Source organism: Hippopotamus amphibius, chromosome 6 (assembly GCF_030028045.1).
Source record: "Hippopotamus amphibius kiboko isolate mHipAmp2 chromosome 6, mHipAmp2.hap2, whole genome shotgun sequence".
Taxonomy (NCBI): Eukaryota; Metazoa; Chordata; class Mammalia; order Artiodactyla; family Hippopotamidae; genus Hippopotamus; species Hippopotamus amphibius.
The window spans coordinates 128695573-128975500 of NC_080191.1; the positions used below are offsets into that span (position 1 = coordinate 128695573).

Sequence of the window (279928 nt, forward strand, 5' to 3'; positions counted from 1 at the left end):
GTGGCTTGGCCACAAAAAAAAAAAAAAAGAAGAAGAAGAAAAGAAATGTACCGTAAGTATAAAACACATACCAGATTTCAAAGAACTCGTACAAAAGAGGAACATAAAATATCTCATTAGTAATTTTTATATTGATTACCTATTGAAATGATAATATGTTGGATATGCTGAGTTAAGGAAAATATATTATTAGAATTAATTTCACTTTTTTGTAAACCTTTTTAGAGGTGTTACTAGAAATTTTAAATTATGTATATGGTTCACATTATATTTCAATTGGACAGTGTTGGTCTAGAGGTTCTTATAAGGGGGACTCTTCGATAAAGGGGAAAATTATCTCATTGATATTTTATAGTAACCTGGTTTTTCATGTACTCAGACTTGCCTAAAATGAGGACTGTTTGCATTTGTACTCAATTCTTGCGTCTGTAAACATTTGCCTGTTGAAATGTTCCAGGAATGATATCTAAAATCCTCCAGTCATCTCACACAGCAGGAACAACACAAGACAGGTTTCTCCTCTCACTACCAGCCAGTGGATGATGAAATCCTGAGTTGTTTTAGTTGAAGGGACCTTCTAGAACCAGCCACCCCTTTCTTTTGTTTACCACCCACTGGAAGCTGAAGCCAGGGAGGTGGAGCCTGGGTGACTGTGAGGAGGCTGGAACCCTGGTGTCCTCAGACTTCCACACTGCCTTTCTGGAAAAGTGATCTTTCTTTTCCATTACAACAATTTTTTTTTAATTTTTAAATTTATTTATTTATTGGCTGCATTGTGTCTTTGTTGTGGTGTGAGGGCTTCTCATTGCAGTGACTTCTCTTGTTGCAGAGCATGGGCTCTAGGCACGCCAGCTTCAGTAGTTGTGACTCACGGGCACCATAGCACAGGCTCAGTAGTTGTGCACGTGGGCTCATTTGCTCCGCAGCATGTGGAACCTTACCGGACCAGGGATCGAACCCGTGTCCCCTGCATTGGTAGGCAGATTCTTAACCACTGGGGAAGTCCTGATACTCTTCCATTCTTAATAATCAAGAGTTTCATGATTCCTGACTAATAATTAGAACTCAAGATCAGAAGGTCAAGTAAGTTAAAAGATATTTTTTCCTTATCTTCGCTTTATTTCTGTGAGAGAACCAGTGTCATTCACAGAGAAATTTGCAAATAACAGAATATCTGGTGCTAGTGGCAGTGTATTGTGTGTGGTCTGTGTGTCCATGTATGTGTGTGTATATTTGAAGAGGTGGCAGGTCCAAGACCCCAGTTATTTTTTTTTTTGAAGTGTAGTTGCTGTATAATGTTATATAATTTACAGGTGTGCAGTATAGTATTCAAAATTTTTTAAGTTTATACTCCATTTATAATTACTATAAAGTATTGGCTGTATTCCCCATGATGTCCAATATATCCTTGCAGCATATTTCACACCTAATAGTTTGTACTTCTTATCCTCCACCCCTATGTTGCCCCTTCGCCTGAGACCCCAGTTCTTAATCTAGCTCAGCCACCTGCTAGATTTGAGAAAGTCACAAGAACATGGGCTTTGGAACCAAACAGCCATGGAATGATTCTAGTCCCACCATTTTACTCTTTGTTTGACTTAGAGCAATTATCTTAATTTCTAGTAGTCTCAGTTTCCTGTCTGAAAAATGTAGATAATCACACCCACCTCACAGATTTGTTGCGAAGATTAAATGAGATAATACGTCCAAGGCTGTCACAGAATGAAGCTATTTTTATTATCTAGAAAGTGAGATGATTGTACTTGAAGACTTTTGAGGCATCTTTTTTGTGAAAATATAATTAGAAGAATATTTAACCATTTATTTAGTGGAAATTTTGGCTTTTGAAGACTTTTAAGCAATTTTAAGATGAGAGACCCTTCTTTCATAGAATCTGTTTTCCATTGACACAATCCAATCCATCCCAGGGACTGCATGTCAAAAATATTTCCAGACCACTCAGAGCCTCACTCTGAAAGGACAAGAAGTAAAACATTAGGGAAAACTGACCGGAGTGTAAGCTTTCAGCTGCTGTACTGGAACGTTCTGGCCATTCCTAGATTAATACCAGCTGTGTCTAACTAAACAGCAATTTGATTGGAGTATGGAGGTGGCTCAGAGACAGAGAACTAGCTAGATAAGCTCTCATTAAATTGGAGCAGCATCTCCCAAAGTGTGTTGTTGCAAGGACTCGTGGGAAAAAGTTATCCATTCCTATGAGATCAGAAAACTCTGCAAATTACCATATACACCTAATTAAAAGGCAAAACTTAATATGAAACCATCTCTTATTTCCCCAGAAAGAAGTTTTGAAAAAAAGTTCTTTGACTAACATTAATATATGCATAAATGTTCTGTGATATATGCATATTTTAAATCACATGTATGAAATATAAAATAATTTTAATATATTGACTTTGAAATATTACTCCCCCCCTCTCATTTATTTTAAAAATGCTTTCATGCTTCTTTGACATTAATGTCTTTGCTCCCAGTAAAGACAGCTTTGGAGCCATCAAGTTTCCAACAGTACACCTTTTCTTCCATTTAATGACATTTTTGTATCCATGTACAATGGTGTCAGTGGAAATTTCACTCAGTCATAAATATCAATTCAGATAAGACAAAGACAGTATTCAGACATCCTTCCTGCAGGTATGTAATAATGAACCCCACAATTGTAAACACTAAGCGTGCTCATATTAGAATGCCCTTTAAAAGGCTTCTTAACTATAATATTTAGTTATAGGAACTAGGAATTGTGAGGTCAACTTTCCTAGAATAATTAACAAATCTAGGTTAAGAAAAAATGTGTAAATAATTCTGTCATCCAACAATAGATGAATTGTTTCTGACTAATGTCTTTCCCACACAATACTTGGTTGTTCAAATTTGAGGAAATGTCCTATAACCTGATGAATGAAATAAGCGCACAGCTCTAAGGCAATTCCCTCACATCAGAAGGATAATTTAAGAGCTAATAATTTTCTTTATATTCCAGTATACATTGTATATCCCTTTCTTGGAGTTTCACACATATTAGCATATCACAAAGATTCTTAGAAGTACAACAGAATGAAACCTATTTAACTTTATATAATTCAGCAATTTCCAAAATTATTCAACAAGACATCCTTTGGAAATGAGACTGCCTGTTCTAACATGATAAATTGACCCAAATTTTCATTTACTTCTGACCTAAATTATATTCACAAATGTTCTTGATGGCAACAATGGGTTTAGGATACTGTAGGCATAAAAATTAAGGGGAAAAATCTAAATAATGAGTAACATGAAAACTTAGTCATTGAAAGCCTCCCAAAAGAAGTTATCCTGTGCCTTTGATAAGCTAGGAAGGAAAAAAAAAAAAAAAACATATAGTTGAAGGTAGGGGTGGAGCAATGTCCTAACTATCTTCAAATAACTCACTGCCCATGGCTTCAAGGACTTGTCCTCTGGTTGGTGAAGACAGACATAAACAGCTGTGTATTAGTGTGTTGTAGGTACTGTGCTGTAATGGGAGTGGATACGTTCTAGAGTCTTGGGGGTGGGAGATGTGAAGGAGGGAATGGTTGGTTCTACACAGGAAGTCATACATGGCGCATGGAGTCAGAGATCAGTTTTGGAGAGTTGCACCAAAAATACATTTATATATGACATGATATATGACATGAATATGATATGAAATGAAAATGATATGAAAATGGATATGAATTCCTGCTAAATAGATTATACAGATTCCAGTTGCCCAGGCACAATTAAATCCTCTCCACCCTCAAATCCCACCCTCAAACCTTCAAAAATATACTGTGACAAGATTGATAGTAATATAGGGAAGGGAAAAGAGGGAGTATCTCACCTTTAACTTAGGTTATCACATCTGATTTAGGTAGGTAGGCTTTATCATGCCCATTTTATAGATGAGAAAATAATACCCTAAGGATACATCCATTATGCAGAGTCATCACAGGGAAAAGTAGCAAAGCGGATATCTGAGCCTCGGTCTGCTGACTTTTAAACTCTTGTGCTCTGCACTATACTTTTGTGTCACCAGAGCAGAACAGGTGATACTTTTCCATGTCTATTTCCAAAATTATTAATGTTTCCATGCTACTCTCTAATTCCTGTTCAGAATGGCACTGCATCTCTAGACCTAATTTTTTTCATCTAAGAGGGAGTTAGCCTGGATAGGCTCCAGGATTGTTTCTGCCTTTTATATTCTATATTCTATCTTGATTTTATAATTTAAAAAAAAGATGCTAGTACAATCTATTTTTCACTAAGTAATCTCTGTCACATAAAAATATTTAAAAGAACTGGAATTGTTGAGCTTGTGTAACCTAAAGGAGCGAAAATTTTCAGAGGGTTAAAGGGGTGGAGAGATGTCAAATAGAAAATATTTTTCACGTAAGATATTTTAAAGGTTTCTACCTAGTGGAAGAGAGGTTGGACTTTATCTTTTTTGAACTCAAGGTATGTAACTAGGACTGACAAGGAGCAAGTCTAGATTTCTACTCTTTCTCATAAGCAGAACCTGCCGTCACATGAGGCCCCACTGTGACTTAACTTCAGCGAGATGATTGAACCAGAAAACTTAAGATCACTTCCCATTCTAAGATTCTTTGATTCTGTAATAGACTGGTCTTCCGCATTAGCCCTGTGAAGGACAGTCTGTTCTTAACAAGGTTAAAAACCCTGGTTCAAAGGTATCAAACCATAACCAGCACTTGAGTCATCATTGAATAGGTGAAAAAGATACGGGGATGGGAATGGGGGTGGAGAAGGGGACACGAGACACCAAAATTCTTTCTAGGAGACCCCACAGGCCCCATGTCCAGTAAAGACTGGCTCCTACCCCATATTCACCACATTCAACGACAGGACGCTTACGTGTGCTGCGTGTAATCTCTGGACACCTTAAGAACTTGGAGGTCTCTCTCTTTCTCTTTCAGATGTTCACTTCCACAATATTTGCTGTGATTGGAGTCTTGGGTGCCGGATACTCATTTATCATCTCAGCAGTCTCAATCAACAGGGGTCCGAAATGTCTCGTGGCCAAAAATGGCACGTGGAGCTACCCCTTCCAGGACGGGTAAGGTACACCCTGCAATACCCATGTGTCACCACAGGGGGCACCGGCAGGTAAAGGGCCCAAGGGGGACACGGCTCACGGTCCGCCATCTTCAGTTTACAAGCCTCAGGCATGTTGCTACTTTGAAGCAGAGCTGGAGCTGTGGGGTGAAGTTGCACAAGATCTCACCTCTAACGCTCTTTTGACAGACACCAGGAGAAATAATGGAAGAGGGCACCTCGGCTGTCCTGAGGGAAGGAGGTTGATGGTATTACCACTTGCATTCAAACATTTATTAGCATCAACACGAGGCAACTAATATTAATAAACAGTAGTGCCTTCCATTGAAAATCTTAGAAAACGAGAATGATTACTCATTCACAGAGCTCAAAGGCTTTTGCTAATACCCTGAATGATGGATAACTAAACAAATTTACAGAGCAAATTTTAACAAGCAAATTTACAGAAAACAACCTTGAAAACATGGTAGGTTCTTCATGAGAGTTAATGTTAATAGAACTCGTTAAAATAATGCTTCATATTTTCATGGTACTTTGTAGTTTATAAAGAACTTTTTAAAAAATAAACTTTTAATTTCCACAGCAACCTCAAGAGGTAGTGACTCCCCAGCAAGGCAGGCTGAATAAGTGTGATGTGCTCCAAGTCTCACAGTTAGTGTGGGGCAGAGACAGGGAGCAAACCTGTGTCTTCTGACTTCAGGTCTTATTTGTCTTTTTGTATTACGCATCCTTCTGCCCCAGACTGCACTGCTCAAGGCAGTAGACATTTGCCATGTGTGTCTACGTAAACTTAAATTCACATAAATGAAAGGAAGTTTAAAATTCCTCAGTCACACTAGCCATGTTTCAAGCGCTGGGTAGCCGCGCACAGCTGTGAGCGACTGGGTTGAGCATCATTAGATGGGGCTGCGCTAGACTCTAACTTCCCGGAGGGCTGGGACCATCTCTGCTTTGCTCCCCATTTCAGCCCCTCTGCCCAGCACAGGGGCTGACATACTAGGGGCTCAGGAATTAGAGTTGTTGGGCCCTCCTGTACACGGAGGATGGGGCCATGCCTCAAAAAATCTATAGGACACCAAGTCAGTAAATCAGACCTCTATTTATTAACATACAGTAAGAGGCTACAGACCCTCAGGAGCAGGCTTCAGCCGGAGGAGAGGGAGGGGGCTGGTTCTGTACGCCATGAGCTCTTGGTTTGTCTGCAAGTGTTTTACCTACAATATCATCCCCACCCTTCTCTGTAGTTAAACAGGAGTACAAGCCCTCGAATGTCCTCTGTCACATGCAGTGGTTGTCACGGGTGTTTATTTTACTGTGCAAAGCTTGAGCACAGCATCCAGACAGCATAAGGTCCCTCCCCCGATGGCTTCTTCTGCCCCAAGCAGGGGTGTGTCTACGAAGCTACAGGTTATGTCTTCTTTCAAGGACCCTCCTCCTAGTATTTCTATCGACAGCATCACTGCAGTATTCAACATGTTTTCTATTTTTTCTGTAATGTGAACACTACTCCCCTTGATGGGCTTAAAATCAATTAGAATAAATCTATGTCCAAAACAAAGGAGAGAGAAAGCAACACGAGAGGTGCCAAGTAACAACCCAGCACAATACAACAGCCATATTGTTCTGATGTGAGGGCCCCACACCCTCCCCTGGCACGCTCACACCCTGCTTGGGCTGGGCTGGACCCGATGCCCCAGGTCAGGACAGTGGACAGCTGCTCTGTGGGCCACCGCAGGAAATGCCAGCTTGGGGGAGGACAGGAAACCACTTTTCTTTTCTTTTTAATTTTTTTTTTTTTTTTTTTTTTTTTTTTTTTTTTTTTTGGCACACGGGCTTAGTTGCTCCGTGGCATGTGGGATCTTCCTGGAGCAGGGATCGAACCTGTGTCCCCTGCATTGGCAGGCAGATTCTTAACCACTGCGCCACCTAGGAAGCCCTCTTTTTAATTTTTTTTTAATTGAAGTATAGTTGATTTACAGTGTTGTGTTCATTTCTGCTGTACAGCAAAGTGATTCAGTTATACATACTTATACACTCTTTTTCATATTCTTTTCCATTATGGTTTATCACAGGATATTGTATATAATTACCTGTGCTCTACAGTAGGACCGTGTTGTTTATCCATTCTCTATGTACTACTTTGTATCTGCTAATCCCAAACTCCCAATCCAACCCTTCCCCTCCCAACCCTCCCCCTTGGCAACCACAAGTATGTTCTCTATGTCTGTGAGTCTGTTTCTGTTTTGTAGATATGTTCATCTGTCATATTTTAGATTCCACATGTAAGTGTTATAATATGATATTTATCTTTTTCTTTCTTTCTTTGCTTAGTATGATAATCTCTAGGTCTATCCATGTTGCTGCAAATGGTATTATTTTATTCCTTTTTTATGGCTGAGTAATATTCCATTGTATATATGTACCACATCTTTATCTGTTCATCTGTCAATGAATATTTAGGTTGAGGAGACCACTTTTCAAAGTCCTCTGCATCTGTCCTCCTGCTGAAGCAAGTTTGCATTCACTTCAGACCCATGGATCACACATTACTCTGTGATAGATGCTTTTGTATGTGTTGTTTTATCTACTCCTCACAGCAGCAACCAAGCCATCCATTAACAGGTATCAGATTAGAGCACTTTAATTAAAAAGTTTTGGGTACCTAGACATCCGCACAGTGGCTTCAAACTATAGTATGATCAAAAATCATTGTATATTACAAAATCATATATATTATACTTTCCAGGTGATTTATAAGATAAGACTAATTTTGACTAACTGTGCTCTTTCCCATCATGCCCTGACTCTAGAATTCAATCCCACATAAAATGCAAGTCTGCTCTTGGTGTGAAATATGCCGCAATTGCTACAGGAAGGGCTTTCAGGAGAATGGGTCCAGGCATGGTCTCTGCCACCTGGCAGGCTTTCCTCAGCATCCCATTGTCCCCTGCATCCCGTATCCTGCCTTCCTTTATGACCTTATCTCTCACTGCCAGCTCCAAACCGTCCCTCCAACTGCAGAGGCTCATCTCGAGTTTCTTATAACAATCCTTGCACCTTGTGTTGCTTGGTTTTTTCAGTTAACAAAGTGCTTTCACCCACAGTGCTTCATCTGATCCTCACAAAAAGCTCTCCTTTGGAGGTAAGATAGCAGAGGCCCAGAGAAGCAGAAGTAACTCACCCAAAAGCACACTGTTCTTAATAATGAAAGTTTGACGAATCCAAGTTTCTGACTTCAAGTCACAATGCTTTTTCTAGAACACAATTTGTATTGATTTGCACTATCTGATTTTTGTAGAGTCCATTTCAAAAACCTCAGGGGCCTCTGTCTCCAGTCTTTTTTACTGTCCCATGGACTCTTCTTATCCATCGGATCCCAGTATGTAAGCATCACAGGAGTTGTCTTTGTAGCTGCAAGTGTAACACACATACACAGCTACTTAGTGAGTGGAAAGGAACAATCACTGTATGAGACCAAAGAAAAGGACTCAGGACAGTTTCCCTCATCACTAAATAGCAGTGGCAGCATCTTCCCCTTCTCCTCCTCTTCCTCCTCCTCCAACTTCTCCTCTTCGTTTTTCTCCTCCTCTCCTTCTTTCTAATGATTAAGGGCTGAGTGTCTCTGTGTGCATTATCTCACTTAATCTTCCTAATAAATCTCAGATTTCTTATCCCTAGAGTAGAAAAATACAGTTCAAAAGATTAATTTGCCCAGAGCTCCACAGCTAGTGATTAAGAGGAGAATTTAAAAAAAAAAAAAAAGCTCTTCACAGGACCTTACTTTGTGCTGAAGCCTGTTCCCAACATGGAGCACAGAGGACAGACCTGGTCCCTGCCCCAGTGAGCACATGGTAAGTTAGGGTGACGACAGGGAACAGACCCTCACTTGCCAAAAGGGTGAAATGGAGGCGTGCAAGGGAAACTTCTCGGAGGAGGTGACATGGGCTGGTTTTGGAAGATGCACAGAAGTGTGCCTTTCAGAGAGGAGGGGAAGCATATTTCAGGCAGAGAGAAGAGAAAGTCCTGAAGCAACTACGAAAAGGCCCCATGGGCTCAGAGAATGTCAGTTCACTGGGTGGCAGGAAGCTACCAGCATTCACACCATTCCATTCATCCTCTACGATCTTGATCCTCACATGGAGGATGCATGAAAGGTCTCAGTAACTGAAAGAAGCAGCAAAGTAGGAGGTTGGAGTAACAATCCAGATAAGATCCTCAGCATCTCCAAGGCAGTGGAATTGGGGATCAAAAGGAGAGAAATTTCAGAGTCTGTCTGAGATGGAATCATCAGGATTAGGTGTAAGGAGAACGAAGGAAGGTTATCAAGGTGGACTCTGAGGTTTCAGTTTGGGGCACAAAATTCAGGGCTCCTCAAGCCCGTAGAATTTAGTTCTGTTTTCCTTAGAAATGTTTGTTGGCGATCATGTTAAAGGAACAAATGCAGTTAACTGTTTCTATCACAAGAACCATACTAAAGAAGCATCCTAGAAGGAAAAAGAAACCTGAGACATTTTGAGATATGCCCTGTTGGCTTGCTTTGAAGTAGGACCTCCTCCCATCCAAGGTCTTCCTTTCTGAGACAATTGGCCACCTCTACCTTGACCCTGAGCTGCTGAAAGGGAAGCAGCTGGCACAGGGCATGAGGACAGCTGTGGGAGGGGATGCAGGAGGTAAAGCCAAGGGCAATCAGCAGTTGCGGGGGAGACAAAGGACACAGCCAAGCACAGCACTGCTGAGTCAGGCTGCAGCCCTCCCTGTTCCCTGGGGAAGGAGCTCAGGGGTGAGGAGAGCGCTCTCCCACCAAGCACAGAATTGATACCGTTCAATGCTCTGCCTGGACTTTCAGTTAAGACCACCTGCAGCTGCTCTTCAATGATTACTTATTAGCAAGGGACCCCATACTGCTGCAAACACACTCCCCAGAGCTGAAAGCCACAAGGCTGGGGTGAGACAGGACTGCACCAACATGTTTTCATGTTTCATGAAGCAGAAAAGCCCCAGAGATGTTAAGATCCGGCTTCGCCCTTGGCCTGACTTGACTTAGGGTCCAGTCCCACCTCTGCCACATACCAGTGGTGTGATCTTGGGCAATGCAGTCACTTTTCAGCTCTTCCTCTGTGAAATGGGGTGACAGCAAGATCTACCTCACAGGCTCAGGCAAGAATGAAATAACATGATGTACATAATGTACCATTACTGCCATGTAGCACTTGTCAAACACAAACGTATTATTCATGTTTATGAATATAGCATTGCTATGAATGAAATTTATTACAATGCATTAGAACATTCTAAACGTTATTCTTTCATAATAATTTTGTGATTAATTTCAATATTTTCAACCATCTCATGAAGTTTCAAAGAGAATAATCTCTTTATTATGGTATAGAGAAGACTTGATTGACATACTACTGGAGATACTATACATACTATTAGAGATATATTGTGTAAATCAAATTTCATAAATAAATAATATTTTAATTATTCTAAAGGGATAAATTTACTCAAATAGAGGGAGTGTGTGTAATGATTAAGAGCAACGGCTTTGAAGTCAGACAGAAGGAAGATCAAATCCAGGCATTTACATTCCGTAGCCTCAACTTTTTTTTTGTATAATACTTTCTAAATATTTAATGTCTTTTTTAGTAGTTCATTTTTTGTAACTGAAGTATAGTTAATGTACAGTATTATATAAGTTGCAGCTGTACAATGTAGTGATTCACAATTTTTAAAGTTATACTCCATTTATAATATTATAAAATATTGGCTATAGTCGCCATGTTGTCCAATATATCCTGTAGCTTATTTTATGCCTAATTGTTTCTACCTCTTAACCCCCTCCCCCTATGTTGCCCCTCCCCCCCTAGACTTCTTAATCTGTGTGTATGTTCATTCAGACAGTGACTCTTTCTGGGAGCTTTTATATGCTAGGCATTGTTCAAGGAAAGTAGCACCTCCTAGTAGGATTGGGGGGGATGATGGACCGCAGCTAGCCCAGTGCCCCAAACATGGGCAGGACCCCATTCATCAAAGCTGCTCATTTATTGAACACTCCCTGTGCTGGAACCAGGGACAGAGATGAGGGACATGGTCTCTACACTTGTGGATGTATAGTCACAAAGAGAAAGACAAATGCACAGATGAGGACAGCTCAGGGTTCTGGGCGCTCTTTACCGGAGGGAACGCAGAGGACTGGGAAGCACAGAAGGGGGTACCACAGCCAGCTGCGGGCAGGAGGAGCGTCAAGGTGTCTGTCCCTGAGGAGGAGGTGGCCCCTGAGTTATCCAGGCAAAGCACTTGGGCTCCCCTGCTCCTTCCTGCAGCTGCCTTTGTCGGGGCAAGAAGTAAGGTGTATGAAATCCATAGCGTGCTACCCTGAGGCTGGAGGAATTACTGCAGCCCAGGGGGGAATGCCCTTCGCAGTGATGGAATTCAGTGGGTTTAAACCGCCTCAGCCCTCTTCGCTGCACAGAATGCGGAAGCGGGATTCGCCTCCGAATCTATGAAAAATTAGGGCCCCCTCTCACCGCGAGTTGGAGAGTTGCACGCAGCAATCATTGCCCGGGATCTGAGACTCTCAGAACCTGAGAGTTTGGGGGAGAAAAAAGAAGGGTCTGTGGAGCAGCTATCCGTGAGGGTGTGTAGGGCTGAGGCAGCATCTGGAACGAAACAGAAGAGGATTTCTCCACCCAAACTCAATCCTTGCTTCCAGCTCCCCCGGGAGCGTTTCGCCAATCTCACCACCAGGGGGTGCTGTCGTCCCGCCGCTGGACAAACTCCAGCAGAGGGCCCAAGCTCCGGATTGCCAATTACTTCATCTTAGGGTCTTCTTTACACAGTGTGCCCGGAAAATACTGGAAATTTTTATAACCTCATAATCATCAAGCTGAAAAACTGTAAAGATAGGAAGGACTACATGGAAAAAGGCAGAACAGAAAGTCGCGTGTTTTAAAAATAACATACTAAAAAGAAGTCTTATACAGCAATACAGAAGGTATATTATCTCAGTGAATTTTCACAATTGTAAGGTTATTCTCAGCCCATTTGATAAATGAATAAACTGATGGAAGGCCGGGGGCAGTGGGGTGGTAGGTGACTTGTGTGAGGAATACAGAGCTAGCACGAGGAATGCTTGGATTCAAACCCAGGTCCATCTGATTCCAAAATACCAGCCTTTTTCCTTTAGACCAGACTGCTCAGCTTAAGTAAAGTGATAACAACTTTAGGGTTTACTGAAAACTTATTATATGCTAGGCACTGTTCTAAGCACTTTACTAGTGTTAGCTCATTTAATCCTCAGTTTGATTTAATCCTTATTTAACCCTATGGTTTGATGATATTGTTATTCCCATTACACAGAGAGATACACAAGTCTCACAGCCAGTGAGCTGCTAGAGCCTGTGTTCTCATGGGAAGGTGAATCAATGAGATAAACAATGTTTTATTTTTAAATCAAGAGCCAAAGGCTCATTCTTTCCTTTATCTCTTCTGCTCTGCTAAACTCTCGGGCATCTTCCATCATTTCAAAGGTTTTTCGCAATCTTAATACAGAATGTATCTCACATAAATGCGTACTGATGCACTGGAGAAATCACCAGACACAGATTGTCAAAAAGTTCTAAAGACAATGAGGTGGATGTTACTTTTGTAGCCGGATGGAGAGTCTCCTATTGAGTCCTTGGAAGGAGAGAGGTTGCATAAAGAAAGAGGGAGAGACCAAGCTGCAGCTCTAAGAATGTGAGGAGAAATACAATAATGCATAGCTTTTACCTGCTTTACCTTCATTTTCCTCTTAAAGATAGCACACTTCACATTTCTCCTTCAAGGCACGATGCCCTTGACATGGCAGCAGACTCCTGATACATATATTTTATACAAATATTGCAGTTTCTCCTGTTTCAAAGCTTTTATAAGATGCGTATTAAGGCAGCAAATGATTTCTTCCTTTCAGTTAATTAAATCTTTTTGCAGGTGGAATCCCTACAATCTTCACAAGAATATAGCTGAGTCAGTTCACAATTTGGCTAGAAGTAGGCCTTAAAAGAATCAAGCTCTTGCCATTAACTGTATGACATGATTGTACTTTATATGGCCTCACACGGCCACTAGACGTGACAGATAAGTTGTCAGAAGTCCGGACGGTCCCTAAGGACAACAGTAGGCTAAAGGCCGTGAACATTTGTGAGATTCTGCTCCTGGAGTGTCTTCATTTTCATTGCCCCTTAATAGATATTAAACTTATCCATCCTCCTGGTTGGCTCGCAAAAATCGCTCTCTCACTCAGTAGCTGTGTGAGCTGGGTAGGTCACTTAACCTCTCTGTGTTTCAGTGTTCTCATTTGTGAAATGGAAGAAAAGAACCATAAAGAAATAAATGAGTGAATATGTGTAAAATGTTCAGAACAGGGTCCAGCACATAGTCTATACTCAATAAAAAGTTACGTATTGCTTTTAAAAGTGTTAATATTATGGGATTCTTTTTTTCTCATGGAGCTTCTGTCTTGGATAGATAGTACTCAAACAGAAAAATCGTTATGGTGACTTTCTGGCCTAGGGTATTGCATACTTTTTACCAATGTCTCCTTTCTCCCCAATGTCCCCAACAGAGATTACCTCGGGAACAATGACTTATGGACCCGCTGCCTAGAGCCTGTCGATGTGGTTCCCTGGCATCTGACCCTCTTCTCCATCCTGCTGATCATAGGAGCGGTTCAGATACTTATCTGTGCCATCCAGGTGATCAACGGCCTCCTGGGGACCCTGTGTGGAGACTGCCAGTGTTGTGGCTGCTGTCAGGTAACTGAGGTTTTTGTCCTTCCTTCTCAGAGTGCAGGAGGCCAAGTCAGGCCACCAGTGCTAATGGGACAAGGGGGTGGAAAGGGTGGCAGCTGCAGAAAACCAGAGCCAGGCTGTAAAGTCCAGGCAGCCCCTTTTCAGCTGAGGGAAGTTCTGCTCTCTGTGATGCTAACATATCCAGGCTGAAGCTGACCAAAGTTTTCAGTCTTACCCCAGTTGACAGTGGTCCTGAAGGCAAAGGACTCCATGTACATGTAGAAGTTTATGATAATGTTTACATGAAGATCCCCAGGAAGTGGACATCTGTTATAGGTACATGTTGTCAGGAATACGCACCACAGTCTGTGCCCAAGGGTTCTATTTCCTAAATAGATCTACACAAGGGTTAAAGTTGTTAAGTAATATATGGAATGGTGTTTTCTTTCCTTTGGAAAAGATATAGAAGAGAGAAATCATACTTAAGTGCAAAAATAAAAGGAAATCACTGGGAATTTGCTCTCCAACTATGACTGTAAATTATCAACAGTATGAAAAATAAAAATAAACCTATGGACCATAAGACAAGGTGATTATTTCAACTACTGAGCAAGCCAGATCAGTCAATTATTCATACACATAAAACTATTTTAAAACACAGATTGAAGTATGAGGGAAAAAAAATAGAACTCAAGAGTTGGGGACTTCCCTGGTGGTCCAGTGCTTCCAGTGCAGGGGGCATGGGTTCGATCCCTGGTCGAGGAACTAAGATCCCACATGCCACGCGGTGCAACAGCAAAAGAAAACAAGCATCCATGTCAATAACCAGAAGGCTCGGTACATTGTGCTGACTGTCATTTCCTTAAGAGGATGGAAATCATGTGGCAGCGTAGCTTCAAGACAGCAGCACAATCTCTGGGCTCCACCTCCCTGGGTTTTCTACTTATTAAGTCCTGGCTCCTTTACTTATCAACTGTGGCTTTAGATACAGCCGTTGAGCCCCTTGTGCCACTTATCAAAATTCATTTTAATAATGAAATGAAGCTTCCACACCTATAGTCCAAACACAAGTAAGTGACAGATTAAAGCTCTGAAACAAAGTCAGAGAAGTACAGAAAGCATTCAGTAGGTAACCAATAGGGGGCAGGCGTAATCAGGAATAAGATGTGTGATAAGGAGGGGGAAGGGCAAGGGGGAGAAAGAAAAACAATGATGTTGTAATAATTAACTTTTTCTACCTTCTAGGGAGATGGACCAGTCTAAACCTCCATGATGAGCTGCTCTAACTTGACGGCGTGTGAGAAGACACATTAAACTTATTCTTCTCTCCTTGGGGTTGCCAGTTTCTATCTGCTTCCTAAATGACAAAGCTTAGGGAGGCCAGAGTTATTCCTCCTCTTTTCCAACCAGCTCTGCTCAACCTAGAATTTTAGGTTAGTTTCAAATAAAAAATAGTTTGGCCACTTAAGTAATATTTATGAATCTTTCAAATTAACTTCCTTTTAGAATCAAAGAGCAGGTTCAAAGCAAATATTTCATAATTTTTCTTTAAGAGTGAAAACTATATAAGGTCGCACATACTGCCACACTGCTTCTTTGTATATAGAGGTGTTAATATCTTTGGATGTTTTACAGAAGTCAGAGGAGGCAAGCACATTAAAAATGAGAAGCTGAGACCAATTTTTAAGATCTGTGGGAAAAAAGAATGACTGATGTATCATAAATAATTTTTATTTGTTTTCTTTTGGGCTAACATGTTTGAATTACCTGTAATTAGTCTTTTGGGCCTGCCATCATTTGCTAGGTTTTCCTTATGTATATTAAATTAAAATCCGAATTCAGAGGTAATAAAGATTGTGTGCTTTTTGGGAGGTAGGAATGAATAGCACCTTCTTTTCATCTTTTCTATGCACTTTGATCAAACAAAAAAACAATGTTTTTAAAAAGTTGAGTTGGGTAATAATTTTATCAGCCTGTGGCTCAGGATTAAGGTAATGGGTATTACCAATTCTACGTGTCATATTAAGACATTAGCTTTGGTTTTATGAATCACGCACTAATATGGAGTCAAATCCATTTTGTTGATTTGCGTTCAAACCCCAACCACCCACATATGAGCTTGGGGATCCCGGAAAAGTTACTTTCTCAGTCCCAGTTCCTCCATCTGTAAAAGGACTATTGAAAAGCAACATATCATCCGAGAAATTTTGAAGTCCCCCAAGAGTGAAACAGAGGCCTGTAGGTTTGTCCATATGACTGATGTATAATAAGGAGGATCTCAGAGGGTGTTACAAGCTAGTCTCACTTCTGCAGCTTCCAAGCTGATGGGCTGCACTATGTAAGTTAAGCATACCAAAAACTGGGTTTCTCACAGTCACCAAAAAAGCAATTACTAATCATAGCGCTGGCCACCGGAAGCTGGGCGTTGAAGACATGAAGAGTTACACGCTTTTTGTCCTCACTAAAATGAGAACACTGATTATAATTATATATATCATATACATATTACATTATATATATTATAATGAGAGAGTGCATCTGGCACTTGCTAAGCGGAAGGAAGAAAGGCAAGCAGATAGCCAACTAAGATCTCATTGGGGGAACTATTAATACAAACATACACTGAGACACACACTGACACACTTACACACGTGTTTCAATTCAGCTTAGACCATTAGTTCTCCAACTTGGCTGATCATTAGAATCACCTAGGAAGTGTTCTAAAGTTATGATTCCTGAACCCCAGCTTAGACCTACCGCATCTGAAAATCTAGGCATGAGGCATGAAAGTTTGTCTTTTTTCCATTGTGTAGTGTTTAAAGCTCAGCAGGTGATGCTAAAATCCAGCCACTTTGAGCAACCATTGATTTAGACCACAGACTGGCAGGCACCAAGGACGACAGCGAGTCAGACCCCGTACCAGTCCATTGCGAGCTCACACTCTACTGATAAATAGTAACCAATGTAATACATGCTAAACCCTAAAGGTGACACAGGCAATGGTGTTCCAGAGATTCAGAGTCATCAGGGCGTTAGGACTGATTCACTACCAAAGTTCTTTGATGAGGAAATAAGAATGTGGGGAAGAAAAATTGATTCCTATTTTAGGGATTTTCATTGATTCAGAACTTTAGAAATGAAGGGATTGTAGTCATCCTCAACTGTAGTCTCATTATTTTATAAATAAAGAGCTAAAACAAGTCTTTAACATGTTTTCACACAAAAGGTTTCAAATCTAATTATTATGAAGTTAGGGAAAATAACTTACCATGGATAAGAGGACTTAAAGAGACAAGAAACACATGGTAAAGATGAATGGACCCCTCCCTTGGTACATCCTCCTATACACACATACACCTTTCAAGATTGGTCATCAGACTGTCCAGAAAATTTATTTTTTATTGAAATATACTTGACATAAAATTATGTTAGTTTCAGGTATACTACATAGTGATTTGGCATTTACATATACTATGAATGATCATCACAGTAAGTCCAGTAACCATCTGTCCCCACAAAAAGGTACTAGAGTTTTGTTGCTTTTGTTCCCTTTGCCTTAGGAGACAGGTCCCAAAAAAATTGCTCTGATTTATGTCAAAGAGTGTTCTGCCTTTGTTTCCTTCTAAGAGTTTTATGGTTTCCAGTCTCACATTTAGTTCTTTAATCCATTTTTAGTTTATTTTTGTATATGGTACGAGAAAATGTTCTAATTTTATTCTTTTACATGTAGCTGTCCAGTTTTCCCAGCACCACTTACTGACCTCTGGACTGGATCTCAGAGCATGTGAGTTTGTGCATGTGCCCTTTAAGAGTAGAGTCTCTGCTTCCTATAACTCCCCAGCTCTCCCAAACATAAGCCCTGCTGGTTTTCAGAGCCAGACATTCTGGGAGTTCATCTTCCTGGCGTAGGATCCCTAGGCTGGGGAGCCCAACGTGGGGCTCAGACCCCTGCCTCCGTGAAGAGGATCTCTACAACTGTGATAGTCCTCCTGCTTGTGGGTCCTGCCAACACTGGGGTGTGTCTCCACTCCTCCCACCGATCCTGTTGTAATTCTTTCTTTACGGCTTCAGTTGTAGATCTTTTCTGCTAGTGTTTAGGACTTTCTCATCAATAGCTGCTCTGTAAATAGTTGTAATTTTGCTGTGCCCACAGGAGGAGGTGAGTTCAGGGTCTTCCTACGCTGCTGTCTTGGTCAGCTCCCTCCAGAAACTTCTTTTATGGGAGTTACCAAGCTTGTGTTGCTTTCTTGAGTACATGACTTATATCTCTACACTGTGGATGACAAATTCTTTAAGGCAAGGGCTGTGTCTGATTCAAGTCTGCATCCTCAGTGCCTACCAGGGAACCTAGCACACAACAGGCAATCAGTAAATTTGTTGTGTCAGTGAAGGTGCCCAGGACCCATTTTTCTTTCTCCTAAACCCTCAGACTGAGGGAGGTAGAGCTCTTCATCCTGAAATAAACTGTGGGGAGACTTCAAAAAAAAGTAGGGGGACTTCGCTAGTGGTCAAGACTCTGTGCTCCCAATACAGGGGTCCTGGGTTCAATCCCTGGTCAGGGAACTAGATCCCGCATGCACAACTAAAAGATTCCGAATGCTGCAATGAAGATCCCATGTGCCTCAACTAAGACCCAGCACAGCCAAATAAATAAATAAATAAATTTTTTTTTAAAAAAAAAAAAAAGGAGGATGTGGGTATCTGTGTCACAAACTGAACAAGGGGTTGGAGTGATCCATGAGTATAAAAGTTAAAACTGATTTTCTGTAACTGCATTTGGTTTCTGACTCTGAGTGCCATTGGGCCAGGCTTTAACTCGGGTCGTTCTTGGGTCTTCCCTTCTGGGTCAGCATCCTAACTGGACCCATGAGCGCAGAGACCCACTTGAATGGGGGAAAGGAAAAGTGGGATACTAGGGAGGAAAAAATAAAACCTAAATTTTTTTCTCAAAATATTATCCAGCTACATACACATAATATGCTGATGAGCCTGGGCTATTAGTGATGATGGAGGAAAAGAGAGAAAAAGAATTTCCAAGTTTTACCCAAACACACAAGTCGCAAATACTATTGTAGGTAAGAAGTTATAACAAAGTGCTGAACAAAGTACATGTAAATAGCACCCAGCTTCTCCTCCCACTCTTCAAGCCCTAGAAGGAGTCTGCCCAAGAATTGATGGCAACTCTGCTCTGAGCAGCTTAAGGAAGACACAAGGTCTCTGGAGGATCTCCAGATGGAGACAAAAAAGAAAAACAACCCCCAAATCCCAAATTGTTAGATGGAATATCTCAAGACAGATATCATAATCCTTTAATCAGGGACCTACCTGGTGGCGCAGTGGTTAAGAATCCGCCTGCCAATGTAGGGGACACAGTTTCGGTCCCTAGTCCAGGAAGATCCCACATGCTGCGGAGCAACTAAGACTATGTGCCACAATTACTGAGCCTGCACTCTAGAGCCCGTGAGCCACAACTATTGAGCCCACGTGCTGCAACTACTGAAGCCCTCGTGCCTGGAACCCGTGCTCCACAACAAGAGAAGCCACCGCAATGAGCAGCCCACTCACCGCAATGAAGAGTAGACACCCCTCACCACAACTAGAGAAAGCCCGTGTGCAGCAACAAAGACCCAATGCAGCCAATAAATAAATTAATTAATTAATTAATTTTAAAAATGATGCTTCAATCAACAAAGACCCAGGTAGCAACAGGATATGACTGATGACTTTGGATGATTTCATGAAAAGGGTACATGAAGTACATTCATGTTTAGTCAACAAACTGTGGAATAACTATGTTGGCACACACCCGTGAAATGCAGAAGAGAAAATTCTAGGACATATTGTAATCTATGGGTGCTGATTGATGGAATATATTCATCCAAAAGGTGAAATAGGACAAATGAAAAAACAGAGAGAGAGAGAGAAGGGAAAAGGAAGAGGAGGAGAAAAAAGAAAAGAATAGGTCCAGGATTTAGAGCAATTCACTGGAGAGGACCATTGAGATTGTTCCCAGGGAGGAAATAAATATGCCTTTCTACAAAATTACTTTGCCCTATGTTAGAAATACTAATAGGCTGAGACTTCTGTGGCTGTCCAGTGGTTAAGACTCTGTGCTTCCAATGCAGGGGGCATGAGTTTGATCCCTGGTTGGGGAACTGAGGTCCCACATGCTGCATGGCATGGTCAAAAAAAAATTTTTTTTTAATTTTTAATTAAAAAAAAGAAATACTAATAGGCTGATGCTGACCTTAACCCAACATACCAGTCATGGTTCCATCAGAGATTAAAGATCTATGTGTGTATAAATTACAAGGATTTGCCCTTACTAATTGTGGGAGCTGGTTAAGCAGCCTCTGATAGGCTGTTGTCTTTCTGTCCAATGCTGGAGCTTGAAGTCCACAGGGGAGGCAATCAGCAAAGGAAGATGTATGTAAAGGGTGAGAGAGCGTGAACAAGCTGGAACCCACAGCATGAGCTAAAGCCCAGGAGGATGGATGGAAGCCTATGTCAGTTCTCGTTGCCCCTGGCTTCAATGGTATGGGTGTCCTGCAGAAGCTGGAACCCCTTACTATGGAGCTAAACACACACTAGGTGTGGCAGGCCCAGGGGTCAGAGAAGCTGAAAATCCTAGGGAAGGTGAGCAGTTGTAGACCCAGCTGCTGCCTTAAGGAGCTACAAGGTGCTGCTGCTTCCTGTCTGCCCTCCAGAGCTGGCAGGAATTGCTCTGGTGGTGCACCCTAACAGGAAACATAACTTTGGGAAATGCAGTTTGACCTAGCCAGGTTGACACGTTACGAAGCCACCATACTCAGTTTGGAGAAGGGAATGGTTTGGTTTTGTTGTTGTTGTTGTTGTTTTGGATTTTTTGTTTGGTTTTGTTTTGTTTTTTAGTTTCTTGACTGTACGTGTCCTGTTTCCTAGTGTAGATCAGGGCTTCTCAATCTCTTCACAGCTAACATCTGGGCAAAATAATTCTTTTTCGGGTGTAAGGAGAGCTGTCCAGTGCACTGCACGATGTCTAGCAGCATCCTTGGCTTCTACCAACTAGATGCCAGTATCAACCTCTCCTTTTCAGTTGTGACAACCAAAACTATCTCCAGATGTTGCCAAATGTCCCATGGGTTGGGGGAGGTGGCAAACTTACCCATGGTTGAGAGTCATTTGTCTAGAATGTGTGCTGCTTGAGGAAAAGAGCCATAGTTCTTTATCTTGGAAACCAACATAGTGTTTACACACAGAAAGTGCTCAGTAATTAGTCGAATGCACACATATGTGCATAAACAAATATGTGCCCATCACCAAAGGGACACACATACATTGAAAAGAGGGTACTCTGCTCCTTAAATGTTCTGACCTCAGAGCACTGCTTTTCTTGGTCTAAGTACGCTCCCAGGTGATCTTCACTGCTGTGGTTTCATGACTATGTTCGTGACCCCCACGTCTTCATCTCCAGCCCAGACCACTGCCCTGCCTGCTAAATGTCTGTTTCTGAATTTCTTATTGGCATCTCAAAGCAACATTTCTAAGCTGAACTCTCTCAGTCCCTCCATACGTGCTTGTCCTGAAATCCTTGTCTCAGGGAATGTCATCATCTGTATTAGGTAGACACAGAACCTCAGGAGTGAGCCAAGATGTGTCCTAAACACAAAACTTAGAGATTTCCCTCGTGGCGCAGTGGTTAAGAATCCACCCGCAGGCAACATGGGTTCAATCCCTGGTCGGGGAAGATCCCACAGGCTGCGGAGTAACTAAACCCATGCGCCACAACTACTGAACCTGCATGTCTAGAGCCTGTGCTCCACAACAAAAGAAGCCACTGCAATGAGAAGCCTGTGCACCGCAATGAAGACAGCCCCCGCTTGCTGCAGCTAGAGAAAGCCCACGTGCAGCAATGAAGATCCAATGCAGTCAATAGATAAATAAACACACAAATAAAATTTAAAACTTAGCATTCCCCTGCCCCTTTGATGGCTTCCATCACCCAGCCCCCACTGCTCTGCCTGGAACTCAGGGATCCAGTGACTACCTGTTGTCTTTCGCACCCCATACACTTTTTGAAATCCTGGCTGTGCATGTGCTATTCTACCTACTTTGGAACACTCTTTTCCTCTTATCCATTAGGGTAACTGCTTCTTCTCCTTCAAGACTCAGCTCAGTTCTCATCTCGCTCTTCCTTCATCATAGTGCCCCTGGCTAATTGACAACCCCTCCACATTCTCTCATGACATCCTATATATGTCAGAACAGTTGCCCCTTGCAGGTTGTATCACATAACACTTCCTCCTTTCCCTGTGGACTAAGAACTCCTTGTGCTCAGAAACTCCGTCTCATCGATGTTTGTACCTCTCCCCAGCACTGGGCCTGGAGCATAGTAAATGATCCTTGAAGAGACAGTTATCTTTGTTGTGGTGCTGTGATTAAATTATTCTGTTCAAGGGGAAGCAAAAGCTACTCTCAAGCACTTTAGGATCAAACATTTGTAATAAAAAAAAATAATTCGGCATTCACTGTTTATACCCAGAAATCTTGGTAAGTGACATACATGGAGAATTTCACTTAGCCCTCAAGACAACCAGCCAGGGGTTCACAGCTGTCCATACCTTACCTGTGTCTTTGTCTTGACCAAGCTCCTCTCCTCCTCACAGGACCCTGAACTCTGCTTGCTCCCAAGCCTGAGCAAGCACTAAAGCGTCCCTTTACCAGCTTATCCGGGGAATGGGCTGACCACAGTGAGGCATCGTTCCTGTCTGACCCCCGCTATCATGACCCCTTGCTCACCCACCTTCCTATTGCGGCAAGGGTCTGCTTACCGCTCCTATAAAAGAAAAGCCTTTTTTGTTTTTGAGATGCCTGCAGATTCCTGAGATTAGGTGCCTGTCCTGTTACAATAGTCCTTTTGAGTAAAGATTCCCATTTTCTAAGTCTGGGTTTGTTTCCATTTGATACAACTCTATGATAAAGAAACTATGATTAGCCCATTTTGTGTAAGACTAAAGTGAAGCTTAGAAAAGATAAATAAATTCCCCTGAACCTCATAAAAAGCAAGTGAGAAATCCAGGATCTAAACCCAGAGAGTAGAGAAAAAAAAGAAAAAGAAATAAATAAAAGGGAATTCCCTGGCGGTCCAGTGGCTAGGACTCAGCACCCACTGCAGGGGGCACGGTTTGATCCCCAGCTCGGGAACTAAGATCTCGAATCCCGAGAGGCACTGCCGGAAAATATAAATAAATAAAAAATAAAATGAATCAGAGAGTCGGGCTATTTGAGGGTGAGAGTCCACACTTTCAGCCACTGTGCTGTCTATCTCCCTAATTCTTCTAAAAGCATCTAGGAAGGGATACTTTCTTATGCTAATTTAAAGTTCCATTGTAAAACTAAAAATACTAAAATTTTGTTATTTTTTAAAATGCCAATTTATACTGTTCATTAATTCACGCTAACCTGAACTGGTTAAAATATCCATTAAAACTCGATAATCAAAATCTTTTTTTATATAATCTTTCAAAGCGCCTATACAAAGACACCCACACACAGAGTCCCCCTGGTTGCTCACTCCTATACGTTTTATTTCCCAATTATTTCTATTTAATGATTTTAGTATTTCTGTGTGGAAGAAGCTGGAATGCGGAAGCAGAATTCCATAACCCTCGGGGTTAAAAAAGAAGAAAAAAAAAAGCAAAAAGAAAAGGAAAGTGGGGGGGTGGGGGGTGGGGAAGAGAAGAGAAGAAAAAAGGAAAGGGAAAAGAAAAGAAAAAGAGTCGTTTCCGAAGCCATCTGCTCCCATGCTCGCCTCCGGCTGAGAGCCGACCCTTGCAGAGCGTGCGCTCTGATGCAGACCTCAGTCTTGACCAGCGTCAAACCCAAGTAATCACAGCTTGCGCCTCGGCGGTAATTATGCTATTATTACCACCCTTATATCAGAAGTGAGGAAACTGAGGCATGAGGAGGTTGAGCAAGAGGCCTAAGGTCGCAGAGAGAGTCGGTGGCAGAGCTGGCATTAAACCCAGGACAAGCCTGACCCTCCCTCTGACCCTATCAGTCCCTCCCGCCCGGTAACCCCCAGGGGTCCGCACCAAGACTGCCCCCTCCCCACACTACAGCTCCGCGGCTTTCCACCGGCCGGGCACAGGTTAAGCTCATCCTCAGGAAGGCGCCAGGAGCTGAGTTCAAGGCACATGCGCAGCAGGCACTGCACACAGGGGACCAACGGAGAGGAACCACTGGGAGCTGATGTGCACGATCCGCTTCAGAAAATGCCGAGATCTCGGCTGCTGCTGAACACGCGCGACGTCGCTGTCTGGGCTCCCTCAGGAGCGTGTCAGGTTCGCGGTTTCAGGGTGTGGCCTTTCCGGGATGGGAACGATGGAGAGCTGGATGGCGCCTCGGGCAGTCCATAACTGTGCGGCCTTGGGAAGGCTCCAGGCCTCAGTTTCCTCCCCGGTACACGAGAGCCATGAGTCAGGCCGTTCTGAATTCCTCTCTAGGAGGAATTAGTGTGCGCTAGTTTGATGTTGTCAGAAATAGCCTGGCTTATTAAAACCTGGGTGCACAGAGCTTAACTCCTTTGGATAGCTTTTTAAAATCCCACTGTCCAGAATAAGGATGCAGATGCAGGGAACGGCCTGGAGGACACGGGGTTGGGGGGGGGGGGGGGGGCGGGCGGGGGGGAGGGGAAGTTTGGAGGAAGTAAGAGAGTAGCATAGACATAGATACACTACCAACTGTAAAATAGATAGCTAGTGGGAAGTTGCTGTATGACAAAGGGAGATCAACTCGATGATGGGTGATGCCTTACAGGGCTGGGACGGGGGAGGGTGGGGGGGAGTCGCGGGAGGGAGGGGATATGGGGATATGTGTATACATACAGCTGATTCACTTTGATGTACCTCAAAAGCTGGTACAAGAGTGTAAAGCAATTATATCCCAATAAAGAGCTTAAAAAAAAAAAATCCTACTGTCCAGGCCTCACCTCCAGAGATGATACTGATTTAATTAAAGGAAATTGAAGCCCAGGCATCAGCGCTTTTTTTTTTTTTAAACTCACCAGGCAATTCTAATAAGGAGACAGCTTTGAGAACCACTACTCTGGAGTGTTTTCAAACTTGAACATTCACCAAAAATACCTGGTGGGCTTATTCCCGCCCCAAAGTTTCTCATTCAGTAGGCTTTGAGGGTGGAGTATTTCTAGTAAGTTCCCAGAAAACACTGATGCTGCTGGCTCAGAATCCACAGTCTGAGGACTCCAGACACTTGCACACCCTCTGAAATTGTGTGTGTGGTCAGATGAGTAATTTTTACCCCCATCCTGGAGAGAAAGTTCATAGGTTTCCTTCGATTCTCAAAGAGACCTTTGACCTCAGAAAGTAAAGAGCCAAGTTTAGGGTCTAATCATGAATTTAAAGCTTTTTGTGGGCAGAGTTTCATAGCAGATGATTCTGCACCTTGCTCAGTCTTAAAGTAGTCCCAGAGGGTGTGTGTGTGTGTGTGTGTGTGTGTGTGTGTGTGTGTGTGTGTCTGTGTGTGTAAGTATCTGGGTATTGCTGGGCTCTACGATGCCAACACACCAACCAGTCCACAGTCGGTTTCCCACCCAGAAGTTGTACTCAGGGCCTCAGGTTGGGGAATAGGGTGAATATGACAGCTCTCCCCAGCACCAAATGTGAATTTGGGGGAGAAGGAGAGAGAGAAAGAGAGAGAGAGAATTCCCAGTGGCTCTTTAGAGCAGAAATAAAACCTTTACAGAGAATCATGCTGCCTCACGCCCATTGGTGTTGGGGCCATAACCTTGAGCAAATGAATCTTGTGCCATCAAATCAGCCTGAAGATCAGATAAACAACATTTCATCAGCATGAATTATCCGTATCCTCTCGTCCAAAATGTGGTGTGGGAAGTTCACGTATAAAATTTAATGTGTATGTTTTTTCAGCCTTTCAAAATGTCTATTTATTGTGAAATGCTTTATAATGTACAAGATACATTAGGACATCATCTATGTATATAATTTATAAATAGAGAAATGAGCAGGCAAACATACATACCTTGGGGCTCCACAATAGAAAAGTTTGGAGACCGCTCATGAGGTGTGGTGGTCCTCAAACTCGAGAGTGTGCCAGAGTCACCTGGGAGTTTGCTAAATATATGCGGATTCCCAGCCCTCAGTCTCATTCAGATTCAGGCAGTCAAGGAAATTCACATTCTGTGCTGACATCTTAGGATAATCTGAGACATTGACTCCACTATGAACCTTACTCTGAGAATGCTTTTTTTTTTTTCCTCTATGTACTTAAACATAACTTTATTCTCACTCAAAAGCTATAGACCTTCCTGGCAAGGGATATATAGGTGAGTGCAAAGAAGGTGATAAAAATATCAGTATTCTGTATTTCCTGCCATTTCCGCCTCCCATGATGCCCCACTCTTCCCCAGCCTTGCCAGGCTGTCACCACACATGACAAAGCCCTCTGGTGCCCTCTAATGGCAGCTCGGCCACAGCCACTCACTCAGCAAATAATTTCTCAGCAGGCAAACGTGGCCATCTTTCTGAAGAATCCAATTTTTCTCTAACACCTCTCCGTTGAGGAATATTTTCCAGCAGTCTCTTTAACTTAAGACACAGAAGCGCAAGCAAACAAGTCAATCGAAGATGGTGCCGTCCACAGGAAGGGTTACAGCATGAAGGACGAGTTCTCATAAACATATTCTTCCACAGGTATTTTGAAAATATTTTTGAACAGTGTACCAGGCATTGTTCAAGATGCTGGATGCTAAAGAAACAAAAATCTCTGCTCTCACAGCACTTCCAGGCTAACGCGGGGAGACAATGACATCTTACTGTTAGATGGTGATAAGTGCTGTGGAGAAAAATGTAGCCTGGGAAGAAAAGAAGGAAAAACTCACCAAAAAAAAAAAACAAAAGAAAAAGGAAATGAACATTTATTGACCATCTTTGAATTACTGAGTGTTCTACATACGTCACTTCTCTTCATCTTCACCACTCTTTCATTGTAACCACCGCGCCCTTCTTTTTTTTATTATAATAGCCAATTTACGTGTAAAGAAACTGAAGTTCCACAATCCTGGAAACTTGGCCAAGACACTGACCTTCTTAACTGGTTGTAGGAACGAAACCCTGAGCAAATTTGTAAAGGAGACTGCCCACACCTGCCCTTCCTCAACTCCCACACCCACCTTCTCCAGGACCTGCAAGGCTGCATGGAATGTGCCGGAATCACCTTTCCCCATTAATCTTTCCCTGTTCTCATCCTCTAAAACTCTTATTTTACTCTATGCTAATTCTATAAATGGATTCTCTTTCTAGAGCGTGGGGGTTTAGTGACTGTTAATCTCTGCTAATCCCATAATTTTCTCCATTTATAGCCTACTCAGTCATGTCATCATTACCCAGATAAGATATTTGAGGGGGCCCTTTTCTGGAAATAGTCCATAATCTTAATAGTGGAAATATCAGGCCCTCTGGTTGGGCAGTAATGAACATGCTTGTTGAAATGGTGTTATTTATGGGGTTTAGAGTCATATTAAAATATCAGTTTCTCATCTTCCTGTCTGTTATAACTATTGGACTCTTGAAAATGCTGTAAGAGTGTGTCTTTGTGTACATGACACAAACCCATCGATCTCCTGTGAGATTTGAAAGATAGAGAACTTTCACTTCTTACTTTATACACGTTGGTATTTATAACACTTGCAACCATGAGCCCCTGTTACCTTAAAAGTGATGATGAAACATAGCTTTTAAGAAGATGCGTGAGACTTAGTAGACTCTCGACCGTCGCTAAGTTGTTTCCACCAGGATCTCTTCTTTCTGTTGTTTTGCTGACGGCTTCTGCTTAAAAACACTCTGCTACTAAGAGTGCCTCAACTCATAAGGTATCACCACACTGAGAATCAAGGGACTCAACAGACAGAGAAAATACACTGTCACAAGCCCACATTCAGAATGAATAGTGAGCTGTTTTTAGTTCTGACGAGAAGCCACAGCCTATTGTTAATAACAGGGGAACGACTGAGAATCCTATAGTTCTGTTGTCTCAGTCAAATCTGTGAGGATGTTGGAAGGACCGTGTGATCACATATATATATATATGTTAATGTCTCAGCGAGTTACTTCAAACAAAGTAGGAACCAGAATTCTGTGGATATTTAGAATATTGAAGACCAGGCATTTGAGCCAAAAAAATGTTTGCCTACAAAATTTTCTTTCATTGTCTGCCAGGAGGGTTACATAAGCCTATTTTCAGTACCACCCAAAGCCCTCGGTAAAAGGAACACACACAAATAATGACAAGATAAAGTCTCCAAGTGAAAATTCAGTTGTATTTATTTTTCTTATACAGAATCAGAGAAGTAAAAACCAGTACCAAACTCTAGGTAAAATGGTTTGATCTGACTGATTTTTCTGCATACTTTCCATATGCATAGCAATCTAAATTAAAAATAAACACACATATGTCATATTACAAAATGTAGAAATAATTTTTTAAAAAGTTAAAGTACTGACACATAAATGATGTAGTGTGTTAGGGAAACGGTCTCTGTCGATCGCCCATTTTCCCAATTAATCTACAATTTCCTGTTAACAGCTTTTATTTTTCATAAAGGTTGCACTTTCGGAAGTTACTTTCCAATTATGTCATGAGAACACAATTTGTCATTAACAAGACTCTCTCTCGCTCCAGATCACCGTCTCCTACAGAGAGCTTTTCTCCCAAGCTGGAGCCATCAGCACCCCCAGCACGCTAAATGTTTTACTCTGTTTTTTATGTATATTGTATAATCAGGGAAAGAAATGGTATTTCACATCCTAAATTCTATGGTGAAACACTAACAATTACTTAAATTTAACAGAACTGCAAAATAGGTTTTGACAATGTATTTACTTTAAGAAAATATGTTCTATCAGGGAAAAAAAAAATACCTTAAACGATCTCAGAGATTACTCTTCAATTTCAATTTTTAACCTGCCTTTTCTCTGGCAAAATTATTGGATGAAGTGTTGACATTTATTGATTGATTTAGGACTAAAAAGACAAGATATTCTGGCAGTTGTTTTATAACAAGAAATCGAGTATAAATAGCACCTTATTGTGAATTCTGCAGGGGTTTTAACACTTACAATAATGGGAAAGAGACTTGAAAAAGTTGTTCTTACTTTAGACTTCTAGCTTCAGTGTTCTTTAACAAAGGCCATATTTTATGGTCTTAAAAATAACAACAAAAGTTATATCTGGCTTCATTTACTAGGAAACACATAGTCGGGGCCCATATTTAATTCTGGAGAAATAATTGTTATGTTCATATTTAATAAATGTTCCAACTAATTCCACTAAAAAAAAAGTCTTCTAGTATTTTCTAATGCCACAAGCTTACTAGGAAATTACTTCTAAAAACTGATAATACGAATCATCGATGTTTTAACTACTTGAAAAAAAAAAGAGGGGTATCTGTTTCTTTTATGTTTAATAACCTGAAAATGAGTCTATAAAAATAGTTTTTAAAAATACAGTAACACTGCTCAGTTTTACTAGGTCCCTTGTTTTCGAGTCTTTTTTTTTTTTTTTTTTTGCTTTTTCTTAGAAAGAATGTACAAGGCTTTTTGCAATTACTGCTAACACAAGAGAAAAAGAAATAGTGCTCCCTTCAACTTCGTAGCAACAGAAATATCTGCCCCCATCTCTCTCAGAGCACTTTGAGAAACAGAAGGAATCAGGCGAACAGAAACCATGGGTCCTTCAGGGAAAAAAAGTCACTTCATTGTGTTAGAAGCCATGGTAGGTTTATGCTCTTGTCCGCCTACACACTTAACGCCAGCCCTGCCCCTCCTTCTCCCACATAAAGTGCACCGAAGCCTTCTCTTCTTCTACAACAGTCTTTTGGTACAAAGGTTGCAGGAGAAAATCATTGCTTTGTTCTTTGGGGGCACCTCATACCTCCTGCTCGACTTGCTTTTGGGATACTATAGCTTGTCTATTTCCACTTCACACCCAGTAGCCTTTCCACTATATTCCCTAACTTTACTACTTCACCTCTCTGACCTTTACACTTGCCTTCTTTCCAACAAGATAAGATGTATTCTGCCCATCCATCTTTTGACAGATCGAAAAGGATCTCAGATCCCCAGCGAATAAGCCCCTTGGGAATGGAAAGGTTCATCTCAGAGACCTGCATTATTAATGTCTCTCAAAAAAAAATTCATAGATTATAAATAATGTCAGTTCAAAATATTAAACAGTTGAGGACTTCATTGGCAATGCAGGCAAAGTGCATGCCAGGCGAACCCGATGCTCTCTCTCAGTCCTTAAAAGCTAATAAAAAATGGTTGTGGTTACATAAGAGGTATTGAGTACATATTTCATGCCTTTTTATACCAACTGTAGCAAACAGGGTTAGGATAATATACTTAGGAATCAACTTGAGTGACTTCAGAAACATGTCTCCACCATACACCCTCAGGGGCCATTTTTTTACAGTCAGAGATCTGCTTCATCCTTCAAACAGTTTCATAGATAAGATTACTTTAAACCCTTGAAATCTTGAAAGAAGCAAAACCGACAAGGTTTCGGAATTTTAAAAGCAACAGCTTACTGTGTGTGCCATCAGGTTGAAAGCTATGTGGTCCTGATGTTTTCAGAACAGTTTCAAAAGACAAAAATACAGTTGCCACTGATTTATCAAAAACATTTGGCTGCTCTTTGTCATCAGCTACAAAATGATAGTGCTTCAGAAAATAAGCTGCAATTTAAAAAAGAAAAATCCAACTTGTAATTTTAAAAACGTTTGTTTAATAAATGTTCATAATTAGTACCAAACTGGTCTCTTTCATAAGATCTTAGCGTAGGAACTGTGACTAATGCTGCTGTTACTCTCCTGCTGAAAGGACTAGTTGACTAGATGCTGTACAGTAAAATGAAGGATAAACTACAATAGGACTGTGTGTGCCTTTATGAATAGAGGGTAATAAGAACCATCAGAACCAGCACAGGTTCCAAACTATGTTGTATTCCAAACAGCAGAATTTTACTATCCATACAATGATTTTTAAAGCTCAAGTTAAATATTTTTTAAAGCATTTGGTACTAATGGCATCAATACAGTTTTTGAAACTGTAAATCAGGTCGAATTTTGCATACATTTCCTGGACCGAGCCGCCTGTCAGAAGTCAGCTTTTCATGGTTTATAATCAATTGATGTATAAATTTCAACGAACACCCATAAAGCTTAGTCATGGAAGAAAGCAGAGAAGCAATTCTACATAATCAGTTCTGCTGAAACAATTCTGCATAACCCATCACAGGAATGCAGACTTGCAGAAAATGAAAATAGACTGTTTATTTATGTTTAACTTAAGTTACTGTCAATCGAATCCAGGCAATGATTAAACTGGCCACAAGGAAAGGAGGGAGCATGCATCATGGAGGCAGTAAGCGGCACACCTGCAGACTTGCTCTGCTCCGTCGCTTTTTCCAAGAGGCCCAGGCAATGTCAGGTCACGGCTGCATCCAAGCTACAATGGTATTGATTACAGCCAGGTTAGAAAAGGCTCACTTTTGTTCAGAGCAGATTCTACCTCATTGAAGAGAGGGATCAGATCTTCAGACTCCAAAGTTCCTAGATCAACGTTTGTTCCCGGAAGGCAGTCAAGAAAATCAGGGAAACGGGTCTGCTGAGGGTTGATGTTCATGGGTGTCTGTCCTGCGTTTTCTCCTATAAGAGAATGAAGTAAAACCATTTTAATTCTTTTTAAAGCTCTTGAAAGAGGGACAAATTCAAGTGCCAGCGTAACTCTCATCTTCATTTCCATTTGTGCCTACATTCTACCACACGTCTAAAATATTTCATCTCTATGCAAAATTTCAACTACCACATTATTGAAACTGAACTGGTGATGCTCAGCTCCTAAGAGATGCAGAGGTGCCGGCTGAATCTGTAATTGCTCTGGGTAGACACTGTCCAGCATGGCTAAGTCCAGGGAGACAGAAAAAGGAGGAAGTGAGGGTACTGTGGATCTGACCTACAATCGATGACTTCCCATGACAATGGCATGAAGAGCTGATTTGAGTAGAGAGGCCCTGCCTGTCATAAAAACCTATCACAGAGCTATAATCCAACGATTTTTTATTGTAAACTCATATTTGCCCTTTTCTCGTTCAAAGATATTAGTGAGGCGTTTCTTTTAACCACGTTATTAAAAAGCTATCTTCATTGACGGCTCAAGGGATCATTTTCAAGGTATTTTAGAAAGTGGGTTCTGCAGGTCGCCCCCCTCATGCCACACACACATACACCCCATCACTATCTACCCTTCTCACAATGCACATGAGTCACAGTGCATGGGAGCATATGAAGGTTCTGAGAAGTCTTGTAGTAAGGAAATCTGTTTTATTTTGCTTAAGCCACTATTACCTAAAGCCATTTTATCATCGAATCCAATTTTGGCAGAATTTATGGTCTAATAGAACTAGAGTCTGCAGAACGAAGTTGGGAGAATGCTGTTCTAGAGGAAAGTTAAGTGTCTGGGATGTGACATGAAGAATACATGTTCTTTATGAATGACAGTATAGGGGAAAATGTGTATACTGTTCTGCCAGGAGATGGAGCTTTTTAGCTATGTGACCTTAGACACACTTCACTTGTCTGCAATAGGGATTATAGCACCTTCACAAATTGGAGTTAGATACCGTATAATACCTGCCACACGTCCGTGGCTCTGGGCTTCATACATACACACTTACACAAATACAAAAACACACTGCTTGTTGATTGTGCTGAGAGAAAGAGAAACCTAGGAACTCAATCACAGTTAATTACTGAATACCAGAACAACTGGCTCCTTCTAAGAGCCCCAATCAATTTTCTACAGGGATAAAATGTACCTCAAAGTCTGAGGTGCGTTGAAAACTATGGCCAGCTTTCACCATGGAAGCACTTTTAAGAAACTTGTTAAATTAGCTTTTGTGTCCTCTAAGTACAGTAGGCTTCCTGAAAAGCCTACATAGACATTTCACTGTTCTGAGCAAAACCAGAGAAAACTCATTTTAACCATATGCATTTTCCAAGGAGAAAAATTACATTTTTCTGAGTGATGAGGGAAAAATAATCAAACTTGCATTTTGGTGATGGTAAAACTTCATGGCTTTTCTGTAACTCATAAAATGACTCAGGACTATTTTATAGGATTTTCATTGCAAATGGCAATGAAAGGAATAATTTGAAAAATTAAATCGAGTTCAACATGACTTCAATGCTGTTGTGTTACTGACTTGAAAAACATTAGTTTAGAAAAGAAAATCCAAAAATAATTTTTTTCTACCCACTAGAGTGTAACAGATGGAAATGAGGCTTAAAAAATTATCTGCCTTGAAAAATTACCTGATCTAAAGTTCTGGATGTCTTTTTTTCTTCATTTCCAGTTAGAATTATTCATCTTTACTGATTTTCCATTTTAACTTTTTAATAACTCAAGAATTCATTTTTTAACCAAATAAAATCTGTTTTAAAGAATTCCTCTTATCCTTTCTCCTCAGACATGGAAAGCATGAGGAGACTAGTTAAGGTTCTTCATTAAGGTTAACAATCTTAAAATCCCTCTCTTTGGAGAGCAACTCTGTAACCTCATACTCATCTTTTTGGTATTTGCAGTTTTATCCACTTAAAAAGTGGGACATATTGTACAACATGGGGAATACAGCCAATATTTTACAATAACTATAAATGGAATATAACCTTCAAAAATTGTGAATCACTGTGTAACTTATATAATATTGTAAAATTGTAGATAGTTGTGAAAAGCTAATTTAACAACTATACTTCAATTAAAATATAAAGGATGCATATCTGCATTGGTAATAAAAATGAAAGAATGAATAAATGAAAAATGGGACAGACAAAAAAAGCAATTCTTAAAAGGGTGTGATTATTGCAGAATATTCTAGAAGGTGGATGACTTCCGGCCTTTACTCCTGTTATTCCCTCTACTCTATCCTCATACCATGTCCTGCTGTTGTTTCCATGTGTATTTTGCAAAGGGAGTGTTCAGCTGCCTGGTTCCCATCTAGCATGTGGTCCGCATGTGATCAGTGGGTCTACTAGACCTTTTCCAGCCACACTTGAGCTCTGCCCACCCCTCAGCTATTCCTCATCTTGTTCCTGTATAATTAATTACATTTCTCCCTTGAGGGGGTTTGTGCCCACTTCTTATAAAGACTTCACAGATGTGATCCTAAACTCAACGGGCTGATACTCACTAAACCAGGTTAACCTGGAGCTCTAACATTTAACAAGACCAACTTGTACATTACTTCATCCTTCTTAGAAGGAAGAGAAGAGAACTTTGTGCCAAGCTCTGTGATCTCATGACCCCTCACAACTCTACCTGGTGAGCACATTACTCCCACTTTATAGGTGAGAAATCTGAGGGCCCCGGGAGGTTATGTCACATATCCAAAGTCACTACTAAGAAGTAGAGAAACAAAGATTCAACTCAGTTTGCCTGTCTGCAAGGACTATGTTCTTTTCAGGACAGCACTTAATTCCACATTTTAGCTTCAAAAACCTTCTGTACTTATTCACTTGATGTCATTTTAAAAAGCCATAGAATAGAATCCATCTTTTTTTATTTTTAAATGTCAAGCTTAGATTTAGATCTCCTGTGTCTTCTCCTATTTAACTTTGCTTTTTATCTTCACTGGCTTCCCAGTGTTTAAAAGATGAAAGCAAACAATTATTAAACATAGGAAGGAGCCACTTCATTAGGCTGTTCCAAAGAAGGCAAGATAAATCTCACACCGAAAAATAGAGGGATGCAGAAAGAGAGGGAGGGAGGCAGGAAGGGAGGGAGAAGTCTGAAGTAATAAATTGAAGAATAACAAAACAAACAGTTCAAACTATTCCTGTGTGACTCCTCACAAGACAGTCTGTGCAGTTCTCTAAACACGTAGATGATGGGCTGCACGGAGAGCCCAAGACAGCTGCTCCGACCTTCTGGCTGAGTTTGACTCTTGCCTGACCAATCGTTTAGTTTTAGAGCACAAAACGCAGTCATCGAGGACCCGTGGGTAACAAACCGCTCTGGACAAGGGCACTGGGAAAAGCAATCATTTTCATCACAGAATGATTTTCTTTCATCAGTGATGATGGAGGAGAAACCTGCATAAACAGCTCTAAAGAGTGGATACGTCAGCTACTATTTAATTTTTTTAAGTCCATTTTCAGTTTTTTTTTAAATTGAAGTATAGTTGATTTACAATGTTATGTGAGTTTCAGGTATATAGCAAAGTGATTCAATTGAAGATTATATATATATATACGTGTGTATATATATCTTCAGATTCTTTTCCACTATAGGTTATTTCAAGATATTGACTATAGTTCCCTGTGCTATGCAGTAGGTCCTTATTGTTAGATGTCATTTAATTTTGGTTTTAGAATATCTTCTGGGCATTTAGGACTTTGATAATTAAGTCTAGACCAAATTTGGAGGCCTCGCTCCTGGAGAAATGGAGAAAGGGAGCTAACCAGCAAGCCAGCTGAGGCCTGGCCCAAAGGCAGGGCAGGCCAGGAGCTGTGTTAAATTTAATTGCTGAGGGAGGACACTGTTTTCCTGTTAGGACGCTGAGCTGACAATTTAGAATCCTCTGAGTTGCTGAACTTTCCAAATGCCCACTTCCAATTACTTCCCAAATGCAGTTAATGACATGAAAACATTTGCATACTGATGGCCTGTACATTATAACCAAAAGCTAGAAAAACAGAAATATTCCATTGTGGAAGAATGGCAAAGCAGACAGTGGGTATGTTAATGCAATTATGAGGAAAGGGGTATATGAAGCAAGGATAAGCAGAAGGATGGAAGAAAGGAAGGAAGGAAGGAAGGAAGGAAGGAAGGAAGGAAGGAAGGAAGGAAGGAAGGAAGGAAGGAAAGGAGGGAGGGGGAAAAAAAGCAGAAATTAAAATCCTGTGCCCATATACAAAACTACGTTTGTATAAACTATAGGGAAGGGGCTAGAGTTTATTAATAGTGCCTGGGTTCCAGTGGCTTTTCAGCTGTCCGTTTATGTTGTTGTTGAGGTAAAGTGTTTCTGGTTGGATTTGAGAATCAGTGGTTAAGACTTGGAGCTTCCACTGCAGGGGGTATGGGTTCCATTCCTGGTCAGGGGACTAAGATCCCACATTCAGCGGGGCACGGCCAAAAAAAAAGGGGGGGGGGGAATTGAGAGGACTAAAGAGACAATTTAAAAGTGCAAACTCACTGCAAGGCCTCGCAGGCTTGCCTCCTACCTGTGTCCATCTCATCCACGTTGCTGAGGAAGTCCTCCGGAGTCGTCGGGACACTGTAGCACCCCAGCCCCAGGCCGCTGTCAGTGCTCTGCTCCCTTGAGTGGTATGGCCCCCTGTAGAGCAGAAGATAGAAAGAAATTTCAAAATGAAAATACAGTCATGCATTTGTAGAGACATGAATGAACCTAGAGACTGTCATACAGAGTGAAGTAAGTCAGAAAGAGAAAATATCATATATTAACACATATATGCAGAATATAACATATCATATATTAACACATATATGCAGAATATAACAAAATGGTACAGATCAACCGGTTTGCAAGGCAGAAGTAGAGACACAGATGTAGGGAACAAACATGGACACCAACTGGGGAAAGCAGGGGGGTTGGGGTGGGATGAATTGGGAGACTGGGATTGCCATATATACATTACTAATAAGAAAAAATCAAATTGTACACTTTAAATATATGCAGTTTATTGTATGTCAATTATATCTCAATAAAATCTCTTTAAAAAAAAATACAGTCATGAAGACCCTCAGCGAATGTAGTCTGTCAACCTGCCCCATCTTCCAGACAACAAAGGGAGGTGGACTTTGCACTTCCTTTTATTCTTGAAACATATATCCCTGTGTCAGTGAAATTAATAAATTGTAAGTAAAAAAAAAATGGCCATTCATAGTAAATTTACACTGCCTTTTCATCTCAAAATAACAATTTGAACACTTCTACATACAGAGAATGATACCATTTTTTAAAAACCGAAAATGATGTTGAATATTGCTTCTTGCTACAGATAATAAGAAATATAAAAATATGTGGAATGGATACACATCAACTTCCAGATAGTGGCTACCACTAGGGAGGGAAGATGGGAAAGAAATGGATTTCAGTGGTGGTGGGGAAGAGTTTAAATATTAATTGTAATACTTACTTTTAAAAAATAAGATCTTTGGAAATATGCAAAATGTAGGTGTTGGGTACATGGGTAAATCTTAAGTTATTCTTTATACTTTTCTGTACATTTGCAGTAGTTTTAAATCAATCATTTAAAAACTCCTGTCTTTCCTTATTTCCGTTACTGTTTGTTTTCATCTCTCTATTTTTAATGACTTTCATAACTGTATTTGCTTGTTTGCCAGAAGCTTCTGCAAGGGCAGAAAAGACACAGGAAATAGAAAACTGCCCTTTATTTGGGTTTAAAAGGCTGTAATTAAGGTTGACTACTTTTACTCATGAAGATATTTCTGGTTCAATTAACTTTTCCTTCTGCTCATATATTTCATATATTAAAACACCTCTTTGTTTTAATTTTTTAATTGTGAAATAATTTTAGACTCGCATAGCAGATGTAAAAGGAGTGCAGAGTTCCTGTGCATCCTGTACACAGCTTCCCCAAGGACATGGCACATGACCACAGTACAGTGATCAAAACCAGGAACTGACAACACATAATACTACTAACTAAACTATAGACCTTATTCACATTTCACCACAAACATCACCTCTTAACTGTCTAGCTCCCTACTTGCCATATGACACGCTTTTACCCTCTGTTGGCTACATAAAATCACAAGATTCTCCTAAATATTAATAATTACTATACAACACTATCCCATTGAAATCATAAGTTCATCCCCATTTTCAAATTATTGACTAGGGGTTTACTCCATGCCATAGCACCGATTTTTGAATTTGAGATTTCAAAAAAAAAAAAAAAGGAGATGACGTCTTCCTCCACTTCTTTTTCTGCCACCTTCCTCCACATCCTCCCTCTATCCTCACCCCAACCTCCAAGTTCCCCACATTTTCCCAACATAAACCAAGATCCGTTATACTTTAAACCACATAATAAAGAAAGCAAAACTAAGTGGCCCTAAAATGTTTACTTACCCATTGAGGAAAGGATCCGAGCTATTATTAGAGATGGATCTCATGTCTGGGGTCATGGTGGGCGGGTTGACAGCAGCCTGAACCGTGGCTAGAGTCTCGGCTTCCATGGGGAGCTGTCTACAGAGGGCAGCTTCCTACAGAGAGATGACAGTCCGAGGGAGAAGCAACAGTGATTCATTTCATTGTCACAATGATCGGAGCAAAGGATGCTTCACATACAAACTTGTTGCCAAACACAAAAGCACTTTATGTTTATTCCTCATATGTCAAAATCATCAGGAAATCATTAGTGTTCTTTCTCTGAAGTTGTACAGGCATAAGTCACTTTCTCACATTCACAAAGTTAATGAGAAGCTCACGTAATATTTGTCCTCAAGGCACTTACATAGCAACTGTCTAACCCATCCAATTGCTTAAAATACCCAAATCATATAAAGGCTCTCAAAACACTTTCTCAGAGACAAGGCTATTTTTACCCCAGGTGCTCAGGCCACATCTAAGTCAAAATTAAAGCAACTGGACTCCTCTGGACGAGTAGGTACATCCTAGTCTTTGCCACTGACAGGCCAGTAAAGCAATGGGATTACAGAGTTTACACAACTGGCAGTTTTATACCAATAACCAGGAGAAAAGAACAACCAGTTTAAAAGTTTGTTAGTCAATCAGTTTTTCTATTTGACTAATTATTTTGTTGACTAAAAGACTGAAGGTTGGGAAACCAAGCTGCCCCAATCCAAATCCCACTGATGATTAACTATTTGATAGCATATGGATTTCATCAGTAAAAATTAAAACACTAGCATTTTTTTAAGCTAGCATTACTTTCCAGGGAGAGTCAATCCAAAAGGTTACAAATTTGACTACAATTACTTTCTCTAGATATAACCTCTAGGGAGTCTCTCCCATTTTGACAAACATAACCAGACACCAAATTCCTTTCAAATTTGCTGCTGTTTCCAGAGAATAATACTTCTGTATATTTATACGTGGGTCCAAAACCAAAGTTAAGTCCTCCCCATATTTATGCCTATCGGTTTCCCACTACTCAGGCTGAATCACTGGTCTCACCATCCCTCAAACCCCAAAACCATGGCTACAATGGCAAACAGAATATTTAGTCCATCTAAGTTGCAGTGTCTGTGTTAGATCCCTTCCAGCCCCATCACGCGATGATTTTAGAGAGTAACTGCTGTCTAGACAAGTCTAGTGAAGTCATCGGCCATAAAAACTTTCGGTTACTAGAGTTCATTGTGCTGTTCCTAAGAGTTATGTTAGCATGACTCTTATAAACCATGAAGACCTGATTAATAAGAAACTGCATTGTTACACTGAAATAAGTACCCTGTCTAGAAAGGGCTCTTGGTTCACTTCTGTTTGTTTGGGTTGCAAATAATCAAATACTTAACTAACAAATTTTATTCAGTAATCTATAAAAAGCAAACAAAAAAATGGAGATTTTTTAAAATTAATTTATTATTTTTGGGGGGTACACCAAGTTCAATCATCTGTTTTTGTACACATATCCCCATATTCCCTCCCTCCTTCGACTCCCCCCCCACCCTCCCTCGAGTCCCCCCCAGAGATTTTTTTTTAAGAGGCGATTTTAGTCTCATTCTTGGAAGTACCTTCTGACTAAATCTAGAAAAATTGAATTATTTCCTATGGTCGTTTTTATGTGATAGGAAGTGTGTATTAGAAACCTTACCTTCCAACCAAAGCCTACCTGGAGGCCTTACACACAAGAATAACAGGGATTGGACCTGATGTGAAAAGCACAGAGCCCATCAACCCCTCAAACAGACTCATACACACAAACCACAGTCTGAAACCAGCTAGTCAATGATATGCTTTCTAGTACTTTATAAACTGTAAATGCAAAGATCTTTTGGGCAATAACCTTCATCATCCAACAAAAATCAGCTTTAACTAGAATATTCCAATTCTTCAACCATTCTGAATAAATGCGGAGTTTACCCCTGAACGGATACCCTTTGAAACATACAACTTGAAGAGACTGCTGCATTTCTTTATATGTGATACAATTTTATTACCATATATCTTAAGAACATAGGTGAATTTGCAATTTCCAGGTGGTCTGAATTCAAATAATATAAGAATCATTTCTGGAACTTCATTGGGTAAAAAATATAGATACAATGTATATATGAATTACTTATCTCTAATGACATATAATATGAAAATAAAATGTTTAAACTATAAGAAAAATATCTAGTTTCTGATATTTTAAACTTTCCTCTTTATTTAAATTACTCTTGGAATAGATACTGTGCATTTCAAAAGAATGCTTGTGCGTGGCTAAATATAAAAATGAAATTCAAAAGAACTATTTATAATAACCAAAGCTGGAAGAACCCATACTATTATATATCAGGGAAAACAATTCACAGTGCCATTTCACATCTGTTTCCTCTATTTTAAATGAAAGATAACTGAAGTTCCATTCCCCAGCATGGATGTTTCCCTAACTACTTTGCAGACTTGACCCCCACATCATGGAAAGAGGCAATGTTCTGTTCTGCCTGTAGGGGACTCAGTATCATTTTCACCTTCAAATGACTAACACAGGAGAGAGAATACAGAAAAGGTGTTGAATACACCTGAAAACTAACTTTGAACTATAAATTAGGCCAGTGTGAGTTAGAAAGTTTTTCGAGGGGGCAACACGTTCTTCAAGATTATTCTTAAGTCACAGCAGCCACTGTGAAGGTTACATTGGCCCCTGGCTCTAAGCCCACCTGCTCCCTGTCCCACTTGGGCGGTAGCCCACAAAGCCTGCCTGACAGCCCTGTCCACGTCTCCTCCTTTGTCTTGGACGTGACCCCTTCACTCCCTCACTCCCTTCCCACTGCTCCTCCCACTTCCAGCATCTGCTCCAACTGTTCCTTCTGCTTCCCAAAGCTCACTCCCTCATTGATGTCTGCCACCTCTTCAGAGATTACATGAAACGTTCTTCATGGCAACTTATGTATTTACTGTCTGTCTTTCTCATTAGAATGTGAAGAGAGGAAAGGGATCTTATTTGTCATGTTCACTTCTGTATCCCCACTGTGTATAACAACCCAGGCATACAGCAGGCACTTGATAAACATTCACTCAATGAAGAAATGAAAAATGTTGCTGGAACTCAAATGGAAATATTTTAAATTATAATAATAAAAGAAAAAGTTAACTAACAACATTCAAGTCTCATCTTCAACCACAAGCATCAGTAAAACGACAGTCTACTATATACATCCCAGCTAGCCAGGCTCAGACTCCATCCTAATGAAATGATCCCACTGCGTTTTTCTTGTTCCCAACACAGAAGATGAGCAGGAGGGCAGAGTGGTCAGAAACAGGCATCCCAGGGCCAGATGCTTGGATTTGAAGCCTAGCTATGCCATCTCCCAGCCAGTTATCTAATTTCTTTGTTTCTCATTTGTAAAGTGAGGATAATAACAGCATCCACCCAATAGGGCAGCTGTGGTGATAAAAGGAGGGAGCACGTATAGGGTACTTAGAGCAGTGCTGGCACTCAAGATCACTTAATAAATGTTAACTATTACTATTATTATTATTATCATCATCTCATGTTCTGCATTCCAATCCCAGAAAACAAAACAAAAGCAAAAACAAAAATAAACAATCTTAAAAGTCACACTACCACATGGAATTGATTCACTTTGAGTGGTTTGACCTCTTCCTCGTCAACTTTCACCTTGGAAGGATTACACCAAATGTGAAATTCATCATAAGTCAGCAAGGCTAAGAATATAACTCGTTTTTTTTCTAAACAAGGAGAGGTTGTAAACCTTTTTGTATAACATAAAATTGATTTTTTTTTTTTTTTTTTTGGCACATGGGCTTAGTTGCTCCGTGGCATGTGGGATCTTCCTGGAGCTGGGATCGAACCCGTGACCTTTGCATTGGCAGGCGGATTCTTAACCACTGCGCCACCTAGGAAGCCCTTGATTTTTTATATAATGGAGAATGGTGAGAAGTTTCATTTCACTCAATTATATTCATTTCATTCCACATTTCGAGTTTTGTTTTGTTTTTTTTTCTTGCCACACTGTGTGGCATGTGGAACTTCCCCACAGGGATGGAACCTGCGCCCCCTGCAGTGGAAGTATGGCGTCTTAACCTCTGGACCACCAGGGAAGTCCCCATATTTAGAATTTTTAAATGTCTAGCCTTTTTTGAATGAAAGTAGTTTCCTATTTCTGTTCATAAATTGAAGAAGAGGAATACAAAATCTAAGGTTTGGAAATAAAAGAACTAACCTCACTAACATGTTCCCATCCAAACAAGGGAGGATTTTTACTTTAAAAAAGAAAAAAATTAAATTTAGGTATAAATTCAGCCCCAGACTCAGTATGATTTTGGCTGCCACATGACATCCGCTGCCCTTCCATGGGCAAAAATGAAAGGCAAACACTTGAATTTAGTTTGACCAAGATGTGGGAGTCAAGACGGATGGAGATGAAACAGCTGAAGCAAGACTAAAGTTGAGGGCACTGGACTAAGTGAACTGTCGTGGAAATGGGGGAACAGTTGAACAAGGCTGGTCTAGGATGTGACTCAGGCCTCTAACTCAGAGCTGGCAGTGCAGCTGCCCTAACTGCGTGCTCCCTCCCCAGGTCCCCCCAGTCCAGGCAGGATAAGAAACGCTAAGCTGGAGGCACATCTGAGCCCCTCGGTCTGTCTCATCTCCCACGTCCGCTCCAGCTCAGCAAGATCCTCTCCCAAGGTCCCTTCCATTCCCATCCACCCTGTCCACCCAAACAAGTCTTTAGTTTCCTGGGCTCCTCAGTACTTTGGGCCCCTCTTCATCAAGCCGCATCTCTCCCACTACCTTAGAGGTTCTGTTACACCACCTCACCCAGATGTCTTCCCTGACAACCACAGCAAACCACTACCCGCCCCTCTCCCAGCCCTGAAGTCCAAAATAACGTGTCCGGCTGGGGTCTGAAACTCCACATCTCACAGTACACTCCTCACCCAGCCCCAAAGCAGCTCTCCCTGCTAACTTCAAGCTTTCGCCTAATACCATCACCCCTTCTCCCAGCTCCAAACCTCGGTCAACTATCTCCCTCAGCCCCCACAACAGTTCACTCATTTGCACCTGTATTTATTTTTTAAAAATGCTATGGAGACTACTAGGTTCCAGGTACTGCTCTTGGCAGCAGGGATACAGCAATGAAAAATACAAACAGTGCCCTGCCTCCTCAAGGATTCTAGAGGGGGAGACAGACTCCAACAAAAAATGATGGAGAAGGGCTCAGCCTTGTGGGGTCCATCTCCCTGATACCTACATGCTCCAAACCTTCTTTTCAACTCAAGTCGTTGGCACTGCTTCTCTAGATCTACCAGCCTCCCCGTGCAAGGCTGCATCCAGGTCTCTGTTCTACACTTTGTTACGATCTTTACAAAGAGTGACCAGAGGAGAAAAATCAGGATGGGGAGAGGTCAGGGTGTCATGTCCCACAAAGAAGCAAGGGGACTGTTTAAGAGAGACTTGAGGGGCAACCAAAGCTCTCAAACTATTAATGGACTCTCACATGGAAGAAGGAAGATTCCCTCGATCCCAGATTGGAAACAGATCTGATGGAGGGCTTTGTAGTTAGTAGTCTGTTCAGTGGTAGAACAGGCTGCTTCTCAGTTCTCTGGGCTACTGGCCACTGGAATTTTCAAGCAGTTGTTAAGAGTTAAATGCTACTGCACATGACCAGGGCTTGGCACAGGAGAAAAAGTGTCCTTGGAATCAGAATGATGAAAGCTCAAATCCCAGCCCAGCTACTCCCTAGCTATAACATCTTGGACTACATTTTTAACCTTTCAGTTTGTTCATCTGAAAAAAAAAAAAAAAAAGACATAAGATTTATCTTGCTGGGCTGTTATAAAGATTAAAAAGCATATTTATCAAGAACCTGGCACACTGAAGCAGTTAATAGGATGAGCTACTTACGGATGGTGTTCAATGTTTTAGGAGGCAGAGATATGGGCTAATACTTGCATATCACTTAACTATTTGTGAAGCACTGTCCTAAGTGCTTTAACATACTATTTCATTTCATCCTCATGACACCCCAGCTGGCTCCATTTTATGGATGAGGACACTGAGGTACAGGAAGGCTAAGCAAGTTTCCCAGCATCTGGCCCTAGAGTCTATTCTCACAGCCACTACACAGACAGTGGCAGAGAGGGGAAAGCCAAGGGTTGAGGTTGGCAGACCTCAAATCTTCAGCCCTTTCACCTACTGGCTGTGGGACTTGAGCACATTATTTCATTTCTCTGAGCTTGTTTTCTCAGCTATAAAATGGAAATACCAACCCCCTTCCTTTAGGCAGTTTAGAGGATTTAATGAAGTGGTCTGTTTCCCTGTCCCGAACACACTTTCCCTCTCTGAATTGGAAAAGGGATTGAACTGGACATCGTCTCTGATCGGTTTCAACGTATACGGGTGAAGCTAGTGTCTTGGGAATTCACAAGCACATTCAGCAAAGTTATAAGTTCCGATTTTAAAGGCCAGTTTCAGAAAGATCTGGAAAGCTGCCCCTGGTAACCTCACCCCTACCCTCCTCCACCACAACTTTATTTTTTCTCTGCATCCAAGCGGGGGGTGGCAAGCCTGTTGCAAAATAGAGGCTTGAGAATCTCTTTCAGAGTTTGTGGTCTTGCATCTAGCTCCCTAAAATGAATAATTATATGTGGGTTTAAAAGCACCCTCTCCTAGGGGCTGGGGAAGGAGGTGGTGTGTAAAATAGCTGGAATGGTGAAGGGTGTGAAAGACAAATGCCGATTTGTAAGAGGAAGGTGTTTCTGGGAGCAAACGTCAAACCTCCTTTCCTTCCAGCTCCCCATTGGCCTGCAGCCTGCCTGTGGAATAAATCAACAGAGGAGGTAAGAAAGTAAACAGCAGCTGAAAGCATCCTGCAGTCCTGTCTGTCTTAGGCTAAGGCAGCGCCTCCCATCAGCCAACCCTGGCCCTCAGTGGAATGTACTTCAAAGAGAAACGAAAGACAATAACCTCTTCGGAGGGTGCTCTGCTTGATTTGAGTGTGTGTGGCCAGGGATACTACAAAAATGGAAGTTTGGATTGTTTTAATTATAAAGGGTGGAGTGAGCAGAAACAAATGAAGGGGAAAAAGACAATATTTTGAAATCCTAACATTAAAATAGTTATTCTGGTACAGAGAAGCTGCTGTCTCTGCCAAAACCCCAAGGGACTTCAGAGGCAGAATGCTGTATTATTTACCTTCTCTATAGGGAAAAAAAAAAATAACCATGCCTGATGTAAATTTCTTTTCAACTCTGTGCCAAGGGATTCTAGAAATTGATTGTCACATTTCCTGGAGCCTCCTTTTTGGAAATACCTTATCACACAGGCTCAGCTGCCAGACTTAGACTGTCACTAGGAAAAACAGTTGAAACTCTGTCACTTTGGGGAAGACATTTGTTGAGTCCATAATTATACCCATGTTCTTTTAATTCAGGATGTACATAACAATCTTGTGTTATTCCATAATCTCTGTAATCCTGTAGAATCACATTAAGGAAAACATTATATAATTTAGATATTCTTCTCTTCACTTAAAAAAATTTGCTGAATGGATTTCAAGATGGAATATTTCTTCATACCTCAGTGATCTTATCAAGATCAGAAATACGAAGTTGCTTTTCCTTTGTACAAACTTGGTGAACTTCCATTTTAAAAAATGTGTTTGTACTAATCAGCCATAAAAAAGGGAACAAAATTTTGCCATTTGCAGCAGCATAGATGGACTTGGAGGGCATTATGCTAAGTGAAACAAGCCAGACAGAGAAAAACAAATAATGTACAATATCACTTCTATGTGGAATCTTAAAAAATTCAACAAACTAGGGAACATAACAAAAAAAAGAAGCAGACTCACAGGTATAGAGAACAAAGCAGTGCTTACCAGTGCAGGGTTTCGGGGTAATATAGGGATGAGGAGTGGGAGGTACAAATTATTGGGTGTGAGACAGGCTCAAGGATGGACTGTACAACATGGGGAATATAGCCAATATTTTTTAATAACTGTAAATGAAAAAGAGCCTTTTTTTTAATTTTATTTTTATTTTTTTTAATTTTTTTAAAATTTTTTAAAAATTTTTTTAAAGAGCCTTTAAAAATTAATTTAAAAATTGTAAGAACCTACAACAGAAAAAAATCTGAAAAAGAACATATATATATGTATGTATAACTGAAACACTTTGCTGTACACCTGAAACTAATACAATGTTGACATCAACTATATTTCAACAAAAAATTTTTAAAACTGTATTAAAATAAATATTTAAAAATAAATAAAAATTTTAAATGTGTTCGATTTATAACATCTTTCAAAAGGGCCCTTTTTAAAAGAATTATTTTTTTTAGAAAATGAATCCATTTTCTAAATCCATTTAAATGAATCCATTTTAGAAATGAATCCATTCTAATCCATTTCCCTGACTCGTAGGCAAATAGAACATCGACAGCAGTTAGAATGGGAGCTCTATGAGGGTAGAGACCGGGGCTATTTGTTCACTGCTGTGTATTTCGTGCCCAGAACATGCTGAACAAATGAATGAATGAATGTCAACAGCCAGGCTACTCTAGAGGGCTCCAGACCCCGGAGAGACAAAATGACCTCTGATGTTCCCAGCCAACCCTGAAACTTAATTCTCTGAAATGCTTTTCTAAAAGGAAATAAAAGGAAATTACAACCCCATGTGCTGAAGGCAAGACTCTATGAAGCAGCCACTATTTATGCTATGATATGACACTTTTTAACCTCTCTAAATAGCTATTCTTCACATGACAAAAAACAGACCTCAGAACCTTCTCTGGACCAGCGCTGCTCACAGCCGGGTGTGTCCCTCCCCGGGGCCCTCGGTCAGGAATGGCTGCAAGAGGCCGGCCAGCTGGCCAGCCAGACCCGGCAGTGGCTGTCAAGCCCAACAGAAATCTGTGAGACCTGCCAAAAGAATTCCAAGGCCTCCCGCCCAAGCCCTCTCCCCTTGTCCCTGTTGCCCTGGCAACCAGAGGCCAGGCTTAGTCAGCATTTTTGTTTGACAAGCTGCTTTCTCCTGTCCACTGAGCCCAATTAAAGGAAGGATGGGGTAAAAGCAGTGCTGAATCTGCCCAGGAATAATAACGGTTTCCCAACAACACAGTCGGAGCAAAGTCTTCTCCACTTAAGACTCTTCCAGGCCCTGGGAGCTGACAGAAAGTCCTCGAAGTTAAAATCATCTTTGAAGCAGAAGGCCCCCTAGCTTCATATTTAAGTGACTAATACACTGAAATACTCTCCTCAGATAAAGCCAAGAGTCTGTTTTCATGGCAAGGAATTGTTCTTTCAGAAGGGTAAATAGGGACTGAGAAGCCTGTTTCTCAATTTCTTATCCGTTACTCAAATTTTCCATTTCATTGGGTAAAACTGTAAACATGCCCTTTATGATACTGAGCGAATATTGTGTTGGTTTTTAAGCTGTACGAGCAGAATAGTCTACAGTCTTGTGGGCATGTGAGGCTCATGGTATTTTAAAATTTATGTCTAGTCGTCTTCTAGAAGAGATTCCAGGCAGCTTAGAATTGACACATCGAAACTCACAGCACAACTTCCATGGCTGATACAGAATTGATAATATATTAAGAAAAAGAGATAATGGACGGTAGTATAATATACTACCAATTTTGTTTTGAAAAACAAATGACACATAGATACATACAAAGCCTGGAAAGAAATCACCAACATCTTCATGGCTGCTCTCTTTAGGTAAGAGTATAAGTGATAGCTATGTTCTTTTTTGGGTTTGATTATTTTAAACATTTTCTACAATGAATGTGTGTTTTGTCTTTTCTGTGTGATAATTTTACTTTATTATTATTCTTATTTACATATAGTCACATTTGCTCTTTGTGAATTGTACAGTTCTGAGTTTTGACAAATACGTAATACAGTTGTGAAACAGCCACCCCAACCAAGACACAGAACTGTGCTCTCAATCCCCAATTCCCTAGTGTTTCCCGCATGTAGGCAGTCCCTCCCCAAATCCTAACTCTGGCAACCACTCCTTTGTTCTCTATCCCTATAGTTTTGTTTTTCTCTAGGAATGTTATATAAATGGAATCATACATTATGAAGTCTTTTGAGCCTGGATTCCTTCAGTTAGCAAAATGCTTTCTCTTGTCTCAGTCAGAAAAAAAAAAACTTTTTGTTTTACTTTAAAAAAACTTCACAAACTGAATTCTAATTTTTTTTTTTAATATGAAGATAGCAGGAAGTACATCTTCAACTGAGAAATGCCTTTTTTTTTTTTTTTTTTTGCAGCGCAGGATCTTAGTTCCCCGACCAGGGATTGAACCCAGGCCCTTGGCAGTGAGAGTGCAGAGCCCTAACCACTGGACTGCCAGGGAATTCCCAAGAATTGCTTTCTTTTCTAGGGTTGCCATTTCTTTGATGAACTTGAAACCACCTCAGTTTTTTGGAAAATTTAGCAAAAATAAAACTCTCACTACCACGGACAATGGAGAATGTCTTTCATGAAAATTCACTCTCCATGATGTCTGTGAGAGATGCTGAAAGCAGAGAAAGTTCCACTTTCCTAATAAGGTCATGTAATGCAGACCTGGCTGGGATCCCTTTGGGCTCGTGGCACCCCTGCCCTTGGAGCACCCGCCACATTCCGAGATATTTCATCAATTATCAGATACAAGGAGTTCAACTCTTGCTACAGCAGCCAATGTTAAATTGTAGGAATCATTTTTAACAAAACTCTCCTACTTCAAAAGATTCCTAATCAGGGGAGATACCAAACCTCCTGGCCCTTTGATCCTAATTCTGCACTATTCAACAATTCAGTGGCCTGTGGGGCCGCTGAAAAGAAAGAAGCACCTTATGCTCCTTTTCAAGAACTCTTGGCTCTGTTCTGTCTGGTCTCTGCTCCAGTCGTGAAAGTCAAAGATGGCAGCCATTGGGATTCCACGAAGTAGGGAATGGTTTAAATTTATCCTTCTGGCCACCTGTTTGGATTGGATTTAATCATTTTGTCTCCCCTGCTAAAATGTAAGTTATCTGGAGGCAGTCATGTCCCATGTACCTTTTCATTATTTCTCACCACATAAATGTTGGATGAATAAACAAATGAGGAGATAAAGGAAGGAATGAAAAAAATAATTTCCATCCTGAAATCATGGAGGTTCACTTCAGATCTGTAATCAGACTTTCAGCAGATTCATTCTGTTAACACCTCTGACATGATTTCAGTGAAGAGTTAATATCTAAGGCCTTGGCATCGTGAGGTGTACATCAGATTGTGGAACAAGAACCGAGGAAATGTTTTCTCCACAGCACAGCATCAGACTATATGCTTAAAGGAACAATGGCATAGAAGGAGAAAAAAGAAGAAAAGGAAGGAGAAGGAGGAGGAGGAGAAGAGGAAGAAGAAGAGGAGGAGGTGGAGGAAGAAGGAGAAGGAGAAGGAGGAGAAGGAGAAGAAGAAGAAGGAGAAGAAGGAGAAGGAGAATATTTACATAGCATATAACTTATAAGGAGCTTTCACATTTATTGTATATTTAAGAATGATAAAAATATACAGAGTAGTGATGATTTCCCAAGAATTAGGGAATAAATTCATCTTACTTATTAAAATTTACCAAACTCCTTTCCTACCACAGAGATGGAGCCTAGGAAGGAGCCTCTCTCCCAGAAATTCTCCCTTGATACGAAGGTCAAGGCCTGTCTGCAGGGCAGGGACTCCAAGAAGACAGGCTGGACAGCTAGGGCCCTCCTGCAAACTAGAGGGATTGGCAGGGGGCGGGGGAGGGGGGCAGGGGAATTACAAAGTGCCCAGAAAGCAAAAGATATTCTGTTGACTATGCAGAACAGAGAGTGGGGCAGAAAGAACAAATGGAACAGACAATCTTCAGAGCTCATCTGGGCTACCATTGCCTCCATCCCTCTACCTTCCTACCAGGTGCCGGAAGGCAGCTAAACAGGTGAGCCCAGTATCACTTTTACTTCCAATCCATTTCTCTGCCCAACCCTGGCTTAAGTGCAAATAGTGAGGCTTAAGTGCAAAACACCAAAAGAAAGAAGTTAAAAAAAAAAAAACCACCAAGGTGATACCCATAATCCACATCTGAACAATCAGACACCTTGACAAATGCCCCAGAAAACTGTCATCAAACGTGCCAACACCATTACTGTATGGCTTTAAATCATATTTTTGAGCCTGAGAACCAAGCTGCTTCTGGATGGGGGAAAACGTTTTCCATGATTTAAAAACATCTCTTTACACCTTTTTTCTTGCATTCCATAATAAAGATAAAGAGACATCAAAACCATCCATTCCATCTTCTTCTCCTCCTCTAACTACGCGCATGTGCGCACACACATGTACACGCAGGCAAGCGCTCTTGCACGTTCAAAGCTGAACTATGTGAGCCTCTGTGAGCAAATCTGGACAGCGTTTTTCCCCATGGTCCTGTACAGTGGAATCAACACTGTGATGCAGCAAAATACTCCAAGTTCCACCGTCTCTAGGGATCAGCATTTAAGGAACTTGGTTGGTATTTCTGTAATATGAACCATCAATACTAACATTCTGGTTCAAAGGCACCTATGGCTGGAATAAAGGAAACAATTTGGGGCACTCTTCTCCACCCCTTTTCAGAAATACTTTCTGTGGGAAAGGAGGAGGTGGAGTAAGAGAAGAGAAACAGAACGAGGCAGAAACTGAGAAACGAGTCATTCTTTGCAGGATAGTCAGCTTTGTGGGGAAAAAAAAATTAAAACTTATAAATGCTACTATAATACTATTTACTCTATATTATAAAATAGATAAATTACTCCAAATAGAATTATTATCCAAAGACAGAAAACCATAATACAATCATTTCCTGCTAAGAAACATGATACTGGATATCTAAAAACAGTATAAACAACTGTTACCCTGAAATAACCATGAAAGTTCAGGCATAAATCCTCAGGGTAAAAAAGCACAACAATGGTTACATTACAAAGTTGTATTCCTCAAATTTAGAGGATAGTTCAACAGAACAACAAAGCACAACTTACATTCATTTCCCACATTTTCGAAGGTTATGTCTAAGGAATTCTTTTAATTCATCATGTTTTTTAAACTTCACACAGTAGAAGTGATTTGATGGGAAATACATTATTTACCTATGGCAGTCAATGTATATATTTTTTTAAATTTTATTTATTTATTTATTATTTTTGGGGGGGTACACCAAGTTCAATCATCTGTTTTTATACACATATCCCCGTATTCCCTCCCTTCCTTGACAGTCAATGTATATTTTTGAAAGTATCAGATATAACTAAAAGGATAGTGTTTACCCTAATACCCCCAAGCCCCTGCAAGAAAGCTTTCTGGAACAGTTAAAACTACTCATTTCCTTCAACATGGAAAGGAAGCTACCCATGCATCTTGCTTCATGTGAGTCATAAAGCAAAGTCTGAAGAATTAGAACAATAAACTGAAGCCTTCCTTCCAAAAATGCAGCCAGCAAAATTTATGAGACCTGAAAACATGCGCTACATTAGTTTAGCAACACAGAAGAGAATTCTGCTCTTGCACAGACCAAGCCACTGAAGCAGGGATAAAAATGGGCTCCTTCAGGGATTGTCTCTTATTTATTTTTTGAAGTGAGGCACTGAGCCTGACTCAGAGAACACACATTCTGTTGACTGACTGACTGAATGAGTAAATGAATGAACGGAGGATGGCACAAAGGTGCTCGATCAAAGCCCAGGCAATTTTGCAGACCACTCTCTCAAAGTCCATATGCAAAACGCTTTCCTTTCTCATACTTCCTCAATTTTCTTTTTTTCATGCTCCATCGTGGATCAAAGACAGTTGCAGATTCTTTGTCATTTCTTCCTGGAACATCCCCTCTGCCATCTGCTCTAATTTTGGGGGTGGGGGTGCGGGTGGGGGGTGGTGCTGTGACTGCTCTGACCAAGACAATACAGAAGAAGTGATTCTGTGGCAGTTTCCAGAGCCAGGTTCTAAGGCACTGACGGCTCTCAATTCCCATCTCCTAGAACATTGTCTCAGGGGGACCCAAGATGCTATGCAGTAGGTCCCACTGCTCTGAGATTGCCATGCTAGAGATGCCATGGGCAAATGCTCCAGGTTTTAGTCCAAGCTATGCCCAGTCTCTCAGCAGCCCTTTCCATGGTGCCACACAGTTGAGTAAACCCACCTTGGACCCTCCAGGCCAGCCCACCCAGCAGTCGAACACCACTAAGTGACATCAGTCTATACCATGTACAGCAGAAGAGCAGGTCAGCTGAGCCCTGCCCCAATTCCTGACCACAAAACTGTGTGATATAATAAAATGGCTATTGTTTTAAGCCACTAAGTTTTGGGATAATGTATTACCTAGTAATCAATAATTGGAATATATTCTTTCTCTCCTTTTAATGACTAGCAGTGAAAGCCAAAGGCAGCCGTGCTAATACAGCTGGTCTTTGTACTCATAAGTTTGGCTCTTAAGACAGTGCAAGTAGATGCTGGAAGGCTGAGGCAGAGCTTTGGGCCTTTAATGCTTCTAAAGAAAGATCAGTTTATTCTAATGGCAAGAAGCTACCTACGTATTAGCCTTGGCACCAAAGGCCACGAAGCCTCCACTGGGTACCACCAAAGTCCATACCTGCCTCATGAGCTCCTCTTGGCGCATCCTAATCCTCTCCCTCTCCATCTGGATCCTCTGAAGCCGAAGTTTCTGCTGCTGCTGCTGTTGGGTGGTCAGCGCATTAGGCATACTCATGAGCCCTGCTGGTGGGTTCTGAGGAGGGTGGTTCTGCTGGCTCAGGGAACTGGGTGCCATCTGCTGCTGGTGTTGGTGATTCATCACTACAGGAGGGAAGGACAGGGAGATTAATGACCAGGAACCACAGCACCTTATCAAACAGAGATCATCAGAATGCTTTGTGCTTTACAGTATAGATTCCTGAGATTCCTTCCAAAGTACTTTGCTGTTAATCATTACTGTTTAAGTAATTATTACCTTAATTCAATTCATGGAGGCTCAGATACTGGCCCCTCTCCTGACTTACCTAGTCTCGCCTTCTGTGCCGATTTCACACCTTGCCTGTGTCTAGAGTACATTTTAAACCTGTCATAGAACATAGTGGTCATAAGTGAATTCCACAAAGGTGGCTGCAACATAAAAGCTAATTTCACCAGGACGTCTGGGTGTCTGTATGCACGTCCTCAGACAACCGGCATGTCTGTGGCAGAGCTGAGGAGGACAGGTGATCATTGATAGGTGGTGGGTAGAAAATAATATTTAGGATGGATGAGGGAATTGACAAGTAACATGTAAAGCACAGCACCGAGATCAGGGACCTACACAAAAGCAGGACCCCATTCATGCTTTGTTAAAAGAGGGTGCCCCAAAGAAATAATTTAGTGAGAAATTATTAGTGAATAATTAGATAAGCATTTAGTGAGAATTATCACGAGCAGGAAATGATATAAAAATGTTAACAGAGTTTGTGATTGGATAAAGCCACAAGAAGTGTTTTAACCTTTTGAAGGATTTTCTATTTGTCTGTATTTACCAGCATTTAAAATTTTAGCGTGCAGTACTTCACATTACAAAAAAAATCTTTTTAGTCCTTTAATAAATTCTATAATTGGTGTTCCCCTCCCCCCTCCAAAAAAATGCATCTTTAAAAGTGCTAGCTTTCCTCAAAACAGTTTACCAGTCCGATTTGCTTAACTTCAGCCTGGGTATTACCCTATAGTAAAGAAAACCATGCTTTTCAGTCTATTTGCTCCTAGGTCAGGGCCAAAGGCAACAATGTGTGATTTTATATACTTCATTTCTGAGGAAAAAACTCTCAATTTTTGCTATATTTCATATCACTACCTTTAAAAGATAAAATTATTGGCATATTTTACTTAAAGTTCAAAGAGAAATATTTCAGATCTTCGGTTTGTCATGAATGTTACACGGGAACATATTTTATAACTAAATTTTCTTAGATGAATTTTAAAGTCACCTCATCAACTATGCATTAAATGAATGTGTAATACACACACACACATTGAAAAGAAAGTACAAAGGAACCCTCCTACACTGTTGGTGGAAATGTAAACTGGTACAACCACTATGCAGAACAGTATGGAGGTTCCTTAAAAAACTAAAAATAGAACTACTATAATATCCAGCAATCCCACTCCTGGACATATATCTGGAGAAAACCAGAACTTGAAAAGATATGTGCACTCCAATGTTCATTGCAGCACTGTTTACCATAGCCAAGACGTGGAAGCAAACTAAATATCTATGGACAGAGAAACGGATAAAGATGCAGTACATATATACAATGGAATATTACTCAGCCATAAAAAAGAACAAAATAATGCCATTTGCAGCAATATGGATGGACCTAGAGATTATCATACTAAGCAAAGTAAGTCAGACAGAGGAAGACAAATACCATATATCATCATTCATATGTGGAATCTAATTTTAAAAAATTATATAAATGAACTTATTTATAAAACGGAAACAGACTCACAGACCTAAAAAACAAAGTTATGCTTATGGCTACCAAAGGGGAAGCACAGAGGGGAGGGATAAATTAGGAGCTTGGGAATAACATACACACACTACTATATATAAAATAGAGAATCAACAAGGACCTACTGTGTAGCACAGGGAACTCTACTCAATATTCTATAATAACGTATAAGGGAGTAAATCAACTATACTCAAATAAAAGTTAAGAAAAGAAACAAGAAGAAAAGAAATGAAACAGAAAGAAAAGTACCAACACTGAAGATTTTCTGTAGAAGAACTGGTTTCCGTAAGGAAGAATTAATTCCATGATAGGAACTTCCTCTGGATGGGAGTAGAGGTGGGATAAAAATAATCTTTTTTTTTTTTTTTTTTTTTTGAAATTTACTTATAACTCACTCAGAGCTTTACTGCATTCCCACCATGTGCTGGGCACTGGGCTTGTAGTTAGATAAACAGCTCCTGCCCTCACAGGAACTAACAGACTATTTCAAGGAATGTGTGAAGAAAGCAGGTGGGTTTTTATGCTTGGCTGTAGAGCACTACAATGTTAGGCTTTGTAAGGATTCTTGGAGAGTATCTAGTCCAGCTTTTTATTTTGCGAAACCCAGGGAAGTGAGGGGCGGGCTCTGTTTAGAAACAGGTGGAACCAGGCCAAAGTTGAACCCCCAAACCCTGTCTACCTGCCCTTTCAACTGTCTTTGGCCACCGACAACAATTATTGAAACTCTACATACAGCTTGGCTTCAGTGGATTGCAAGGAAGTGCCACTTAAACAGCAGGCCCTCAAAACAGGGCCCTGGGCCCAAAGGTTGCTCAGGTTACAATTAGGAAGGGTTCAAGGAGGGTTTGGACAGATGGACAGCTCTGCTCAATCACAAGGAAGTCACTCAAGGCAACATAAGATACTGGAGTGTTCTTCCCAAACAGTTTGGGTTTCAAGCCCACCACCAAGAACTCTCACCTCCTGGCACCAGCCCCGGCACACAGGGAAGCTCAGTAAATGATGAGATGAATGAATGAAACCAGCTGGGCATTCCTTATATTCTTAGTTTGAGAGCAGAAAAAAAGCACAGTTGTGATCGATGCCAAAATAACTGAAATAAGTATTTCATTTCTACAGCTTGTCGGAGCATAATTACAATCTCCATTTGAAGGCCTGGGTGGGAAGGTCAGGGATTGGGCACACACTGTGTCATAGGGAAAAAGCTCTCTAAAATACCCATTCAAGTAAGACAAAGTCCAGATATCCAGAAGGGTTTAATTCATAAGATCTCTTTCAGGCCAGGAGACGGAAGCTTAGATGGAAGAATGGTGATTCTTTCCAGGCACAGTCGTTTCTGAACCTTCTGAAAAAAGTATGCTCCTATTTTTCTGATGTAACTACTATAGACAAAAAAAAAAAAAAAAAAAAAAAAAGCCCAATTTATCTATAAGAGAAATGTGTAAATTGAATATTTCCAATATCTGAAATCCCCAGGTTTAGGAAAAAAGAAGCTTTAAAATGTTAAAATTTTTGGTTAGCAGTTCAGAGGTTATGCTCATTTTTATAACTCAGATTCTCTGAAAAATATGAACACTGCCTCAGGTCTGGTACTTACTAACATAACAGATCAACTGGATCAAAACTCTCTTCCGTGACTTGGTAAGACAGTCCCCTCAGTCTACGCACACGGGGCTCTGCTGCTCCGCTCCACACACCATCTAGTGACTGCTCAGCAGGCTTTATGGACGTCTGCATCCTTATCTGGGGGAGGCTAAGCCTTGGAGAAGATCTCTTCCAAAACCACACCCTTGTGAGCCTTTGAAACAGCAGCCCTTACAGGGACCATCCATGGGGAGTCACGGTGGATATGCTGCTTTCTTCCGTTTGATTTAGATTTGACCATTCAGACTAAACTCAGACTAAACATCTCCAGCTATTAACTGTAGTGACTGGAAAAGAGTAGAACTTAGCCAATGGCTTTGTTCTCAAAGTCAAGTACACCCACCAACAGAGAAGTCTATATGAGATTATTCACCATAGTACTGTCCATAACAGCAAAAGACAGAAAAGTGTCCACCAATAAGAGCTCATGATCCATTCATTGAGAGGAATTCTGTGTGGCTATTCCAAATTATGAAGAAGCTCTGTAGGTACTTCTATGGAACAATCTCTAAGAAACAACGTTCAGAAGGGGGAAAAAACCCAGGGAACAGAAATGTATGTAAGAGCGTGCGACTCCTAATTAGAAACATGGGGGCAGTGGGGGGCAGGGGTGCATATGATATTAATACCTGTACAGCAAAGCTTTCTAGGAAAATACACAACAGTGGGTGCCTCTGGAAAGGAAACTGGGTGTCAGGGATGGGAGGAGATCCTCATTTTCCTCTTCTCTACTGTTTGAAGGTTTTCCGTGTGCATTTCTTGTTTATGTAAAACATAAAAATGTAAAAGTAAAAAACAGAAAACAAAAGCATGGTCATGTGTGCATCAAATATGCAAAATATTTTCTTAGTGGAGTGAAAGGAGGTAACCCCAAATTATTTGAAAAACAATGAATAAGACTTAAAAGAGAGTCAAGATCCTTAAAACCAAGAGCCTGCCTGGTGTAACTTCTCCTTGTGGAGGTTAGGAAACAGGACCCAGAGAAACAGTGAATTTGGTCAAGATCATAAAATGGTCCAGGGCCTAGAAGCCAGGTGTCCTGACTCAATCCAGGTGCCCATGATTCAACCTGTTGCTCTGCTCCCTCTAGTCGCTTCATGTCAGACTATTAGGTTGAATCTCATGAACTTCACCAGTGGCTGAGGTTCTTTAAAACCACTGCTTTTGTAGCAACTCAGAGACAAAGAGGCAGAAGGGGCCCAAGACAGATAAACAGAGAGGAGGTCCTCAGGAGATCACGTCTAGAAAACATCTAGGTTTGCAAAGAACATCCAAATGTGCAATGAACAAAACACTCCTTGGGATAATATTCCATAACATTTTAAGGAGGGAATATGTTCAGTTAAAAGAAAAAAGAAAAAGGCAGACTATCTCAGATGCAGTATCTGAGGCCAAACCAGTTAAGGGCAGACTGCCATTAAATGTCTCAAAAAGGCTAAAGACCTAGTCAGTTCTAGACTTTTGCCAGTCCCCACAGAAAGGAATAACCCAAACAGATGATTTCTCCATTGAAGCAGGAATGCATCAAAACTAAAGCAGAAACTTTTTTTTTTCCTTCCAAGAAAGTCAGAATTTAAATTTAAATCCACATTTATCTTTTTTACCCTTTTCATCTCCTTTTCCTTTTTCTTTCTTTCTTTCTTTTTTTTTCTTCTTCAATAATTGGCTTTCTCTTCTGTGCTTGGCAATCAAACATAACCAAGCTCTGCAGATATGCAACCAGATACAATTCACTGCTATTATTCAATATAAAAGAAAAACACCAAGAAAAACAAACTCTGCAGCATCTGAGACATGAACACTCTTGATTCAATGATTGTGTCCTTGGTGAAATAAACGAGCAACATGGGAATGGCGTGTGCAGAGGGGGTGACTACCCTTGACCCTCTGGTTAATTTTCCCCGGGACACTGACGCACCCCTTGACCTGCTCTACCAAACACACTCGGTCACGTCTACAAAGCCTCACCAATAGGCTGGAGGCCAGGAAGGTCCCTGGACTCAGTTCTAAGCCTGCACATCATCTGTATAAGAAGCAGATGGAAAAGGTAAAGGCTTCACTCCTGAACTTTTGCCTTTTGCAGCACCAGGAATAGAGAGCGACAGCTCACAGACAAAGTGTTTTGGCAGCGTCCCCGAGCCAGGAGCTGCAGACAAGGAGGGAGGCCAGGGAATCAGGCTGCCTAGCGTGCCTCCTGGAATGTTTGACAAATGTCTTTCTGGCCTCAGAGAGGTTCAGTGGCTTGCTTTTTTGTGTCCTGGGCTTACTTCCCTTGTTTTCAAAATAGGCTATGGTTACACACACACAAACAAAATGGCAAGTGAAGAAAACAAAACCATAAGATTAGGCTCAACTACAAAACCCGTCACGGGCCTGCATGGGGCTGACTCTGAGCAGATTATAGAAAGGACAACCAGTGTGCCAATGGCTAGAAGCCACACCTAGGCCCTAGAAAGACACAGAAATTACTTTATTCCCTTCAAATCCCTCTCCCTGACACACATGTGAGTCAGGGGTGGCAGGGCGCAAGAGAGGAATACCTGACGCTAGTTAGGCATTTTTCCTCTTATCCTCAGCCTCCTTTCTGCTCATGACAACAAACTTCTCAGCCAAGTTATCTCTATACATAGCTCTTGAGTTGAACTTTTAAAAATACGTGATTTTGCAAGTGAGTGAGAAAGACCTCCCTGGCCCTCCCAGCACCCACTCCCCAACTGTACTTCTCTCCCGTCAATAATGGAGCAAGTTTCACATGCTGTTGAATACGATGCATCAGTTTAATAGAAACATAATGCCCAGGAGTCCACTTCATATAAACAAATGATTGAATAAATAAATAAATGGCAGGAGAAGAGACAAATTTGTACAGAAGAATTCCAAATAATTTGATGTAGTTACACTGTTCTCAAGGAAGGGGAGAACACTCCCACTCCTGAAGCGTGGATTGTGCATAGGGACTGCCTCCCAAAGAGCACAGTAGCAGATGGGGTGGGGGCGCAGTAACTTTCCACGGCAGAAAGCTTATACATCAGTCAAGTGACCAAGGTCAGCATCAACAGTGATGAGTCAAGGGGATAAGGCGTGATGCTTGGTAAGATATGATGAGAATGGTACTTTACCTCTGTAGTCTTCTTCCCCAAAACCCATCACTCTAACCTAATCAGAGAAAAACATCAGATAAATTCCAACAGAGGGAAATCCTACAAAATTCCTAAGCAGTACTCCTCAAAATTATCAAGGTTGGGACTTCCCTGGCAGTCCAGTGGTTAAGACTCCGTACTTCCACGGCAGGGGGCACAGGTTCGATCCCTGGTCAGGAACTAAGATCCCGCATGCCTCACAGCCAAAAAAAAAAAAAAAAAAAAGTTAAGGTCATCAAAAACAGGAAAGTCTAAGAAACTGTCACAGCCAAGAACAGCTGAAGGAGACATGACAAGTAAAGGTAATGTGGTATACTACAGGTGACATCAAGTAAAAAACTAAAGAAATCTGGATAAAGTATGGATGTCAGTTAATAATAATGTATCATTATGGGTTCATTAATTATAACAAATGTAGCATACAATGTAAGATGTTAATACAGAAAGTTGGGTGGGGATATATGGGAATTCATCAATTTTTCTGAAAATCTAAAAGTTATAAGAAAAATGTGTGTCTATGTGTTTATGTGTATATATGTGTGTGTGTGTAGTAACCATGTCTTCAATAAATACCAGGAACTGCTGGGCACTGTCTCTTCAATACTCACCATTATTAGTTTCTATAGCATATATAAAAAATGAATAAATGCAATAGTGCATATTTAAAAAAATGGATAAATATTCAAAAGAAAACATGGTCTAAGTGCGTTCCCTGGGAACAAATAGATATTAAGCTTAAAAAAAACCCAAACAGCTGCTTCCAGTGTTCCATGGTCAAATAAGTTTGAGAAATACTGGACTAAGCAAAGTTAAAGATTTTATTTTATTGCAGGATTTCTCAGAGCCTTTAATATACTAACAGACAGTGAGATTTTCCAAGAGGGAAATATAAAATGCAGCACTTCTCAAAGTTGGAAGACTAGTGTTCTCCTGAGGAGGGATACCGTACTGGGAAATGCTGGTCCACTGCATCTTAGCAGATGTCTTGGCAGCATTGAATTATGAATTGAATTGAAAATGAATTAATATTTATTAAGCTCCTACTATGTACTAAGCTCTTCAAAGTCAACTAAGCAGCTGTGTAGGACGTGGAGCCAGAGAAGGGGACACCGCAGCCTGTGGATGTTAACGTGGTCTCATGCCTAGAATTATCCAATGTTGTTCAAGATACAAAGTAACAGAAAAACAAATCAAAGCAAAACACAGGGAAAGTGAGGGTTATAAGAGACTGCCAGAATATCTGCTGAAATTCTACATCAGCAAATGTTGATTTAACAGGAAAATCTCAAAGATGGTTTTAACTTGTATTTCAGTTTTCACAGATGGTAAGCAGACTCTTGCTAAATGAACTTCAGTGCCATATATTCAAAATAACCTTTTAGTTTAGTTTCAGGGTTTCTTTTCTTTTTTCTTTTTTTTTAAACAGGCTTCTATGATAAAACAACATCAAGCATACTAAAGAACCCTTCTAACATCAGCCCTTGAGTGTGGGAAGAGCTTCGAAGAGCTGACTTGTTGTGAAAACCTGGCTGTAGTTTGCTCAAAGTAAGTGAATAAGTAACATTCGAATGCTGCACACACCTTGGGTAATGCACTTGATTTGGGATGTGGGAAAACTTCCTCCTCCCAGATGGAACAGGTGTTCAGTTCAGTTTGAAGTTTGGGCTAATACGTTTATAGAAATTGCATTGGAAACACATTCCAGAAACCTAAACACCCATGAGAGAGCAACACAAGTTCTCCTGCATCATGGACTGCTACAACTGGAAGCTTAACAATCACTCCATTCTCTGGTCCTGCTCTACAAATGCTGAAACACTTCTGTCACAGGGAGTGACCAATTGTCCTGGTTTGACTAAGGAGCTTCCTGGGACATGGGACTTTCAGGGCTAAATCCAGGGAGAGTCCCAGGCAAATGGGGTGGTTGGTCACCCTAAGCCTGTGACTGTCCACATCCCCAGAGCTAACTCATGGCAATAGAATCCAAGTTTCCTATTTCCACCCTAACCTGTTCCCTTACAAAGAGAACCAGCGCCCATATGAAACAACCATTTGATATTTAGAATGACAGTCAGGCTGTTCAGATTAGCTCTCAGTGTGTCCTCCATGGTTACAACTAGCTGGCTGTCATTTTGTATCCATAGGATTTGGTAATCAGAGAAGGAATATGACTCCTGCACTTACTCTGTAACTTTTTAAGGAAATCAAGCACTATTTATGACATTGCATTGCATCACTCGTAAACATGTACTTGGTTAGGCCTGAAAGTCAGGAAATCTTTCCTGTTGGATTCTGGGTTGAGCCATATGCATAGAACAGAAGCTCTTTTAAGAAACACTGAACTGTTCTCTTCCTGTGACTTGAACTCTCACCTTCCTAAGGGCTGGATGTGTGCTCTTTATAAAAAAAGACCTAGGAAGGAGCCAAGTCTCCCCCTGCCCCGTGGAACCAACCGCAATGATACAGATCTTCCCTATAAGCATAGAACAAAAATAATTTAGTGCATTTCAAACCTGACCTGCTGATGCACACAGTAGGCACTAAATACATTCTCCCTGAACTAAACTTCAGGGTTTATGGGTCCGAAATTGGTGTAAGATATCACTTCATTTTTAAGAAGATGATCAGCATAGACTTTTTTCTAATTTAAAAGAAACATAATAAAGAAGAAAAATCAGAACAAACTGAAAATCCCTCCCCACCACACACACAGATACAACCCTTTCTCTTGAGGATGCATTTTAATCATTACTCCCATAACCTCATAAGTGAATAATGAATACTAGATCTTTGTTGCTGCTTTCTCTTTACTTCTAGAACACAGTTCCTGTTCAGGACCCACTGCATTTCGCTCTGTTTTATCATTAGTGGTCTACACACCCCACTATACTCATCACAGCGGGGGCCGTGTATTTACCCTCCTTTGAAGCATCCCCATAAAAGTTCAGGCTGGAAGGGGTTGAGTCCATTTTGAGCAGGGTTCTCAGCTCTTTTCTTAGCAGGAGGATCTCTCTCCCGAGCCTGATATGTGGCAGGAAGCAGAGACACCCCACATGTGCAGGGGTTCATTCATAGCACGCCTGGGGCCTGTGCTAGAGCCAGTGCACGCTTAGATGGCAGCTCTTTTGACTCTTCTCTCAGTTCTCTTGGTCTGGCTCTCACTCTGCTTTCCCTACAGGCGTTTCCCAACTCTTGTGTCAAAATATTAAAGTTTTAAAATATGTCGAACAGACACAGCTCTTGGAGACCGAATACTAACTAAGCTTAGCTTCTGCTCACATGCCCCTGAAACCCTGGCATGTGGCCTTGGGACACCATTTAAAACCAATGATTTAAGCCAATTCACTCATTTTTGAAATGAAGAAACTTGGAAGGTTAAGTGACTCAGCACAAATCACAGGCATAGACTGTGACAAACCTAGGAAGCCCAGGAAATATGTTGGAATGCATGGCTGGCGTCAGCTGCATTGACCACCAGTCACTGCCCTGTCCTGCAATCAAAAAATACTTACTGAGTTAAATTTGGTGACAAGGATCAAGAGGAGTTTCCTTCCCCTAGTTCATGAAAGGTCTAACGCAGACTAATTTAATTAACGTATTTACTTATAAAATGAAATTAACGCGGATCACATGTTATGATGACACCGTTTATGTGACCTGGTTTTACAGAAAATGGTATAGGGCTTTCTTCTTCAGTCCTTAAAAAAGGCAAAAGCAGATAACTTTGAAGAGTTACATTTCATAATTCAGGAAGGTTTAACCTTCCTGAATTATGCTGCCATCAGACACTACTAGCCCTTCTGGCCACAGTGGCTTCGGGGAACTAGTGATATGCAACAGATAGATGCCAAAACATACAGGTGTAAATCGTATCTGACATATGTGTGGATCCAGCCACACCAAGCTTCAAAAATATTCCAACATCAAGAGTGTCTGGGTGCAGCTGCAGGTCTTTTCCTCTCTGTTTATGGGCCGTACAAGGCTTAACTCATGTGAACTGGCCAATGTCAGGTGTCACACAGCCCTGTCTGATGGAAAACACATGTCTACGGAGGTAGAAAAGAAAAACCCAGCCTCAATCCAGCCTGGACTCAGTCACGATACAATGAAGGGGGAAAAGGACTGCAGACACGTCTCTCGCCCTTCTTGCGTCTCTCTCAGCTCCTGCCAACAATGAGTCGCTTGTTTCTCTTATTTCCCAGAAACAGTATTAGCCGTCCAACAAGGTCAGCAAAAAAAAAAAAAAAAAAAAAAAAAAAAAGCAGCTTTTCACTTCAGGGTGCATTCAGTTCCAAAAATCTGTAAAGTATTAAACCAAGAAGTTGCACTATCCCAACTTCACACTGAGCCCTTTATTCCAATTCTGGGTGAGAATAACTATAAGGAAATTTCTCAGCTGGCTCAGTTGATAAGGCACCGAGTTCTGGGAACCACGTGCATTCAGCCACACTTTCTCGGCTTCAAACCTTAAAATCACCTCCAGTGCCCCCAAAACTGAACAGGTGAATGTTAGGTTTTCCAGGTGCCCCCCAGCTTGTCTGGTTTTAGACTTATAACCCACACTGCATTTACTTCACAGGAAACCCTGAATTTTTAGCACGAGCAAATTATTTTTCTACTTGCTATCCTGTCTGCCCATCCAAACAGTAATCTAGACAACAAACCAGGGTGCAAGCACCCAGGCAACTCTGCCCTCTTAGGTGTAAAGATGGAAATGCCTATAACATGGGTTTTTACGTCTTCCTAGCAAAAGCATCATCTACAATGTATATTTTATTGGCATTTAAAGGATTTCAACATCAGTTTTCATCATTTTAATAGTTCCAGAACAAGCTAGAGGGAAAAAAAGAAAAAAAAGCACATCTTTCTGGCATGTTCATTCCTTCTGGGTCCTTCTGCTATAAATACACCATATTTCTTCCACCTAAAGCAGCACCAGAATGTGCTACCCAGATTCCATCTGATTTCTGGGATACCTCAAGATTTATCAAAAGTGGCCAGGCAGGAAGCACATCTATGAAGGCACTGAATTTAGGCAAATAATGACCTAACTCGGAAAAAAGAGGAAATTGGGTGCTTCACTGTGCCGCTTCACAAAGTTATCTTTGTGTCTTTGAATTTCATTCCATGGCCTGGTAACAGCAACAAAACCAAAACGTTTCTTGTTTTATTATCTTCAGACAATAGGTATTCTTTTATCCCAGCAGGAAATGGAAACTCTGATTCATACATTTATTTTCATTAGTCAGGAGAGAGTTTATTGTAGCTTTTTATTGGTTAGCTTTCCTGAATTATTATAAAACTACTCCAGGTGCAAAGTGTGGCAACCCAAGCTCAGTAATAGAAAATGAATCCACAGCTGTGTTCCACAAGAAGCGGGAAGAAGTTGCCAGTGTGGGCAGCTAGTTCTTAACCTGCTTTCTTTTTATTACGTGCCATTTTAGCAAACATCTTTATTATTGAAAGAGCTCATACGACAGACACTCCAACAGATAAGTCAGAGGATTTGAACGATTTATGAAAGGGAATATGTATTTATTTACTAATCAAACATGGAAAAATTATCAGCTTCACAAGGAATCATAGAAATGCAAATTAAAGAGCCATTCTTCAGCAATCAAATTAGCAGAAATAATACAGTAAGGTGATGCAGGTGCTTTGCAAGGGGCCATGAGTACTCAGGGAAAACACCGAACAAACAAGAATTTAACCAGGGGTAGCAGGACTAAGAAATCTGCTAAAATTAGTTGTCAAATTTTGAGACTTTGTGTTTATATGTATTTTGAGGACTGTACCCCTAGATCTTATAGGATTTCTAGTGACCCCAAAAGGTTAATTACCTTTGAAATGAAAATGTATCAAAATACTAATGGTGGTGGTGTTTGGCTGGTAAGCCTATGGAAGATTTTTTTCTTTCCACGTTTCATTTTAAATATTCACTCATCAAATATCTGCTGAGCCCCAAGCAGGTGCAAGGGCCTGTTTCTAGATGCGAGAGATACTGCTGAACAGGACGGAAACATCCTGGAGATTATAGTCCAGTGGGGAGACAAACAGCAAATATATAGTATAATTCTAGCGATAAGGGCTTTGAACAAACAAATGCAGAACTATTTCCAAGAGTCATTCCTTCTGTGCCTGATGAGGTAATGTGTGATCTAAAAACATCTGGATAAAATGCAGAAAGCAGGGTGGGGGACATTCTAGGCTTAGAGACAGTAAGTGCAAAGGTCCTGAGGTAGGAAGGTGCCTGACCTGTGGGCTTGGAGTACTTAAGCAAAACAGGGTGGCCCACGTGGCTGAGGGGCACAGGGGGAGGGGCAGAGACCAGGGCCTATGGGGCATCATGGCTGTGGTGAGCACTGGAGTTGGCCTCTATTCCAAAGTAATAGAAATCTTCAGGCTCACTGCTCTGACTACATGGGAAACTGCCAGAGTATTTCATACTTTATGCTAAAATAAGAAATTGTGAAGAAATCCAGAGATGGCGAAGTTCTTGGGGTACACTCACCTGATGTGGAGGAGAAACAAATTTTTTCTGTGTCTGTGGACTGTTCTCTCAACCCTGTAAGGTGGTTCAGAGTCATTTTAAGGAATAAAGGAATAAGCTTTGTGGTAGAGGTAAGGGGAGGTAGAAACCAAAGCAGCTCTGCTTTTAAGCACTTTCAAAAGGAGATTCTGGTCCCAAGCAAAGCAAAACAAAAACCAACACCTCTAAATTTCCTTTGGGAGGATATGCCAAGGGGGTTCTGTTCTTAAAAACAAAAAACAAAACAAAACACACAGCAACAACAAAGAGCTACAACTCTGGATTTTCTAAATTGTATCCCTGAGTGCAGCTGGGTATGCAGGGTAGCCCTGTGGTCTGCAGCCGTTCCTGGCTGGTGCTCTGAGATGATGCCACCACCCAGGGTCTGGGGAGGGCAGAGAAAACCTCTCTCTGAAAGTCCTGGTGTTGTTCACAGTTGGGAGATTTTTGAGGACTGTCTGCTAGAACACAGTGTCTAGATCACTTATGGGGAATTCATGGAGAACTCCCTCTTCTGCCTCGACACTTGTAAAACACTGGTTTCTCCTCCACACCAGGCAAGCCTTTCCCTCATGGCTGCTTTGACTCCTGTAACTGAACATCTCTCGCCCTCTCTGCACAAGCCCCTCAAGTCTCAGAATCAAATCTGTAGGCACCTCTAGCAACCACACGAGGCCTGCAGTACTCATTTTTCTCCTTGGCTTTATTATTTTCTCAGCCGCAGTCTTCTACCCCAACTTAAGTCAATTATTTATATGTGTACTTTTTTATTTTTTGGCTGTGCCACGCGGCATGTGGGATCTTAGTTCCCCCACCAGGGATCGAACGTGCGCCTCTTGCACTGGAAGAGCAGAGTCTTAACCACTGGATGGCCAGGGAAGTCCCTATATGTATACTTTGGAATTAAGTGTTTTGGAAGAGGCAAGAGTAGAATCAATGGATGGAAGCATCATAGTTTCATTTTAAAACTCTCTCTCTGTATATACAGCTATACCAATATAGTATTTTCTTTTAATTTTTATTTTTTATTGGAGTATAGTTGATTAACAATGTTGTGTTAGTTTCAGGTGTACAGCAAAGTGATTCAGTTATATATGTACGTATCATCCTTTTTCAAATTCTTTTCCCATTTAGGTTGTTACATAATACGGAGTAGGGTTCCCTGTGCTACAAGCAGATCTTTGTTGGTTATCTGTTTTATATACAGCAGTGTGTGCATGTCAATCCCAAACTCCTAATCTATCCCTCGCCCCACCCTGCTCCCCTGGTAACCATAAGTTTGTTCTCTAAGTCTGTGAGTTTGTTTCTACACCAGTATAGTATTATTTACGAATTAAATTGTATTCCATGAAGCTTAAGTGAGCGTGCTAGATACGGCATTTGCTCATCATCCAGAGGAAGGAAAAGAGTTTACATGACCTGAGGCCACATCTTACAGAGACCTGGTGGACGAGAAAGATTTTCCTCCTATTGCACTGTCTTTACGGAACACAGTCATGAGAGGAGTCAGCTGATCCAAACAAGCACTGCCCTCCTCCCACATCCCTTTCCAGGGCAAACTGACATCACATACCTGCTGACAGGATGCAGGGAAATGAATACTCCTGCCCAAAATGTATAACCTAAATCTAAATCAGGAGGAAACACCAGACAAATCCAAATTAAAATCAACCTTCAAAATAACTGACCTATACTCTTCAAACATGTCAAAGTCCAGAACACGAGGGCTGAGGAATCATACCAGCTAAAAAACTGATTAAGGGGGCAGGACAACTAAACGCAACGCACGACCTTCAATAGATCTTGGACCAGAAACCGAAACGGCCATAAAGGACATTATTGCGGCAAATGAAATTTTAAATATAGACCATAGATTAGACAACAGTATTATACAAACGTTAAATTTCCTGATTTTCATACTATAAGGCATACCTTGGAGATACTGAGGGTTCAGTTCCAGACCAGCACAAAAAAGCAAGTCATACAAATTTTTTGGTTTCCCAGTGCATATAAAAGTTATATTTATGTCTATGTTTTATATATATATGTCTATATTATATATATATAGTCTATATGTCTATATGTTTTATATATATAGTCTATTGTTTTGTATATATGTATATATATACATACACACACATAAATATAATACAATGGCATTATGTCTAAAAAAAGTACATGCCTTAATTAAAAGTTAGTTTATTGTTAAATTATAATATATACAGTATCTGTAAAGCACAATAAAGTGAAGTGCAGTAATATGAGGTCTGCCTGTACTGTGCTTACGTAAGAATAAGTCCTTTTAGAAAATACAATCTGGGACTTCCCTGGTGGCACAGTGGTTAAGAATCTGCCTGCCAATGCAGGGGACACGGGTTCGCGCCCTGCCCCAGGAAGATACCACATGCCACGGAGCAACTAAGCCCATGTGCCACAACTACTGAGCCTGCTCTCTAGAGCCCGTGAGCCACAACTACTGAGCCCATGTGCCACAACTACTGAAGCCCATGCACCTAGAGCCTGTGCTCCACAACAAGAGAAGCCACCACAATGAGGAGCCTGCACACCACAATGAAGAGTACTCCCTGCTCGCCGCAACTAGAGAAAGCCCGTGTGCAGCAATGAAGACCCAACACAGCCAATAAATAAATAAATAAATAAATGAAAATAAATGTAAAAAAGAAAAGAAAATACAATCTGAAGTATTTAGGGGTAAAAGTGCATAATGTCTCCAACTTAGTCCTGAAGAGTTCAGAAAATATATATATATAATACATCTTCATACAGAGAAAGAGAGAAGCAAATGAGGCAAATCATAAACAATTAACAAAGGCAAATCTGGGCAAATGGTATGTGGGAGTTCCTTGTACTATATTTGAAACTCTTCTGTAAGTTTTAGATTATTCCAAAATAAAAAGTGACATATTACAACAACAAAGAAAAAACTTCCCCTGAACACACACTAAACTCCCTGGAGAGTGAAAATTCGCAGTCTGGCAGAGTCCAGACAAACTGTGTTGTATACAGGCTATTGTGCTCCGATGTTATTCCTCTTCAAGGAAACTGCTACGGCTCAATGGTTTTGAGAACTGCCTGGGTTTGGAGGGGGAGAACCCTAATTATAACAGGTGCTACATGATTCTGACAGAGCCACGATTCTGAGTCTCACACTCACCGTTCCTACCAGCCTTGCCACCTCCAATGCCGACCCCAACTGTCGTGTGTGGACAAAAAAATCATTGCCTGCTATTTCAGTAAACAGAGTGTTGCCCAGCATCAAGCCATCAGCCACTGCAGCCAACCCCGAGCCCTGAGGAGCACTCAGGCTGGAGAAAAACAGGATACTGGTCCTGGATAATTAAGATGTAAATCAAAGGAGTAATTTCAATGAGTCCAGACTCTTGCATCTCCCCATACATAGAAAAGCACTAAAATCATTAACTTAAGATGTCCGTTTTTTGTGTTTAGCAGTAATCTTTTGATGTTCCACTATATATTTTTTTAAGCAAAAACTCCTATATGTCTCCTCCCTTACCTCTTCAGAATAGTTTCTCAGGGCTATCTGAGAGCCTGTCTCCTGGGCTATAGTCCTCAGTAATGTCCCTGAATAAAACACAATTCTCAGCTCTTAGGTTGTGCAATTTTTTTCAGTTGACACATCACACACACACACACAAAACACACATGTGTGGTGATGGATGTTAATTAGATTTATTGTCATGGTACTTCCCTGGCAGTCCAGTGGTTAAGACTCCAAGCTTCTAATGCAAGGGGCACAGGTTCAATCCCTGGTCGGGGAACTAAGATTCCACATGCTGCATGAGGTGGCCAAAAAAAATTAAGAAATTTTAAAGAAGATTTATTGTGATTACTGCACAACATATACACATATCAAATCACTATGCTGTAACACCTGAAACTAATATAATGTTTATATCAACTACACCTCAATTTTTTTAAAAAGAGGGAGAAAGAAATCTCATTTTTAAAAAATAGCCTGGAAAGACACAATAAAAGATGCTCTATGGAACTGGTCTTTCAGAAGAAACAGCTCTGGAAAACTGTACCTAACCACAAGACACTGAACTAAAGAATTACAAGTTTTCTTGGGAAGAACCTGGTCTCCAAGAGTTAGCTGACTATAAAGCTTGAGGCCCTGAGGTGAAAGGTCCTCACTTCCCAGGGTCAGGGCTGAAGAAACTGTTCCGTGCTGGCCTTCTAGACAAAAGGAAAACCGGACAAGCTAAGAAGGGCAGAGTTGAGGCTGGAGAAGGAACTTCCATTTGCAGCTGCTCTGAGCATTCATTTTGCTAGGATGGGATGATCCAATTCCATTTGGGGAGAAATGATAGCTCCATCCTAATTAATTCAGGCATTATGGCAATTGATAAGAATATGTTTCTTGATATTTAAAGTTTAAGCTTTGAGGCAGCTATATGAGAGTCTTGTGAGCCAGGACTAAATCAGCCACATTGATTTTCTTTTTTAACTTTATTTTTTTTTTCCATCTCTGCAAATATTTAACTCTTGGCAAAATTGAAAACTCACAACTCACTCCTCACTGGTGTCTGAGAAATATAATACTGGAAAGGAAAAGGACGAAAATAATATGGAATGAAATGCATGACATGTACTGGGAAGCAAACTTCAAATGAAACTTCCATTTATGGTTTAGTCAAAAACATATAGATATGCAAGCTGAAAACCAGAGCTAGTGGGAAAGCTAGGTGCCTGGCTAAAAATACACTTTTTGTAGCAACCTTAAATCACCTTTTTGTGAAAGAAAGTAGCACCCCAACAAATCCTCCCCACTCACACATTGGACCTGCAGACAATAACTTGTTTAGTTTGATAAAAGCAAACCATGTCAAAATTGTATTTTTGAGGCATCCCTGGTGGCACAGTGGTTAAGAACCCGCCTGCCAATGTAGGGGATGTGGGTTTGATCCCTGGGCCGGGAAGATCCCACATGCCACAGAGCAACTAAGCCCGTGCGCCACAACTACTGAGCCTGCACTCTAGAGCCAGCGAGCCACAACTACTGAGCCCATGCAACTATTGAAGCCTGAGAGCCTAGAGCCCGTGCTCCACAACAAGAGAGGCCACCACAATGAGGAGCCCACACACCATAACAAAGAGTAGCCCCCACTCGCCACAACTAGAGAAAGCCCGTGCATAGCAACGAAGACCCAATGCAGTCAAAAATAAAGTAAATCTTCAAAATAAATAAATAAATAAATCTTGTTTTTAAAAAGTTGTATTTTTTTAAAGGAATTCTCATACCTTCCTAACAAATTTAACAGTCCAAAGAAACTCAAAAAAATGAAGAAATTAAGGAAAACACAAAAACTTATGTACAAGAATATTTACTGCAATATCATTTATAATAATTAAAATAGAATCAATCTATATGTCTCTCAATAAAAGAACTGGTTAAATAAATTATGGTAGAGTCACACAATGGCAGTAATGGTGTACAGAAAGAAATATGCCCAAGTCCCGTTCATAACTTAAACATATATAAATGAAACAATGAGAATCTAGTTTGTAACTATCAGACTCTAAAAACTAAAAAGTTTGATAATGGACATTACTGGCTCAAGTAGGGGGAAAGAAACACTTTAATACATTGTTGGTAGGAGTGTAAGTTGGTATAACCTTTTTGGAGCGAAAATGCATATAACTTTTGACCCAGCAATTCCACCTCTGCAAAATTATCCTATACATAAACAGCACATGGCACAAGGCTTTACACACAGGGGTGCATACTGTGGCATTGTTTAATAACCACAAACAGTCAGCAAAGAACCTAAATATCCAGCATAGGGGACTGGTTGAATAAGCATGGTTCATCAGTAGAGTGGAATATTATTCAGTGCTAAAAAAGAATAAATACATCTCTAAGCGCTAATTTAGGAAGCTGTCTGAGATATGTTAAGTTTTTAAAAGGCATATACATCAAGCACAGCATATGTATATAGAGTATTTCTGGAATACAGACAGCCCTCTGTATCTACGGGTCCTGCATCCACGGATGCAACCAACTGTGGAGAGAAATTGAATCTGCAGGTGCAGAATCTCGGGTATGGACGGAGGATTGCACTGTACCATTTTATACAAGGCACTTGGGCATCCTCGCATTTTGGTATCTGCGTGGCTCCTGGAACCAATCACCTGTGGCAACCAGGGGATGAGGGAAGACTGCACTGAGGAAGCTGGTGTTAGTGGTTTCCCTGGGGAGGAGAGAAGGGCTGGGGGTCCTGGTGTGAAGGAGACTTACTTCTCTTGAAAACTCTTTAGAACTGTTTGAATATTTCGCTAATAAAATAGCTAATCAAAAAATATCTACTGAAACAGAAAGCTGCTCATGATGCATTATGTGAAAAAAGTAGGCTACAAAAAAGAACCTAGAGGATTCTCCAACCTCTTTTATTTACATTTGTACTGAAAAAAGACAAATAGGAGACACTGTTAGTGTGATTTTTGAATGGTCAGATTACAGTGTTTTTTTTTTTCTCTTTTTTTTTGGTGATCAGCATTGTCTACAGTGACCAAGTAGTAATTATATAATATGGGAGAAAATAGCTTTCTTGAATCTTGCTGCCTCAAATATGTTTTAGGATCTTATTTTTTCCTGCCTTTTTTTTTTGTTTTTTTTTTAAACCAGGGAGACAGGGTGATCTTCCTCTCTTCAGCACACTTAATGAGAAAAGACCATGAAGGCTTTTGTTTTCTGGGCTTCTCTTATGGTATTATTTTGCTGACTTCATCACAGAGAATTACCCAGAGTCAAGCATGGCAGAACAGCTGTTCCTGACCACCAGCAACTGCAAAACACCCCAGGAATAAATTTAGACTTCCAGAAAGGAAGGAGAAATCAATCTCGCAGTTGATATGGGGTAGGGGAGGTGATGATGACACACAGGCAGGGACACCACCACCAGGAGCCCCACAGAGGAGATCAAAGAAAAGCGTCCAAATGTCACTCGACACTCATCAATTTGGGACAAGTGGCCAAATGACAAACCATCCCAGAATCCCTCTGCCTAAAACTGTAACTGGGTGACATTCTGCACAGAAGGAAGCTCCTGGGGGCCAACTACTGGAAGTCAGCCAGCAGATAGTACTAAAACTGTCCCAATTATTTTTAAAACTCTCAAGAGAGGCCCGCAGTTTGGTGATGAGATTAGATTCCATTAAAAATAAGTAAATGAAGGTCGTGCCCACAAAGAAGGGACTAAGGAAAAGCTTAACCTGGCCTTTACCTCTTTCCTAAGAGGCTCTGTGCTTCTTTGGGGTATGGCATGCCCCTCTGGAATTTTTCAGGGCTTTAAGCCTGCAGAGGCCTGACTCTTTGGTCGGCTCTCAGCTAGCAAAGTTCAAGACGGGCTTATACACTGACCCTGTGAATTTAGACAATACACTTCAATAATCTGGATGCTAAACTGCAACGTCTCCCCTAGCTTTTGAAGTCTGCTTGGTATGACCAGGGTCAGAACTCTCTGGAAAGTGGCTTCAGCATTCATGTACCTAAAGCTCACGTATGCACTGACACCAAGTGCCAGAGCAGCAAATGCCAATGTCACCATAAATGTCTATTTCAGGCAAAAATCGCAGTTGGTAAAATGTCAGACAGAGAAAGATAAATATTGTATGTTACTTATACGTGGAATCTACAAAATAAAACAAACAAATGTATACAACAAAACAGAAACAGACTCACAGATACAGAGAAAAAACAGTGGGGAGAGGCAAGTGGATAGGGGCAAGATAGGGGTAGGGGATTAAGAGGTACAAACTACTATGTATACAATAAATAAGCAACAAAGATGTATTGGACAACACAGGGAATAGAGCCAATATTTTAAAATAACTATAAATGGAGTATAATCTTTAAAAATTGTTAACCACTGTGTTGTACACCTGAAACTTTTTATTGTACCTCAATTGAAAAAAAAAGAAGTTGGTGAACACACTCGGTGTTCTTTTCAGGTAATTCAAGTTAAAGACTGGATTTCTGAGTGGGTTTTTGCCAGTTGTTATGATGGCAGTCTCCAATCTCTGTGCATGCAGTTCTGTGGCTGTTCCTGCACTTGGCTAATGACCAGAGCATCTGAGCACTTGAAAACAGCGCCCATTCCCAGACCCCACCCTACATGGTCTGAGAAAGGATTTCCCAGGGGTGGGGTCCAGGCAGTGTTCCTCCCAGCTGCTGCCCATGACTGTTCTTTGGGGAGTAACCAGGCTACTAACGGACTCTGAAGATGCATGTCTAACAAATGCCCCATGGAATCTGACTGGTGCTAGACCTGGACGCCTACTTGAAGAAACATCGAACTCAAGAGACTAGGGAATGACTTGTTTGCCACAGGCACATCCAGTCAGCTGTGAAGCTTGATGATTCATGGTTTTGTCTACACTGCACACAGGGCCGAGAGCCTTCTTCCCTACACTCCATCCTCCTCTCCCAACATAAAAAAGTTCTCCTTTTTTTTTCTTTTGGCTATGATAAAACTAATATCACTATATTACAGAGAAAAATAAGGGGACCACCCCCAATACAAAAGCCTTACTATAATCACTATGAACACCTAGAAATACATAATTGATTTACTCAATACATTTATTCTACAACGTGGCGCACCTGTGATGCATAATGTACTTGGCCTTGGGCTAGAAACACACAGGTAGAGAGCAACATCTTATGGGAAAAGAAAATCTAAACAAAGTCTTTTTAAAAAAAACAAAATTATGGGGCTTCCTAGGTGGCACAGTGGTTAAGAATCCGCCTGCCAATGCAGAGGTCACGGGTTCGATCCCAGCTCCAGGAAGATCCCACATGCCACGGAGCAACTAAGCCCGTGTGCCAAAACAAAACAAAACAAAACAAAAAACAAAATTGTAATCATAGTATAAACAATTTTGCCTGCTTTATCAAATTAGATTGATATAATAAAGCTTTCCATGTGCCACATAGTCCTAGAACTACTATCAGTTACAAATATATTTACTTTCATGTTGCGGGCATTTAATGGGGGGCGCTATACTATAAATGATGCATCTTTGTGTACAGTTTTCCAAAGTGTTTATCTAGCAACTACTTGGAATTTTATCCTGGAGAATATTTTCTTAGGAAAATTGTGGCATCAAACATTTTTCACGGCTCTTGAGACATCTTATCAAAGAGGAGATTTTCTACCTAAATTTCTAAATTTTGCGTAATAAAAATCTACAAGTCTTCATCATGTAATCTTAATGCATGCAGATGAACAAATACTGATATAGATGAGAGATTCAAGAAAACACAAGGTTCATTTCTTTATATACCATTATGTCCCACTTTACCGCACAAAAATTGAATCAGTTGACCTCATTATTTGTTTTCAGCCCCCATTTCATATAATCTTTAAAAGCCTAAAAAGGAAGGAACTGTAATGAATCTCCTTTAGGAAACTCTAAAGAGCACTCTTCAATAATGTTGATTAAACAGTGTAAATTCTGACAATTGATGGATTCCTCCAAATCTAAGAAAATAATATTGATTTTCATTGTTTAGAAAACTGTTCTTTTTTTTTAATCAAGAAAAAAGAAAAAAGAAAAAAGTTATTCCCCTGGGCCCACCAGTCTTCGTTCCCTTCCATAAACACCCACTTTCCACCACAGCAATCTTACTAATGCCCCAACAGCCCCGCCCTCCCGCATAAGTGGGGAGGTTTTTCAGTTTGTCTTTGGGTTTATGTGTGTATGTGCTTGTGCGTGTTCGGCTAATTTATACTGCAGAAACCACAAAGTTCAAAAAGGAGTGAGAACATCAGAGCTGGAAAAATCACAGTAGCCAGATGTGTCTGCCATAAACTCACTCCATAAATTTGATTAGAAAAAAACTACTGGAAAAAGCCAAAAATAAGACAGGCCTACATATAAATCTAACTTTCAGCAAACTTTCAGGATACCTCTCTAGATGCTTTCAGCAACACTCGGCTGCGGTGTCCCTTAGCTATTTTATTTGCTTTTGATAAAATGTCTTTAAGTCCCTTTGTACACCTCCTAGAGGGACAAATGAGCCAACTTTGCAAACTGAGCAGAGACAAAATTTTCCATCTTGTCTTGAAAAGCATACCCTGCAAGAAGGGGAAAAAAGAAAGCAAGAAAACCACACATGTGTTTATAATTTGAAATACAGATCAAGAGAGACCTGGAGGACAGACTCTGGCCTGGTGGATGGCACATCTTCAAAGAGGGAGTGTGTGTGTGAGTGTGTGATCTTTTAAAAATTCCTATAGCATTAAAAATACACTCTGGCTGCACTTTACCAGAAGTTTCTGAACTGGCTAGGGCCGGCAGTCTGGTGAAGTTGTTATCCAGTCTTTATTTTTCCTGTCCTGTCTGGAAGGATGCTGGCACCCCGGGTCGGGGCCTCATTCCGACAAAGAGGTCCGTTAACGTGTGACAGGAGCCCAGCTCACCATGGCTGACAATCACTAGGATTATCACCAAAAAGTCAAAATTGCCTGTTACTTTCTCTCAGTCAAAACATTAGACAATATGGGGACATTTTCAGCTACTGCATGATTGCAGTCCTTGTGTGCTGAGAAATGGGGAAACCTTGACACCGTCACACTTGCAGAGGGAGAAGGTTCTTCACGTGGAGCTCGAAGTGAACCTAGAGCTCTCAGTGGACCTGCTCTTCGCCAGCTCCCTCTGCTCATGAAGGACCGGGGCTTGGGCGTGTGTGTGCCTCTTCATCTTCTCACAATTGCTGGCTGAGATTAAAGATTATATTCGTAACGTGTAAGCAAAAGTGTCCAAAAGATCAAAGCTGCAGGAACTGAGCTCGCGTTTTCTTGAAGGAGGAGCAGGAGGACGGCTTTCTATTACACACACCACAGGCTCTTCCTCTGACTACACAGGGCCCAGAAAAGTGAGGAAAAACCAGGCTACCAGCTCATAATAATAGTTATAACAATACATTTCTTGGGGGGGTGGGGGGGGGGTCGCCAGGCACCAAGGCATGGATCACCTAAACAGTCAAAACTTTTATGGGGAAGACACCATCATTATCACCATATTACAAATAAGGAAAATGAGACCCAGGTTAAATAACAAACGAAATTAGTAAATGTCTAACCCAAGAGAAACTCAGTTCTGACTCCAAGTCTTCCCATTAACCACGATACAAAAAAGGTCCCTGCCCTCCATCCCACCCCCATCACCACTCTAACAACTGAACTGATTTCCTTAGCAGGTTCCATTTTCCCCAAACCCATTGTTTTATATATTATAATATGGCCCGTGTAGAGTCCTTTTTTTTGTTTGTTTCATTTTTTCCCCTTCCTCAATAAAATTTAGTGGCTATTAATAGTAATTAATCATACGAACAACCCACTTGAAAGACATGAGATCCTACCTGGTTTGTGTCACGAAAAAAATCAACTTTCACATGGATAGTAATTTTCCCCCTTCACTGTGTTACATAAAAGTGAGGATTCCAAACAAGTTGTCGGCCCCCAAGTGACATGGCTTCCACCCAGTGGTAATCTCTCCTCTTCATTACCTAAAGTTCTCTAAGACCTTCCTTTCTTCTTCGACTCACTGGGTATCTCTGGGGACTCAGACACAAAGGCTCAGACAGAATCAGATTGGATAAAACCCAACAGGCAACCTGATTTGGTAAATACAAAAACAAAAATTTCAGCTAAAAATTAGACCGATTTGGAGAGGGCTATTTGAAATAACCCCTTGAGGGTCTATTTCGTTTTAGTTCGGCACTTGAAAAGAGAGTAAGTTTAGATACACAACAAATTGCCATCCTAGCGAGAGACAAATGCCTTTTCACTGGATTCTGAGGCAGCCTGACAAAAGTATGCTTACAAAGTCACTCACTCCAAGATGCCTTTAAATGATGGACCTCTTCTCTCCCAATTAAAATATGGCTTGCCTTACAACCCACGTTTCAGGAATAGATCTACTGAAAAAATAAGATATTCACTGACAAGAAGTTTCTTTGGCAGGGGGGTGGGACACCTGAAACATTTCCACCAGGGGGCACTATCCTCACTGAAAGTAAAAAAATACAGTGTTCCTAATTTAAAGCAATTTGCACACTACCCAGCCTAAAATAAATCTTTCTTTTGAGAGCTTTTAAGATGTACAATGAAATTGCCTTCAAATCTAGCATTCTATAATTAAATAAAACATAAAACAAAACTTTTCTTTCCAAAAAGAACAATGATGATAACATTTCATTACACGTCAGGCATAGACCCATGCACTTTACTTATCAACTCACATAAACTCCTCACACTATAAATATATTCCTCGTTTTGCATATAGAGAAACTGAGGCACAATTAAGTAACTTAACAGAGTCACCAATAGGCAGAACTGAGATTAAATTCTAACAGTCTGACTCCCAAGTCCATGTCTCTAACCCACAGAAAAACACGAAATCGAAATATGATTTATTGCTGAATGTATTTTGTATCAGTGCTACATCACTGATTATATCATAGCTCCAGAAATACATAAAGTTAGCTTATTAAAGGTGCTAATCCTATGACCTGACAGTAATGTTCATTGTATTTTTTTTTTTTTTTCTTTTTTGACACACGGGCTTAGTTGCTCCGTGGCATGTGGGATCTTCCTGGAGCAGGGATCGGACTCACGTCCTCTGCATTGGCAGGCGGATTCCCAACCACTGCGCCACCTAGGAAGCCCTGTTCATTGTATTTTGACATCATTTTCACATGTATATAAATACTTATCAGTGAAGGGAACATAGCACTTAAGTTCACTTATTTGTCAGATGTATGCCACTGAAAGGACAAAAATTCTAAATTTAAGAAGTAGGAAGAGGAGAAGTATATTTTCTGGTTAAAAGGTAAAAAGAAAAAAATGCAGTTGATGTAAAACTGACATAGAAATTTTGAATCATATTCAAAATATTGACTTTACATATATGTCTATATATATGCTAATATATGACATAGGTACAATATATGTGAACACAGATGTACACCAATTATTTCTAAAATAACAAAAATAAAATACCACATACTAAATCACACAAAAAAAGAAGGCTCTGCTCTATTTTTAAAGATTGATAAAAACAACAGGCAGAACTATAGCTTAAAATAAAATATTCTGAGTAAATCATTTATTATTAGGACCATATTGTGACTCTCTAAATCAGCCCCAGTGTTTGGAGCTTACTTTGCATTCCTCGTTATATTTCCATCCTTGGGACACATCTGTGATTCTCGAGTGGCTAGCAACACATTTTGCAATGGGCAAATACTCAAATATTATTGGAAAAACCCCAGAATGTGTGTCTTGAGAAATTTACTGCCCCAATTTATTAGAAATTTGGAAAAAGGTATTTTATTCAGCCACAGGTAAACTTACTTCAGACATTCAGATTACAATTTCTTTAGATAAACTTTACCAGCAATTGGGCTTTTAGTGTGGGGGGGGGGGGGTGGGGAGAGGGCAGACCCACATGTGCCTTTAGCATTAAGTGTGTAGCATTCAAGGTCCTTCTAATTTAGTCCACAGCCTACTTGCTGCACAATTTTAAAAATCTAAGGAAAGCACATAAAAGAGCACAAACAAGGATATTCAGTCCAATACTGGGTGCACTAACAACACACTAAACCCAGATACCCATCAGATGGAGGCTAGTTAAATAATTATAGCATATCGACATGTTGGACTATTGGGCAATTTTTTTTTAAAATGAGGCAACTTTATGTGTATGGGTGCTGAAGTGGAAAAAGCAAGGTGCAGAACAGTGGGTATAATGTGCTAGCTTTCACGTGAAGAAACATACACAACTGGAAACACTGATGGACCCCAGGTGACATACAAAGGACTGAGGCATGGGGATCAGAGGAAGACTTACTTTTTGAACACCCTTTTGAAAAAAAGTGTTTGACTTTTTTTAACCAGGTCCACAAAACATCTTTTCCAATTATAATTGACCATAAAGTTAACATTAATACATTAATAATCAGCTCTTAGAACTTTTAATAAAAATTAAATGGTTAAAGAAACTCTGAAACTCGTCTAATGCTACCTAATTTGTGGTTTCTTTGCTACACTCACATCTGCTTTCTACTTGAGCTCTTATATACTAGGGACAAATGACTCATGGGAAGCTTTGGTTTACCACTGCTCGTAGAAGCATTGGCACCATTTTCCCTGATCTGCCCTTTAGATACAAAACACAACAGAGCTTGTTCCAAGTCGTTTGCTTTTTGTATATATTTTACAACTGCAAGCTTTAAAATGGTAGATCAAGACTTCCTGGAAGAAGGGACAATATATTTACTTGAATATACTGATTCATGTCTCCTTGAGTCCATACTCACTATGGCTAAGCCACAGTTACAAAGGAAGGGTGTCTAGGAAAACTGCTTCCATTTTTACCCTGTTCATTCCTGAAAATCCAATAGGAGATTCTTCTCACCCTCTAAAATTCCATTCTGTGTAGAAAGCAGTATCTGGATATTTGATCATAAATGGAAATGTTACCTGAAAACGGCACCATCTTTTAAAAAACTTTAAAATTGGCCCTCTTATTTTTAGCCTTTGGGGGCAGGGGATAATGGCTAACAATAAAAACTGATGGGTTCTGTTGCAAGAGTGTGTTCATTCACATCTGATTCTCTCTAGTGGGCAGGATTGTAGTTCTTTGGAAGTAAAGGCAATTAGCAGAAACTATTCTCAAGTTTGAAATCACACTTATTCAAAATGAATTGAAATGGGAGCCGTCCTATCTCAGGGCAGGTGTGGGGAGAAGCCACCCACAGATTATGTAAGGATTGAATGCATTCTAAAATCAGACCAACCTCAATTCCAACTCCAGCTCTGCTAGCCCACAAGCTGGGACTTTGGGAAAGTTTCTGCATCTATAAAATGGGGGACCTGTCACTTCTTGTAGGGTTGTTGTGAGGATTGAATGAGATAAGGCAAGAAAATACCTAGTCTGGTGTCAGTCACACATTATGGGGAAGAAGAAAGGAAGGAAGGAAGCAAAGAGATGTGAGGCCAGAATTGCACTCTTTTGCAGTCTTCGGGGACCAAATTCACAGAAGGAGGCTTAGTGCCACACTTGCCTTGGTCTGGATAGGGACAGGAGGCCTAAGTGATTTTTTTCAAAGAACTTCAATAAAGGTAACTAGAGGGGATGCTAGAGCTGTAGTGTAAACCCGGGTAGCAGTGTCGTGAACAATGTAGCCAAGAGGCCAAGAAAAGAAGGCAAAGGCAGTGAAAGGGTATGCAGACAAGAGGGAAGAAAAGATACAATCTGGGCACGCGAGTAGGCACGGAGGCCACCAGAGCTGTTTCTGAGCTCCAGAAGCCCTTGGCTGAATGTTTGTTTAGCCAGCTCCGAGTCAAAGCTTACCGAGATTCGGCTGAGACACGGCCATGGACCTCTGGGACGCTGGTGTGGAAGTGGCGGCTGGGTGGAGGTTCATGTGATTCAGGGGCTGATTCATCGCCTTCCTAGGGTCTTGCCATGTGGTGATTTTTTCTATGTGACTAAAAGAAGGAAAACAATTCTCTCTTTAATTGTTAGGCATCACTCTCATCATCCCCAGTAACAACACAACAGTTAAAAGATGCTGGCTCTTCTTCCCTTAGGATCTGCTGACAAGAGGTTGACACATTGTTTGTTCTCAGCCAAGGTCAAGCTCGCTCTCTTACCCTCCACCTAAGGTGGGCCACACTGGGGATTTCGCAGGGTACTCTCTGAACGTAAGTCCGTGACTTAGCTGAGCAGTTGCCCCTACATTCAAACACCTTCTTAAGGTTTTCTCTCTTACCAGGGATGGACAAGCCCCAGCGCACCTCCTCACGGCCCAAGGAGCCTATGTCCTCCAGCCCGCAGTGCTCACTGCCGTCCAAGCACGGGGATATCACCGTGCGAGCTCCTCTCCCAAAACGGCACCCTACTCTCCTGCCCGCCAGCCTTCCCACATTCTCCCAGCTCATGTAATTGACGTAACGAGGACGCCTCCGCCTGCCCTCAGCCAAAGACAGGGCCCTTGAAACCAATCTCATAAACATGACGTTACTGAGCTCTTACGAAGGGTAAGACACGGTGAGATCCACATAGGTAATACATAAACCCTCAAGAAGCTTCTGTTCTACCATGCAAGGTAACAACTGTGTAGCTGGAGAACAGGGTAGCAGAAAATGTGTAGGAAGTGCCAGATTATGGAGAAACCCAGATGCTGAGGCATAAAGGTTTCTGAGGAATAAGACACGATTAGACTTTTGGTCATATACAACTTCAAGGTTTGTTACTAAGACTTAGTCTCAGAGAAACTAGTGTGACATCAGCTTCTGCCCAGAGTTTCCAATACATCCTTAGAAAGATGGATGAGGGGCTTTCATGGCCATCCAGTGGTTAAGACTCTGTGCTTCCACTGCAGGGGGCACAGGTTCAATCCCTGGTCAGAGAACTGAGATCCCACATGCCAAGTGGTGTGACCAAAAAGAAAAAAAAGATGGTGGGACCTCTAGCTTTGTTGACCTCCTTCCAGACCACAACACAAGTCACTTCTGGTGCCTTGTAGACCCTGTGCCACTCCATAAACTCTATCTTTTTTGAGAATGTATTACATTTTTTCTGTTAAAGATGAGCATTTCACTTGGTGCCGCAACTCTGTTTTATGAACTGAATCAGAGATCTTTCTGTATTTATCAAAGACAACAAACTTTGACAGCGGAAGCTGAATGCCAGTCCTTTGTTCTAAACCTTGTAACTAGGTTGTCTCTCCCAAACCAAAGGGCAATGTCAACCCTTCACACTATAGACCCTTCCAGAGCCATGTGAAAAGGAGCGAGATTGTTCCTTTTAAACACATCTTATTTTTGAATAACAATGGCTTCCTTTGAATTCTTACTGTAGGAAAGCACTATTAGTATCATTAGGCTTAATGCTAAATCAGTGCAATCTCTTGCACTGGAGTTGTATTCATCTTTTCCTTTGCTTCTGTTTCCTCATATCTGAATACTGCCACTGCTAAAATTTTTCTTCAGATTTCATCATCCCAGACTGGAAGTTATTGCCATGGGAAGCTCATTCATTGCTTCGAGTGAAAACTTGGATGTTTTCCCAAGAAGGCCTTTAAAATGAGTACGATTCAAAATAAAATTAAAAAAAAAAAAAAAGGGAGCCTCCATAAAGGAGGCAAAATTAAGTTTAACTGTTGAGTTTTGTATTGTAGGAGCCATCAGTGGTCTTTAAAAAAATAATCAAAAACAAACTGGGAGAAATAAAAATAGAAGAACCAAGATGATCTTGTTAAGAAAAACCCAATGGGGAATGGAGGCGGGGCGCTGAAGCACGGAACTGAAAAGCTGAAAGTCAGTTACCTAACCATAAAGAAGGAAACAATAGTCTTACTTACACCTTCGAGTTTAACCATTGTAATTCTGTTCAAAGCTTTCATAAAATCCTTTGTCAGCCTTTGGTCTTGTGGAAACCCATAGCCAGCCTCAGCGGGGTTGTCCCAGGCCTTCTGAGTGAGGCAACAATTGATGAGGATGTCAAAGTTAAGTAAGCTCCCTTCAGCAAAGTAATTAGCGTTAAGAAACCCTCTGACTACTATTCCTTCAGGACTCATATCACTAAAACCTATTTTCCAAGGTAGGCACATCCTGCAGAAATACTTTCCACTGTGGTACCAGAAGGGGAGGAATCCTTCTCTCTTTCGTGAGCCTTTCTTAGACCCTCCAACATCACGGATATTGATACTGTGCTAGAACCTGCATAAGCTCAGCCCCGGTGAGGTGCAGTGAAATACACCGCAAGGTAGAAGACATTTAAGGACGCTGCTGCGTACAGACACTCGGCTACCTGTCAGTGGGTGGAACAGTATAGGAACTGGAGTGACGCATTCCCAAATGCCAGTGCCCGCTCTCCCCTTCCATTCTGAACAAGAGCGCTGGGACTCCCAAATCTGGGGAGCGCAGAAAAGCCCGCACCCAAAGTGGGAGAGGAGCCCAGCTTGCCTGCGGACTGCCACCACGGCTGGCCAGCCTCCATCCCCTGGGACAGAGGGCAGGACTTTCTGGGTGGACACTCTGGCCCTCATTCTGACCGATCTGACCCCAAAGATACACAACGCAGCCGCGGTTTCAAGCCCCAGAACTCCCCCAGGACCGTGGGAGTCTCCACAGCCCACCCTTCAAACACCACACGTAGCCAACACTTTTTAAAGGAGTTTTGTTCCCAGCGGATTTGTTAATTAAAAGTGTCACTCACTGTATTTCCCAAAGACTTGAGTACAAGAGGGAGCCTTTCATACGTGAGCAGTTCTCATTGCTCTGAAAACAACTCCGAGAAGAAAGCCACTCCAATTCCCAGCCTCTGCACACCCGTCGACCCCACAGCGGCTTTGCTCTAAAGCTCAGTTTATGTAATGTCCAGGGTGGCTGCTGGTCTGAATGCCAAGAGCAAGGGCATTGCACACAAAAACTTAATCCACCACTCATGATTTAATTTGAAAACTAAATTCTCTTATTGTTCAAACCATTTAGCTCCCCTCACCCCATTCCCAAACGTAGGATAAACCACTGGCTCTTTCATACTGCTGTCTCATCTCTGCTCCCTTTCTCAGAGCTACTGAGTCACTTCCTTTCTTGTATTTCTCAGTGCAGCCTTACTGTTTGCCAGGACCCACAGTTTAGCTAGATTAATCCCCACTTCCCTATTACTCCCATCCCTCCCTGATGTCACTCCCTTAATGAGTCCACTTCAAGAAAATGTCTAAGGGAAAAAAAATCGGTAAAAAGAAAGAAAAATAAGGAAAGAAAGAAGGAAAGAAAGAGGGAGAGAGAGGGAGGAAGGGAGGGAAGGAGGGAGGGAGGGAAGGAAGGAAGGAAGGAAGGAAGAAAGAAAGGAACGAAGGAAGGAAAGAAGGAAGGGAGGGAGGAAGGAAGAAAAAGTCTCTCTGTTTTAAAAGTCTAGTTTCTCTTAAAAATTTACATATTTATGTACACTTATATATGTATATTCAATCTGACTATTACTGTGTATTCTATGAACACACATTCTATACAGTTTTCATATAAAAATGGAACAAAAAAGGAAAAAAGATAGCAAAGTATTTATGGTGATATATGCAAGTAATATGCTCACTGTAGCTTTTTTTTCCCCCTTTATCTAAACTCTTCTGTACTTTCCAGTTTTTAACAGTGATTATGTACTGTTTCATAACTAGCAAAAACAAAAACACTCACGAAGGTGCAAAAAGACAAAAAGGAAAATGGTGCATGAGAATGCAGGTCACGGGTACTAAAAACTTACTGGAGATAAACTACAGATTTGGCTCCTATTTTTGAGTGGCCAAAGAAAGGAGGGAAATGGATTCAATTACCTGGCCCCATGCTTTTTATAGAGAAAAAAGAATGCCAGTTTCTAAGGAAAAGAAAAACTCTTCTAGACCACACACACACACACACGCACACACACACACAGTTTTTTTCCTGGACTTGAAAAAAATGTCTGCAAGTGTTTCACATGGAGGCCTGGGGTGGTGTGCAGTGGAAATGGTACCTGTAAGAAAGATAATGAGAGTGGTCTTTCCCTCTTCCTTTGGAGGCCGCTTTGACCACTACTTCCCAGACTGCCTTTCTTCACAATCTCTTAAGGGACAAACCTCCAACCACATCAGGGTCTGTGAGAGGACTGCCCAGATCAGCAAAAAGCTTCAGCTCTGCGGACCCACACTTTGCTCAAGGGCAAGAAAGGTCAGCACGTCTCTGAGAAGATATTTGGCTGGAAATGGTAGCTTATAGAAAACTGTGCTGTGTTAAATAATTTTTCCTTCTAGAATTAATGTGCTCTTCAATAAAGACACAAGTTGGGAAAGCCATTTTATGTGTTAGAGAAAGTCCATGTTTGGGGTTAGAACTCATTGAAATCAGTGGGGGAGGGGCAGCATTACCACCCTCCCAGTCACCCTCCCCTATCAGCCTGGCCCCCTCCCATCTGCCTCCAGGGAATCGTTAATTTCTCTCCTATTTCCACCTCTCCAGCCCCCTGCATGACCTTTCACCTTGATGAGGGCAATGGCCTCAGGGCTTCCCCTCCTCAGGTTTTCATCTTGCCCTCCATCCCTTCCCCACCCTCTCTATCTGACAATCCCTTCTCTAACCCACCTCCAGACTCATCCCAAGGTCAGCTGGGATCCAAGTCACCCCTGGGTCCTTGGTCCCCATGGCCCTTGACAGCCTACTGGGAGACAGTGTGAGAGGCACTGTGACCTCTGGAAAGACCACAGGCTTGGAGTCACGCATGCCTGAGTTTTCATGTAGCTCTGACCCTCTGTGACCTATGTGGAAAGCTGTTTAGCCCATCCTAGTCTCAGTACCCATATCCCTGAGACAGGGGTGAAAAAGCCAACAAATGCTCCGGTTGCTTCTTGTGAGGGCAAAAAAGATCTGTTCTGGGAAGCCTGTAACCACCCAAGTCACCTGCCAATTTCATAACCAGCTCACCGGGCTTCCCAAGCTCACTTCCTCAGTAAATAAATCCACAGAAGGCAGCTCCGGACTCCAGCCCAAGGCTAGCAACCTTTGGTTCAAGTTTATTCAACAAGCGCAGATTGTATACCTATTGTGCACGTGCACTTGGTAGGCATAAAAATGAAAAGCATTTTGTAAATATAAAATCCTGACTGGCAGCAGAACCATGAAAGGCAAAGATAAAAATCTTATCTGTAAAAATAGAATCCACCGGCTTCTTACGGCCCAGGAAAAGGCCTGGTGTTTTTGGACGAATATACCCTCCAATTCATGACCTATTACACTAACTTTATGGAAGGAAGCCACACAACAAAGACTTTCTGAAATAGAGAAGGCCTATGTAATATATTTTGTATTGCTGGAAGCACACACAGATATAAAAGTAGGAATGATTATGAGTGCTTAATTTTGAAAGAATTTAGAGTTGGTAACAACATAAGCTGCTTGGTTATTTCTATGAGCAAAGATTTCATTTCCAAATATAAGTGTTTGGCCTTTTTACTCCTCCTCCTCTCTTAATATATTAGAGTTTCACACTAGTCAGTGTCAGACGTTACCCAGGACTCCCTACCATCAACAGAGCTGTTAGGGCAGGACTTAGAAGCAGCCCCTTCTTTTCTACCACTACCCAGCTAGGCAGTTAAAGAGAACCACACCAAAGAGACGGGAATTTAGAGGCAGCCTGGGGTCATAAAATCAAGGCTGACTCGCTCAAAACTCAGTTCACATTCAGTGCTACTTGGTTTCATGCCCCTGCCAAGCCCAGTTTCTCTTTAACCTCTCCCTTCATTCTTTCTTTCCTTCTTTTTTATTTGGGGTGGGGGTGGGGAGGCAGCTGCTGATATTTCTCCTCCAATGGAACATAAATTCTTTTGATAACAGAAATGACCCTTTAAGGCAAAGCAAGGTGTCTGCACATAGTAGACACTTGAAAAATAATACTCCTGCAACCCCGATAATATTCACAAGCCCAACTGAGGGCAAAAGTAAATTATTTTTCAAAATCAGACACTAAACACTTTGACTTACTAGGCCAATTCACCACCTTCTTAATGTTATAACAAAAGTATATATACACACACTGAAGATTATTTGCTTCAAAACTGCTAACTGAAATAGCTTTGCAACCTGCTTATTGTGAACCAGTTCAATTAAACTCACCAGTGTTAAAAATGAAAACTGAAACAGATTTGCATGAGGTTGATAATTTCCCAGACAGGGCTTGCCAAGTAAACTGGACCCACTGTCAGCAGACAACAAATACCATGCCAATGCTTAATCCTGTACCAGGTGTCAAGAAGACCTGCCCAAGACTCACAGGAAAGTTTTGAAAATTTTCCCCAATTAGGATTAAAATACAAATGTGTAAAAGCCGATTTACTTTCTTGTTGTATTTCAGGGATAAATGCTGCCTGTGTTTCAATTACATCAAACACGTGGGCAGCGTATTCTGATTTCAATTTCAAGACCTAGGAAATGACACATCATATCTTACTCACATCTTGCACTGCTTTGAGTGGCGCCTTTCGTTGTGTTTTGTTTTTTGCCAGTGGTACTTAGCTCTTCCGACTGACACCAGAGGTGGGTCTTAACCACAGGAACAAAGACAGCTGGCATACACACTCACTAATTCTCCCAGGCGCAGAGGCATACTTTCTTAGTTCCTCTGCTGTCTCCCAAACCCAGAGAGTTAGTGGGAGCTAGTCACAATGGGAGCTCCACAGCAGCGGTAGCTCAAAGCCCACGTCTAAACTGGAAACCCAACCTGATTAGTAGCCATCAGTAAATTGTACCCCTCTGTTTAACCCTATCAGCCCAGCGGGTTAATGGGAGTTTGGCTTTTGAATACATTGACAACAGGAAATAAAGTGCTGGCTCTCCAGCTGGCTGAATAGATACATAGCTTAATGTTTTGTTTTCTTTCTAAAGCCACCAATCTCCTTCCCAAGTTGCCATCCTCCCTACTGTCACCCCAACTGATAAGTTCTGGTCCCAAAGCAGCTTTCATAACACTACAATTGGTTACAATTCGTTTTCTGTTCTGCCCAAATCCTAAACATACCACCTTTTGCTAGCCCCATTCATAAGAATAAAAGATACAAAGAGGTAAAAGTCAGGCTGCAATTGTACCTAGCTGACACATCCATTAGCAAAACATTCGGATCATTCACAGATTAAGTCCCAAAGCCATAAAAACTGACTCTCTCATGTCATACAATAAAGGTGACTGTTCACATAACAGAAGTATGTTGGCTCAGAAAGCTCATCCTTCTTTGAAACCACAAGGAATTTGTGGTTAAAAGGTTCCGGTCAGATTTTCACTTCGGCAGCTCATCAAACATAGCTGCAGTCTATGACACAGGAATAATAACTCATATATAAGTAGGGGATTTTTTAGGATCCTCTAATAAAAGATAATGCAGCACCAGAAGTATTATTTTGGGGCAGGCTTCCGGTCTCTACCATTCACTTGCCAATTCAAAAAATTTCAGAGTTCTCTGGAATTCCGAATGAATGGCAGGGATTGTATTTTTAACTACCAGGCTCTAATCCTCGACTTCCACCCAAGCCGTGCCAACAAGTCTCCACTTGTTGAAATTAGCAGCAGAAGAAGCCGCAGCAGCAGCGTGAAAGGTCTGCGGACACTTCCGCCGCGGCCAGCCGTGGGCATCTATCTCCGCGAATCCTTTCCACGCAGCATCACCGGCTTTTCGGCAGGTTCATTCGTGAACATGCTCTTTCTGGGCAGAAGCTGAGTCAGGCAGAGCTGCTGTCCGCCCCGCAGTGCAAAGTGAGCCCACTTGAGGCTGTAATATACGTAGTTCCTTCCTGCAGGGGTTTATTTACCAGCGTTTTGTCCCTGGGGTGGGCAAGCAGGGGACACTATGAATGCATCACTTCTGCGGAAAGCCTCTTTGGGAAGCTGGTGACTCATGGACACGGCCCCGAGGTGTGACTCACTGACCTCGCTTCGGAGCGTGAGCTATTGTGTGAGAGGCACCCGTCATCCCCACGGAGGTCCCCAAGGCCACCCGACCAGGGCAAACCTGAGTTGGTCGCTGCAAACTGAGCCAACTCTTGCTTCACCTCATTCTTCCTATTCCCCAAAAAAGCAAGAAGAAAAAGGCCTGCGTGTCTGTTGATTTGTCTGCCTTTGGCCAAGCGCCCTGTTAAAGAACTTTGGCTGTATTGCAATTGTATTATCAACACTTAGCATATTTTTTCACTTTTCATGTCAGGATCAATAATGGTATTAAAAGATTTATAAATCACATTGTTTTGTGTGTTGAAACTGAACAACGTAAGAGTGTATTTTACCATGTTTTATTATCTCCAGATATCAAGTATAAAATATGTACTTGGTACCTATTTTCCCACTTTTTCCTTTTTCACAAAGAAAAATACGGGACGGGAATGAGGAGAAGTGAGGAAAAGATGAGGATCTTAATGAATGGTGAATTCTAGAATTATCAGAGGAAGTGAAAGGTACTCATCCATTCATTCATTCAACAAGATGCATTTACACTGGCACTGTATCTTCCACAAGGATTCAGTTCCAAAATCAGTTTTGGCAAATGTGGAGGGTGGTGAAAATTACCACTGAAAATCCTTTAAATGGCCCATAGTATACAGTCTGCTAAGCTTTGTGTATATTATAAGGTCTTTCAGTAAGTCCAACACAGCTGGATCCTTCCAGAGTTAGAATATGGTACTGTTTCTAACAGCCCAGCTCCAGATGAAGTGATGCTGTCCCCAAATACTTATGTTGGGAGTTGCTAGGCATGGAGAGTTGAATTCATGCCACTTAAATAGGCATATGGTCCTGAATGCCTGCAGCGTCCTCTCCTCCAGGATGGACGGAACAGAAGATGACCTAGTGTGGGCCCTAGGAGTTGGCAATCAGGTGGGTAGTGGCAAATAAAATAAAGGGTGGTGTGGAGGTTAACAGAGCACAGCCCGTATTTTTATCGTTATTATCAATGGTCCAGAGCCTGACATTCTGTCTCGATATCTGCATGTTAGACACACTCCCCGTATCAGCTGCATCAGACATCTGGGAAGCAGCTTTAATCTCGCGATCAGTTTTTAAAAGAATTTTTTTTAAGCCACCGAGCTACTTTAAATGTTCAAATACTTTGAAAATTGTTTTTCCAGGCTCTCTGTGCCCAACACATGTTTCAATGTGTTGTTTTTCCAGTTGTTCTTAAATGGGACATTGACACACTGCTTGTCCTAATGAGGCCAAATGAATTAAATGTCACTTGCCCAAAGAAACAGGGCAAACCTTCCTCAAAATCAAAAACTGTCTTGGGTTAGTCTAGTTTCTTCTCTATCCATGTGGGGAGAGTCAATTCCTTTTTGTTGTTTCCTTTTTTTTTTTTTTAATTCTGGGAAAAGGATGAGCCACCCTAGGCTCTGGTCTTCAGTCACTTTCTGCACATGTTTGAAAGACAAGACACATGGAGCTAGAGAAAAGACTGGCACGAACCCCAACCCCAATTTGGAGAAAGACTGGAAGTGCTTTTCAGAGCGAATATCTCATTTTGCAAGAAACAGTTTGGAGGACTGAAGACAAAAGAAAGAGAGTCGAGTTAGGCTTCCCAGGCAGGGAGGGGAGAGGGATACTGGAGGGCCTGAAGATAATCACCGGGCAACACTGCTTGTGTTTCCTGTAAACCCAGCCCACAAAGTCTCTTTACATGTATTTCTTGGCATCTTTGGTTGAAAGCATCACCCAAATGGGGCAGTACTGCAATAGTTTTGAACTTTGCCTGTGTAATTAACCAGTTAAGAGACCACTAAAACTTTACTTAGTATCTCCAAGCCTCAGTTTCCTCCACTGTAAAACAGGCATAAGAACATCCTTTCTTGAGGTTGTTTCGAATATTTCATCCAATAACAAAAGTAGAACACCCACGATTACAGACACACATGACGCTATATAAATATTAATTCCTCTTCTTTCTCTCTTGAAGTCTATCCCAACTTTTTACAAAGATTCAAGGAATTCAAATGCAAAAATATCAGCAAACACTCCAGTGCAATGAACCCAAGAAAATGGGGGAAAATAAGAGTGGACATCAATTCACTGCAAAAACTACAGATTTATTTGATTTCACATAGAGTAACTAGGTAATAATTGATCTAGAGACAAAAACATTCTCAAAACCCAAAAGAACTAGCAAACCACCAGCCTCAATAGCTCCTTCACTACCACCCCTCCCCCCAACCCCAATCCCACATTCTAATAATAACAACTCTCAGATTCAGTGTAAGAAAAGACCAACGCTGAGATTCCTCTAGTGCCCTCATTAGACACTTTTAGTGGGAATAGGCGTCCCATGTCAGCACAAGACTTTCAGCCTCATGTAAAAAGTAGAAAGGATTGCAGCTCGAAGTGAAAAGCATAAGACCGAATACTAGAAAAAGAGTATCTAAGGACTTTCCGTCCTTCTTAAAAGAAATGCTCAAGAAGTTTTACATTAATTTAGTTTTCTAATCACTTACAGGGTGACAATAGTTCACCCCCATAGCTCACCCCAAAATGCAGGGGTACAGATTAGGTACAGAAACACAATAAGACTTCATTGAAGCTTCTGCAACTCAACAAAATGGAAAAACCAATTTAGCATTAAAAGTACTATAGTTTTATACAAAGCATGTTAACGCAAATTCCAAAGAGAGTTAGCTTTGTACCCACAGGTAGATGTTAATCAAAAATACATAATGGCTGGGACTTCCCTGGTTGCGCAGCGGTTTAGCCCCCACGTGCCACAACTAGGGAGAGGCTGTGGGCAGCAACGAAGACCAAACGCAACCAAAAAAAAATTTTTTTTAAATAATAATAATAAAATAAAATAATTTTTTTAAGTTTGTTTTAAAAAAAAATACACTATGGCTTTAATCTTCTGTATTTAGCAAAGAGCAGAAATATGTATCTGTTTCAATTTTTCATGACTTATTTCCCCCTCCGAATCCCACTGTTCTTCACTAACGTGGCTGGTATTAATTCTTATATTAAAAAATCTATTATTGTGTATGTAATTTTAATTTTGATAAGATTTTAAATGTATAGGAAACTTGAAAGACTATACAAGGTACTGCCATCTACTGATTCACCAACTATCATTTTTTCAAAGTTAGTTCTGACTGAAAAGTAGCACTAGACTAATCATCTGTTTTGATATGATCCCTCAGTAATACTTTGGCGGGTCACTTTTCTAACTTTGAAGAGAGGTGAATTTTATTCTATAACCTATGCAAGATAAAGAAAGATGAAAAAAAAAGACGAAGATACCTGAATAACCAAATTAAGAAACAGAGTGACACCAAATTTGTTAATGTCTAAACAAAAGCGATAAAAATTCAGTAATAATGAGGATCCTTAATATCCTTTCACTGAAGGCGAAAACAGACCTCACCCAAGAGGAGGGAACCCCAAGCAGAAGATTCCTTTATTTTTGGAGCTACTGCTGGCCATGCCACAGTGTAACAGAAATCAGACATCTATATATCTGAACAGTGACGTGGGCTGAACACCTTCACTGCACCTTTTTACTTAACTGGCAGGGAAATTTTTCAAACTGGGAGGGAGCCACCTTACTTCGGTTCGTTTATTAATTCAATCTCCAAATAAGTTTTCTTAGAAGTGGAGGAAACATGTGTGAATAACATTTGAATTCTCAGGCAAATGTCCTTCCAATATTTGGAAGGAATGCTCTACTTGTATAGTCATCAATTTTGAAGAAAAAACTGTAAATATATCAAAAATCCCCACATCAACCCTCTGTAGAATGTGTGATTTAAACAAAAGAATAAACACAGCTTCAGGAAAATAGCTTTAAAAATGCTTTTAAAATGCTCACCAAAGCACCCACAAACAACTCGGTAGCCTCTTTCTGGAGAGTAGTTTGTCAATACATTACAAAATCCTTGAAAAAGCTTTGAACCAGAAACTCCACTTCCATGAAGCTTATACCAAGAAAGAAGTTAGATAGATATGGCAGAGATGACCAGCTGCTTCTGAATATCTGCTCTCCCTCTTTTCTGGGTGCTAGGTGTGGCCAAGAGACTAAGTTCTAGACAATAAACAGAATGCTGTGTGAAATTCTGGGGAAGTGCTTTACATGGAAGGGATACACAAGCTTTTCTGCTTTCCACCCTTTTTTCCACCTTGGAATGTGGGCGTGATGGCCAGAGCCACAGCAGCCCTCTTAAATCATGAGGAATGAAAGCCACTCAATAAGAACAACAAAGTAGAAAAAAGACAAGTGCACATGGAGCCATGACATCAGCCCTTAACCACCTTACTTTAACATTAGAGATAAATAAAATTTCATTTCACGTTCCTGTTAATCACAAACATAATTCCAAACCAATACAACAAGTATGCAAAATGTATGTGCAGGGATGTCCATTGCAGTTTTGTTTATATCTTAAATGTGTTAAATGGTTAAATAAATTATGGTTCAGCCAGACTATGGAAGACAGAACAGACATTATAAATGACACAGATCTGTATTTGCTAAAATGGAAAGATGTTCACAATATATTGCTAAGTGAACATGATCCTATTCTGGTTAATATACATACATATGAATAAGGGGAAAACAGGCTTTATTCATATCTTTAGATTTCTTGATACTTTCTCCATTTTGTACAATAAGCATTATTTTTCGATCAGAAAAAAAGGAGAGAAAGAATGAGGAAAGCTATCCTCCCCCACCCCACTCCAAGTAAGCTCACTTCCTGCTTAAAAAATAACGTTGCATTCCACATTTGAACCTAAAACTGCTCATTACAGCCTCCGAGAATAATTCCACAGCTAGAGTTGTAGGGCTGAACATCTTGTCAGTCCCTCAGCTGTGAGCTGGAAAAGGCACCATCGTAATACTCCCCTGAGTGCTTAGCCTGAAGGTGCTGTGAACCACAGAGGGGCACAAGGGGGCGGGTGGGGAGAACACTGTAGAAGGAAGGGATAAAGAGGATCAAGGGAAATTCTATAATTAAGCAATATTTCATGGCTGCCCCTGGCAGCTGTTTGAGCGAGGTGGGGAGACCCTGAACGAGGCGTCAACAGACGGAGCAGCTCTGTCCTTGGGCAGATCAAGCAGGGCCTGTCATCCCTGAGCACTGTCTACACTTCACAGGACAATCTGGAGCATCTTATATCCAGCACCTGTCAGCTCTGGAGACTCCCAGCTGCAGTGCTGTTATTGCTGTCATCTGCCTAATCCACAAGGGAGAGGCATTTATTGTCTCTCGAAAGATTAGGGTGAAACTATCTTTGATTCTTCTTATGAAAGAGGATGCATGCCTCATATCATTGTGTTTGTTTTCTTCTCATCCCTCCTGACTTTTTTCTTATTAAAGGAGGAAACCTACCTTTGCAGCTGTATTTTTCACTTTTTAACTCCCACATTAATTATATAGTCACTCCAAATAATGGTTTAAATTTAGTCTGATGACCAACCACAAGGCTCTTTCTCCTCCCACTCCAAGGCACATCCTGCCTTCAGCCCTGCTACACAGTTCCCACTGACTTGGAGAGGAACTCTGTACAAGGAATGAAGCAGGATAAAGATTGTAATAATGGTCAGAGGAAATGGTATTGAAATTTTCTCTACAGCATGCGTTTAGATTTTTCCTTTCTATGAGACTTTTTTTAAAGGGTGTTGAAATTGAAGGAGACTAAATAAGTTTTCAAGTTCTCAGTAGTTCCAATGTTGGATTGAGTGTGGAAGACCCACAGCAGATATTCAAAAACTACTCATGGAATAAACGACTGAAAAAAGGAAGGAATGTATTTAATGAGTTTCCTTTAACAAATCACGGTTTCTCAGTGTCTGTATCAAATGATTCTTATGCATATCTTATATACCCTTATCTATCAAGTGCTCAAAAAAACTCATTCAGGAAAATTTGTTCTCCCTGGAAGGACATGATGGTTAGAGGATACTGCAACATCCTCTAAAACAAATGAAAGGAACTTCCCAGGTGGCTCAGTGGTTAAGAACGTGCCTGTCAATGCAGGGGACATGGGTTCAATCCCTGGTCCACGAAGATCCCACATGCTGCAGAGCAACTAAGCCTGTGCGCCACACCTACTGAGTCCTCGCGCCTAGAGCCTGTGCTTCACAACAAGAGAAGCCACTGCAATGAGAAACTTGTGCACCACAGTGAAGAGTAGTCCCACTTGTCATAACTAGAGAAAGCCTGTGCCCAGCAACAAAGACCCAATGCAGTCAAAAATAAATAAGTACATTTATAAACAAAAACAAAAACAAAAAAACCTATTTACTTTTCTAAATAAATAAATAAAACAAATGAAAGCATCATCAGTTCATTCCTGTTTGATTCAGCAAAGTGGTCAACTGAACCACCACCAAGTGCCACCTACCGTGGACCCTGAAAGTGCACCACTCAGGCACAGAGCAGACACGCAATAAATAAATAAGTTGTTGTTGTTGTTGTTGTTGGGCCAGGCTGCATGGCTTGTGGGATCTCAGGTCCCCTACCAGGGATTGAACCTGGGCCGCACCAGTGAAAGCGCTGAATCCTAACCACTGGACCACCAGGGAACTCCCAGTAAATAAATGTTTGTCAGATGAATGAATGAGTGAACAAACAAATGGATGGTACTAATATTCATTAATAATGACAGTCATGATAATAATGATTCATTATTAGCCACATATCATAATATTCACAATAATGGGCTTCCCTGGTGGCACAGTGGTTAAGAATCCGCCTGCCAACGCAGGGGACACGGGTTCCATCCCTGGTCCAGGAAGATCCTACATGCCTCGGAGCAAACTAAGCCCGAGCGCCACAATTACTGAGCCTATGCTCTAGAGCCCACGAGCCACAACTATTGAGTCCTATGTGCCACAACTACTGAAGCCTGCGTGCCTAGAGCCTGTGCTCTGCAACAAGGGAAGCCACCGCCATGAGAAGCCCACACACCACAACAAAGAGTAGCCCCCACTTGCTGCAACTAGAGAAAGTCTGCGCAGCAACAAAGATCCAACACAGCAAGTAAATAAATAAATAAATAAATAAATAAATAAATAAATAAATAAACTTAAAAGGAAAAGAAGAATCTTAAAAAAAGAAAAAGGTATACAACTTTTCAAAAGATTCACAATAATAAAGGTAATAATAATGTCTGAGAGCAACAGTTGACATTTATATAGCATTTTATAGCTTCAAAAATTATCGATTTGATCGTCACATCGCAGATTTAGTCATCCCTATTTTTAAAATCCAAAAACTGAGTTGGAAAAAGTTAAATGACAATAAATTTCTTGAGGTTCTATGACCCAGCGGAGAGCCCAATCTTGTTCTCAGACTCAGGTCTGGGGCTTTTTTCCATGACGTGGCACTGCCTCGTGACCCCAAAGAGGCCGACGCAAATAACCTGGACCCTCAGGAAGGAAGGAAAAGAGGGTACGGACAGTTGGTGCTGCTGATAGCCTGACTCTGTCTGGGAACAACATCACCTACAGGCTGGGTCCTTTGGAGGAAAGGGCCCAACAAAATAGATACCCTCCGCCACCCCCACTCCCTCCCACCCCATCCCCTTGTCTTGCTTCAAGAACACAGCACCATCTGTACTCATCCCTCCTGAAGCCCTTGAGTCATGGAGTGTATACACTGCAAAGTTGACCTTTTAACTGGCCTGGTTTTAATCAGGCCCATCCTGTCAAGAAAAGAGCCTCCCGTGACAGTAAAACAAATTAGCTCCATGTGATCCTGTAGTTGATGCTAAGGAGGAAGGAGAGGAAGAAATACAGATACTACTTTAAAAACGTAAACCAAATACAAAGCCAGACTCTCTGCTATGACTTAAAAGGAAGAGGTAAAAGGACTCTGAAGATGGATTTGGAGACACAAAGGTAACAGCTGAGTGCGCCTGCCTTGAGCAGGGCTTCACGCCGGAGCTGGGGCTGTTACAAGCCCCGCCTCCTGAAAAGTTTGTTCCTTCAGAAACTCTGACAATAACAGTTTCAGCCTGACTTGTCTCTAGTCTTTATTCATGTTGATTGCTAGAGAAAATTCTCAAATAGGGTTGATGTTCCATAAATGTGTTCATTCTATAATATATTAGCTTACTAGCTTTTATAACTGACTGTATGATTATTTAAGTGAAATTCAACATGTAGATTACTTTCCTACTTAGATTTTTTTTTAATGGGGAAAAAAGTATTGGAAAAAATTCTAACTTTCCTAAGCTATTCCCTTTTAGCTTTTTATAATATCTTACATTTTTAACATTTACGCAAAGTACATTTTGTAATGTGCTCTGAAACGAAAGCAGTTGTATTAGAAGAAACAGCTCAGAACTGTTAGGATTTGCATTCATTTTAAATGACTTTTTGAGAAAAGGTTCAAGTTTGCAGGCTCAGACATAATAAACATGATTTTAATACAAAGTGCATGAATATGTACACATGTTAGTTATCATATGTTGTCTAATGTGAGAAAAGAGAAGTCTGTTATTACCCTGAAATGAAATCAAGAGGAAAATGACAGAAACGTGACTTTTTTTTATACGACTATCTAAACTATCTGTATTTTCTTATTTTGCTCCAAAATCTTCCTTGAACAAACTTCTGTCAACATGGTCCTACAAAATGAGGCTAAGATAAGCCAGGCAATTGAGCTCTGGTCTGGAAAATTCCCACAATACTGATAAAAACTATTTTGACAAAAAGATGAAAATGAAAGTGTGCCCTGAGGTGGGAGCACCAGGGGTAATCATTACTAAGTCACTGTGAAGTAATTAGGGGTGGAAGACACTTCTGAGTCTGCCAACAGCAACACTGCATGGATGAACCTCATCTGGCATCTCAACCTAAATAAAATCTACTTCTCAGGTGACCAAAGTTTTTGGGCTCAGTCACACTGGCTATGAGGAGATACGCTTATGGGCAGGGCCATCTCAAGTACATTCTGTGGGATATGAGTCCTAGAAGATAATCCCCCAAGCCTGCACCCCAAAACGTTTCGTTATCAAATAAGTTTGAGAAACACTGACTGCTATATTTCCCTCCTAAAATTTATACAGTATATATGCATTATTATAAAAGTCTCTATGTTCAAATTAGCTTAGCCTAACATTTCTCTAATTTACATTAGGTGTAACCTTTTTTTCACTTTATTAATATGCTGTAAAATACATTTTAGGAATCAGAATATACCACCTGTGGAATTTATTGCAAGCATTGCTTCCGATTAAATCCAGCAGCATTGTCTGAACACACAATATACTTCAGATACTATAACAATATTTTTATTGCTGTAACAATATTTTTATTGTTGGCTACCAACTGACCAGAACTAAAAAACTATAGGCAGGGGGAAAAAAAAAACAAAAACAAAACTATAGGCAGTTCCCATCTAAAGCCAGTGGGCAAATGTGGGTGTGATGCTATGAAGCCATGATTCAAAGCATCCTAATGACAGAGTTTATCCAAAGCAGAGTTCATGTAGATTATAGAGACACAGAGAGAGAGAGAGATAGGTGTGTGCGTGCATGCGTGTGTGTGTTTAAAAAGTAAACTGAAATTTTTGCCCCCAGAAGCTTTTAACCTTCTTCCTTACTTTAAAATTGGGAGCCTGTAAGTGTCTGTCTATTCTTAGTGTGCTTTCAAAATGTAGCTTCCCTTGGCTGGGGTCACAGCTGCTGCAAAGCACTCTGGGTGGCTCCTCTCCATCCCCTTGAAACAACTGGTAGGAACCCAGCACTAGGCCATCGACCCAGCTGTTCAATCTCACTTTCTAAGTTTAGCAAGTCACTTCACAATTAATGTCACTAGGGCATGCCACGTTGAAAACCACACCAGAGAAGTTAGATTCCTATCCCCACCCACTCCACCCCTCAAAAAAAGAAAAAAACAAAACAGAACAAAACAAAACAAAAAATCCAGGCACACAGAGCAAAGTCACACAGGTACCTACAGTAATACCACCCAAAGGAAGAATGCAGGACCCATGTAACCCAATTTACATGGGGCACACTGGTGATCTAAGAAGGCTTCATTAGACACTACAAATCAGCAGGCCTCCATGCCTCTGCCCAGTTCAGCCCATTAGAAGGTTAACTATTAGCCCAACAACCTGGAAGTCCATGAAAACCAACCTTGGGTCAAGAGACTTGCACACACGCTGTGCTATCTGTTGGCTTTCTTACTAGAACGTAGGATGCCTGCTTTTCCGCACTGTTAATGTACCATAAAATTGTCATGAAGACCTCTTAATGTAATTACTTGCATTTAATTGATTATACATGCCCCCAGCCTAGTTTTCTTTCTTTTTTTTTTAACTGCATGCTCATTGTAATGACTTGTCCCAAAGCCAAGCGATTTCAGAATTATTTGACTGTTTATAATCCTTTGAGAGTTACTAATTAAAATAATTTCCTTCAGTGAAAAGAGTTGCTCTTTTCCTGCATTCGCGTCGAGATGCTCACCACTGAGGAGAACTCTAGGAATGCCTTGCTAAGCTCCCCTATAACTGACTGCCTCCATTGTTAACATATGCGTGGACTTAAAAAACATTAAACGACTTATACAAATGGAAACAAAATGCCCTTTGAGTTCTATTGATAACTTAACCTTTAGCGTTTTGGATTAAATCCCATTTCTCGAGAAGAAGGGGGAGCCACTGAATGAAACCATTATGTAAAACATTGTTGTGGGAATTATTTTGTGTGAAAATATATACGATATATCATTCAAAATGTCTTTGATTGAAGGTGGGTTTTCATAATTCCTTACTTAAATATACATATCTTTTATGGCTTCTCTAATTTGTGCTCCCTGTTTTAGGGAAACAGAAGTAATTTTGAGCAGGCAAATAAACCCATGACATCAGACACAGCAGTACCCTTGGGGAATGCAAGGGTCTAGAAGAGGATAGATGAGGTACTTATTGGAGCTGGGAAAGTCCTGTTTCTTGAAAGCTGCTTATGTGGGTGTGTCCAATTTGTGAAAATCCATCAAGCAACATACTTAAGATTTGTGTACTTTTCTACAAAAATATTATAGTTCATTTTTAAAGTAATTAAGAGAAATTATTTCAATTTTTTAAGTAACTTCTATTTTTACAAGTAATTTCTATAAAAGAAAAAGGATATAGTTGCCATCGATCTAGCAGAAACATAAACATCAACCTAAAGTGTTTATGGGGAACAGAATTAAGACTTGTCTATTTTTCTACTTTGTTTTAAAAATTGATGCACAATATTTGCTTTGAACAAATCGATGTTAAAAAAAAAATCTGGGACAATTGGGAATGTCTGAATATGCACTGGGTATTATTTAGGTGATATTAAAAAAGTATTGTTTGTATCTTGATGTCATGCAATAAGAAATTCACAAAATGACATGCTGTATTTTTGTCAAAATTTTTAACTTAATTTAATCATAAGAAATCCATGTGGATTACTGGTCTAAAATGTTTAAATTAAAAAAAAGTTAATGCTGTGAAAAAGAAACAAAATGGTAAGGGGGAGAGGAGCACTTTCCTGAATCAAAACAGAGACATAAAACTAAATGCAATATGTGAACGCGCACACACACACACACACACACACACACACACACACACACACACACGGCTGCTAAAGATATTCTGCAGCTGGGAGAATTTGAATAAGGGCTGTATATTAAGTTATATTATTTAACTAAGGCTAATTTTCTTGGGTAACCATGGTATTTGTTATTGTGTAAAAGGATGTTCCTAGGATCTGCATGCTGAAGTATGCAGGGGTGAAATCTCACGCTGCCTGTAACTTGCTTTCAAATCGTTTAGTGAAAGAAGAAAAGAATACACACAGAGAGACATGGTGAAATGTTAAAAACTGCTGAATCCAAATAAAGGAAGAATACGCTCCTCTTCAGTACCTCCTTGGGTTTGAAAGTATTCAAAAAAAATTTTTTTAAATCATTGTTAATTTTGTTAGGTCTAAAAATGGCAATTTTGTTACGTAGGGAAAAGTCTTTATTTTTTAGAAAGAACTATCCAAGTATTCAGGGTTAAAATATATTTATCATTTGCTTGAAAATATTATATTCATTAAAAAATATGAAACAAATATGGCAAATGTTAACCATTCTTAAATCTAAGTAAGGGATTATATATATATCATCAGAATTCTAGGTACACTGAGCTAATGGTATCTCTCCAAGCTCTACCAATTTATGGAGAACTTTAAATTAATTGGGGAAGAGTGCTACTGAAATTTATTTTGGTAATTCGAGACCAAAAAAACTTGGGAAGGATTTTATTGGTAAAGATATATATATATATATATATATAATACCAATACATATCATTTACCAATAAAAGATATATATGTATATATATCTTTACCAGTAATATATATTATCAAAAATTCTGACTATTTGTAAACAAAGTCAAATAGCACACTTCTCTCTCAACTCCAGTTATAACAATCATTAGAAGAAGGGATGGCAAATGTCCTAAAGAGAAATACTTAAGTCTGTTCTGAAACTTAAACGTTGTTTGGCCATCTTCCAAAGACAAGCCATCATATTCCTGCCCTGCTCTCTCAAACGCTGCCGCTGATAACACAACGGCCTTCAGGAATTCACCTTTTTCTTCTGGACCGTTCTCCACTGGGGATTTAGCTCTGGCACTTCTAAAGCCCTTGCTGGACCCCAAGCAAGCCCTGGCACCACAGCTCTCCTGGGAAAACCACGCTGTAACCTGCTGCCGAGTCAGTGCACCGATGAACTTAGAAAAGGAGAGCCCACTTCTCTGTGGCCCTGACCTCAGGAAGCAAGAAACTGTAGCTTTTAAGCCACACTGCAACAGCTCTGCTGCAGTGGGCCTTTGACAGGAACCTGCCCCTAATGTGCATTTTCTCTGCTGTTATGACAACAGAGGGCAAAAACCCCTCAGAGCAGCACCTGATCCCACAGCCTCAGACTCCGGAGGCTATACTGCACAACAGGCAAGGGTGTAGGCGGAGGAGTAAGAAAAAACCTGGTTTGAAGGCCACATCTGCCACCTACCAGCAGTGTGACCTTGGACAAGTTGCCCAGCCTCTCTCTGTTTCTCCGTAAGATGGAGATACCATGAATAGTAGCCTGCAGGTTGGGGGTGGGGGTGGGATGGATGAAGGTGGTCAAAAGTACAACTTGTGGTTATCAAATAAGTAAGTTTTGGTGACGTGATGTACAGCAGGACTATAGTTAACAATAACTGTATCCATATTTGAACGTCGCTGAGAGAGAAGATTTTAAAAGTTCTCATCACAAGAAAAAAAACGGTAACTATGTGAGGTGATGGATGTTACCTCACCATTTTGCAATATATACATACAACAAATCATTATGTTGTACACATTAAACTTATACAATGCTATATGTCAGTTATGATATAGCTCTATGAAACTGGGAAAAAAATGTTTAATTAACTTTTTTTGGCTGTGCCGCAAGGCTTGTGGGATCTTAGGGATTGAACCCTGGCCACAACAGTGACAGGACCACTGGACCTCCAGAGAATTCCCCCCATGATTTTTTTTTTAACATTAGAAAAAAAAGAGGTCTGGAGTCAGGCTGTATTCCAGTTTTAGCTCCTACCATTATTACTTGTATAAACTTGGACAAGTGACTTAATCACTCTGTATGTCAGTTTCCCACCAATATCTATGACATAAAAAGACCTTAAAACAAAGCCTGCCAGGTAGAAAGCCATCAATAAGCATTAGCTACCATTATCATTATTAGGACTGAAGGATCCACCCCATTATCTTGAAATTAAAGTTACTAGGGCAACTAAAGCTCACAGCATAGTGCCCGGCACATCATAATTGTTTATAAATGTTTGCTACATGCCTGGAGGCATAAACGGCAGGAAAGGGGTGTTTGGGAGGATTCATGGATTGGAGAAAGAAAAAAACGTCTGCTATTATTATTGGCCTTCCCAATAGCTCTGTTAGGTAATATTGCAATGGCAATATTACAATTTTGCTGATGAGAAAACAAAGGGTCAAAAAGACTCGATGACCTTCCCTCTGCTGCGTGCTGACAAGGACTACTACTCCATGCCACTTCCTAAAATCCTCCATGCCTCAAGGATCCACTAGCAAGCAGACAGAAAAACGAGAACAGCATTTGAAGATGTACTCATGAACACCGGCATAAGTATTCTGAAGCTAAGTTTAAAATATAAAATAGTAAGTGACTCAAGGATCCACTAGCAAGCAGACAGAAAAACGAGAACAGCATTTGAAGATGTACTCATGAACACCAGCATAAGTATTCTGAAGCTAAGTTTAAAATATAAAATAGTAAGTGATGGGAACAATTGTAGACTGCCCTGAGAAAGATGCTTGGAATTAAAGCGACCCTGGACACAAGTGTACTTTACTTTGTACCACTGGAAGCTCCTGCTGAAATCCTTTTTCATTTGGTTTATTTTAATCACATTTTAAATGCAGAGAGGGCTCCCTGTGAAAAATAATTTTGTTACAAACCTTTCTGGAAAGTGAGTGATTATTTTTCCAAAAGAATTAGCCTCCCGCCCCCTTCATCAAGTTATTATAGATAGATTTTTCTGTACCTGTTTAACTAAAAATAATCGCATCTGTATTCAAGAGAGTGCATGCCTTCAGGTGGGTGTTGGTCCATCTTAGATAGAGAGTGATGGCCCCTATCTGATCGATAGTGGACCAGAAAAAGCCATAAAGGCAAATTCTCCCGATAGATGCCCTGCATCATCCCTGTTTCTCAGCAGCATGTTAGATTAGAACTAACAATGCAAAAATCACAGCACAATGCCAAAGTCAAGAATATAACCAAGGGACATCCCTGGTGGTCCACTGGGTAAGATTCCACGCTCCCAATGCAGGGGGGCCGAGGTTCCATCCCTGGTCGGGGAATTAAATCCCACATGCATGCCGCAACTAAAGATCCCGCATGCTGCAACAAAGATCCCACACGCCACAACTAAGACCCAGCGCAGCCTAAATAAATAAATAAATATTTTAAAATAATAATTTTTAAAAAGTGTGCCGCCAAATTAAAAAAAAAAAAAAAAACAACCAAGAGTACCTTCTTGAAGCTATTAGTACTAGCTACCACCCAGCAGTTGGTCTCCTACAGAATCTCAAGAATTTTCGTTGCATCCTTATCTCATTTAACACAACAATCCTGCAAAGAGAAATTATCATCCCCATATTATGAATGAGGAAACTGAGGTTCAAAAAGTTTAAGATATGAGACTTGCCTGAAGCCCCATAGCTCATAAATAGTGTAGGAATTTGGACCCAGGTCTGCCTGGCACCAAAGCCAAGCACTCCTGAAATTCTCTGTAATCTTGTTAGTGTCCCTTGGAAGAAAAAAGAAGATATTCAGAATCTTAAGAATCTGAATCCAAAATTAAAAGAAAATAAATATTTTAAAGAATTAAGCCCAGTCGAGTCCAAGAATTCCCCCGTGGGCTCTGTGCAGAGCAAGGCATCACTTTCTAAACAAATGCAGCCTGCTAGGTGCCTCACCCCTGCGCATGTTGCCCGATGCTTGGTTCAAAGTGGCCACCATGGTGACCACGTCCCTGGTCTCTTTCTAGCTGTCCTGGGCCGGCACACAACTCAAAGATTAATTTTATAGGTCCAATCACAGCTGGGGAAGTTGGTAAGGTTTTAAAAGAGAAAGAGGCAGACACAGAGAAGGTGGGGGTGGAGAAGAAAAATAGAAAGTGGGTAGGAACTAGCACTCCCCCCCTCACTAAAGAATGTGAGTCCATTGCTGAGCAACAAGGGGGAGAAAAGCAGTTGACAACCATTCTAGCATCTGTAGTTGGGCTTCAGTTCAAGAAAAGTAACACTTACTTTTAGCTACTGCCTCTGTGCTACAGAGCTGCATTTAGATAAAGTTATGTTTTCCACATTTTTATTGTCTTTTACCTTCCAGTTGGCAGGCTTTCTTCCCAAACCTCTTCAAGGAGATATAAAATTCAACTGAAAGGGAAAAACTGCTAAGAGTAGCATCATTCAGAAATTTGTTCTTAGCAAAATAAATATAGGTGGTGTTTTTAATCAATGTAACCTGCAGTGGTAGGTCCAACCTCTCAGTAAGGGGGTGAAAGGGGTGAGGCTTCATGACACTTCCTATATTGTCCCCGTAGTTTTATACATTCAAGAAGGTGGCTTACTCGTCTGCAACAACATGGATGGACCTAGAGATTATCATATTGAGTGAAGTAAAAGTCAGACAGAGAAAGACAAATATCATGTAGAACCTAAAAAAATGTTTAAAATGAACTAATAAAACAGAAACAGACTCACAGACACAGAAAACAAACTTATGTTAGCAAATCGGAAGGGGGAGGAGGGATAAATTAGGAGTTTGGGATTAATATATACACACTACTATCTATAAAATAGATAAATTCGGTCATACTGTATAGCACAGGGAACTATCATCAGTATTTTGTAATATAATGTAATATAACTATAATCAATATTTTGTAATTTTCCTATAATGGAAAAAAATCTATATGTAAAACCGAATCACTTTACTGTACTCTTGAAACTAACACAACATTGTAAATCAAGTATACTTCCATTAAAAAAAAAAGTTGGCTTACTTGTTTAGATTTTTTTTCAAATTAAACAAAAATGAATAAAATCTTGATAAATTTCTTGCGATTTCAATGACATTTATAAGCATCAAAGCCGGGGGTCTTAGCATTTTTATATTTAAAATTATATTTTATGTTTGAGCCCTTAGGAGAAAAACACATTTAAATAGACTTTTCTATAAGGACTAACAGTTATACTTCTAAATGCAGATCACAGTGTTATCATTTTCAAAAAAGAGCCTTGCAAAGATGTTCCAAATATAGATCACCATGCCCCATTCCCATCAAGCTTTGGGTAACTAAGTAGACTGATAATTACAATATCAGGATTCTTTAATACTTATCCAGAATCCGCCCCAGATATCTCTAGCAATGGTCTAGTCACTGATTATAGCACCATAAATCACACAACATCTACTACAATGTGTAAGTAACTTTTCCCAACAGAACCCCTGGGTTCCTCGAGCTATTTGTGTTACATAAAGCCCACAAGTAGCCTACAGAAAAGACCAGATGTGCAGATATCTTCGAGATCTTCAAGGCGGGCTCACTCCACTAAATAAATGGTCTTATCCAGCAACACGTATGCATTCATCGCTTATTAGGAGGGCTGTACTTCTAAAAAGCTGTTATCAAATAGATCTTTTAAAATCAAACCCCCTTTTTTCTTTCACTCGCATATAATCAGAGCTTACTCTTAGGAGACAAAAATGTATGCATCATTCCATGCACAGATGTACACATCATTCCATCCTCAGATGTTAAGAAATGGAAAAAAACCTTAGAGACCATGGCATTTAACTTTCTTGTTCACCTGTCTTCTGTTCCACTGTGCCACAGTCGTGACAGCAAGAAGCACTAGAGTCACACACATCTCCCAGACCATCTCAACCTACTTCACAGAGGAAAGAGAAAGTGACTTGGACATGAGTATTAATTTTTTTTTGGTGCAAGCCCAGGGGACATTCCCAGTCTTCCATTATTAGAGGGTTTTCCCCATTCTGAAGACTGCAACTATCAACAGTTGACTAGTGGCAGCAACCTAGTTTTATTTTTTGCTTATTTTTACCAGGTGAAAAAATGATAGCTTTATTATTGAGGATAACTCATTACATATGGACTTTTAAAATTCTTATTTGTATACAAGGGCAATTTTAACGACATTTACACTATAAATCTGATTGACCAACCAATTTTGATTGACCAACCAATTTTTTAAAAAACGTTTATTGAGATACAACTGACATACAATAAACTGCATATATTTAAAGTGTACAATTTGATTTTTTTTTCTTATTAGTAATGTATATATTGACCAACCAGTTTTTAACCATATGCCACTGATGTTCCATTCCTGCCATGTTTGAATTATGTCAGTCTACAAAGTGCGAATTCTAAAGCTGCAATGACCAAGATCTATCATGGGAACTTCATTCAGAAATTAACATCAGTCTGCATAGTACTGACTTGTAGATTAACAGCTGGATATTGGAAGGAAGACTTGATTCATCAAAATTAACAGACTGGGGAAAACAATGGGTCTAATTAGCAAATGGATTATTCTCAGATCCTTTGCTAATTTCAAAAGGATAAGCTTATTGGTTCCCATGGTAGAAAATGCAGAACAAATAACCAGGTTAATCACTGAAGTTCAAAAAAAGTTGGCCAGTAATGGTCGTCAAGGGCTCTGTGTCCAGGAAATCCCGCCAGACAGGCACTGTTTGCAAATGGCTGGGAAATATGGTCCACTGCCATCAAAAACAGATGAAAAGCAGGATTTGGTTAAAAGAGTGAGTCTTTGCCCAAGCAAAACCTTTCCAAAATAAAGAAACAGTGTATGCTGGCTGCCAGCTGCCCTCGGCTGAAAAGAGGGGACAGTCCCGCACGGGCGTTCATTATACTCACGCTGAGTACTGTGAAATGGTGTTGAGTGGAAATAAGACTCAATCAAGAGAAGACCCGGCCAACTCCGACAGTGTGGTAATAGCCCAAACTAAAATACTCGGATTCTCTTTAAACCACATGCGTTCTAAACTTAAAAGCAAAATACACCAAGATAATATCTATCCCGGTGTTGAGAAACTATAGCAATACGAGGAAGGATTTAGGTATGTGTTCAAAAACATCGAAATTCCAAGAATTTTCCGAATATCTCTAGGCTATCTTTAAAGAGCAACAAGGTATATATTATACAGAGTTATAAAACAAAGCAAGGGATTATTAATAATAATCTTTTCAAAAAATAATGTCATTATTAAGTCAATAGCAGTATTCTAAGATTCTACCTGTAACACAGTCTCCTATGGAAATACAATTGTGTTCACAGATGTAAAGTGCCTGGTACATAGTAAGCATTATGTAAGTATTAGCTGAGCTAATAAAGTCACAGGGCCAAAAGGGGAAAGAGAAGCCTGCCAACTTCATCATCCAATCCTTAACTCAGTGTGCCTTCCTCATCCCTCCAAGAAACTCAAGCTGAGATCCAGTCCTCTGCTCCTGACACTCTGTTCACGTGAAAGGGAACAGTAACACAGACGTCACTACAAGCACTAACCATACCTCATGTACCTTCCTTTACTCCTTGGTAGGAGGAAGGCCACTTCCCTAAGAGAAGAATCACCCTGAGGGTACCCATTTGATATATTAAATGAAGTTCAAATAAAATGTTTCCATAAGTCATGAAATTACCTCTTTAAAATTCACATTATCAACTGCTTGACCAGTAGAATATAGTGCCAGTTTCCAGGCTCAAGTCTTCCAAAACTCACAACTTCCAGTTTCTGTCTCTTGGAATGCTCATTCTTAGAACCCAGCCACCATGTCATAAGGAAGCTCAAGCAGTCAATAGAAAGTCACTCATGGAGAGAAACTGAGGCACCCAGCTGACAGCCAACACTAACTTGCTAACCATGTGAGTGAGCTACCTTGCAGAGGATTCCTAACCCCGGTCAAGCCACTCTCACGGACACTTTGTGGAGCAAAGATAAGCTGTTCCTGCCAAATCTGTTCAAACTGCAGATTTGGGAACAAAATTAATGACTGATGTTTTAAGCCTCCTCTTGCCCCTTCCCCCCCAAATCATATTATCTCAGTAAAACATAGAGCTATGCTCAGGTTCTAATTAATCAACATTCCTGAACTCAAAAATATATAAATTTTTAGAGATGGGTACATATTTTAAAAGAAGCAATAAGAAAATTACCAGGCATGACTATTTCTCCTTTTCTTGAAACTGTAAGGTCAGTTCTCACCTGATAAATTTCCTATAGTTGGTATCTAATACTTTTTTTGTTAACAACCAGCCCAAAAACCCCCAAACCAATACATACCCTGATTCTTCATTCTATACCATCATTTAAACAAAGCAGTATGACCTACGATATGAGAACAAATTTTTTGTATATTGTTTTTTAAACAAGATCCTGTTCCTTGCATACCTTGTAAGAATCCTAAACTACTTGAGAAATTTGTGCATGTTTATAACACCTAGCAAACAATCTTAAAGGTCATATAGCAAGTAAGCAGTTTTGTAATCATTCTGTATGCAGTGACTGCCTCAATACAGAAAGAATTCAATGTAACCAAGATATGAGAGTTGGGGTGCACTAGACTTCAGTTACATTTATCCAAAGAGATTTACACTAGTGGTTGTGGTAGGTCTTATTTCTAGCAGATTTTAAACTCCTTTTGAGCCTGGACCACATTTAATCTTCACATTCACCACTAACGACCGCAAACCAGACCCCACTAGAAAAATTTCAACATGCATTTTACAGGCAGCGAAATAGTGCTGGGGGAGGGAAATGAGGAAACAATAAAAGAAGTTTTCCCACAGGGCAGAAATGGATCTATGTAGAAGAAATGTGAGGAAAACTTGAGGCAAAGTTCAGTTCGAATTTTTAATTCTCTAAGTCACAGGGTAAACGGACATTTGAAAATCTTTTATATTCTTGAATGAGCACGTGCATCTCTTTTTGCTAACAACCACTTTGGAATGAGCTGTGGATTTGGATTAAAGAAGAAGGAAAGGATGTGAATAGAGGCCACTGGAGATGAGAAGACGTTTCTGGTAGCAACAATCCTCCTTCCTTCATTTCCCTCTGAGCCCTGAGCAGCCCTCACATCCCAGCAGTCACAGGATCCTAAAGGCTTAGGAACATCCTGGCTCAGTCTTGCAGGAGTCAAAGGAATGAAGCACAAGATCTCAGGGGCTTAAACTCCAGTGGTTGATCGTCACCATGACCCAACTTTTAAGTGATCAGGAAACCCCTTAAATAGCTCGTATTTTCATCATTGTTTACATCGATCACGCTGATGTTCAAATAACTTATGAGAAAAGCCTAATCTTAAAACCCAATCATAATAATAAACAGGCTTCATCCAACTCTGTGCTTCAACTGTGGAAATCTATTTTCAAACTGCAAAAAATATCAACTTTGGGTAAGACTTTGTTTCCTCGGACAAGAAGAGACTCAGGTAATAATCTGGTTCTTCTTCCTCTGAGGCGCCAGTGTCACTGCTGAGCTGTCCCTCTCTGTCCCCACCCACCCTGGGCCCACAAACTGCCTTCATCACTACTGCTCTCTGGCTTCCCACCACGTCCTCAAGAGATGATTTTCTAAGTTCGGTCGAGTAACCAGATTCTATGAAATAATAAAAGGAAAATGGAGTTCACGACTGAAATCAAGCTGGGTGGAGACATAAAGCGTCTTTTGTTACTCACTGAACAAGGGAATGCAAATGAAGTCAGGCTTCACAAGGAATTCTGACATCTTAATGAAGATTTATGAAGACTTTTTGGCATGTAAACCTCAAATGCAGGGAGAAATTGTGACATAAAAATACTGGTTTATGATTTCTTCAGCTTAAAAACAATTCAAAAGACAGATCCTTCATAATAATCCTAAAATTGAACTGTGAGGGGTTTTTTTTTTTTTTCTGTTCTCTAATTACACTCCCCAAACCCCATTACACTTGCCCGTTTCTTCTTTCTTTGGTTAACTCTGAAGTGGGATAGCTCATCAGCTTGCCCTAAAGCTGTGAACTGCCCCACTGATGAAATCATGAGCGTGATTAGATTTCTCTACTCCACATGGAAAGTTTTGTGTTACACAGTTTTCTTTGTTCATGTTCTTAGTAGTGCAGAAAATCAACTGACATTTTCTCCTAATAATGATTGGATTATGAGATAATGTCAATGAAAAAAAAATGCTGTCATGGTAAAATGCTTTACTGGTACTACATAAATGTCACACAAAAAACCAGCATGTGAAGCCGTGCAGATCTCATAAGAACACATTTCCCACATCCAAGGTCAGTGATGGTATTTTGCCACAGTCTTGGATTTTACGTTGCATTCAAGACACCCAGAGATAATTAGAAAGACAGTGAATTCATGAAATATATTCAAGGGACAGGAAATTTTTTAACTTTATAAGCAGAAATAATAATATTACTAGCATAACACACTATAAATAAGTAGTTTATGCAAAATTTTTTCTCATTTCATAATATGCAAAGCATTCTTGCTTTTGACTCTCCTGATATTTCATGCTCTAACCATGGAATACAAAGTATTATTATCCCCACTTTATAGGTGAAGGAACAGAAGGTTAAATAATTTGCCTCAAGTCATGCTGCTAGAAAATGGCTGAGATTCAGTCCCCTGGGATGGACGCCCTCATCACAGCTCACAACGTGCCAGTCCCAGGGCACCCAAGAAGGGGCTGCCAAAGGCTTTGCAAGAGCACCCGAGCACCCAAGCACCCGAGTTGGCTCTGGCATCCATTTATCAGCCAAAGGAGGAGCTGGAAGAGAAACTAGTCTTGGGAAGTCAATGCTAGCAGGGTCTGGTTTACTCCTAGGGTTCTGGCTTCTCAACTTCTAGCTGTAATTCAAAAAATGCAGGAAGTGAAGCAAGGAGGTCAAAGAAAGAGCTCCGGGACTTCCGGGAGGGCCAGGTGCTCCCTGTGTCACAGTTGCTGCTACAAGGGCTGCCTTAATCCCTGGTGCCTCACCCAGCCCCATTCCTCCCAGCCCACATGCCGACCAGCTGCTCAGTGCTTCTGTGCGGAGAGCGTGGGGGGCAGATGTCAGGCAAGTCCAAGGCTCCTGGCCCTCCAAGCACTACCCTTCCTCTTGACCCACCCTCACACCCTGCCCCAGGCCCCCAGATCAGACACGATGGCAGGCCAGGAGGCAGGTGCAAGGACAGGTGCCTGGAGAAACCAGGCACAGAGAAAGGCTCACACAGAAACTGAAGCCACAAGTTCTCCCCACCCCCACCGCCCCCAACAAGCAAAGAGTGGGAAACGTCAATGGAAGGCTGGAGCTGCTGAGGTGCATGGTCACCTTATCCCCTGCATTTCAGGGTGTTAAGGTTCACGGCAAGGCTTTCAGTGCTGTATCCCTGCAGGAGGGAAGAATCACTGATTGAAGGGACAAGTAATTCAGACAAAGGGAAGAGCACTGTGAAGGGCCAGAGGCTAGCAAGAATGCAATATTTAAGAGGAACTGTAAGAAGTTTGCATGGCCGGAAAGTTGGGGTTGGGTCACAAGGGCCCTGTAAGCTCAGTTAAGGCATTTGGACTTTACCCTAAAGCCAAATGAGGAGCTTTAAAACAGATGATATGACACTAATACAATTTGTCTTTTCAGAAACTCACTCTGGCTGCAGCATGGCAACCAATCAGAGGAGAGTTAAAACCGTCTCAAGGAGGGAGATCAGTCAGAAGACTACTGCAGGCACCCAAGCAAGAGACGATGGTGACTTAGACCCAGGAACATAGAGAAGGGAGGTTGTGGGGACACTGATGAGGTGGGACTGTGAGAAAGACTGGATGTGATAGGTGAGGAAGAAATGACGGGCGAGGTTCCAGCTTGAGCAACATTTACTGAGTTCCAAACAATGGAGGAGAAGCAAGTATGGGAATGAGACCATGAATTCACTTTGGACATGTCGCCTTTGAGGCAACTGTGGTACACACAAGTGGATATGTCTAATGGACGAGTGGATACAAGGGTCTGGAACTGAAGAGAGAGATGTAAGCTGCAGGTTTAGACCAGGGACTTGTCTGAGTGCAGGTGCTGAAAGCTTTTCTCTAGTTACCAAAAGGTGGCCATGCCTTACAGACCCCCTCAAGCCCCAACCACTCCATGAAGCTGCTTTCTTATCAACCAGCTCATGTTCTGAACTCCTGTCCTGAACTTAACAGGCTGTACAATATCACTGAGATATTGGCAGAAAAAGATCAGACAGGTGTACAGACAGACAGCCATTGTCATTGGTTGCATACTATTTATTTATTTATTTATTTTTATTTTTATTTTTTTTGGCCGTGCCACGTGGCTCATGAGATCTTAGTTCCCGACCAGGGATTGAGCCTGAGGCCTGGCAGTGAAAGCTGCAGTGAAAGCACAGAGTCCTAACCACTGGACCGCCAGGGAATTCCCCTAATAACTTATGCATATGTATTTTCCTGCCCCACCCAACTTTAAGCTGTTTAAAGACCAAGATGTGCCTGGTATAGGCTCTGGGTTTTCCAAGGCCATCTGGGTTCCAAATAGCCTGGCCCTATGCATTTCTGTGCTGTTCAGTTTTCTTTAAAAACTCCAACATTTCCTCAAACAGTAATTAAACACCTTTCAGCAAATGTTGTAATCAAATATATAGGTCATGAAAGAGTGAGGACCACAAAAAGACACACACAGCCACGGGATGAGGAAACATCAAGATTTCTCACTAAATTACATTCGTAGCTAATACTGATAATTCTGAAGTGCCCACGTGAGAGGCCGACCCTGGGGTCACACAAACCTGTGTTGGCACTGCCGCTCCACCACAGACAGGGATGTCACCCTGGGCAAATTACTTAACCTCTCCGTGCCTCAAAAGCCTCCTTTGTGAGGGGCAGATGGGAAGGCATAACGAATAGGTTCACTCATGTCAAGCTGAGTATAGGCAGGCAACACAGACTCCACGTTCATCCAGCATCCTGTCAGATAACGACAGAAATCATTCATTACAGTTGCTCTGAAGCAGTAGAGGATGCTGCAGGGCTTATAACAAGCGGAATCTTCTGTTCGCAGGAAGGTCAGGGAGAGAGTCAATGAAGAGGGGACCTTTTAAGGCGAGGCAGGAGGAATGAACTAGATGATAGGGTTAAAGCAAGAGGGATCCCAAGGAGCAGCACACAAACGCACGCGTGAAAAGCCTGAGGCCAAGATCAATGAGATTTTTTAAAAAAGAAAAAAAAAAAAAGAAACCAAAAATTTAAAATAAAAAACAAACAAAAACAGAAAAGTCTGAGGCCAGACTTTATTGTATTAGAAAAACTGAACAGAAGTAAAGCAGAGGTGGGAGTGGTCAGAGGGGAGTGATGAAAAACAACAGCTTTCACTACTGTTGGATTATTTATTACTGTTATTGTTATAATGCTATTATTATAATGGCATTTTTTCTAGTTGTAAAGGCCAAAAACACCACCCTTTTACAAAAACAAAATCTGTGACATCAAGGCAAAGCTGTGTGACAGCTTTAATAGGCATTGTTCAGTATTTCAGTTGCTTTTACTTTGCCTATGGTTTTTTTAGTATTCATTTAATAAATGCATGTGGAATATTTTTATAAGGAGTATTGTGTAGCGCAAATATAAATCCACTATTATTGCTTACAAGACTGATAGTATGAATTAACTTAAATGTCCTTTGAGAACTTGAGGTAGTAATTTTCTAAAGGACCTATTTGGTTGACCTTCTCTAAAGCTCTGAGTTGAATCAAGTGCTTTCCAAATTAACCAACATAATTAAAAAGAGTGAATTCATTCTCCATCAGTGAAGAATCAGAGTCATCCTCAATGCTTAACAACTTTAGGAGACTGGGAAAGTCAACAAAAACCTGTGTGACTGTAAAATTTCCTCTGACAATTCAAAAACGTTACTCAGAGATTTGCCAGAAGATAACTGAAACCAAAAATATATGTATGAAAAACAAGTAGTGAGTAAGCACACCTCTTCTGAAAAGTACAAATAAAACTACCCACCCATCACCTACAACAAATGATTCCCCTTTAAAATACAAGCTTTATAAGGGCAAACAGTTTGATCCTCAATGCCTAGACAAGTGCCTGGCACACAGCAAGTGTTGGATGTGTTGGATAAACAAACGAATAAATGAGGAACTACATTAACAATGTAAATATTGAAATATGATATCTTAAATTTTGAGCTATTCACATAATTTTAAACAAATATATTTTAAATGTATAATTACTACATTATTTTTTATAACTATAAGACTTTTTTCACAATGTAGGAAAAAATTTCATTTGGAATACTGAAATGTACATTTTTGTATTCTGACTACCCCACCATCCACATCCATACATACAACCATACCACCCCGTCCTGTATAGTTAGGATATACTTGTTTCCCAATAAATATCTAAATAATTTTTAGGATGGAAAATTGCAAGAATGATCATCAGAAAAAGAATAGAAGCATAAGTGATAAAAGGGTGTAAAATGTGAAGAGCTACATGAAGCCTTAAAATCGTCTAGTCCGATCCCATCATACACCAGTTGGGTAACAAAACCCAAAGCGCCACTCAACTTTGTATTAATGGCGCAAGGACAAAAGCACCAGATCCTAAAGAGTCATCCAAACTCCACTAGGGATTCTCTTCAGGAATTTGTGTTAACTACTCATAATCAGATTATCTGCTAAAAGGTACTGAATACCAAAAACCACCACACCCCTCCCCTCTTCAAGAAATTATCATGCTAATTCATTAGGATAGATAGCGGTCAGCAAACTACACCCTGCAGCCAAATCCCACCCACCACCTGTTTGTTTTTCTGCAGCCAGCAAGCTAGGCATGGTTTTTACATTTTTAAATAATTTGATTTTAACAAACTAAAAGTATAATAATATCGGTGACACACGAAAATTCAGATATCTGTGTCCACAAACAAAGTTTTGTTGGAACACAGCCACGCTCATTTGTTTAGGTATTGTCTGTGGCAGAGGTGAACAGCTGCGACAGAGACCTCAGGGCCCACCGAGTCTAAAATATTTCTCATCTGGCCCATCACAGAAAATGTCTGCGACCCTTGCACCAGGAGACAGTTAATGTGACTTTGGTAAATTTCACCTTCAGAAAGAGCCAGCCCTGTCCCCACCAACCAGCTGTAGTCACTCACATGCTATTTCCTCTTTTTTGATTCTTGAAACTCCACAGCAAACTATTGTTTTTACCAGTCACTCAGAAAACAAAGATAAAAGTTTCCACAGAGGAAATAATAACCTTCCTTTTCCAAGGTCCTCATCAGCCTCACTTGCAGTGAAACTAAAAAGCAAGCTTCACGCAACGGTGGTCTGTATCATTTTCCCCAAGTGAATTCAGAAGACTCCCAACAATTCACTTTTAAAATGAAGAACTCGAGCAGAAAAAACAACAAATAGCCAGGTTAGTGAAAATGAATTTATTTACCCTAAGGGGAAAAAAAGAACATTTATTATCTGGAACTGAAAGCATTTTTCTCTTCCTTTGATATGCTATTCTTTTAATATCAAAATGCACAAACTATCCTTATATACTACTCATCTTCTGAAAATTATAATATCCATACTGAAACTTTTAATTTGCCGTTTTTCCAGAGAAAAACAAAGTACCAAATTCATACCTGCTCGGTGCTGCAAAACGACTTTTAAGATGTGAAGAAGTTTTTTGATTGATGTTGTTTCATATTACTTTCCTCTACCAGTGTACAAAGTACTGCCTTGTAACACATCAACCAGGAAAATCCCATTCCCGGGGCCTTCGGAAAGAGCTTTAAGGGTGTCTGTGTTCACTTACTTCATGACCCCAGCTGTTATGTTCCTAAAGTTACAAATGGTCACTCTTCATTTTAAGAGCACATTTAAAGAAACCTAATGTTAGTTCAACACGGGTAAACAGTCTCCAACACTGTATAAATAAAGAATTCTTTGAGTTGTAAATAGTAGTTGCTCAAAGTAGTGGAAGGCTGGCTGAGAAATACAGAAACAAGAGATGGACACAAAGTTCAGAGGGCCTCCTCCCAACCCCCTTTCCAGCAGGGCAAGAAGAGGGGACAGGACATAGAAGCTCGGAGATCTCGGCCATCTAGAAGGGCACTGAAGTTGCCAACACCTGAAACCAGCCGCCATTCGGTCACTGTTCACTTACTTGCTGAACATCAACTGAACAGCCAGGGGGTTCAAGGGCAAAAAAGGCCTGGACTCTGCTCTTGAGAAGCCTACTGACATTCAGGTAAGGGAGAATAGCACAGAACAAGTAATACCCAGAGGACAATGACGTATGCCAGGGGTTGGCTAAATGCAGCCTGCACACCCAATCCAGCTAGCAGCCTGTTTTTGTAAATAAAGTTTTATTGGCATAGGGCCACACCCACTCATTTACTATCCAGGGCTGTTCTGATGCTACAACGGCAGAGCTAAGTGGATGCAACGGAGCCCATGTGGCCAACAAAATTGAAATACTTCCTATCTGACCATTTTCCGAAAAAGTTTACCAGCCCCTGCATAGGCCACAGAGCTGGCATCCAGTGGGGGTAATATGAAAGAGCTGGTATTTGGTCTGAGCCTTGAAGAATACAGAGAGTTTCAAAAGAAAGAGGAAAAGAATATAGTGAGGTTCAGAGGCTGAGCAAGCAAAGGACCCAACCTGAACATGGTACAGAACATGAGCAGCTCGCTGTGGTACCACAGCTAATGGTACTCACCTAGACTACACGGTTTAACCACTAACAACGCAGTTCCATCATGTTTGCTAACTTACTGGCAATGTTATTCCCCTTTCCTCTAGCTTTCCTGACATTTATGTCAACCCTCATCAGAACCTAGTAGAGGGACTTCCCTGGTGGCCCAGTGGTTAAGAATCCACCTGCCAATGCAGGGGACACGGGTTCAATCCCTGGTCCAGGAAGATCCCACATGCCGCGGAGCAACTAAGCCTGTGCGCCACAACTACTGAGCCTGCGCTCTAGAGCCCGTGAGGCACAACTACTGAAGCCCTCGTGCCACAACTACTGAAGCCCACGTGCCTAGAGCCCATGCTCCACAACAAGAGAAGCAACCGCAATGAGAGAAGCCCGAGCACTGCAACAAAGAGTAGCCCATGTGCAGCAACAAAGACCCAACGCAGCCTAAGTAAATAAACAAATAAACAAATTTAAACACACACACAACACATAAAGAACCTAGTAGACACCAAAGTGCATTATGAAAGTTCCAAAAAGTTTGTTCACTGATTATTTTATCCAATCATAAATTTGCATGTGAGTTTAATTTCAAAAACACTTGTATACATTATTGCCTTTTATTTTATTTTATTTTAGACTTCATACCTTTTTATTTTATTTTTTATTGGAGTATAGTTGATTTACAATATTGTGTTAGTTTCAGGTGTACAGCAAAGTGAATCAGTTATACACATACATATATCCATTCTTTTTTAGATTCTTTTCCCATATAGATTATTACAGAATTTTGAGTAGATCTGCATTTAATCCTCAATCATGGCAGACATTTTCACTTTCATTTGGCAAATGAGGAAAACTTGGATTTACTGCATGTCCCATATGGAGTCAGGGGCCAAGAGACTGGCCTGGAACCCTGGATTCCCCATTCCATCCCATGACTTACTTTAGGAAGACACTCTAGTGGAAGGCTTGCCACATGGACTACATTCAAGACTAGAAATTCCAATAATCAAATAGAAATGCTTTTTGTGGACACATCTTAGCCAAACGAACTGTGGCCTGCATTAGCTAGAACTTGATGCTACTTAAAATCTAAGACCAAGAGCGGGAGAGAGCGGGAGGTAAGTTCATTCTGTGCTTCAACATCTCTGGTCAACACACACATTTTGTTACAACAGGCACTAGGTCAAAGTTCACATGGATTAACCTGAATCTGTGAGAGATGAAAACAAAATTCACCTACCAACATATACCTTGGCAGTTGGATCACCTTATTCTGCACTGGAAAACTTAGGGTCCTTAAAAGAAAGGCATCATTAATAATTAATTCCCCTGCCCCTCTTTACTGGCAAGTACAAAATAAACAGGGTTTGAATGAGTCCCTTAGAAACCCCAGTTGCCTGCCAACTGAGAAATATCTCCTTTTCAGGGAAGGGCCATGGAAAGAGACGCTAAACCCTTGGGTCGCTAAGTATTTCCTATGCAAGAGGATATGAGGTTTCAGCACTGAATTTCTCCATCAGCAGGATATTCGTATGGTGAGTAAATTAGCATGTAAAACAGGAGTTACTCTCACCATTTGTCATTCCACAGGTCAGACTTTCCACGATCACCAAGTTGGTATAAATGGCTTCTTTAATCACGGAAGTTGTTTCCTCTCAACCCCTTCCCCATGTCTCTCCACTCACATCTCACCTCCACTAATCCCTCAAAACATCTCTTCCTACATAATTTTTAACCTGTGTGCCTTTAACATAAGCCCATCTAGAAGCCTGTATAAGGCCTAAGCTACTCCCATCATAGTGAACTTCAAGAACAGACAATGGTTCCAAAGCAGGTCTGAAAACCATTAGTCATCCTGCCAATGTCCTGTCTCCCAGCATCTATCATCTCTTAGTCTTTCTCCAACACCTACCTCTTGAAGCCAGGGAAGCCTCAGAAGGCACATCGGGACATGTAAAGGCAAAGGACAGAACAGAATCAAGTATGAAACCTAAACACAACTTAGGGGTCTGGCCTAGGACGTATGGTCAACTGCTCTCCCAACCTGGCCTAAAGAAATGATGTCATGAAGGTGAGCATCACTCCCCAGCATCAGTACCAAGGAAACAGAGGCAAGAGCCAGGGATCAAGTACAGGGCTGAGGATAAGCAGCAAGACTAAAGGTAAAAGCTTGGTAGTTAAGTATCTGCCTTGCACTGACACAGTCACCTCAATACAGCCAATCTCTACTCCTTGCATGCCCTCTTTTATTTTGGTAACTTACATTCTTTTATTACCTTTTTTTAAATTAATTAATTAATTTATTTATTGGCTAAATTGGGTTTTCATTGCTGCGCACGGGCTTTCTCTAGTTGCGGCAAGCGGGGCCTACTCTTTGTTGTGGTGCACGGGCTTCTCTTGTTGCGGAGCACGGGCTCTACGCCCACGGGCTTCAGTAATTGAGGCACGTGGGCTCAGTAGTAGCGGTGCACGGGCTTAGTTGCTCCGCGGCATGTGGGATCTTCCTAGACCGGGGATCAAACCCATGTCCCCTGCATTGGCAGGCGGACTCTTAACCACTGTGCCACCAGGGAAGTCCTCTTTTATTACTTTTTTTTTTTTAATTTTTATTTTTGGCTGTGTTGGGTCTTCATTACTGCACGTGGACTTTCTCCAGTGCAGGGGCTACTCTTCCTTGCCGTGTGTGGACTTCTGTTGCAGAGCGCGGGCTCTAGGCGCACAGACTTCTGTAGTTGTGGCACACAGGCTTAGTTGCTCTGCGGCACGAGGAATCTTCCCAGACCAGGGATCAAACCCGTGTCCCCTGCGTTGGCAGGTGGATTCTTAACAACTGAGCCACTTGGGAAGTCCCTATTACTTTTTTTAACAATCAAATAATCTAGGTTCATGGTGGAAAAAAGTGTAAAATACAGATAAAGAAAAATGAAATATAAAGATGCATCGGTGAAAAAAAGAAAAGAAGAAAATCCATAATTTTTCCACCCAGAGAACCTATTGCTAACATTTTGGTATTGCCTTCCAAACTTGTTCTTGCTTCCATGTCTTTTGAGGGGGTCTTTCCTGAACTGCTTTCAAACAAACAGATTTTACTTTTATTCCAAAAAACCAGTTCCTCTGAGAAGCTATTACTGACATACTTCTCAAAGGTATTGATGATTAAGGATTTCTTTCCATCTATTATAATACAAATGTTTGATTCTATATATTTTCCCAAATTATTAATGCCATTTTGACCCAGGAAATCTTTTTCAAACCACATGAACATCTTTCAAAGGGTGACACTGGAGTGATAGCTCAGGCGATGGGTACCGGGGAGTTCATTATACTACTCTACTAGTATTGGGATACATTTAAAATCTTCCATTATGAAAAATGTTCTGCACGTGCACCTCAGTGCTAATTTACATGGAAACCAATACGTGAAGTACTCACTAAATGAAATAAACAATACTTTGTACTTTCAAAGTGCTACTTTTGAATAAAATATTTGCAAACATCTTCTGATTTAATGCAGAAGCACCTAATACTCAGCTGTGAAAACTGGACTCAAAATATTGGTTTTTGCTATTTTTAAAAGAGTTTCTCCTTTGGCCAGCTGATTTTTCAGACTCTGAAAAACTGTGTACAAAATTCCATGTCATGTGGAATTTTACTTTAAAATAACTTAGCTAGCAATTAATAGTTACAAATTTTTAAATATTTTTAAAAGAGAAAGTGGATCAATGAACAAGACTGTTGATCACTGAAGTGGATGATGATGGGTACGTGGGAATTTATTACACTATTCTCTCTGCTTTTATGTGTATTTGAACATTTCCATAACACAAAGTTTTGTCTTTTTAAATCACTTAATATATTGCTCCTGTTGTGAACAAATCCTTCATACCCAGGGTAAAGATTGCTAAGCTTCACTGGAGTGTCTTCAGTGCAGTGTGCCCCGTGCCGGTCATGTTATTCTCGTCTATTCCTCACGACCTGCCTGCCGGGTGGGTGTTACTGGTCCCGATTTGATATCTGAGTAAACCGAGACCCAAAGAAACAAGCAACTTGGCCAAGGACTCAAGGCGAAGGAGATGGGGGAAGGAGAACAGCCACACCATGGAGGTGTCTGCTACACATATTGTTTGGTGTCTTTCTAAATATTATTGTACGTGAGCATGTCTGTTTCATTGTCACTTGCAGTATTTTAGTGCATCCTGTTTTTCTAGAAAAATGAATCAGCCCCTCTCTGTTTATCCAAGATAACAAAACAAAACAAAAAAGGCCCGAGAACAATATTAGTCTGATGGAGGCCATCCTGACTGTAAAAGGAAACGTTCCTGAGTCAATATCCTCAGTGAGAGACATCCCTTCATAAAACAAACCAGGAATATTCCAACGGGGCTGAAATAAGCATAAACATCCACACCGTTCAGTGGAAGCGACTCTGTCCTCGCCAGCCGGAATTTTGAGCGCTTTGTGGAGGCTTTTCCCGTCTCATCTCGGATTCATTCCATGAACTCTATTCCCTCAAACGGCTCCAGCTTTAAAACTTTCATAAGGTCTCTTATTTTTCTCCTTAACTGAGATGCCCTCTCCCACCCTCTTTTCTGCCTCTCAAAATTCTGGTCTATCCTTAAAAACCCAGTTCAAGGAGCAGCCTCCTCTGTGACCCCAGGTAACCCCCTGGCTGGAACTAAGTGCTTCTTTTTCTGTACTTTCCTAATAAAATGGCTGTGGTCTCCTTTCATAAATTTCCTTGCATTGCTGTGTATTATGATAAGCCATTTTCATACTTCTCTCTAAAACTCACTGCTGATTATTTAGGACAAAGGCCATTCATTCACTGTTACATCCCACAGTCCCGGCACGTAGTAGAAGCTCAATGTGGAAGGAGAAGAAAGAAGGAAGGAGAAAGGAAAATGCTGCTGTATACGTACAGGCCAGAGATGAATCTAATAAGAGAGTTAGGATCTAAAGTCACCGAGTGAAGACAAAACTGCCATAGGAAAATTGCTCTTGAAAATCTAACCGAACATTAAGTTTGCTGTACCATTGGCAGTCATCCTCTCTCTTCATAAAACCAGCATACCCAGTTTTCCCTCCAGCTTTGAGACAGATAGCTGAGGAGACAACCGGCTTTCACTCAGACACCATATCGTCGTCATACCCCCAGGGTCTTCTTGGAACCAAGATGCGCAGAAGGAAAAACAGACTCGCATTTCATTTCACACTCACTCCAGGGCATACTCTCTGAGGGCCAGAGTAGAGCATTATGCAATCCATCTTCACTCTCTCTCTGCTCCCTGCTCTCTCTCCAGGCTCACATAATTGCATGTGGGCCCGCGCACATTCAATGCACACACAATGCCACTCCACTGTGCATCCTCAGGTTCACAACTACTGGAAGCTCATGGGGTTCCAAGAATGAGCCACTCTCATTATCTCCAGCTGACCTCAATCTAACAAAGGACTTATTTGGAGCCCTTTAAAATCCCATATATCATATCAATATTGTTCATGAACTCTAAAAACCTCTCCCACGGATACAAAATTAAACTGTAGAACATTCTACCACTGGATAAAAAAAAAAATAACCGTTAAAGTACATGCACACAGAGACACCTGGAAAGACAGACACCCCAGTGGACACTGGATATTCAAGTGGTGAATCACGGGAGATTCCCCCCTTTTTATTAAACAAAGAACTACAGATACTTTTGAAATAATGTTTAAGAAGTACTTTTTAAAGGCTACTCTCAAGTTCTTAGGGATAGACTGAAAGAAGAGATTCCAAAGATAAAGTCTGTGCCCTCTGCAGGCACTTTCTTTCGGACACTGAAGAATGGTATGGGACTTCCTAGGTGGCGCAGTGGATAAGAATCTGCCTGCCAATGCAGGGGACATGCGTTCGAGCCCTGCCCCAGGAAGATACCACATACCACGGAGCAACTAAGCCCATGAGCCACAACTACCGAGCCTGTTGCCTAGAGCCCGTGCTCTGCAGCAAGAAAGGCCACGGCAATGAGAAGCCCACGCACCACAAGGAAGAGCAGCCCCTGCTCGCTGCAACTAGAGAAAGCCCGGGTGCAGCAACGAAGACCCAACACAGCCAATAAAATTAATTAATTAATTAAAAAAAAAAAAAAAAAGAAGAATGGTATGAGGGGCTCCCTGAGCCAACAGGCTGCCTGTCCAAGTTGGCCACAGGCCGGGGCTACAATGCCAGGCAGCCAACAGATATGTTCAGGCGGCTGGGGGGGTGGGGGGAGCAGACACTGAGGCGCTGGTACAAGCTGGAGGGGCTGGACCAACACCTCTGAGCATCCATCTGCGCCGGCCTCGGTGCCAGACGCCCCACACGTGTTTATCTCTACTCCTCACAATGACACCCAAGGCAGGCGAGAAGCTAGACAACTCACCCAAGGTCACACAGCCAGAAAACAGCAGAGCCAGGGTTGGAAGCCGGGTCGTCAGGCTCCAGAAAGTGCTCTGAACCAATGGAATACAAAGATATGGTCCACACACCCCTGGTGCTTACAGACTGACAGAGAAAAAAGTGAGGGCTAGGCAATGTCAGGTGTGAGAAATGCCAGGGAAGGGTTAAGGACAGAGGCATGTGGGAAGGCAGAGCAGAGAAATCTTATAAAGGGCAGCGGTGACATTCGAACCCAGTTCTGTCTAGACATAAAGTCTTTGGGCTCTGCCCTGTAGGAGGCTGCCTGTCCAAGCTGCAGGAGCCTGGGAAGGCAGAGGAAGTGCCAACGGAGAGGACAGTGACTTGATAAGTGCAAACCTGTCCCCTCTTCTTCTCCCCCCTCCCCAAGTACCACCTGGGCTCCAGAAAGAGGCAACGCAAGAGTGAACGCCACCTCCAAGCCGTTGACATCTGTATGATACCCAGAGACATTCAACCCAGAGATGTTTAATGTTTAGGCTGCTGGCCAGACAAGGAAATCCAAGACAAACCTGCCATTCTGTCATGACCTCATCCTGTTGCGAGACAAGCAGAAACAATGACAAAGAGGAACAGCCCTGCTATGTTTTCATGGCACCTTTCAGGAAGAGATGAAACTCACCATCAGTCACACCCCACTGAGGCTCTACCACGTGCCAAGGCAGGGAGCAGGGACTCTCCTGAAGGCAATCCACGGGTCCCCCTGCAACTTCTCAAAGAATGGAAAATAGCACGGCTTTTCTTCAAACTCGTCACACTGACAGGAGTTCCTACGAGGCAGTGTTTGTCAGCAGTGTTATTGAAAGAGAAATCAGATATACAGTTGACGATTTCTTCAATCTCCACACTCTTTTCACTGGAGCACCACAAAGGTACTTTTGTTCAAGCGTCTTACTTTAGGCTTTAACCGACTGCCAAGAGGAGGCTCACAGTTTACCTTTATCGCCTGAAGATGGGATGACCCAGCAATACCGCCCACTTGGGTTGCCAGTTAATCCTAAAAACAGGCTCAATCTGGAGATCTCATTATACCCATGGCCTGGTTCTCTCAAGGTCTCAGGGAGCTGGTTTCTAAATTTTGTTTTCCAAATGGTGGTCCTTTGGAAGCATCTAGGATTCCCCCATTGCACCTTCCATTTGGTTGGCTCCACTTAACATCTACACTTAGATTTTTAAATGTATTTTGGTCCTTGGCTCTAGCATACGGCACTCTTGAGCACTTAACCTAAGCACTTTACATAGACTGACTCTCTTAATCCTGGAAATACGCTTGTTGAATAGGTGCTTTTGTTATCATCTCTGTTTAGAGATGAAGAAACTGAGACACAGAGTAATTATGTAATGTGCCCAGAGTCACACAGTTCCTGAGAAGCAGAGTTGAGAACTGAACTCCAGCACTTTGACTGGAGAAACTGTATTCTCAACCACTACCCTAGACCACCTCTTCTAAGGAGGGTAACTTGGTTTCTTTCTGTTTTAGATAAGGTACTCACAAATGGAAGCAAGGCACGTGCAGCATAATAGGCTCAAGGTCATCTGTGGACATCCTAACCTCAGTGGTATGAGACCCAGGGATGTAACTGGATCTCCTTTGAACCTGTTTGGTTAGTCCTCAAATCGAAGCAACAGAATTCACCTCCCAAGATGATAGTAAGTCTGACGGCAGAGCTCAGCTGGGCTGACAAGTCTGGATGAAGGGCAGTATTTAGGGATCAGCTGCCTTCAAGTTCAGTTCCAAGTGCCTTAAGAAAGACCCTTCGGGGAGTTGGATCTCAAGCAACCAAATTTCATCTTCTCCTTCACCCTTCCTGCCCGCCCCCCTCCAACACACACACATCTACCTTTGTAAAAGACTTCTTTTAAACAACAGAGTAACTTATCTACTCAACACAATGTTTCAATAGGAGCTGCAATGAATGTCTAGATCATTTGACCTAAAGCTAGACCTATCTATACCTCAAGATCCAGCTCATATCCAATCTGTCCAGTTCCATTAACAGCATTTCCATTGCAAAAAAGTTACCACTAGGTTGCCCCACATGCATCCAGGAATGAACTGTATCTCCAAGCTGCAGAGACCACACAGGACACCCTTTACATAAGAATCTCAAGCTCTTTGACTATAGAGCATTCCAACAACTCTGCTCAAAATGACACAAGTGGAGAGAAGGCAGAAATGTGGAGCATCATAAAAGAATCCATGTCACCCTCACCCTCAATAGGAACAACTCTGTACCAAGATTAAATTTGTTGAATGAACCACAGATCTAAAAACAAATTTGCTGCCATTCTGACTTTGTGGTCCTGAAAATGTCACTGAATGACATGCTTCTCTACTTTGTCGTTCGCCTTGCTTGAACTGTTTTGAGGTACACTAAATATGGCATTTTAAAGGGTAAAAACCACGCACCCAACAGCTTCTAGGCCTCCCTTATGAAGAAAACAGTCCTTGTTTTTAAACTTTTCAAGCTTCTTTAAATTTGCTTCTTCCCTGTCTACTTTTCCAGACAGGAATGCTAATCACAGAAGTCTTTGTGAAACTATATTTCTGTGATTTTTTTTTTTAACTCAAGTAATGTTATTGGAAGGAAGCAGAAAACCACAGGGCCCAAACAGAAGTGACTAATGCTGGTAGCAAGTGCTGGAAGAAATAAGGCCCCACAGAGAAAGAGATCACTGCACCACAGTAGCCTGTTGTATGTCACTGCGGCCACGACTGTTTGGAGACTGGCAATCAGATTTTCCAGCTCTCTTGATGTGTTAACCAAAGTAACCAGGTGCAACTCCTTTCCCTGGCAATCTTGTGCTAAAAATGATAGAAAGAAAAAAAAATAAGAAAAACTAAGGAAGAGAGGAAGAAATTCAACTAAAACACTCAATTCACCAGAAGACAGAGTCATCCTGTACCTATCTCAATTATATTACAGATCTATTTTTATTTATTTTATTTTATTTTTTCTTTCTTTTTTTTTTTTTTTTTTTTTGGCTGAGCCACACAGCATGCGGGATCTTAACTCCCCGACCAGGGACGAAACCCTCTCCCCCTGCGCTGGAAGAGCAGAGTCTTAACCACTGAACCACTAGGGAAGTCCCTTTATTTATTTATGTTAATTTTTTATTTCAGATCTATTTTTAAAGAACTACACATGTTCTATTGTCTGATGTCCTGTATTCCAGGTGTTCCCAAAACCTTTTACATGGAAGACAGGCCAGTGACCTAACAGTAAACGCTTCGAATTCCTCTACTATCATTTCAACATGTTGTTGGCACAGTTTCAAAATCAGTATGCGGTTTTCCTTTGGTGCTGTAAGGATGCTTGCTCTGGGTCCCAAAATGTCTTCATCATTTCAGTTTCCTTACCTTTTTTTCTTTCAACTCTCACTTAGTCACCTTTATCTAAAAACTACTTTGATAGAAATCACGAATCCACACACCACACCCTTCCCCTGCAATAATAATGCCCCTTATCTGTTACTACTCACTGCCTCCCACCTCCCCCTTATGACATGATTGGTTATAACTATTCCTTCATGAATATAAAACTGTTCATCTCAAAAATAGCAAGGGGCTTGTTTTCACCCAGTCTTATGAGAGGTTTCCCAGACAACAATGTTTTAGTTGTAGCCAGGTTGGGGATGATGTTGCTGTTACTATTTTCCCAAGTACTAGTATGTTTTCTATCAAGGGTGTTATTATTTGAATAATAGATTTAATTTTCAAAAACCATGAAAATACAATCAATTGTCAATTTATCAGGGACACTAAATAATGAATGTATACCAATAATGTATGAATAATACACAATAATAACAACAATTTGGTACTTACTACCAAATTCTATTTTCCCACATAGTAAAAGAAAATAAATAATTGGGCACTTTGCCTGCGGTCAGTGGTTAGGACTGCATGCCTCCACTGCAGGGGGCACTGGTTCAGTCCCTGGTTGGGGAGCTAAGATCCCGCAAGCTGGAGGGCACAACTAATAACTAGCTAAATAAATAAATAATTTTAAAAAACTTATCTTGGAAAAAGAGAGAAAAGAAAGAATTGATGTACTTGATTCAATAAACAACTAAGATGATTCTGAGTTGATCATGATCCTTTCCCCCACCATCTTCCGTGGTAATAATAGCTTTGCATCGGGACTTCCCTGGAGGTCCAGCGGTTAGGACTCTACGCTCCCACTGCAGGTGGCACGGGATCGATCCTGCATGCCTTGAGACACGGCCAACAACAACAACAAAGCCTTGGATCCAATAATTTCTAAGAATTAATTCTAATGAAGCAATCATGTATGTATCTTAAACATGTATAAGAATGTTTATCACATAGCTTATTTAAAGTGTGAAAATGGGAAACAATCGAAACAATCAGTCATTACTGAGTTGGATGAATAAATTAGGGTACAACCACAATGCAATGTTAAGCAACCACTAAAATCATGCTCTGATGCCATTTGCTGTGAAAGGCATCCCAAGTCATTTAAGTGCGCAAAAAATGTTCCTTCTTTTTTATGAACTAAAGCCTATGTCCATTGAATAACATCACCTCCATGAACTTGCATTCTGACATCTTACTTGAACAGGTAAGAAATAATTTCTATGGGTAAATGTAGATCTGCACAAGTAGATATGATATCATTGCTTTCAGGACTAATCATCTGCTACATGACCATAGAGAAAAGAAGTGAAATCCTGATAAGAAGTTGCATGTAATGCTCAGACTTCACAACCCTCTCTGAATGACCTCAACTCAATGCTGATCGCACTTAAACTCTGCTTCTCCACATTTCTTTTATGTAGCCTGGGCAATGCCATGCTTTCTCTCATATATGCATGTTAGCACTCCAGTCTGCCTACAAGGTCAAAGCTTGGGTCTTTGTCTCCCACTGTAGTGAAGGTATGTGGTTATTATCTGCCGTACATCTCTTTCCCTCTTCTGACCACAGAACCTCCCACCACACCACCACCACAACCACTTCTGTTGAGCAACTGTTTTTTCTCCATTCTAACGAGGTGATTCTCGGGTGGTAACCAATCCAGTGCCTTGCTTCGCCGGGCTCAGGGAAGGGCAGGTGAGCAGATACTAACATACACTGAAGCCGCAGGGAGAAGGAAGCCCTCTCATCCCTTTGACGTTGCTTACCTGGAATACAGGAAGCTCAGATCCACCCAAGGCCACACTCCTGCCAACCAGAGAGGAGATGGTGGCCAAGGGGAAGAGAGATGTCAAGGAAATACATGGGAGTCCAAATGATACTGATTTCAGTCCCTGGATCCAGAGTCAACCTTGGCCTCACTTGGTACATGTACTTGCTGGTGCTAGTGTGAGTTAGCCATCTGTCACTTTCAGCTGAAACAGTGCTGACTGGTCCACTCTCACTCATACAAGGCAATGACAAGAATCTACATTCCGTGCTATATTCATGGCCCAAAGGTCCAGTCTCTACTATCCAAGCCCTTCCAGACCTTGGAGGTGTGCGTCATACAAGATCCAGTTAGCTGCATCTTTCTAAAGTACCAGTGCTTCTACTAAGAAGAAAGAACTGGTTCATTCTGTTTCTTCTAAAAATTAGAAAAATAATAATTATGCAACCTTCATTCAGAAGTCTCTTCTCAAGAAAAGTTCGTTATTAATGAAATAGACAACTCTACCCTTTTTTATCCCTGCCCTCTATGACAGAGTTATTGTGACTTGGTTGGTTTGTTTGTTTGTTTTTAATAAAGCAGAAATTAAGACCACATGCAAATAAGTGTTTTCTCATAAGGAAGACATGAGCTGTTCTAAGCACAGCACTAAAAGCCCTGACTCAAACCAAACACCACCTCCCTAATCACTAATACACCTCCAAACAGCATCCTAAGTTTTCCATTTAAGTACCTACCAAGTCCCACCCTTCCTAGATGTCTGACACCCAGTTGAGCTCATAGATCAAGGTGACGCATCAACCATTCCTAGTGATGAATGTGCTGCAACCACACAGTAATGGCCGCAAAGTAATGCTTGTCACTCACGAACAATGAGTTTTTCTGCAGGGCCCAAGAAGAAAAACATCAGAGATGGCTTTCTGAATCAGATCAAGGTCCAAGGGACAGGTCTTCAATTGGGAAGTGTCCATGTGAAGATTTCAGTAGGAAACAATTGTAAATAAATTAACCCCACTCTGTCAATCCTTTACATTCATGACTGGAACTTACTAATTAATAACAGAGCCGCCAAAAGAGTGCCCCCAAACCCAGTAGACAGTAACGCAACATCCAGGGGCAGACCATGTTAAATAAGCATCCTTTATGCCTCATGACCATATTTCCCAGGGGTTTTTTTTCCCCTAAAATCTATTCAGTTGAAATCAGTCACCATACAAAACAAAGCCAATAACTTCTCTTGCTTGAGACAGAAGTTTAAAAGAATGTTTGTACACAACAAAATAAAAAATAAATAAAAATAATTTTTAAATAATTAAAATACTGTGTATAAAAAAATAAAAAATATTGACCTCACCTATGTGATGCTAAACATAAAAATGAACATTTTTTTCTACTTTATTTAAATCATTTGCAGTAAAACCCCAAAAGCACACTCAGTATTATTGGTTAGAGATGAAATTCTACTCTTCTTTTTCCAAACTCCAAGAGAAGGTATTGCAGGGTGTTTGCCCATGAAGACTACAAAAGGGCATCAGCTGGAAAACTGCCCATGTTTGTGTGCTCAGATGGGATGATGAAACACACTGAACACAGGGGTGCAGCCAAGAATAGTATCAAAAACAAGGTGTTGCCCAACCTTGGCATACTGTGAACAGGTAGTTGAACACACACTCCGTCCTGAGGCCACCAAGCAGCTGCTTGGCCAATACTTTATTTATATGTCCTGCCCTGCCCTGTCTTAATGCACACTAGTGTAATAGCCTGCCCACTGCCACTCCCCAGCACCTCTCCAAAGGAGGTCAGGTAAGCTAGAGGCTAATAAAAATGTGAAATGAGACTTGAGAAGTATCTTAGGGACTTAGGGTTGCCAGATTTTGCAAATAAAATGGAGGATACCCAGTTAAATCTGAATTTCAGATAAACAATAAATAATTTGTTTAGTATAGTATGTTCATGAAATATTTGAGACATACTTGGACTAAAACTTTATCCATTGTTTTATCTGAAATTCAAATTTAACTGGATATCTGTATTTTATCAGGCAGCCGCACTCAGGGTAAACATCTGTTGTTAACTACCCATAACCTCTTCCCATTGCTTTCCTAACCACAAGTCAAATTTCCTGGGAAACACCTGTCCCCATTTTGGGCCTTGTGTGGTGCTGTGTAGAATAAGTAAATCAACTCTGAATATCCACTGAGCAGTGAAATGCAGGGAGGAACACAAATTTTGATACGAAGAAACTACTCTTTATTCTCCTAAAGGTGAGGTGGCTTGAGAGAAAGGAAGGTATGCCAGCTGCTTTAAACCATGACCTTCCCTGCCCCCCTTCTGAAATATCAGAGAAGCCAGGAAGGGGGGGATAAGTCATGACAGCTGAAGAGAGTGAGATGTGGCTACAGCCAGCATCCCCAAATCAAACTGGCCAAAATTTATACTAAAACAACCAGAGACATCCATGCTGTATGGCCCATGAAACCACAGGGTTTCCTACCCATTGATAAGACTTACAAAGCTCCCTAAGATGGGTCTACCCCCTTTCTTTGTATAGTGTAGCCTGTGAGGGTCTTTTTTTTTTTTTAAGGAAGTATTGTTTTTTAAAAAAATTCTGAAGGTATGAAAAACTCCCATTATTAAGCCAGTTTGGGGCACTCTGAGCTGCATGCTTTGCAACTGGAAAACCTAAACACACAAACACTACTCTAACAAGTAGACTGACTATTCAGTTCTTGGTATTGTCCATTGCTTTTTATGATGGGCTAATTCTTCCTCTGAAAGTCTCTTTTTCCATATGATGGAGAGTGTGTATCCCTGCCAACGGGTAATATAAGGTGAGCTTCTGGAGATTTGCAAACGTGACTGTTCAGATCACCTCTTCTATCTTCCAAAAACCAGTAACTTGTCCAGAGTCTTGGTAAGGTCTAAAACAAAGCCATGAAGATGTCCTTCTCCACAATATAATCTGTGATAATTATCTTTTGTTTTAGATGTGACTGACCCTAAATAATGCCTTAAAAGCCCCTATAAGTTCTAAATTGGGTAAAAGCACATATTAGAGGAATTTTTTTAAAAAAACCTTTCAGGGGACTTCCCTGGTTGCACAGTGGTTAAGACTTTGCACTCTCAATGCAGGGGGTCTGGGTTCAATCCCTGGTCAGGGAACTACGTCCCACATGCATGCCACAACTAAGACTTCGAATGCCACAGCTAAGGAGCCTGCGTGCCACAGCTAGGGAGCCCACCTGCAACAACTAAGACCAAATAAATAAATAAATAAAATAACAATAATAAAAAATTTTCAAATCAGCCAACCCATCTACTCCAGAATATTTGATTATGAAAGCAGGGCGGTGGGGGTGGGGTGGGGGGAGGGTGGAATTCCCCGGCTATCCTGTGGTTAGGACTCAGTGCTTCCACTGCAAGGGGCACAGGTTCAATCCCTGGTCGGGGAACTAAGATCCCACAAGCCACATAGCGTGGCCAAAAAAAAAAAAAAAGGCAGATAACAATGTGAAAAGCATATATATAAGCACATGGGAAAAAAATGTGACGTTATAGTAATGACATTTTCTGCAGATCTTTGTTTCCTTTTTAAAAAAATTTTAATTATCACTATAAATTATCTTGCTTCTGCCTCTGGCTCTAGCAATGAACAGAAAGAGCTTTTTCAAAGAAAATCTCAGAACAAAAGAAAAATAGCAACTTATCTCAGGCCAATAGACAAAGACAAAGATGTCAGGTCAAAATGTTCAGGTCGTTTACTGTTGCCACGATCCTTTCTGGCTATCTCACAGGCAGGATACACCTCCATTTGGGGACAGGTGATCAGAATTTCTTCCTGCTCTTCCTCCAGACCAGCTCAGACTTGCTCAGCTCACTGTATTTTCCAGGCAGCTGTAGGCCTGAAACACAGGGCCAAGGCTTGCGGCTTCATGTGAGGCCCCAGTCATGTGCCCAAGCCTTTCTGCCCTTGTTGGGCTGCAAACAGAAGGAGTTTGCATGTAAATCAGGGCCCCAGGACCAACAGGAAGCAAAGCCATGATGCTTTAGGTAATGACCCATCCTTTTCCACAGTCACGGGATGGACCACAAGGCCCTGAAGTCACCCTGGAAATAATGTCCATTCTCATCCCATTCATTTGTTTCTGTACAGTTTGCATCTGGATGCAGCAAACTACATCTCCTTTACTCATTCCTTCCTTGTTGCTAAGATCTATTTAATTCTGAAAAGAGCTGCAATCTAATGATGGAAAGGTCAAACTTAATGGGAAAAAAAATGGGTGTCAGTCCCCCCAAAACAAATACTCTTTTGTTGAGAACTCCCACACAAAATCTGGTCATCATGTCAGCCTGGATATACTGGCGTGTTCACAGTTGCTGTGTATATAACAGTTCAGACTAGTGGGAAGGATACCAGGCAAGACCTGTCTGCACTCACCTGGGGCCAGCATGGAAGAGGAGAATGAAGATTCATGTGGTCCCACCAAGTTCACAGGGGCAGAAACTAAGTTTGGATGAGGACAATGACTTACCTTCCATTCTCTCAAAAGACCTGCTGTTGTAAGAGTTGTATGGTTCTAAAACCTACTTACTTTAAAAAATTAAAAATGCTTATACTTTGGATGTGTAGGCAGGCCTGCGTAAAATCCAAAATTACAGGGTTCCTTGACCCTTAGTAACAATACTCGCCATATCAGAGATATTGTTATGATCGCCACCCTTCAAGTAAAGTTCGGATCAAATTAACAGTTCATCCCTTATTCTCCTACTTATCAAAAAGGGCATTTCAGTCTTCACGTACAAACCCCAGATATAAGAGCCGCTAGATCCTGAATAACCATAAAAAAGCCCAGAGTATGAGCTACACCCAGTAAAGCCTACAAAGGAAGCACTCCATCTTCCTTGCCCTTTTCTACTAAGAGTAAAATTCACTCCCTCTGTATCTTTTTATCAGAGGGAAAAAAAGGTCTTACCCCCTACAGTCATTCTTCTCAAATGGCCTGATGGAGTAGTGATCAGAGCACAAATCTAGACCCAAGAGCAAGAAACACCATTAACACATGCAAAGGGAGACATTTAATTGTCCCAGTAAGACTAGGCAGGTCCACCTTGGCGACTGCAGCTGAGGAGATGGCCCTGGGCTCCGTGCTGCGCGTCACTGCGCCTTCCTAAAACTGACAATGTTAAGCACTTGTTTTTCTATAACCTTTATTTCTATTTATTTACGTATTTATTTTTATAGCCATAATGAGGTGTCTCTGCACTGATGGAGTTGCCCCAGGCTCCACACCCTTTCTAGCATGACCCTGACTGTATGGAAGCAAGCAGGGTAGTTTCCATTTTACAAACGAGGAAACTGGGGCTCACTGAAGTTATGCAAGCTCATGAAGTGGCAGAGCTGTGATTCAAACCAGAATGTCTGACTACAGAGCTCGAGAGTACTCCTTACCACTGCTCCCCAATGCTGATGACCAAGTACCCAGTCCCCTGTGCACCCCCACTGCGCAAACACAGATTTCTACTACAGTAAAGCAGCAGAGGGAAACTACTGTTGGCAACTGCAGAAACCACAACAAGAAAGGCCATTGTCCCCTCAAAAATAAGTATAATTAGCCAAAAGGTGGAAACAATCCAAATGCCCATTGACAGATGAATGGATAAACAGAAAGTCGTATATCTATACAATGGAATATTATTGCAATACATGCTACAATACGGAGGAACCTTGAAAACACTAAGCCAAGTGAAAGAAACCAGTCACAAAACAGCATATATGATTCCACTTATATGAAATGTCCAGAACAGGCAAACCTATAGAGACATAAAGCAGCTTAAGGTTGGGGAGGATGAGGTTATGGAGCGGGGAGGATGATAGCTAATAGCTACCTAGTTAGTAAGGGATTCTCTCTGTAGTGAGGAAGTTGTTCTGATGTTGACTGTGGCGACGGTTGCACGTATCTGTGAGTATGCTAAAAATATACTGAATTGTGCACTTTAAGAGAGCAAAATGTATGGCATATAAGTTATATCTGTTTAAGAAACTGTGTCATCAGTTAAGCAAATTAAAAGAGACCTCGGCTATTATCTCATTCAAGTTTGTTTTTAAACATGAGGAACCCTAGCAAACAAGCCCAGTATGAGGGTCTAAATCAGTGTCCTAGTGAGCTCTGTCTGCCAGTCCCACGACTCAATGGTCCTGGGCATTAGGCTTAGTGCCAGGCATGGATAATGGGAGACCCTCATCACTGCCCCTAAAGAGCTTAAATGTAGTTGGGTTTTTTTCAAGCCTGAAACAATGAAGTTCTATTCAACAGCCTGTAGCACTGGATCCAGAGGAGGTGAAGACCATAGGAGCTGAGGAATTGGGCAGGAGGTGAGGCCTGAGATGGGCTTTCCAGGAGGAATGAACTGGATGGAGACCCAGAGAAGAGAAGGGAGGGCACCCCTGGGAAAGGAGACAGATGCTGCTGAGTGAGTATTCAATTTACACCATGTCTTTCAGATGAGGTTTAAACAACATGATCGTCCTGGGACTTCCCTGGCGGTCCAGTGGGGAAGACTCCGCACTCCCAATGCAGGGGGCACAGGTGCGATCCCTGGTCGGGGAGCTGAGATCCCACGTGCCGTATGGCATGGCCAAAAATATATATATATACACACACACACAGTACCATTACTAGGAGAATGGATAAGTAGGTGAGAGTTCAGCCCCAAACAGGACAGGATGCCAGGGAGAGTTTTGAGCGGGAAATGACAGGCTGAGAGCTGTCTTTACAGAAGTTGAGCCTGGCTGTGCAAGGGACCGAGGTCAGAGGCCAGTGTGTTATAATCTACAAGTGATGTATCAAGTACTAGTGTAGGGGCAATAGAAATGGAGAGGAAGGAAGGAAGGAAAAGAGATCACAAAGGAGAAAAACAACAAAAATCCAACCATGTCAAGACCTGTGGGAGGGAACAGATGGACGAGCAGGGCACGGACCCTGGGCCCAGACAGCCTGGGTTTAAATTCCTACCAACTGTGTGACATTGATCAAGTTACTTAAATGCTCTGTGCCTCAGTTTCCTGAGTAAAGGGACGATCAAAATTGTGTTTCTGTCTGTCAAACAGTTGTTGGGAGAATTAACTACAGACAGTGCTTAGAACAATGCCTGGCCCGAGTACGATACTTTGTACCTATTGTTCAATAAATACACGTAAATGCATATTCAGACCTCCCTGACCTCACTTTCTGAAGACAACAGCAGCAACAAGGAAAAGCCTCATTATCTCCCATCAAGCTTCCTTTCTGACTCTCTTTTCCCCATTCATTCACCCCCTAGGTGCTAAATTCTAGGAAGAATACAACACGCTCCCTGTCCTTGAGGGTGGGCCTTCTGGGAAAAACTGAACAGAAAAAAAAGCAGTAACTATTCTCTACCAAGATCCAGGTACAACAAATGGCTGAACCACAGGCTTGGTGAGCAGCCCAAAGAAGCAAGTGAAAGCGCCTAGGCCAGTCAGGCCTGCGGGGCTCCTGTTTAAACAGCCCTGAGGAACTGCTCCCCCGCTCTCCCAGGGGCTGCCCTGTCCAGGCACTGCCTCCCAGCCAGAACCCCTGAGCCTCTTCTCGGCCTGCTTCCTAGTAGCTCACCCTCCAGACCTGGCCACACTACCTCACCACCATGCCTGTCCCCTCACAATTTAACTCAAAGACTCTGAGGCCAAACCTTGAACCAATGATGCTGGCCAGAGAGCTCTGGGCAGAGCTTGTAGACCACAGAGGAGAGAAGGGATCCTTGCCTTTCCTGCACGGCAGGGAGGAATACCCTCTGAGATCTCGACCAAAGAGCCCCAGAAGGTCAGAAATCGGGAGAACAGGCTCTGCTCTATCCTCACCTTCACATGGTTGAGACAGTGTGGTGGTGTCTCCCCACATCCCCCCCCCCCACCCCACTGTGCACACTCACGACACAGCTGGGGTATCACGCCCACACTGAAAGGAAGGTTACGCTCTCATACAAAAGCACTGTATTTCTAGTAATTGCACTTGAGCCTCATCTTTGGATAATTACTAAAAATCTCCCTTCAAAATGATAAAAAACAAACAAAAACCCCCCAAAACTCAAAGGAAGTAAGAATTTAATGTAAACCAGGTCTTTCAGATGAAGTTTAAATAACATTATAGTCCCCGACTTCCCTGGTGGCGCAGTGGTTAAGAATCTGCCTACCAATGCAGGAGACACAGGTTTGATCCCTGCCCCAGAAAGACACCACATGCCACAGAGCAACTAAGCCCGTGCGCCACAACTATTGAGTCCATGTGCCACAACTACTGAAGCCCATGCGCCTAGAGCCCGTGCTTCGCAACAAGAGAGGCCACCACAATGAGGAGCCTGCACACCATAATGAAGAGTAGTCCCCGCTCGCCACAACTAGAGAAAGCCCGTGTGCAGCAACGAACACCCAACACAGCCAATAAAATAAATAAATAATTAAATAAATTTTTTAAAAAAAAGAATCCACCTGCCAATGCAGAGGACATGGGCTCGATCCCTGCTCCGGGAAGATCCCACATGCTGAGGAGCAACTAAGCCCCACGTGCCACAACTACTTAGCCCATGTGCCACAACTACTGAAGCCTGCGTACCTAGAGCCCATGCTCCACAATAAGAGAAGCCACCACAATGAGAAGCCCATGCACCACAGCGAAGAGTAGCCCCCACTCACCACAACTAGAGAAAGCCCATGCACAGCAACAAGGACCCAATGCAGCCAAAAAAAAAAAAAATTATGGTCCCATTATTAGGAGAATGGGTAAATAAACTGCAGTAGAGCCATACAGTGAAATAATATATTTAGGTAGATCTCTAGCTATAGTTATGGAAAAACATACGTTTAAGTGAAGGGGGAAAAAAAAGGACATTAAGTTCTAACATAAAAAAAAATCTGAACCACAGCTTTGTACATACACTTGGACAGATTGTACACTGAGAAGGGGGCTCACCCTCCAGGGAGATGAGCGTGATTAGGGGTAGAGGAGTCAAGAGAGACTGTCTCTAGCTGGATTTCTTAAAATGCATTCATGTATAACTAGGGCAATTTTAAAAAATAAAAAATAAATAGATTCTGTTGCATTTAAATATAGACCATCTATGGGTAAGGTAAACCTAGCTTATAACTTTAAATTCTTCCCTTTAGGAACTCCACTCCACTGTACGGTGGAAACTAACACAACATTGTAAAACAACTATACCCCAATAAAAAAAAAATCTAAAAAAAAAAAAAATTCTTCCCTTTATTCTGATCAGAAAAGTGTTCCCTTCCTGCTCTTCGGAGATCTGAAAAGATGATAAAATTAAATCCTGGTTCTGTGTGACCTTAAGGGACTTGTAAAAAATAAAAGAGCCCAAGCCAAAGTTTAGAATAAAGATATTAATAATAGACATATGATTTAGAAGGTAATGGTCCCAGGAGAACCATTTCTCCCAGGTTTATCTGGCTAAACGTCCTTTCAAGTTTGTTTATGGACACTGGTGATACCACTGAGGATGAACTTGAGTCTGTGTTTAAATACTTGTTACTCTAACCAGCTCCTCTGACATCTCTCTGTATTCACTATTGACATAGTTAATCTGCTTAATTACAGTTCTGTTGATATCTCAAATTCCCCTTATTTACTTTGCATCCTGAAAAGTCCTTTGAAAACTAAACAGTCTGCTACCTCTCCAGCTCTGTTTGGAAAGGGTACAATCTTAGGATCCTTTGAAACGGGGGGGGAGGGGGGTGCTGTATTTCCAGCATGGAGTGGAATGTGGAAATAATCTGAGAATAGGTGAATACACTGGATTTATTCCCCGCAACTCTTCCTCTCCTAATTCATTACTGTTCTGCTTGAGGAAGCGACTTCTTTGAATTTATAGTCAGACTAATAATTAAATACAAAGAATGAAATACATTCCAAAGTATAGTACACTTTATATGTACCCACTACGCTAATAAGCACAGTACCCATATCTGTACACAGCATGTGCTCAATAAATATCTACTGTCTTACTGCATAAGAAGCACCAGATGATCTAAATGATGGGGAAATTTTTAATTATTTATATTTCTTTCAGCAAATATTAATTGAACTCCTATTATCTGTGCCAGGCATTGGGCTGGGCAGTGGAGAGATAGAAATGGGATAAAATTTGGTTCTTTGTCCTTGAGTTCATAATATAAAGAATGAAAATAAAGCATAAGCACTCTCCCTCAGCACAAAAAAATCAAGTTTGCTGATTATTTCTAACACTCAAATTCAAATCAAACTCATTGTACTATTATTACACCTAATCTAAAAGCATCCTTTTCTGGGACTTCCCTGGCGGTCCGGTGGACTCTGCACTTCCAACTGAAGGGGATGCAGGTTCCCTAGTCAGGGAACTAAGATCTCGCATGCCTCTCAGCATGGCCAAATAAAATAAAAGCATCCTTTTTTGCCTCTGGCCACCCAGTAACGTTCTGATTATTTCAAAAGCATGTTCAGCACTAGCCTTGATCTCAAAAAACATTCCTTCGTACCAACACGTGCTAGTCACAAAGGACAACACACACCAGGTCCATGTTCTGAGAGTTGACATGTTGGGGAAATGAAATACATCCATTCATTTAAGGACAAGCCTCACACAACATCTTAACCGACAATAGGAAAGATCAACTGCCAAATTACCCATACAGATCAAATTACTATGGGGTCTGGAGGAGGAGGCGGAGATCCTCCTAGCTGGTTGGTCCAATAAGGTGTCAGAGAGGAGATGGGGTTGGCTGAGTGTTAACAGACCAAGCAGGAGATGGAGGACATTCCAGGCCAGTGAGAGAAACAATACACTGCTCTTAATCAGGAGTCCAAAAACGAGCCACTCTGTATGAAATATGCAGAGACCATGAGCACAAAACAGAGAGAAAACTGGAGCCATAAGCACCCTCACGATCATTATGGGCTGGCTACCCTCAGTCCTGTTTATTAACACATCCCCAAAAATCACCCCACTCTTAGATACACACACGTCTTGAGACGAAGGGGACAAACCAACTGCAAAAAGAGATAAAAGGCCCCAAATAGAGTATAATTCCCTGACATTTGTATTTTTAAAGAGTTCATATGAAGGGCAATGACATTAGCATAATACTGGCTCTGGACTTCAGAGTTTTAACCACGTGTTCAAAATGATGCGTTTTCTCTCGTCTCCCTTACTCTCTTGGCCTATTTCTCTCCTTTCTTCCTTTATTGTTCTCTCTCCACCCTTCTCATTGTAAGTTAAAAAAAAAAGAAAAAGCATCAATGCCACAAGTCTGTACGTTTAAATTCAGCCCACATGACATTTCCTTCGAGTTTAATTGCTTCCATACAATTTATATCCGCTAGTCACGCTAGACCCCAGAGTATTAAACATGCTCTTTTACAAAGAAGCTCTTGTCCTATAATAACCCCCATAATCAAAGTGCAGGAATTATGGGTAAGGCCCAGCCGGATGACGGGCGAAACAAACAGGTTTTTAAATTCACCCAAAGCAGGCTTCAGGCAGGAAGCAAATCAAAGCCGGACACTCTACCATCAGGCTTGAGAGTAGAAATACTAGCTTAAAGAGAGATCTGGGCATTTCCACAGGTCCAGCCAGGAAGAAATGAAGTCAGATACTTTTTTTTTTTTTTGAAGTCAGATACTTTATCTGTGGGCTGCCTTGAAGAGTCACCTTGTTACATTTTCTCTGCTTTCAAGTCAGCCCATCCCAAAAAGTCCTAGTGATGGATTCCAAAGTCCACTCTTTAAATGAATAAATCATTCTTCTTTGTTATTCTGAGTAAACTAAAGTTAGCTTTTCCATCTTCCCATAAACAACTCAGGCAACATTTCTGGGCCTGTCCTACAGCAAAGGACATCTTCAAGCATCTCAAGGTCTTTTTTTTTTTTTTTTGAAGCTCTTTATTGGAATATAATTGCTTTACACTGTTGTGCCAATTTTTGAGGTACACCAAAGTGAATCAGCTGTATTTATACATATATCCCCATATCCCCACTCTCCTGCGACTCCCTCCCAGCCTCCCTATCTTGGCCCTCTAAGTCATCACCCATCATCGAGTTGATCACCCTCTGTTATGCAGCATCTTCCCACTAGCTATCTATTTATCATATCTATATATGTCAATGCTACTCTCTCACTTCGTCCCAGCTTCCCCTTTGCCCGCTTCCCCCCCCGACCCTGTGTCCTCAAGTCCGTTCTCTACATCTGCATCTTTATTCTTGCCCTGTCACTGGGTTCATCAGTACCATTTTTTTTTTTTTTAGATTCCATATATATGAGTTAGCACACGGTATTTGTTTTTTTCTTTCTGGCTTACTTTGCTCTGTATGACAGAATCTAGGTCTATCCACCTCATTACAAATAACTCAATTTCACTCTTTTTTATGGCTGAGTAATATTCCATTGCATACATGTGCCACATCTTCTTTATCCATTCATCTTGTTGATGGGCATTCAAGGTCTTTTTATAAAACCTTATCTTTATAAACACTTGTTCAACTTATCCAATTATCATCCCCTCCCTCAACAAATCACCACCCCAAAAGTTCACCTATGTGATTTTATAACTGCATGAGGCACTAACAGAACTCTGGATATCCTTATTAAGCTAGCTCACTTTGCACAAGAATTGTGCCTACCTTTCTCACAAAAGCCTTTTAAGCAATATTTTTGGTCCTCCCCACTGGATTCAGATAAATGCCTCTCCACCAGGATCAGACACTTTTTTAAAAAACAATTTTTAATTCCATGCAATCTCTCCTTGTGTTCAAAATCCACTCAGAGCAAGAACAAAACAAGCTTAACTACTGATCAGAGCCTCACCCTTGCTTCTTAAAGGACTTTGTAAAGGTTTCTATAGCTTACCCCTTTGCCTGTGTTCCCTCATTGATTTTCATAGACCAATGATGTCATCTATGGATAAAGGTTAGAACCCATAGAGTTTGGATCAGATATGTTACTCCAGTCTTAGAAAGTGGTGGATGAAAACATTTTGTTTGTTGCCAACGAACTACTTTTGACCGACTCTAATAAAAAAAACAATTTCTATGCTATCACTAACACACAAAGTCATTGAAGGTTTATTTATCTTTTAGATGCTACACAGATGTATTATTTATTGTAATAATCTAGATCTGGACATATGCTGAATCATAATCACTTTATGCATCAAGTCACTGGACAAATCAAAGTAAAATCAGATATTTAAAACATTCATTTAGAAGTTCCTATTTACATTTTGGAAAGGAAACATATTTTAATGGTATTAGATATTATTTATTATGCAGTATTCTTTTATCTTATTCCACAATGTAACTTTTTTGTTTTACTCTTGGCAAACTTGACTGTCACTGCACAAAACAGACATTGTTTTAAAAACCCATCTGTAGTATCAGTAAATATAATCTTTCACTTCAGCTGAAGCAACTCCACAGCATCAGTTTACCCCTCCATACTCAGTTAAAGTTTATAATACTCTTTCAGCAGCTCTCAAAGCTGGACCCCAAAGAGATATGTACCAGTCACCAAGGTGTTTACCAGGCCTCAGAAGGACCTTCCAAGAACTCTCAAAACTTAACTTGATACTAACACTCTGCTTTAAGCTGAGTACGCACAATGCACTTAAGTTAATCGTGGGATTTTTTATTCACACACATAAGGTAAACTGGACATTCCAGTGCGTGAGCAACTGGGAAATTGAAGTCCTTTAATGGTTTTCAACCAATTAACTAGGGCTGGTCAATTATTAGGTTAAATGAAAAGCACTGTGGCAAAACAACTCATTTCACTATGGCTAATAATTAAAAAAGGCTGTGCTGGTCCATCCCTTGCTCTAGCCACCTGCCAAAGTTCCAGGCAAAAGTTTCAACAATTCTGAAACTAACCTTAAAATTATTTCTTTAATGTTGATACTCCAAATTGTTCATAATGATTCTACATTCTCCTTTGCTCCTGCTGTTAAATACCTGTTAATAATCACCGACTACTCAATAGTTATTAAAATGTAAGCAACAGACAAACGCAAAGAACAATGACTCCACTGTGTCCCGTGTGGGTTACAGCCCTTGGACCTTCACTTGATAACTTTCTGAAGCTCCAAGCACAGCCCTTGCCATCTTCATGCTTACAGAAATGCCAGATCAATAAATGCAAGTTTAACTTTTTTCAGACTATAGATAAGATAACTAAACTTTTTTAAAAGGCTATGGAAAAAACAGACCGTATTTTAAAAACACATCTGGATACAGCTTGACCTTTAAGTAGCTGATCCTTTCTCCATTCCTGTCTTTCCTTTCTACAAGTTTTTTCTATAATACATATTTATGGTTGAATTTTACGCTAAAATGCACAAATAGCCAAATATATTCTGGATGATATAATTATGTAACGAGAATTCATATTTGCCGAAAGTCCTATATGCAAAGGCTTGTATTTCACATAGTACATAAAACTAAGACCCATAAAAGTGGTAGCAATTGCACTAGAGAGTGTGTCTACAGAAAACAAGTAATTTTACAAGCAGCGCTGAAGTTTACTGCTTTTTTTATGGTTCTTAATCCCTCTCACTAAATTCACATGTTCACACAAGTCACAAACCAGTAACAGGGCCACTAGATGCTCCCAAATTGGCAAAATGCAGCAGAATAGCCTTTTAACTACCATCCTAGCTTTAACTACAAAATGTATTCAAACTCAAGCCAGTGTGATATAATCAAGCATGTTTTATTTATTTATGTTGGGGGGCGGGGAAGGCATGGCATTTACCTGCATTAATTCCAGAATCCCCTTTGCCAGATATCAAAATCAGTTCTGGCCAATGCAGAAACAAAGATGGAAAGATAAACGTTCATCTGAAACTACAGTTACATAATATTCCAAACCATAAAATTTTAACTAATACTCTCCAAACATAATCTTCAGTTTTTATGGCTGCAATTAAGTTATGACGCGTCTCAGCAGTAACAGTCCTGGGAGCTACAAACTGTGACAAAGGTTTGACCACAGCAAGGATAGGAGACAGCAATTCTCCTCCTGGCAGGTGATTATCACATCAATTAGAGTAATATTTTTACCCAAGTCTTATAACTTATCTCAGTTAGTTATGAAACACTGATTTCAGACCTTATTTTAACCAGATGTTTAAATAAGTAAAAGTGTGGTCCTTCTCGGTGGCCAGCGTATTTCTAGAGGGAGAGCATGTGCGCCTTAGCAGGATACCTCAGTGGAGGTGGGAATTTGTGGGGCACACTTATCTAATTCAGGTGCTTCTTTTCTTTTCTTCTTCTTCTTTTTATTTTTTTTCTTTAAGAATTTTTATTGAGATACAATTGACATACAATAAACTGCATACATTTAAAGTGTACAATTTGATATTTTTTTCTCATTAGTAATGTATATATGGCCATCCCAATCTTCCAATTCATCCCACCCTAACCCAACCCCCACCCCCCCATCCCACTTTCCCCACTTGGTGTCCATAAGTTTGTTCTCTACATCTGTGTCTCTATTTCTGCCTTGCAGACCAGTTGATTTGTACCATTTTTCTATAGTTCGCATATATGTGTTAATATACGATATTTGTTTTTCTCTTTCTGACTCGCTTCACTCTGTATGACAGTCTCTAGGTCCATCTATGTCTCTACAAATGTCCTAATTTCACTGCTTTCTACAGCTGAGTAATACGCCATTGTATATATGTGCCACATCTTCCTTATCCATTCATCTGTTGATGGACATTTAGGTTGCTTCCCAGGTGCTTATTTTCATCATTTTTCTCTCTTCAAAAACTATCTTATCCGAATTAGTGCCCCAGGTCCTTGACTCGGCCCAACACTGGAGAAAGAAAGTGGCCTCTGTGGAAAAACCATTCGCTGGACATTTTTCAGTTCTCATCTTCCTTGGCCTCTGAGAAACATGCCACAAAATTAACCCTTCCTCCTCTTGAACTTCCCCGGATTTCAGGCACTATTTTCTGGATTTCCTCATATATATCTCTGGCTGCTTCTTCTCCATCTCCTTTACCAAGTCTAAGGGAACGTCTCTTTTCTTCTCAATCTATATGTAACCTCTCTCTAATATACATATATAATTATATATATGTACATATAACTATATCTACCTACATATATTACTTATATAACTACAACCGTGTATATGTATATTTATAAATATATATATAATTTATAAATTTATAGTTATATAGGTAATATATGTAGGTAGATATAATTACCTGGGGGGGGGAAATATATATATATATATATATATATAATCTCCCTTAGAAATCTTAAAGTCACCTCAAATTCAACATGTTAAAACACTTCTCAATCTCTTCTAAACCTTCCAGTACAGCTTGTTACAACTAGAAGCACCGCCATTTCAGCCATTATACAGCCAGCAACCTGCAAATTTTCCATTTCATCTCTTTTCCTCTCTGCCCTTATCTAATCCATCACAAAATCCTTTCAAATTTACCTCTCTAAGGTCCCTGAAATAATTTCACTATCCCTCAAATGAATGATTTCACTTCTTCCCTTTTCCAGCACCACCAACATAACTTCCCCATGACTGAATCACTCATATGCTCTACGTGCAGGGATTGAACATCACCAATGAAATGATACACATTTGTTCCCAAAAAAACTTGTGAAGGAGGCAATATAAAATATCTAGAATGGAGCCTAACTTAAAAGTCTTTAAATTTAAAAAAAAAAAAAAAAAGAGGTAGTTTAAAAAAAAAAATCACTCATACAAGTACCTTCATTCCAGAGGGGCAGAATATTCGTCACAGCTTGTGAATTCTGAAACTGCAGTTACCATGTCTATCCCCTTTTCATCCCAGTACAGCCCACATCAGACAGCGCTGGAAAACCTGATCAGTTTTGGAGCACCAAGGACATCAATTTTCTGAACCACAAAGCCAAATCCCAGTCTCTGAACTATAGTTACCCCAGCAAGGTTTCTCCTCCTCAGGCATTACATAAAGTTCTCTAGAATTTAACCCATATCTATACTTAGTCCTGAGGCTGTGTGAGGATCAACCAGAAACAAAGACCACCTAAGCTGTGGTTCCCAAGATCCCAAAACATCCAACTGATGCAAGTGTAAATGAGGTCATATGTATACATAATAAATCCCTGAAAGATACACAAGCAATTGTGAACGGTGGTTCTATCTGAGTAAAACTAGAGGGTGGAGTACTTTTACTTTTCATTTTATAACCTTCAACTCCTCTTAAATTTTTTCGATGTGAGTATGTTAAAAAGCCATCTTTTTTTGGCCATAGTGGCTTGCAGGATCCTAGTTCCCCGACCGGGGATGGCAATCGGGGCCACTGGCAGTGGAAGCTCAGAGTCCTAACAACTCGACCACCAGGGAATTCCCAAAAAGCCATCTTTAAGAAGTCCAAAAATAAAATCAAGTTGGTAAAAGCTATGTCTAGCCATTTGGTTTATATTTATCATTTGCTTGTGTTTTCTACCTTTTGATGCATTATCACAGGTGCTTCCTCAACCTGTGAACATCTAAGCCAAGAAAGGCTTTTTATGCACAAACTGGGAGAAAGACAAACATTCGGTATCTCAATATTTGCAGAAAAGCCGTCACAAAGGAATATCTATTTTAATAAACAATCTAGCATATACATTTTTCCCCAGACACGATGTTTTGTTTTGTTTTGGCACCCCAGGTGGGACACGAAAGCACCATCCCTGGCTTAGGGACCATGTTTTAACTACTGATTCTACAGCTAGCAATGCATGCAGGTAGATTAGTCACCAAAAAGAACAGAATTGGGATTTATCTTCAGTGTTCAGAACTGAAGTGTGTCAAAGCATATTTTCAAAACAATGAGTTAGTGTAGGGGCCACAAAGACATAGATTATATTAGGTACTGAAAAATTAATCACACACAACCTTTGTGCCACAGAACTTGTTTCCACACTGAGACTCATTATGCAACATCTTTGGTTGATGATTCTTAAATTAATGAAAGGTGTGATTAATTGATTAGTTGGTTGATACCTAAAAGATATTTATAAGGATGGATGGAAAAATAAAATGATAGGTAGGGAAATGGGTGGATGGATAGATGATAGATAGATAGGTAGATAGACAGACAGACAGAATTAAGGAGAGAGGAACAGATCAGTGCTTCTCAAACTATCTGTGGTAAAGGACTAGTGTTTTTCATTTTCAATCCATCAAGACAAGTATGTGGGGACTTCCCTGGTGGCACAATGGTTAAGAATCCGCCTGCCAATGCAGGGCGGATTCTGGGACCAGGTTTGATCCCTGGTCTGGGAAGATCCAACGTGCCGCGGAGCAACGAAGCCCACGTCACAACTACTGAAGCCCACACACCCTAGAAACTGTGTGTCACAACTACGGAGTCCGCATGCTGCAACTACTGAAGCCCGCAAACCTAGAGCCCATGCTCCGCAATGAGAAACCCTCACACCACAATGAGTAGCCCCTGCACGCTACAGCTAGAGAAAGCCCTCGCACAGCAACGAAGACCCAACGCAGCAAAAAAAAAAAAAGTATGTAGTCCTATCGTAGGTGGCTCGTGTGTAGCTCTGGCCACATGTGATACACCATCACATTTAACGCACCCAAACTACCCCGTTCCACACAGCAATCCCACTGATCATATGCTTAGATGTCACAGCAATGTTATTTTGCTATAAACGTTTCTAAACACTCTCAACTTCTGTACCTAGCTCATCATGGGCTCGTAACATTAGCACACTGGTGTCAGTCCACAGACTACACTTTGAGTAACACTGAGATATGTGATCAGCTACCTCACACTGCTAGGCCACTCATTCCAATTGGTCAGGCATCCATCTAACTGGCCGGTGCATTTATCAGCCTATGTATAACCCTTGTATAAGAAGGGCAGCTATACCGATTAATAGGTAGAATAGTAGATGATAGAAAATTTATATAACAGACAAGCTAGGAAGATAATAAATTAGACAGGAGCCAGAGAGTGTCTGTTCTTTGTGCAAAGAATTCTCTGGATAAAGTGTTAACAATGGGTGTCTCTAAATAGGGATCCAGGGAAAATCAGAAGAATCTATCTTCCATTTTCTTCCCTCCAGTAGTGGCTGAGCATATAATATTTTTATAATTAAGAACAAAATCACAAACAATCTAAGTGTCCATCAATAGGGGATCAGGTTAAGAAATTCATAGTACTTCCATACAATGGAATACTATGTAGTCCTTAAAGAAATATAGCAGATATTTATGTATAGAAAAGGAAAAAACACCAAGGAATACAAAGTGAAAAAAAGGAAGTTACAAAAGCGTGTATACCATTTGTACTGTACTGAAAATAGTCTAGGTGGGAATATACACTTAATTTACATATACATATGCATACTTGTACTCACATGGAGTTTCTCTGGAAAGACAAAAGAAACTGGTATTTGGGGAAAGGGACCAGAAGACTAGGGGAGGGTGAAAGAGGCTTCTCACAGTACATGCTTTGGTACTATTCAAAATTTTGTCACTTACATGTATATATTATCTATATGAAAACTTTTTTTTTAATTTGAAGAAGTTACCTGAAAATATTAACATGTGATTCAGCATCATGAGTGAGTATGAAAAAGCTCCCAGTGGGCTTCATTAAGACTTTCAGAAGGATGCCCCTGAGACGGAGGCCACAGGCTGCTCAGGGCCTAGGTAGGCTTCAGTGGATTAACTGTGGTCCCAGAATCTCAATTTTGTCTGTGCCCAGTTGATCAGCCTCATCCAAAACTACAAGAGTATTCTGGGAACAACCAGGCCTGCAAGCTGGTTACAAGCAGAAATGACAGACTCAGTGGGAATGGGCCTGAGTCAAGGGTAGCCTCATACCCCACTAACTTGGAGAGCAAAGACCACCCACTAAGGTGGAACTGCACAGGCTAAACTGAATATATGACTGATGGATGGATCTATGGACGGACAAAGGGATGGATGCTTTGCTGTGAAAGCTCTATCATTTCAGACTGGTAAGTTAGTATAAAATGCTTAGTTCCCAGGAATTCCCTGGTGGTCCAGTGGTTAGGACTCCATGCTTTCATTGCTGAGAGCCGAGGACCCGGGTTTGATCCCTAGTCAGGGAACTAAGATTCCACGAAATGCACTGAGACCAAAAAAAAAAAAAGTTTAGTTTCCTAAAGAACTAGGAAGACCTCAACATAGGGGACAATGGTGGGGTCTTATGCTACATTCAGATAACACTAGGATTGATGGACCTCAAAATGAAGGGATGTGGAAGGTGGCATTTACGAGCGAAAGGTCAGTGTACCGTCCTAGTTGAGGTATAAAGCCTCAATAGGATGCATGGTTATCTAACAACCAACACTTATCTTCGAGCTACGTCAGGCCAGGTTCTTCTTGGCCTCAAAAACAGACCCTTAGCATTTCTGCTTCTGCACTCCTCCTCCTAGCCCCTCTTCCCTGGAAGGCCCTTTTGCTCACCTGCCCACATTCTTCCCATTTTTCAAGACTCCATTCATGCCCAACCACCTTTACAAAGACTTCTTTGAACACCCACCCTTCATCCATCTTGTTCTCTACTGCATTTAGTACATGGAGCTAGGATTCTAAACTTTCAGTCCAGGGTGGGGGCAGGGGCACACAGGCGTGATGGAACTACATTTCTGAATATGGCAGATTCCTATGGAGAATTCCAGGGTGCAAGCTTGTAAAGATTTAAAAGAAAATATTACAGGAGGCCTTTCTCACCTTCTGAGATGGCCCACACTCTGCCTGTGGCGTGTGTTTCTTTCTAAATAAATCCACTTCTTACCTAACACTTTGTCTCTCACTGAATTCTTTCTGTGACAAGACATCAAGAACCGGAGCCTCAGTAAGTCCAGACACCAGGTGAGCGATTCTAAATTAAAAAACCATGGGTTCAAGTCCCAATCAGGGTTTTGACCAGGTTTGAGTTCCAGCTGCATGGGTTCAAGTCCCAATCTGAGGTGCACAGTTTCAAGCCCATTTATTAACACTACCTTTCTGTAAAGGGGAACAAGTTATTACTCACTTTCCATGATTCACTTCTCCCTCCACCCCTACCACCCTAGTCCAAGCCACCAGCATGTCTCACCTGGATTTAGCCTCCTAACTGGACTCCCTGCTTCCATCTGTGTCCCCTTTCAATTTATTCTCTATAGAGTAGCTGAAAAGATCATATTACTCCTCTGCTGAAAACCTTTCAGTGGCTTATCATTTCCCTCTAAGTAAAGGTCAAGTTCTTAACTAAAAGACTATGCATTACAGCTTGATCTGCATTCCCCCTCCTTCTTACTTTTTCCACTCTTTCCCCACTCTTACTACTCTTCAAATACGCTAAGCATTGTCCGACCGCAGGGCCTTTGCTCTTGCTGTTCACTGTGCATGGCACACTCTCCCCAGACCCACATGTCTTCTTCTCTTACTTTGTTTGGGTCTGTACTCAAATGTCAGCTAATCCTGTAAGCAGATAGGGTAGGGGGTCGCCAAAGCAAAAGAACCAGCCATGGCTTTCTGACATAAGAAAATCCATTTTAGGGCTAAGCCATTTTGAGACCTAAGCCTGGTCACAATGCTTGCCCTTAAACAGGTCTCAGTAATTAATGAGCTTAAGGGGACAAAAGAAGGCAAGAACAAAAGAAAAGCAGTCAAGAAACAATAGTTCAGTGCTAAGACAGTCTTATAACAATCTGATACATATCTTTGAGCTGCTCTTCAAGACTTAAGGTCCCCAGGACTTCTCTGGTGGCATGGTGGTTAAGAATCCGCCTGCCAACGCAGGGCACACAGGTTTCAGCCCTGGTCCAGGAAGATCCCACATGCCATGGAGCAACTAAGCCCATGCACTACAACTACTGAGCCTGAGTGCCACAACTACTGAAGCCCACGTGCCTAGAGCCCGTGCTCTGCAACAAGAGAAGCCACCGCAATGAGAAGCCCACCCACCACAACAAAGAGTAGCCCCGGCTTGTCACAACTAGGGAAAGGCTGCATGCAGCAGCGAAGACCCAACGCAGCCAAAAATAAATAAATAAATAAATAATAAATCTTTAAAAAAAAAAAAAAGAATTAAGGTCCCCACCCAGGTGGAGGATGGTAACTACATACCAAAATCCCAAACTGGGTGGAACCTACGGAATGATGATGTTGATGTTTTCTGACGCTCGTGACTTCAGTCAAGCAACGCTTGGGCTCTGGCAACCTCTGCCCCAATTCTATGCTGAATTTTCTTCTGCTTGAGCCCCTTCATGAATATGCATGTAGCCCTAGCTCAAAACTTCCCCAACTGTGCTCTTTGGGGAGACACTGCTTTGGGAAAGATCCTTGGTGTTGTTCTCCTTACTTGCTGCAAGTAATAAATCCTTCCTTCTCCCCCCCAAAAAATTACAGGATTCCTTCTTTATCAAGCACCTACCTATATGCCAGGCACTGTGTTCAGGTTATACAATGACAAGCAAGAAAAACATCATTCTTGCCCTCATGGAGGTGACGTGTAGTAAGAAAGAGAAATAAATCAACAATAATATGGCAGCAATACTACGTCTGGGGAGACACAGAGGGCTCCCCAGACGTAATAGGAGCATCTAAGCCACCGCGGGGGCCGTGAGTCAGGGAAAACCTCCTGCAGGGCTGGCATCTAAGGTGATGCCTGAAGGTAGTGTAGGCGTTAACCAGGCAAAAAACGGGGAAAGAATTTTCCAGGCACAGGTAGCAGCTTGTGCCAAGTTCCTGAGGCCAGAAGGAGTGTAGCCAATGGGAGAAACCAAAAGACGCTCAGCCCAGCTGCAAGTTTCAGACCTGTAACCATAACAGAAATGGCTGCCTTACTGTGACACACCTCAACGCACTTACAACCTAGGAGAGCAGCTGTGCACAGGTCAGAAGGGGGCTATTCAGCCTTGTTTTGTCTGTACTCCCCATGTCTCTCCAGCGAGACTGTCAGCGGCCTGAGGTCCGAAAACCTGCCCTGTTTCCCCCCTCCTGGCACAGTGCTCTGCACTGGCACGCAAGAGGAGTACAGTGGTTTTTCGTTGTAAATGCCGAACTGGCTAAAGATCTTTAAGGTGGCACAAAGGCAAGGCCCTGGGAGAGCGTGGCCCCCATCACCATCTCAGCCGGGAACAAGCACAGGAATAAGTAAACTTTCAGGGGTGTTCACTGTGCCAGGCACAGAGCAAAGCACTTCACACATATTCCTGATTTCACTCCATCTAATAATGAACATCGTTTTTCCCCCTGCTGTGTCTAGATGAAACAGTAAATAAAAGCTAGAAGTCCAGGAAGGAGTGCACACCAATAAAGAATATGTTGAAGGAAATTCAGGAGATTTGCCATTAAGTCGACTTCTTATCCTGAATTTTATGGAGAATTTTTGGTTAAGATTTTAGAAATTACTGTGCCGGTTCATTTCCTTTTTTTTTTCGGCCGTGGCATGCAAGATCCTAGTTCCCTGACCAGGAATCGAACCCATGCCCCCTGCAGTGGAAGTGTGAAGTCTTAACCACTGGACAACCAGGACAGGCCCTGTCGGTTCATTTCTAAAGAAAATAACCCAAAACGGATTAGCAGATGCAAACTGGTATATACAGAATGGATAAACAACAAGGTCCTACTGTATAGCACAGGGAACTATATTTGATATCCTGTAATAAACCATAATGGAAAAGAATGTGAAAAAGAATGTATATACATGTATAACTGAAACACTTTGTTGTACAGCAGTAATTAACACATTGTATTTCAACTGTACTTCAATAAAAATTAAAAAAGAAAAGAACCCCAAACAAGAAAAACACAAGCAGTTCCCAAAGAGGATCTCCTTAGTAACATAACCTCCAGGCTTCAGTTACTGAGCTAAGGCTATGAGATTCCCCCATACCCCACACACCTACCCAAACCTACCACTCCATCTTTCCTTGCCTCTTCACTTGCTTTCTCCTGTGGTTTTTATAATTCCCTCTTTTCCTCTTAGGAAAAAAAATGTTTATTGTGCGACATTTAAAACATACAGAAAGGCAGAAAGTAGACAAGAAAAACCTCCATAATCCCACAAATGACCATACATTTTGGTATGTAACCCTCTATCAGACAGACACACACACGCATACTTTTTAAAATAAAATCAGGATTAAGATTCTTTCACAATGTACTGTAATTGTTGGGTTTTTTGTGTGTTATATCCCACTTGTCTGATATTTAGGGCCATTTCTTACCTCTAAGCATTGGTAGCCGACTATTAAATCAAGAAACATAAATGAAAACATAATACATATACACAAAGGACCCTGAAAAGAAAAGCTTTAACTTGATTTAAACATGAAACTCTCAACTAGAGAATAATGAAAGTCACAAAAAGGCTTCCCAAAGTCTATAGAATATTCCTAGGTGGATGGTCAGAGATGATAGTTGGAATAAAAATGTTCAAAAATCAAATATGCTTGTGAAATATTGGCTTAAAAATAAACTAGGTTTGTAATAAGTCACCTTGGAGTCTTGAATGTGTATTGTGAAATCTAAGAGAGGGACAGAGCATGCAACATACCCAAATCTATTGGTCCAGGAACCTTTTGTCCACAAAGTATCTGAGTGGACTAGGGTTCCAAGGAATACACTTTGGAAAACATTGCTCTACTGATATTTCAATGCACTAAAACATTCACAGTCTCCCACGGAGCGGAAGGGTCATCCCCTCAGAATTTGCCCTTCAATAATAAGTCTATTACTTCAGTCCTCAGTTTTCCAAATCACCCTTTAAAGAAAATTATCCCCTCGACTGGCGGATTCTTTTACTTCCATCACCCTCTCCTGTGGTAAGATATTTCATTTAGGGAGGAAGGGAAAGGCAGGGATGATGAGTAAGGGTGTAATTCCTACACATCTTAACTCAATTTGTCAACAAACAAAAATTGAGACTGACAATCCTTTAAGCAATTTATTTCTAATCAATCTCTGTAATTATAAAGACAATGAGAAGTAACCTTTTTTCCTTTAAGCTACTTTACTAACATTATCTAACTAATCCTCTCAACAAGTCTTCAGCAACATACCCAATCCTGACATAAATTAGGTCATCCAGGACTCTCCTGGTGCCGCAGTGGTTAAGACTCCACCTGCTGAATGAATTGGGAGATTGAGATTGCTGTATGTACATTACTAATAAGAAAAAAAATATCAAATTCTACACTTTAAATATATGCAGTTTATTGTATGTCAACTGTATCTCAATAAAAGTTCTTAAAGAAGAAAAAAAAAAGAATCCACCTGCCAATGCTGGGGACACGGGTTCGATCCCTGGTCCAAGAAGATCCCACATGCTACAGAGCAACTAAGCCCGTGTGCCACAACTATGGAAGCCAACACGCCCAGAGCCCGCGCTCCTCAACTAGAGAAGCCACTGCACTGAGGAGCCCGCGCACCACAACAAAGAGTAGCCCCCACACAGCAGCGAAGACCCAATGCAAACCAAAAAAAAAAAAAAAATTTGTCATCCACCCTCCATGTCACATCTGTGTTCCCTGTAAAATGATATGGATTTATGAATCGTAAAAATCTCAACGAGAAGAAAATATAGTCATGGTAGGTATACTATCTACTTCTGGTTTGTTTCATCATCTCTCTCTCTCTCCAGCACTGAGAGCTCCAAATCTGATCACCCAGACTGAGTTTAGAAGCAAACGCTAATGCTTCACCTACCACTCCAAAGTTCTCGGGCCACCAAGGATACCTAATTACATGTAACTGACATGAGGCAGCACAGTACAAAGGCAGAAGTACAGGTTTGAGAATCACATAATTCTCATCCCACCTCTGCCACTCACCTGTTATGTGGCCCCAGGCCATTTATTCAACCTTATTGTGCCTCAGTTTCCTCAACAGTAAAATGAGATAATAATATGTACCTGCTCACAGGTCGCAGTGAGGGTTATAAGAACGTGTGAAAAGCAGCCAGGGTCAGGAATACAGTTTCCTCACACACGTGTCAGGAGTGTGCTCCATGGGTGATTCTGGCGCTGCCTCTCTGGGAAGTTCTGACTCAGCTCCCTGCCTCCTCTGGCATACAGCAGGTAATCAACACATGTCCATTACCTCCCCTCTTCATCTCTCCCTGCTTCTCAATCTCACTCCCTGCCCCACACACAAAATCAACTCAACTAGCAGCTACCAGCCAGATTCCAAAAATCAGAATGTAGACTCTCCTCAGAAGAGGTTAGATATCTTCTGCCCGAGATGCTGCAGCAAAAGGGCATCTGTGGTGGGCATTCCTATTTAGGTTTTTTTAACCATAAAATTGATTCAACAGTCCTTATTTACAATTTTAAAAACCAGCTTGCAATTCCAGATCCAGGCTTCATTCAGCACCAAACTATAAATGAGAGTCAAAATTAGTTTGTCCCCCTACTACCAAGGTCTCTGCACCTGGTTTTGGCCAGGCAGACAGTGTATGCATGTGGGGAGGCAAGAACGAACTTGTACTGAAAGTCTACTATGTGCCAGACACTTCAAATATGTTATCTAATCTTTAGAAATACCATGAAATAGGTATGATTATCCTCATTTTTACAGACAAGGAAACTGAGGTAGCAGGCAATGTTTTTGAATGACAAAAAGGTTGTTCAAGAAAACAACTACATTATACAGTCATCCAAACGTAAATGGAAAGAACAAGCCAGAGTCAGTTCTTTTTTAAGAAAAACAAATTTAAAACAACTTTTAAAATAAATATTTTCTAATTGAAAAGGATTTGAAAAATTTACCTTCCACAAACATCTCAAGAAGTTACTCAAGTATGTACTCCAGTAAAATGAGGGCATAAACCAAAAAAGAAGAAGACAAACAAACAGCACTCCTAGCCATGGAAAGAAGTAAAGAGAAGTCCTAGAATGACAGCTCTGTTGTAGACTTAGAGAGCAACAAGAATGGAACAGAAAGATGAAGGAATCTGGACATAAAAGCTTCAGGAAAGGAGACCTGATAGAACTGAGGGGATTGAGAGCCTGGAAATTTTTGAGATCATAATAAAGGCAAATAGTACATAAACATATAAAAAGGCAATTAGAAATACTAGGAAAAAATTTAAGAAAGTCAAGGTCCAAATATGAAGAAACTAAAAGGTGACACAAATTTAAATAACTGATGAAGTGTGAAAAGAAAGAATCCATTTGACTTTGGGGCTGGATATATCCTCCTTTGAGTGTCCAGGAGTCCTGACACCAGACACAATGTGCAAGTCTAAGATCCAATCTTAACTACACACAAGGCAATAAATTGTATTAAATGTCGCCTCTGGTTTTTCAACTTCAAGAATAATTTATGAATAAAAAAGTCAATTTGGGGAGAAAGCACAAAATGTTTATTGGTTGTGGGTTCAGAGCTTTGGAATGTTAGGGTGTCACTAACAAAAAGCAAACTGTGGAACTGATAACCACCCAAACCTCCCTGACTTACAAAATGGGAAGTCAAGAAATACTGTCAAAAGTTACCAGAAAATAATAAAAGTGACCTAACAAACTAAAAATAATTTAAATATCAAATCTGGGAGAGGAAGAAAAAAAGTTTAAGGAGCTACATTTCACACTTTCTTATCAGGAGTTAAAAATTGATATATCAAAAAATAGTGGTAGGGACTTCCCTGGTGGTGCATTGGTTAAGAATCCGCCTGCCAATGCAGGGGACATGGGTTCGATCCCTGGGCTGGGAAGGTCCCACATGCCACGGAGCAACTAAGCCCCGTGCACCACAACTACTGAGCCTGAGCTCTAGAGCCCGTGAGCCACAACTACTGAAGCCTGCGTGCCTAGAGCCCGTGCTCCACAACAAGAGAAGCCACCACACTGAGAAGCCCATGCACTGCAATGAAGAGTAGCCCCAACTCGCCGCAACTAGAGAAAGCCCGTGTGCAGCAACAAAGACCCAGCACAGCCAATAAATAAATAAATAAATAAATAAAATTTTTAAAAAAGTGATTAAAGCATATTACTTAGGGTTAACAATCTAAGAATTAAATACAGAAACAGTTAAAAAAAAATTAACAGGACTTCCCTGGCGGTCCAGTGGTTAAGGCTCTGCGCTTCCACTGCAGGGGGTAACGGTTCAATCCCTGGTTGGGGAACTTAGATCCCACTTGCCTCAAGGTGCAACCAGAAAAAAAAAAATGTTGAAAGGGTCTCTCGGTGAGCCTTGAGAAGGTGAAGGAAACCACTGTTTGGCAAAAATGTCCTTCTGTACTATTGGGTTTGTTACCAACTACATAGATCACTTTGACAAAAATAATTTTCTACCACACATTTCAAAAAAGGCAAAACACTAAAATTATTACTAAAAATTGGGAGCGGCAGCAAATATTAAAATTGGAATTATATTTAAGAGTGGGGATATTTTTTCTTATAGAATATGTTATTCAAATAAAAATTTTCTACAAGAATGGAAAGTTCTCCTGAAGCCAGCTCACTTCCTTCTTCATAATTCTCTATTTTCTGGTCTGTGTACACCAAACGCATTCCATTGATAACCAGAATTTTTTTTTTTAATTTTAGTGTGATCAGTGTTCAGAGTCAGTGTGCCAGTTGCTAAGATCCCAACACCTACACATCCCAGCCTGATTTATGAGCTGTAGAGAACACCAGGAACAATGCAGTCACCTTCAGAGGCCATGCATTTTAACATTCGACCCTCCCCACTGTTAAATGCTACCCTAACATCAGGGGTAGGTGTGAATGCTTAGAAAAGGTGACCTTTTAACAGGTACCAGAAAGTGATTACTTCATACACCTAGGAACAATCTTACCTGAGAAAATGACAAAAGGTTTTTAAAGCTTCTTAGATGTCCAGGCTTTGTACAGCCTCATAAAGCTTATTGTCCAGCTGGGGAAGTGACAGGGGGATAAAGCTGGGAGTGGGGAAAACAGAAAACTGCTCCTTAAGTAGATGGCAACAGATTAGAGGGCCAGTCCAGGGTCCACCATTAACTAACCACATGAAGTTCCCAAAGTCATGTCAATATCCTTCCCTGGCCTCAGTTTTCTACCCTTGCCCCTCCAAAAACTGATCTTGCTAACTATAAAATACTTTGATTTCTGATTTATAAAGCTCTCAACTCCTGACAGAATCAGGAATAGGATTCTACTGCTAGTCCCATTTCACAGATGATGGGGCAAAGTCATAGGTAGATTTTCTGAAAATTAATTCAGGGTCAGTTGCCACCATTTTCTAAGCTTTTACTTAAATCCACCAAAAATACATTGCTTTTTGAGGCTGTGTAACAAAGTGTGGCATATAACACTTACCTTATTCCAACTTTAAACAAAGCTCCCAAAGAAATGCAGAGAACTCTTGGCAGATTGCTTTTCTCAAAAGACAATAGTCACGGTGACTTAATTTCTTAAATTCCCTTAGCTACTTGGCCAAAAAATTTCCAGGGATAGCATCAGATCAAGCCTACAGGCCTACTACTTACATGTTTTTCCAGTTGTTGTCTTCATCGACGATCCAAAGTGAAATGAAGATGCACCCAGCTTTGGGCTGAGGAGTGGCTTTTAGTTGGGGGGATAAGGCAGATGGAGCAGATCAACTTTCTCTAAACCCAAGGCTAACTTCCATTTTTAACCTAGTCTCACAAACATATTTTTAAGCGACTCCAATCATTCAAAACATGTATAAAATGGCATTCTTTTGTTTTGCTTTTCTTTAGGGATCTTTTCCCCCTAGCTTCCCTCAGATATTAGGCAAGCCCAGCTCTTATTTCATATTTTTAACAACCAGGTATACCGATTCTATATCATACATATTTGTGTGTGTATATTTATAAACACACTTCAAAAATCATTTGGGACCAAAAATACCCTCCAAAATTATTATAAATTATTGGGTCTTTTTCTACTTGTATGTACTACGAAGTCCACTTCTATAAAAGTCACAATAAAATATTCAAAACTGCACTTACCTGAGGAAGCAATACAAGATGCTACTTTAGATCTTTTTACAGTATATAAACTAATGCCAGCCTTTGGAACAATATCATCATACTTAGAAATGTGATACACAAGTATTACATCACATACTTGAATTCCACCAACCATTCAGAAATCAAAGCACTGAGTATGTCCCACATTATCACTCAATAACCAGAGCAGACCAGTTGCGGACTAAAATGACCATCAAGTCTGTTTCAGGACAAGGGCTTCTCAGCACTGCATCAACCCCAGCAACAAAATAAAGCACTCCTCCTTGCACAAGATGTCAGCAGCTTTGGGATAGGGAAGGAATAATTGGCCACCAGTATGAGTCAAAGGGTTGGCTATTATAAGCCTCATCCATCATTGTGTATTTGTTATTAGGGTCCTCTCATAGCAATCAAAGTATCAAATATTAGTGCGGAAGAAAGGCTTGATTACCTTTTTAAAATAGCACATAACATCTTAATTTCTAAACTAAGGCTACTCAATCAAAGAAATGTGGGCTTTAAAATAAACTCCAAGGCAAGTTCTTAGAGGAGGAATTTCCCTCCATGGCAGTGAACAGTAAGCCAGTGCAGGCAATCCTGAACCAAGTGGTCCACCTGGCATGACTTCCATCCAGGCCATTGATAGCCTGACCCCCCATGACCTCACTGGTTACATTTCAAGCTCCAGCTTGGCTTCTCCTCCAGAATAGAATTATTTTAGGGTACTACAATTGAAACAACCTTCTTTATGCCTGTGAATATATTTTCCTATACAGTCTAATTCCACTCGAATGTAAACTTCATTACATCAAAAAGCGAGAACAATATGAATGGAAGAATGACAAAGCAGGCTCTTGATTCGATGGTATTTTAGGCGACCAAGTGTGACATAATAAAACTCCTGACCCAATTTCCACACAATTGATTTATCCAGCCCACAATTTCTTCACCGGCAGTTGCTAATTACATCATGGGGGGCTGTGTGGTCATTACGTCACCAGTAAGGGCTACCAGGGAGTGTACACTTTTCCAGACTGCTTTTCCCAAGAATGGAGAGACTGGAGACCAGCTACCCTACTGAGAGTCCCTCTCCTCCCCAAACCTCAGATCTCTTCTAGCATTTATCTTGGTGTCACATCCCAGTGGGCCAGGCTCTGAGTTATCTGACTTGGAGTGGGTAGGGAAGGGAGTAAGAATTTGGGTCCAGGAGTCTGTATTAGTACCGCAGATTCAGGGAGTACTGTGTTTCACGAGAATGCTCCCAAAAGAACTTTTTTCTTCTACCTCTAAGAATTTTCATGTCCTGAATCTCTTGGAACTTCCAGGACTCTGGAAGAACTTCACTCAGTTTCCGATCCCTTACAATTCCAACACCCTGAGACCCACTCCCTACTTCCAGCCTCCCAGATCTCTGGGAAACAGCCGTGGAAGGTCACACATCAGCTCGCTCGCGCGCGCGCGCTCTCTCTCTTTTTCTCTCTCACACACACACGCGCGCGCGCGCACGCACAAGAACAAGTGTGCGCGCCCTGGGTATCGTGACTGTGGCCCCTCTAGCGCCAGGCTGACTTACTTGAGGAAGTACCTCTGGCCAGTGGCCGTGAAGGTCATCTCCCAGCCCGGGGGCAGCGGCAGCTCGTCGGTCACGTCGTAGGACTGCTGGCGGAGGTGCGCGTGCTGCTGCGCCGGGCTGCCCGCAGCGCCCGCGCCGGTGCCCAGCTGCAGGGACGCAGGCGACGAGTGCGAGCGGACGTGCTGGGCGCCGCCAGCCAGTCGGGGTCCCGGGTGGCCACCGGACGAGTCGGTGCTCGACTGGCGCGAGTGCGAGCCGGAGTCAGGCTCCTTGAAGAACGACTCCGGGAGGATCTTCTTCCGCCACGAGCTGGGCTTGGGGTTCATCACCGAGTTGAAGAGGGCTTCGAGGTCCGTGTCTAGGTCTTGAGTGACGTGGATCACTTGCTGCCCGGGTGGCGGGAGCGGAGGGGGTGCCGAGGCCGGATTCATCTTCTGCAAGGAGAAAAGGAGGTCCGATTAGCCTTTTATTGAAGGTCGGATAAGGGGATAAGCGGAGAGTATAGAGAGAAAAAGAAAAAAGAGACAGATAGGTGTCTGCCTCGGGATCCCAGACACCCAGCAGTTAAGACCAGCCGGAGAGGGGGAGGGATCCCTCCTGGACTCGAGAATTATGCAACTTTCTTGAAGCCAAGAGGTTACTAGGAAAGGGGGGGTGGGGGTGGCTGCTGGGAGTTAACTGCACTGGAGACGCTGCTGAACTGCTGGTGGCAAAGCACAAGACGAAACTTTCCAGGGCAAGCAGCCCCCCAAAGTGTCCACCCGAGCCGAGTCCAAGACATCTCGACTCCGGAAGCCCGAGGAGCCGGGTGCCCTGGAGTGGTGCCGGGTGAGCGGGCGCGCGCCAGCGGGCACTACCTGGGCGCGCAGCGAAGCCGAGTCTGGGCGTGCGGCGCCCGAACTCGCCGACGGGCCTGGGTCGCTAGGGTGCGTCCGGAGCTTGCAGGGCTGGAGCCGGGGCCCGGCTGGCAAATCCTGACCCGGCTCGGTGCCTGGCAGCCGAGGGGCTTCGACTCTCACATCCCCCGAACTGGCCTCAGGCGCTCACGCTCCGCGAGGAGGCGGAGGAGAAGCAGACAGCGCGGCCGCCGCGGCTCCCGGACTGTCCCATAAACAAAGTTTGGAGCAAACTCCCACTCCCAGGAAAGAGGCGGGCCCGAAAGTTGAGCTGTTGAATTATGCATGACCTCCAAGTCCGGAGCCTGCCTGCCCCCACTCGTCCCTCCCCTTCCTCCTCCTCCTTCCACCCCCGGCTCCAGAAAACCCTGGGCGTGCTGGGTACTTTGCTGGGTACTTTGCAGGGTAAGAGGAGAAGGGTGCCCCCCACCTACTCCTCTGGGTCGCGCGGACCTCTCCCGCGGAGCCCTGGATCTGCATTCCTTTGAGTTTACCACGGACTTGGGGCGGGATCAAAGGGAAAGTGGCCCGAGCCTGTTTAATCAAGGACTTGTGGACCGAAACCAAGGCTGGGGGCGGCGGAGGGCACGCGGGTGAGGGGCCCGTACCGGGGAAGGGCCGGTCCTGGGCGCCGCTCCCTTCCCGAGTGCCGGGTTCCGAGGCCCGCAGCGCCGGAGCGCGGCACTGACCCGTGGTTCTGCCTGAGGGCGGGCCCGGGTGCGCCCCGGCGCGGGGAGACATCAGCGAGGCCAGCATTTCCACGGGAGGCTGCTTAGCGCTTGTGACCATATTTGGTCTGGCGAGGAGGCATCTCGGCTGTTTGGCTTTCAATTGTCTGCTCGTGCGCAGAAGGTGCGCAGAAAGTGCCTCTGTCGCTAGAGATGCGGCTTCGCCAACTGGTTCATTGTAAGCAAACAACCTTCAAATCATGTATCAATCCTTTTTTTTCTCTCCAGGGTGATTCAGGTCACTAAGGGTTGAGAAGAAACCTGGTCAAAAATGGGGCGCTGGAAAAGGACAGCGATCTCGCCCCCTCTCCCGCCACATCCGCGCGGGTAGTGGGAGGATTGGAATGTCCCTGACGCCCTCCAGAGAGCCTGGAGCCGGGATGGGACCGGAACAGGTGGCTAGGAGTAGAGAGGGTGTGCCAGTGACCCGGAAAAAACCACCCACCCTCCCACCGACTGGATCCAGGCGAGGAGTGGAGACCCCCTGCTTCTAGATCTAGCCTGGCAAGACAGCTGCGGCAAGTAGGAGGCAGCCTGGTCCTCCGGAGCAGCTCAGTTCCTTCTCTCCCTTGTCCCCCCTCCATTGGGGGGAAAGGGAGGGTGGCTGCGAGGTAAGTCATGCTTCAGAAAGCCCCTACCCCACACCCATTTGATTCAAACATAAGTTTATGAAATAAGCATATGAGGCAATGTATGTAAAACACTTTGAAGACATACCTGCCTACATGTTAAATAAAGTAGAATTGTATCAAGTGCAAGTATTGTGCCTCCACATTTCTATAAGGGTGAAACAAAGTCAAAGTTAAAATCTGGAGTTGCTCTGAAGGAGAAAAGTTTATGGGAAAGACAAGGCCACCCTATAGTTTTCTTTGGAAAAGTATTTGGGGCACATTCCCTGAATGGCTTCTCCCTGTCAGTGCCCCAAACAGAGCAGAGGCTACCTAAGTGAGCCCCCCACATTATCTGTATTTAAGGGGGTGTGTTCTGATTCCAAACTCCCCACAGACTGGGGAAGATCAAGGCTGCCTGAGAGAGAGAAATAGTCACAAGGATCACTATCAAAGGGAAGCAGAGCTTGGCTCCTTCAGGAGACTCTGCAACTGTTTCCCATCAGCAAGTCCTCTGCCCATAGAACTAGCAGAGGGAAGGGGAAGCTGCTACAGGTCGCTCCGTGGGAAATAACATCTTTGCAAGCTATCTTCAGAAGCCACCACAGTTGCAACAATGGGGAAATTAGCTTTGGAACTAGAGGAAGTGACTGGGACCAAAGGGTTACTTAGCTCAAAAGCCACTTGACGATGAATGGGTGGATCCTTGAGGCCAGCCCAACTCCAAGAAAGTCCTCACCCAGGAAGGAAGGTCTTGTTTTGTAAAGAGTACCTGGCTGCTACAAGAGAGGAAAATAGGGAGTCATGAGGATAATCAGTCAGGGAGAATCAGGGTTGAGGTTGGGTGGGCAAGGATGCTGTCATTCCTTGCCAAACTTCAAGACACAGGTAGTGGAAGACAAAGTAGAGCCTGACATGGAAATTGCCCTGATCATGTGATAGTTCAAAGGGAAAACTCCCAGTTCCCAAACAGTCTCTAAGATATGATAGTGGATGGCTGAAGAGATTTGCTTCAGTGCTTGAAACAGTAGTTTCAGATTAAATAACATTTACAGGTGCCTGGTATGTATCAGGTACTTCCCGCAAGAGACAGTAGGGTGTAGCAGGTAAGTGTATAATGAATCTCCGGAGGAAAATACCCGAGGCAAGATAGTTAAACTCTATTCCTGAGTTTTCTCCTTTGTGAATTAGGAACAATAACAGTACCCACCTCACAGGATTTTAGATTAAAACAAATTACAGTTGGCCCTTTGTATCCTTGGGTTCTGCATCCGCTGTGGATTGAAAACAAAAATAAATTCCGGAAAGTTCCAAAAAGCAAAACTTGAATTTGTGGCACACTGAAAACTATCTACATAGCATTTAATTGTATTAGGTATTATAAGAAATGTAGAGGTGATTTAAAGTATATTGGAGGGGGCTTCCCTGGTGGCGCAGTGGTTAAGAATCCGCCTGCCAATGCAGGGGACACAGGTTCTATCCCTGCTCCAGGAAGATCCCACATGCTTCGGAGCAACCATGCTCGTGCGCCACAACTACTGAGCCTGCACTCTAGAGCCCGTGCTCAGCAATAAGAGAAGCCAACGCAATGAGAAGCCCAAGCACCGCAAGGAAGAGGAGCCGCCGTTCACCTCAACTAGAGAATGCCCGCATGCAGCAACGAAGACTCAACACACCCAATAAAATAAATAATTAAAATAAATAAGCTTATAAAAAATAAAGTATATGGGAGGATGTGTGTAGGTTATATTTAAATACTATGCCATTTTATATAAGGGACTTGAGCATCCTTGGATTTTGGTTTGGGGGGGGGTCCTGGAACCAACCCTCTGGTGATACTGAGGGATGACTGCATACAAATTTTATCTGTTTCCCCTGATTTAGAACACAAGCTTTGAAATGCCTAGCTCTACATTGGGCAAGTAATTTAATCTCCCTAAATAACAGATTATTCATTTACAAATTGGAGATAATATTGTGGTAGTCTGTGACACTACTGCCCTTAAATGGACCACTTTTCTGTTGGTCACACCCTTTTGGAGTCCGTCCCACTTAAATCTGGACTGGGCCAGTGACTTGCCTCCACCTGGAAAATGCAGCTCTGCAGCTGTTCTAGTTCCCTCTTTTAACTCCGAAGGAGGTGTGGAAGTTTCTGCTTTTGTACTTTTGGGAGATCTGAGCCTCTAGAGAAGTGCAACTACTCTACTGGAGAAACCACACGGAGAGGAAGAGGCACTGAGATAGGTGGAGATCCGGGGAAGTCCAGCCATCCAGCATGGGAGCTGAGCCCAGCCCCCAGCCCACCCACCAGCTGCCTGTAAACACCTCAGTGACCAGCATCAAGACCAATAGAACCGCAGAGCCCAGCCCAGCCCAGGTTGTAGAACTGTGAACAAATAAAATAAGTATTGTTTTAAGCCACTAAATTTTGGAATTTTTAAAAAATGCAGAATGGGCATTCTAAAGATTAAGAAATTACAAATTAAGTTCTCAACACAAATTCTGTTACATGCTAAAGTATTTAATAAATAATGGCTGTGATTTAGGCTGAGACCCATAATATAGATAGCAGACAAATATTTTACAGATAAGGAGACTGGCCCAGTGAGTTTTAAAGTACAGGGATATCTCACTTTATAGCACTTGACAGATACTTTGGGGGGTTTTTTGGTGTTGTTTTTACAAATTGAAGGTTTGTGGCAACACAGCATCACGCAACACTATCTGCTCCATTTTTCCAACAGCATTTGCTCAGATCGTGTCTCTGTCATAGTTTGGTAATTCTCATAGTATTTCAGACTGTTTCCTTATTATTGTATTTGTTGATGGTGATCTGTGATTAGGGATCTTTGATATTACTATTGCAAAAAGTTTATGATTCACTGAAGGCTCGGATGATGGTTAGCATTTTTTAGGAAAACAGTATTTTTTAATTACGGTATATACATTGTCTTTTTTTAGACATGATTCTATTGTACATTTAACAGACTACAGCGTAAACATAACTTTTTTTATATATAACTTTTATATGCACAAGGAAACAAAAAAAAATTCAAGCAACTCGCTTTATTGCAATGATCTGGAACCAAACTGGCAATATCTTCGGGGTATGCCTGTATTTTGTCCAAGTACATGAGATGAATTCGTGAGGGAAAAGAAAAAAACCTGGGACTTAGCCCAGGGTTTGTAATCCTAGATCAGAGTGATTTTTTTCTACTCTCCCCTCCTGTGAGCCATGAGTTGCTCCCTGGTTTTGTCGTTTTTAAATCACTGTGATACCTACTGCCTGCCTATCTCATAGAGAAACTCCACAGTTTTTGTAAGACAATGAATTGAGAATACACTCCTGCCGATATGTAAATCTTTCCACTTGCAAAGACTTTCCAGGCAGCTGATCTCCAGCCTCCAAATCCTTCCCTCAACCCTCTTCCTACTGAAAGCTTCCCTGAATCATCCACCTCTCCTCCCTCTCGGTCCACATCCAATCAGCGCAAGGGCTGTCAATTCTTCCTTGATGTCCCTCAAGCTCATCCTTCCTTTCCCACTCCCACAATAGGGCCTTGTCTCCAGAGCCTTGCAGTGGCCTCCTCATTGGTTTCCCCGCCTCCAGTCTCTCTGGCCTCCCATTCTCATGACGTCATTCCCTGGCTCACAAGCTTTTAACAACCACCCTCAAGAATAAAAGTCAGAGCTATCAATCTAGCATCCAAGGACTCCCAACAAACTGCCATCTTCACAGCCTTCTGACCTAAGTTTTTACACAAACGTGTCCCTCATCCACTACATGCACGACACCCATCTCTTTGTTTGAACCCCGCTCAAAACTGCCCTCCATACTCCGTTGTCAAGCCTTCATCCACCTCTCCCTCCTTTCCCCTAAATTCAGGTTGTTCTTGTCTTTTTCACTCCCTTGACACATAATCACGAGTAACACTGCCTTATATTATATTTTAACGTTGACCTCAGTATCTCTTGCCTCGCCAACTGGATTGTAAATAGCTGCAGGGCTAGATGCATCTCACATTTCCTTATGGAATTGCTTCTCTGAAGGCCATAACTCCTTGTTGTGAGGGAATGATGATCCTCACGTGATTTTGTCTGTTCCTCTTCCAGCACCAATTGGTTTCCTATTACCAGTTATAAGGTACCTTCTCACCGTTCACCATAATTTTGGCACGGCATATGGACTCAGTTCTTGACTTGCAATCCTCAAAGAATTGCAAGCTCTTTGAGGACAAGTCTAAGAGGACTTCATTTCCTTTTTCCTCTTCCCCATGCCTAATAAGGTGCTGTCCATACAGGAGAGTCCAGTACCTGCGGTTGCCTAGCCCAGTGGCTGCTGCCTGCCATTTTGCCTCAGGAAAGCCACAAGCTGCTTTTCTCAGCTCTGAATTGCTGGCTTGGTCTGAGTGCATGATTCCAGCTCAGGTGAATGGCCAGAAACTCGGTGCGGTGGGTGAGTTGTTAAAGGACTCTGGCCCAGGAGCCCTTGGGGCAGAACCTGCCTAGGCTTGCTGAACCAGTATGGAGAAAATTCCCAGAGCAGAGTCACCATTAGCAACTGAAGAGGAGCAAAACAGACAAGGACTTTGAATAGATAAGGGTTTGAATAATAAAGAGTCGGGGAAAACTGTTGAAGGTTAATCTCTACTTCAACAGAAGACTAAGAGTTGACCAGTTCCTTGACATGGCACTTACCGCATCCCAAGGGTCTACCACAGTGTCCAGCATATAGCAAGTTCACAAATACGTAAGACAGTTGGTGCTGCCAATCTAGTTTGCATTTATTCTCCCCAGGTGCGGGTCTCACTGTCAGGCTTCGCTTTGGTGTTCCTAAAAAATGCATCACTGGTATGATCATAAGGAAGACAATTTTGATAATGGTGATGATGGATGGGACTGTGTTCTACCTAATGTTATCTGTTGCTTCAGCAATGCAGTTGGACCAGAGGAAAAAGGAATTTTCTGAGATTTAGTCTTTACTTGGGTACTGTGCACAAGTTGTTTACCCTTTAGTATTTTCACTCTCTATATATACCTATATACATATATGTATTGGACTGGAGATAATTTTAAATGGAAAAAATTAATTAAGCTATTGTTAGAAAAGAAAAATACACTTTTGAAAATGCTTAACAAGGGAATTCCCTTGTGGTCCAGTGGTTAGGACTCCATGCTTTCACTGCCAAGAGAGTGGATTCAGTCCTTGGTTGGGGAACTAAGATCCCAAAAGCCCTGTGGCATGGCCAAAAAAACACAAAATACTTAACAACATAGGGGACTTCCCTGGTAGTCCAGTGGTAAAGAATCCACCTTCCAATGCACGGGATGCGGGTTCAGTCCCTGGTCAGAGAACTAAGATCATGCCGAAGGGCAACTAAACCCGTGCGCCACAATTACCAAGCCAGCGCACCTCAACTAGAGAGCCCATGTGTCTCAGCAGAAGAGCCTGCACGCCACAACAACGATCATGCGTGCCACAACTAGGACTCGACCCAATCAAAAATAATAAAATTAATTAATTAAATATTTTTTAAAATGGTTAACATAAAGTGTGGTTGGGAGGTTAACTAGTAGCTGTATCACAGAGTTGCCAATAGCAGCATTACCTATAGTAGGGGAAAATTAGAAGTTTCTTAAACACTTAACATGAGATTAGCTAAGTATATGTGATGGCTCAATATAGCCAATGAATATTTGGTAGCTATCTGAGGTAGTATTCATGGAGATAATGTACCAATGTGGAAAAAAATTTTTTTAATAATTTTTGATGGAAAAAAATCCAGAAGCAAATATGAATGAATACCATAATTACAACTTTGTTCAAAAACATGGGGGAGAAAAATGAACGAAAAATAAGATGTGAAAATAATACCAAAAAATAAAATACCTATGTTAAAATAAAACAGACAAATGTCTCCCTCTAGGTACTTACATCTGTGTGGATCTATAAATGCGTCACATGACGGAGAAATTGAATCATCACCCTCAGAAGCCCAAACCATATTATTAACATTATTTTGGGTGTGATGAAAGAATTAATTAGCAGTGTTGGGGGGAAATTTCAAGGTGCTCAGTATTACTCATATAGTCGAGAAATATACACATATATGTATATGTATATACACGTGTGTGGAAAATTTTTTAGTTAAAAAGAAAAAAAACCCCAAAAATGAAAAACAGAAAAAAGAATTGGGGTGCTCACTGTGTGCAAGACCAGAAGTGGTCTTTCAAGCTGAGCCTCGGAGAGTTTGCCACCTGATAGGACATTCACTGGTTGGTGATGTCACTCATCTCCTCCCTCTACGCAAATAAGTCCCAGATCTGGTTACACCAGCTGTGCAACCCACCTCTCTTCCCCTGTCTTATTTGTCCTGTTGACAGGAGTCAAGCATATACAAGCTCTACTATTATCTCTCTGTCTCAGAACGGTCCAGACTCAAGGGAGGTCACTTTTCGTGCCTGGTCAAGAAAAGTCAGTTCGTGGTTTGGAGCCAAGGAGACGAGGAGAGGACCAGCCAAACCAAGACAGGGTAGAGGGATGGCCCAGAAGGTAAACGCTGCTCCACAAGAGAACTAACCCTAGAGGTATGAGCTCAACTCACACAGGCTTAAAACCAACAGAAATTTCCTTTAAAAATATATATTTGCAGATAATCTTGGATAAGAGGGCAATTTTATTCTCAGGTAGTATCTGCCATACAATAGCTCCTAATTTGACCATATGACTGTAGGCATTTCCACCTAGTCATAATAATTAAAAGTTACTAGTATTTCAATCATCACAATAAGGGTAAATAATATTTATATAATATTTTGTAGACTACGAAACAATTTCACATGTACAATCACACACAAATCTCACAGTAACTCTGTAAGAACTGGTAGGCAAGGCTTACTGGAACTCCTTTACATATAAGAAAACCGAGTTTCAGGAAAATTTGTGTCTTGCCAAAGGTAATTGAGTTGTAACAAAAGAGCCAGAACTCAAACCCTCTAGTGCCTCCAGGCTTTGAAATTATATTTCTCTTATAACTTCTTAACTGAATCAGTCTTCATTGCTTCCTCCTTCATGAGTATACAGAATTCTGTCTGTTCCTCAAAAAAAAAAGAGAGAGAGGATATTTTAAAAGTTATTTTTCCTCCACTGACTTATAGTATCATTTCACAAACACCTTGTCATCTAATGTCTATTCAATGCACGGAAAACTGAAGTTTAGTTGTCTCCTCCCTCTCATTAAATAAATGAAAAGTCAAATGTGTTGGAGGGAACTTGAAAATGCAATCAAGGGGCTTCCCTGGTGGCACAGTGGTTAAGAATCTGCCTGCCAATACAGAGGACACGGGTTCAAGCCCTGGTCCGGGAAAATGCCACATGCCCACAGAACAACTGAGCCCTTGTGCCACAACTACTGAGCTTGTGCTGTAGAGCCCGCGAGCCACAGCTCATGAGCCCACGTGCTGCAACTACTAAAGCCTGTACACTTAGAGCCTGTGCTCCACAACAAGAGAAGCCACCGCAATGAGAAGCCTGCACACCACAACAGAGTAGCCGCCACACACCACAGCTAGAGAAAGCCCACACACAGTAACAAAGACCCAACACAGCCAACAAATAAAAATAAAAATAAATTTAAAAATAATAATAATAAAAAATACATTAAAAAAAAGCAACCAAGTCCTGATTAATGGAGTGCTTGTGTGTATTAAAGAACCCTTTCTGTGTTGTGAATCATCACTACTAATTAATATGGAACAGGCAGTCCCTGGGTTTTTGTTTTTTGTTTTTCTTTTTTTAAGGATTGTAGTCTTAAAGTCCTTTTATAAATTGGTCATTTGGAACCCAGAATGCATATTGTCATAGAAAAAAATGTATCACAAATGATGACTAGGCGCTGTAGCCTAGCCATTTAACAGGGGCTCTGACAGCCCCAAATCCTTGGGAGACCCCAAACCTCAGATTGAGTCTTTCTAGACCCTTTGAGGGCTGGTGTGGGGAAAGAGAGCAGAAAACAGGCAGATTTCTTCCTGCAGCAAGAGGAGGTTCTTACAGAATCAAAGTGTTTCCTGTGAGTCCAGGATTACCTTGTTGGCCAAAATCATATTTTCTATCCCATACACTTGCCAGGAGTGGGAGGAAAAGTTAAGACTCCTCTTGTCTGCAGGTAAAAATTTACATTCACTTAAGCAAAAAAAACCAATTACAAGGATACCGCACAGAGCCTGAGAAAGTCCACATCTCTCTCTCTCTCTCTCTCCTTTTTTCTCTCTCTCATTTTGTCTCCCCTCTCCCCACTTTTCTCTGCATATCTACTTCATTCTTCTTTCTGCACCCAGCTTTTTCTGCTCTTTAATCCACATGGCACATGGTTGTCTACACCTCACAATTTCACATGTTATACACAGTTTCTCTTAAAAGAGAAATGGACTTTTGCCTCAAGTCTAAATTCTGAGGGAAGGGCGTTTGATTGGTTTAGCTTGAATTAGGTATCCATTTGGACCAATCAGGTTTGATGGTGGGGCAGGAGGGAGAGCAAGGTCAGGAATATGTCTGATGAGCATGATTGTAAAGGGAAGGCAGGAAGCTCTCAGAAAGAAGGCCCGGGCAGAGAGCTCCAGAGATGGAAGAGCTGCCTGTGTTCATATGCTTGGCATTTCTTAGCAGGAACACAAATCTTTTAGCTCTTTACATTTGAGAAACAAATCACCAAAAAATCCTAGAGACATCACATGATGCCCTTACAGCCAAACAATTTTAGGGCTACATGGCACCAACCTAGTGGCTGCACGTTGTAGTCTTCCTGAATCACCATTTCGCATTTTGGGGGCAAAGATTTCAGGCAAGAGACATTTTATTGTTCATTCTGTGAATTTCCTCCCACCTGCCATCATTTTTGTGTTTCACAGAAGGGAAAAGAATCTGAAAATATTTGAAAAGAGACTTAGAACACCTTGATGAAATGCCAAAAAAAAAAAAAAAAAAAAAAAAAACTGATGGAGAAGATCCCTGAAATGTAGGCACTACCTTACTAAAAAATTCCGTAACTACTGTCTATTAAACTGCCAATCAAGGCTCTTCCTGGTATTGATTGTATAGCCAGGAGCTTCTGGTTAGAGATGGTAATATAATTGTCTGGCTAGTAGACATTGTATTGATATCTGTAAAAATAAAACTGGTTAATGGCTTTCAAGGAAAAAATCTGCTAAAAAATTTTAGTTTTCTCTTACAATTGTTACAAGACTGCCTTATTTAATTAAGTATGGCAACGTACACCTTTCAATGAGGAATGACAAAGTTCTTAGACTGATATTGATTTAAATACATCTTGGGTGAGAAATCTATCCCTTCTATCTGCCCTGGAGATAGGTTGTACTGAAGTGTCCAAGAGCTGATGCTTCATTCCATTATATCATAAGCTAAGGTCTTAAGTTAGAAGTGATGGATCCCATTCTTAGAAGAAAATGAGTCACTAATAGAGAGGGGCCCTTCTGATTAATTCTCCGACAACTCTGGAGCAACAGTTATATTGATTCTTCCACTAAGCTCCCTCAGACACTCTACTCACCAGAAAAACATCACAGGGGTTTCAAAACAGTTTGTGTTAGTGTTTGCACACCCCAAGAAATAAGTCTCAGTCTGTTTGGCTGAAAAGACAGACATACTCTGGTGGTAAATTTCATCTTTGCTAATGAATCCTCTCTTTGACTTTCTGGGCAGCTCAGCCAAATGAGTTTGGAGGCCAAACTTTACAGCCTCCAAAGCAAGCTGTTGGTATGGGAGAGACCCAGCCCATTTTACCTAAAATTACCAAAAGCCTTTGTGCAGAGTCCAAGTTTTTACCTTTAGCCGGTCTTTTCTGTTTCATCATGGCCAGGGGATTTGTTTCTGTAGGAGAGCAATAAGAACCCCACATATAGGTGTTTTCCTACCCAGACTTATTTACTTGCAAGGGAACCTCCTTGGTGGCCACAAAAATCTCACCAAGGAAAATCCCAACGAAGTTTATTCTTGGGCCAGTTCCATTAATCCACAGCTTGGGGCAGCAATGTGTAGCTGGTCTGGGAACAAGAGTGCTCTTTCTTTCATTTATCGCAAATCCATCTGAACTCAAAAGGGCGTCGTTTAAATCAGGAATTTCTATTCTTCTGGAAATGTCATTTCATTTGAATTAGCAGTTCTGTCGTTTAAAGGAGACAAACAGGGTTTCTACCACTAGAGTCCAATGGGAGGGAATAGGGAGGCAACCATAAAAAGTAATCCAGGAAAGGTTTGAAGGTGAACTTGCCCTTCTGCAAATAGACAAAATAGACCTGTATTTCCCTAGTACAAGTTCTGGGAAGATACTGACACATCCTGTAACTCCTCTGCAGAGTTAAGTGGCAGTAAATTGGCCATCACAGATATCTGTATTTATAGAGTAGATGTCTGTTTAAGCTTCAGGTTTAAACTCTCCCTCAAGGAAAAAAAATTTGAGAAAAATAGTTGGTTACCTAGAAAAGAACTAGAAGCATGATTTGTGGGTTCGTTCAGATCCACCAGGAAGCAGACACCAAGATGGAATGAGATGAGCAAGAGGTGTACTGCAGGAAATGCCTGTGAATAGAGAAGAGAAGGAAGAAAAGCACGCAGGAGGGTCTTCAGATGCAATGCAGATATGGATGGAGGAAAGAAGGAAGAAGGATTGGGTGTGAAGAGCTTTAGACTTCAGTACAGCTCTGAGAAAGTCCTGACCAGGCTGATGGGGAGCCTCAAGGCAATGATTGACAGGTGGCCCCCATAGGCAGAAAGGGCCCAGCTTATCACCCTGCTGTGTGCCATCCCTGGCAGACTGAGGAGGGCACGCCCTTCAGCAGTGAATTTCACAGATGTGCCAGCTGGGGCTGTCAGCTCCCTGCCCTCCTCACAGGAGATTCTCTGTGAAAGGAGCCCTAAGCAGTGAATTCACATAGTTTTCACCCCGGTGTCTACAGACTGCATCACATGGACAGACTTCTCCATCCATTTTTAGGGTGCAGTTCTTCCCAAGTTCCTGTGGACCTCTCCTCCTGAGGGGAACATTAGAAGAGGGAGTTCGGTGACACAAACCACAGCCCCTATGCTGCAGTTAGTCCTGAGGCCACCACTGGCGTTTATCTTCTCTCTCCCCCACTATCCACTCTGAAGACTCACATCCTATGCTATCACCTTTGCAGGTGTTGGTGGCTTGCTTACCTGGTGATGCAACTCAAACCTTCATTCCTGGGGGCCCAAGCCCTTGGAATCCGACCCTCCTCAGAGTGGGGCTGTTGTGTAAGTCCATCCGCAGTTAAACTAGGAAAACGAATCCACAGAGGCACCAAGCAGGTCACCTGGTTGTGCACGTTTCTCCCTCCATCCTCCCCACCCCCCAACCCCGTGCAGTAGCAGCCTTAGCTCCTCCCAGTACTCATGGCCATTGGTTCTGGCCAGAATGATGGCAACTCTGCTCTCCTGTTCGTCCTGGACACCGGAGTTCTAAAGTGCCTGTGTGGCAGTCATAGATTATAGTTTAATGATACCATTATGTCCCCTAGCAAGAGTATACTCCCTTTGAGGACCCGGACCTCTAACCCTACAGAGCCCAAAGTTGTGAGGATGGGAAGCACAAAATTCCCCAATGGGCCACTGGGAGTGATGTGAAATGGGCCTCCTCTTGCTTCCATCCCTTTGTTTTTATACCAGTGCATTCGTCACTTATAGGACGAATGCACTGGTATCAAATAAAGGTCTTTGATGTGGTGCATACACTACACTTATAGGATGGCACCTCATCCCTGCAGAGTCTTGCTTACAAGCTGGTGCTTTAGCTGTGTCTACCAGTTTAGCTAATTCTGGATATTGGAGTATGTAATACAACCAGTGGATTCTACAGCTAAGGGGTAATTTCTGCTGCAAAGTGGATTCCCTGATATGATAGTATATTGTGTGGGATTTTATGCCTATGAATCAGGCATTCTGTAAGTTTCCAGAGAGAGGTGCTAACTGAGGCTGTGTGGGCAGGAAAGGCAAACTCATACGCCCAACAGGTATCCATTCCCATGTGGACAAACTGGATGGAGGGGGCCCACTGTAGTCAACTTGCCAAGTGACTAGTTAGAGTCTTCCAGGAATAGTGCCATATTGGAGGTTCAGTCTCTGTTGTTGGCACATTGGACATTTAGAAGCAGTGGGAACTAGATCAGCTTTGGTAAGTGGGAGTCCATGCTGTTGGACCCATGCAGAGCCTCTATCTCCATCACCTTTCACTTGTCCATCATGTCCATTCTGGGGTGGTTGATGGCAGAGACTGGCTACCATCAACTAGCCAAGTCCATTTTGTCTACTTGGTTTTTTTAGCGCCTCTTCAATGGTTAATACTTTGGGGTGGGCATTAATATGTAACACAGAATCTTCATGCTTCATGTCCACTCTCATATATCCGTCTACATGCCTCCACTTTTGATCTTTGTCAAAATCTTCCAGTCCTTTCCCTGTCAGGGTCACTGCACAGGAAAGTATATGTATTCACATCTCAAGCAGTTACCTCTCCTTCCATACAAAGTGAATGACCTTGCAATGCTTGAAGCTCTACCCACAGGGAAGTTTATGAGCCACTGTCCCTTTTTGTCTCACACCCACATACAGGGCAAACCTACCCATAAGCTAACTCTAGCTTTGAATTTTTCCTCTGCCTTCAGCTGGCTGGGACCCTGCAGGGAATGAAGGCAGCTGGTGCCTCCATGGTGGATGACATGGGGGTCTGGGATACTTGCTCATGCAGTTTGCTCACACCCTCTGGCCCTGCTCAGGCTCAATCCTGCATGTACCATTTCCATTTTATGATGGATTGCTCTTGGATCTGTCCAACTTTATAATTCGGTGGGCCTAATGGAACCCAGTTTATTTATTTATTTATTTATTTATTTATTTATTTATTTTTTTGGGCACACAGGCTTAGTTGCTCCGCGGCATGTGGGATCTTCCTGGAGCTGGGATCGAACCCGTGACCTCTGCATTGGCAGGCGGATTCTTAACCACTGCGCCACCTAGGAAGCCCCCAGTTAATAATAGACTGTTCTAAATGTATGCTCACATAGTACCCCATGGCCAAGCACTCCATCTCTATCAGGGCCTGATAACATACCAGAAGCTATTTCTGAAAAGATGTAAAACTCTTTGCTGCAGATGGCATGGCCCTGCTCTAGAAGTCTTAGAGTCTGTGTTGTGATTCTCTCACTGGGGCTTACTATAAATTCTACACTGTATCTTTTCCCACCTCCCATATTATAGGCTCTGCCAGGGAGTATGGTCAAAAAACAGAGCTGCTTGCACCATAATGTGTACTTGCTTACAGCCCTCTCTTGCTCTAGGCCTCACTCAAAGATAGCAGCTTTCCATGTCACCTGGGATTTGGGCTACAATAGCATTCCTAGGTATGGAATATGTTGCCTCCAGTACCTGAAGAGGCCCACCAGGCATTGAGGTTCCTTCTTTAGAGTAAGCGATGCAAGATGCAGTACTTTGTATTTTCATTTGGAGACGTTGTCCCAGAATACCCTTGACTACTGAGCCCTTAGAAACCTCACTGAAGTGGCAGCTCCCTGAACCTTCATAGGTTCATCTCCCATCCACAGGTGTACATGTCTCCTACCAAGGCTGCCAGCATCCTAGCCACACCGTGCTCACTTGCCTGCTCAGCACGGTGTCACTGATGAGATGTGATGTTCTATGGAACGTTTAGATAGTCCAGCTCTAAATGTGAACCACGCATAACAGAGGGTAGGAGAATTAACAAATCTGGGGCAGAACTATAAATAAATGTCTATTCCACAGGAATGCAGACTGTTTCTGATCCTCTTTTCTGATTGGAATGAAAAACAATTCATTTGCCAAATCAGCCAGCTCACACCATGTACCTGAGTCCTTATTCATTTGCTGCAGCAAGGATAACATGGCTGGCACAGCCCCTGCGATCATGGCTACTACTTGGTTGAGCTCACAGTAGTCAACAATCATTCTTTGTGATCCAGATGGTGAATTAAACAGCAATATAATCAGGAGCACCCACTCCCCTGAATCCTTTGGATCTTTAATGATGGCACCAATCTCTACCACCCCCTACTCCCACCCTCCCCTCCCAGGATGCAATATTGGTTTTGATTTGCTATCTTGCTGGGAGTGGACAGTGTGGCAGGGTGCCATTTCAGAGGCTTCTACTTGACCTTCCCCACTGTGATAACTCTTACTCCACAGGCCCACGGCCAATGGAAAGATTAGTTCAACTGCCAAGAGAGTCAATCCCAATTATATACTCAGAGGCAGAGGAAATGGCCACCAGATGGGTCTGCAGACCAAGGGAATCCACTGTGAGTCAGACTTTAACCAGAACTCCATTTTATTTATCTATTCTAACTATGGGGAAAGGGGTATAACAATGCTTCAGGTCTCCAAATGTCAGTATCAACTCAGGACCTTGATCCAATAATCCTCGAAGTATCTGAGTAGTCTCTTTTCTCCAAGGAAACAGCCACAGATTCCCCTGGAAACGACGGAGACGCCTTCCTTCCAGCATTACTTGCCATGATATTCCAGGGTTCCTGAGGAGCTGGCCACCTCTTCCGTCAATGGATTCCCGACTGATAACTGGCTCAGACTCAGGAACTGAGCAAGGAATCGTGACTGTTTAGGGGGGCAGCCAGTCCCAGCCCCCTGCTGCTTCATTCTGGCCTTATTCTGATTATAGATGTGAAGTAGCACCCTTCAGGTTATGGACAACACCTAGAATGTGAAGAAAGCGATGAAATACCTTCAATGCTATCATTAAATGTCAGAGGTGACTTATTGAAAAGGCAATCTTACTTAATAGTCCAAAATATTTAAAGCCATGAACTCCTGCTTTTCGGTGCAACCCAAACAGAAACGTTTATGTATGTTCACTCAGGGACATGAACTAGAATATTCATTGTTCCCAGCAGTGAAAGCTCCAAATGGAAAACACCCAAGAGTCCTTAAAGAGTGGCTAATAAATAAACAATGAGGCACTATGCAGCAACAGAATGTAGAATACGTTAGAATTAACAGCTACAACTACAAACATAAGGGATAAATCTTACATACGCAATACTGAACAAAAGAAGATAAATGCTCAAGAATATATACCGTATAATCACATTTATATAAATTATAAAAACAGGAAATCTGTGCTGTTTGAAGTCAAAATAATGATCACTTGGCAGCAGGAGAGTGACTTGAAGGGATTACAGGGAGTGGGGTGCTTCCGGCTACTGGAATGTTTTGCTTCTTGATCTGGATACTGGCTCCATGGTTATGTTCAGCCTGTGAAAGTTAATCAAACTGTACACTCATGATATGTGCATTTTTTGTATGTGTATCATGTTTCAACAAAAAGTTCAAAATGTATATTTAAAGCCACAAGATACCCAAGGAGAACTGAATACAACATTTTGAATTTCCTACTGTAAATCAGTAGTTCCCAAAGGTTGAGAAGCACTGCAATCACCCTTTGCCCAACCTACAGACCCTCTGGGGTGGAGGAGGGTAATTCAAGCACGTTAGCACCGGGGCGAGGCCGACGAGGTGGGTTTCCACGACCCATGGCAGAATACGGTCAGAGGGGTATTCGTGGGTTTCTTAGCCTCCTATACTCTGACCACTTCAGACTGTTTCCTAAATTATACAGGATATGAAAAGCTCTAGCCAACTGTTTGGTCTTTACTCCTGGGGATAGTGTCTGCCCCTAGTCTCAGTCTCTTTCCAATCCTGGTCGAAGCAGCTAGACAGTTCTAATGGACATCTGATGTTTTCATCTGTCCTGCATTTCCACCCTCCTTCTGAAAATAAAGCACTTCTGTTTCTATGGAGGACCCATTCCAAGGAGTTTAGGTGAGACTGACAGCCACCCCAGCCCTCTAGCCTTAGGAGTAGGACTATGACTCGGGTCTGGCCAGAGTTCTGTCTAGGTCTTTTTTACCTGCAATGTCTAGAGACTTAGCCTCTTTACACTGAAGCCACGAGCAAGGAAGGTACAAGTCTGGCCATTGTAGCATAAATCACATTCTCCATATGCAAGAAGCCAGTGTAGAATAAAGACAATTAAAGCCAAGTGAACATTAAGGACAGGGCAAAAGATAGATCTCCAAAGATAGTGTTTGAGTTCCTGGATATAACCATTCCTGAAATTCACAACTATACAGTTATAGGACCAATAAATTCCTTTCATTATGTAAACTGATTTGAGTACATTCTTGTTACTTGAAACTGAACTGATAACTAATACTTAGAATGAAACAAACCAAAAAGAAACCTTTAAATGTCTCTTTATCCCCTTTCCTTGAGTTTAGAAAAAGCTATAAACTTACCTGTTTCCTCTATTTAGGGCAGCATGGTCCTTTAGTTCCTCTGTGACACAAATTGATTTTAATGAGGCTCAACATATTCGAGAAAGTATTTTAATATTAAAAAAACAAAAAACCCAAGTATATGGCCACACAGCCATTTTCAGCCCCCCAATTTTATCATCCTTGCATTCTACTCCTCCACTATCTAGAAATCCATGCCTAGGGACTTCCCTGGTGGTCGGTGGTTAAGAATCCACCTCTCAATGCAGGGGACACAGGTTTGATCCCTGGTTGGGGAACGAAGATCCCACATGGCATGGGGCATCTAAGCCTGCCTGCCACAACTACTGAGCCAGTGGGCTTGCTCTGGAGCCCATGCGCCATATCTAGAGAGAAGCCCATGTGCCACAACTGCAGCTAAGACCTGATGCAGCCAAATAAATAAATAAATAGAAATCCATGCTTAATTAATAGGAACAGAAGGAATGTGTCAGATGGCTATACCCCAGGTGGCCATTCTCTCCTCTGCTCTGTTTTCTTTTGTCTAACAAGTGTACTTTTTTTTTTTTTTTATATCACCTTTCGTCCTGTTTAGTGGTGGCTCCTTTCCTCCTGCTCTAGATCTTTTCTTCAGTACTGGTCCTTCATATTTACTAGGTCCCTGATCTGGAGTAAAATGGGACCCCGAACAGAGTAAAGTCTAATGAGTCAAGGTCTTGGCCTGTGTCTAAAGTCCAGGCTTGGAAAATGGGAGGGAAGCTTCCCTCAGCAGCCAGTGGTTGGAGAAGCTGCTAAAAATCACAGAGGGCTTGGCTTCCTTTATAGCCAGAGCATCTCAGTCCTACCTATTCAGCCTCATCTTCTTAGGAGTGTCTCTAGATGGGGAGGGACCTTAGTAGCACTAACCAGTCTCCTGTCATCCTGCTATTATTTTTAGAGCCTCATGGGGATGTCTGGATATTCAGGGAAATGAAGATCCACTTCTCGGCCTTCTCACCACCACTCTGAGAGTATTTAGAGTTGGGCAGCAGACCTGGGCACAGGAACTCTGGAATCCTTATGGTTCCAAAGTTATCATTTTAAAGCATTATTACATTACAAGCGTGTAAAAGGCCAATTACATTAAAGTAAGTGTTTCAGATACCTATTGCTGCAAAAAAAGCCACCCCAAGCTAAGTGGTGTAAAATGATCAAAGTGACTTGTCATCATCATCTCTCATGGTTCTGGGGGTTGACTGAGCTCAGCTAGGTGGTCACCTCTCAAGGGATTCCGTGTAATTGGTGTCAGATGGTGGCTGGGGCTGGAGTCATTTCAAAGGCTGCCTCACTCACATATCTGGTACTGATTCTGGCTGTTGTCTGAGACCATAGCTGAGACTGACAACTAGAACACCTACAGGTGGCCTCTCCTTGTGATCTGGGTTTCTTCATGCTATGGTAGATCAGTCCCAAGAACACTGTCCCAAGAATAAGAGCTAGGCAAAAGCTGTATCACCCTTTATGATCTAACCTCTGAAATCAGAGTCAGTTCTACCACGTTCTGTTGGCAGAAAGGCCACAAAAGTCCACCTAGTTTCAATGGGAGGGATACAGATGCCATCTATTGATCAGAGAAGAGCAAGGTCACATGGTCAAATGAGTATGTGGGATGAGAAATATTGTTACACTCATCTTTGGAGAATAAGTTTCTTTCAATAATGCTGAATAGATGCTGGCTGAGTGGATACAAGGTCTTTGTTACCTGAATATTAATGATCAAGACCTCCACTGAAACTTTGTGTTATAGGAAAGCAAAAGTCACCATACAATGAAAATAGTCCCTAACATGTACTCAAGAATCTCTTCCCTCTTAACTGTGACAGTGTCTCTGATCATTGGAAGTTGTAAATATCCACCCATACAATGCAAAATGAAAGGGTTAAATCTTGCAAAAAAGAAAAGATTTCATTGTCAACTATTTTTAGAGAATATTTGGAATCTCGTGTAACCGGTAGACCAGCTAACAACTGCAGAAGAAAAAAAATCAACAAGGATGATCGCGTGTCAGCGGAATTATTTAAAAATCCAAAGATTAAGCAAGGCATTAGGGAAAAATCGTTGAAACTCTTTGAGTATTTCTACATGTTAAGAGCATTCTGTGTGTCATTAACTTTTGTTAAAAAAATTATGTGCCCTCCAAAAAACAAAACAACAAAACAAAACAATACTTGATTCAGTCTTTGTACATTTCAAGGACCAGGCCATAGTTTCTACAGTAACCTAAATTTTGTTACATATAAGATAAAATAATTTTTAGTTTTAATTTTCAGATATAGTCTCAGTCAAATTCCTTCCTATGCAATTTTGATCCCTTGTTGAGTAGATTTACTTTAATGGCTTTTTTCCCACTACTTTTGAAAGAAGGTCCTCCTACAGTCCATACAAGCTTTCATCCATCCCTAGAGAGTTAAGCAAGAACAACATCAATTAAAACGACTACAGTGATGGTATTTTCACAGCTTTTTTAGAAAGCCTGTTATATCAAGTGAAAGTAAATCTGAGATCTTTACCAGAGCATTAGTTTTTGCCTTAGATATTAGGGCAAGGCGCATCTGTAGTTGTCTGCTAGCTACTCTTCATCAAACACGTATCAAGCGCCTGCTTAGTGCAAGGCAATGCACTAAAGATCTATTGGGAATCCTAAAGATGAACAGACTCTGTGATGAAAGCATTAATATATGTGTTTCCATTCAAGGTCACTGTGAGGCTTACACCACCACCTCCACCATCTCCTCCACCATCTCCACCACCATCACTGTCAACACCACCTCCACACCTCCCTCACCACACTTACCACCTCCACCACCACCATCACCATTACCACTTCAGCCACCACCAACAGCAGCCACATAGCTCTAACAGCATAAAGCACATTTACTATGAAAACTGGAATTAAAGAACTTTACCCTAAAGTTATTTGGAAAACAGTATCTCTTATGCAGTTAATTCACTGGTACTTATCTTGTTGCATATCACATGTTGCCAAATGATACACACCAATACTCTGAAATTTTCAGGGCAGTTTTTCAGCATTTTGACACTCTAAGAGGAGATTTTAAGTATGAAGGAATGACAGAAATTACTTATTTCAAATCCCTCAATTTCCAGATGAGGAAAATAAACCTCAGAGAAGTGAAGCGACTATCCAGGGTCACATGACAAGACAAACACAGATCAAAATAAAAGCTCAATCCTGCTGATTCCTTTACTGCCCAGGGTCTTCCTCCCTCCCACTCACTCCTGCTAAAGGAGGACTAAGTAAGGACTGTTAGTCCAGCCAGACAAAAAAGTTATCACACCTGTTAGGTAAACAGAAACTCTCTGAAGAACAGAAGAAACTGCAAATCCCCTCCCAGGAATCCTTTGTTGGCTCAGATTGTGGTGGGTTATGTAAATGAGGATGCACTGCATAAGAATGGGGTCATGAATTTCCTGGGGATTAAGCATGATAATGCAGTGTGCCCAGGAAAGAAAATGATACTTTGCACTTGTATACCTTTCACCCATCCAACAATAATAAATAAGACTTTGTACTCTCAGCCAAATATTGCAAAGTACTTAACAAATGTTTAACTCATGAATCCTCAGAACAACCAAGAAAGGAAAACTTTTGAAAGGAAAAAAAGAAAGCAGCTCTCATCCTCACGATTCAATGTGAAATCTGAGGTCAGAAGAGATGAGTCCACACCTAGCGGAAGGACACTGCTGGCAGGACAGCTGACCTGTAAAGACATTCCTGTGTTGGAACACTGTCCAAGGTGACCTAGATACAGGATTTTGAAAAGGGCGGAGGTGAATCCGAAAAGGCCCTGCTCGTTCTTCCAGCCCAATGAATCTATGAAGCTTTCATGAGAGGTTTGTTTCTGAGTTTTTAAAGGTTCTTTGAGGAGACTTTTTTTGGCATGTCCCCTAAAATAATTTTTTAAAACCATGTAACCCTTCACAAAGTTTTTAGTGGATGTCTAAAATGTTTAGTTTATTTGAATAATTGGAAAGGTTGTGATTTCTAACATATTATTAATATAGGTGTTTTAAAATAAACTATCATGATACTCTCCTTAAAAGATCCACTCGAATCTAAAATCCAAGCAATGTGATGCCCACCATCATCCATTTAAAAATATATAAACAAGTTCTGTAACAGTCAGAAATTTTACATCATTCCCCTTTCTCCTTAAGCTCATATTTTTAAAATTTTTAAATGGAAGTATAGTTGACGTATAGTATTGTGTAAATTACAGGTGTACAATATAGTGATGCACAAATTTTAAAGTTATACTCCATTTATAGTTATTGTAAAATATTGGCTATATTCTCCGTGTTGTACGATATATCTTTGTAGCCTAATCTATACCAAATAGTTCGTACCTCTTAATCTCCCACCCCTGTGTTGCCCCTCCCTCTTTCCCTCTCCCCACTATATCCATGAGTCTGCTTAAGCTTGTATTTTTATCACACTTCTACATACTTTTATCCTAACAGACTATATTATGATGCTCAATGGTCTTATAATTCATTCTGTTAATAAAAAGCTTTGTAAATTAAATTTGTAAATTTCCGGTAATTTTGTTGGGGTGAGCTGTAGTAACAAAGGCACAAGTGTGTCTTGGCTCAGCACAATCAAAGTTTCTTTCCTTCTCTCATGATAGTCCTGGGTGAGATGCTCAAATAAAGCAAGGTGCTCTCCTCCACACAGCGATTAGGGGACCCTAGTGCCTTCCATCAAATGCCTCCGCCATCCCCTAGAACAAGAGTCTAGCTCATGGGCCTATTTTTAGGTGTCCTGGGAGCTAACAATAGATTTACTTTTTTTTTCTTCCTTTTTTTCAGATTTACATTTTTAAAGGACTATTAAGAAAAAAAAAGCAGCATATGAGACAGAGGCCTTGTGTGGCCTGCAAAGCCTAAAATAGTTAGCGTCTGTTCCTTTTGCTGAGGTTTGTCAACCTTCTTCTAGAACTTCATTCTTGACTGTATCTAGCTTGTAGAGGGAGAAACAAAGAGTGCATGGAGGAGGTTTTTAGGTCTGGAAGTGACTCACATCAATCCTACTCAGATTCTGTTGCCCAGAATGAATACATGGCCACCCCTGCCAGCAAGGGAGACAGGGAAATGTAGGCTGGCTGTGCACCCAAGAAGGGGAGAACAAATCTGGGGAGACAGCTCAGAGATTCTACCATGATCAGGTTCTAAAGTGGCATAAAGAATTTTATCACTGTAATTGGTAGTAGTATAAAAATGGTCAAAATAACCCACATATATGACAAATTAAGATAAACAAATATAAAAAGTAAAGTGTTATTAACTATGCAGTTTTTAATAAAGTGAATGAGACTGTTTACTTTCCAGAAGAGTATGGGACATTATGACTGGCCAATGCTCTTCTTTCTCTCTTCCCTTGCACATACCAGTTTCTGCAGACAACTTTTTTTTTTTAATGTGTATTATTTACTTATTTATTGGCTGCATTAGATCTTTGTTGCTCCACGCGGGCTTTCTCTAGTTGATGCGAGCGGGGGCTACTCTTCATTGTGGTGTGCGGGCTCCTCATTGCAGTGGATTCTCTTGTTGTGGAGCACAGGCTCTAGGAGTGTGAACTTCAGTAGTTGTGGCACACAGGCTCAGTAGTTGTGGCTCATGAGCTCTAGAGCACAGGCTTACTAGTTGTGGCGCATGGACTTAGTTGCTCCGCGGCATGTGGAATCTTCCTGGAGCAGGGCTCAAACCTGTGTCCCCTGCATTGGCAGGTGGATTCTCAACCACTGCGCCACCTGGGAAGTCCTTGCAAACAACTTTCACTTTGACGTCTGGTGCTCTGGTATCACCCCGAGCTCTATTTCCATGCCCCTAGTTAGGTGCTGGCCCTCTCCACCTACAAACACCTCGACTCTTCACATTTAACATTTGTAACCCTGAGAGTTCCATCGTCTTCCTCCAAATCCATCCTTTCCTCTGACCTTCCTCATTTCTCTGGTCAGTGCCTTTATTCTCCTGATGATACAGGCTCAAAAACTGGGAGGCTGGGTGGCTGAACAGCATGATCAAGAACCCCAGTTGCTCTCATCTTTCTCTTCATCTGTCTTCAGGCCAGCTGCCCTTCTGGTTATAAGATGACTGCCAGAGAGCTAGACATCACAACCAGACATCCAATGTGCAGATAAAGCAGAGGGCGTCTCCTCATGCGTGTCTAGTAATGTAGCCACAGTACATAATCTTTTATTTCTTCTTTAAAAAAAATTTTTTTTGTTTAGTTTTGAATCCATTTGAAAAGAAGTGGCATGCTTGATGCTCAATATGCAATATTAAAGGGAAAGAAAAAACATTTATACCATTAGATACTTCCACACTTTTATACACAATTACAGCAGCTAATAATTTGCTATATGCCAGGTTTTGTGTTCGTTTACTTCATTTTTAAAACAATCTCTGAGGAAGGCATTATTTATTATAATTCCATTTTGCAGAATAGGAAACCAAGGCACAGGAAGTTGAGTGATTTGCCCAGATCATGAAGCTAGGAAGTGGCAATGTTTATAAAGAGACTGGTGTGCGAAGAGATATGAGCTTTGGAATCAGACAAATGCAGACTGGATTTTTCAGTTTCCCCCAAATATATCCCTCCTGTACTTCTCAGCTCAGAGACTGGCACCACCAATTACTCAGGTGCCCCAACTTGCAACCAGGAAGACATACTTGGCTCCTCTCCTTTCCCTGACATTTTCTAAATGTTTAGTATGTGTGGGGATTATACTTATGTCCTTACAGGGATCTTCTCTTTAATTCTTATGATGACCTTGTGAGGTAGACACTATATTATCCCCATTTAGATCTTTTGTTTTTTCTTTTTTAAGCTAAGTTACCACGGCCTTTATTGTTTGCAACTGGAAGTAGAAGAGGAGGGGGTAGACAGCTTGGTCTCCTGGGATGGCTCTATACACTCGGTCACTGCCCCTGAAAATCTAGATCTGCTTTTTGTTTGTTTGTTTGTTTTATAAATTTATTTATTTATTTATTGGCTGCGTTGGGTCTTTGTTGCTGCACATGCGCTTTCTCTAGTTGTGGCGAGTGGGGGCTGCTCTTCGTTGTGGTGCACGGGCTCCTCATTGCCGTGGCTTCTCTTGTTGTGGAGCCCAAGCTCTAGGCGTGTGGGCTTCAGTAGTTGCAGCACATGGGCTCAGTAGTTGTGGCTCACAGGCTTAGTTGCTCTGCGGCATGTGGGTCTTCCTGGACCAGGGCTCGAACCCATGTCCCCTGCATTGGCAGGTGAATTCTTAACCACTGTATCACCTAGGAAGTCCCTAGATCTTTTTTTTACTCCATTTTGCAAATGAGAACACCGACACTTAGAAAGGTTACAATACCTTGCAGAGTGTCACAAGTGATTCTGTCCAAGAGTTCTGCCCAATGTCACACACAGTTCAACATGCAACAGCTCTGCTGTTAGGAAGCAGCCGAGCAAGGACCCTCCGTGGTTCTAGCATCTGCCCTCATGACCATTACTGCACATTCAGGCCTTGAAAGTCTATTGATTCCATCTCCTGAATGGCTCAGGGCCGACCCTGGCTCAGGCTGTCATTATTTCCCCCCTGTGGCAGTCTCTCAACCAGCATGGCCTTTTCCAGTGCATTTGCTGTTCCACAGCCAGAACGCTTTTTCTGAAGTGCCATTGTGAGCACGTCACTCCCATGCTACATCTTGGGAGGCTTTCCAATGCCTGGTCTCCTTGGGCCTCAGTTAAGCCTCCTGGACCTCCTCTGGGCACGGCCCACTGCAGTCCCAGTCATCCCGAGAGCCTCTCAACACCTCAGACTACAGGCCTTGGCCCATGTGCTTCACTCGCTTAGATCACTCTTCTCTTAATCCTCCTACATCTTCCCCCTCCACCTGGCTAACTCTTACTCATTCTTGATGTCTCCACTCAGAGGTCATTTTCTCTAGCTGCCTTCCTTTGTCCTCTAAGTAGGATTGATGTTACTCCAGTAAACAACCACAGCACATTGTATTTTATCTGGTTATTTTAAACCTCTGCAGTACACTAAGAGGAAGGGCCTATATGGTTCACTATCATCCTCAAAGATTAGCACAGTACCTGGTCCATTATAGTCTCTCAATAAATAGTAAATGAATGAATGAATATTGGCTCCCCTACTAAGTAGCTATTCGAGTAGTTACTTCCATTCACTGAGCTTCAGTTTTGGAATCTGTAAAATGGGGACAAAAAAGTGTAGTCTAAGCACATATTACTGGCCTCTTTTTTTTGCCTCAAATCCTAAGAAAAGACTCCCCCCCAAATTAAATTAAGTTACAGCAATAAACAAGAAGCTTAAATGACATAACATATATAACGTTTCTGGTACTTCTGGAAGTATCACACAAAACGGTTAACAATGATTAACTCTGGGAAGGAGTATCGCAGGCTGGGGGCCAAGGAGAGAGGGAGCCTAACTCTGCAGCATCCTCCGGAGCCCTTGGACAAGCACAGATTATTCAAAATAACAAGTAAATGAAAAAGGAAAAACGTGGGCCACCACCGATTTTGCCTCGGAGATTGCCGTCCTCTTAGGCGGAAGGTGGTTTGAGTACCTCTGGGGCGATCCCAGTGCGGGGTGACACACAAGTTTTGTCCAGAACTGAAGGGAATTTGGGGTTGCTTGGCGGTAAGAGTAGGGAGTGAGGCTGTCTCGTGCAGAGCGGTCAGCGCTCACCGGAAGACAGTGTGCCCGCAGATGTCGCTGCCGTGAGTTAGCGATGGAGGACAAGGTGGCCTGCAGCGGCCTGGGTCCGAGGGCGAAGGCAGCAGCGCGATGAAGGGGGCTGCACCGAAGGGCAGTGCGCGGGATCATTTCCTGCTCTGTCCTTGCCAGCGACCTTGGGCAGGGAGAGAAATGTGGCGGAAAGACCTGGGAGGGAGAGGGAAGCCAGGTCTTGGGAGGAGCTCACAGTTGCTGGGTTCAGGCCGCTCCAGATGCAGAGATGAGGTCCCCTTGTGGTGGAGCCTGCGGCTTGGCTCCATTCTCCCCAACTGGAGGGGAACCTTCGAGATCATCCAGTCTGGAGCCCTCCTTTTCTGCCTAGAAACCGCTCGTTACCCCTTTTCCTATCAGACCAAGACTATAACCTCACTTTTCAAGTCCCTCCAGGCCTGTGCCCACCAAAAAAGAAAAAAAAAAGGGAAAAATGTTTCTGGCACACATTAAGCATTAAGCAAAGGTGAGTTTCCTTCATAGATGACAAGCCCAGTACAACCGTACAACCGGATAGCAGAGACACCAGGACTGGAACACAGGATCCAAGTCTTTGTAGTTTCTCCACTTGGCAGGGATAGTTTTAGTCAAAATGGCAGCCCAGGCAAGTAGCACCCTCAGCTGACTCCTTCCGTGTCTTGTGTTTGTCATCAGTATATCTGTATTGGAAGGTGATGTGCTGGACTGTGATCTCTGTCACATAATTGTCTATACTTGTATTATGGAATAGACAAATTTGCCTTTAACTTTGTTATATATCAGCAAGAATAAATACATTTCCTCTTGGTGCATCTGAAATGTGCCCTACATTCAAGTGGACACTGCACAAATGAGTGTCTTATGGACATTGTCTATTGTCTGTCTGGGCATGGCAGGCTGGCTCGACACTGGACTTTTGAGAAAAATGATAAAAATCTTGCTTTTAAATGCACTCCAGTTTTTAGTAACTTTGTGATCTTCGGTAAGTTACTCAACCTCTCAGAGACTTACCTTTTTTCACGCAAAATGCTGTAATAATACCACTGCAGAATTGTTCGGGAGGATTAAATGAGACCCTGTATTTAAAGCATCCAGCCAAGAGTAGGCACTAAGTAATAGCAATTACTGTGATTCTTTGATCTTTGAAATCAGCTTTGCTCAAATTTGCTCTTTCAAACCCCCCAAAAAAGGTATTAGACACATTCTAATTTACTAATAAGATAACAAGCAAAATCAGTCTTCCTTTAACTATGGGGGCCAAAACTCTGTTTAAGGAACTTCAGTTTTGACTATAGCTTACCAGGCTGGCTATGGCATTTCTGAGATTGCAAGAGCTCTGCGGATTCTGTTTTACTGTGAGACTAGCCGCATGCTACCCAGTCCAGGCCCACTCAAGTTACTGCCAGAGTGGCCTCCCGTGAAATCGGCTCTGCCAGGAGAGTATCGGTTGCAGGAATCCTCACTCCGGCACAGGACATTTGCCATGGACCTAAACCCTCGCTCATCTTATTACTCATCCTGTTACTCCCCCTGCCTCTACCCGTCCTAAGTCCAAATCCACCCCCACACCTCACTCTACAGAAAGAAGGTAGACTATAAAGTCTCCCACCAACATAGATGTTGAATGTAAAAGTTTTCTCACTGTAGAGATTTTAGTCACTCAGAGATTTCTCGCTTTGAGCTGCCAGGATGCCAGCTGAAATGAGTGGATTTAGGGACTTGGGTTTGGAAGACTCTGGTGTTGTGAGGAGTTTGTCACAAAGTGAGAGCCTGGATTTCAGAGCCCATCTGGGGCACACATGTTGTTTACATCTATAACCACATAAAAGGTGTTGAATGACCCAAGGGAGTTTCGCCAACAAATAGAAACATCTACCACACAGCAGTTAAAATGGCCAAAATATTAAGAACTGGTAGAAATTAATGAATACATTTACAAAATTATTCTAGATTACTTGATGTCATCAGAATCCTTTGACTTGTAATTCTGGCACAGAAAATCTAATTTTTCAGAACACATCATTACATTAAGAATATTTTTTTTAAATACTGATTAAAAATGGCTGATTGAACAAATGCATTTACCACCCCCCATTAAAATAGAAATAAAAAGATATTTAAAAATTAAAAAGAGGAGGAAATAACAATAGCAACAAAATGTTAGAAGCTGAAAAATAGGAGAATTGGTACCTGAGTTAGCAAATTGAGAAAGCTAAATCCTAAACTAGCAGAGAGGAAAACCAAGAAGCAACTCAATTCCCAGCATAGACCAACCCAAAGTCCCCTTCTCAAATTCAGCATAGTCAACTGCCTCTCTCCAAAACAAAAGACTTGAGAGTTTCCTCTGCAGAGGATAAGGGTCTCTAAGCCAGACTTCAGGGCACTAGGCATGATTAAGATTGGGAATACTATACTGAAAGCAGAGAGATTGAAAAAGGTTTGTATAAAGAATGAAGTATTATAATTCCCCAGCTCACATTCAACTTTCAGAACACTAGCAGCCAGGTATAACTAAGCCCTTTAGACAGGAAAGTAGATGTTTCCTCCCTGAAAAACTTAGACCAAGACAAAAGACCTAAGGGCGATGACATTTCCCCTCATGTAAAGAGCCCAGGCAGAACCCCCTAAAAACTGAATTTGACAAGCTTTATCCATGGCACAGAGTTTCCCATCAGCTTTAAAATGTGAGTGAAGAGTATGGATTATCAGATATCTGAAGAAAGGAAGCCTCTACCAAAGAATGTAAAGACACAACACACAAGGTGAAAAAAATCAACTAGAGAGGAAACAGACTATGCAGGGGAATAAAATCTCCCCCAATTCAAAAGCTATTATTAACATCTTCAGAGAAGTAAAAGTTTTTTTACAAATATGATGCTATAGAAATTAAAAAAAAAAAAAGAATCATTAGAGAATAAAAAAGAACTCCTGGAAATTTAAAATATGATAATAGAATTTAAAAACTTAACAGAAGTTGTAAGGTGATAAAGTTGAGGAACTCCCAGAAAACAAAGCCAAAAGACAAAAGGATAATAGGAAAGAAGACAATCAGAGGATCAGTCTGGAAAGTCCAATATTCTAATGACTAGGAGTTCTGAAGAGAAGAGAATTAAGAATGGGGAGATACTCATAATGAATCAGAAATTCACAAAGATTTCCAAAATCAAGGAACACAAGCTGCCAGATTGATAGGGTCCAACAAATACCTGGTACAATGGATTAAAAGAGACCAATACCAAAGCACATCACTGAGAAATCTAAGAACCCTAGAGACAGGAGAAAATCCAAACAGCTTTTAGAGGGAAAAAGCAGTTGTCATACAAAGGACCAGGAGTCCAAAGATTAGTAGACAGTATGAGGTAGTAATAATTAATCCACACAAGAGACGGGATACCACTTTGGTTTCTACAAAATAAAGTGAAAAAATAGGTAGAGCTCTAGGGGAACGCTTGAGGAGAAATCCTAATTCCAAGACATACATCTGTAGGACAGGGAACTGGAAACATGTGCTCAATGTTTTAGAGTTGAATTGAGAAATAGGTGTAGCAGGGATTTCTTCTTAATCCTTGGGTATCAACAAAACTACAATCTTAATAGCTAACCTGGACCACACACCTCACTGAGCACTTCTAACACACATTAGCTGTGTCCTCCTCATGACAATCCAAATAGTCAGAAATAACTAACAGGATTTTACAGATTGGTTTCTGTTAATTAACTTTCCAAGGTCCCATATAGTTGGTTAAGAGGGGAAGCCAGAATCCAAACTCTAAAACCCATTCTTCTAACCACTATGCCAAGCAGCCTTGGGACATAATGTTTGTATTTAAATATTTCAATCACAGCTTTTATAAAGCTCAGTATTTCTGCCAACACGGACTGCTTAGAGACAGCAAAAATACGTATCAAGAACTCTAGTTTATATCTTTATATTGTGAGAAAGAATGGGGAAAGAGGGAGATTAGCTTAAAGTTATTATTATAAAATAAAATCCTAGCTCATGATTTTTCAGAAAAGAACATCTTGGTTAGCTGGCAGGATTTCTAGGAAACCTTGTAAGAAAAGGAAAGCCTCAAAGATAAGGGTCCCAAAGAGAGTAGCAATATTGAAGTTTTAGCTGGCCTGCCACTCAATGACTCAGTGGCATCAATGCCCAAACTAACAAGAGAGTTTTGTGCGAGGCTTTTATAAGTCAGCCTGGCAGCCATTTTTATGTACACCAGCCCCCCCATACTGAATTTTCCATATTAATGTTTCCATTGTTCTCAGTTGGGCTGCAGTAACTTTAGCCCTTTTCCAGATGTTTCCTGACATCAGCATCCAAGATGTGCTGGCCAGCTGTCTTTAAAATTGCGGGAATTCTGTGTTGTGTGCATTAGTTATGCAAATGGAAAAGCAAGGACAAGAAGCCAATGTAGAGGATAAAAAAGAACCAGGGGAGGGATTGGATCAGGGCTTTACTGGCACGTGTAGAGTAGGTAGAAAGCCAAAACCAGCAAGCTGGCTTTGATCAAAACCCCCAGCAGTCTTCCCCTACCACTGCCCACACAGAGGGGTCAGTGTCCTCAGTTCCCAGGTCAGGCCGGGGTTTCGGGAACCTTCCTCACTGTTTTGTTGACTTAACAGGGACACGCTGAATATCCACAGATCTATCAACCCTCTAACCAGTTTCTCCTTTGTTCTACTCTGTCAAAGGAAAAATATCGGCATAAACCAGAGAACAATTCCCCACAGTATAGTCCTCAGTCAATTAATAGATGTTTTATGAAAAAGAAGGGTTGGGCAGGCAAATGAGTTGAGAAAATATCCAGGTTAAACGAAGTCAAGCAATTCCCTTTCCCAGAGCACTCTCAGGATCTCTGAAACATTCATGTGCACTGTGAATATCAGAGGAAACCATTTCTCAGAGGACTAGAGCTCACCTGAGGAAATGCTAGATGAGAGACTTCCCTGCCCCAACCACCCTCTCAGACCTCAAACTCACCATCAACAAAACAGCTTTGCATATCCTGAACTCACAATTGCCTCTTCCACTTGCTCAGGCTCCAGCCTCCCCTTCCTGGTGTGTGGCAGTGCCATCACCATTCTCCTAAACTAGAATGATGGCAGTTGTCTTCCATGCTTCCTTTGTCTTTATCTCCATCCTCCCCCATCTAATCCACCTTTATAGTAAACGGCTACTTCTTTGTCTTCTGAGAATCTCCATGGTACAGATTACCAACCTCAGACCTGCATCCCTAGCTAATGACTGGGCATTTCCATTTGGGTCACTAAAGAACACTGTTACCTGGGCTTGTCAGTGACTGAGTTCATGTCTTCCCCCGCTCCCCCCAACAGGCATCAGGTTCCCAACTCTCTGTCACTCTCAACCATACAGAATCACTACGTTCTCAACAAAGTTGGTGGGCTTTTCTTGTTATTTATTTACTTATTTATTTATGGCTGTGTTGGGTCTTCGTTGCTGTGCACGGGCTTTCTCCAGTTGCGATGAGCGGGGGCTACTCTTTGTTGCCGTGCACAGGCTTCTCGTTGTGGCGGCTTCTCTTGTTGTGGAGCACGGGCTCTAGGCACATGGGCTTCAGTAGTTGTGGCACTCAGGCTTTGATGCTCCATAGCATGTGGGATCTTCCTGGACCAGGGATCGAACCCGTGTCCCCTGCATTGGCAGGTGGATTTGTAACCCCTGTGCCACCAAGGAAGTCCCTGTTTTGTTTTTTGTTTCTTTGTTTTAAATTTATTTACTTATTTATTTATTGGCTGTGTTGGGTCTTTGCTGCTGCACGTGGTATATCTCTAGTTGGAGGGGGGCGCTATTCTTTGTTTTGGTGCACAGGCTTCTCATTGTGGTGGCTTCTTTTGTTGTGGAACACAGGCTCTAGGCACACAGGCTTCAGTAGTTGTGGAACATCAGCTCAATAGTTGTGGCACATGGTCTTAGTTACTCTGCAGCATGTGGAATCTTCCTGGACCAGGGCTTGAACCCATGTCCCCTGCATTGGCAGGCGGATTCTTAACCACTGCATCACCAGGGAAGCCCCTTGTTTTGTTTTTAATTGTTGTAAAATATATGTAGCATAACATTTACCATCTTAACCAGTTCTAAGTGTACAATTCAGTAGAAATAAGTCCATTCACGTTGTACAACCAATCTCCGAAACTCTTTTTCATGTTGCAGAGCTGAAATTCTGTAGTCATTAAACAACTCTCCTTTTCACTCTCCCCCCAGCCCCATTTTCTACAATTACCATGCTACCTTCTGTCTCTATGAATTTGACTACTCTATCTCATAGAAGTGGGATCATACAATGTCTTTTTGTGACTAGTTTTTTTCACTTAACATAATGTCTTCAAGATTCATCTATTAATATGTTATAGCATGTGTCAGACTCCATTGTATGTTTCTTTTATCCATCTGTCAATGGACGCTTGGGTTGTTTCTACCTTTTGGCTATTGTGAATAATGCTACTATGAACATGGGTGTATCCATATCCTTTTGAGACTTTGTTTTCAATTCTTGTAGATATATACACAGAAACAGAATTGCTGGACTATGTGGTAAATTTATTTTTAATAGATTTTAACCTAGGATAGGTTACTTAACATCTGTACTTTGGTTTCCTCAACTGTAAAGCAGGTTTAATTATAGTATTTAGGACTTCCTAGGTGGCACAGTGGTTAAGAATTCGCCTGCCAATGCAGGGGACACGGGTTCGATCCCTGCTCCAGGAAGATCCCACATGCCACGGAGCAACTAAGCCCGTGTGCCACAACTATTGAGCCTGTGCTCTAGAGCCCATGAACCACAACTATTGAGCCTGTGCTCTAGAGCCCGTGAGCCACAACTATTGAGCCCATGTGCCACAACTATTGAAGCCCACGTGCCTAGAGCCCATGCTCTGCAACAAGAGCAGCCACTACAACAAGGAGCCCGTGCACCACAATGAAGAGTAGCCCTGGCTCGTATCAACTAGAGAAAGCCCATGTGCAGCAACGAAGACCCAATGCAGCCAATAAATAAAATAAATAAACTAATTTTTAAAAATTATAGTATTTATAGGGTCATTGTGAAGATTCGATGAATTCATACCCACAAAACACTTATAACACAGGAATAAATTGAGGCATGAAGAAACTGAGGCATAAAGAAGTTAAGTAACTTGCCCAAGTTCACATATCTAGTAAAGAGCAAAGCCAGGATATAAATTCAGTTTCATAGCCAAAGTCTGTTTTCTTTATCACTGTGCCAAAGTGATGTCACTCCCTAGCTTTGATGAACTCCACCCAAGTTGATTATGTATGGATTCAATTACATGGACACAGTTTGGGAGAAAGATGGGGGAAGGGAAAGGGAGGAAGTCTTACATACCTGGGGAAAAAAAACAATCAGAATCTTGATATAACACTCAAAAGTACAATATATGAAATCAGTAGTAAAATGGAAACAAATAATTCTATTATGATTACTAGCACAACATCAAAAGTGATAGAAACCATGTAGATTCACCTCTGTTTTATTTTTGAGTCGCCTACTGTCAGCACCTTCTCGAGTGTGTGTCTGTGAGTAGGAGTGAGGGTGTGAGAGTATGTGTGTGCTGCTGAGAGGTGGGGGTGGAACATTATTGACTCCTGACTCCCCTTACTGCATCGGCCATTTGACATTCACTACCAAGTTATTTCTCTCTCCCTTCTCTTCTTAGGGGCTTATATGAAGACCACTTTTACAAGAAATAAGTGCCTAAAATGGAGAAAGATGTGTAACATCTTTAATCAGTAATATTTTACAACTAAATCACACCTTTAAGTTCAGTACTTGCATTTCTTTACAGCAATGCTTCCAGCAATCACAGAAACAGCTAAGAAGTTTTCCGGCAATCCTGCTTATCACGTGGAGAACTTACACAAGAAGATAAGTGACCTGCTCAGGGAGCTTAGTATTACACTCTAGACTGTCAGGAAGATGAGCTCATGGATAAATTTGGTGGTGTGGTCATTCTGAATAAAAGTGGTTCAGCCCAGCCTGAGGTTTCACTGAGTGCCACAAAGGCTGTGCAGTTACACCCAAAAGAGCTGCAAAATGTGTGTGTTTTGAGAGAGAGGGACACTGGAACTTGTTATCCTATTTTATAGAGAAAAATCTTCCTCTGCTCCTGGGCACACACAGCCTCACCACCCGTTTCTGTCCTTTGCAAACGTCTCCCCTCAACCTTCACCCCCTGGGCTTCCAACCAGATCGTCCCCTGACCCTGCTTTTGCGCAGGTCACCAAGGGCCAGCTCTCATAGTCACTTGTGGTTTTGCTCACTCTCAGCAGCATCAGTTGACTAGTTTCTCTTTCTTGAAACACTTCTTCTCTTGGCTTCTGTGGCATCACACTTTCTACCCACCACTCGGGCTCTTCTTCTTAGTCTTCTTCGACAGCTTCCCTCCCCAGCTCTCTGACCTCTTAAAGACAGAGAGCCGCACGGCCCACAGGGATTTCTCCAGTACCTAGCTCACAGCCCTGCAGCACCGCTTGCTGTTTCTGTGCCAGGTATGTCCTCATCTCTGGGAGTCCGCACTGGCTCTGCCTGGAACATTATTCTCCTGGGTGTCCACAGTGCTAACTCCCTCACTTCTTTGAAATCTCAGCAAGGCCTTCCTGACCTCCCTATTTAGGACCATAAGACAGTTCCACCCCTCACAATCCTAATTCTCCTCTTTTTTCTCTTTTGTATAATACTTGTCCCCTTCTAAGATTCTATATAATTGACTGCTCTAGCATCAGTATAAAATATATCCACTAATGCATTATAGGCACTCAATATATATTTTTAAAATAAATGATTCAATCTCCATGCCAACAACTGTCACATTATGTCTCCAGCTCTATTCTCTTTCCTGAGCTTCAGAACCATATATTTAACTTACTGCTTGGCAACTGCATTTGGGTATTTGAAAAACTGAAAGGAATCTCAAAATCAATATGACCAAAAATGAACTCTCGGTGCACATCATTAGCATTTCAGCAATGGGGGACTTCCCTGGTGGCGCAGCGGTTAAGAATCCGCCTGCCAATGCAGGGGACACGGGTTCGATCCCTGGTCAGGGAAGATCCCACATGCCACAGAGCGCCACAGCTACTGAGCCTGTGCTCTAGAGCCTGTGAGCCACAACCACTGAGCCCACGTGGTGCAACTACTGCGGCTTACATGCCCAGAGCCTGGGCTCCACAATGAGAGAAGCCACCGCACTGAGAAGCCCAATGCACAGCAAAAGCCTGCACACAGCAATGAAGACCCAATGTAGCCTAAAAATAAAGTTAATTAATTAATTAATTTAAAAAACCCAAACAAAGCACATTTCAGCAATGGCAATGCCGTGCTCCAAGTTGCTGGGGCCAGAACCCTGGGAGTCATGGTTGATCCCTCCCGTTTCCTGCTGCTTCGTATCTGATCCATCAGCAAGTCACATTAACTCTTCTTCTACACTGTATTCCCAAATGTCTACTGCTCACCTTCTCAACCACTGAGGTGTGAGCCATTTGAAGATCTGAAAGAAGATCTTTTAGAGCATCAAGTATAGGAAATGTCTAGACTATTTGTCTAGGCGTTGCATTGAGAATGTCTGTTGAAAGGAACAGAACAGGAAGTGCTGAGGGGGAGAGTGGTAGGAGACCAAGTCAGAGAGGTGGGGAGAGGCATTTTGTGAAAATCCTTCTAGACTGTGATTACGTTTTGAATTTTATACTGGAGTTGTTTTTTTTTTTTAATAAATAAATGTGTGTATTTATTTATTTTTGGCTCCATTGGGTCTTTGTTGCCGTGTGCGTGGTGATTTCTCTAGATGAAGCGAGCGGGGGCTACTTTTCGTTGCAGTGTATGGGCTTCTCATTGCAGTGGCTTTTCTTGTTGCAGAGCACCAGCTCTAAGTGCTCAGGCTTCAGTAGTTGCAGCACGTGGGCTCAGTAGTTTTGGCGCACGGGCTTAGTTGCTCCATGGCATGTGGGATCTTCTTAGACTAGGGAGTGAACATGTGTCCCCCACACTGGCAGGTGAATTCTTAACTACGGTGCCACCAGGGAAGTCCTATACTGGAGCCTTTTAAGGAGATCTGCTTAATGCTTGAAAGAATTGTTCTGGACCCCAGGTGGTAACGATTAGAAGTAGGGACACGAGGTAGGGACTCAGGTGAGTCCTCTGGGCAAGAGATGATAGTGGCTAGGTTTTTTCCTAGCTATGGCTTTCTTCATGTTCAATCCTTGATTTACTATTTTCTCAACATTCTCTTGTTGCTGAATTCTCCTGAATTCATAACGATTTCTGTGTTGTGATATGATCCCAATCCTTCACCATTCAAGATGTTTTTAGTTGCTGACAAAAGATTGTATCAAGAGGAAAAGCAAGTGAGGCCTGCACAAGTAGGACTGTGTAACCCACCCTCATACTCTTCAGTCTTATGAATGGGAAATTTTTAGAAAGTAGACATTAGTTAGTCTGAGGCCAATACTAAAAGCTAATTCCTATGGGGTAGCAACAGCCCTAGGTTTCCTGACTATTCTCACCACTCTAAACTGCAACTGAAATGGCCAAATAATTTATTGATAGAGATTACCCAATTTACTACTAAAGAGAGTAGGAAGTATCTGGGAACCAATCGCACTCCAGGACAATACAAATGATATCTCGCTTAATATTTAAAATAACTCTATAGGTATATCTTATTATACCTATAGGGGTATATCTTATTTTATTATTTGCTGAGGTGGAAATTGAGGCTTAGTCAAATCACAACCTTTGCTCAAGGTCATGCTGTAAATAAGTGGGCAAGGGAGGTGTCTGATGCCCAAGGCTACAGGTTTCCTTCCACCCACACTGCCTCCCACGCAAACCTTCAAGTCTGACATTTCCTGCAAATAATGAGAGTGACTACCCTGGTGAGCAGGTAAAGAGGAAAGGTAATACTGGGAAATGAGAAAGGGTCTGAAACTTATGACTTAGGGTTGGGTTGGGGTTGGGGGAATTGAAATTCAGAATCTATTTTGCCATGTACTCAGTATATATTTCAAGTTCAAATATTTGGCTTAAAAACAAAAACTTTTCACCCATAAACGCTTAGAAATTCAGGACTGCCTATGCCAACTCTAAAAATTAAAACAAAAAAAGAATTCTCTCCTGTAATAAGGCGCATCTTGAATTTTAAAATCTTATCAATTTATTTAACTTCCTGGAGGTGGTTGTCCCTCCCATACAACGGAGATAACAGCACCTCTGGGGTGGGTCTTATGTGGGAGTTAGGAGATGGATGATAAGTACCACTAGATGCATGTGATAAAGTGCTCTACAAATATTAACTTCCTTCCCCATTACTTACACCAATCACAGAAACAGCCCAAATAACAATAGCAGAGAGTGGTGGGGATCCCCAAGGGAACTACAACGTCTTTACGATGTTCCATTGTGTTTTATTTTGATGGGAATGAGGTGGGGAGCCCCACCAACCCTTATAACCTCATCTTCCTAGGAATATTGGTCCCAAGGTTGCTTACAAAGAAAACGTTGACGATAAAACCACAAGGTCCTCCTGTACAGCACAGGGCACTATATTTAATATCTTGTGATAAAGCATAAGGGAAGAGAATGTGAAAAAGAATATATACACACCCCCCCACACACGTATGTTTAGCTGAATTACTTTGCTGTACAGCAGAAATTTATACAACATTGTAAATGAACTACACTTGAATAAAATAAACTTAAAAGAAAACACTGACAAACTTTTAGGCATAAAAGCTCTTTTACCAGTGAAGGCTATTTGTGTTGAATTCAGAATTGTTCTGATGCTCTGAAGTCCCTGACCCTTTTAGCTAAATCTAATTATAGTTGTCAAAGAAGCAAAGAAGACAGATAAAAACAATCCAAGGAAATTAGAAAACTAAGAATACTGCCATTAGGGACGGCCCAAAGGAAAATAAAAATATTCTTATTTGGTATTAGAGGAAAAAAAAAGGTATTTTTACATATTTGTACATTTACATTTTCTCTTGGGACCATGTACCTATTGATGGTTGAAATCAGGTTTCCCACAGTAAACAAAAAAGTCATATATATTTTTAAATTTTAATTTGTAGACTTCTTAATATCCACAATATCCTAAATGTGTACAGATGGTTATTTGGATGGTTCTGAATGTGCAATTTAGGATAAGTCCTCAAGAGTTACCAGGTTTAGAAAATGAAATTTTTTCATAAAGGAAGCTCAACATAGAAATCATAAGAAAAAATAAAACTATGAGAACTACAATCACAAAGACCAAAAATTAACTTTTCTCTTTTCAAAAAATGTGTCCCTACAAATGAACTTATCTATGAAAAAGAAACAGACTCACAGACAGAGAACAGATTTGTGGTTTCCAAGGGGGAGGGGAGGTGGGCGAGGGATGGATTAGGAGTTTGGGATTAGCAGATGCAAACTATTACATACAAAATGAATAAACAACAAGGTCCTACTGTATAGCACAGGGAACTATATACAATAGAATATGAAAAAGAATGTATATATATGTATAATGAATCACTTTGCCATACAGCCGAAATTAACACAACATTGTAAATCAACTATAACACAACATTGTAAATCAACTATACTTCAATAAAATAAACTTTAAAAATAAAATAACTTTAAAATGTGTCTCTAGCAATTATTACAGACCATTTATTGATTACTTATCAGGCAAATGGCCAGATCTCGTTAACGATCTCCCAGAGGTAAGTCTGCTTTGCAATTACATGGGATTTCTTTCCCTTTGAAAGCAGTTTCACTTCTGTTATCTCACTTTACAGGCTTTGAAGGCTAGAGTAATGAATAGAACTTTAGATTGTCTTTAGCCTAAAAACAATGAAAAGTTAACAAGAACAACAATAAAAAAGATTATGAATGGATTGTTTACAAAGACTATTTATAAGAACAATTCTTTGGATTGTTCTGATTGATAAAGGGCGGCAGCCTTCTGAGTAATCACGGCTTTTGGTCTCTGGTGGGTGTGTTGAACAGTGGGGAAAGGTGGTAATTATCCGGAAGAGCAAAGCTGAATTGTTCCTTTAAGCTTCTTCAAGGTGCTGGAGCAAATCCAGAGGAGAAAACTGCTGTGGAGGGAAAAAGGATTTGTGACCCAGATAAAGTGAGACTGAGCTGTCTGCCCTCTGGTGCCCAAGAGGTGAAGGACAAGGGCGACATTTCCAACGTAACCAATCTGTAAATGTGAAAAACATTGAAGGACTTTAATTCCTGCGATTAGTGAAGGAGAATATTTTCAGTTTGAGGTAAAGACACGAAAATTCACATATTTGGAAGATCTCACTTGAGGTTTAGGAAAAAATTAGTAACTTGTGAGCATTCAGACATTTTCTAAGCATTCATGTTTCTCCCCAAGATTTTATCACTGTTAGTAAAACAAATAACATTATTATTCTCATTTTGGAAAGAACAGAAATTAGCATATCATCGATGGCATTTATACTGAAAAATAAGTGAACGGGGGAATTATACAAAATTTCATTCCTGAAATGCCTAATCAGGAGAAATAGACCATCAACCCAAATATACCATAAAACTGCTTGCTCTTTGCCTGATGCATCTGTATTGAAATTACTAAGTTACCAGGCCCTAGAGACTTTTAAAAAAGTCTATGTGGCTATCAGAAAATGAAAAGGCCTCCCAAAGTAACCTCACACTTTCCCCTCCTTTATTTATTTATTTATTTGCATAATCACATCAAACTTGGAATTAAAGAGCTCAAGGAAGTAGGATTGTTCTCTCAGGAAGCAGATCAGAAAAAGGGATTTGAGGAAGAAAAGGAAGCAGATGGCAGGAAATGAGAGATCATTACCAACCACTTACTCAGCCGTAGGGTACCAGCTTAGGGTACCATGCACCACTCACCTCTGATCTCATCACCAGCTCAATGGCTCCCAGGGACTTTTTCTGGGGATCTTCTTGCTATCTCACCTGCGGCCCTTTATTTTTAAATGTTTTCATCCTTTTTTATTGTGGTAAAATAAACATAACAAAATTTATTATCTTAACCATTTTAAGAGTACAGTTCAGGGGCTTCCCTGCTGGCATAGTGGTAAAGAGTCTACCTGTCATTGCAGGGGACACAGGTTCAATCCCTGGTCTGGAAAGCTCCCACATGCTGTGGAGCAACAAAGCCCTTGAGCCACAACGACTGAGCCTGTGTGCCACAATTACTGAAGCTCGCACACCTAGAGCCCGTGCTCCACAACAAGAGAAGCCTCTGCAATGAGAAGCCCAAGCACTGCAATGAAGAGTAGCCCCCGCTCGTCGCAGCAAGAGAAAATTCCCATGAGCAGCAGCAAAGACCCAATGCAGCCAAAAAATAAATTTAAAAAAAGAGTACAGTTCAGTGACATTAACTATATTCACACTGTTGTACAGCCATCACCACCACCCATCTCCTGAACTCCTTTCATGTTGCAAAATCGAGATTCTGTACCCATTAAATAATAATTCCCCATTACTTCCTGCCCCCAGGCCCTGGCAACCATCATTTTGCCTTCTGTCTCTATTATTTTTCTATTCTCTATTTTGTTTATCTCTGCTGTAATCTTTATTATTTGCTTCCTTCTGCTGGCTTTGGGTTTGGTCTGTTCATTCTAGTTCTTTAAGTTGTAAAATTAGGATATTTATTTGAGATGCTTCTTTTTTCAATGTAAGTATTTGGAGCTATAAATTTTCCTCTTAGCATTGCTTTCACTGTATCCCATAAGATATGGTATATTATGTTTTTATTTTATTCATTTCTATGTATTTTCTAATTTTTTTCTGATCCATTGGTTGTTTAAAGAATGTGTTTAATTTCCATGAATTTGTGAATTTTCCAAATTCTTTGAGAGTTTTGGCCACTATTTCTTCAAATATTCTCTTTGCCTCTTTCTTTCTTCTCCTCCTGTGACCTTGACGATGTGTATGTTGGTCCATTGATGGTGTCCCACAGGCCCCTTAGGCTTTGTTCATTTTTCTTCTACCTTTTTCTTTCTGTTCTTCATATGCTATTTTCAGGTTAGTTTACTGATTCTTCTGCCTGCTCAAATCTACCTTTGAATCCCTCTAGTGAATTTTTCGTTTTAGTTATTGTACTTTTCAGCTGCAGGATTTCTCTTTTCTTTTTAGATTTTCCATCTCTTTATATTTCCATTTTGTTCGTACACATTTTCTTGAATTTCTCTACATCTTCTCTTAGTTGTTAAGCATCTTTAAGACAGTTGTTTAAAAGTCTTTGTCTATAGACATAGAGAAAAAAATGTATGGATACCAAGGGGGAAGGGGGTGGGGAGGAAGGAATTGGGAGAGTGGGATTGACACATTAATACTGTGTATAAAATAGACAACTGATGGGAACATACTGTATAGCACAGGGAGCTCTACCTAATGCACTGTGGTAACCTAAATGGGAGGGAAGTCCAGAAAGGAGGGGACATCTGTATGTGTATGGCTGATTCATTTTGTTGTGCAGTGAAGGCTAGCGCGCATTTTATAGCAACCATAGTCCAATAAAAATTAATATGATAAAACAGTCTTTGTCTAGTAGATCCACCATCAGGTCGTTTTTAGGAACAGTTTCTGCTGGTTTCTATTTTTCCTTTCAATGGATCCTACTCTTCTGTTTCTTTCTATGCCTTGTGGTATTGTCGTTGTTGAAAATTGGACACCTGAATCGAATAATGTAGTAACTAAAAATCAGATTCTATCGCTTCTCCAAGATTTGCTGGGTTTTGTTTTTGTTTTTTGTTGTAGGCTGTCTCTGTGGCACTTCTGTTTTGTTTCGTTATAGGCTGATCCTTGGTGGGGGGTGGGGGTCAGCCTGAGGTGTAAACTTAAAGTCCTCTCAGGACTTTTCTGAGCCTGCACCTCTCCCTGGGCATGTGTAGTGATGTTCTAATTTCCACATATATGCAGTTGCTTTTGAATGTCCTAATCTTCAATGTTTGGCTCCCAAAAGGGGGAAAAGAGAAAACTGAAGGGGGCGGGGGGGGGGGAGGGGGAAGGTACTGGCCCTTTAACTCCCCTGGAAGTGAGTACAGCCAGAGGGAAGGGGCTTGCAACAATAGGGAGGTGCAACCACAATGGCTCCCACCTTTTTGCCTGCACCTCTGTGATCAGAAGCAGCAATCAGCAATCAGAGCACAGCTCCCTGATCTTTGGAGGACCAGGTCCTTTGTGCTCACCCCAGCTCCCACAGATTGTGTGTAAGCTAATCCAGGAACGAGTATGTGACTGCTTGCCACAGGGTTGAGGGGTGGAAGATGGGTACCTGCTACTTGCTAAAAGCTGAAAGTGACCAGAATTAACCACAATTTATTATCTAACCATTTCCCTGGAATTTGCAAACTTTCAACTTGAGAATTCTAAAATAATTACATCAGACAGTTTCTGCCAGGGTAACTGTTGTCGGGTGCTTCTTACTCTGCTACCAACTCAGAATCCTCCCCAGGGCCCTTTATTTTATTTATTTATTTCTTAAAATAAGTTTATTTATTATTTATTTATTTACATTTTTGGCTGCGTTGGGTCTTCGTTGCTGTGCACACAGGCTTCTGCGTGGGCAGGCTTTCTCTAGCTGCAGCGAGTGGGGGCTACTCTTCGTTGCGCTGCATGGGCTTCTCAGTGCAGTGGCTCCTCTTGTTGCAGAGCATGGGCTTCAGGCGCACGGGCTTCAGTAGTTGTGGCACATGGGCTCAGTAGTTGTGGCTCACGAGCTTAGTTGCTCCTCAGCATGTGGGATCTTCCTGGACCAGGGCTCAAATCTGTGTCCTTGGCACTGGCAGGTGGATTCTTAACCGCTGCGCCACCTGGGAAGTCCTGGGGCCCTTTATTTTTAAAAACATTTTATTGTGGAAATTTTCAAACCTAATCAAAAGTGAAGAGAATGATATAATAAATTCCTATGTACCACCATGAACTTTCAACAATTACCACCTACATGGCTCTTTCACCATCAATTTCTACCAATGGTTTCTTGCCCATCTCTTCCCTGTCCTTCTCCCCATGCCTGGCTTCAAACAATGGGATTACCTGCCTTCTGCTCCAGGTTCTAGAACCAATGGGATCCCTCTAGGTATCTGACTAAATCAACAAGCCCTCTTTTCTATCTCAACTTGACTAATTTTTACACCCTCTACCCCTATGCCCCAGACATATTTAAAAAAAAAAAAAACAGAAAAGGAAAAAGAAAACAGCATTTAATCCTTCCTAATGGCTGGAAAATCTGGTGAAAGTCATGGACAATCCCCCCTCCCCCCCCCCGCCCCCACAAAATAAAGGTCACATATGTAATTTCACACACAATTTCAGGAAGTTCATGGACACCTTGAAGCTCTACAAAGATCCCAGGTTAAGAATCCAAGTTTTCGTCTACTTTAAAAGGTAGAGTCTCCCTTCCTTACCTGGCCTTTCTTGTACATTTCTCTTCACAGATACACAGAACTGTAAGCCTGGAAAGCACCCAGTTCCACCACTTTTTTATTTTGCTACTGAGGCAACTAGACAAGAAGAAATAACATGCTGGCCCCAAATCCTGCAGGTGAGCAATAGAACCAGAGTCTCCACCAACATTTTTCACACTAACCTCATGCTACTTCTGAATATTTTCCTGCCCCTTTGAAATGAATTGATTCCAGCCTCAAAATAGTCCTAAAACACACACTAAAAATGCCTTCTTCAGCACACCCCATCCTCTCTCCTCTCTTTTCTTTATTCACGCAACATTGGATTTTCGTGAAATGCGAGAAGAAAAATACTAACAGACTCAGAAAACAGACTGGAATTGAAAAATTAATTCAAAATAACTTTTAAACAAGTATATTTTAGCTACAAAGTTGTCTATGCTTCTTTGTCAGGGTTCAATTTATGTTCAGCTCTGCTATTTGTTCATTTGTGGGGAGACTTTGGGCTGGACCAGTGAACCAGTGCCTACTCACCTTGCATAGGAAGTTGGGTTGAGTCCTCTGAGGGTATTCCCTGTATCATTCTCCCCAGTTCTTCTAGTGCTAGACCTCAACTGTGGCCACACATCAGAGTCGACTGTGGAGTTTTTTAAATTATGAAAAGAGGTGGGCTCATATGAACCCACACCAACTTTACTGACCTTAGGGTCAGGCTTCTGGGTATGCAACCAGGGATGAGAACCCTGCTGTGATGCCGTGTGCAAGGAATTAACACCATTACTAGTGATGTACGCCTGGGAGAATACCACAGTTGCTCCACAGCTTGTAGTTCAGTAACAGACAAAATTTTGTCTTTCTTTTTCTTTTTTTAAGGCAAGAAAATTTCAGAAGGAAAATTTAGAAGGAACTTGGCAGATGTAAACCACCCTGGGGTAATATTTAAAATATGCTGTTTTTCTCTACTATTTAATTACTAATGTAGCATAAGCTTCTTGGCTCAGCTGGGATATAGGTTTTAGGTAATATGTGATATATTTTTAACAAGTATATTTATCTTATTGTAGTTAACGTATATTATAAAAGTAATACATACATTTTGTAAACTTTTTTTTTTTTTTTTTTTTTTTACTGCATAGAAGAATAAATGTGAAATCCCAGAGAAAACCTTGCTAACCTGGATGCATTACCCTGTTTCTTATGTATCCTTCTAGAAATATGCTATCCACATCAAGCATTTGTATATGTCAATATTTATCTCTGGTAGTCTCAGGACTCATGGGTCTTGGAGATTAGCATAAAGGCATGTTTCCTTTACTTCTGTCCTACCTGAAAGGTAACAGGAAGTCTAGTCTTTTACCAGGTTTACTGTCCAAATAGCTCCAAGAATCCCTGGGAAGATTCTTCTGTCCTATGGGACAATCATGGTCATTGCATCTGGCTCCAGGAGGTAAACCTCTGCACAGATATCTTCCTGCAATGTCAGGACTGGCCTCTCACAACAGGCTGCTAATATTCTCCCTGGTACTGATTTCTTACGTGTGTACTCAACCTCTTTTCTTAATCTCACACCAATCTGGTGAAACCAGACTACAACTTTTAATATGTTTTTTTTTTAACCCACACTCTGGCTGCAGAATTTATTTTAATTAACTTTTAGAGAAGACAAATACATCATTTTTAATATGATTTTGTTGAAGGTTTAGAGATAATAGAAAGAAAATACAACACAGGGACTTCCCTGGTGGCACAATGGTTAAGAATCCACCTGCCATTGCATGGGACACGGGTTCGATCCCTAGGCCAGGAAGATCCCACATGCCACGGAGCTACTAAGCCTGTGAGCCACAACCACTGAGCCTGTGCTCTAAAGCCCATGAGCCACAGCTATTGAGCCCATGTGCCACAACTACTGAAGCCCGAGTACCTAGAGCCTGTGCTGTGCAATAAGAGAAGCTGCTGCAATGAGAAGCCCCCACTCACCTGCTCGCTGCAACTAGAGAAAGTCGGCACACAGCAACGAAGACCCAACGCAGCCAATAAATAAATAAATATATTAAAAAAGGGAAAAAAAGAAAGAAAAAAGAAAATACAACACACAGAAGACAACCTATAATTCTTACTAGAGGTGGCCTATATCAGAATGTTCAGCCCCAGATCCTGGCAGCTCCCCTCTGCCTAACTCCCAGCCAGATGCCGCAAGGCGAGGGCCAAGTCTCCTCCCTCTGGCAGGTGGCCATTGAGTCTGTTTCTCCCAGATTCCCAGGCTCCCAGATTTCCTCAGGCCATGAGAGAAAGAAATAGGTCTTTTTTTTTCCTTCTTCTTTTAATAAATTTATTTATTTATTTATTTGGCTGCGTCGGGTCTTCGTTGCTGCGTGCGTTTTCTCTAGTTGTGGCGAGTGGTGCGCAGGCTTCTCATTGTGGTGGCTTCTCTTGTTGTGGAGCACGGGCTTTAGGCATATGGGCTTCCGTGTGGCAAGTCTGAGGACTCCAGGAAAGCTGCTCAGGTCAGAACCTTGCCTTGATCCTTAGGGGACTGGTCTGGGTTTAACTAAGTTTGACCCACAGTGGGCCACAGGAGACCCTTACTGCCACACATGGTTTTGTTCTAAGACTGAAGACTCCAGACTGTGGAACACGTCCTGAGTCCTACTACCTTTTGAGTCAAAACCACACTTTGCTGAGTGAAAAGGGAAAGGCATTCCATCAACGGAGTAAACATTCTCATTGTCTTCTGCAGATGGACAATCATGGTTGGCTTTGACTGAAGTTAAGACCTATTTCTTTCTCAGGATTTCTCTGGTGGCACAGTGGAGTCCTCAGACTTGCTCTTTTTTTAAAAAAAATTTTCATTTATTTTATTATTATTTTTAAAGTTATTATTATTATTATTTGGCTGCATTGGGTCTTCATTGCTGCACGTGGGCTTTCTCTAGTTGTGGTGAGTGGGGGCTCTCTTCGTTGCAGTGTGGGCTGCTAATTGCAGTGGCTTCTCTTGTTGTGGCTCACGGGCTCTAGAGCATAGGCTCAGTAGTTGTGGTGCATGGGTTCGTTGCTCTGCAGCATGTGGGATCTTCCCAGACCAGGGATCGAACCCGTGTCCCCTGCATTGGCAGGCAGATTCTTAACCACTAAGCCACCAGGGAAATCCTCTCAGACTTGTGCTTGATTTCCTGTGACCAATCCCTTAAATAACAGCACACATCACCCCCACCCCCCCGCCCACCCCCAAGAACAAGTGAAATTTTCCTGGGATAATGCAGCCTAATCCCATACTTTCAAAGACACATTACTGTAAGGGAATCATTATCTGAAGAAGTACAAGTCTTCTAACCACAGTGAGTGTTTTCATATTAAAAGCCAGAAAAACTTTGCTCCTCAACTGAAATATTTCATTCCCAAAAATGATGTCTGAGATTGATTCAAAATTACATGGGAGGACTTCCCTGGTGGTGCAGCGGTTAAGAATCCACCTGCCAATGCAGGGGACGTGGGTTCTATCCCGGATCTGGGAAGATCCTACATGCTGGGGGGCAACTAAGGCCATGTGCCACAATTACTGAAGTCCACGAGCCTAGAGCCCATGCTCCACAAGAGAAGCCACTGCAATGAGAAGCCTGTGCACCACAACAAAGAGGAGCCCCTGCTCGCCACAACTAGGGAAATCCCCACGTGCAGCAACAAAGACCCAACACAGCCAATAGTTAATTAATTAATTAATTTAAAAAACTTACATGGGAGTGGCAGTGGGTGACGCAAAGTGGGTAGGGGTTCTGATGAAACAAAATTGGCCATGAGTTGATTGTTATTGAAATTAAGTAATGGATACATGAGCCTCCATTATACTATTCTATCTACTTTTCCATATGCTTGAAATCTTCTATAGTTAAAAACAGTAACAGCATCTCTGCAGAGGGTTTGCCCATAATGTTTCATCACTGGAAGATCTCTGTTTGTTGTTTTCCAGAGTATAGGACCTTGCAGCCCTGCAGATGAAGTCAGTCTCCACTTTCTGCAAATAAGGTTCTTTCCCCTCTCCACAGGTGATTCCAGAAACTTTAGGGCGATTACTTACTCAATGCTCACAATCTAGCTACTGAGTAATTCCTTATCACAAGCACTCCCTTCAAAGGAACTTCTCACAATTAGCCCTAGGACGACGACACCTGAGGGTCTTGTTCTCCTTTCACCATGTCTAGGGATGTTTTCCATCTCACTAAGTTTATAGACAGAGGAGTTGGGCACTGTATTTCTAAATGGTAAAAGAAACTCTGCCTATGCTCTTTTATGCCACTTAAAAAAAAAATGTATTTTACTGGTACAGTTTGAATGGAAAGGAGTCTGGTGACGGTGGCTTGACAGAATGGCTAGCTACCAGGACAGGATAACATCCCTGGTCTTAGTAAAGTTTATGGCAGGGGACTTGTTCTGGAATGTGGTCCTCCGTTTTACAAACTCAGAAACTTAAATATTAGCACACATAGACACAATGAGACTCTAAGGGCTGATGGATGCCAATAAGCTAACTTGCAATGGGAAATGTAACAATAAGCAGACCCCAAATCTATGTTTGCTGGTTTAGCACATTTTCTACTATGGGAAACATTTTATGCAAAGCCAAATTATAATCAGAAGGGCGTTTGGTGAGAGCAAGTTCTAGAACAGTGCATTTTCAACTAGGGAGAGTTAACATCCCCTGGGGAATGGGTAAAGGGAAGGGGGCTTTCAGGGAAAGTTTTGTGTGTGGTAAGCTGGTTTTTTTGCATATGTCATTAGAAATGGCGTAACTAATATTATAATTCAATAATATATTTCAGGGGGAAATTTAAACCCTATTGCTTTCATAATGACTGTTGTAAAAAGCAAAGCTCAACAGAATCTTGGCTGGTGACACTCTGCTTGGAGGGTGGCAATCCACAAATCAGACTCTCCGGAGGGTCTAAGATTTTTCGTTTTTTGTCAAAATGAGGCAAGAAAATATGTTCCCTGAGGCACCAAGCAAAGCCATACTTGAGGCAACTTACATTTGCGGCACCAAAATCAAATTTTCTGTTCTCAAGTGTTTTCTCACTAAACAGTTTTGTGACGAATATAACCTACTTTAGTTTACTGTTAGTCACTAACTGTAGGACTTGATGTGGAACTGTATCTATACTACTTATAGATGGTATGTACTTTATAGTATAGCATACAGTACGATACTACAAAGTACTACTACGGTTTTGTGACAAAATTCTGCAGCTAGGCCAAACCACTGTTTGGTTACAGCAGACATCTGATGATCTATCTCAGCATTGATTTTTCTCCCCTCTGTCTTTCCAAAAGACCCTCTGTTCATTTGGAGATTGCTACCCTTCCTGGGAAGAGGACTGCACTCTTGGGCTAGCACATTCTAAACCCTTGAAAACAGCAATTGGTTTGTAACCTGAACCAGTCCGATCAGAGTGAATCTGAGAACTTTTTCTAATGATAATGATACTGGGACAAAGATGGGCTCAGTTCCAGGTGCCTTTAGCAGCCATCTCTGAGCATGAGGAGGTCTTAAACTAGGAGAAAGCCCACACCAAGACAGGAAAGACAAACAGAAAGATACGGAGTCACTGGGGACATCACTGGACTGCTGGACCAAGTTTGCCTGAAACCAACGCTACCTCTGGACTTGACAGTTACTTGTACCAACAAATTCTTTTCACTGTTTCAACCATTTTTAGTTGTAGTTGAAAGCACTAGTGGCTGGATCAGGGCACTGCTGAATCTGGATTGATTGAATTTCTTATTTTCCGATAGGCTCAAAAGTCAGTCAGTGAAGCAAGACACAAAGACAAAAACTCCAGTAACTGCCATGTTCTTAACTTCTGCTGTACATTAGAATTTTGCAGAGGGATTTTAAAAATCACTGGCAGATTAAATGAAAATTTATGAAGGTGGGGCTCAGGAAACAGAATTTTTAAACCTCCTCCAAGGGATTCCAAAGGGCAGTCTATGCTGAGAACCACTGGTCTAAGTAAATATCTAGCTCTATCCATTTAATGGAATATGCAGACTAAATGTCGAAATAGTTTTAGTTTTTTTTCACCAAAGGGGAAAAAAAAAGCCGATGTAACTTGTAAGATTAATGCAAACTGTATGACAGAAAAGCAAAATTTATTTGGAGTCTTGTTTTACCTTTAAAATGTATGCAAATTTTGTACTCTATTCCATTTTATGTTTTTTCTTCTCTTTCCCTTTCTCCCTTCAACATTTAAGAGGAGCTTACCATGTCCAGTCATAGTGACAGACAACAGGAAAACAAGGAAAAATACAGTTCCCACAATCCAGAAAAAACAAGTAATTAATCTAGTAATTACAACAAAACATGCTGACTCTATGATAAGGGCAGCTCAGGGCACCATGTAAACAGAGCAGGGGCTCCTAACCTCCTGGAGAAAATGTTTAATCTGAAACCAGAGGAATGCATATGAATTACCTTGGTGGATGATGGAAGAGGATCCAGACAGTGGAAGTAAAGGAACTGAAAGAACATAACAGGAGAAGAGGAGAATGTGAGAGAAATGAGGCTGGAGAGAAAGGCAGGAGCCAGGACTTCATCCCAAAAGCAATGCAAATCAACTGAAAGGTTTTAAGCAGTCAAAGGATGTAATTTCTCTTTGGAAGATAATTCTGGCTGCTGTGTAGGAAATGCATTGGAGGGGAGGGGTGCATGTAGGGAAAAGGGGAACTTAATAAGAGGGGGTCAGGGAAACCGGTTTATCAGAGGCAGATAACGGTAGCCCAGGCAAAAGTATGGAGGCCGTGGGATGGAGAGAGGAGGGCTAATCTGAATGACATTTAAGAAGGTGTAATTGATAGGGCTTGGTAATTGACCAGCTGTGATGAGTGAGGGGGAGAGAGAGAAGCCAAGCGTGACATATGTCTCTTGTTTGAGCAACTGTGTGGATGGCAATGCCAGTTCTTGAGTAAGGAACACTGGAAGAAGAGCAAGTTTGTAAGAGATGAGTTGAATTTTGTTCATCTCTCAGACATCTAAGCACAGATAGCTGATTCATGTGTTTCACATTCAGGAGAGCAATAGGGGCTAGAGGTCTACAGTTGATAGTCATCAGCAAATTGATGGTAATAAAGCCAAGAGAATGAACTAAATTACCTGGTATAAGTCTGTAGAGAAAAACGACAGGATAGAGCTCTGTGGACCACTTACGACTAAGAGGACAGTGGAGGACAGAGTCTTGCAAAGAATGACACCTTATTGATAGAGGTATAGGAAGCAAAATAGGAGAGTGAAAAATAAAAGGGTGAGAAAGAGTATATTTTTTAGAAAGGGTCAAATGCTGTCAACCAGTCAACTGATGAAAGATCTAGTAAGATGAGGACTGAAAAATGTACGTACATTGGATTTAGCAACATGGAAGGTCCTGGAAATGATACCATGAGTGGCTTAGGAAGGGAAGGTAAACTTTTTCAGAAGTTACTGAAATGGAGAAGAGAGAGTGTGTATGGTAACTGGAGAGGGATGTGAGTCAGGGGATATTGAGATGAGATAGACTGGAAAATGCTTTTTTTTTTTTTTTTTTTAATAGAGGGAAGTCAGGAAGATGGATAAAGTAGGAAATACAAGAGTGTCAGGATACTGGAAGGAGTGGAATCCAGACGTGTGAGGGATGTCTTTTCTACTGGAATAGGAAAAAGAGTACTGATGCAGAGAACAGCGAGGATTGTAGGTCTGTTGGCCAGAAGTGGAGAGAATTCCTATCCAGTCACTTCTATTTGTTCCATGAAGGAGGAGGCAGTCATCAACGGAGGGTGAGAGGGGGTGGTGGGTGGGTCAGAGGTTTAATGGGAGTGGAGAAGTTTTGAAATAGTTGTTGAAAATGGGAGACAGCTGACTAGGGAAACAGGCTACTCAGTCAGTGGTAAGGGCTTCATTGAGATTGATGACTATTAATATATAACTGGGATAGTTTGTGTGCTTCAGCATATTTTCTTCTGTGGGCCTCAGCAGCCATGAACTAACAAGAAGAAAGATGGACAGCTGAATTCATATATGGTGGGTAAGATAGGTGCGATGGAAGGTGCAAGAGAAAGGACTTAGAATATTGGCAGTGATGGGTTGTTTGAAGCTATGGGTTGTGAATCAAGCTGGAGAGGGAGGGAAATACAGATAGCAGAGGCTATTAAATAGAGAGGGCTAGGGTAAGAGAACTGATGGTCCCTTTGAAGCTGAACAATTGGGGTGTTGGAGGTAACTGACCAATGAGCTGGATTGATTTCAGAGGATGAGCTGTTTGAAACTGTGATTTCAGGAACAGAACAGTTCAGGTGGAGACAAGGCCAGAGTGTAGCAGTGGAAACAACAGGCTGAAAGAAACATGGAAGGCTTTAGGGAATGAAATCAAGGAAACAGGAAGTCAAGGTGGTGGATGGATCATCCACACACCCAAGTTTGATGGGAGGGCTTCGGAGAGAAGAACACTTGGAAGCTAAAGGCCCCATGTAATCTTCCCACTGTCCACTCCTCTGATCACTGCTATCTTCACTTAACTTCAGCCACACCACCCTCTCTGCACACTCTCAGATGTGTCAAGTTTATTCTCGCCTTAGGGCATTTGCATATACTTTTTCTTTTGTCTTGAATACCCTTCTTCCAAATATTCCACTAGTTTTTTTTCCAGTGCAGTTCACTTCTAAAACCATAATAAAGCAATTTAATACTGTAAAGTTGTTTTCTATCACAGATGAGTGATTTCTAAGAACTTGTGATAGCTGTTGTAAATCACTATGACTTATTTTACTATGATTCACTGAAACATTCCTAAATTCAGACTGTAAAACCGTAGAATACATTTTTCCTATTCAAAACTGTGCAGTTTCTTTATTGTTACTATACACAGACAAACCTGAGTAGTCACTTCCACAAAATGTGATTCATGCCGGAAAGCTTTGTGTGATGCCTTCCAGACCACAGTCCCCGCAGGTCAGTCATTTCACCTTCTAATAAGCAAACACTCTAGTGATCCCAGTTCCTAATATCTAGTGATCTTCGCCTCCTCACTTCATTCAGGTTTCTGCTCCAACATAAACTCTTCAGAATGTTCTCTGACCCAGTCTACCTAAAATAGCAGCTCTCAACTCTGACCCCTCACTTTTTTTTTTTTTTTTTATTGAAAAGTAATTTTAGGGACTTCCCTGGGGTGCAGTGGTTAAGAATCCGCCTGCCAATGCAGAGGACATGGGTTCGATCCCTGGTCCGGGAAGATTTCACATACCGCTAAGCAACTAAGGCCTTGTGCCACAACTACTGAGCCTGAGTGCTGCAACTACTGAAGCCCCCATGCCTAGAGCCCGTGCTCTGCAACAAGAGAAGCCACTGCAATGAAAAGCCCATGCACTGCAACGAAGAGTAGCCCCCACTCTCCGCAACTATAGAAAGCCTGCGTGCAGCAACAAAGACCCAATGCAGACTAAATAAATAAATAAATAAATAAATATTTTTTAAAGAGTAATTTTACTTTTTTTCAATTTTCTGACTTGGAGTTTAAATCTTTAAGCCAAAGGAACATGGGTCAGGACATTGTAATTTCATTTACCCTTTTGATATCTCCTTAGAGGGTTAAGATGTTCATTGACATCTTTTTAAAAAAAATTTTATTGGGGTATAGTTGCTTTACAATGTTGTGTTAGTTTCAGGCGTACAGCAAAGTGAATGAGCCATACATATACACATGTCCACTCCTTTCTAAAGATTTTTTTCCCATATAGGCCATTGCAAAGTATTGAGTAGAGTTCCCTGTGCTGTACAGTAGGTTCCTATTAGTTATCTATTTTATACATAGTAGTGTGTATAATTCAATCCCAATCTCCTAATCTATCCCTCTGACCCCTCACTCTTAACCTCTAATCTTTTTTTTTTTTTACTTCAGAGCATTTAGCACAACCTGAAATTATAGTACACATGTACTTTCTTAATTATCCATTGCCCCACTAGAATGTAAGCTCAATGAGGGCAGTGATTGTCTCTTGTCCCCACTGTATTCTCAGTATGTAAACACATCCTGGAATAAACTAGGTACTCAATAAATACTTGTAGGGTAGATAGAGGAACAGAAAAGACGAAGGATCCAGGAAGCACATGAAAGGCAGCTATAAATGATAAAGAGGAAATGACTGAACAGCAAAAATTCTAATGAAGTGGGACTTTTTTTTTCCTTCTTTTTCCCCCTGCACCATGCAGCTTGTGAGATCTTAGTTCCCTCAGCAGGGACTGAACCCAGGCCCTCAGCAGTGAGAGCATGGAGTCCTAACCATTGGATAGCCAGGGAATTCCCAGAAGTAGGGCTGTGAAACAAAGGTGAAAGGAGAAAGTTTGAAAGACACAGTCGGTAAATGACGCTGGCAAACCCCTGCGCTGTCCCATTCTCGAAGATACCCAAGGCTCCAGAGAGCACCAACCCCCACTAGAAAAGGCAAAAGGAAAATGAGGTCCTATGGGGAGAAGCAGATCGAAGGTGGCGGTGACAAGGCTTCATCCAGCACAGGGGCCCACAAAAGCAGCAGCTGCAGTCCATACCACAGCTCCAGCTCACAAAAGTGCAGCTTCTGATTTTCTATTTTTGTGCCTTTGCTCACCCTCATCTGCTCAGAATACCCACCTTGCTTGTCTGTATGCTCAGATCCTGCCCTTCTCTCAACAACTCAGAATCATTTTCCTGACCACTGCAGGCTGAGGTGATTTTTCCCTACTCTGAAGTTCCACAGAGAGTATAGTATATACTATTCACTCGTCGCTCTTATTTACTCATTCGTTTGTTCATTAATTAATTAATTAATTAAATTGATTGTGTTGGGTCTTCGTTGCTGCACATGGGCTTTCTCTATTTGCAGCGATCGGGGCTACTCTTGCTTGTGGTGCGCAGGCTTCTCATTGCCGTGGCCTCTCTTGTTGCAGAGCACAGGCTCTAGGCGCGTGGGCTTCAGTGGTTGTGGCACATGGGCTCAAGAGTTGTGGCTCATGGGCTCTAGAGCGCAGGCTCAATAGTTGTGGTGCACGGGCTTAGTTGCTCCATGGCATGTGGGATCTTCCTGGGGCAGGGATTGAACTTGTGTCCCCTGCATTGGCAGGCAGATTCTTACCCACCATGCCACCTAGGAAGTCCTGTTCATTAATTTTTTAACTATGATGTACCAGGTACTATTCCAAGCACTGCTTCACTTGAAAATTATGCTTTGTTTTTATGTTATTTCTACAAGCAAACTGTAATACACTAATTATTAAAATGATTACAGTGAAACCACAAGATTATTGTAAGTTCTAAGAAAATAGTTTATAGACATGATAGAGGAGATAGAGAAAGCAAATAAAAGGAATACTACAGCATTAGAAGGAAAATGTTAATTAAGGTTTTATGTTTTGAATCTTGTCTCCCTAACCAGACTGTGAGATTCTATACTGTAGTCAATCTATACCCTAAAATAATGTCTACATTTTAGATGCATGACAATTTGCAGAGCTATTTTGCAAAAATCCATTTCATGAAATAAAGTATGCAGTTTTACAAAATGAATCTAATTATATTGTTATCTGCTGTAGCCTTTAGGATTATTAAGACAAGATTTTAAGAACTTAAGCAGAGAATGAATTTATTGGACATGTATTAGGCACCCCGAAGAATCAAGGGGCAGTTCTGAGGCCAGGTCCTTAAAGGATAAGAACAGGACCAACATGTAACAGGTCATGGAGCATCTTGCAGGGCTGCCACTAAAATGAATTTGTGCCAACGATTCTGAGTCCTCAGGTTTCAGAGTCCCAGGGGAGAGACTTATGTGCTCAGCATGAAAAGCAGAGGCCACATGGTCTCTTGTCTGACAGTCCCATCAAACTGTATTCAATGGGAAAGAAATTGTTCTCCAAATGTAAATTGGGGCACAATTACCAAAAAGGCAAAAATGACCATGGGGAAAAAATTGCCTTCCTGACGCTCCTACTGAGGATGACTCCCTCCTTCATTTACACATGCTGAGCTCCTTACTTGTTGTATCTTCTCCTATGCCTAATCACACTCTGATTGAATCAATGTTGTTTACGTACCTTTTCATTTCCTTCACTAGCTTACAAGCCCAGAAGGCAGTGGCTGCCGCAGCCACATCACCCGGAGAAGGGTGTCCTAGAGGTCCCCAGTGCTCTGTTTCAGAATTGGTATAGAAATACTCTGAGTGAACTTAAGCAAAAGTAAATGCCTTTTTTCTCTATTCCATTATGATAATTTTTTTAAAAAACTTGGCTGATTTTTCTTTTTTCTTTTTTTTAAGTTGCTGCAAAAAGCTTTATTGTTCCCATTTGGTCCAAGGCTTGGGAGAGGGGTCCAGGTGGTTAAAAAGCTGCCTAGCGGTGATTTTTCTTTTTTAAGATAGATTTATCTATCTATCTATCTATCTATTTATTTATTTATTTATTTTTGACTGTGTTGGGTCTTTGTTGCTGTGCACTGGCTTTCTCTAGTTGTGGCGAGTGGGAGCTACTCTTCATTGCAGTGCAGGGGTTTCTCATTGCAGTGGCTTCTCTTGTTTTGGAGCTCTAGGTTCAGGGGCTTCAACAGTTGCAGCATGCGGGGTCAGTAGTTGTGGCACATGGGCTTAGTAGCTCCGCAGCATGTGGGATCTTCCAGGACCAGGAATCGAACCCATGTCCCCTGCACTGGCAGGCGAATTCTTAACCACTGCGCCACCAGGGAAGTCCCAACAATTTTTATAAATTTTTAACAATTTTACCTTTCTCATGTGAAAAACATACAAAATGAATATGCAAAGAAACAAATCCTTATTAGTTGCTTTTCTATCTTCTCTAAATCTGTAAAATGTCTACAGAACGTCCCTTATTTTTGCAGGAATTCTCTTAAATTAAAATTGAAAAGGATATATTGATACAAATCTACATTTCTTTGGAGCTGACTCAACTAAGAGTCCCTTCAACATTTTGGCCAACTAGCTCCCTACTTGGTATAACTTGAATTAGGCTAGAAATACAACACTTAGTTCACTGGAGAATAACTCTACTGGTAACTGGCTAGGAAGAAATTGCTCTCAGACTTTTCTAACTTGTACTTAGGAAGGTAATTCTAGAAAACCATCATTGTAGAAAATACATTACTGAATCTGTCAGAGGTTCTCTTATAAACACTGTAAAATAAAATGTGGGAATTCCATGGTGGTCCAGTGGTTAGGACTTGGTGCTTTCACTGCCGTGGCCCAGGTCTGATTCCTGGTTGAGGAACTCAGATCCCACAAGCTGCTCAGCATGGGCAAAAAATTAAAAAATAAAATGCAACAGATTAATTCCATAGTGAGACTAGGAATAAGACTCAATCAAAAAATATTGTAAAAAACAAAGGCATGTCCATATAATGAAATATTATTCAGTCATAAAAAAAGGTATAAAGTACTGATACACGCTACTACACCAACCTTGAAAACACTGTGCTAACTGAAAGAAGTCAGGCACAAAAAGCTGTGTATTGTATAATTCTACTTACACGAAATGTCCAGAAGAGGCAAATCCACAAAAGGTAGATGAGTGGTTGCCAGGGGCTGGAGGGATGAGGAAATGGAGAGTGACTCATAATGGATATGGGTTTCTTTCTGGAGTGATGAAAATGTTCTGTAATCAGATAGTGGTGAGAATTGCACAACTTTGTGAATATTCTAAACCCAATGATTTGCACTTTGAAAGGCTGAATTTTATGTTATCTGAATTATTTCTCCAAAAAAAATGTTTTTAAATGGGAAGGAGGAGGCTTAAGAGACGTGGCATGAAAAGAAATTGTTCTAAGGGCCTAAGAAAGGCAGGGAATTTGGTATTTATGTCTAGGCAAAGAGTGGAACAAAAAAAGCATAGGAAAGAATACTCAATAATTACTCCCTTAAGGGCCTAAACATTTAAAAAAATAAAAGCTTTTAATTACATTGCTCCTATTGTGAGACAAATCATTTTTGCCTTTTTTGGAAAGCATATGGTGACTTGTTCATTGTTTTTAGGTACTGAAAACATCGTCTGCAGACTTTCTTAGTTCTTTTAGTCTACGAATTGTGCAACAGCCTAGCTGCAAATCAAGTAATTTTATTATGTTGCAGCACTCACACTCACTTGAGCTTTGTAAGAACTTTCTATTTATTTGGAATAAAAGCACATGGTTTGCAGACCATGCCAGGAAACCAAATCCTAACCATCTATACTTGCTTCAATGAAACTCAAAGACGTCCCTGGATTTTCTTTTCCTCATTCTCTGAATTTTAATCTGTGTGTTTTCAGCCTTTGAGTTAACTGAGAAGCCTTTTCGTTCTGTGAACTAAGCACATTCCTTTAAAACCACAGGCATCCACTTCTCATTGGATTTATGACAATCACAACACTGGCATGCAGGTATTAAAAAAACTCAATTTGCTTTTCCCATCACACCTCTGGTTACCTCAGGGAACCCCTCTTCAGTGGAAAGGGGTGAAGGTAATTTCTGCCATCCAAACCATGTCCAAGTACTCCACAGTATTCTGTAGTGATCTATCCTTTCCTCTGCACATTTCTACAGCTCTAGCCACTGAACCATATTAAGAGTTTTGCCTTCCAGAAGAAGGTGGAATTTCAAAGAAAAGTGGTTCTAACAGACAGCAGCCCCTTCTTTAGAATAGCTCCCTTAGGATACGCCTTTCTGCAGCCTGATGAGTCTATGAATTAAACTATTTTCTTTTCTTTCAAAAAATATTTATTTATTTATTTTTGGCTGCATCAGGTCTTACTTGAGACATGCGGGATCCCCTGCTGCAGTATGTGGGCTTCTCTCTAGTTGTGGTCCCTGTGCTCATTAGCCCTGTATCATGTGGGATCTTAGTTCCCCAGCTAGGGATTGAACTCGCATCCCCTGCATTGGGAGGGGGATTCTTAACCACTGGACCACCAGGGAAGTCCCTGAATTAAACTATTTTCAAGGATGGAATGGCCTGAGAGCATCTAAACTTTAGGACTTTACACTTTGTTCAACATACAATATGGGTTAGTCTAAGCATTTAATAAATATTTAACACGACGGAGTCAGTACCTTTGTAAAAAAAAAAAAAAAAAAGAGCTAGAAGAGGTTTTAAAATTTGCTTTGTTTTCCTGTCAACACAATGCCAAACATAAATGCGTGGATTATAGCTCAAAGTAAAAGAGTAAAGAGTAAGAAAAATTAAGAATAAAAGAGGTAAAAGATCTCACAGGGTTTGTGAGAAAAGGCAAAAATCCTTTTCTCAGCATTGACTCTCTTTTTAGCTGGTTGTTGGGCAGACTGTTCTGCAGAAGATATGATAACTGCAGGAGAGGAAAGTGAAAATTGTAGTCTTTGCAACTAAAAAACATCAATTTATGTTCAAGTATAATAAAAGTGCATAGCCTCCCACTCAGCCACATAATTAGCAATATTTCTAATGATAAACATAATTTACACTATAATTATTTAAAAAACTTATAAAAAGTGAATTTGGTTTAAAGTGGCAACAACCAGTAGAAACCAAGTTTCAGAGTACATTAATGTGGATATTTGTATTCCTGATGCTTCTTTTTACTTTAGGTCCATTATGGAAATAAAATTACTTTTGCTACATTTCCCCATTATGGTAAGTAGAACCTTATGGACTCATTGCTATCAAACATAATTAAGTCATTTGAGTTCCTGAGTAGAGAGGACTGGAGCTATACAAACATAAAAAAAGAGCCATTAGTATTCAGTGATCGAATCACTAAATATATATATATTATTGTCATAAAGTATATCATTGTTTTCTCATCTTGAAATAGTATATACTATTTTGCAAAGCTGAGAAATAATGGGTTTCTTCTGCTTTTATAATGAAAACATTGCTCTTGAAGTTTGTAAAGTTCACTGAAGTAACCACATTAATGGTGAAGCTTGGCTTGCTTGTTTTGTTTTTAAGGAAAGTATTTAGGTTTGAACAGTTATGATGGTTTTAAAAATATATTTAAACTAGAGGCAATGCAGTATAATACCGTTTTTACCAAAATATTTTCCACCATTAGTGAAAGAAAGGAAAAGAGATGGCAGTAACCTATTACTACGGAAACTGTGGAAAGGTAAGCTAAAGAGAGAGGTAATATATATTAAAAAAAAAGAAATAAGTACAGAGAAGTGTGTGTAAATTATAGCAGGAAGATTTTAATACAGCAGCTGACAGATCTTCCTGACCATGAAGGCTGTGAGAAACTACAAAGAAGTATTATGTGTTTTCCCTTGGAGATTAAAAACAACTCCATTTAGATATAATATTACCTAGAAAAAGAGACCTGGCTTAGCTAATATCTTGAGATTCCCATGTGTCTTTCACTAGTGTGGACGAAAAAAGGCAGAAAAAAGTACTGTAGGTAAAACTCTCAGCCTGTCTACCAGAGTCCTTTGGGGACTAGGCAGTTTTGAATAGCTGAGTTTTCTAGAGAGTTATATCATTCTAAGAAGTAAAATTTTCTATGAAGGTACTACTAAAAATGTATTTAAGTTCCCTGATCTTTTTTCTTCTTCCTTTAGACTTAAAAAATTTAATATAAATTATTCAAACTCAGTATAGAAATTAAGACAGAAAAGAAACAGCCATAATCCTACCACCCAGAAAGCAGCAGGTAATATTTTTTGTTTATTTTTTTAAAATACATTTTATTTGTTTATTTATTTAATTTATTTATTAGCTGTGTTGGGTCTTCGTTGCTGCAGGCTTTCTCTAGTTGCGGTGAGTGGGGGCTCCTCGTCATTGTGGTGTGTGGGCTTCTCATTGCAGTGACTTTTCCTGTTGCAGAGCATGGGCTCTAGGTGCGCAGGCTTCAGTAGTTGTGGCACATGGGCTCAATAGTTGTGTCTCCGGCTCTAGGGCACAGGTATAGTAGTTGTGGCGCATGGGCTTAGCAGCTCTATGGCATGTGGTATCTTCCTGGGGCAGGGATCAAAACTGTGTCCCTGGCATTGGCAGCTGGATTCTTTTTTTTTTTTTATAGTTGTGGCACATGGGCTTAGTTGCTCCATGGCATGTGGAATCTTCCCAGGGCAGGGCTCGAATCCGTGTCCCCTGCATTGGCAGGTAGATTCTTTACCACTGCGCCACCTAGGAAGTCCAGCAGCTGGATTCTTAACCACTGTGCAACCAGGGAAGTCCCTACACACACTCTTATTTAATGATTTTTCAAATTTTCCTTCGTATCAGGTTCTCACTTTTCAGTTTTGAAAGTATATTTTCTTCTTATGGTATCCTCACCACTTTTCTAGTTTGCTGCTTTATATTTACCTTAGCTTGGAAACATTAATAAAACAAGCTCATGGAATTTTGTGAAACACAGAGGAGACTTCCAATGGGTGAAGCACATGACTTTGTGATTACATATATTGATTATTCCCTACTCACAGCTCTGGGTTCTTTTTTTTTTGGAATTTATTATTTATTTTTGGCTGCATTGGGTCTTCATTGCTGCACATGGGCTTTCTCTAGCTGCAGTGGGCGCAGGCTACTCTTTGCCGCACTGCATGGGCTACTCCTTGTGGTGGCTTTTCTTATGGAACACAGGCTCTAGGCTCAGGCTTCAGTAGTATCTGCTCGTGGGCTCAATGGTTGTGGCTCAGGGGTTCTAGAGCGCAGGCTCAGTAGTTGTAGCGCACGGGCCTAGTTGCTCCGCGGCATGTGGGATCTTCCCAGACCCGGGATGAAATCCATATGCATCCCCTGCATTGGCAGGTGGATTCTCAGCCCCTGCGCCACCCGGGAAGTCCCTCACAGCTCTGTTCTGAGAGATGAGATATTACTATTCTGGCTTTGAGACATAAAAGCTATTACATTTAAGTCTAAACATGCATCAGCAAATCCTAAAAAATCAGCATATTTATAATCCAAAATGTTTCAATAAACATTTATTTATTTATGTTCTGAAATGACTTGGCTCTTTGTTTATGTTTTTGTGGTCCTTGATGATTTTCTTTACATTTATTGCTTACAACTTAAACCACATTGTTCCTACACATTTATTTATTTAATCCCACCCCAACCCCACCCCCCACTTCCCCCCTTGGTGTCAATATCTTCATTCTCTCAAAATGTTTTAATAAACATTTAGACAGTTACAGGTTGAAAGGCACAACCCAGAGTCAAGGAACCTGGTCACACAGGAGAGTAGAATAGTGACTGCATCTGCAGAAAGTATGTTCATACACAAGCTACAAAGAAATCAAATGTGCCATGAAACAACCAAGGCAGAGGAGTGCCTAAGACTGTGGGATGCTCACACAAGGAAAGGAAGAGGCTCATCAGATGGTCTGTTAAAAAAAAGGCGAGTCCCAGATAGAAAAGGAAGTTAGGAGACTAACTCCTTTGGGCCAACTCGCTCTGGCCCAAAAAGGCAAAGAAAGCAGAACATCAGAAAGAATAACAAAGTACACAGAAAGGAGACCAGGGGAGTTTGATACCAAAAAAAAAGAAAGAAAGAAAGAAAAGAAAAGAAAGACTAACATGTGCTTTGTTGTTTTGCTTGGGGTGAGAACAGTGGATAAAGAGGAAGAAGAAAGGTTGCCCTAAGGGGACACAGGGATATTATTTCTATCTTGGCTGGAGTCAGCCCTGCTTATCTCCCACCAAATGTGGACAAATAAGCCTCACAGAGCTATTTTTATCATATAAGCTTGGCAGGTGATGACATATGCTACTATTTCATGTAATATATAAAGTTTCCTTTTGTTTGTGAGGTTGTTAATATGAAAGCTTCATTAATCAAGTTATCACTATAATTAAAAATTATTTGAATAGTTTGCTAATATCTGTTATAATTATTTTGCAACTGCAGAACATACATGTATGGGAAAAGGGTGGCCCGGATGCCTGCAGGGGGATGATGGGTGGCAATTTCAATTGTGCTTTTCTTCCACTGGCCTGTTTTCTGCTGGGCTCTCTTGTAAGAGAAAGAAGAAACATGATATCACTTTGACCTGAAAATCTCTAACTCTTAGAAGGTAAAGAACTGATAGAGCCTAGAGTACAGCTTAGAGTCTTTCTAAAGGCCTGCCTGCATTGCTCCATGGCATGAGAGTCTCAGAATAAGGTCTTGGATAGATACTTAAGACTGAACCCCAGTTTCCACCTTTCCATATGACTTTCTCCTTAAGTCTCCTTGTCTCCTTATGTCTCCCTGTGTCCCTTACCCTATGAGGCTAACCTGACACATCAGCATCTGTTTTTCAGGCTAATAGCTTATAGTTACCCACTAAAAAACAAAACAAAACAAAACAAAAAAATCAAGTTCATAAGGAAGAAGGGATATTTGCTTGGAATGTAATAAACATGGCCTCTCTTTGCCTTCTTCATACTGTATTCAAACAGAATTGTAAAAAGTGACTGTAATTTATATCCAGATAATTAAGAATTGATTACATTATGCCTGCATCCATTGTTTATAAATACAAATGACAGTATGTCTCTTAGACGCTTTATGTAATAGGGAAAAAAAGTAGTCCTTGATAAATTACAATATAGTCACATAAATTTGAGTACTATTTAAGCTTATTAGTCATGGCAACCTAAACTTAAGCAACATAGTAAGTACCTACCATATTCATAGGCAACGAAAAATGCATGAACTGCCTAAACAATATAGCATTTAAAAATTCATATTCACTTCCAACTATTTTGTGGCTATTAACATTATGGGGTGCTTTTAAAGGTCAAAAACATTAAACTGTCTAGAAATATTCTGAATAATAACAGCATTGCATTATGAACTTTATTTTCAAATTTAGGTCAATAAGGAGGAAAATAATAAAGTCAGAAGAAGTATCAAAAAAAGTATAGTCATTTATATACACAGAGGATTTGAACAGTATAGATTCACTTCCAGTTGATTCAATCCTATTGACACATTTAAAATACAAAAAACACCTTAACTGTCAAGAAGCTGCCCACATTTAGCACCAGGAAAGGAAATTTACTTATTTAGCCTTTGATCATGACCTCAATATCTTGACACAGGAAAAGAAATTTTATGAAATCTCTACATATTTATCACTATCAATTAAAAAATTAATTTTGAAAAAGAACTGCTGCATATCATCAATTCACAAATGATTCAAAGGGAAGAAAAACTGGGACTACTTGATATTGCGCACAACTCTCCTACAGTGGTTTGTTTTCATCTCCTCCAAGGCTTGTTCCAATTGCTGAACCAAATGGAGCAGGGTGGCTGGGTCTGTCTGCAGAACGTGCGTGTTGTGATCTCCATTCTGATTAAGGTGTAGCTTTATAGTCACTGATGGTTTAATCTGCTGCCTGAGGCATCTGCTTGCAAGCTTGATTTTACATGGAATAAGAGCATAATGACTATTTAATAATCATGCCGAACATATAATAATTACATTATACCATACACAAAAATCAAATGTCAGATGAATCACAGACTTCAAACAGAAAAGTAAACTTTAAAACCTTTGGAAAGAGAAAAGAAACCAGAATGTATAGGCAATCTTACAGTATGGAAGGGTTTCTTAAACATGATATTAAAAAACAAAAACAAAACAAAACCCATGAAGGAAAAAACTGATAAATTGAACTACATTAAAATAATTAAAATTTATTTGAAGGATACCTAAAAATGGTGAAAAATAAGCCACAAACTGAGAAAAGACATTTTGTAACACATAAAACTAATAATAATTATTATTATTATTAAGAATGTATGAAGAACTACTCTTGATTTAACACAAACTCCATAAAACCAAGAGAAAATTGTAGAGAAGACCTACTGAAGCACTTTGCAGAAGTAACACAAACAGATAAACAGGATATATGTTCAACTTTATTAGAAATCAGGAAAATGGCCAATAAAATTGTAAGACACTGTTTATTAGACTGGCAAGAATTAGAAACCTGTCCATACAGAGCACTGTAAAGTGATGGTAATGAAAACTCTCATCTACTCCTGGTAAGAATGATGAATCACTCTGGAAAACGTATGCATTACCAGCAATTCCACTCCTAGGTATATACCTTAAACTCCTACACATATACACATATTCATAATAGTATTTGTTTCCAGGAGCCAAAAACTAGACATATCTCAAATATTCTTTAACAACAATGGATAAATTGAGAACATTCATACAATGAAATGCTTACTAAATGACAGCAGAAAGAAGTGAACTAGAGCAACATGAACTGTCATGAATAAATCTAAAAAGAAAGTGTTCAATCGAAAAAGCAAGTTGCGGAAGAATATATGAAAATCTAAAAAATATACAATTTAGTGAAAAAAGTATATGTTAAAAAAAACTATAAAGAAAAGATCAACAGAAAATTCAGGATAACGGTTACCCTTAGAGGGCTGGGAGGAGGGGCAGTAAGGGGGAGAGTGATTCCAAAGTATTGAATGACAGTACTACAGGATAAAGAACAGTAGTCCACAAAATATTTTTCCACAAAGTTCTTGATATGGACTTAATTTTTAAAGGGGATGAAATTCTGCCCTTTTCCCTATAAAAATAACAGCAGCAACTTTAAATAGATCGGCTCTAAAGGTAACATTCTCACCAGTCTCAGATGTATTCAATTTACTGATGCTATTAACAAGTGCTGGCAATTTATGAAGTAGGGAAAATGCTTCTATTAGAAATTAAACTATGATGAGTAATTTATTTCACATTAGCAACTGCATGATAATTAGCTGGCAACGGTCCATTTACTACCAATCTCCATGAGATGAGTCAGTTACTCAAGAATGAAAGGTTCTATATCCTGTTACTAGTTTCCTAGCCATTTATCTGGTCTTCATCTGACAAGTCTTCCTCTCTTAAGCAGAAGAATCCACTGTAGTTAAAATCCCTTATAATAATTTTAACTAATGAGCTCAGTAAATCCATTAGTTCTGTGAGTAGCTCTTTTTAGCTCTTAAATGCATCTTACCACATGAGGCAATATTCATTCAATATACTCAGTTAAATTGTATTAGTCCTTGCAGTAACACATCAATTCAAACTCATCTTACTAGGCAAATGAACTCTCTTGAATCTAATTTTAGAAAATTAAATTGCTTAAGTTTCTAACTTCTAAAAATGTCTTAATAATGGAAAAACTCAAGGTAAATTAATAAAGCCAAAAAAAGGACCTCTAAGGGCTACTGGATCCCAAAAGTCAGAAGATATCTCCACATAACAGAAAGGTACGAGGTACACTAGTGCTGAAGCTCATGAACAGGACCATCCCCAAACCTCCCCCACCTGGCTATTATGAGAGGGCTTAAGCGTAAAGCCTTAACCACAGTGATCTCTTCCTCCTGGTGAGTCCCACAGGACTTGTTGCTTATAAGGTCTCCAAGAGTGTGAACTGTCAGGTTCTTTGCTGTATCCACACCACTCGGCACATGACAGGTGTACAAGAAATATTTAATAACTAACACGTTAAAGAGCGTGAACTGTCAGGTTCTTTGCTGTATCCATACCACTTGGCACATGACAGGTGTACAAGAAATATTTAATAACTAACACGTTAAGGAGTTGCTGACCACCCCGCCTTATTTATATTCAGCACCGAGTGCCTATTATGTGTCCAGCATTGTGTTCGAGACACAGGGGTGAACGAGACACAGCACCTGCCCTCAAGGAGCCTATAATCTGTTTATACCTTCTCCTGTGTTCATATATATTCAAGCACTCAACACAGTAGGATATAACTGCTAAACTCTTCTAACTGAATTTCTATAACCTATTTGGGCCATTCAAATCAGGAAGAAGCCACTATTATAGAGGTTTACAAACTTTACTGCACATTAGAATTACCTGGGTGATGGGAGCTTTTAAAAATCCTGATGCCCAGGCCAAACTCCATACCAATAAATCAGAACCTCTGGGGTAAAACACAGATATCAGAATTTTTAAAGTTCCCTGGGTTATTCCTATGTGCAGTCAAGTTTGGGAACTAGGGAGCAATCCCACATATTCATTTGTTTATTCCCACATCCATGTGGGCCTTTACAACTTATGCTGCCTCCTCTGTCAAGAATATTACCATGGTTTTCTCTATCCATTCATTTTCTGAAATTTCACCTTCTTTCTTGAAGCTTTTCTAGATTGCGCCAGTGTACACTGAACTACCTGAGCTATAACTTTCTTGAAATACTCAGTTGTACCTTCATTTATATTCTTTTTTCCTCTCCAGAACCTTATTTCACAACCATCTTTAATTGCCAGTTATTTTGAGAGCATCTAATATCCCTAACCAGATAGCATCTTTTCCAACTGAGAAAGTGCCTCACACTTCTTTTGTATCCCAAAGCATTCAGCACAGCTCTAACTGGAGAGTGGATGACATTCAATAAACATCTATTAACTAACTTATCTGTCACTGCCTGAGAAAAGGCTGCACGCGATAGTCTGAAAACTCCCTTTTGGTTATTTACGTGGCTTTAAAAACAACTCAATCCCGCAAAAAGAAGGCAGACACAGAAGTATATTTATTGAATCATTCCGTGTGTAGAAAGTTAAAGAGCAGGAAAAAGTAATCTATGCATTAGAAGTCCAGATGCTGGTTACCTCTGAAAAGAAGGACAGGGGAAGTAATTTGGAGGAGGCAAGGAGGATGCTTCTGAGGTGATGGTCATGGCTAAGTGTTGGTTTCATGGGTGTTTTCACCACATGATAATTCATTGGGCCATATACTGACCTGTGTACTTTTCTATATATGTGTTTTATTTAGACAGAAAAATTTTTTAAAAAGCTAAGCCCCAGCCAATGCAGGGGAAATGGCTTTGATCCCTGGTCCAGGATGGTCCCACATGCCCTGAGCAACTAAGCCTGTGCACCACAACTACTGAGCCTGTGCTCTAGAGCCTGTGAGCCACAACTACTGAGCCTGCGTGCCACAACTACTGAAGCCTGTGTGCTTAGAGCCCATGCTCCACAACAAGAGAAGCCACCTCAATGAGAAGCCTGAGCACCACAATGAAGAGTTGCCCCCACTCTCTGCAACTACAGAAAGCCCTCTCGCAGCAGTGAAGACCCAACACACCAATCAATCAATCAATCAATACAAACAAAAAACAAAAAAACCAAACCAACCAAGCAACCAAAAAAACAAAAAAAGCTAAGCCCCACTTTAAAAATATGGATAACCATCTGCTTTTTCAAATAACTATTTCTTACAAACGTCACAAATTAAACCAATGTGAACACATTAAAAATATAAGAAAATGAACGATTTGTGAAATGGTCTAAAAACGAACATCAAAAAACTAAAGTTTCAAACCAGAGTTTGGTTAAGATGGTAAAGAATACAACAAGGCTGAGGACATAAACCTAAAGTAAACCTTATATTCTATGTCAGGTTTAAAAAAAAAAAAGTCATACCTGTACATCTAGTCGCCATTCAAGGCTGTGGTAACTGGGAAGGTCTGGTGCCAATTCACTCAGGATAGTTCTGATCTCTTTTCTGTTGTCCAGATAAAGCTGAAGCAACAATTTGTTCAATTCTTCAGAGAATCCCAGAACAAAAACAGAGTCCTGGAAATCCAGTTCAGAAATCTAAAAGTGAATCAAGTTTAACAAAACATCAAAATTTATTTTTGTCTAGGAAATGCTGAAATATTAGATATACACAAAAGAATATGAAATCTCCTAATTCTTTTCTGCCTAGTAAAAGAAATAACACTGCTTGGTAAAAGGCAGTCCTTGCCCACTATTCCAAATTCTGAGTTTCTGATACATAAAAATAAAAATAAGCAACAAAAACAAAAATAAACTAGTGGGACTATTTCAAAGTAAAAAGCTTCTGCACAGCAAAGAAAAGCATCAATAAAATAAAAAAGCAAACCTACTGAATGAGAGAAAATATTTGCAAATCATATATCTGATAAAGGGTTAATATCCAAAAAATATAAAGAACTCATACAACTCAACAGCAAAAAAACCCAAACAATTCGATTAAAAAAATCGAAGATCTGAATACACATTTTCCAAAGAAAACATACAGCCAGCCAACAGGTACATGAAAAGATGCTCAATATCATTAATCATCAGGGAAATGCAAATCAAAACTGCAATGAGATGTCACCTGTGGAAATGGCTATTATCAGAAAGACAAGAAATAAGTGTTGGTTAGGATGTGGAGAAAAGGGAACTCTTGTGCACTGTTGGCGGAAATGTAAATTGGTGCAGCTACTATGGAAAACAGTATGGACGTTCCTCAAAAAATTAAAAATAGAACTAGCATATGATCCAGCAATTCCACTCCTGGGTATTTATCCAAAGAAAACAAAAACATTAACTTAAACAGATATATGTGCCCCCATGTTCACTGCAGCGCTATTTACAATGGCTAAGATAAGGAAACAAACTAAAATTGTTCATCAATGAATGAATGGTTAAAGAAATTGTAGCATATATATACAATGGAATATCATCCACCATAAAAAAGAATGAAAGAATAAAATCTTGCCACTTGCAACACATGGACTTCAAGGGCATTATGCTAAGTGATTAAGTCAGACAGAGAAATGAATACTGTATGATCACTCTTACACACCAAATCTTAAAAATAAATGAATAAAAATGAAAAACAAACAAACAGTAAAACCAAACCCCACCAAGGTCATAGATACAGAGACCAGATTAGTGGTTGCCAGAGGCAGGGGGTAGGAGGTGGGATGGGAGAAATGGGTGAATGGTGTCAAAAGCCTTTAAAAAAAAGCCTTAAAGAATGAAGGCTCCTAGTTTGGGTGAATCTTAGTGGGATACGCAGATGCTGACTGGACACAAAGAAATCATATATTTGGCCAGGAAAGGGAGTGGGAGAGAAAGGCAGGGAGTCACAGCTTTGCTGTCCAAAGGTTCAGTGTTATTGGGGACCAATCCTAACACTGGCACTGACCCTCAACAGAATAAAAGGAAACTGCCAATTGCAGCCTTACTTTTACTCCCTTATTGGACAACTGAAATGAGGAGGGGATAAAAACGTAGGGAAAAGGCAGAGAAAGCACAACCTTTCTCTTTGTTCCTCTTCCTTTCACTGTATTAACCTCAGCCACTTTATTTATTTTTTAAATATTTATTTATTGGCTGCGTTGGGTCTTTGTTGCTGCGTGCGGGCTTTCTGCAGTTGCAGAGAGCAGGGGCTACTCTTCACTGCAGTGCACAGGCTTCTTATTGCAGTGGCTTCTCTTGTTGGGAAGCACAGGCTCTAGGCTCACGGGTTTCAGTACCTGCAGCTCATGGACTCAGTAGTTGTGGCTCAAGGGCTCTAGAGCGCAGACTCAGTAGTTGTGGCCCATGGACTTAGCTGCTCCACAGCATGGGATTTTCCCGGGCCAGGGCTCAAACCCATATCCCCTGTATGAGCAGGTGGATTCTTAACCACTGCGCCATCAGGGAAGCCCAACCTCAGCCACTTTAGCACTCTACTTTCCTTGCTCTTTTCCAATTTCTGCATACCACCCTTTCTTTTTTGGGTTTGTTAACATCATTAGACTTGTTTTTGTTTATAATAACACAGGCTTGTCTATTTTATCCCTTGAACAAATATTTTCTGAGACCCTACTATGGGGTAGGTCTTGTGCTAGGAAAAGAGCTGAACAAAACAGATGGGCTCATTCCCTTTGTGGAGGAGCTTACAGTCCTTGGGGCCAGGCAGGTTAGGTTAGCTGACCAATCATATCAGGTGGTCTGTCAGAAGATTCAATTTGACTAAACTGAAGAGCAAGAGGCTAGCGATCTATTCTCAGGAGGAGAGCAGCCAGGAAAGCTCTGGATAGGGCCAGAAAGGATCGTTTAGGGCAGCAAAAATGAGTTCGCCATATCAATTAACGAACATGGATTTATGGGACAGGGCATTTGCTGTGGACCACCTCTAAGTGTAACATTTTAGGAAGCTGGACAAAAGGGATCTATAAAATATAAAATATATTTTTTATATAGTTGTTCATAAGCACTCAAATAATCTAATTGTTAGGGTGAAAACACCATAACTCAAGTAAGCCACACTGCATCTCTACCACTTCCAGCATTAGGATTCACTATCAGAATGTTGAACCTCTAGTGTAGTTTCTCAAATCTGAAACTTAAGAAACAGTCTCCCCGATCTTAAGAACCATGTGAAGCACCTGGCAAAAAGATTAATTCTCAAGCCCCTCCTCTGGAAAGCCTGATTCAATAGGTTTGAGGTAGGAGCCAGGAATCTGATTAACAAGGTTCACACGAGACTCTTACAAAAAGGTACGTTTGAGAAACAGTAGAATGGATAATATGTAAATTAAACCCCATGTAGCCAGTTGTAATTTTTCAAGTATTTTTTCTATTAGGAGCATGAAGAAACAAAGACTGGTACAAGATTAAAAAGAAAGAAAGAAAGAAAGAAGAAAAAGAAAGAAAGGAAGGAAGGAAGGAAGGAAGGAAGGAAACTTTATTAAAGTATAAAAAGAATTGCTAAAATGCCCAGTTTTCTCAATTCCCCAACAAGCTAGATACTGCTAATGTGCAAAAAATTAAATCATTTCATTCTCCCTCCTCTTAGGATACATACTATAGCACATGGTTTAATAACATGCAGAATTAGAGGCAATTCTAATTTATACTAACAAGAGGTTTTCATGCCAGCAGATCACATTATAGTCAGATTGTTTATGCATGGCTTCACTAAATCAATCATAAACCAGTAACAACATTACTGAAATGAGCAGATCCTGCCAGGACTGATGTAGAGTACAATGAACCTCCTTAAGGTCCTGGTAATACAAAACAGTCCACAAAAGCCCTCACCATGAGCTTTGAACTTTCAGTGAGGAGGTATATCAGTCCTTCCACACCATGTTGGACAGTGTCACTACTCACGCTGAGTTTTCCTGAAAGAGAGGAAAAAATAAGCAAATAAATTATCTGGTATTTATTTATTTTTTTAATATTTTGTTTATTTTAATGAAGCTGGTACAATGTCCATTTAAAACCCATATCCCAGGCCAAAAAGTACAAATAAAGTCAAAAAGAGCACTGTTCTGTTCTATACACTTCTGCATGAATAACTTTAACTGCTAATGAAAATTAGAAATTTTCTGAGATCTTCTGACAAGATTCTTCTTTCATCTTAAAATGCTTTCTCTTCAGTGAAGCCAACTTTGGAGTTAGTCATTATTCCCACCACCTCTGTCATTTTGACTCCAGCCTGATATTCCTCTTCTTTTGGTCCAGGCCCTCAGATTTGAAAAGTAGCTTCAAGTTAAGGAAAGGTCATTTTTCCACAGTTCAGTTCTCTGAAAAACTTCCATCTCCCACTGAAAGTCACAGTTCAGGAGTGAAGCAATCACATGCTAGAACTGCAGGGCCAACTGGAAAGTCATTATGAACACTCGCATTAATCGATCTTATTTATCACAAGCCTGCAAATGCACAGTCCTGGAAAAGGCAGCCTCTCTGTGCACACGTGTAATTTTTAAAAAGGAGAGGGTGTTATGAAGGGGGCTGAGGTTTGATCACCAAAAATCAGCACAATGAAAACAAACAATAATGAGTAATGGGCACTAGAATTCAAATTACCAGATGTTTTAAAGAGATGGGGTGCCAGTTTTCAATTGTTTTGAACACCACATTACGAAAGAACTATTTTCAAAAATAAAAAAAGATTAAGGGAAAAGAAAAAAAAATAAAAAGATTATCTAAACCGTTGAATGACCCCGTTTGTTCCTGATAAACTTCAATCACATCTTCTTCCTCCATTCCCAGTTCTTTTGGAGTGTGATTATCAGCAACTCTCTGACCTTCAAAGAGAAACCTGAGTGAATTTATGGGAACTCCCTGTCTTTGACAGTACGATTGCTTAAGTTTCTTGAGATGTGTCATTTTCACTTTGAAGTGAATCTCACTGCTATCCTGTCCAATAACTTTGAGTTTAATATATTCTCCTTCCTTCTTATCCCCCAAGTCCTCGGTTGAAGGTTTTGCCTCCTGGTCAGACATGGTGACGGTGGCTTCCCCCGCTGCATAGCAGCGGCATCGAGTAGGCAGAACCTCGCTCCGGGGTTTACAAATCCGTCTCTCTTCCCCCTGGTATTTATTCTTTTATGCAAATTCTTAAAGGTAAATATCCATTATTCCATGTTTTCAAACACTGCAGTTATTATAAAAGACAATTAGTTGGTAATAGCCTCCTGTTCATTCTCCACTCTCAGCTAAATGCCTTCAGTATTTCCCACCATGTAACCCTTACAAGATACAGACCCGTGGAGACAATACCAGGCGCACAGTCCTCATCTTGAGTGTGCACCTACTTCAAGCCCGTCGGAAGGGTCAATATCAGAAACCGCCCCTCGTCCATCGGGGTAAAAATACTGCAGCAGAAGCAGACGTCTGAACAACTAATAATAACCAAACACTGGCATGTTTATGGTTCACCCAGCTATTGCACACACTTGGATGCACGTAAGCATCACAGTATCTCTGGCAGATGGTATTATGTCCATTTACACGTCAGGAAATGGACTTAATACAAGCTTCTAAAAATTCACAGTACTTAGGGGACGGGAAGGATTTGCGACCCGACTGAACAGCCCTTCCGCTTTTATTCTCCCACAATGGGAATAATCCCTCCCTCTCCAGGGCGACAGAGAATGGCCCGCACTTCTCGGCGCAGTTTGCTGCGCTGTGCCTTCCCCCTTCTTACTCGCAGCGCCTTCGTAGATCTTGGGGTTAGAGCCACGCCTCAGGAATTCCACCGCAATCCGCCCAAACTCAGCGACCACTGAAACGGAAACCAGGAGACCCTGAGCGCCGGGCGCTCCCCCACGATCCCCTCCCCAGACCGCAGGGCACCACCCTCCGCCGCCGCGCCCCCTGACCCGCGCTGTCCACTTGCGGCAGGAAGGCCAGGTGCTCCTTATGCTCCTCCGACAGGTCCAGCAACATCTTCGCTGGGGAGCCGAGTTCAACCTGCAGCGCTGACCCCGCCCCCGCCCCCGCCCCTTCCGGGGCCTGAGTCCAAGCGTAAAGAGGTTCCGGCGCCTCGGCGTCCCCAGCTTTGGGTTCCGGCTTACGGCCGTCCCTACCCTCAATTGCCTTCCGCGGCGCAGACTGGCCTCAGGAGATGCTTCAGTTCGCAAATCAGCTGTAGCCTGCGTGGTGCACAATACCATGCTCTGAGGAAGGTGAAAAGAAGTTTAAAATTCAACACTCCCCCCTGTGGCGCTTACGTTAATAATATCAATAGCTAACATTTATTCAGCACTATGTCAGGAAGTACTGTTCTTACATTTGTTAACTTATTTAGAGTTCATAAGAACCTTATGAGGTAGGTATCATTATTACCATCAGAGACAAGGAAACTGAGAGGTCAAGCAGTTGAAAGTAACTTTCATAGAGCTATTAGTTTGTACAGAGCTTTTGTATATCTTATCTTACTTGATTTATCTCATTTAATACGCTCAGTAGGCATGACATCATTTATACAGATGAAGCATCCGAGCTCCAAAGACTACGTTATAAGCCAGTGACAGAGCTGGACCGAGATCAGATCCCTTGATCACTTGCTACAAAACCCATCGTTCTGCACAGCAGGCTGAAGCCTGAAGGTTTGTAACAAGTTCTGTGAGTGATTATAAATTAGGATAAAGACGATAAGGAGGAGGAAGACAGTGACCCATGCTTGTCTTTATTTTTATGTGTTGAGGGCAGTGTGAGAGATTGGTTCCTTTATCAACTCGCTCTTCTCACCTGTTGTGGTTCAAATATAAGAGACTACAGAATGGCTAATTGTTAGTCTTCAGGTCTCACCCTTTTGGTAGGGGAAAGCGTGGGGGGAAAGAGAGAGAAATGGAGACTTCACATCTGTGGTTGTTATATCTAGGGATATAGATAGAAAGCTGTCTATCTAGACTCCAAACTTTCTATACTTCAAGTCTCCTGAGCAGAAGTGAAAATTGGAAGAGATTTTCAGCTCTGGTCTCTGTGTCTACCTCATTCCTTACATCTGACTGAAACTGAAATTGTTTCCTATACTGGGGCAAGAAAAGCAGGTCCTTAAACTGGCTAGTTAGGTCTTGAAGCCGCATTTACAGAGGAGAGTGCAATTTTTACTTATACTATGTTGCAGATCAGCAAAAATGGCATTTTCTGAAGAAGGTTTTATACATACATTATTGAGAAAATGTCCATTACATATGGAATAAAGAATGCTGAAATGAATTTACAATAGGTATAATATTATGCCAATATAATATAGCATTTCTTCCCTGTGATCTCAGGCACTGAAGTGGGAGTGGTGGGGGTGGGGGTGGGGGGTGGGAGGGGGAGGGTGGTGAAGGTAGGAAATAAGGAGTAACAGAATGTGGTGGTCAAGAAAGGTGGTCAAAAAGCCAAGTTATGGCTGGGGGAAGCAGCCTGGGACTTAAAACTTCCTAGGGTAATGTATAGAGTGACTTTCTGTTACCAAATGTTAGGTAGTTGTTTAGAGGTAATTACCTGAGTGAAAAATCAGAAGTCTAAATTCCATATTTGGCTCTGACACTTACTAGTTGTAGGGCCTTCAACAAGTTATTTTTATATGTTATAAATTTAACCTCTTCACTTGTAAAATAGGTATTTTTAAAATAAATTTATTTATTTATTTATTTATTTATTTATTGGCTGTGTTGTGTCTTCGTTGCTGCACTTGAGCTTTCTCTAGTTGCGGTGAGCAGGGGACTACTCTTTGTTGTGGTGTGCAGGCTTCTCAGTGCAGTGGCTTCTCTTGTTGTGGAGCACAGGCTCTAGGTGCTTGGGCTTCAGTAGTTGCAGCAGATGGGCTCAATAGTTTTGGTGCACGGGCTTAGTTGCGCCTCGGCATGTGGGATCTTCCTGGAGCAGGGATTGAACCCATGTCCCCTGCATTAACAGGTGGATTCTTAACCACTGCACCACGAGGGAAGTCCCTAAAATGGGTGTTTTAATGACGACTGTCCTTCTGTGCCATGCAGGGATGCTATGATGCTTAGATGAATTGATAAATTCATATTAAGAAATTGATTCTGATGATCAAATTAAACAATAAACTGGTAGTAACAAATTATTTGTAAATTGAAACATTTATGTTTATATGTATATATATACACTTTAAAAATATTTATTTATTTATTTGGCTGTGCTGGGTCTTAGTTGCAACAGGCGGGCTCCTTAGTTGTGGTATGTGAACTCTTAGTTACAGCATGCATATGGGATCTAGTTCCCTGAGCAGGGATTGAACCCAGGCCACCTGCACTGGGAGCATGGAGTCTTTTTTTTTTTTTTTTTTTTTTTGAGCCGGGATTGAACCCGTGACCTCTGCATTGGCAGGCGGACTCTCAACCACTGCGCCACCTAGGAAGCCCCAGGGGAGCATGGAGTCTTAACCACTGTGTCTAGGGAAGTCCCCAAACATTTATATTTTATAGGAGCAGATTTTGTATTCCCACCTCATTGAGAATTCCATGTGCATGATCATCCTAAAATCCATTTACTTAATGTAACAAATATTTATAGAGAAATTACTCTAAGCTCAAGCATATGCTATGCCTTGGAAACTTAGAGATGAATAAAACACTGTCCTTGCCTTCTAGGAGATAATAGTAAGGTAAAGGAGACAGTCAAATAATTTGAATATAGTGTGATGAGTGGTAATACCTGAGGAAAGAACAAAATGACCTGGAGCAAAGAGAAGGTGACAATTAACTTTGATTTCAATAAGATTCAGGTTTAGAATAAATGTCCCATGGTATCCTGTCTATGCTAATAATAATGCTTTACAACTGTATAATATGATAAAAAAAATAAGATCTTTATGTCCCTTCATGCTATCTTACTCCTAGGGCTAAAGTGAAGAAAGAATAAATACTCTGTAATTTTTCATTTGATTCTGGCAGGGCACAAGGCTTCACATCAATTGTCCTCTCACATTTTCTCCTTGTCATCCTCCACCTTTTTTCCCCTCATATTTCTTTCTTCTTCATAGACATTTCTGCCCCAGAGTCTTTTCACCAGGCATCTCACTGGTTATGTTTCAGTGGTACATAAAGTAACATCATCTCTTGCACGGAATTGCAGTTCAGTTCAGCACACTGTCAGGGGAAGGTAGCATGGTGACAGCCATCACTCACATGAATTGCCTTCTCGTGAGTCTGAGGCTGGCATCGAATACATGAATTAGCTCCTGAATTTTTTTGATTATTTTATTTTTTCAATTAGATGCTAAAATGCATGCAGAAAAGGATACAGATTTTAAAAAATACTTCTTGTTGAATTTTCTCAAATTAAATACATCTATTAGCCCAGATCAAGAAATAGAATGTTACCAGTACCCCAGAATCTCTGCTGTGGCCTCTTCCAGTCACTGTCCCCTCTTACTGTCTCTACGATGAATGAATACCTATGTTCATGCTGCCTTACAACATCTCTTTGGTATCATCTTTGTATTTTCTTCTGTGTTAAACGTCTATGTACCCCAAGCCATAATGTCAAATTAGAAACCTAAATTTTTTTTTTAAAGATTATTTATTTGTTTATTTAGTTATTTATTTTTGGCTGTGTTGAGTCTCCACTGCTGCAGGCAGGCTTTCTCTAGTTGTGGTGAGCGGGGGCTACTCTTCATTGCAGTGCATGGGCTTCTCATTGCGATGGCTTCTTTTGTTGTGGAGCACAGACTCTGGGCATGTGGGCTTCAGTAGTTGTGGCACACGGGCTTAGTTGCTCCTGGGCATGTGGGATCTTCCTGGACCAGGGATGGAACCCGTGTCCCCTGCACTGGCAGGCAGATTCTTAAGCACTGCGCCACCAGGGAAGTCCAAGTTATTTTTTTTAATGAGCTTTAGATTTTAGGTGCCTCTGACTATTGTAACAGAATCTATCTTAAAAATCTTTATAGCAAATAGCATCAAAAATATGCAATATTTAAGAAAACAATTAATAAGTGATTTTTAAGACCTCCACAGCAAAAAGTAAAAAACATTGATGAGAGAAATCAAGGAAGACAAATAAATGGGGACGTGTATCATGGATAGAGAAATATATCATGGGCTGTAAGATTCACTATATTAAGATGTCAGTTGTGACCAGTCAAAATCCCAACAGGCTTTTTTTAATAAACACTGACAGTTTTATTTTAAAAATCTTTTTGGAAATGCAAAGGACTAAGAATAGACAAAACAAACTAGGAAAAAGACCAAAGTTGAAGTATTTATACTACCTGATTTCAAGATCCACAGTAAAGCTATAGTAATTAACACAGTGTGGTGTTAGTATAATGAAAAATAAATAGATCAATGGAACTGAATAGAGAGTCTGGAAGTAGATCCACACATATATTGTAAACTGATTTTTGACAAAGGTGCCAAGGTATTCAATGGGGGGGAAGGAACTTTCAACAACTTGTACTAGAACAATTTGATAAACTTATGGAAAAGAATTCTGACTCTCACCTCACATTACACACACAAAAATATTTAAGGATGGATTATAGACCTAACATAAGAGCTAAAACTCTGAAACTTTTAGAAGAAAACGAGACTATCTTCATGACTTTGGGGTAGGCAGAGATTTCTATCTGAAAGTTAAAAACTTTCATTATCAAAAGACACCATTAATAAAATGAAAAAGCCACAGATTGGGAAGAAATATTTGTCATACGTGTATCTGACAAAGAACTTGTATCATGAGTATATTAAAATTTCTGATTAACCAATAATTAAAAGGTAAACAACACAATTTTTTAAATGGGCAAAAAACTTGAGTTGACACTTCACAAAAGAAAATGCACAAATGGCTAATAAGCACACAAAAAAGCACTCAATATTATTAGTTATTAAGGAAATGGAAATTAAAGCCACAAAATGTCATTTCAAACCCACTAGAATAACTAAAAATTAAAAGTACTAATAACACCAACTTTTGGTGAGTTTGTGAAGCACCCAGAACACTTGTATATTGTCAGTGGAAGTGTAAAATTGTAGTACCACTTTGAGGAACTGTTAGGTGGTTTCTCATAATGTTAAAGGTACATTTACTCTATTATCTAACAATTCCACACGTAGGTGTTTGCCCAAAAGAAATGAAAGCATGTATCCAGACAAAGACCTGTATAATAATGTTTAAAGCAGCTTTATTCACAATATCACAAAACTGGAGGCAGCGCAAAGGTACATACATTTGAATAAATTATGGTGTGTCTACACAATGAAATACTACTCAATAGTAAAAAGATCTAAGGAAGACCTGTATAGAGGAAGGACAGATACTGGAGTTATTATACCTGGACTCTAAAAATAACTGTGACTAATATGTCCGAAACATTAGATGACAGGTAAAGTATTTAATCAGAGAAGTAGGAACTGTCAAAAAATTAACAAATTAGAAAGCAAATATACAATATAAAGAATAAACAAAAGTAACAGTTCATTGTAGAAAACTAATAAAACTAGTAAAATTGACAAAATCATTACAAGACTGACTATTCATGACAAAAATAAGATAGGGCAAAAGATGCAAATTTCAGGAACAAAATAAGGGATATTACTACACAGAGAAAAAAGAAAAGAGTGTACTACTAATACATGCAACAATGTAAATGAGTCTCAAAAGGTTAAGTTGAGCAAAATAACCCAGATGCAAAAGTAAACAGCTGTATGATTCCTTTAATTGGGAAATGTTATGCATGGAGGTAGAAATCAGAATAGCAGTTGTCTATATGGATTAAGTTAGACTTAGGAGCTTGAAGGAACTTTCTGGGGTAACGAAAGTGATCATATCTTGATTGCGATATTAGTTACACAGATGCATGTATTTGTTAAAGCTGTTGAATCTTACATGTAAGACCTTTGCAGTTTACTGTATGTAAACTCTACCACAATTTTTAAAAAAATTAATAGCAAACAGTGTTTTAGCAGAAATTCAAAAGATGTCTGAGACCAGTATTAGACTTAGATGGTGTTTATAACTCTCTTAGGGACTTTTCCTGTATAGAATTTTTTAATTAATTTTTTACTATGTACTACATTCATATGGTTTGAAAAACAAGAAGCATTTAAAAAAATCCCAGGAAAGCAAAAAAAGAGAGAGTAAACATTCTTGCTCATGTCCTCGTTTCCCACCTCCCCAATTGCCCTATACTGTTGGCAACTACTGTTCTTAGTTTCTTATGAATTCTTCCTCAGACTCTTTATGCAAAAACAAATGCCCTAAATTTTCACTTAGGGTGATGAAGTCCTAGAAAACATGGTGTTAAACATTAAATATCCTGTTGATAGCTGTGTAGCATCAAAACTATTACTGGAAATTCCAGCATTAGAACTGTTATTAGAAACATTAGCATTGGGACTAGAAGTTCTGTTTGACCAGGTCTTTACCCAAACTGGGGTTGTCATGACTTTTCACATGCTGTCAGGCCTCCTTGGGTAGTCAGGTTAGAAACGCTCTTTTTCGCCAGGACTCTTGCTATTCCTAACTGCTGAAGCCATCGTTTCTCTTTAAAGGCACTGCAAGAAAACAGGACATAATTTATAAGGAGGTCCATTCTTGTCCCCATTTATAGCTAAAATGATGAAAATCTTTAGGTTGATTTTGTAGCTGTGGCTAAATTATATTGTCATATGAGGGGGTAAAATAGGAAAGAGGAATGTTTCTAAAACCAGTTCCTTGTGAAGCAATGAGAACGATATTTTCCCAAGGCAATACCAGAAGCTTAGCACCCACAGCTAGAAATAGAAAGCCATTCAATGTCATAGAGTTCTCTGGGTTAAAACTTTTTTTTTGGGGGGGGGGGGCCGTGCTGCACCGCTTGTGGGATCTTAGTGCCCCGACCAGGGATTGAACCCCGGGCCCACAGCAGTGAAAGCCCCAAATCCTAACCACTAGGCAACCAGGGAATGCCCAAAACTTTTTCTAACTATTTCCCCTAGGTATCCCTATGCATCATATACTCCCCGACCTCTTCTTCCTCCTTCTTTCCCACCACAAACATATTTTTTCATTGATAAGATATTAGATATTTTGATAGCCTTTAACTGAAATGCAATGAAACAGCGTTTTGTGATAGTTATTCTCTGGCTGAATACAAACAAAGATATAAATTTGAATATGATTGCTCCTACTTTGTAGGATGCAAATGTGATTTACTACAGAGGTATTTTACATTTTCTTGAATGTTGAGGTCCTCCAAGATTTTATCCTTTGTCCTCTCTCTTTGCACCCTCACCAGGAGGCTTTATTTACTAATTGCTTCAACTCCCATATTCATGACTCCCAAATCACAACCTTTCTGAAAAAATGCATATCTCCAATTATCAAATAAAATCATTTGATAGTTGGATATTCCACAGACACTTCCAATTTGCATGTCTTTTATCTTCTTCCTAAACTTGTCCCTTTCAGTATCCTTGTTCTAACACAGTGATGTTGCTGTCCTCACCGCCTCCCAAAGCCAGGAACAAAACTCATTCCTCCTCTGTCCACCTCTAAGCCCAATTAGTGATGACATTTTGTAGACTATTCCTCAGAAATATCTGTCATATTTGGCCTTTCCCCTCTTCCCTAACCACCACTGTTCTCGTCCAGGTCTTTATTGTCTCTAGTTTCTCTTATTACAGAGTCTCCTAATGATATTGTAGTCCTTCCACACCCTCAGCATTACTTCCTTCCAGTGACTCTTCTACACGTCTCCACCAGATTTGTTTTCAAAAATAAACAAAAACTGATTATGTGATTTGTTTGATAAAAAGAACTTCTATGATCTTCCTACCTATTTCTTCCCCCATGGAAACGTATAAGAAGCAAACTTGTGCCCACAAAATGCCTCTCAATGTAGGTGTAATCTACCTTGCCAGTCTCATCTCCAGCCAATTCTTCCCTATCGCCCTAAATGCCTTTTGCAAATCCACTTACTTTCCTGAAAACTAAATTTCTTTCTTACCCTTTCACAAAACTGTGCCTTAGACCATGTAGCCACCTTTACCTGGCTCCTTTTTCTTACCACCACTCCTTTCACGTGGAAAGTCTCATAGATTTAAAGGGCTTAACGGGCTTTCACTCAATCTATTAGAAGCAACCTTGCATAAAAGTACCTTAGTGTTTCAGACATTTAAACTGGATCCAGGTCTGGCTGACTCACCTTTCGAGTTCTGAATTAACTCCTGCTTGACCTCAATGGCTGTGTGTCCTTGGGCCCTCTAAACTCACCCATGCTGTCCATGTATTCAAGTCCTGTGCCTTAAGGGAATCACTCAGACACCTTTAGCCTTTCTCCGTATCCCACCCGACCTGATTGATTGATTGATTATTTATTTTATTAAAAATTTTTTTAAATTAATTAATTTATTGGCTGCATTGATTCTGATGCTGCATATGGGCTTTCTCTAGTTGTGAAGAGTGAGGGCTATTCTTCATTGTGGTGCACAGGCTCATCATTCAGTGGCTTCTCTTGTTGCAGGGCATGGGCTCTAGGCGTGTGGGCTTCAGTAGTTGTGGCACACAGGCTCAGTAGTTGTGGTGCATGGGCTTAGTTGCTCTGCGGCCTGTGGAATCTTCCTGGAGCAGGAATCGAACCTGTGCCCCCTGCGTTGGCAGGCAGATTCTTAACCGCTGTGCCACCTAGGAAGCTCCCACCCAACTTGATTTAAAGTCCTCTCTTTCTCTTTCTGATGCATATCTAGCTCCTCCCTAAGCTCAGTGCTTGTCCTGATTCTCTCCCTGGCATTTGAACTCTGGCTTTTCTGCGTTTATTCAAAAACTGATTATTGAGCACTCACTCTATGTTGTTAAAGAACAAAATTCAACTGAGTAAATGTTTTTTTTAAAATAAATTTATTTATTTATTTATTGGCTGTGTTGGGTCTTCCTTGCTGTACGCGGGCTTTCTCTAGTGGAGAGTGGGGGCTACTGTTTGTTGTGGTGTGCGGGCTTCTCATTGTGGTACCTTCTCTTGTTATGGAGCGCAAACTCCAGGCGCTCGGGCTTCAGTAGTTGTGGCGCCTGGGCTCAATAATTGTGGTTTGCGGGCTCTAGAGCACAGGCTCAGGAGTTGTGGTCACAGGCTTAGTTGCTCCACAGCATGTGGGATCCTCTTGGATCAGGGCTCAAACCTGTGTCCCCTGCATTGGCAGGTGGATTGATTCTTAACCACTGCATCACCAGGGGAGTCCCATCAACTGAGTAAATTTGAAGATATAATTCCCTTTATTCAACAATTCATGAATCAGGCAGCATCCCATCTAGGAAACAGAAAGCAGCTCCAAAGAGCTGAATAATATGGGAGACTTTTATAGGTAGAAGGAGGCAGGGACAAGGAAAGAGCCATTACCTCATCTTTCTTTGGGGGATGGCAGGGTTCTATCAGGTAGATTACCTTACTGCTGCTGACCAGGAAATTCCAGATTGACTGTTTAAGACTATATTCCCGAGAGAGGTTGATATTGCAGTTAGGTTAGGTACTAAGTCTTGGTTTGCTGATGTGGGAGTGACTCCATTTTGAGCCTGCTGTCTCTTTTTTAACAATACCAAACACTGTTCTATGTGCTGAAGAAACAAAAAGTGAATAAAACACACAAGGTCCCTGCCTTCATGGAACTTAGGTTCCAGTGGGGAGGCAAATACACAAATAGAGGGCTAATATAATACTGTATTAGCACTGTGAATAAAAACAAAGAAGGGTTGGTGGGAGGGGTTACAGGCTGGCACCTCCCAGGTCAGTTTCTTTTCTAACAGCCCCTGCCTCTTTGCCAGCCCAGACCCCCCTGAATGTGTGAAAGTGGCCTAACTTAGGCATTTTGTCCTTGAGTCATGATTTTCTGGGTTCCTGGCACTTACCCAGGAAAGCCAAATGTAGTTAACGTCAGTCTGGCAGGCAAGGACAACAAGTATACTCATCAACAGGGTTGCCTTGCCTACAGCATTATTTCGCTTCCATCAGTTGGGCTCTTGCTTGGGCTACCTGAACACTGGGCCCTGCTGCAAATACACCTATAAGCTCCTGGGAAGACCTGGGATTTCCTGTAGCTGCCCGTAGCTCTCTAAAGGTGGGAGCAGAGCAAGATGGGCAGTGCTGCTTCAGCAGTGGCTGCGAGTCTCCGTTAGCCCGGAACCTCACCCCTGCTTTGATTATCTCCAAAGACAAGAGTCATCCTTGCATCCACCCTGTCCCTCATTCCTTATCCTATGCAATCTACCACCATGTCCTGTCAGTTTCTTTCCTGCATTTGTCTCTGACCCATCCACTTGTCTCCATGACTCCTGTAGTGCAGTCTCCCACCATCTCTGCCCTGGACCCTGGCAGTTGCCTTCTCTCTGGGCTTTCAGAATCCACTCTAGTTCTCCTACACTGAAGCCAAAGTGGTCTTAAAAAATCCATAGCTGACCACGTCAAACTGTTCAATGCTCTTTCCTTGTTTTTAGACTAAAACTGCCCAGCTCTTCATATGGACCCCTGCCTACCTCTCCATGTTTGTCTTGTACCTCTCTTCTCTCCCTTTGCTCTAGCATATCTTTTTTTTAAATTTATTTTTAATTTATTGGCTGCATTAGGTCTCCGTTGCTGTGTGCGGGCTTTCTATAGTTGCAAAGAGCGGGGGCTACTCTTTGCTGTGGTGTGCAGGCTCCTCATTGTGGTGGTTTCTCTTGTTGTGGAGCACAGGCGCCAGGCACACGGACTTTAGTAGTTGTGGCATGTGGGCTCAGTAGTTGTGGCTCTCGGGCTCCAGAGAGCAGGCTTAGTAGTTGTGATGCATGGGCTTAGTTGCTCCATGGCATGTGGGATCTTCCCGGACCAGGGCTTAAACCCGTGTCCCCTGCATTGGCAGGCGAATTCTTAACCACAGTGCTACCAGGGAAACCCTAGCATATCTTTCTATTTCATAAATTCCCCATGAGCTCCAGCCACAGGGCCTTTGCACAAGCTGTTTCCTCTACCTGGAGCACTGCATTCTTCCCATCCTTCAGATCTCAGCTCAGACATTTTCTTAGAGAGGTCAAGTTCCATGTGAGACTTCCACATAACTTCTCCCTCCAAGTTCCTCTCCCTCATAGCACTTTCCCCAGTTAGCCTGTGTGATAATGCCTATCACCCCACACCAGCTAAGCAGTGTGCTTCACAAAGAGCAGCACTGTATCTGTATTTGCTCTTGACTGTATAGGGTGACCAACTGTCCTGATTTGCCCAGGCCTGAGGGATTTCTCAGGAAACAGAAATTTCAGTGCTGAAACTAAGAAATTTACCACTGTATCTCCAGCTCAATAAATGTTTTTTGAATGAGTAATCATTAGTAACCACTAATCCAATGGCCTAACCACCTAGGTGAATCTCAGTGTTTCTTTTCAGCATAGAAGTTGCAGTTCAGGGAGGAAAGGATGATATAACTGTATCTACCTACTTCTCCCTGGCTTCATGCATTCATTAAGCATCTATTTACTGAGCTCTTATTATATGCCAGGCACTGTGTTAAAGACATAAAAGTGAACAAAGGAAACAAGGTTCTTGGCCACCTGAATGGGTCATGGGATTCAAGATCCCTCAACTGTTGGGCAAGGCCTGGACGTGCACTGTTTGACAAGCTAGCCTGAGAGGCTGAACCCTCAAGTTTCAGTCAACTCTGTGACCTGCGTAAGCTGAAGGTCCAGCTCACGTCTCCTTTTGCTGCTCCTGTGGGCTCTCTCATCAAAGCAGAACTGAGGAGAGAATGTGATGCAACTAGTCCCCTAAACCCAGTGCTCAGAAATGCACAAGAACAGTGCCCTGCTCAATGTCTGTGCTTTCCTAGGTGAACATGTTCACCTAGGAAATGAACAATGGCAGACTTGGCAGTAAAAGGAGGTCAGCAGAGCCTTAGCCCTGCTTCCACTGCACTCTAGCACCTTATGGGGGTTGTAAAAAAAAAAAAAAAAAAAAAAAAGACTGGGGCTTAGGGGCACAACCAGGAGAAACAGGTTTACTCCCTGTATTCACCTTCCAAGGCTGAGGCAAACACTCTCATCAACCATAGTGGTTTAAACTTGTGGCAAAGGTTCCCTGCCCCAATCCTTGGTGCTTTTTATCAAAGCGAAACAAAACAAAACAACACAGAGAGCTCTACTTCTATCAGGAGCATGAGAGCCCATCAGAGTCACCATTGGGGACTACCATCTATTCTCATTGCATTCAGGACTCTGAACCTTCTGGACCAGTCCTCCACATTTGCATCTTCACTAAGCTGGATTCCAAGTTACATCAACCTCATTGGAATCAGACAATAAGTAGTAAGGAAGACAGTTTTCTAGATACACTTTGGAAATATTCTTTGATCTGTATAAAGCTGACACTATCTTCTGAGGAATGAGACTCAGTCTGGCCTGAGTTACTATCATTTCCCCACCAGCCACATGCACCAATCCAGACCCACATTGGCACTGGATCTGAGCTAACTGCAGCAATACTCTCTCTGAGTCAACCCTCACAGGTATATTTTCATGAATCTAAAGGTGGAGTTCCAATGGGTACTCTCACGTGACACCAGATGAGATGTCTGAGGTCCTAGTTTGGGAGATTACCCCTTCCCACACAAATGGGGACATCCGATGGACCCACCCTGACCCAGTTCCCCTGGGTTACCACCATGAAAGATTATGTTAGGTTCTTCCCCATCTCCTGGCTAGGATACTAGCTTGATGACAGTGGAGTCAGTAATCAAGATAGCGCATATTCACTCCTCATGTTGGTGTCTTTATGGCATAAGAATTGTACTGGTCCTTTAGTGGTAAGTGCTAGGCCACCTGGCTGCCTGGCTTGCCTGGTGACTTCAGGTGGACGTGGGCACTTTCATGACTCATATGAGGGGACGAGCCAGGCCAGAAAGAGCTGTGCAGGTGCATGAGGCTGGCAGGTCCCCCCATCCCCTCCACAGCCCACCAGCAGAGGGACATATGACAGATCCTGGGAAAGATGCAATGAAAAGGGGGGAAAACAGATGAGAGGGCAGTAGAGAGTACAAATAGAGGGAAGAGAAAAATATTGGGAAGTGAGAAACAATAAGATTGGAAAGAAGATTTCTGGTCTCAACCTCATTGTGCTGGATGCTGAATTTTGCCAGTTTTATAATAATTTATAGCTCAAATTATTCTCACCGCTAGGTGGCAGCAACCTAGCTGAAATAAAGTAGAGCTGAATTAAAGACCAATACAGAAAGGCAACTAAAACAATCTAGCCTTGTTTTTTCTTTCCTTCTCTTTATATTGAGTAAGGGGAAAGGCCATTCATAGATCTATATTTCCACTGTAATATTGGCACTCAATAATACCTCATAAGTAGTGGATAGGACCTAAGATCTAATCAGAGTTGTGTTTTCAGTGAAATCTGATGACCAATATTTCAAAATTTATCTTATGAAATGAATGTGCCCGCAAAGTCCACTTCTGACACACTTGTATGTCTTTAAATGTGATAGTGGATTACTTTTTAAACTTATCTTAAATATTAATATCAATTCTATCACCCTATCCAATATAGCTCTCCCCCAGCCGGTATTTCTTGTCTATAAGTCAGCTGAAGTCTTTATGATTCAGTTTGTCGTTAAATTGTGCCTTTCTTTCCTTCCACTTTCATTACCATCCAGGCTTCCATGACACTTTTGATGTCTCCCAGATTTCAAGTCTCCCCCTTCTCCTGTTAATAGTTTCTTTTAGTTAAAAAAAAAAAAAGCAGCAGCAGCAAGGGACCTTGTTAATTGATACAACTCATTTCTTCCTGACAATTTCATGAGTAGAATACTACATGGACTGTCCAATAAAATCCGTTCATTTTGTCCTAGCTACGAGGCTAGGATGTGGTCCTTGAAGCTGGGTGCTGATGCTTTGGAATAACCTGTGTATGGTAGTGTAATGGCTTCATGGATCATTCCTTGCCTAGACCTGCCCTATTAAGGGTTTGCCCTTGTATAAAGAGAAAATCTTACCTGGCCACAGCTAAGCAGTGGATGGCATTCTCCCTTGGAGTCTTCCCGCTGTGCTCTGAGAAAGATGCGAAGGAGGATCTGAGTAAAAAGTCAGCACTGGGTGTTGCATAGTAAAAAGATGGGTGTGAATAGCCCACTCTGGAAACCGGAGGGAGGGGGACTTGCGGGAGATACGTATTTTTTATGAGCTTTTCTTTTTTCCTAGCTGTGGCAGTAACTTTTTTCTGATTTTGTTGTTGTTTTTGTAATTCAGAGAATGTATTTGCGTTTACCAGTGGAGGAAATTTGCGTGTTCGTTCTCTTGTGTCCTGCTGTGAAATTGCCAAAGGATTGACAGATTTCCTGCTTATAGTTTGCTCCCTGAGAGGTGGTAGTTTGCCCACAGTGCCTTGTGAGTCCTTGTTCTCAGCCTTCTGCCAGCTCTTGGAGGTCATTTTTGGTTTGGTGAAACCATCTACCATCACAGTGTCTCCAACTTTTGCTCCAAAGACCCTTGCTCCACAAAGCTGGCTTTTATGAAGGCTGTGACTCTGAGCTCTGAGTACCCATTGTTTTATTTTAATATAAATCCTCATGGGGACTGAGATTTTCAGAAAAGAAACCGTGGACCACATTTTACTCAGTAAATATAACACGCAGTCTTTATGCTTGTGTTTGAACGCGATGGTCAGGGGAGTTTGTCCCGCCGCGTTCTTGCATTCCAGGCACAGCACGCTGCAGTTGACAAAGGCCTTCAGAATCAGCAGTTGGCCCGCTTCTGCGGCTGCATGAATGGGGCATTTAGAGACATCTGTGTGAAGGGCTTCGTGGCACCATGCTCGGTAGGGGTGCACACCGACTGCCTCGTGGGGCCGCACACCCTCCTTCAGGGCCCATTCAGTGAGCTCAACGTACCCATAAAAGGCGGCGATGTACAGGGCAACCCTTTTCTGATACCTGAATGAATGAAACAAACAAGAGTGGTGCTGTTTAGTGAGTCAGCAAACAGACAAAGGTAGTTACGTTAAATACCCACAAAACATTCTAGTTAAAATATTTATTTCTTCCTAACTTTTGCCTAAAATATTTTCAGAAAAGGCCTATAGTAACATACAGGTTAAACCGCACAGGTCCTGCTTATACACATTGTCCTACTGTGCACATGTAAAGAATTCCAATTGGTTTCCTTGGAGCAGTTTTCTTTCTTATGAAAATCAAATGCTCAAGAAAAACATCAAGCTTTATATTCACTTGGAAAGTAGGAAGAAATTCAGTGCATTTTAGAAATTTGAATGCTTTGTATGTTTGTTCGCTTTGTCTTTTCTAACAGTCCTTATTTTCTGGCTTCTCAAAGTCTCTAATGCTATTCTGATCTAAACATTACGTTGCCCCCCACCAGCATGACCGCCAGTGCCACAGTCTCCTAATTGGTATCCCTTCTCTCTTATCCCCCTATGGGCTTTTCATCATACAGCGCTTAGCGATCTTTTTATCCCATAAGTTGGAGGTGGCCTATGCTCTCTTCCAGACCTTCCAATAGCTTCTGGCTGTAACTGAAATTCTAGCTCCTCATCTTGGCCTTCAGGGCCCCTGTCACCTGGACCCTGCCCCCCTCCTACCTCACTTCCCATCACTCCCCTTCTCTTTCACTGTACTGCAGCCACACCGGCCTCCCTGCCATCCCCATCCTTCCAGTACCCCATCAGGCACAAGTTGAATAATTGGTGAAGACTGTTCAGAGAAATAAGAATTAGGAAAGCAAAGCTGGCCAGGGTTCCACTAGCTATGTCCAGGATGCACTTGGACAAGGCTGTCAAGACCCCATTGTAGAGACGGAGGCAAGCTAACCTGGTATCGTCCAAAATCTACTGCATATAACTAACTCTCCTGTCTCTGATTGCACGCTCACCATGCCATCTTTTCGTGTGTATGTGGCATCCCATATAATTTTCCTGTATGAGAAAGATGGTCTGTCCAGAACATGTGGATTTCTAGGACCCTCTGACAGATTATAACTAATTAAAGTTATACATTAATATGCTGGCATTTTGGTTCACATACCGGTTTCGTTTGAAATTCATTAGTGCAAATCAGCAACTCTGAATTTGATCAGTTTTCCTGATTTGTGGAGAAGTCCTGGGTGGACTAACTGGCCTATGTGTTCATCCGTAACACTCATGCTGTGGGAACTGGAGCACTCTTACTACCAAGACTAGTTGATTCTGCCTCCTAAATAATCTTTTCACAGTCTTAGCCCCACCTCTGCTGTCATCAGCCTAGCTCAGGCTGCCGTTCTCTCTTGACTGTTTCCCTGTGTCCGTCTGCCGTATTCCCCACACTGCAGCCAGAGCCAACATTCTAAAATGCGGATCTCCTCATGGCCTTTCTTTACCTTCAATGTCTTCCCAACATTTAAAAGATAAAATCCGAATTTCTTCACATTCCTACAGGGACCTGCATGAACCGGCCTCTTCTTGTCTTCTCAGCCTCTGGCCACTAGCTTCCTCTTACTCTATAATCTACCATGTGGAACGTCTTTCAGTTCTTTGAATCTATTCTCTTGCCCCCTGGGCTTTGTACATGTGGTTCCATCTGTTTGGAAACATTTTTATGCTTCTCCCTACTGTTTACCTGAGTATCAGCCCTTCAAGTCCCTTTCCCAAGATGCCTTACCTGATCCCCTAAATCTAGTTCGTTGTCCACCCTGTGTATTACCGTATCGTCTTGCACAATGCCCATGTCATAACATTTTTCATGCTGAGTGGTAACAGCAATGACACCTAACATTTGTATCCTCCTTACTGTGTGCCAGGTGGCCCTCTAAGTTCCTTTTAATACTGGCTCCTTTAATCTCTAAAGCAGTTCTGTGAGATAGGTACTATTATTTTCCCCATTTTATAGAAGAGGAAACAGGTACAGGATGACTACTTGCTTAAGTTCATACAACTAAACACTGAGGGAGTAGGTAGATGGGCACTGGAGTTTGTACTCCTAAACATTTTGCAATTGTTTCTCCAGGAATTGGTTACTTGTTTTCTGTTTCCCCTACTGGACTATAAGTTTGCTAAAGGCAGGGACCATATCTTGTTTATTGCTTGCATAGTACATAGCACCTACGTTGTTGATTGGGTAGAGGAATAAAAGGAGCTTTTCACTCTGATCATATTCATATCTTATTTATATCCTCTGGGCTCTTAGACTTTATTTGAAGATTAAGTGGAAATAGTTAAGTGCATAAGCACTAGAGTTAAATTGTGGGGATCCAAAACCCACTTGTTCCCTTGCTAGCTGTGTGACATTGGGCAGATTTCCTAAATCAGTTTCCTTGTCTGTAAAATAAGGTAAAATAGTATCCACCTCATTAAAGTGTCATAAGTATAAAATTAGTTAATAAATATAACACGTCTGCTACAAAGTACTCAATAAATATGCACTGTTAAAAGTAACAGTGCAACAGCTATTTCTTTGGATTTCAGAGCATGAAAAGGGAGAATTATATAATTATCCCCAAATAGAAATTAATTTTAAATATTTAAATATTTTATAAAGTTGCAAAAGCTGGTTTTCGAATCTATTGCTTCACAGAGCCCTTAGAACTCCTGGTGAGTGTATGGGCTTCTGTAAAGTATGATTAAATCACCACAAGGGGGCACTGTTCTAAAATACCACTGAATTAAAACCTAAAGGTGCAGCGTATGCACCAGGAAGCTGCTGCCTGCAGAGATATGTTAATGTGTCCACCTGCTTCTCCGGGCCTGTCCTCCTCCACTGCCCCAGCCGCACTGGCTACACTTCATGTATGGCAAAAGTATGAATGTGTGTATTAGATGCAATTTGAAAAGTTGCATGATAGCTTAGAAAGAGGCAGGCAATGTTTTCAGCTAATGAACTAGCAATTAGTGGTTTTTAGAATAATTGAATGTGAGAGTGGCAAGGCACTTATTCTGATAGCCTTTTAAAAGTGCTGTTAGAAGTCTAATATCCAAACCAAACTGAAGTCACCTATTTAGGTCATTAATGTTTCCTGAGGAAAGTCTACCTGAATTATAATCCAGCACCAAGGGCTGACTATCAGCCCTGGTGGCATCCTTGCTGTCTAAGTCCAGCAAATATCTCAATAACTATGTCTAAGGAGAACTCCTGTGAAACAGCACCCCAGCTAAAGAGTGAATTGCAGACTCGAGGTCCTATGAAAGTTTAGCAAAAATTAATTAATTTAGCATTTGCTTTATCTCGTACTTGAGTACTGGTCCTTCGTTTGATAAATAGCGTTGAACTTTAAGTTTTTGTCCGAGGAGACAGCCCATCAGAAATTCCTTCCATCCATCCCAGACATCCAAGCGAAGTGTTGTGCCTGTGGATAAAGAGAGGTGGTGATGGTTCCAGTCCATCACCAGGGTTTGGCGATCAAAAAACTTGTGATGATAGCTTCCTCCAAACAGGCATGAGCTAGATGCCAAATGAAAAGCAGCCTTTGAATAGGAGACAGGGATGCGAGAGAGAGAGCACATGCGAGAGAGATGCTATGTTTAGCTTAGGCCTATATTGGCTTGGGAGAGACTTTTAGCTTCTGTGCACGTGCATTTTCTCATCTGCCAATGAAAGCGTACAACGCTGAACTACTTTCTGCAGCTACCTTAAACAGTTCTGTGGACGTTGATTCCATGCTGATCTACACATCACCATGTAAACAAAAGCTGTTATGTTGGAAGAGATACTCAAGAAACTGTGGCAGGACATATGGGCTTCTTGGGCCTTTAGCGTACAAGTGGGCTGTGGGTGAAGCTGAAGGATCCTTTCCTTCCATCCTTCACAAAACAGGAGCCATTCTGTGTTACAAACACAAAAGTCATATGTTCATTGCTGCTGGAGGATTTAATCACTTGATCTTCAAAAGCCTACCCTCTCCTGATTTTGTGACTACATTCCCTTAGTCCTTCAGGCTGGTGTTCCCCAGGAATCTTTCCTCAGGCTTCTGCTCTTCTCACTCTACACGTTCCCTCAGGATAAAACCCAGTCTCCTCCACATCTGACCCACACTGACCTCTCTCCCTCCAGCCTGCCTCACTCACTCTGTTCCAGCCACTCTGACCTTTCACTTGTCCTTCAGACACACCAAGTCCATTCCCATCTGAGGACCTAAAGACATAATTTCTTTTGCTTCAAAGGGTCTCTGTCCAGAGTTTCACAGGGCAGTGTCCTTCTTACTCAGCTTTCCCTTCAAGCATCGTGTCCTCACAGAGCACCCCCTTGGCCACCATGGCTAAAGGGATCTCTGCCACCACCCCCTCCTCCCCTCCAATACTCTTTATGCCATGACCTTATTTGAATTTTGTCATAGCCCCTATCGTCAGTACTTGAAATCGTTTTACTTTTTTTCGTGACCCACTAAAAACGAAGCTCCTTCAGGACTTGCCACACTGCCTGGCGTCCGTTGAGTGCTCACTACATACTTGGTGGCTGACTGACAGGCAATCTCAGTGCCGCTGATGGCTTCATTGATCACCCATGTGCCAGTCACTCCTGAGTCCAAATTCCAGCCAGGCCTCTGCTCTAGCTCCGGATTCCCCTGCTGGGGACGTCATCATCTAAGGGATCATGCTAGGGCCCCATTGTTCTGAAAGACAGCCCGTCATCTTTCATCCCCAACCTGCTATTCCTCCTGTATTCCGTGTCTCAGTTTGTATCACCACCATCTTCCTTGCTACCTGAATTAGAAAAATGGGAATCGTTCTTCATCCTTTCGTTTCTCTCATGCCCCTGACATCTATACAGTTTGCTAAGGCCTGACAAGTTTATTTCCCAAATGTTGAACTGTTTCCTCATCTCCATCTCAACCAGCCCTGCCCTATTTCAGGCCTAGATAATCTCTCACCTAAATCTACCTTGAGAAGCTCCCCACAGCCTCCCCCTGTCTTTATTCATGTCTCTGTTCAAATGTCATCTCCTCTTCTGACCAACCATCTTCAGTAGCCTCTCCCCACCTTACCACATCACTCTCTATTCCCTTCTCCTACTTTCTTTTACTGAATAGTTCTCAATTCTATTTAAAATTTGATGTTTTTCTGCTTACCTGGTGATGCTTTCCTTCCCCACTGAAATGCAAGCTTCAGGAGGATGGGAACCTTGCTACCCTTGCTCACAGGTCTATGCTCTATCCCCAACAGTGCCTGGCTCACGGTGGATGTTCAGTAAATACTTGTTAAATGAAGTTCTGAGTCACTCCTCAAACCCATTCTGGTCATGTGCTGCCCTCCTAACCCTTAGTAGCCCCACAGGCTGACCTGTACTTCTGTGTATACCCCAGGCTGTTTCTGGATTTGGGGCTGCTTCTTTTGCTGTTCCTTCTGTCTGAATTATTCTGACTTCCCCACCCTCCTACCAAGAGTTTATGATGCAGTCCTGGCATCACCTCCTCCAGGAAGCCCTCCTTGACCATACCATCCTCTTACCTCCCCAAATAGGGTAAATGACTGCTCAATTGGTTACCAAAGTATACTTTGAGACTATTATTGAACATATATTTCTGCTTTGGAATTGCCAGTTGACAAACACTCAAAGAGAATTCTTTGAGCCCAAGCATTACATCTCATCCAGTCTATAGGCTCTGTTTTAGTTATGCTCTTGGATTGCAAGAAGGCCCTCAAGGAAATGGGGCTTATTATACCAAGACAATAACCACATCTAGTGGTTAGGAACCAAGTGCATTAGGAACCAAGATACTTCCCAAGATGGGCCACTGCCCATCTCTCCCATGGGCCCCAGGATCTCTCTCTCTCTCTCATGCCCTTTAGGTGTCTTTGTGTGTCTTCTCCCTTTCTCTACTGACAGGCTGCCCTGCTTACTTACAGTTTCTGTCCTATCACATCTTTGGCATGCATGCAACAAGGGTTTGCTGTGACCCAACCTTATTTCTTGACACTTTTCATTTTCTACCCCTACTGATAACCAATTTTGTCTCTCTACATTTCCCAATTTGAATTCACAAGACTAATAATTAGTAATAATAACGGTAATATATGAATATGAATTGCTAATATTCATTGAATGTTTACTATATGCTCTAGATTGTTCTAAGTACATGAACAACTTAATAATTTTACAACAACCCTAAGTGATGAGCTGTATTATTTTCTCCATTTGACAGCTGAGGGAACTGAGGCATTGTAAGATGAAGTAACTTGCCCAGCTTTTACATAACCAGTAAATAGTTGGAACCAGGAGTTGGACCTGGACAATCTGGCTCCTGGGCCTAGGTTCCTGTCCTCTGTGTTATACTCATCTCCAAGCAAGACTCTAATTGCCTCATCTATGGGAGCTGGTGTCACTGGACAGCTTATGGACTGGCTGCCTTTGAATCAATATGATGGCCCCAGAAGTTGCATGACAAAGTTGTGATGGGACAGTGTGTGACTTGGCTTATCCACATATATCCTCAGTCTCAGGCAGGCTCATCATAAATACCTGCAGGTGAGAAGGAAGGAAGGATATCATAACAGCAGTAACCTTAGAGTCACAGAATGCTGAAGGTAAAAAGATCCTAAAAGACCAGCCCACTCCCACTGTCTCCTTTGGTAGACTAGAAAGCCGAGGCCCGTGGGGAATTGCCTGAAGCTACTTGGCAAGCTGGGAGTAGAATTTGGCCTGGAACTTCTATCTCTAGGACTCTTTCTAATGCTTAGAAAGCCTCCTCCTTTCAGTTGCCTTTCGCTTTCTTTCCTTTCTGCTTCCCTGCTCTTGTCCTTCTTGCCTCCACTTCCCAGGTAGACCCACACCCAAGTATATGTTCCTTCTGCTGATCCTGGCCTTTCTGGATGTCCTACGTTACCACCTGTAATCTTGAAACGGGGCTCTTCTTCCCTTACTCTTGACTCTGGTTTGGGATTTCTTGACCTTGGCCACACTGTCCTTTGTGGGTTGATTCCTAATTGTGCTTATTTACATACTGAGTTTGATCTGCATTAATACCCTCAAGCCCCTAACCTACCTTAACCCTCACAAGTCTGGCCTCAGCTAGGAGAATTCACTCTTTTTGCTGGAGAATTATATAATTATTCCATAGAGACCAAGTAGCACTTTTGCAAATACACTTCAGAACTGCTGTGATAAACATTTTCCAAAATATGCATCATCCATGACATAATAGATTTAGTTTCTCTAAAGCATCTTGCTGTACTTAAACTTTCTTGTAAAATATTTGATTTCTATGAATAACACTGGAAACAAAAGACTTTAAACACTGCTCCAAGTGTATTTATTTCCTCTTTTGACTAAAGTGACTTACTGTGTTTTTAGTTTGTTATGAAAATCACTCTCAGATGAGCTTTAGCCAGGCAGTGTACCCCAGTCTCCTTGGTCCTCCACAGCTGAGGCCACACAGCCTCCATCTGAATAACTAGTACAGTCTTAGGCCCACGGAAGGGAACGGTCTTAATTTCAGTAGCAGGAGATTTGTTAAGATTCCAGGGCCAGCAGCTCAGAAGTTTGTGGGAAGCTGCTCTTCCTGTTCATCCTGCTCAGATGTCCTGTTCTAGTAACTTGCCTTATTCCTCCGGGAATAAGAGACCAGAGCCCCCACCTTGTGCCTCAGAGCATGATTCTCAGTATCGTACTCTACCTTTTGGGTTTTGGAACCGAGGTCCCATCTCTGTTCTCTGAGCCTGGACCTCAGAGAGTTCCTACTCTGAATCCTGATCTCTGAGCTTAGATTTCTGTTACTTGTCGACAGAGGCTCCAGTGTCAGCAACCAGCTTGTCTCATTTCCCACCTTTTATGTCATTCATTCATTGGTTCATTTACTACCTTGATGCTATGGTTCACCCACTGGGTCCCTGCTGGGTCTCCCTGAGGCTTGCCCTCTCCCTTCCTCGATCTTACCAATTGCTAATGCAGACTGACCTGCCTATTCCAGTAGGACTTCTTTGGGGCTAACCTCCTTCTGCTAGATGTCTACAGATGTCTACCCATCCGCCCTTCCCTAGGTGGTCACCTAGCCTCAAAGTCTCAGCTCTCCCTAGCTCAACCTGTCCACTATTGATGAGCCCTGAAAACTACAGAGGATACGATGTGATTTACATTCTCATTAGCTAGGGCACCTCCAACAAGCCCTGTATTTTATTTTAACAAATGATACAGGTGTTATAACTATCAATTTCAATTTTTTGCAGTGAAGCAGTCTTAGTTTCTCAAAGATCAAAGGTAACAACAGATTATTTTCTCTTGATGCTCAACTTTTGAATATCCAGAGAATTTCTAAGTGAGTTAACCAGCACCATTTATTGGATAATCCTTCCTTCCCAGTTGATTTGTAATGCCTCCTTTGTCACACATTGAATTCCTTCACAAGCTTAGGAATTCTGTTAGAAAACAGAAACATTTTTAAAATGCTATGTTGCTCCAGAAAATACAACTAAAATCTATAACAGAAATGAAAGTAAAATTAGTGAGACTTAAGCTTCAAGGCTTCTTACTACATGAACTTTCTAATTCTTTATTCTTAATTTTGTACAGTGGACTCGCCAAACTGTATATATTTACAAATTCAGGATTCACCCACTCTCTACTTACAAATCCATCTACTATGCCCAGGCTGTGTGGAAAGCTGGTGTGAGCAACAGTGCTTATTCTAGGGAATCATCTCCAACTTCTCCCCACGTGGTCCCTGTATCCCAAGTTTCTGGATTCCTCATGTATACTCTGGGATTGATACCTGCCTGATATCTGATTTGGGCTTTTTATTTCTGAATATGGAAACCATTTCTCTGTTTGGGTTTCCCTTGATGGAAATCAAAACAAGACATTGATGGGTACTTAAGGAGTACCAGTAAAAATAGGTATCAATAAAGACACACTGGATTGGCAGCATAAGCTGTTGGAAAGAACCCAATCCCGAGTGTGGGGTGACTATTTATCACCAGTATGACCTTGACCAGGCCACTTAACTTCCCTGGGTCTCAATTTTCTCATTTGTAAAAGGAATTAAAATGGCATGGTAGGTCTCTAAGGGGCCTAAGGGCTGGTGGAGGACCCTGGAGCTCGCCCAGATTTCAGGGTCTGAGCTGACAGGAACCTTATCCAGGACTGCTCTCTCAGTTGTGATGTTCTCAGTCTAGCCATGAATACATGCCGTGAGGCACTCACAGTGAAAAGTGCCAGTGGCATCATTCTGTCCTGTATAGTTGATTCAAGAAAAGGTGTGTGTGTGTGTGTGTGTGCATGTGTTGTGTATATATTGGACCTGTATGATGTGTCACTAAACCTCGTCACAGAATTTCAAAATCATAAATATTAGGGGATGTTTAGCTTTGATAAATTATTGATAAGTTAATTATTAAACATTCTATCACCAGAAAAGCCCTTTATCCCCTTATTACTTATCTTCTTCTTAATCCCTGCAACCTTTAGGTCTCCATCCACTTTATTAAAAATTCTCTCTCTGAGCTTACCAATGACCTTTGAGCCAAATCAAAAGGTTTTTCTCAGACACTGTCTTTGGCTTTTTACCAGCATCCTGCAAACAGTCTCTTCATCATCTGTGACAATGCAAAGTCCCTATTTTCTTCTCGACTCTGACAGCTTTCCATGTCTCATTTTCTGACTCCTCTTCTGTCTACTTATCCGACTTCAGCATGTCCTGAGCACTGGCCCTTGGCCCTTGGCATGTCCTTCTCTGTATTTACTGTCTAAGGAAAGCACCTCTCGTAGGGCTCTACCCCCAACTCCATGGGCAGGACACCTACAGCAATATCTGCTAACCCTACCCATCACTCAAGCCCTAGCTCTGTGTTTGTTATGGAAGAGAATTAGACGACCTCAGTTGTACTTACAGCTTTGCCACTAACTAGCTGAGTAATTTTCAGGAGAAGAACGTACTCTCTGCGTTTCCTTATATCTGAAGCTTAAGACCCAAAGCATAAGCTTCTTTTCCCAATTTTACCACTGCTGTCCTAGGGTCAGAGCCTTGGCATTTCCCCTTTCGACGTGATCCAGCATGACACTCTGTCTCTCTCTCATGAATTTCTCAGATTTGTCTCTTCCATTACTAGTGGAATTAATTAATACTAGGATTATCAAAAGCTCCAGTTAGCATATCATTCTACTTCCAGGCTCTCCTCACTCCTTTCTATATTTCATGTGGCCTGCCACCAGATTAAACTTCTGTTGAAACACTCCTGTTACAGAATGTACGTGGCTCTGGTTGTGAGCACGTGAAGCCTGTGCTCTGTTGCCTCACCTCTATGTCCCTCCTCAATCCTCAGCTGTGATTCCCATTGGTCTCAACAAGGCTCCTCCACTCTTTAGAACAGTGTCCTGCTTTCTGTCTTCCCTGGATTAAGCCTATGTTCTTTTTTTTTTTTTTTTTTTTTTTAGTTTTATGAAAGTATGGTTGATTTATAATGTTGTGTTAGTTTCTGCTGTAGAGCAAAGTGTATCAGTTATACATACACATATATCCCCTCTTTTTTAGATTTTTTTCCCATATAGGCCATTACAGAGTATTGAGAAGAGTTCCCTGTGCTATGCAGTAGGTCCTTATTACTTATCTATTATATATACTAGTGTGTATGTGTCAATCCCAGTCTCCCAGTTTATCCCCGCTCCCTTCCCCTCTGGTAACCATAAGTTTGTGATCTACATCTGTGACTCTATCTCGGTTTTGTAAATAAGTTCACTTGTACCATTTTTTAAGATTCCATACTTAAGCAATATCATATGATATTTGTCTTTCTCTGTCTGACTTCCTTCGCTCAGTGTGACAACCTCTAGGTCCATCCATGTTGCTGCACATGTAAGCCCATGTTCTTGAACCTGTGGCTTATGCTTTTTCCTGGCCTAGAAGCCTGGAATGTCTTCCCTTCCTCCTCTCAGATGATCCATATTTCTCGCATCTTTTTGTGCTCAAATCCAGCATTCCCCAGAAAGCCTTCCCTTGAGCCCTTCAGCCTACAGGGAGCTGGTTTAGTGGATTATAACCGAGTGAATGTGCATGCCTCGTTTCTGCCACTTGACTATAAATGCCCAGAGTGCAGAGGCAGTTTTGTATGTTACTGTATGAGCTAGTATGTGCAGGGACTAATTGAGCTACTTAAATCTTTGATTTTCAATCCAAACTTGACTGCTTCTTCAAAACCTTCTGATTTGCCACTGCCTTTGGAAAGGGGTCAAGGTTCAATTCCTGACAGCATCAGGGATGATTCATTAACTGGAAAGAGGAGAACCTGGAAGAGAGATTGATCAAAGACTCCCTTACACTGTAGTTTAAAAAGGTGGGCTGGCTACTTAGAGACTGCTAGGAATGTTTTAGGCAAAGGTGTGAAGCAGGCCAAAGGCTCGTCTTCCTTTTCCTTTGACATCCCCCTTTCCTTGCCCCTCCTCCCGTGCCCTGTCTTCTCATGGTGGCCAAAGCCATCTACCCAGGTTATGCTGAAGCCTTTAACTTAACATCTGAAAAGCTTCCTTCCTAGAGGATCATTTTAAGGGGTGTTATCCTTGACACACTTTGAGCAAGTCTTTTAACCATTCAAAAACTTTTCCCTTTCTTTAAATCTGTAAAAATTTTGGATTGGGGAAATTCCTTGGCAGTCCAGTGGTTAGGATCCCACTGCAGGGGCACAGTGCGACCAAAAAAAAAAAATTAGGGGTTGGGCCAAGCCATTTCTAAATTGTTTTTGAGCTCTAAAATGTCACATTGTGATCTGAGCAACACAGACCTAAAGAACAGTCACCTAGTTTTGTCATTTATCCTTTGGCATTTCATTAAATAACTAGGTCATAAGTTGCTTGAAGACAAATGCCATTGTGTGCCCTTACTTAAATCAGCTGCCACTGTGTTCTGGGCAGGGCTGATCCCCTAGCAAGCACACAGAGCAAATGTGTGTTTACAATAAGATACTCTGGGGACAAATTCTAGAACATCGCTTCCTCTAATCAAAAGCAGGGGTGATAATTGATGTCAAAGTTTTGAGAGCCTCAATTAAAAATAATATGAAAGAATAAGCAAATATAATAGCCAGGCAAGTAACAATAAATACAAATTTAGCAGTTATAAAAAACAAAACTGCTTAAATCATGGGTGTCTACAAGGCCCTATCATAAGTTGGGAGAAGTCAAATTCCATTGCAACAAATATTATAGCACAATGTTACCTAAAGTTGTGCTAATTGTTGGCAAAAACTTATTCACCTCAAGCAAGAATCTCTATAAGGTTTGAACCATTTGCCAATATGGTTAAAACCAATCTGGCAGTCCTTTGAGTTTGGCTTAATGATGTATGGCTGCAGCATACATGACTGAAGTACAGTATTTAAAGAGAGGTTGTAATCTGTCCGTCAGAGATGAGTGCCAGCTCACTGAGGCTCCTTGTTCGGCCTGCACAGTATTGGCTTCATACTGTTTAATTAAAAGATTGTTTAGTATAACTGACAATATTTTAAAATGAGATTGCATAAAGTAAGGTTCAAACAATATGTACTATACGCTACCACTTGCATTAAAAAAAAGAAAAAAGAATATGTACTTGATCCTGCTTCTATATATGCTTGAAATATATTTTGAAAGAGAAAAAATATAAACAGATCTGAGTCTTGGTCTTCTATCCTGAAGATATTAAAAAGTCCTCCTGCTTTGAGCAACGAGAACAAGACATGGCAGGGCTATGAGACTGTTCTTATTTCTTAGTCTACAGACCCAGACACCAAAGAGGGGTTTTGATAATTTACATCCACATTGCTCCTACAGAGGTTTTAGTTTAGAAACAACTCCTCCTTCTTTTATGAGTCTGGTATCAAAGAACCCGAGTGCTGAGTAGAGGTGCCATCATATGTCGTGGGTGGTACCGAGGTCTGTGTGGTAGTCCCTGAGCGTGTTGCAGTCGTACATCTCCAGTCCCTCTGGGGTCCGGAGGCAGAAGACACTCACAGGGAAGCCACATCTCAGAGCGATCAGTGTTCTCAGATCAGACACTTTTTTACCAAGAAGGGAAATGCTCTCCATGATAGGCACCGTCTCTTGGGTCACAGCATTGAATACATAGAGAGTAGGTTTATCTTCTTCCTAAGGGGAGAGAAAAGGAGGGAACTCAGGAATAAGCAGTGTCTGGGGGTTGGGATAGAGGACAAACATCTTGGAAGGTGGCTCTGAGTGCCTCTAGCTTCCACAACGTGGGTGCTAAGGATGAAAGCAAAGGCCAGTTAAGTTCCCTGACTTTGGGTCTGAGTCTCACGCTTCAGTCCTGAGGATATTTATAAGTGAAAGAGACTTGGTAGGGCTTTCAGCCCCTTCTTACTTCTTAGTCTACAGACCTAAATACACAAGAGGAATGGTGATAATTTATATCCATGTGGTGCTTATGGAGGTGTTAGTTTAGAAACAACTCCTCCCTCATGCTGCTCTTTAATTTGGAAATACTGTGGATTCTAAACCTCAGTCAACTGAAAAGATTCTTTCTATGAGTATCTCTGGGGAATGGAACTGATCTCAGGGTGGGAGGGGAGTTTTGCTTATCATTTTACGGTCTTCCTTGTCTGTATGGTTTGACTTTTTTTTTTTAAATGACCACGTGTATTTACTTTTACTATTTAAAAAGGGAAGTACTAGATATAAGTGAAAAAAAAAGTTTCCTTTTGTTCCTTTTATTTTGGGATTTAAATAAGAAAACAGGTGGAGCTGAGATATCTGAGAGAGTTAAGAAGGAAAGTTTGGGAAAATATTCACTCTTCTATTAACACAGTTAAATCAATCAAACTAAAACTAAAAACGCAGCAAAAGGGGAAAATGCAAGGAGCAGGGTGGGAGGGGAGGAAAGGTTATTAAAATTTTCACTTTTCTAACAACAATAACAAAAAAGAAACTGGCTTTACTTCCTCTTCAGCAGATTCAGGACGATCATGTTTTTCTTCTAGTGTGCTGCTGGCGTGGCAGATGTGAGCGCCGGGAGCTGCCACCGAGGGCCCCGGTAAGTGTAACATGGGACCTTTAACAAAACTGAGAAGCAGGCCCCTGGCCTCCAGGTTCCTCAAGGGGACTCCAGCCAGTCACTGCTCCCTTGTCCTGCCCCTGTTCCCCTCCCCCTTCCTCCCATCAAATCCATCTAGGGTTCCTCCAGGGACCCCTCCCTGCTTCAGGTTTATAATACATTTCATTTGTTCCCCACCTCCCAGATAATACATTGCCAGAATGTGATCATCATGCAGATCTCTTTGAAAGAGCTTTTTAGGAGTATGTAGTGTTATTGATGAAAGTTTAGGCTACAGTGCTTTGATCTGGGGTCCATTTCAGTGACTCAGATTCCCTCGGGGCAGTGGGGCTCTCTTCCCCTGAGCATAAAGCCATTAGCAAGCTGAGCTGCTCACTGGATTTAAAGTGCTTAGGACAGTTTTTCTCAACACCTTCTCATAAGCCTGCTCAATAAAAATTGAAAGGACATAGGAGTCACCCTTTCCCTTTCACCATGCTCATGCTTGCCTGTGGCTGCAGTAAGGCAGGAATCTGCTCAACCTAGTCCATCTGATAATTATGAGCAGGAAGAAATTCGATGCAAACAGAATAAAAAGATAGTGAGGAAGAGAGAAAAATTATATTTTATGTAATAGTTTTTCCTTATTTCTTTTATGATTGCTCTGCTTTCCCTAAAGTTAGCCCTTGGTATGGGTTCTCTTTTATATTTAGAATTAAACACATAATGTGCAGGCAAAGCAGCAAAAGCCCAAGTCACTCTTAATAGCTAACTAACTACTATTTGATGTTAGAAAAATACATTTAAAAGATGCTTCTCAGAATATGAATAAACATTTGCCTCTTTCATTCTAACCCGTGTTATTGTGGAAACCATTGCTTGAGTTTTGTTCAGGCCTGGAATGGTACCTGGCACACAGTAGACTGTCCATAAATATGTATTGGATAAATAATTCATAATGTATCTGGAACATAGTTCTCATTGTCGTATTTTAACTGTATAGATGCACCATTTTACAGACCTTGTTTTTGTGGGAAACCCATTTTAAATTCTAGTGAGGCACACCAATGGTGACACTTCTTCATGCTGGTTATACAGAGAAGGAGCAGGTAGGTGTTGATTAATAGCAACTTGCTAACTCACCGTATCTATTTAAAAAAAGGCATCTATCTATGTGATACCCCTCCCCAAATGTTCTGAATGGGGGAACACTGGTAGTTATACCCAAGACAGTCAGATGCTATTAAATAAGCAATCCCATAGACAAATCATTGTCAGACAAATGTGAAGTTAGATATTCCTCTTTACAAACAAACAAAGACACCATGGTAGGAGGTACATACAAAGTGTCTCACTTCTCAATTAAAAAAAAAAATAGATCTATTTCATGGGAATAATTCCACTTTTGTTTTCAAAAAATAAATGCAAACTCACTGTATATATATATGTGCATTAAATAGGAAAAGTTAAGGAGAAATAAAAGAGAAGGTAGTGCAAGTTTTGAACACTGCTGTATTTTTTCACAAATTCTTTTTCTTTTTTTTAAAATATATTTTGCTCTTTTGGAGTTGCAGCACCAAATAAGCAGAAACATGCCCCAGCTGTTCCAGAGTAGACCAAAAGGGGAAATAATGTTTGTTTTTGTTGAACGGAATGAATTAAAGTTGAGATGTCTTCATAAACATCTTAGCCTCATGAACTTCTCCTTTTGTATGATAGTCATTCTGGAGAGATTATACTTGGAGTCTAGGACACTAAATTGAAACACCTTTCTTCATCAAAATTTTTTTTTTTGTCTGTGCCAAGCGTCTTGCAGGATCTTAGCTCCCCAATCAGGGATTGAACCCAGGCCTGCAGCAGTGAGAGCTCAGAGTCCTAACCACTGGACTGCCAGGGAATTCCCCACCAAATTCTTATACTATTCTTTAAGTCTTTAAGCTTAGAAAAAAGTAGCCATTTTATTTAGAAACATGTTTTTGTTTGTAAATTATACATTTTAAGAAGCATGTTTATACATGTTTTTGTGTTTAAAATCTAAATTCACATATGTATCTCATAGATTTTGGTGTTTATATATTAAAAGTGCATTTTGGAATCTAAAGTATATATGATTTTGAATCTAAAGTATATATGATTTTTAGACCAACTAGTATAGTTCAGACTTCTCTAATTTGTCTGATAGGCATCTACTCAATTGTACCACAAATAACACAGTCTCTCACCATAAAACAACATTCCAAGGATGCCAGAAAGGATTAACTAAGTTGTAAGCTCAGCCCTCAGTTGGTGGAAGTACAGTGATAGAAGGAGGCAGGGAAACCATAAAGAGTGTTAGAGAGGGAGTTCCGTGGTTGCCTAGTGGTTAGGATTGTGGGCTTTCAGTGCTGTGGCAAGGGTTCAATCCCTGATCTCTGGTGAGATCCCACAAGCCATGCAGCATGGCCAAAAAAAAAAAAAAAAAGAGTGTTAAGGAAACTGAGTCTCCCTCACACTTTAGAAGACACAACCTGCAGATGGTTGCTTCTCAGCCCCTTTTGCTCTATGACCCAGATATGTGACCAGGGTGCTGCCCAGTCAAGCCTCCCCATCCACCTTCACTTTGAATTAGGAGCCAGGGAAGTAGAGAAGCAGCAGACACAGGGACTCTTCCCTGGCAGTGGCAGATCTGAAGTGCTGCTGGCCTGGCAGCAGGGCTGGCAGCTGCGTCCAGTGCCTGCTTTGAGGGCTCCTGGGTGGCTGCAGCAGTGGCCTTCCTGGACTAGTTGTGGGTCATAATTTAGAAATTATTGATATTTCTGGCTGCATAATCTCTGAGCCTGATTCTCTAATCTTTGTGTCAAGACTGTGAACTACACAATAGCCTTCCTTATATGTTCGTTTTCTTCTTTTATTGTCCAGGGTTCCTTCCTTCTGCTTGCAACCTAAGAACCCTGATGCTGGATAGGGAAAAGCACTAAGACAGGAGCACCTTGCTTTGAGGGTAGAAGAGGAGAAGAAATGCCACAGCAAGGGAGGAAACCCAAACCCCAAAATGCATCTCAATATCTATGACGTTTCTGATGACAATCATATACCTTCCTGTTAATTTTCATACTTTACCCCTCAGGGCTTCATCAACTCATTTATTCAACACATATTTGTGGAGAGCCTACTGTGCGCCAGGTACCATTCTAGGCACTGGGTGACAGCAATGAACAAAACTCAGCAATAATTTCCACAATTACACAGGTCAGAATGAAGGAGATAATTGGCGCTAGCACCTCTGCATTTCGCACACTGATTCAGGCCTTTGCAATGCCTCACGCACAGTTTACGGGAACAGTGCAACAGCATTAGCAGTAAATGGGCAGGGCTGATACCTGTGGTAATAGAACATGGAGGTACACGCCAGGGAACATATTTCTTAGGGTTTCTATAGGAGTTTTTTCCCAAAGAAGGAAAAATCAAGGCAATGTTCTTTCCCCACTATTATTATGTCATCACCCCATTCACACAAATATGTTTACATTACCACTAAAGGAGAAGGTGTAATTAGCAGAGAAGCTGGAAAATCTATTGACTATTTAAAATAGAACTGCTCCATTTATCTGACATATTTCCCTCTTTTCACACAAGCAAAATCTTGTAATCCACACAAAAGTATAAGCACAGTAAAGAAACCGAATAGTCTGGATTTATTTCATGACATGTGGTATCTACTTATATCTTTCTAAAAAGAAAAAGTTGCTTACTTGCCAAATTTTTGGTTGACATCATGCTATTTCTACGTTGTACCAAAATAAATTAAGAGACTCTAGATTTCCTAGATTCTCAGAAGGTAGAACTAACTGCATGAAGTAACATAGTTAGATAGGAATGGTACTACTTAAGTTTGTATGCATCTAATTATGCAATAAAGCAGTAACATGACTTAGAAGGCATCTCCATGTTCTATTAGCACAGCCTTTGGTTACCTAAGATAGATCAAACAGTATAGAGTTGGTATGACTTCATTCTTTGAAGCATGGGATATTTTCATAAAGTATTTTTGCTGTTATAAGCCCAGTTTGGACTGTTATCATACATAAACAGTAAATAGTGTGGACTTTTGAAATAGACCTCTTTTACCATCTAATCTAAACAGGAACTGAGTTAGGATGGAAACCAGTATTTATGGCTTTGCAGGTAATTCTCTTCCTTCAGATTCAAGATATTGTTTCCCTTCCCAAAGCTAGTGATAAAAAATTCTCTCAATGTGATTCTGCCAGAGAAGGCGAAGATGAAGATCAGTAAGAATTCCGTGGAACTTGGGAGTTTTTAATTAAACCTTGGTGTTGGCCAGTCCTGTGACTCATAATTATATTCTGCCTGGGCTCTCCGGAATAGTCTTTTACCTCTACTTTCTATTCTTGTCATTAGCAGTTTAGAACTCTAGGGAAAGGTTAGAGTTCAAAGGCAGCTTGCATCATTGTGATAGCTGATGCTTAGTTGACAGAAGTTATTAAATATTTTTGTAAGTAAAACTATGAACATAGGTTGCTTTGGGGAGGGAAATTGGGGGCCAGAGGTAGGAGAGAGACTTTTTACTGTGTATCCTGCTGTGCCATTGGAATTGAGCACCATGTGAATTTACTACCTAGTCAAAAATAAATACAAAATTTAAATTTTAAATAATAAAAATAAAGTCAGTGCTTAGTTAAGTAAAAGTATTCTATTCATACTCTTAACACACTTTGTCTACATTCCTGAATAGCTATGGTTCAATTAAATTCCTCTAGCTAGTTCAAATATTAGTACTGATCTTATACCATTATCTCCAAGTAAGCAAACAACAAAGTTTTGAACATCATTATTGGCAACAGGAGAATTCCAGGAAATTTTAGAGGGTTTATACTGTACAGTAACAAAAATATATTATGTATATACATATTTAATTGATTGAATTAAATAATATATTTCTAACTGGAAATGTTGGTAGACAAAGTGGACCAGGTTAATTAAAATGTCACATTTTTCTTATATGTGGAATTTAAATATATTGGAATAAGAAATATATTTGCTTAAAGATACTAACTTCTAGTTATAAAATGAATGTCATGGGGATGTAATACACAGCATGATGACTATAGTTAATAATACTGTGCTACATATTTGAAAGTTGCTAAGAGAGTAGACCTTAAACTTCTCATTATATACACAATTTTTGTAACTATGTATGGTGACAAATGTTAACTAGACTTATTGTGGTGATCATTTCACAGTATTCATAAATATTGAATCATTATGTTGTATACCTGAAACTAACAGTATATGTCAATTATGCCTCAATAAAACAAACAAAAAAAAGACATAAAAGACATTTAAGAAATTACAAGGAATTTAGTCTGCTTAAAAAAAGTATTATACTACAATTTTCTGAGTATCAGAGGGAGAAAAGCAGAAGAAATTAGAATTGTTTTTATTTCCTTTTTTGATAGACATATTTCAAGAACATAAAAATAATGCCTCTAAAATCAGGAACAAGACAAGGATGCCCACTCTTGTGACTCTTATTCAACATGTTGGAAGTTCTAGCCAGAGCAGTTAATCAAGAAAAAGAAAGGAAAAGCATTCAAATTGGAAAGGAACATGTAAAGGTGTTACTATTTATGAATGACATGATTTTATAGAGAAAACCCTAAAGATTCCACTACAGCCACTATCAAGAATAGTATGAGGGTTCCTTGAAAAACTAAAAATAGAGTTACCATATGACCCAGCAATCCCACTACTGGGCATATACCCAGAGAAAACGATAATTCAAAAAGACACATGCACCCCAATGTACATTGCAGCACTATTTACAATAGCTAGACATGGAAGCAACCTAAATGTCCACCAATAGATGAATGGATAAAGAAGATGTGGTACATGTATACAATGGAATGTTACTCAGTCATGAAAAGGAATGCAATTGGGACATTTGTAGAGACATAGATGGACCTTGAGACTGTCATACAGAGTGAAGTGAGTCAGAAAGAGAAAAACAAATATCGTATATTAACACATATATGTGGAATATAGAAAAATGGTAGAAATCAACCAGTTTGCAAGGCAGAATAGAGACAAAGATGTAGAGAACAAATATATGGAAAGCAAGTGAGGAAAGCGGGGGTGGGGGATGAATTGGGAGATTGGGATTGCCATATATACATTACTAATAAGAAAAAAAAATCAAATTGTACACTTTAAATATATGCAGTTTATTGTAGGTCAACTGTATCTCAATAAAAGTTCCTAAAAAAAAAAAAGACTCCACCAAAAATATATTAGAAATAATAAAAGTTGCAGGGCACAAAATCAACCAACAAAAATGTGGTATCTACCAAAAAAAAAATCAACCAACAAATCAAAATTTCTAGCCATTAACAATGAACTAGCCGGACTTCCTAGGTGGCGCAGTGGTAAAGAATCTGCCTGCCAATGCAGGGGACACGGGTTCAAGCCCTGCCCTGGGAAGATTCCACATGCTGCGGAGCAACTAAGCCTGTGCACCACAACTATTGAGCCTGTGCTCTAGAGCCCGTGAGCCACAAATACTGAACCCATATGCCGCAACTATTGAAGCCCATGCACCTAGGGCCCGTGCTCCACAACAAGAGAAGCCACTACAATGCGGAGCCTGCGCACCACAATGAAGAGTAGCCCCTGCTCACAGCAACTAGAGAAAGCCCATGTGCAGCAACAAAGACCCAATGCAGCCAATAAATAAATAAATAAATAAATAAATTTAAAAACAACAACAACAACAAAAAAAAACCCAAAAAAAACACAATGAACTAGCAGAAAGAGACATTAAGAAAACAATCCCATTTGCAATCACAAGAAAAAGAATAAAATACCTAGGAATAAACTTATCCCAGGAAGTGAAGGACCTGTACACTGAGAACTATAAGACATTGTTGAATGAAACTGAAGAGGACACAAAGAAATAGAAAGATGCCATGCTCATTGATTGTAAGAAGCAACATTGTTAAAATGTCTGTAATAACTAAAACAATCTACAGATTCAATGTGATCATTATCAAGATCCCAAAGACATTTTTCACAGAAATAGAACAAAAAAATCCTAAAATTTATATGGAACTACAGAAGACCCTGAATAGCCAAAGCAATTTTGAGAAAAAAGAACAAAGCTGAAGGCATCAGACTCTCCAATTTCAAACTATATTACAAAGCCATGGTAATAAAAACATCATAGTATTGGCAGAAAAACAGATACAGGGACTCCCCTAGTGGTGCAGTGGTTAAGAATCTGCCTGCCAATGCAGGGAATATGGGTTCAAGCCCTGGTCTGGGAAGATCCCACATGCCACGAAGCAACTAACACCATGAGCCACAACTACTGAGCCTGCACTCTAGAGCCCACAAGCCACAACTACTGAGCCCATGTCCCACAACTACTGAAGCCTGTGTGCCTAGAGCCCATGCTCTGCAACAGGAGAAGCCACTGCAATGAGAAGCCTGTGCACTGCAACAAAGAATAGCCTCTGCTCACCACAACTAGAGAAAGTCCACGAGCAGCAACGAAGACCCCAACACAGCCAAAAATAAATATATAAAATAATAAATAAATCTTTTTTTTAAAAAAAAGAAAAATAGATACATAGATTAATGGAACAGAATTGAGAGCTCTGAAATAAACCCACACATATGTGGACAATTAGTTTACAACAAAGGAGCAAAGAACATACAGTGGAGAAAGGATAGTCTCTTCAATAAATGTTGCTGAGAAAACTGGATAGCCACATGCAAAAGAAAAAAAAGAAAGAAACTAGATCCATATCTCATACCATACACAAAAATCAACTCAAAATGGATTAAAGATTTAAATGTAAGACCTGAAACCATAAAACTCAATAGAAGAGAATATAGGCATCGGTCTTAGCAATATCTTTCTAGGTATCTCTCCTTGGACAAGGGAAGCAAAAGGAAAACAAATGGTACTACATCAAACTAAAAAGCTTCTTCATAGCAAAACAGTAATTCAAAAAGACGTATGCACCCTATGTTCATTGCAGCATCATTTACCATAGCCAAGATATGGAAACAACCTAAATACCCATCAACGAATGAAGGGATAAAGAAGATGTGGGAGATATGTATATATACACACACACAACAGAAGTACTCAGCCTTAAAAACAAATAAATCTTGCCATTTGAGACAACACGGTGGACCTAGAGGATTTTATGCTAAGTGAAATAAGTCAGATGGAGAAAGCTAAGTACCATATGATTTCACTCATATGTGGAATAAAAAAACAAGCACACTAACAACAACAAAAATGAACACATCAAACCAAACCAAACATACAGATACAGAAAACAGAGTAGTGGTTAGCAGAGGGGAAGGGGTGTGGGGGGTTCGGGGAGGACAAGGTGGGTAAAGGGGATCAACTGTATGAAGATGGATGGAAACTACATTTCTAGTGGTGAGCATGCTATAGAGTATACAGAAGTAGAAATATAATACTGTACACATTAAAGATATGTAATGTTATAAACCAATGTTACTGTAACAGAAAATAAACTTTAGGGACTTCCCAGGTGGTGCAGTGGTTAAGAATCTGCCTACCAATGCAGGGGACATGGGTTCCATCCCTGTTCCAGGAAGATCCCACTTGCCCTTGCAAGTGGGAACAGCTAAGCCCTTGCACCACAACTACTGAAGCCCTTGCGCTCTAGGGCCCACGTGCTGCAACTACTGAGCCCATGTGCTGCAACTACTGAAGCCCAGGCACTTGGAGCCCGTGCTCTGCAGCGAGAGAAGCCACAGCAATGAGAAGCCCACACACTGCAATGAAGAATAGCCCTCACTTGCCACAACTAGAGAAAGCCGGCACACAGCAATGAAGACCCAACACAGCCAAAAAAAAAAAAAAAAAAACCTTTAAAAATTTAACTAAAAAATGCATAATAAAAAGATTTTAAAAATAAATACATGAATAAATGCTTATAAGACATTAAAAACATATAAAGTATGGTTTTTATTTATATAAATGGGATCATATAATGTTTATTTTTCTGTGACTTATCTCTACTACTTAATAATAAATATTTTTAAACATCCCTTTAAAAAATAGACTTCCCACTTAGTCAATCAGTAAAATATATGGAAACAAAAAGAGTTAGCTTTGGCTACCATAAACATTGTTTTAAATGCTAAATATGAGAAAATTAGTGCCCCATTTAACAGAGAATATGTATTACTAAGTTCCTCAAGGCTTGTGGTTTTGTTTTGTTTATTTTAAGCTCTATTGGAATCTAATTGCTTTACACTGTTGTGCCAGTTTTTGCTGTACAGCAAAGTGAATCAGCTGTATTTATACATATATTTTCATATCCCCTCCCTCCTGCGACTCCTTCCCACCTTCCCTATCCCACCCCTCTAAGTCATCACCCATCATCGAGTTGATCTCCTTGTGTTATGCACCAGCTTCTCACTAGCTATCTATTTACATTTGATAGTGTATATATGTCAATGCTACTCTCTCACTTCGTCCCGGCTTCCGCCTCACCCCCCGCAAGGCTTGTGTTTTCATATAGGGTAGAGAACCAGCACTGAATACTATTTCTATCCTAGAGAGCAGCTCTTATACTCTTTAGGCCACCTGTCTCTGAGAAATTGTCAGAAGTTAAGGATCCTTCACCCCAAAAGTCTCCAGGTACATAATTTTGCAATTTTAGAGTTTTGTTCTTAAACCCCAGCCATGAACCCCAAATTAAGCACCACTGATAAGGACAGTATAAACGGAAAATGCTATCCCTGTTGTGTGTATACCTAATTCATGAATGGATATGCTGGTGGATCTGAATGTAGAAACTGCCCCTTCATTCTTAGTGTTACAGAGAATTTCTTCTCTTTCCTCATACCCCGAATGCATGGTAAGCCCACGGAAGTGACCTATCTTCTTTCTCCCACATCAGTATTCCAGATCTGCCCATTGGCCTTGTTCCCATATTGGTTTATGGGTTGTTCTGCGATGACTATTTTTGGGCAGGCGACAGTGGGGATAGAGAAGGGAAGGGAGAGAAGGAGTAAACCAGGGGAGCTCTATCCAGTCTCCATGCCTTATTTCCCCTTAGAGCACAAATTGTGCCTAAGTCTAGTTATGCAAGTGGAAGAGAGGGGAAGGCAAGAAGAGAAAGCCTCTTCCTCAGCTATGAGATACTTTGGTTGAATTATTCATAGCTTTATCTGAAATGAGGTAGACATCTTGGGCAAATGTTACTCTGATCATCCATCATACCTTAACAAAGCATTTGAGAGTTGAACAAAAAGATATTCCAACATCGGTAAGACTCCAGCTGTCATTTAGGGCTGCTCCAGCGTACATCAGCTCCAGATACCTCCTGCCTTGTTCATCTTCAGAGAGAGGAATGTGGAAATAATCCTTAAAAATCAATAGCATATAATGAAAATAGCACATCTCTACATTACTAGACCAGCAATGTAATTTTTTCTTTTACATTTTCCACTATTATAAAATTGTTTGGGACAAAAGGAAGAAGTATTGGACAGAGGTTCTTAATCTGGAGTCTTTAGCTATCCCCAAAAGTTGATGGATAGAATTTAGGTGGGAAAAAAATATATTTGGTTTTTATTAACTCCAAATAAAATTGGGATTTTTCTTGTGTATATAGGCAACAAACTAAAGTAGCAGTAATTGCCTATTCCTGTGACTTTGACACCAATATCACAGATATTTTCATATCATATTATAGTTGTAGATATCTCAAAATATTATTTATACTGATCTCCTTTGAAATTGTAATAGTTATTAGATACACTGCAAACACTTGTTAATGTGTTAGTAAGGAATCCCACATCTCAACATCACAAATTTTTTTTTAATTTTTGAAAATTATATTTCAGTATAACTGGTTTCCTTTTTGGGGGTATGTATTTTATTTTATGCATTAAAAGACATTCTGAGAAGGAGTCCATAGGCTTCACTAGACTGCCAAAGGTATGCATGACACGTAAAGATTAAAAGCCTCTGTGTTAGAAGATCTAGATTACAGGGATCATAGTAACTTACTAAATATCATGTAACTATGATTCAATAAATGCTCCTTAGCAAATGGGAAGCATCATCTCCAAGTTAAATACCATTTGATGGTCAGGACCTAAATATTTGTCTTAATTTCCCATTTTAGAGTGAGTACAGTATTTATAAGAACTTTATAAGAAAAGTACTGCACCCACATTGTTTTTTTTAAATTGTTTTGGGTTTGTTTTTGTGGGTCTTATTTATTTATTTATTTATTGGCTATGTTGGGTCTACACTGCTGCTGTGTGGGCTTTCTCTAGTTGCGATGAGTGGGGATTACTTTCCATTGCAGTGCGCAAGCTTCTCATTGCGGTGGCTTCTCCTGTTGCGGAGCATGGGCTTTAGGTGCACGGGCTTCAGTACTTGTGGCACATGGGCTCAATAGTTGTTGTGGCTCTTGGGCTCTAGAGTGCAGGCTCAGTAGTTGTGGTGCACGAGCTTAGTTGCTCTGCGGCATGTGGGATCTTCCTGGACCAGGGCTTGAACCCGTGTCCCCTGCATTGGCAGGCAGATTCTTAACCACTGTGCCACCAGGGAAGCCCCACATTATTTCTTATTCTGGCTCTGTGATCCTCAGTTAGATGACCAACCTCTCTGAGCTTCAGTTTTCCCTGGATGAAAAGTGAAGCTGTAACCCAGAAGTCCTCTCCACCTCCAAAAGCCTTTTGGTTCTTTACAGTTTCTTGCTCACCGCACAAGCCATCTATCTGACAACTGGCATGTTCCACTTACCTAACCTAGAGTCAGTGTCTTGTTTTTCTCCTTTTTTGAAGAATTGCAGTAATACAGACAGTCAAAACACAATAGGCCAATACACAACCTATAAATCTTATAAAAAGAAGTTAAACTTTTTTTCCCTGAGAATTTTCCTGTCTAATACCTCCAGAGTTAGTATCTTCTAACAAACGATTACGTAAGCAAACAATGATATTTTCAAATTGTTTTAGTTCCCTGTTTGCTGAAAACATACCCAATAGTATCTCTACCCCACGTACAGTTTAAAATTCACTGCATAGTTAAAATTAATACATATCTTAGTGGCTCAGGGACAAAGTACGTACCTTTATCATCAGCTTGACAGCCTCCACAGTTTCATCTGCTGAAACATCAAACGGTTCAAAAGATCCCTCAAAGGCTATGAAAATCCTCATTTTGTTAAAAAAAAAAAAAATCTTTTTTCAAAGATCCTATTGGATGGCTGGAAGAATCCCAGTTTACTATTAAGGACAACAATGATGGCCAGAGCCGGCTATCACTGTCCAACCTCAAAGGCGAGTTGAGAGAACATGGAGGGAGAAATCCCGCAGTACCACAGTATCAGGTGACACTGACAGCGGCTACGTTGGAGGAAATGTTTCTCTGCCGATGGCATTAGTCAACAGCCACCTGTTCCTCTATTACGGAAACCAGAAAACTTGACAATGGTTGAGGCAAGTGTGAACAAGTGTCAAGCATGTAACACAAAAATGCCACAAATAAATTATACTTTGTAATGTGACCACCATCCACTGACCCTTGAATCCATATTCACTCAAGTACAGCTGATCGAAGGACGCTTCGAACTTGATATTTGATTGGGATGCACTGGCACAGAGTGAAGCAAAAGAGTTGATTTTATTGAATGTGATCATCCTGGAAGTTCTCTGTAAATAACTCTGAGCTGAAGAATTCTGGTTTCCATAACAACTTTGTGTACTTGTTCCCTGGCGGTATTTCTAATCCTGCCATGGAGTACAGAACAATACCCACTTGCACCAGGGAGATGAATGTGTAGGCAAATGACTGTGTGGTTTTCCCTTCCCATCTCTGAATAATGGAATCTGCCCAATAATAACACAATATAGGTGGTATTTCTTTTGGCCCTTGCTCTTCTATTTTTTAGAACAATTTACCATTGTTATTTCTTTCAACTTTCCTTAGCCTTGGTGGAAAATATGTCAAACCACACTCAAAAAATGAGCAAACATATTAAGCATCATTACTCAAGTTTATAGAATAAGTGTTTTACTGGAGTTTAATTCTAAGACTGTCCTCTGAAATCCCCAGTATTATACACTTGGTTTAATGCTATTATGTCTGATCACTTTTTAATGTTTGTAAATCTTGTCTTCTTCCTGACCTAGGAAGAATCCCGATCTTGGCATTTCTTTTTATTCTTAACAGCGCTTAGCATAATGTGAGTCACATGATAGGTGCTCAGTAAATGTTAACCTGTTGATCGATTCTACTCTGATCCCCAGTCTGAGTTCCAACTATAAGAAATTTGAGAAAATGGAAAATATAAAAAGGGCAAAGGGTTTCATTGCAAAGCTAATTCTTTTGGCCTCATATTTTTCAAGTGTTGCAACATAATGATATCTTCTTATGCTGTCAACATTTTGATAGAGAGTATTAACACAGGACGTAGTTAATGCTGTTTCGGTGTCTTGCTCACCCTCCCTCACCCCATCCAGCTGCTATCACTGTTGCCTGTTAAAGGCTTATAGCTACACCCCCTTTTCCAAAGAATTGCCCTCAGCTGATAGGCGCCGCTTTCCCAGGAAAGCTAGGCACCACGCCCCTCAATAATTGACCACAAAGGGGCTACAAAATGCCCACTCTCTTCTATCAAGGGGTGAAAATTCTGCAAAGGATCCTTCTAGAACAGGCCATAGCTGGACTTTACCTGAGACGACACCCTCCCTCAGCTCTTTCTTTTTTCCCAATCCTGCGTAACTATCTTCCTTATTAAGTTTTTCTTGAGGAGTGCTCCCTCAATAACTGGCGTACATTCCAATCCCCGTCTCAGGCTCTACTTTTAGAGAAAACAACCTAGGGCAGAGATGTTAAAGAAGCTCATATGCATTAAGAGATTACAACCAAGTGCTTTCTGATCTACATGTCTTCTTATACATGAATATTTTTGTATTCTGTAGTAGACGTGCCTTTTGGACTAAATGGTCATCTCTCGTAGGCATGGCTGGCCCCTGATCTGGTTGGTTGCCAGGTCCTGACTTGTATGGAGCTGCCGGCTACTGGTTGGTGGGCTGGGTCCTGAGGTGGCTGGCTGCAGAGCCCAAGGGGGTCCCAGGACTAGTGCTGTCCCACCGGTGGGCAGAGCCTGGTTCTGGAGTAAGTGGTTGTGGGCCAGTGTTCCTGGATCTAGTGTAGGCCTGATGGCGGGTGGGGTCAGTTCCTGAAATGGCTGACTGCAGGTTCTCGGGTGTCCTAAAGCTGGTCTGGCTTACAGGTGGGTGAGGCTAGATCCCAGGGCAACTGGTTGAGGGGTCAGAGGTGTCTTAGAGCTAGTGTTGGCCTGCTGGTGGGTGGACTGAGGCCCAGGGGTTTCTGGGGCTAATGCCTACTGGTCTGTGAGGCTGGTGCTGGGGCTAGTGCTGGCCCTCTGGTGGGCAGAGCCAAGTCCTATGATCTCTGGCTGTAGGGACCTGGAGGTCCAGGAGTTAGTGCCATTGCTCATGTATGTGGGTTTGGGTCCTGAGCCCTCCTGGCAGGGCTGTGTCCATAGGAGGCTGTAGGCTCAGGGGTTCCTTAAGATAGCCTGCCTACTGGTGGGTGGGGCTGTGTTCCTGCTAGGCTAGTTGCTTGTCCTGCGGCATCCCAGTACTAGTGCTCACAGGCTGGTGGGTGGGGCTGGGTCCCCGCTTTGGGAAGCTGGATGGAGGATTCCAAAGTGGCCCTTGCCAGCACCATAGTCCTCCTGCTGGAACGGAGCTCCCCAAGACGGCTGCCACCAGGGTGAGCTCCAGTTCCTCCTGCCTCTCTGGGAGGCTCTCCAAGATCAGCAGGTGGGTCTGATCCAACCTCCTTTAAAATGACCGCTTCTGCTGTGGGTCCTGGAGCGTGTGAGATTTTGTGTGTGCCCTTGAAGAGTGGAGTCTCTATTCCCCACAGCCCTCTGGCTCTTCTGAAAGTAAGCCCTGCTGGCCTTCGAAGCCGAACATTTTGGGGACTGGTCTTCTCAGTGCAGGATCCCCGGGCTGGGGAGCCTGATGTGGAACTCGAGCCCCTTGCTCCCTGGGGAGAACCTGTGCAGTTGTGCTAATCCTCCCATTTGCGGGTCACCCAGCCAGGGGTATGGATCTTGACTATATCACATCTCTAGCCCTCCTACCCATTTCCTTGTAGTTCCTTCTTCATACCTTTAGTTGTAGAAGATCTTTTCTGCTAGATTCTGGTCTTTCTCATCAAAAGCTGCTCTGTAAAT

At 41.2% G+C, this 279928-nt stretch overlaps 5 protein-coding genes and 1 long non-coding RNA gene across 12 annotated transcripts in view; 2 read left to right on the plus strand and 4 right to left on the minus strand.

Annotated features, from left to right (window-relative positions):
• TM4SF4 (transmembrane 4 L six family member 4) overlaps positions 1-15712 on the plus strand; it is a 22772-nt gene extending 7060 nt beyond the window's left edge. The window contains exons 3-5 of the mRNA XM_057737645.1: positions 4953-5092; positions 13697-13886; positions 15108-15712. Of these exons, the coding sequence (XP_057593628.1) occupies positions 4953-5092; positions 13697-13886; positions 15108-15125 (348 nt within the window). The 3' untranslated portion in view covers positions 15126-15712. The remainder of the gene's footprint in view (positions 1-4952; positions 5093-13696; positions 13887-15107) is intronic.
• Positions 15713-28183: 12471 nt separating this feature from the next.
• WWTR1 (WW domain containing transcription regulator 1) lies at positions 28184-161980 on the minus strand. 3 transcript variants are annotated; one of them, XM_057737866.1, is made up of 7 exons: positions 161850-161980; positions 160993-161426; positions 81344-81480; positions 52744-52946; positions 38052-38185; positions 36157-36269; positions 28184-31584 (listed from the first exon to the last, which is right to left on the minus strand). In XM_057737866.1, the coding sequence occupies exons 2-7, from the start codon at positions 161421-161423 to the stop codon at positions 31400-31402; spliced, it is 1203 nt and encodes a 400-aa protein (XP_057593849.1). In that variant the 5' UTR covers positions 161424-161426; positions 161850-161980; the 3' UTR covers positions 28184-31399. The 3 variants fall into 3 exon arrangements, with proteins under 3 accessions (XP_057593849.1, XP_057593850.1, XP_057593851.1); XM_057737867.1 differs by having other exon boundaries at positions 36129-36269; XM_057737868.1 differs by lacking the exons at positions 160993-161426; positions 161850-161980 and adding exons at positions 158934-159009; positions 159420-159570.
• Positions 161981-162129: 149 nt separating this feature from the next.
• LOC130855048 (uncharacterized) lies at positions 162130-179450 on the plus strand. 4 transcript variants are annotated; one of them, XR_009054212.1, is made up of 4 exons: positions 162130-162293; positions 162845-163227; positions 169609-169812; positions 177743-179450. It is a non-coding gene; the product is annotated as an uncharacterized LOC130855048 (long non-coding RNA). The 4 variants fall into 4 exon arrangements; XR_009054210.1 differs by having other exon boundaries at positions 169652-169812; XR_009054211.1 differs by having other exon boundaries at positions 169652-169777.
• Positions 179451-225550: 46100 nt separating this feature from the next.
• Positions 225551-235770, minus strand: COMMD2 (COMM domain containing 2). 2 transcript variants are annotated; one of them, XM_057739883.1, is made up of 5 exons: positions 235646-235770; positions 235471-235548; positions 233577-233659; positions 230175-230348; positions 225551-226127 (listed from the first exon to the last, which is right to left on the minus strand). In XM_057739883.1, the coding sequence occupies exons 1-5, from the start codon at positions 235710-235712 to the stop codon at positions 225930-225932; spliced, it is 600 nt and encodes a 199-aa protein (XP_057595866.1). In that variant the 5' UTR covers positions 235713-235770; the 3' UTR covers positions 225551-225929. The 2 variants fall into 2 exon arrangements, with proteins under 2 accessions (XP_057595866.1, XP_057595864.1); XM_057739881.1 differs by having other exon boundaries at positions 235429-235548; positions 235646-235767.
• On the minus strand, positions 234417-235417 carry LOC130855858 (small ubiquitin-related modifier 1-like). The gene has a single exon (XM_057739884.1). The coding sequence runs from the start codon at positions 234765-234767 to the stop codon at positions 234417-234419; it is 351 nt and encodes a 116-aa protein (XP_057595867.1). The 5' UTR covers positions 234768-235417.
• A 13944-nt stretch (positions 235771-249714) lies between the features above and the next one.
• On the minus strand, positions 249715-276875 carry ANKUB1 (ankyrin repeat and ubiquitin domain containing 1). Its single transcript, XM_057737648.1, has 5 exons — positions 276786-276875; positions 274921-275064; positions 263533-263749; positions 253937-254051; positions 249715-250654 (listed from the first exon to the last, which is right to left on the minus strand). Exons 1-5 carry the CDS (start codon positions 276873-276875, stop codon positions 249715-249717), a joined length of 1506 nt encoding a protein of 501 aa, XP_057593631.1.
• Between the last annotated feature and the right edge of the window lie 3053 nt (positions 276876-279928).

Excerpts from the sequence above, each read along its gene's own strand:
- COMMD2 (XM_057739881.1), bottom strand. The coding sequence starts at position 235,712 with ATGTTGCTGGACCTGTCGGAGGAGCATAAGGAGCACCTGGCCTTCCTG. Across the intron at positions 233,660-235,428 it reads GCAGCAAACTGCGCCGAGAA|GAAAACTCAGCGTGAGTAGT; the intron begins GTGCGGGCCATT and ends CCTCTCTTTCAG. Across the intron at positions 226,128-230,174 it reads AATGGCGACTAGATGTACAG|CTTGCAAGCAGATGCCTCAG; the intron begins GTATGACTTTTT and ends TGTAAAATCAAG.
- ANKUB1 (XM_057737648.1), bottom strand. The coding sequence starts at position 276,875 with ATGAGGATTTTCATAGCCTTTGAGGGATCTTTTGAACCGTTTGATGTT. Across the intron at positions 275,065-276,785 it reads CTGTCAAGCTGATGATAAAG|GATTATTTCCACATTCCTCT; the intron begins GTACGTACTTTG and ends TTGATTTTTAAG. Across the intron at positions 250,655-253,936 it reads AACGAAGGACCAGTACTCAA|GTATCAGAAAAGGGTTGCCC; the intron begins GTACGAGATAAA and ends TCATTCATTCAG.
- LOC130855858 (XM_057739884.1), bottom strand. The coding sequence starts at position 234,767 with ATGTCTGACCAGGAGGCAAAACCTTCAACCGAGGACTTGGGGGATAAG.
- WWTR1 (XM_057737866.1), bottom strand. The coding sequence starts at position 161,423 with ATGAATCCGGCCTCGGCACCCCCTCCGCTCCCGCCACCCGGGCAGCAA. Across the intron at positions 36,270-38,051 it reads TCGGATCCTTTCCTCAATGG|GGGGCCATACCACTCAAGGG; the intron begins GTAAGTAAACAT and ends TCTGCTCTACAG. Across the intron at positions 31,585-36,156 it reads CGTGGATGAGATGGACACAG|GAGAAAACGCAGGACAGACA; the intron begins GTAGGAGGCAAG and ends ATTCTCTTATAG.